At 36.9% G+C, this 257,279-nt stretch overlaps 7 protein-coding genes and 2 long non-coding RNA genes across 11 annotated transcripts; 5 read left to right on the top strand and 4 right to left on the bottom strand.

Moving 5' to 3' along the window:
* The first annotated feature begins 15,768 nt into the window (after nt 1–15,768).
* LOC140166029 (zinc finger MYND domain-containing protein 19-like) lies at nt 15,769–24,963 on the top strand. The gene is made up of 6 exons (XM_072189402.1): nt 15,769–15,927; nt 18,908–18,967; nt 20,265–20,436; nt 21,189–21,325; nt 22,240–22,356; nt 22,981–24,963. The coding sequence occupies exons 1-6, from the start codon at nt 15,784–15,786 to the stop codon at nt 23,125–23,127; spliced, it is 777 nt and encodes a 258-aa protein (XP_072045503.1). The 5' UTR covers nt 15,769–15,783; the 3' UTR covers nt 23,128–24,963.
* A 7,489-nt stretch (nt 24,964–32,452) lies between these two features.
* Nucleotides 32,453–36,083, bottom strand: LOC140166028 (uncharacterized). Its single transcript, XM_072189401.1, has 3 exons — nt 35,870–36,083; nt 33,525–34,120; nt 32,453–32,877 (listed from the first exon to the last, which is right to left on the bottom strand). Exons 1-3 carry the CDS (start codon nt 35,999–36,001, stop codon nt 32,781–32,783), a joined length of 825 nt encoding a protein of 274 aa, XP_072045502.1. The 5' UTR covers nt 36,002–36,083; the 3' UTR covers nt 32,453–32,780.
* A 53-nt stretch (nt 36,084–36,136) lies between these two features.
* On the top strand, nt 36,137–52,002 carry LOC140166027 (ubiquinone biosynthesis protein COQ4 homolog, mitochondrial-like). The gene is made up of 7 exons (XM_072189400.1): nt 36,137–36,200; nt 42,590–42,764; nt 43,926–44,120; nt 45,421–45,517; nt 47,813–47,915; nt 49,170–49,396; nt 51,745–52,002. Exons 1-7 carry the CDS (start codon nt 36,192–36,194, stop codon nt 51,911–51,913), a joined length of 975 nt encoding a protein of 324 aa, XP_072045501.1. The 5' UTR covers nt 36,137–36,191; the 3' UTR covers nt 51,914–52,002.
* Nucleotides 52,003–68,457: 16,455 nt separating this feature from the next.
* Nucleotides 68,458–180,318, bottom strand: LOC140166026 (WD repeat-containing protein 31-like). 2 transcript variants are annotated; one of them, XM_072189398.1, is made up of 9 exons: nt 180,082–180,318; nt 156,829–156,961; nt 144,591–144,665; nt 102,239–102,392; nt 87,389–87,557; nt 86,080–86,221; nt 80,630–80,789; nt 71,354–71,423; nt 68,458–70,080 (listed from the first exon to the last, which is right to left on the bottom strand). In XM_072189398.1, exons 1-9 carry the CDS (start codon nt 180,138–180,140, stop codon nt 69,984–69,986), a joined length of 1,059 nt encoding a protein of 352 aa, XP_072045499.1. In that variant the 5' UTR covers nt 180,141–180,318; the 3' UTR covers nt 68,458–69,983. The 2 variants fall into 2 exon arrangements, with proteins under 2 accessions (XP_072045499.1, XP_072045498.1); XM_072189397.1 differs by lacking the exon at nt 180,082–180,318 and adding an exon at nt 160,323–160,978.
* Nucleotides 152,057–156,082, top strand: LOC140165351 (uncharacterized). Of its 2 annotated transcripts, XR_011860687.1 has the most exons (6): nt 152,057–152,522; nt 154,824–154,893; nt 155,021–155,094; nt 155,224–155,295; nt 155,423–155,496; nt 155,629–156,082. It is a non-coding gene; the product is annotated as an uncharacterized lncRNA (long non-coding RNA). The 2 variants fall into 2 exon arrangements; XR_011860688.1 differs by lacking the exon at nt 155,224–155,295.
* Nucleotides 180,319–181,579: 1,261 nt separating the features above from the next.
* LOC140166025 (MFS-type efflux pump MSMEG_3705-like) lies at nt 181,580–197,908 on the top strand. The gene is made up of 9 exons (XM_072189396.1): nt 181,580–181,672; nt 183,128–183,357; nt 191,072–191,341; nt 192,264–192,426; nt 192,998–193,220; nt 194,505–194,698; nt 195,658–195,742; nt 196,713–196,911; nt 197,652–197,908. Exons 1-9 carry the CDS (start codon nt 181,664–181,666, stop codon nt 197,821–197,823), a joined length of 1,545 nt encoding a protein of 514 aa, XP_072045497.1. The 5' UTR covers nt 181,580–181,663; the 3' UTR covers nt 197,824–197,908.
* Nucleotides 197,909–200,565: 2,657 nt separating this feature from the next.
* Nucleotides 200,566–201,873, top strand: LOC140166024 (uncharacterized). Its single transcript, XR_011860801.1, has 2 exons — nt 200,566–201,139; nt 201,467–201,873. It is a non-coding gene; the product is annotated as an uncharacterized lncRNA (long non-coding RNA).
* Nucleotides 201,874–203,796: 1,923 nt separating this feature from the next.
* On the bottom strand, nt 203,797–255,168 carry LOC140166022 (deoxyhypusine synthase-like). The gene is made up of 9 exons (XM_072189395.1): nt 255,023–255,168; nt 238,101–238,350; nt 235,870–236,037; nt 233,967–234,185; nt 214,165–214,251; nt 213,218–213,323; nt 211,849–211,958; nt 206,682–206,807; nt 203,797–205,212 (listed from the first exon to the last, which is right to left on the bottom strand). Exons 2-9 carry the CDS (start codon nt 238,347–238,349, stop codon nt 205,081–205,083), a joined length of 1,197 nt encoding a protein of 398 aa, XP_072045496.1. The 5' UTR covers nt 238,350; nt 255,023–255,168; the 3' UTR covers nt 203,797–205,080.
* LOC140165350 (uncharacterized) lies at nt 248,753–251,468 on the bottom strand. Its single transcript, XM_072188676.1, has 2 exons — nt 250,262–251,468; nt 248,753–249,316 (listed from the first exon to the last, which is right to left on the bottom strand). The coding sequence occupies exons 1-2, from the start codon at nt 251,186–251,188 to the stop codon at nt 249,149–249,151; spliced, it is 1,095 nt and encodes a 364-aa protein (XP_072044777.1). The 5' UTR covers nt 251,189–251,468; the 3' UTR covers nt 248,753–249,148.
* Nucleotides 255,169–257,279: the final 2,111 nt, after the last annotated feature.

The raw sequence follows: 257,279 nt of genomic DNA, 5'->3' as shown, positions 1-257,279 counted from the left end.
GGGGGCATAACATTTGATTTTCTCATCAAAATGACAAGAAACTCATCAAGAAAATCAAACTGACTGGGGTTTTATAGGATTGGGGAGAACCGCCTTGTTTAATTATGATTTGGTAATGGGTAGGGTGGGTACACTCTAAAAATTAACTCCTCACAAATGAATAGAGTATTTTCAAAGTGACAAGTAGGCCTAAACAACCGCCTATGACTATTCGGGGTGGGGCATAGCAGATTTCTCTTCAAACAGATTTCTCTTCAAAATGGGGAATCAGATTTTCTCATCAAAATGACAAGAAACTCAATTAACTCCTCAAAGGTGAATAGAAAGTCAAACTATTCAAATTTTACAAATATGTTTATTCAGAGGGGGCATAACAGATTTCTCCTCAAAATTAACATCTGATTTTCTCATCAAAATGACAAGAAACTCACCAAGAAAATCAAACCGACTGGAGTTTTATTAGGATTGGGGAGAACCGCCTTGTTTAATTACAGGGTGAGTCAAAAAAAGTGCAATAGAGAAAATAATCCATTTTTATTTAAGAACCGATTTGAACCCTACAGGTTTAAAACATTTTATGAATGATATATCCATTAGTGACATTGTGTGAAAAAACAAAGGAATTAGCATTTACCGTTTTGTTTTTATGACACATTTTATAGCGATACCCAATTTTAATGTTTGTCCAAGAAACATCTAAAATTTGAAAGTCAGCCCACTCTGTGTATTGGTAGATTTGGAACAACTGCTATTTTCTTAACCTCATTGGCATTGAAATAAAATGGAGCACCCAAATTGTTATTGTCCTTGGTCTTGTTTAAGGAAAAGAAACATTATTTGTTGTTATTTTCATTTTACCTTTACTTTAAAGATGTTTATTCTCTATCAAAAACATACAAATTTGCAGGCGGATTTTTTCAAATGTCGAAATGAAATGCGCGTAAATTGAAGTGGAGCGAATTATAAAATATCCAGTATAAAGTTGGACATACTGGGATGAAAAAAACTGGAGCTGTTGGAGTCGAGTGAGGTATGAAGGACTTAAAGTAATGTTAAAAAGTTTGTTTGAACAGAAAAAAAGAAATGAAAATAACGCAAAAATCAACCTTATTTAAGTTAAAGTCAGTTTCAGAGCTGGTGCCTTTATCGTGCATTGTGTGCTCTCATTCAAAATACATATACATGGTACCTCGTGGATAAATAATGAAATTGGGTATCGTAGCAAAAGGACTCATAAAAATTAAACGGTAGATGCGATTGACTTCAGTTTTTCACAGAAGGTGCCTATTGAGTGTGGCATTTATAGTCCAGTCAATCTGAACAAATTAGTGGTGTCACCTATCACTAATTGCAACAGAATTTTTTTCACTTTTATACATTTTAGTGATGTCCCCTGAAAATCATACCAAAAATATACTTGTTGGAAAGGTAGTTTTTGGCGGGAAAAGGTCATACAGGGGTCAAATTTCAAAATTGCTTTAATCTTTTTAAAAACTATACCAAAGCATTCCTCTAGTCTTATGGATTCAGAAAAAGTATAGTTTGCCATATCTGTGATGTACCATTCTAAAGTTATAAGCAAAAAGGTCAAAGGTAAATTGTTGGGCTCCACGTGGGTCAACTTCGAAAAAATGCTCCGATCTCCTTGAAAATGGTCTCAATGTGTTCGTCCTTTAAAAACACTCCAAAATAAGAATAGTTTGCCATATCTTGGATGTTTCGTTACCTAGGTAGCAGGGTAAAAGAGGTCATTGACCATTGAACTCTATTGACCCCGACCTAGTTTTCGATGTTACGCATGTAATTAAACAACCTAAACAGTGCAAATATTCTTTAAATGCATTATGTTTGCAAGCCGAACAATTTGAGACCATTTTGGTTAAAATCAGACAGTTTTTAGTTTTTTGACCTCTGTTGAACCCAACATTTGACCTTTGACCTTTTCGGTTATAACTCAAGAACCGTACATCACAGATATGGCAAACTATATTCTGAATCCTTAAGACTAGAGGAATAATTTGGTATAGTTTTTAAAATGATTGGAGCGATTTTGAAATTTGACCCCTGTATGACCTTTTCCCGCCAAAAACTACCTTTCCACCAAGTATATTTTAGTATACTTTTTGTATGCTGTTCAGGGGACATCTCTGACATTCATAGGAGTGAATTCTGTTGCAATTAGTGGTGAGTCAAAACCCACTTTGACTGGACTATTATAGAAACTTTCAATAATTGGAAAGTTCAAAGTAATTCTTACGTAATTATCGATTCTTTGCTCTATTGCACTTTTTTGACTCACCCTGTATGATTTGGTAATGGGTAGGGTGGGTATACTCTAAAAATTAACTCCTCGCAAATGAATAACAACCGCCTATGACTATTCGGGGTGGGGCATAGCAGATTGGTCTAGGGCGGACATTTTAAAAATGAATTTAGAAGAGCAGCAACGACATCACTTGCATTACATTCCAGATGTTAAATCTACATATGCAAAATTTGAGGAAATTCGCACGAGTCCGTTTTATTTTAGGGCCATTTGTCTATAACTGGTCTCGGGGGAGGCACTCCCTATCTAAAATGGCAGGGATGTGCCTCGGCCATGTTAAAAGTAGCGGGCATTCAGGTCAAATGTACAATTACAAAAATATGGGGTCATTCAGTACACAACCTGAATAAAAATGGGGTCATTCGGTATGAAACTTTGAAAAAAGGATGGTCATTGGGGTAACAAAAAGTCGGGTATCTACCCGGTTTTAATGTGCCGTCCCCCCAGAACTCTACCAAACCAACTTTTTTAGCTTCCTTTTATGGTCCTATAACACATTCAAGATGTTAACAAAAAATATTTCCCGGCACTCCGGCCATATTCAAGGTTAAAGGTCAACACAGGGGTCAAATTTCAAAGTTGTTCAAATCTGGTTCACAAGCACACTAAATTATTCCTCTCATTGCAAGGATTCAGAAAAAGTATAGTGTGACCTACCTGCGACATACCGTTCTTGAGTTATAAGCAAAAAGGTCAAATTTTGGGCGGTGGTACCTTGAATATGGCCGGAGTGCCGGGAAATATTTTTTGTTAACATCTTGAATGTGTTATAGGACCATAAAAGGAAGCTAAAAAAGTTGGTTTGGTAGAGTCCTGGGGGGATGCACATTAACATAAATAAGTGCCAAACTGTAAAACAACTTGGCCACCTTGGAAATGTGAAAAATCTCATTATTTCTGGAGGAGAACACAAATACCACCTAAATTTGGGAATTAAAAGGGGGTCATTGGGTATAGCAGGAAATAGAAAAAGGGGGTCATTGAGTAGGGCCTACATGAATTTTTTTAAAGGGGGTCATTGGGTAATACTAATAGGACCATAACACACAAAAGGGGGGTCATTGACATTGGGTACAAACTGGTTTGAAAAAGTGGGTCTATACCGAGGCACATGATGCATATCTGTCATGGAAATGCCCCCCCAGGTCTTTACATGTAGCCCTATGGAGAGAGTGCCCGTTGAGGGCGCAATAACCCCCTGTTTAGGAACAAAAATGTGATTAAAAAAACCGGACTTTTTCTAAAAAGTATAGTTGCCCTACCTGCTCTTCTCTGAAAAAATAAAAAGTCCTATACCTCAATGATAATGAAACCTAGGTGTTCTCTAGATCTTCAAAATTAACAGATTTCTCTTCAAAATGGGGAATCAGTGCACATCAAAATGACAAGAAACTCATCAAGAAAATCATACCGCCTTGATTAATTAGGATTGGGCAGTCCCGTAATCAGTGGGCGGATGGATGCCCCCCCCCAGTGTTCGAAATATGCCGCAAAAAGTTACAGGCCAGCCGGGCTTGACCTTAAAAAGTTACCGGCCAGCCGGGTCGGCAACTAGATGCCAGTCAGAAAAGTTACCGGCCAGGCCAAAAAGTTACAGGCCAATGGCCGGCTGACCGGCCCTATTTCGAACGCTGCCCCCCCAAAAGTCCCATTTGCGAGCATATTGAGTGAAAAATGCTGTTTTTACTCCGTTTTAGTCAAAAAAGGTATATTTTTTCCAAATCTACCCCCAAGTCCCGCTTTTTCAATATTGGCCTCCCCCGGCCCCCCCCCCCTAAATCCTGGTTTATACGGACCTGGGATTGGGTTGGTGGAGAACCGCTTTATTTAAAGGGTGGATACACTCTGAAACTTAATTCCTCACAAATGAATAGAATCTATAACAGATTTCTTCAAATTAACAGATTTCTCTTTAAAATGATTCAGATTTTTTCATTAAAATGACAAAAAACTTATCAAGAAAATCAAACCGTCGGTATTGGGGATAACCGCCTTGTTTAATTAGGATTGGGTAGGCCTAATGGGTAGGGACCGTAGGGTGGGTAAGTAGTAAATAGGCCTTTAGGGACGTTCGCTTCCGGGTCACGAGGTCAAAGGTCAACGGGTGTCAAAGGTCAACCGGAAATACCGCCATTTTGAAAATTTTAAAAATAATAAATTTCAAAAAAAATCAAAATAAAAATTTTGAAAAAAACATTTTGAAAAAACAAATAAAATTTTGAAAAAAATTTTGAAAAAAATTCAAAAAAAAAAATTTCAAAAAAATTTTCAAAAAAAAATTTCAAAAAATTTCAAAAAAAAAAATTCAAAACAATTTTGAAAAAAAATCACGAGGACGCGGCTAATTGACACAGATGAATGAGCGAATGTAAATAAAATACCGCCATTTTGAATCGAGAAGTTGATTTTTTACCAGCGTTCATATTTAGGGACGTTAATATTTAGGGACGGTGAAATGAGTGAATGAGCAGTGAAATGAGTAAATGAGCAGTGAAATGAGCGAATGAGTAGTGAAATAAGCGAATGAGCAGTGAAATGAGCGAATGAGCAGTGAAATGAGCGAATGAGCAGTGAAATGAGCAAATGAGCAGCGAAATGAGCAAATGAGTAAGGAAATGAGCAAATGAGCAAGGAAATGAGCAAATGAGCAGGGAAATGAGCATGGAAATGAGTCAATGAGCATGTAAAATGAAATAAACAAACGTAAGATTCTATCTTCTTTTTAAACTTTTATTAGCAACTTCCAGAAAAGTGTGGTCGATTAACGCGCTTTAGTCATCGCTTTCCATCTCGACATCCTCTTCGTCCTGTTGGAAAAGCCCGACGAATTGAGATCGATGTTTAGCCAGCGTTATTTTACTGCTTTGCCCACGTCCATGCCTTTATCCGTCTTCTCTTCGAGGTCGATCACGATATCCTGATGAGTTTCGTCATATTTCAAATGGACGTTATGTGCCAAAAATGTCCCGTAGCTGTCAAAAAAAATCGCGTTTGCTCATTTCCTTGCTCATTTGCTCATTTCCTTACTCATTTGCTCATTTCGCTGCTCATTTGCTCATTTCACTGCTCATTCGCTCATTTCACTGCTCATTCGCTCATTTCACTACTCATTCGCTCATTTCACTGCTCATTTACTCATTTCACTGCTCATTCACTCATTTCACCGTCCCTAAATATTAACGTCCCTAAATATGAACGCTGGTAAGAAATCAACTTCTCGATTTAAAATGGCGGTATTTTATTTACATTCGCTCATTCATCTGTGTCAATTAGCCGGCGTCCTCGTGATTTTTTTTTTCAAAATTGTTTTGAATTTTTTTTTGAACCTTTTTTGAATTTTTTTTGAAAATTTTTTTGAATTTTTTTTTTTGAAATTTTTTGAAATTTTTTTTTGAAAATTTGTTCTTGAAATTTTTTTTGGGGAATTTCTTTTTTTTTTGAAATTTTTTTTTGAAATTTTTTTCAAAATTTTTATTTTGAATTTTTTGAAATTTATTATTTTGAAAATTTTCAAAATGGCGGTATTTCAGTTGACCTTTGATCACTTCGGTTGATCTTTGACCACTTCGGTTGACCTCATGACCCATGACCCGGAAGTGACTCGTGAACTTTGACCTGAGGTGACCTTTGACCTCGTGACCTCATGAATATTAAGTAGGCCAGGAATGCATACTTACTACTTGGGTACACTCTAAAAATTAACTCCTCACAAATTAAGGGGGATATAACATATTTCTCTTCTAAAATTAACAGATTTCTCTTCAAAATGACAAGAAACTCATCAAATTTGATAAGATTGCCTTGTCATTTAAAAAAAAATGAATAGGTTCTTGTCAAAAATGAATTCGATAGGTTTTTTAAATAAAAAAATGACCAAAAAATTAAATTTGAATAGTTCATCTCCGCGGATCCGAGGTGGATATAACAGGACCTTTTGCAATTGAAATGGATAGTCTTGTCAAAAATAATTTGATTAAATAGTAGGGCCTTGTTAAAATAAACCTTTTACCGTAGACCCTCCCTCGGGTCCATGGAGAACGACTGGTAATGTAGATTACATAGCATTAAAAATCAACCCAATACATGAGCGGTCACTGAATTTTAGCGTTCAATATAGGAAGGAGGTGTGATCAGTGTAAGGCCCCATGACGCATGGGGGAAAATGGGAGATCACACAAAAACAGCCAGATTTTCTAAAATAACGACAAAATCTGTTAAAACAGGCTGCTGAATTCTGCAAAATTGTGAAAATGCTGCTAAATATGTGTGATTTACCATTTTCCCCCATGTGACATAGGGCCTAAATATTGAAATCCTTCAAATCCTACAAAAGAAGAAATGTTGGGCTATTCCATTTGAATTCCATACTCCCCACCCGGCAAGACATCTTCCACACAGGGAGTGTGAATATCAAATGGAGTTGCCTGAATGGGTGACCACATTTGATATCTACACTCCTGTGTGCAAGATTGACGTCATGACCTCCATCTAGAGGGTGTAAGGATTTTAACTGGAACAGCCCATTGGCTGCATTTCACACATAGGACATACAAGGTATGCTGGTAAATCACAGTGTCAGCACATTGTGTACTTTGGAGCTGTGGAGCAAATTTGATTTAAATTTCCGCTTTTTTTACACTCCTCTGTGCAAGATTGACGTCATGACCTCCATCTAGAGGGTGTAAGGATTTTAACTGGAACAGCCCATTAAGCATTGGCTGCATTTCACATATCGGACATACAAGGTAGGCTGGTAAATCACTGAGTGTAAGCACATTGTGTACTTTGGAACCTGTGGAGCAAATTTGATTTAAATTTCCGCTTCTTTCGAAAGCCCTAAGTGATATGCTGCGTTCTCGTTCTTAAACTTTGATCCGGAATCAATTCTAATTTTTGACATACTTGCAGATGATTTTACATGCAGAACTCAAACAGGTGATTAAACCATTGGGCTATTCCAGTTGAATTCCATACACCCCCTATGGAAGACATGCCCTTAATCTTCCACACAGGGAGTGTGAATTTCAAATGAAGTTACCTGAATTGGTGATTCCATTTGATATCTACACCCCTGTGTGCACGATTGAGGTCATGACCTCCATCTAGGGGGTGTATGCATGTCAAATGGAATAGCCCATTGGCTGCAAGAGTGTGGCAGTCAAATTTCACTGTATCAGCTACACATTGAGTATGTACAGTACACAGCCTGTGGAGCAAAATATCGATTTCAATTTTTTGCAGCTTTTTTTTTTTTTTTATCTCGAAAGCCCTAAGTAATATGCGCGTTCTCGTTGCGAAACTTTGATCCGGAATCAATTCTAATTTTTTGACGCCAGAGAAAAAAGCACTTGGAATTCAGAAAATGCATTTGAAGTTTTAATTTTACATGGAACCCTATGCAAAATATACAAGTTGGAGTCCAAATTGAGCTATATGCTACACATTGGCTGCCTTGAGATTCCAGTGGTTAAAAATATGAGTGATTTTGAACGTTTGCGAGTGATTTCAAATGTAAAATCATGATCTGGAACAGAGGCCCCATGACGCATGGGGGAAAATGGGAGATCACACAAAAACAGCCAGATTTTCTAAAATAACGACAAAATCTGTTAAAACAGGCTGCTGAATTCTGCAAAATTGTGAAAAATGAGGAGAAATGCTGCTAAATATGTGTGATTTACCATTTTCCCCCATGTGACATAGGGCCTAGTGTAGTGGCATCAATTTGAGCTAATTTGTGTAGAGAGAGGAATTGGTTTTGGGCTGTGTATTTAGAATCGGGGGGGGGTGAAGGACTATGGCATATTTTGGTAGGCTATTATGTAATTATGTATCGTTCCATTATCCAGGCCGGACCGAACTGAGACTGTGGGACTACTTTTACCGATGCCCCTTCTATACGCTGCATGGTAGGCACATTCCCCGGGCCGGGGCACATTCTCGTCCTTAACTTGCCCGCTCGTCCAGAGGATTTTCATGAATTAATGAAGGAGAAGGTTTTTTGATCCAAAATAATAATATCACTAGCGTGTCCAGGGGGGGAGCTTTGGGGGCTTCAGCCCCCCGCACGCACGGACCCCGAAAAAAAAGAAGAGGAGAAAGAAAGGAAGAAAGAAAAGAAAAGAAAGAAAGGAAGAAAGAAAAGGAAAGAAAGGAAGAAGTAAAGGAAAAGGAAACAAAGAAAGCCAATGATAGCCAACGATATTTGAGCCCCCCCTTCCCCGCTTAATGGATTTAGAGTACCTGGTATGCCGCCATATTTACAGGCCTATGATACGTCAGAATAGACGTAGGTAATCCAGGGGAATGGAGGAGATATGCCCCAACATTTTAAGTGGGGCTGGCGGGGGGGGGGGGGGGGGGGGTGGAGTATCCTTTTGCCCTGAAAACCCCCCCAAAAAATCACATATACCCTTTTTTTCTTGATAATTTGGTGATCGTGAATTTAGACTAAAAGAGGGCCTGAAATTATGCATTTTTAGTTCACCAAATACAAAATTTTCTTACGTAAGGGGGCCCCACCAGGGGGCCAGCCCCGTGGACCGCCGCAAACGCTTGGCCTGCCAGTGTTGACAAGCTTCCTAAACCCACGATCCAAAAATTGTGCATATGTATATGATCGATGTGATTTATTATAGAGTAGACACTTTCTAATTTTTCTGCGGACTTTTGGAAACTTATATTGAATGTATTTTGATCTTTTTTTATCTGGTGTCTGCCCCCCCCCCCCCTTTATCCCATAATGTGATGTGTGTAACATGTCTGGGTGAACATAAATAATCAAATCTCTATTCTAGACCCTGCTTAAAGAAAGTGTAAAAATGATGCACCAAATGGCTTCAATTGGAGCTTCATTTTGCAAATTTTTCCAACTCCCCTGTGTTAATACACAGTGTGTATGGATAAACAAATTCCCCTTTTCGCTTCACCCAACACTAAAAGCAATAATTTATACAATAATAGTGAAATTTTGTCCACGAATGGCTTCAATTTGGGCTAAAATTGTACACAATAATAGTGCCAGAATGGTCCACCAAATGGCTTCAATTGGGCCTTCAGTTTGCAAAAGTTTCTCACTTCTGATGGGGGCAAAGCCCCCTCAGACACCCCCCTGCATTCGCCTTTTTGGTTTCTGCTTTGGACACCCGACACTTAATGTTTATAGTAATATTTTATACGGTTAATAATAGTGAGAACTTGTCCACGAAGGCTTCTTTTCACCAATTTTCGGCTTTTTCAAACTCAAATTGTGCACAATAATAATAGCAAAATAGTCCACCAAATGGTTTCAATTGGTTCTTGATTTTGCAAAAATTTCTCACTTCTCAGGGGGGCACATCCCCCCTCAGACACCCCCCTACGTCGCGCAAGCGCGACGCAATATACTTAGTGGCGCAAACAATTTAGATTCAGCCCCCCGCAGTAACAAATCCTGCACACGCCCATGAATATATCACCAAAACTCATTTTCCAACCTCTCAGGGGGGAACAACCCACCCCAGACACCCCCTGCGTATATACATATAAAAGAAGTTGCCCTTCATTACTCGTTGATGGTCGATAAACGTCCCAATAAATCGGACTTAGTCACCGGTCAGTTCTACAGCATAGATATCCATGGCTAACGATGGTTAACTGTGGAAACATGTTAAAGGACATCAAGAAAATTTTCTAAGTTATTTATTTTGAGCTCTTTCGAGACGAGTAATGGATATATTCTGTAGATTTAGGTTTTGTCTGTGACTGCTAATGTGAGGCCGTCGTAGGTCGTACGGGGCTCAAACTCGGTGGGTGGGTGTAGTTCTGTCCTGGCAAGAAGAAGTTTATGTTCGTTATTAAAGTCATCCGACCCCGGGGCCCCCTCCAAGGGGTCATTTGAGGTCAAATGACTAAAAACTGCCATATGGGCATGAAACTAGGTCCTACGGGACTCAAACTCGGTGGGTGGGTGTAGTTCTGTCCTGGCAAGAAGATGTTCATGTTCGTTAAGTCATCCGACCCCGAGGCCCCCTCCCAGGGGTCATTTGAGGTAAAATGACTACTGTCATATGGGCATGAAACTAGGTCGTACGGGGCTCAAACTCGGTGGGTGGGTGTAGTTCTGTCCTGTCAAGAAGATATTTATGTTCGTTTTAAAGTCATCTGACACCGGGGTCCGCTCCCAGGGGTCATCTGAGGTCAAATTACTAAAAAGTGTCGTATGGGCATGAAACTTGGTAGGTACAGTCAACATTTAAAACAACATTTTTGAAGGTCATTTTGGGGTCATCCAAGGTCACCACAGGTCATCTGAGGTCAAATTAGTAAAAACTCATATATGGGCATGAAACTTGGTGGGTACAGTCAACATTTAGAGCCACATTTTTGGAAGGTCATTTTGGGGTCGCCAGGGGTCATCTGAGGTCAAATTAGTAAAAACTGTCATATGGACATGTCACCATCAGCCTGGTAATCGCGCCCAGCCGAGAACCGCCAAATATGGTAACCGCCTAGTCTATTTTAAAACTGATGCATCAATGACTATGTTCATCATGTCATTATTGTATCATTCTCACATACATTAGGAAATGAATTTGGAGAATAGAGGCCTTGCATGTGACATATCATCCCGTAAATATGGCGGACTACTCAAATGCATTCAACAAAAGCATGATTGCAATCAAATAGGTTGATGACAACATTTGATTGAATGGACTGCACTCCGCCATAACTACGGTGAAGGACACCGGCTCAAATCCTTTGTTTGGAGCCAATCGATAATTTCATGCAGGGCCTCTATACCAAGGGCGGATCCAGGACTGCTTCCCCCCGGGGTGCTCTAAAAAATCTGAAATGTAAAAAATGTGCGCGAAGCGGGCATCGCGCCGCGCTTGCGCGACGCAGGGGGGTGTCTGAGGGGGGATGTGCCCCCCTCAGAAGTAAGAAACTTTTGCAAAATGAAGACCTACTTGAAGCGATTTGGTGGACCATTTTGTTACTATTAGTGTGTAAAATTTTAGTTTGAAAAAGCCGAAATTTGTGAAATGACGGGGCATGAAGCCTTTTCGTGGACAAGTTTTCCCTGTAATTGTTGTAGGCCTGAAAATTTTAAACATAAATTGGCAAATGTTGAAAGCAGAAGCTATTAGGCCTATGGCTACTTTGTTTATGCACTACGCAGAGGGAGGGGGTGTCTGAGAAGTAAGAAACTTATGCAAAATGAAGACCTAATTGAAGCGATTTGGTGGACCATTTTGTCACTATTAGTGTGTAAAATTTTAGTTTGAAAAAGCCGACAATTTATGAAATGACGGGGCATGAAGCCTTTTCGTGGACAAGTTTCCCTGTAGTTGTTGTAGATAAATTGTTTTAATCATAAATGGGCAAATGTTGAAAGCAGAAGCTATTATGGCTACTTTGTTTATGCACTACGCAGGGGTGTCTGAGGGGGATGTGCCCCCCTGAGAAGTAAGAAACTTTTACAAAATTAAACCTAATTGAAGCGATTTGGTGGACAATTTTGTCACTATTAGTGTGTAAAATTTTAGTTTGAAAAGAACAAAAATTTGTGAAATGACGACCCGTCCATGAAGCCTTTCATGAAGCCTTGGACAAGTTTTCCCTATTATTGTCGTCTAGTGACTTTGGTGACAAAATGTAGGCCTAATAGCCCCGGAATATCGGCGGGCCCGCAGTAATTTTCACAAGCTTTTGGTACGAGGATCCGCCTTCAATCAAGCAATGCCTAAAATAATTGCAGGCCTATATTATAGGACCTATCCGATCGACCCGACTGTGCGGTCTTTAGGCATGGACCTATACTCATACGTGCAATTACTTTTAACTTTTTCTCTCCTCCTTTTCGCCCTTTTCTCTTCTCTTTTTCTCCTTTTTTTTGTACCTCTTTTCCCCTTTCTCTTTTCTTCTCTCATTTCCTCTTTTTGTGGGAGAAGGGCCCGCTCCCCCTAAACCGCGCCTGCTGTAAAGTTAGGGGTCTAGGGTGTTGGAAGGGCAGCGTCCCCTTGCCTAGGGAAATTTGGCATTTCTGAACTCAATTCGCGCGATTTGGTGCATACTTTTTCCTTCCTTTCTTTCTTTCTTTCTTTCTTTCTCTCTTTCTTTCTTTCTTCCTTTTTTCTTTTTTTTTTTGCGATTCATACCCCGGGGTGCTGCAGCCACCAAAGCACCCCCCCCCCTGGATCCGCGCTTGCTCTATACTTTCTGTTAATAAAATACTATGCTGACCTCACACTCCAGTAATTTCAGATCATTGAGCTCAGTAATACATCAAAGAATGTCTTCCAATTCATGAAAACAAATAGATAATCTGCATATCGGATTAAAAGCTTGAGGCATTTCAATTGCAAGGCCCATTACTTATACACCAACAACAACATAGGCCTACAAGTGTATATAATATAGCATGTGCACACATTATCATGTTGTGGATGGTGAATCAAGCTGCAGTGCCTACCCATTCCCAAATAAATGCAGTGACCAACCGGTGTTCACTCATGATTGACGTACTGATCATTATGTATGATTTAAACTCATAGGTTTTGGCAATTTGGGAGGGGGTGGGTTCAAAATGACCCCATAAGATTATACGGGGGTAAAAATTTCAAATTGCTCAAATACCCCTTTCAAATATATCAAATTATTCAAATAAATGAATGAATGAATGAATGAATGAATGAATGAATAAATAAATAAATAAATGAAAAAAAATTGAACAAATTGTAGCGTAGCATTAAAATCATAATAACCATTGCTGGCAGGCGGATTCGAACCAACGATATTGACATTACAAGTCTGATGCTCTAACACTGAGCTATGCCATCATCTAGTAATGAGGGTCAAGTTTTTAGCGTATACAGTGTTTGTCTGTGAAAATGCCGCCTTGTGAAATAAATAAATATAAAGTCTCAATTTTTAATTTAAATTTATTTGATAATTTTCTAACCTATATTTTCTTTAGAGCAGGGACAAATATTTCCCCTTTTATCCAATTTGGCCGCTAAATAAGAATCTACTTCTTTTATTACTGATTTAATTCCGCGATTTGTTCCATTCAGCAATATCAAAGATTAATGTCAAGCATCTCACGACAGATATTTAGTTGGCTTAGTGGTTTTGCACAGTGCTTTTTAACCGGGAGGTACCGAGATCGATTCCCACCTCTGCCTGCAATTTTTTTTCAAGACTGGGAAATAATAACCTGACATTCGCCGCTGACATTCGTACTGCAGAAGCGGAGTTGTAACTTGTTAAACTTTGCTCCTTCCGTAAAATGGTAAATAATTTTGGCACTAAATTATTTCTTTTTTTCCACATTGCTGGTAGGCCCCTATTAAATATCAAATGGTCATAATTGGCGGTCACTTCAAATCATCGCCAACTGAACGATGTTCAGGAATGTACTCTCATTGTTAATTGTTTGTTAATCCACCACTTGAACAGGACTTAACCAAAGCAAACAAAGAAAAGCTTTTTTACGAATGCTATACATAAGTATAAGCTTATTATCCTCTTCAACAATAGGATTAAAGATTGGTGCTTGACTGGAATTACGTGCTAGTGTCATTGGTTATTGTTAAAAGGCAATAAGGTGTGTAATTGCAATATTTCCTCTGAATAGGAAAGACTCTCTACATCGAACCATGGATGCTGGTGGTTCGAATTAAGCCCGATCCTGACTCCACTTCGCAGCGGTATGCGATGCTGCGATGCTTTTCAAACATCTCAGCATCCCGCGATGAAATTAAAATGTACAGGTGGAGTCAGTATCGGGCTTTAGGAATAAAAACTCAATTCGAAATGATGCGCTTGAGAATTCACCAATATAAATAATGGTAGCTCTATTATAATACACATTAATGATAAAATTCCAAAATATAATACGTTTTCTGTCTTTGCTTGTCACGTGGTAGCGATTATATTTTTAAATAAGTTTCAAATTAAATAACAACAAGACAAGTGGTCGAGTGGTCTAAGGCGCTAGGCTCATAGAGTACTAAGCGTTGCGCCGTGAGTTCGAACCCCGCCTCTGCCAAACTTTAAAAGAAGTAAATTAAAATTTGACTTTTTTTAATTTCATATTTGGGAAATGTGACTGGGAGAATTTATGTATGGTGTGGAGTGGTGTGATAGGGCATGTACTTTAACTGGCCGGCGCGGTCCGGTGACTAAGTCTTTATTGGGCGTTTTATCGGCAGTCAACGAGTAATGTTTGATTCTGCTTGGTCTCCCGGCACTTTGTTTTTAAAAGCAATAATTTATACAAAAATATATAATTAATAGCTGAGACGAATATATCATTAGTGAAGACTTGTCCACAACTGGCTTCAATTAGGCCGTCATTTCACAAATTTTCGGCTTTTTCAAACTAAAATGGTACACAATAAACCATGTAGTGCCAAAATGGTCCACGGCAACTTAGGTCTTCATTTGCAAAAGTTTCTCACTTCTGGGGGGCACATCCCCCTCATACTGTCAGACACCCCGTACGCCCCTGCAGCGCGACGTGCGTTGCTGTCGCGCCGAAGTATCGATGACTAATAAATTCAGTGTCATTGTGTTCCCCCTGCAGCCCAACTTTCAAAAACGGATTTACGCCCCTGGTCAGTAGTTTTCGGTCTGAGTTTCCAACAGTGCTCGAGGACGAGATCGAGACACCCCTTTTGCCAAAAAAAAAAAAAAGACAAAATCCCAGAATTGAGGAGGGCCAGGGACGAGAATTTTATTAATGTTCGGTAAGTGGCCTGCCATTCATCAGAAGGGTCCGAATAATATATATAAGTCAGTGCCCGGGAGTCAGTGACCAAAGTCAATGACTAAGCCTGCCCCCCCCCCCCTTGTGATCTTTTTTTTAATATTCTAGTCTATAAATTGTTTTTTCTTTTTCATCGTTAATATATCTTCCGTTAAACATGTACATGTATTTATCAATCATCCTGTTTTATGGAAAGATGAAAACCGACGTGGCATCTTTGGGTGTGTGTGTCCAGCGACGCGACAGTGTTTTCGTTTCTCCATGACAGGTTTGTTTACATTTTAAACTTTCGCGGATTTTTTGTTTTTAAAACAGCCCCAGCACGCGACGAGTAGCATCCAATTTCCTTATTTGGGAAAAAGTGTGGGTCAGAGTTTAGAAAACTGACTTTTGATTGGTTGATAAATATGGGCCGCGGATATGCCCACGTGCTCCCTGTCGGTGCGAGTGTTTCTTTTAATTAAATTAAGGTAATCATAGTTAAAGTTTTTTTCACAATTTTAATACTTTGGGACGAAAATAGTAGCACAAGATAAACAAATGAATTAAAAACAAGTTTTCACATTAATTTGACCCGACAAAAAGATATTTTTTGTGTTCTACATTTTTTTGAAAATATTTCAGAGAAATCAATTAAAGCAGGGAGGCATTCGTTTTAGGAACACCGATTCGCATAATGTTGTGAATTATGTTCCGATAAACACGGATGGTGTGGTGTCAAACACGGCAGGAAACTGTCTTTTTTCTCAAATATTTGGGTAAAATCCATAACAACGAAATTGATATTCAAGAAACACAAATGTCAGCATTCAAGCTAGGGATCGTGCGGCTCGGCAGAGCTGCAGGGAAGGTAGGTTTCGTTATTTTCAACATTAAAATATAATGAACAATAAAGTGATCATGCCACGATGCATGATTCACCATGTCTGACTGACCGGGCAGTGACAAAGACGAAGCGAGGGCGTCGAGTTTAGAATCGCGTTTAAAACTCGATTATTTCTCCATAATTTTGCGTTTGATAGATATTGTTAGTGAGAGATTTGATCTAGCAAAGAATGGATATCATTGGTTTCCTTGAAATATTGTCAGTTTTTAAGTCATTTATCAAAGTTCGTCGTGCATGTACGTACATGAATGCAGAGCTGCATTCATTTTCACTGACAGTGACATTCAGTTTACACTACAGTCTCAATCATGTGTGGGCCTGGCCTCTGGCCTCAGTCAGCTTGCTATCTTAGCATTTCTTTAGTTGAATGTAACTCGAAAACCAGCATTTTACACATTCCATTCCCTATTTTTAAGTCTTTTAATATGTTTTATGAGATGAGTGTTTATTTTCATTTCATGTTTTTGTGTAAATTAAATTCTTGATTGATTCATTGTGCACAGCTCAGATTCTCCAGCCTTGAGGCTTGGCTTGCACAAAATTACACTAAAATGGTGTTCCACTGACAGTTTTCTGAAGTATCCGGGAGGGCGGGAGCAATATTTTTGTCATTGTTTTGTCACTGTATGTGACATTTTTAACTTATTAATCTTCATCATGTCACATGACTTTTTAAAAAATTTGTCCATATCTTCAAGTTCGACTTAGCTTAAGGGGGTACTACACCCCTGCCAAATTTTGTGTCTATTTTTGCATTTTCTTAAAAATTATAGCGCATTGAGGACAAGTAAGATATGTATATTATAGGGGCAAGGACTACAACTACTGTACTGGAAATTTTATTTCAGCACAGACAATAGTTGTGGAGTTACAGTCAAAAATGAGGGAAAACCAATATTTGATCAATAAATCAATAACTACTTGCTTTGAGTTGCTGAATTTTCAGTACAGTAGTTGTAGTCCTTGCCCCTATAATATACATATCTTACTTGTCACCAATGTGCTATAATTTTGAGAAAATGCAAAAATAGGCACAAATTGGCCAGGGTGTAGTACCCCTTAAGTAGTGTTCTACCTTACTTCACTTTACTTAGTCACATCCACTCTAGTCTAGCTCATGAGCTCCACATATATACGGATATGCCTGCTCGCCTTCTCTCCCACAATTCGCCTAGCATTCCCACAATCCCTCTACTTCCCCCTCACGGTCTCCCCATCCAATGCATCTCAAACCACGTCACTCCTCAAGATCATGTATCACCAGTGCGAAAGTCCCCAATGCCAATGGTAACAACATGCAAGCTGCCCCTGATAGTACCCATCATTGAGGTTCCCTCCCCCCACAGCACCCAACAACATCTGCCCTCCTCTCATCCCAACTCACTTCCTGTATCCCCTTAACCCCCCCCCTCGACCCAGGGTAGGCAAGCAGAACTTTCCTTGAGTAAAATTCCCATCCCTTCCCCCATCACCGCAAGCAGACCACTCACAGTACATTTGTACCTGACCTCGACCTGATCCATCCATTCATATGGTGATGCCCTAAGGGGCTGTGCAATAATTATTTGTACCCCCAGGTGGTGAATTCTCAAAATGGTCTGCCAAAAATCGCTTGCTTCCCCTTTGGCCGTGCCAAAAATCTTTGCCCCCCTTTTGATGTGCCAAAAACCTTTGCCCCCCTTTGACGTGCCAAAAATCTTTGCCCCCCCTTTGTTGGTGCCAAAAAACCTTTGCCCCCCCCCTTTGGCGTGCCAAAAAATCTTTGCCCCCCCTTACACATGCAAGATTTTGGTGAACCCGAAATTTAAAACCTTGAATTGTCTTATAATGTAATGCGAGCGCAGCGAGCAGGAAATTTTGCTTACATATTTAAATGTGTTCGTAACGTTTGACTACACCTTTCTATTACCTAATAATATAAAAACAGTGCCCAAAATATCTGTGTCAAAATTGCTTGCCCCCCCTCCTTTCGACCTGCCAAAATTGATTGACCCCCCTTTCGACCATGGCCCCTCGACTTGGTATTATCATCTTTCATGGTGTTTTTCTTCTCTTTATTTGCGTTTTGACTCTGTCAATAGTCCATGGCGGGTATCCACAAGTGTGAAGCGCTTTTTTGATATTTTCTTCTTCTTGCTTGTCTTTGTCTTCTGTGATGATCTTGTCTTTTCTGTTCATAAGAGTTCTTTATTTGGACTAGAAATAAGAAAATTCTACTATTATGTTCCATAACAGTCCTGATGAACATGTTCAATAAAGTTGCAAATCTATTTTGATGTGAAAAATGGTGCTCCCAATAGTGTCCGAAACATTGCTTGACCAAGCTCTTGGTCAGAGCTCTTGCTGTGTCCGAGGTGAGGTCACAGTGAGTGACCTAAAGTAGCCCCAAGTGAAAAACTGTGATGGCATTGCCCTCAACATTTCATTTGATACAATACAAAAGGTTGTGTTTAGTAATTTCATCAATAAGGAGGACCCTTAAGGTGCTACTACATGTACACTCCCTATTTTGTGACTAATTTTGCATTTTTCTCAAAAAATAACCACACACTGGCCAGTAACAAAAGTTATGTATGGGCAAGGAATCCAATTACTCTGAAATTTCAGTGATTCAAGACAAGTGGTTCATATGTTAGGAAATGAGATTTCTTATCATAAATAATGTACCACTTGTCTTGAGTCACTGAAATTCCAGTGTAGTAACTGGATTCCTTGCCCCTGTAAAACATAACTTTTGTTACCAGTGTGTTATTATTTTTTGAGAAAAATGCAAAAATTGTCACAAATTTATTAAGGGGTGTAGTACCACCTTAAAGGAGAATATACAATGGGTGCGGTTGGCTTTTCAGATTCTTTTTACTTCAAATCAGATGCAAGTTTAATCATTGCCTACATGTATGATAATTTTTATGCATACTCATCTTATCTTTTTTTTTTTTTTCAGATGAAATATTCATTATTAGATGAACAAGATATTTCACTAGTAGAAAGATATGCCTTTGAGGTAAGTTTTGATATTTTGTGTTGTTTTCAACATTTGTCTTTTCATTGTTTTATCACTGCGGGCTGTTGCAATTTGCAGGCTGCAGGGCTAGTATAAAAAGGGTACAGGCAGTGGCTTATCAGGCAAAGTTGCCCTGCTGACCCTCAACCAATATAACTTTATGGGGACAAATCACAGAATTAGAGAAGGAGAACTGGGACTCGACCGCCATCTTGATACAGGCATGGATCAAAAATTGGGTGTATTTGGTTTCCCTCGGAATGCGCTCGAGGCATTCATTATGATGCAAACGCGACATTTGATGATGGGCGCATTTGATAGACACACTTGATGCGACCTGCACGCGAGTACCCCTAGACGCTTCAGATGAGATGCAGAATTGTTTTCCTTCATCTCTGTGCACCGTCGGCAAGGACCCGTATACCCCCCAATTTTCTCCCCATAGCTGATGGCGCGATTGTACATGGTGGTATGGGACAAATGCACCTGTCCTGGTGTGTGAGAAAATGAATGGGCTCAATTGAGAATAATTGTGGTGGTCAATTTTGACCTGGTATTTCAAGATGGGGGCATCTTGTCATACCCCTGGCTGCAGGATACAAACTTGATTGACAATGATAAATTACACAAATACTGTACATGTAAGCCACAATATTTTCATGGAATGAAGCGTAAATTGCAATTGCATGAAGGAGCAGCATTTTTTTTATTGAAATTTTTCCATTGTCTGTTTTGCGTATTGATTCAAACGCACACAAACAAGTTTGGTTTGGTCTACATTTGTACCATTCAGTCTTAAAGTTTCAAAATGCTTCATTCAAAAGAGAGGGAGAGCGTGGCCTATAATGGTTAGGGTACTCGCCTTTAGTGCAAGAGGTCCCAGGTTCAATTCCCGGCGGTGGAGATTTGCTGGGATATTGACTTCTGAAAAAAAAATGTCTGAAATTAATTGGCAACCTCTTTAGATTAAATTCAGACTTCTGTTCGCCCCATGGTGGTTCATTTAGAATTGTGTAAATGAATCATGAAAGTACTCCATCCTTCGGAGGGGATGTTAAGCTGTTGGCCCTGTGTACAGAGAGCCATACCCTGTACATGTATCTCCCAGCCAGTTTCGTAAAGAGTAGGATGTTAACCCCTGACTGTTCCCAATCCGTACTGGTGCTCATATGGACTCCAATGGAATAAGCTTCAATAGAGACTTTCTAAAGGGTTATCCAGGGTTGTCAAAACATATCAAATAAAAAAAGATATTGAAGCTTTCATCAAGATTAATTATTTCCATTCAATTTTGCAGGCACGGGTTGATGTAGACAAGGATGGAAATGGTGCCAACGTATTTGCCTATACATTTGACATGAGTAGGGGGAGAAGTTCAGGATGTTACCTTCAAGATTTAATATGGGAGAGACATCACGGCACAATACCTAACGGACTTAGAGTAGCACATAAGAACAATGTATCTGTAGGTGAGTAAACTGGATAGCTGCCTCTGGAGTTTTCTGTGCAGGGCTATACTTAACCCCCTGAGTACTACCTGCTGATCTAACATTACCTCTGATTGGTCAATTACATGATATCTTAATTTTAATCACCAATCCGAATGGAGCAAATAATTAACCCCATTTTTTTGTGTGGTGAAATTATTCAAACAATGTTGCTGATTGGTCCAATTGATAATGAAAATTCCTTTTGACCAATAGGCAGGTAGTTCTCATGGGGTTAATATTGCACAGGGATTTTATATCAGTCTCAGATTCTTTGATGTTTGCAGGTATCACTTGATTTTACACATATATATATTTTTTTTTTTTTTTTTTTTTTAAGTGGAGAATCAACTTTGATTCATGTAATTTAATGTTTTCACAAGATTAATTGAAAAAAATAAGTACAATGGAAGTTGAAGAATGTTTTCGTCATAGCTTCACTTCATCACCAGCAAAACATTCAAATTCAAATGATATTATTTTGCCAAATTTCCTATATTAATTTTATAAACAACTTTCTTTTTAATAATTAGACATATTTTATATTCCGAGGTACCAGTTTGTTTTGGTGGAGCGTTTCTAGAAGTTGACAAAATTCCCAAGAATTTGAGGGATTTTTTAGAAAATGGGGAAGAAAATGGAATTCAAGCTTTTAGAAAACAGAAAATTAGCCACTCTAATGTATGTATTCATTTAGTAAATATCTCTTTCTATTTTCCTTTTTTTCAATACAGATAATAGATTAGAAAATTTACAATTAGTACCATGTGAAAAAAACAGCGACCGTGCAAAGAGGAAAGGAGGTGACCAAAGAGAGCATAGTTTATATTGGATAGCAATTCAACAACTCCCAGATGATTCTTTCGATGAGGTGAGCCAACAGTTTTTAGCCCTAATCATATTTCAAATTTATCAAGAAGTTGCCCAATTTTTCTCTTACTGGTATAAGCAGTTGGTGTCTGTGGTACAGGAAACTAGCGGAAGTTGCGGGAGCCAATGCTGAAAAGTCGCCCAATTGTTTTCTTTTACCATTGGTGCCTATGGAACAGTAAATCTCCGAAATTCACCCAATTGGGCTACCAAATCGTGTGTTTGGCAACCCTGGTGAGAACTTGTTTGTTAAACTTTATAGTTGGCATTTTTGCATTTGATGCTTCCATGTACCATCATCTTGGGCTATTCCAGTTGAAACCCATACACCCCCTATGGAAGACATGACCTTAATCTCCCACACATGAAGTGTGAATTTCAAATGTGGTTACATGAATGGGTGACTCCATTTAAAATCTACCTTGTCTACACCTCCCTGTGTGGGAGATTATGGTCATGTCTTCCATAGGGGGTGTATGGATTTCAACTGGAATTGCCGATTTTGATGTAAAGGATTGAAGAAAGTGTCATGTCTTGGGCAGGAAGTTGCTCTTGAAAGTTTGTTTACTTGAGGAAGTACTGCATAATATGTTATCCAAAATACATTTTGTTAGCCTTAGCTGGGTGGCTTCACACCCATGCACACTGCCGTCTGTTGTACATGTAACTGAAGCAGATTTGATGTAATGGTAAAGTAGATTTTTGGATGACGGAGCCAATGAAAGCCAAAGTTTTCAAGACCTCCAATTCTGTTTCGATCACAACAACTGTCTCAGTTCATTGATTTTCCCAGGATTTTATAGCATTTGTTCCTGGCAGCAAAATTCTTGCATTGGACATTAGATGACTAGTGGCTTTAAAATGACCGATAACACCCGTTTTTAAAAAAGTATTTTTTGATTTTGTCCACCACAGGGTCCATCTTCAATTCACCATTATTATGATGCCAACGGTGAGCTGTTAGAAGGAGAAGATGATAGTAACACATATTATGAATGCCATTACCCACCATGCACAAGAATAGAAGCAGAGGTAAGCATTCAGAGCGATTACCGATTAATAGGGTGCAACTCTGCTAGTCTTATTACTGCCCTACTCCAACCCCTAACCCTAAACTCCGTAAATGAGGACTGGACTCAAGACTAGCAAGTTGCACCCTATTCAGTAATTTTTTTCACTTAAGCATGTTCTAAATAGGGAGCATGGTGGTTGAGCGGAATGGGCTCTGATTCGTAATCGGAAGGTTGCGGGATCGAACCCCGGCAATGCCATCGTGTAGTGCCCTTGAGTAAAGGCACTTTATCTTGATTACTCCACACCACCCAGTATAAATGGCATTCTTAGACTCGCAATAGAGGAGGTATGGTGATGCCCCACAGAAACATTTAATAGTGGCGTCTGGCCTAATCACTAACGAAAGAGAGATGGGCACCTCGTCCTGTAAAAAAATGCAGGTTTGACTCCTTTACTTTTACTTGGGGAACATATCAAAAGTTCAGTGACGTCCTATAAGCAAAAGTTGATGAGTTATATCAGCTAAAACAACCAGGCCTCTTGTGGTATAGTTTGGAAATTTAGCATTTATGCATACAGATATAGAATAGCCCATGTTTTGACTAATTTTTTCTTCAACAATTTCCTCCATCTTCTATACAGCTACGAGAATTCAGTATTTGCGGTCGTTGTCAAGAAGTGCGTTATTGCGGCACAGCCTGTCAGCAAAGAGATTGGCCCGTTCACAAGAAACACTGCCGAGAAAGAAGAAAATCACCACAGCCATACGAACGCCCTCCAGAACGATAATATTGCGAGACTTTTTTCGTGTGTATACATTTCATATATATGTTTATGTTTTGAAGAAAAACGATGAAAAGCAACTTTGAAAAAAAAAAATGTCAGCACAGGGTTTCTTGCAGTAATCCGGAGGAGATGGTCGCTGATGGATGGAACTTGCCACAATGTTGCACATTGTTTCTGTGCTGTGCAAAGTTTGAAAAAATAGAGATGTTATATGTGAGATTTGTGTCAGATCGCTAACAGGCGTATTGGGCTGTTCCAATTAAAATCCATACACCCCCTATGGAAGACATGACCTTAGTCTTCCCGACAGGGAGTGTGAATTTCAAATGGGGTTACCTGAATGGGTGACTCTATTTGAAATCTAATCTACAAGCCCTGTGTGGGAGGTTAAGGTCATGTCTTCCAAACGAGGGCGGATGAATTTCAACTGGAATAGCCCATTATTATTATACAGCATGGTCAAGGGCATTATGAGGATCTGAGTAAAATCACAAGTAGGTTTCAAACTACTTGAAATTGGTGCCACAAAACGCAACTACTTTCCTGAAATCTATGGAAATGAATGAAACGCATTTCTTGAAGTACGCAGTTGAAGCCGGAGCACATATGACAAAGGTGTGTATGCATTATTTCCAAGTTGGTAATATGAATTATGGTTGCACAAGCCTGTGTGTAATGCTTAGTAACTCATCGCAAGTATACTTTTGCAAAGTGTCCTTGTCGGTTGATCTTAGTTTGTGAAGCCCGACTTTGGATTGTCAGGTTTTTATAACATCTTTGTATAAGCGCTCATGAAAAGGCAGGTAGATATCTAACCTTGTGGATCAGTACACAGATGTAGCTATGGGTATTCATGACAGGCTGAGATAGAATCGGAGAGGAAATTGGTTTGCAGTATGTTTATTTTGCTCATTTTCCACAGCATGCTTATAACAATTTGCTACAGGGATGTTAGTTTTGCAATTTATGAACTCCTTGCAAATATTGGATCAGTATGTAGTTGTGATGTTTTTTAATGCATTTTACCGTTACTATGAACACTGCCATTTCCAATCTTGACTGATTTTTGGTTCTCCTTACCTTGTAGCTTTATTTGTCTTCTTGGCATTTTGTCACTGCAGCACATTTTTGCCACAGACGAAATATGCTGTGAACATCCCCCAACAACAACAGGCACTCAAATCATATAAAACTACATTCTGGCCCTTTCATTCATGCTGTGGAAACTGAGTAAACAAATAAAATTGTTACATTCCAGGAAAGAGATTGAAGATTCCGGAAGCATTTCTTTCTTCCAGATTTTGTTTTGGTTAGTAACATCGCTAGGAAGAAATCGGTACTACCTTCATGAAAGCGTACCTCAGAGTTAGCCTAGTATCAAGACTGGGATTATACAGCTTACAGAATTGAGCTGCCTAATCCCTCAATGAAGTCTTGACAATAGGCTAATTTTGTGTACGTTCACATGAAGGATAGACAGAGAAATCTAAAGCAATTCATATCTGAGGAAGAAGTAATGTTAAAGATCAGTATAGCTTGTTGCACAGCACAGTTTTTGTGAACATGTCAAAAATTGGCAATGCATTTCCAGTTCGCTGTATAACACTTAAGATGTGAATTGCTTGTTCAAAATGGTTCTTATATATATCATGGGTTATAGATGGCTTCAAAACCGAACTGCAATTTGACCCCCGGCAGGGCCGGCACCCAATGAAGATATCTTACCATCCCAGAATCCTTTGCAACATGATGTACCTCATTTCATCAAATGACAATCATATTACTTTGTGCAAGTTTCCTTTGTTTTCATTTTGAAAATCGACTGGCTAAACACGGGTTGATACTGATAGTCAAGAAAGACATATTTTGTAAGATCTAGATGTACTCTGGAAAGGTAATTTATGTCACTCTCGAGTCTCGACCCATGTTACACTAGATAGCAAATCAGTACAGAAAATTGAAATGAAAGAAATGCATTGTGGGAAGTCTAAGATGATTTGGTTTCTATTGTTCAATGTTCAGAACACTATTAAACCACAAGTTGGAAGTTATACCAGAGACCTGGCAGTCAGCTGGCAGTTGGGTTTTGAAGCCATTCCTCATGTAATGAGGTATTCAGTTTTAGTCATGATATTCTGGAGTTGCCTTCCAGTGGGAAAGGTATTATGCCTAATTGTTGGACAAAATTGTTGTAAACTTCATGTTATATAAATCATATGTTACCTGTATGGTTTGTCCAAATCATTAATACCATATCTGTCATGTCGGTAATATTGAATTACTTGTAACGTGATGGTATCATTGGCATGATGGAGCAATGGGCTATTCCATTTATTATCCACCCACACTACCCCTGTGGAAGATTTTGGAAATATCTTTCACAGGGGAAAATGAATTTCAGATGGAATGAATACATTAGGCTGCTCCATTTGAAACTCATCCTCCCTCTGTTTAAGATTCAGGTTTAATCTTTCTCAGAGGGTGTCTGAAATTGAAATGGAGTTGCCTAATGGGCTCATTCCATTTAAAATTCATACTCCCGTGGAAGAAATTTCCAAAATCTTCCACAGGGGGAGAGTGTGGATTTTAAATGGAATGGGAATCTGGGCGTGGTGTACGGGAAGCCGGATGTTTGGGCGAATATTGTCGCTAATTATGCACTTCTGTGTAAATTTCACATTGTGTTGCACAGGAAGTACCATACTTGAACGAAATCGCAATGTTTTGTTGTTGCTACTAAAAATAAGGTGACTAAGGTCATTTGTTGACACAGGCCTGTCCGAGATTTTAATAGTAAAAAAGTGTTTATATACCGTAACCAAAAAGTGCTACTTTGTACCATGGTGGGGAAAAGTTTCAGTGAAAATCTGATCACAGTTATTGTTTACAGTCATAAATTATTATACATGCAAGAATCACCAGTATTAATGGCACTGATTTTTTCATACAACTACCAGGCACTGATCATGTTGTGAGAGCATTGGGCTATTCCAGTTAAAATCCATACACCCCCTATGGAAGACATGACCTTAATTGCCACACAGGGTGTGAATTTAAAATGGGATTACCTGAATGGGTGACTCCCATCTGAAATCTACACCCCCTCTGTGGTGGGAGGTTAGTCATGTCTTCCATTAAAGGGGTGTATCAAAACCGGAAGTTGGTTGGTTCAAGGCAACACATTTTTTAGGGAAGCATAATTATCCCCTACCTCTAACAGTAAAAAACATTGATGCTGCGACCTTGGACATGTCAGTGGGCAAAGTTGGAGGGATAAAAAAACCCCAAGAACTGCCAATGTTGATAATGATGCATAATTCCATAGTTCATTCACATGGCTGTCAATGGAGATAAGATTGTTTATTTCTCGTCTATGTCAACGTTCTGACGAAATTGAGAAAAGGCTTATTGAAGTATAAACTTGGCTGTCATGGAGACCTTCAGTTCTGTAAAAGACAATGTATTTTTGGCTTCCTTGGTGCAGTGACCGAAGACTAATATTACCCAGTAGCCACGGCATTTGATTATAAAAACACAGTGACTTGATTTGAAATGTGTGCACAAAGCTACTACAAGTTGGTATGTGTGTGAAGTGATATTGCTTTTATGTAAGCATTCTCAATTCACACAGTATCAGGTGATGTACACCTTGACAATACCATATCATCATCAGTCTGCTGCGGAGCAAGCGACTACAAGCTTTCTCCAACTATTCCGATCTTGGGCAAGCGAAACAATTTTGTTTGGCTGTAGCATCCCTTCAGTATCTCCCAGGAGGTGCTAGACATACTGTAAGTACAGTGTGTGCGTGGCCTCTTCCCATGTGGTGGAATATAAAGGGCATATTCTTTCACAGGCTCGTCGCTTTCAAGACGCAGTATATGGCCAAGAAATACCATGTATGCTTACCCATGAAGTTTATGTCACTGGCCCAAGGAAGCCAAAAGCACAGAATTGTCTCCATGGGCATCCAGTATTTTTTACTTTGTGTGTGTGCCCTTGGGATTGATTTCACTTATTATACTACTACACAAATGTATTTTGTAATGAATGGTGCAAAACGAACGTAATTTGTTAAGTTATATACCATTTTAATATGTTTCAAATGTGCATTTATGTGACAACTGAAATGAAAGTTGCGTAAATAATTGTGACTTTCCAACCTGAAATTGAATTGGACATGCATCAACGGCTAACATCAATTGTATACCTTGTGAACTGTGCAGAATGTTGGGTTTTGGTGTATTTGCAAGCCTTGCCTGCACGTATTGGGCTGTCCCGGTTGAAATCCATACACTCCCGGAAGATGTGACCTTAATCTCTCACACAGGGGTGTGGGTTCCAAAATGGAGTCGCCCATTCAGGTAGACTCCATTTGAAATTTACATTCCCGGTGTGGAAGATTGAGGTCATGTCTTCCATATAATTTGGTTCACCTCAAGTTTGGTAGTGACGTATGTGTGTATTTTGCTTGCCACAGTATCGAATCGCGCGCGGAAAGTTAAATGCGCAGAGTGAACACACACGCGTACAGAGGCGGTTTGTTGTTACGCTTCACGGCGCAACCGCGAAAAAGCATTGACGTCACTACCAAACTTGAGGTGAACCAAATTATAGAGGGTGTATGGATTTCAACTGGAATACACCAATGCCGGTGAAATGAAATGACTTTCAGTAGAAGATGAAATCCATACACCCGGATGAAATCCATACACCCCCGATGGAAGACATGACCTTTATCTCCTCCGAGGCTCCTAAACAAGGGGGTGTAGATTTCAAATCAAGTCGCTCGTTCAGGTAACCCCATTTGAAATTCACACTGCCTCTGTGAAAGATTGAAAGGTCATGACTTCAGTGGGTGTATGGGTTTCAATTGGAATAACCATTGGGGGATATTGGGCTATTCCATTTAAAATCCACGGTACCCCTGTGGAAGATTTTGGAAATATCTCTCACAGAGGGAGTATGAATTTAAAATGGAATGAACACATTAGGCAGCTCCGTCTGAATTTCATACACCCTCTAAGAAAGATGCAACCTGAATTTTCCACAGAGGGAGGGCGAGTTTCAAATGGAACTGCCTAATGTGTTCATTCCATATGAAATTCTACTCCCCCTGTGGAAGATATTTCCAAAATCTTCCACAGGGGTAATGTGGATTTTAAATGGAATAGCCCATTTGAAGAAAGGGAGATTATGGTTCTACTGAGACCAAACAATGTTATGTGATGAACAATTTTTTCTCATTGATTTTATTATCTGTTTTCTAATGAAATTGAAAATCTTTATACAATGTTAGTGTATGCCAAATCACAATGTGTCTCCACAGGAGAAATTCTCAAAAATAATTATTGAAAAGAGTAATATAATTATTATGAATTTGTAATTTTGTGTAAATAACAGGACTCATCATAGGAATTATGTAGAGATATTTAACCTAGTAATTTATCAGTAGTTTGCCTGATAATGTAGCATATTTTTTCACAAGCCACAAGTGAAGCTCCCGTGATAAATTGCCTCGTTGTTTTCTTTTTTCCTCAAGTCAAGTTTTGTTAGCGTGCAAATCAGCCAACATGTTTCAGATGATGAAACAAAATGGTCTGTTATTAATTGTTTTGTAAGAGGTAATGAAGGAGGAGTCCTAAGTCACTCAGGATGATTGAATTGAAACAAGTCAAATTTACACCAGTGAGGAGTGCATTGGAAAATGATTTCCAGTGGACATGACACTAGGATCCACAGTATGCTCATCTTTACAGGGCAGTTATTTAACCTCAATACATTGTACATTTATTTAATGACCTTTGACAATTTGGTAAAACTCATATTCTCATTGAGGTCAAACTTTGCACTATGATTGTTTATTTGAGGTTATTGAACTATGCCATTGGGATGAGGCCATTGTGGTCCATAGTGTTAAGTGTGCTGCCTGCTTGATGTTGCAACAAAGTCATGCTCTTTTCCACATTGAACAGTATTGTCCAATGAATACACATTACACACCCCCCGGGGTTTCCTAGGAGGCACCCTTCTGCACACTTGCTGCAGTCTGTCATGTGCTGGTTGAGGCGAGGCTATCGTTGTATCAGACGGGTATCAGAATAATTGATACCCATCCATGTTTGTGTTTTTTTATAAAGCCTGCATCTTGGATCCACTTGAAATTACCAGACTTCATACTTGGTGTTTAAAAGTCTGGTTATTTCAAGTGGATCCAAGTAGTTTGGGACTGGTATTACATTCATGGAAGCCTACTAGAGTTAGCCTAGTATCAAGACAGGGATTGTATAGCTTATGGAATAAAGCTGCATAATCCCTCAATGTCTTGACAATAGAGTGTATGCAATAAACCAACCGGAATGCTATAACAATTGAAATAGCAGCCATGTTGGAGGACAGTTCTAAGATAGTTTAAGATGACAAGGGGGACAGGTGTCTAGATCGATTCCACAACCATTCATACCTATCACCTCTTTAATTGTATTATCGTGCAAATTGCCCTGTGCTACCTTATGGAGGACAGAAATGAGGATGTCTCTATCTTGAGTGACGTCGAATTGAATACCCTCTATAGGCTAATTTGATGTAAGCTTACATGAAGGACAGGCCATATGGAAGCAGACTTTTGGAAAATGGGATGGGTACCAATCATTTAATAGTACAGTTACTATAGTTTGGTTCACCTCGAGTTAGGTAGTGACATACATGCGTATTTTACTCAGGATATAATTGTGTGTGTAAAGATAGTCGCATAGAGAATGCATGCACACGTTCAAGTGCAGCTTGTTGGCATGGTTGTAGCACAAGCGCAAAAAAGCACTGACATCACTGCCAAACTTAAAGTGAACCAATGTATATTGACTCTGATTGTTGGTTATGTTTTGGTCATTGCATCATTGTAGCAGTTTAATTCAAGTCACCCTGAAGTGATCTTGTTACCAGTATTTGATCTGTTGTCAATGCATGATAGCATTTGTACAATCACTATCAGCATTTGATAAGCCAGTATTACAGCTTGAATGCCTGCAATGTTGCGTTATAACCATTAACAAATTGCCTCAAGATGTAAAGTCTAATGTCCATTGTACCTCAATATGCAATTATGAATTTGTTTCCAGAATACTTTTTTTCTGTTGTGGCATTAGCATAACATACAACTCGCCAATTCCAAAAGCACAAAATCATTTTTTTTGTTACAACATTGTTTTCTGAAACTGAAAGTTGATGAAAATATGGTCCAATATGAAATATTGTCCAATTTGAAAAAACAATTACAAATTATATTTACTTGCAGAGCAACAAAGCATTTATGCCTTAGAGAATCGAAATGTTATGAGAGACATTTATCAATTTTGGGAATGAGTATTTTATTTCATTGCAGAATACAGAGTTATTGCTTCTGGTTATGTACAAAATAAAACTACTTGAAAATAAATACTTGTGTTGACTGTTTTCTTGGTGTGAAAAGCATGTGGTACAGTTTGTAAATTTGTAAAAAGATAAGGTCTAAGCATGGAGGTTGGGATGAGGAGTCCCAGGGAGGGCATTTAATATCTAGGATCTCATCATAATATGCTGGCGAAGTGATGTAATAATCGGATAACTACCATAGCAATTAGGTGAAAACAATTTTTAAATATACCACGCTGCACTGGTACGTTCACGCAGTACCTCTGCATTGAACCATATCCATTGAACTGATCACTCGCACCTGTATTGTCTGTGATTGCAGACATACAGGTGATGAGTGCAACCTGCTTGTAGTGCAGCACGATGAATTCAAAAATTGTTTTCACCTATTGCTATGGTAGACGTAGTTAATCCAATTATTACACTTCGCCAGCGTATGGATTAGACTTCTCCGTAGTCCACTTGCCAACTGTGCACACTCTAAATAAAGACGAATTTCATAGTTCTAGTCCAATAAAACAGCATTTACTGTGGACGTTTCGAAATCTGTCAGATTTCTTTATCAACACTGATGTTGCTGTGACGACCTGTGTACAACTCGTTGTTGCTTAGTTGCCAGTTGGTTTCTTCAGAAGATCGTCAAACACGTGAGTTAGGTTGTATTGCCCCTCGCCTCTGTTCATGGTGGTGCCCTGTTGTCTGATTTTCACTGCCTCTTTGATCCATCGTTTGTATGTCTGCCTCTTTTCCTAAAATCTTAGCCTCCTCCCAGTCAATGATGTGGTCTTTCTCGAGAACATGATCTGTGATGGCCGATTTATTGGTAGCTGATTGAGATGCTTTTCTGTTTGCTCGTGCGAACATTAACACACGCCTTATCTGCCTCTGCCCTATGTTCTTCAAGTCGCTTACCGAATTTCCTCCCTGTCTCACCGACATAAGTTTCATTACAATTCTTGCAAGGGATGGAATAAAACAACCTGTGGTGTTGAGCGGGTCCCACTTATCTTTAGGGTGCACAAGCATGTTTCTTTGGGTGCAATGAGGCTTCATAGCAGCAGAGATATTGTAACTCTTTAACCAAGTTGCTAAGCAACAACGAGTTGTACACAGAAGGTCGTCACAACAACATCAGTGTTGATAAAAAAATCTGACAGATTTCGAAACGTCAACACAGTAAGTGCTGTTTTATTGGACTAGAACTATGAAATTCGTCTTTATTTTCAATAACAGTCCCGAAGAACATGTTCAGTAATGTGCATACTCTGGCTATTGCATTTAAGCTTAGAACTCTGATTCAATTAATTTGTGCACAATTGATAGATTTTCACATCTGATCTTTTCAGTCACCGTACTCCCTCTGTTTGTTAGCTTCCCAAGTGGACTACTGACTTTGGATTGCGGTTTACATGCTTAACACGGCTGTCTATGGATGAGATTGTCGGATTTCTGGCCTACTAAAATTGGCCATGATGTAATGCATCTTTAAATGGATCTGGCTTGTGATTGGTCGCCCAGATCTCGTTATGGTTTAAATCCTCGGGCACCGCCAACACATGAGTATTAGTTGTGTACCATGTAGTTATTAAATTAACTACATGGTACACAACTATACCGCCTTTGTGTTGGCGGAACATTAAACTCTCAGTAGGTTGCATGAGCGCGTCTTGTACTTGCTTTGCGGTTTAAGGGACTTTGCCCTATCAAAGTCCTGTTTAAAATTCAAAGTCCAATTAGTCCATAGTCGATTTTTAACTCGGGCTTTGCGATTAATAAACTGGCAGATTCAAAATTAGAATTGTTCAGTATTGAAGTACCATATACCGGTAGTTATGCCATTATGATAAGCCTACGTATACTTTACTTTTATTGTCACAAATATAATTATATGAACTTTTTCATAACCATTTTATACTAGTATTTTGATGTAATAAATATCAGTATAATTTCGAGTTCAACTGAATGCGTTCATCATGAATAATAACATATTTTTATTTATCAAATATCGACTATGGCATAGTCTAGCGTATGGATAGGCACTTGTCCGAGTCATTGTGTTTGGAATATCACATAAAATTCCAACCTGCATCTAGTGGGTCTTGACTTAAGTTTTAATATTAGAATGAATGACATCACAGAGTTGTGTCACAGTTTGAGACAATGACTGATTACTATATGCCAAAAGTTTGTACAGGTAAATTTTATTTGGATAAATAAATGATGCGATGTCTTCCTCTATGACTGCATCAATTGGTGTCTTTTTCCATGATTTCAAGAGTGTCATCATCACTCAAACTTCTGGTTACTTTTTCTCCTTTTGCTGCCAAGATCTCCTCTATGTTTCTGTAAGGGAGAAAATAGAATATAAATAGAATATAAATATAAATATTTGATTTTGGAATTTCAGCACAATGCAACTAAAATTGGTAAGAACATGACAAGCTATATTATTGATAGAAAAGCACAGGGTGCAAGATCTGCCCCTCACCGATTGCCCAAGATGGAAAAAAAGGATGGCTCCGATGCTGGGAGCACGTTCTGGGGTGCAGGGATTAGCAGTTAGCACCTCCATTCTTGTTCTCCTGGCGATATTACAGTGGACTCTACAGTGGACTCAAGGGGCACACGAACATGTATGCAAGCTATATGGATTTGGGTCAATCTGGTAGTGGTGGTAGCTTGCTGGGCGTATGGTTCGATAAAACATGAACACAGCCAGGGTGGTTTGAGTGAGGGCCATATGTATTACCCACCCCTGCCTCATTTCAGAGGAGGCACCCATATATGGTGTAGGTTTTGCAGGAGAAAGTGGTGAATGTTTTATGGGGATGGGGCAAGTCCATGGGGAAAGGGAGTAATCTGGAAATTCGCTTAAAATTGGTCCCAAAAGTGGACGTTTCCCCCATTTCTTATTTTGTTTGGAGGAAATTCTTATTTTAAGTCAATGATTCTACTTTTTTCTTCTTCTAGTAATAGAATTGAGGACTTACTTTCCACTTTCTTGAAACCAGCCCAGATTATCAGCAATGAGATGGTTGTTGTTACATCCCTGACATTTCACAATCACGACACCTTTCTCATAGGAATGGCGAGATATTGTCTTCTTCACTCGCTCTCCGCACACCTTGCACGTGAAAGCTAGGTAGAACTTTGGTTTATCCATTTGACCCAAAGTGTCCGGTTTACTCTCTTCTGCTTCCCCTCCATCTTTTGATGAGCATAATCTATTCTTTGTATGAACATTTCTGATGGAATTCACCCATGGATTTTGAAGCTGTCCAAATGTTTTATACTTCATAGTAGGAAATAAGATTCGAGATAGTGAGAATGATGAGAGGGTTTCTTGAAAACCGGAAAGTAAATTTGTTGCTATGGCGGTATTTCTACTAGTCCTAATCAGCAAATCTTGTTGTTCATTGCCACATCTGGTTGAGGTTTTACTTCCATGAAACCAATGTTGACTAGTAGTAAAATGTCTTTCATACTGAGCAGTAGCTCTGCGGCATTTTTGTGATAATAATACAAGTTGTCTCCAATGGCTAGTAGAGTACATCTGTATAAGATTCTTGATTACCATGGTGATTTCCTGCAATGATAAAGGAATAAAGTTCTGTGTTTATAGTCTGCACAAGCGTACCGTACATACCATTAACAATTACGAGAGCATGTGTGTACCCACGCATGTATGCACGCACTTGCATTCCCATAAAACACTTGAGTATGTGTACGTACCAATAAACACTTACGCGCAGGGGTAGCGCTAAATGCAAAAAAGAAACTTTTTATACAAATCCAGGGGTGTCCATCATGGCCCATGCGTGCAACAAAAACGACTGTAATAAATTAGTACAATTTCCATGTTTTTGACTGGGCACAAAACAAATTACGCAGACAAAATGTCAAAAATAAATACTCCCAAGAAATTTCTGTATCACATCATTCACTCTGAATACCGATCTGTTGAAACAGTGTGCAAATAAAGGCTCTGCTAACAAAATAGCGCAACAATCGATTCCACTCTCTGCCTTTTATACACATGTGTAGAACAGCTCACTGGGGGATTTTCCCATATATAGGCCTTCACATTTTTACTGCTTGCTCGGTATCCATAAACACTAGTGCCCATATACATGTAGGCCTACACTTGCGCATGCCCACATACACTTGCGTGCATGACTGCATGAGTACCTATATAAACACTTGCACACGCACCCCAATATACACTTGGGTGTGCATACTAATAAACACTTGCGCATGTGCGTACCCATAAACAGTTAACTGCATGCATGCATGCACGCGTAACCATATACATTTGCGTACACATGATACACACGGGGTGTGTGTGTACACTTGCACACACATACTCATAAACACTTGCGCGAGAGCATACCCATAAACAGTATTAAACACTTACTTACACGCTTCTCTGGAAGCCATCTGTATTATCTATTGTAAGCTTCCTACAAGGTTCCATTTATGCGTTAGCCATCGCGTCGCGTATACATGCGCGAGGGGTTAAGCATGTGCATAGGACCTTGTGGAAAATAATACGCGCTGGACGGCTAGCAGTGCAAAAAATAATAGACTAACTGCAAAAAATAATAGACTATATACCATCCAGCAAATTATTTCAGTGGTGTTTGTCTGCTCTGTCTGATTATTGCGTCAAAAGGACTAGGTCACATGTTGCTACACACAGCTTGACCAGCGAATGAGGTGCTGATGATGATGCATGGATGTGATGATGACGTGATTCAATTAGCCAATCGGAACCACACTTCCGTATACGCCATAAACTGTGCCAAATTGACAGACCTTTGAAGTTTTCTGCTGAAAACTATAGTATAAGGCCAAGTAAATAAAAAAACATGTTTCTCGTCCCCTCCCGCTTCCTTTTTTGAAGATTTTGCATTTTTCTTTTTATTTTGCAATCTTTCTGTCATAACTTTTTGCAGTTAGACTTAGAGAAGTTAATTTGCAACTTCTTTTTATAAGTCTTTACAATAGTATTAGAAGCATTTGTGAAGTGTTTGAAAGGTTTTGTGATGACCAGAGGGGTTGACATCTCAAAACAACAATGTTTTTCAGCTTTTAAATTAATCTTTACGCTTATAAAAAGGATAAAAAGCGCCTAAATAGGGCAATTTAGGGCATTTTTCAATAAAAATAAAAAGCTCCTCTTCCTCCTATTTTTCCAAAACCTGGACGAGAAACATGCTTTATTTTTTACTTTGCCTAAAGGCTTATGTTAAGCTTACCAACCATGCTTGCACAAACCACAATTAACAAATGACAAAAGGTTTAAAAAATAACTCGGTTTAATACATACACTTACAGAATCATATGCTAGTTGGAGTAATGTGTAGAAATCAAAACTGTAGACAGACAACAAATTAAAGGGCAAGAAAATCACAAAGGCCACAGAAAACAAGATGTAAACAAGTAAATAATAATTCTCATGTCTCATTCATGGGCGCAGACATATTGGATTTGCCAAGCGTTATGATTGGTTAATTTGTGTCATATGTGTAATTTCAAGCTGTTTGATTGGTCAGAACCGCAAGCACACAGGCTGTATAAGTAATTTTTTCCTACGAGCTTACCTTACTGGGTAAAAAAAAGAAACAAAATCAGTAGGTCTCGCGGAAATAGTTCTCATGTTCTTGGTAAGTATACACGGTCAGAAATAGAAAGTTGTTCATTTGTGTGTGTTATTGTTAAGCTTTATGAGGTTGTGACATTAAGTTTAACTTTAGTTTTTAATAAGTAAGCTTAACAATTTAACAATTTATACATCATTACATGCATATAAATTATAGGCATGTTCATAAAATTTTGAAATTTAATAAATTCATCAAAAAATAAAATTGTTTTCATTAAAAAGAGAATCATTTAACTTAAAAAATGAGGGGTCAATCGTGTATGTAGGCCTACAATTGGCAATGTTATGAGGAAAAGTGTGCTTGCCTGAATGTCCCAAATTTGGTGCCCCAGCATTATCAATGGCTTCCTATAGCCCTAGAACTCTGGCCATAGTATCCGTTTTTACTTCCACTAGGGCCAGCTCAGAGGCACTTACATTGAAAAAATTGTTGGAGATGCTTGAACGATCCAGTACAAAAAATCAATGCTTGATCGAACCAATACAAATGTGTGTCAGGTCACTAATTAATTAACATGATAAAACCCACTTGAGAACACACAATCGCCAGTCATTTGTAAAGATGCATTTATACTCAATCGCTTTTGCAGAAATCTGAATCGCACGCATGATCAGTGTACTAAATCGCCGTCGTATTTGCCTGCTGAGCATGCGCATGAATCGCTGTTTTTCAAAAGCGACACGTAGGCCTATATTGACACCCTCTGTCGGTCAATGTTCTCTAGAATTGCACACAAAACTTGTGCAGTTAACGACAAGGATTCAGTCTGATGATGAGCAACCCATAGGTATAAACACAGCTTTACACAATGACTAATTTACATAGGCACAAAAGACCGTGTTCATGTACCGTTACTCAGCCAAACATGGCAGAGTAGGTCCCGGATGACGGTACATGTTCCCATCTCCACAACGTTATACCTTTCCAACAAGGAAAGAGATACGAAAAGCGAACGTCTAGCTTCCTATGTCTATGTCTTAACATGATGTGTGTATGTATTTTATGGCTAAATTTTTGAGCACGAAGGGCCATTTTACAAAAATGCGCTAACGTTTCATGAAATGTGGCTTTCACTACGGTACTTGATAGTAAATAGTATTCCACAAATGCATTTTTACTAAAATTAATGCAGGTTGGAGTTTTGAGGGTCAAAATCCAAATTTTCTTCATTTTCCTATTGGATTACACAGTTAAGACAGGATCTTGGATCACAAGAAGCTTAATGAAGCCCGCCCTCACATGTTAGAATGTGATCATGCCTAGCATATATAAATCATGATACATTGTGATATTAACAGTAATAACTATTTCCTTATCATGGTTTATACAATGTATGTAAATAAATAAATGGTTATGAAAATTCTTTTCCCTCCCAAAAAGTTCCTATATGGTTGGGAATCCTTCAATTAAGTCCAGTTTCATCACAGCACAGAATTGATTTAATTGTAGAATTTCTTCTCGCCTCCATACACTGCTTAGTATGTGCAGATATAGGTAGTGTATGTGCGACGTCCTTTATTCGGAAGTCACGTATAAAAAGCCATTGGTTCTGTGTTCAGAAGGATTCATCCCTGTGCACGTTAAAGTGTCGGAGCTAATTTGAAAAGAGAAGGGGGACCATCCCCAGTTCTGATAGTGATATCTGCACTCAACCCTCACCCCTCTACATGTGTAGGTTCAAGAGGACAAGATTTATTTATTTTTATTTATTTATAACATTTGGCACAAGGCCAGGCAGATCCAATATTGATTACACAATAAATTGAAGGATTGCCCTTACATTAAGGGGGTACTACACACATTGATTTTTTTTTGCATTTTTTTGCATTTTGTGAAGAAATTACAAAACAAAATTGGACAAAGTGGTATGCAAAATGAAGGGCAAATCTTCTCGTTTTATTGGTGGCATCGGTATCAACGTAGCTTACATGCTTTTAAAAGTAGAAGCCAAAAGGTGGTACATCACTGATGATTTAAATTCACTTCATTTTGGAAAGCTTACTATCAACGGATTTTCGTTAAAATTTTGGATATGTGATGCTAACACATTAGGGAAATAAAGTTGATATGTAAAATGGGAATAAGTGGTTCCTGATTTCTTTTATGACTTCATGAACTTGGTGCTCCACAACTATCAAAAAAGGAACTGGTTAAAATGCTTCTATTTTCAATGTTGAGCTATATTTTGTATTTTTAACTTGCGACATTATTTCACTGAAACTTAATTAAGCCACAGGTAACAGGTTACCACAACCATACTACAGCAATGTTGAAAAAATTGTATTTCTTGTCACCTATACCACCATATTGGGTAGTTTTCCGTAAGCTTAACGCGTTTGTGATTTTGGTAACTATTTTATATTTATTTGTGAAATCCGTCTCAACTAGGCATTCTAAATTGTACTCACCATTTACATCCCAAGGTATATTAGTAGATCCACCTTGCACTTCTCGATATATATCCAGTTAAAGACAGAATATCAAAATTATTCCTCATTATGATATCACAAACTCTCACATGTGTATTCAAAATTGATGCTTAAATTTGACCTGAACCAATTGACCTATAACCTGACATACGGTGACCTAATAGCCTTTTCTTCTCCTAACAACACATTATAATATTATTGACTAATGACTATACATCCATTGTGTTAGTGTTTATATATTTTGCATGCACCACTAGATTTTCTATAGAGAGTATAACAAAGGATTTAATGTATTCTATTCATGTACCCTACTTGAACATGCTGAATAGAATAAATCATGGTTTGTTATGAAACACGCATCTGAGTAACTAGGATACAGTAAACAAAATATATATAGGGCTAAAATGACTTACTACAATTGTTTAAAAGCACTTTTTTTCTTCTTTTTTTTCATATTTTTTTTTATTTCACATGATCCGTGCATATATCGCCTAGCTATAAATGAAAAAATATTTATTTAGACCAATCAAACCAGTATATGGGTGTAGTACGCCTATTTCGAGATACTCTAGCTAAAATACAGGTTTACATTTACTATCTTACATTATCTTGCTGTATTTCAGCTAGAGCTCCAAACGACAAGCTTCCGGTTTTTTTGGAGAACAATACTGTTACGTAAGATGAAGAAGAAACCCGCCTCGGAGCCCGCCCTACTCATTATTTCATTGTACTTATTGCAATTTGCCTCCACACATTACGTAATCAACACAAAGCTTTTGTGAGGATTAGTGAGTGGATAAGAAATTGACAGTGGTGGATACTGAAGGACACGCCGATTGTTAGTTGTCAATCATGAATTGCCATAACGTATTAATATTTTACTGCATGGCATTCCGCAAACACCAAGACAAATTATGCCGTATTTTTCCAAAGATCATCTCATATGAAGTAAGCTGAATACGATCTGTACTTTTGTAACATTCCGATCGCTTTTGATCACCTATTATCGGCGAATTTGCTTGAAAACACGTGAGTTCATGTTGTGTAAACATAATTAGCATAGACACAAATGAAATTACGATGCAATACAATGATGCGCAGTAGATCTATAGAAATAACTTTGCCCGGTTTTATGCAGAATTAGACCCTGTCTGAGTACGCCCTTAAAATCAGAACATTACAAGAAAATACATATAATCAATACAGAATAAAATAAAACAAAAAATAAATTAAGTGAACTGGTTAGAGGAGGTGGGACTGGATGGCCAATTTGAAGGCCTGGAGGGAAGAAGCATTGACAATAGCTTCAGGGAGATAATTCCAGATGGAGGAGGCAAACGGTCTGATGGGTGCGATACAACGTAAGTTGTCTACCCATAAATCCAGTAGAACCAGCCCTCGAATTAACCCACGGCACCGACGGCATATTGCCGTGGGTGCCCAACCCCACTGCCGCAATGCCCTCAAAATATGTCTTTTACCGACGGCAGTCACTTGCCGTGCCCTCTAAAGAAGTTGCCGTCGGTGCCCTGCACCTCAAAGGACTTTGCCGACCACTCCATTGTGAACTCCTTTGTGATGAGTTCTAAGGTCCTTGCCGACTTTTATTTACATTGATTTCCCCTTCTATGACCTTTTGAAGGGACACCTATGCGAAACTCAAAGCTGACCTCAGAAGACAGTTTTGCCGACAACCCCTTTGTGCACTCCTTTGTGATGAGTCTTGCCGACTTGTATTTACATTTATTTCCCCTTCTATGTGACCTTTTGAAGGGACACCTATGCTAAACTCAAAGCTGACCTCAGAAGACAGTTTTGCCGACAACCCCTTTGTGCACTCCTTTGTGATGAGTCTTGCCGACTTCTATTTACATTTATTATTTTCCCTTCCATGACCTTTTTGAAAGGACACTATGCCTAATTAAGATAATTTATTATTTGATTTCTGGACATTTTCGAATTAATTCTTATATCTGTTGGATTCATATATATACCCTCACTTAGACTTGATTATAAATTCCATGGTGTTAAATTGGTTTTTTTTGCCCAAAATCATCGTCTGATGGAGTAAAACAACTTCAAATCTATTGTGTTATATCATTGCATTAAAAACATATTTTTAGTGCATTCAGTCATAGTCACTAAATATTTTGTAGTATAGGCCTACGTTCATATCAAAATATTTGCGAACATGATTAAGCTCATCAGTAGAGTAGACTATAATGACTTTATGCTTAATGCTTGTGGTGATAGCTGATGATGTCCAGGGGATGCTGATGTAGCATTTACATATATTATAATGAGCTAATTTGCATATTTATATTTTGCAATATTTTAAGGAAAATACCTTAACCTTTGGTGTTAGAAAGGACAGAATAATTCTGGTATACCCTGCACACAAATCCAAATCGATATAGCTACAGACTGAAATAAAAGGGAATTCCCCAATTCTTTCCGCATTGTATACTTGCGAACTTCAATATTTGAAGACCAATGTTCGATAAGCACTAAAATCATCTATCATGATTGCTAACGTGCGTTTTCTTTACTTTTGAGAAATTGCCTTGGTGCCCTTCTCAAATTTTAAACAGTTGCCGTGATGCCCTTTTGAAATATTACAAATTGCCGGTTGCCTCGCTTTTCAATGGAAATCCAAGGCAATTGTCAACTTGCCCTAAAAAAGTTGCCGTGCCCCTTCAGATCCTTAATTCGAGGGCTGAGTAGAACTAGAACTGTGTGTTAAAACTTCCTTTGGTAAGCTTCAATTAATAAATCTGTATAGTCTCTGCCGGCAAAAAATATCTTGATTTATAATATGCATTGCAACAACACATGTATACGATCAGTTGTAGTAACTACAAATTTGGAACGTTTGACGAGGACTTGTTATCAAGTTGTAGCAGGTGCCATAGGGTGTCTTCAGTGTTAAATGTTTTCATTATAAATGTTGCAAAATATTAATTGACAATAATTAACAACCTGTTTGACCTCTCCATATATTTATACATTGCTCACCTCTCACCTGTGTTTTCATATCATATTTTGTGGTGAAAAATTATTACAAATGTGTAATTTGCAATCATTTTTGGAGCAACGATTTCTTCGTACCGACGGCTAATTGCACATTAAACACATACAAACACACCCCTACACAGCACCTGTTGGAACTCCCGGTCAGAGCCAGGAGTTTCAATTATTGGAACTGGTATACGATACTATATCCATAGGTAGGTGAACATTCCTTACCGGAGGCAGCGTAATCGTCAGCATTTGAGAAATTCATTACCCGTAGTAAATTGTTGTTGCAATGCATATTAAAAATTATCACTATCATATAGGCCTAAATTAAATACCATGCTAACTATTGCCAACTTGGTAACAAAACTCGTAGCCCAATCTCATGCAGATTAATGTCAGCAAGTAAATTTTGTATTGGGACTGATTATTCGGTTTACATAGCACCCAGTCAGTTTTGGTTTGTAGTTTCGAAATATTGCAATTAAACATTAACAGTTCTTTCAAATATGGAACGCTAAAACCCAAATCTTTTACAATCAATCATTGGGTGTATCAAAATGATTGGTACCCATCAATTAAGATGTTTATTGAAAAGCCTGCCTCTTCCAAATACAACAGTGGATAATCTTGAAATGTCCAGAATGTAAAGTTTATGACTTGTTTTACTATTAATCTACAAATTTTGACGTGTTTTGATGTATTTTGATGTGTCAAGCTCATCCGTTATCAATGAAAACTGATGGGTACCAATCATTTTGATACAGCTTGTATATTTACAAAGATATAGCAAACTTTCCATTGTAGAGATTGTACCCTAGATAAATTACACCTAAATTAAGTGTCAATTGGCTGGAAAAGATAAAATAAGCCCCCACTTTATATCTTTTTACCAGTAATGATATGTTAATTTCAACATATAAATTTTTCTCTAGTTTTATATTTCAGGCAACTATGTCGGGGTTTATTCTGAAGCCATCAACAATGAGGCAATTGTGCTTTCAATGCATTGCAGCCAGACATTGTATTGGTAATACAAGGTCTCCTGCTCAACAAAATGTCATTTCTCATCGGAGATTGTGCTCATCTACTAAATCAGATGCAGAAAATCAAACAAAACATGGTAAGTGTTATATGACTCACCTCCAAAAACAATTTTGCATGAGGATGTGCCATTCAGACTTTTCGATGATGACTTTCTCTATTTTGCTGTTTTGCTACCCATCAGTATACCAATTTTTTACAAAAAACACTCAAAAGCACCCAAATTTGCCCTAATTGTATGCTTTTAAGGACACTTTTGATCAAATGCAGATTGGTCTCAACTGAAAATCTACCTATGGAGACCCCCCCCCCTCCCAGTTTACTCTTATGGCTGATATATAGTTGACGCTCTTCACCCAGTCCACTCTACTAGTCTTAGAGAGAACACCCTACATTACAAGTGCCTTAACCTAGTCAATCCACAGATCCTTGGTCTTCCTTGCCTTCTCTTTATAACAACCAAATCTTGCATGATCACCTTTTCTAAATGTGACTGGACACTACGAACCAGCCGTAAAGTCGGCCCCTGGTCAATTTTGTTTTATTTCGTGTTTAGAAAATATATATCATAGGCTTTAAAATAGTATAGAAGCGGGGTTATAGTTTGTTGAACTCTGCTCCTTCAACAAAATTGTACCTTTTTTCAGTTCTACGTGTGTCTCTTTTTCCACATTGCTGGTAATAAAGTCATAATTGGCGGTCATTTCAAATCATCCCCAAGTCAACAAGGTTCAGGAATGTCCTCTCATTGTTATTGTTGGTTATACATATCTAGACAAAATACAATGCAATTGTAACCCACCACTTGAACAGGATTTAGCCAAAGCAAACAAAGACTAGAGCTATTTAATGATTTATACATGTAGAAGATTATTATCCTCTTCAGCAATAGGATTATTGATTGGTTTAAACGCTATCAAATGAGAAACATGTCGCGCCTAATTGAGACACCTATGAATACGACCTTCACACACATTTTGCACTTTATCTCAGAATACAATTTGCCGAGTTTACGGCTCATTCGTAGTGTCCACTCACAAATGATCATTCACCATTACCTCTTTTAAAAGGTATTATCCCTAAATTTGTTTGTATTTAATTTCCCCCATGGGTTATATAACTTCCTGATTTGACACTGATTTGAAAATTAAACTTTCACCTAAATTTACTAAATTTTTTACTACATTTTTGAGTACTTTACTTGTGTTAATGACAATTTTGTTGCTGTTGTTATTTACAGATACAGAAACTGCAGAAAGCCTTCTTTTCAATGCAAATGCATTTGACATTAAAGATCCACAGGAATTTACAGATTCTGAAGACTCTAGCGAGGAAGAGATTTTGTATAAAGATCACATTCCTACCACATTATTTCAGAAGAGTCTCTTAGCTGTTGGCTCGGCTTGTATGTCATTATATGATCCATATAGAGCAGGTAAGTTATTGTCCAAGGCAGGGGAGGGTCAGAGAAGATGTCTTACACTTCTCAGAATACCTTTGCAACATGATACATTACCTCGTTTCATCAAATGACTCCTCAACTTCTTTGTACATGTTCCTCTTGTTTTCATTTTGAGAATACACTGGCTAAACATGGGTCGATACTCGATAGTCATTAAATAAACACAGTTTGCAAGGTCTGGATGTGCTCTGTTCATTGAGGTACCTTTTGACTCTATCGACCCATGTTGCACTGGAGAGCAGATCAGTGCATATTCTTGAAATGGAAGAAATGCATTGTGGGAAGTGTAAGATATCTTCTCTGGGGGAGGGTAATGGTAAATCATACCAGCACCCGTTGCAATTCTCGCGTTTCACAATACGATGCGCCTCCAGCGGTCGCTGGTTCGAAGCCAAAATACGCAGTGCATCATGGGAAATGAGTCGACATCCAAAGCCCGTAATACGAATACAATACAGGAACATGCATCATTGTGGGTTTAAATGTCATTATAATGATGTTACGTGCGAATGCACACTAAAACAACAATTTACAACTATAGTAGATCCATTTTCTATCTATTGATCACAGGGAATCCTTCGTGGAGCTGTTTTCAACATATTTATTATTACACTCGCGTGAAAATTCAATAGCAGCTAGAACGGCGATGTCGACTCTGGAGTCAAAAATTTGACTACCAAAGCAACTTCTGGCGGCGCATCGTATTATGAAAAAAGAGAATTGAGAGAGACACAAAGGGGATACTGTCCAAATGAGTCGATATTGAAGTCCAAAATCAAACACAAACAGTCTAACATCTACATACAGTTCTCTTGGTATCATATTTCATTAACATTTCATATAGAACTTCAAAACATGATAAACATCAAATAATTATTACTTTTTGGTAGTCTCAGTCCAACATAGACTGGTCTTGAAATGAATTTTACAATTTGGGCATGCACTTCTTACAAATCGCTACACAAATCATAGAACTTGTAATTTACTAATCTTAAAATATGTGTAACCTCTAGGTGGAATATATAGAAAGCCAATTCCCGTGCATAACGTTTTAATTGGAGTATATTTATTGTTTTGTAACAAACTCTGTTGAAATCATTATTATTTAGTTTTAGTAGGACAGTCATTGTCATGTGCGCGCAGTTCAAAAGCTTTGGTAGATTGTCTATATAAGATGTATGCATATATAATTTTATAATTGCAATCTGAGTTGCACCAGTCACCTAAAGTTGATGATATGATTTTTTTCTTAAATTTTATTTTATATCTGTAGATATGATAGCAACATTAGGAGAGACTACCGGTCCTTTTGCATTGAGAAATATACAGCAAAAAATGTTAGCTGACCCTGAAGGAAGGCAAATTTTACAGTAAGTGAAAAGTTGTCTGCTCATTGCAAGAAGTGGGTAAGTGTAATAGCTGCCATTTATAACTGCCATATGTGTGTAAATTGCCAAATGTTCACAGGGCAGCTATTACACTTAACCCACTTTTGGGTACTGAGCAGTCAAAGTGTTGAGCAGAGTGTTTTTATGCAATCTGGGTGGGGTGTGTCCCTGGTGCAAAGCAAACTTGTTTAAGCGTTTACACTGGTTACAAATTAGAAAGCTGGTGTGCAATCACGAATAGTATACAAATATTGAATGTTTGTGCGTACAATGTAAAAGAATATTTTCATGAGGTGAAGTATCATGGACTCTTCATATTTCATTGAATTAAAATATTCTTTCCATTGTTCTTTCTATATTGTTTAAACCTTAAACATGGGTCCCAGTTTGAGAAAAATCGGTCAAAAACTGTCAAATCAGCCATATTTAGGTTAAAAAATCCCTAAGCAGGGTTTTCTTTAAGCATTTTGCTGAAGGGGTATTTTCACATTTTTTGACCCTTTCAATTGTGAATTTTCCTCTGAAGGAGTCAAAACATTGCCCAAGGGGTATTTTTATAATATTATTTTTGAAGACATTTTTAACAATATGTGTGCCAGGGGGATGGTCCATACAATAACCCCCCAATGTTAACGCCTGTATGTAGGTTTCTGACCAAATTAACCTCATATTTGGCCATTTTAGCCCCAAAAGTGCAAATTTGTGTGGGCTTCGCGCGAATTTATTCCACTTTTCCCCATATTTCAACAGTTTAGTTTCAAAATGGCAAATTCTTTTGTACCATAAACTTATTCTTTCTCGAAATGGTGCTGGATTCACTATACTTCAAGACATTTTTTCACTCCCCCCCCCCCCCGAGTCAGAAAGAATTCAGTGGCGGATCTAGAGCAGTCAGAAGGGGGTGGGGGCAATTTTAGAAGAAAATATTAATATTTAAAAATGCCCCCTGAGAAGTAAGAAACTTTTACAAAATGAAGACATAATTGAAGCAATTTGGTGGATCATTTTGGCACTATTACTGTGTAAAATTTTAGTTTAAAAAAGCCGAACATTTGTGAAATGAGCAGACCATGGAGTCTTTTATGAACGACAAGTTTTCCCTATTATGGTAGGCCTATAAATTGTGTTAAACATAAATTGGCAAATGTCGAAAGCAGAAGTGAAAGTGGCCATTTGTTTATCAACTACGCAGGGTGATCTTCCCCCCTTAGAACTTGGAAAATTTTGCAAAACGAAGACCTAATTGAAGCGATTTGGTGGACCATTTTGGCACTATTACTGTGTAAAATTTAAGTTTGAACAGTTGAAAAGCCGAAAATTGTGAAATGACGGTCCATAAAGCCTTTCGTTGTCACGTTTTCCCCATTAGACCTATAATTAAACATAGGGCCTAAATTGGCAAATGTCAAAAGCCTGAGAGGGAAAACCATCAGTTGCAAAATTAAAGACATATTTGGTGCATCATTTAAACAGAAAAAAGGACCCAAACCCAATTTGCAAGATTTCTAACTGACACTATACAATTTTAGAGACTCGCAATCACTAAAACATACATGGATCGATGCTGACAAAATTTGATGGGCCCTATATATCGGGGTATAGGTCCTAAATGCCAAGAGCCGAGAATAAATGCACAATATCGGGCGTTTCTCTATTCAAATCTTGCAATATCTGAACGCGTACGTTTTCAAGATTTTGTACGCATTGGACTTTGGGACTATGGATTTGAAGGAGTCAGAAAAGTACCTGAACGCGTGTTTTGTGCGTTAAAGTAAACCCTGTCCCTAAGCATGGGTCCTGATTTGAGAAAAATTTGTCAAAAACTGAAAAATCAGCCAGGTTTTTTTATGGTAAAAAAAATCCTTAAATATGGGTAAGGGTTTCAGAGTTCCAGCAGCACACCCCTATCAAAATGTAATTCGAATACCCATCCCCCGGGTCTTAGTAAGGATTCATCATCTTCATCAGGTAAGCTGTTCGTCTGTTAACATGGTGCCCTCAATAAATTTATTCCAGCTGGTGCGATTTGCAACCTTTTCTTCAGCTGACATTAAGAGTTTCATTTAGTTCTTTTAGGATCAAAGACATCCAAGTAGTTTTTGGCTTTCCTATAAGTATTTTTTATTTTGAAGCATATATTCTGTCATGCCTTTCTGGTAGGTATGTTTTCTGGCAGTCTACATAGATGTCCTAGCTGTGATAGCCATCATTTCTTTATTTTAGTAAGAGTTATATAATTAAAATTATTAATTTGATAACAATTTCCTTTCTTCAAAGAGAGCAGCCTCGAATCAACTCTTCCACTGTGGATATGAAGTACCTAGCAGAGCTTCCTAAAGGCACATTTGGCAGGGAGTATATAGACTTTATGACAAGAAATGTAAGTTTGGGATGATACCAAAATATTGGTATATTCTTCCTGAAAACAAGCAAGGTACCCTGGACCCAGAGAAGATTGGTACAAGTGAAACATCCGGGTACTTGCGAACCAGTCAGTATAATCACAGAGTTTCACAACATTCTTCACTGTTGATTCCCGTTCCAAAGTCACGATTTCAAACACCCAAAATATGTCCAAAACTTGGGTCGATAAGCGTTTTTAGATGATCCCTGAAAATTACATCAATACTCTGTTCAAATGAGCATTTTATTTTACTATCGACCCTTGTTTGAATGAGGAATAATAGCCTGAATGTACAAGAAATCGGTAAAAATTCCAAATGAATGAACACAGTTGCCAACAGCTGTATGCGATCCAACTGCGAGCGCATGTCGCGTATTACAAAGTACAACGCGAACGCACGACCATGGATACAATAATGAATATACTAACCAATCATGAGTGAGTTGGCATGGTTGGATTCACTTCCGCATTACGCACTTGCGGGCGTTCTTCACACAGTGTACACGGAGAATCATCATGCTGTTGACAGCTGTGTTCATTCAACTGAAATTTTTAGACTGGATATACCCGGATGTTTCACTACTATTATGGGAATGCCTGTAAATCTTCTCTGCCCTGGACCAAACTTTCTCCCCAGACCAGCACTGGGGCTATGATTCACTTCGGGGAGTTCAGTATAATGTAGGTGACAAGCCCCTCAAAATGTGTTATTTGCATAATCATACATCCTAAAGAAACTGTTAAGGTTTGAACTTGAATTAAAGTCTTGTAAGATTTTATGAATTTTGAGAGAAAGTACTATCAATCTGGTCTAGAAAGTATCTAGGACTCAGGGTCAAAAGTGGACAATTACCAGGTCAGTCAAATCTTACCAGGTTATTTTGTAATCAGTATGAAACAATAAAATGAAATTGGACCTGCATATCCTCTTGTGACACAATCCTATAGTTCATTCTTAGGTGTTGGACTTGCAGACAGTGCACAATCTGAGGTTACTGTTCCGAACATGGGCTACTTTTTGTACATTACAATGCATACAGCCTGTAGTAAGGCCCTGTATAACAATACATGTACTGTACGGAATAAAGTGTAGTATCAACACATCCATCAATAGCCTCAGATTGATGTGGACTTGAGAACAAACAGCATATCTTGGTGCTATGGACGCATTTCATTTTTCATATGAACTTTGACCCTAATTTTGTATTATTTTATCCCCACTTTATTCAGAATATCACAGCAGACTCAAGAACAAACGTTCAATTTGTAGACGACCCCAAGCTTGGCTATGTAATGCAGAGATACCGGGAAGTGCATGATTTACACCATACATTGCTTGGAATGCCTACTACAATGCTAGGAGAAATTGCAGTGAAATGGTTTGAAATGATACAGACTGGCTTACCTATGTGTGCTCTGGGAGCTGTGTTTGGTCCACTAAGGTTACGGTCGGCAAGGTATGTGTATTAAGAGCTTACAGTCACAGACAAGAACATTACAGACTATTCACCAACAGGCAAAGTCCCTGCACTTTGTATGCTGTTAATTATCGCATATTCACGAGGGTCGATAGTTCAAATGTGCATGTCTAATAAGTCACACATACACCATTTGAGGCTATCATGGAGCTGTATTATAGTTTATTATCAGCTTTGGTGCCTATGTACATTTACGGGAACAATGTCATGCCTGTGCTCTGAAAAAAGTGCTATGCAGTAATAGGTGCAGAATGGGAGTAGCGTTTTCATGTCAAGCATCATGTAAGGATTGGCCCTCATTCACAGATGATGCTGGACTTTGCCAGTTGGTGAATGGTCTGTATAGTTTCTCGTCTGTGTTATCAGTATTGTACAAGCCAATTTCAGTTTGATATCTTGTTGTGGCTTGTGCATAGATCCGAATAGCTATTTACTAAGCATGAGAAATAAGGCAGCCTTCAAGCCTAAAGCCTGTCAAAATCATGTAAGAATACGTAAGGAAGACGGACTAAATGCTGACTTCCCTGCTTCATGAATTTGGCTTAATACCTATTCTGCCCTCCCATGGCAAAAGGGCATAACTAACACTTTTGTCAAAATTGAATTGTGGGTCCAAGAACATGATATCTACATACAGACAGTCTCAAATTGGGTTGTACAAGTCTGTGGGAGCAATCAATTAGGGGTTCATTCATAGGATTGAGGGCATGATCGCTGTTTATGCCCGAGGCGTGAGCCGAGGGCATAAATCAACGATCATGCCCGAAATCCTATGAATGAACCCCGTCCATACATACCCAACATTCTGAACACTGTTAGCAATCCAAAACAAATGAAAATAATAAGTTTAAATAACATTTTCATACCGTTTTCCTTCAAAAATGGGAGAAAATGAGTAGGCCTACTTGTAGGAAGCAGCTCATGAGGTCAACGGCCGGGAGTCAACGTTCATCTCTTGCGCCCGCGTGTGATGGGCGCGGTGACATTCAGCGTGTACGCAACACTAGCAAATCGTGATTCGCGTTAATTGGGTTCCAACGCTGCGTGGCGCAGCTTGTTTTTATGCCCTCATGTACTGGTCATAAACGGTATTTATGACCAGCAAAAAAGGGCGCAAATCCAATCAGAAAAGTCGTTATATCGTGAGTATGTATGAACAGGTTTTTTTGTCCATTATCTTAAAATAGATCAATATGTAAGTTATGCGGCAGTATTGTTAATTTGCGAGTCTGATGACATAAAAAGTATCACAACATTTCGGACCAGTGTAGACCGACTAAATATTGACTTCAAAATCAAGACCTTCCCTGTTGGGGTAGCGCTAGGTTGCTTTTTGGGGTCCCGGACCCACCCAAATAGAGTTAGGACCCCTTGTTTTTAAATTTTCTGCAAGTTCAGGGGTCCCTGCAGACCCCCAGTTTTTTCAATCTAGCACTATTGCAGATATACTATTTATGCTGCATTTGTGCAACTCTGACTCACCAAACTGTACTCCGGACCCCTACTTTTTAATTTTCTGCAAGTTCGGGGGTCCTTGCGGACACTGGAGTGTTTAGTTCTAGCGCTACCCCTGCAAGTTGAAGTTCCCTGCTATGTGTATGTGGCATTATCTGTCGATTTGTTAGTCTGATTCTTAAAAAGTGTCACAAAAATTTGGACCAGTGTAACATTATACATTTTTAAACCAAAGTATTCTACCATAGCAATGTTAAAATTGATGAACAATGAACATATATTAGGTGTAAATTTAACAATTAAGTTTGGAACAGTAAAAATTAACATGGGCCTATAGATTTTCAGACCCCAAATGGCCCTTTACTCTTTTGTAACACTGCATGCATTCATTTATAAAACCATTATTACACAATAAATCTCCTACATTAAAGGAAAAGAATCGGGGCAGTGGACTGGTGAATGGATGAGTGAGTGACTGATTGACTGACAAACAAAGAGAGTGAGTTAGTGAGTGTGGGTCTGTCTATCAATTCCTTATCAAGTTGGTTTAACAAGCGAGCAAAAGAAAAATAGACAATATTACTTCATAATGATATTTTTTACAAGTAAAATATGTTTGTACATGTAGTCAACGGGGATCAAAGGAGTGATTTTTTGTGGGTGCTATTTCATCAATTTTCTGCAGAAAAATTGTTCCTGTCCATTGGGTGTTGCTTATTATAAAGGAGCTGTTTTAGAAAATACAGGGTTAAGTTGCCCCATTGCCCCATATTCATTAAGCCCTGATAGGCAACTTGCCCTGTATTACTGTATAACACTGAATGGCATGACTTAGTTGTTTAAATTAAATACTTCTTCTTTTCTTATTTCAGCAAATATGAGAAGCTTGTTCGCATGTACCTACCATGGGCTATCAGAAATGCAACATCTGCCAGATTTCTTCTTAATGTTTACTACGAAAAGAGGTGGGAACAATCATATGAAGAACTAAGGCAGGAACTTGGTTTGATAACATTTGATGAAAAGAAAACATATATATGAAAGATGAGATGAGAAACCAATATTTTAAGGGCTCCATCACCCACCTTTACACAGTATTTATTGTGAGCATATCAGACACACCAAATTACATGAAGTTTCCCAAAAGACCTATTAAAAATTTGATGGTCTTTTATGAAACTTCATGTGTATCTTCAATACAAAAGATCAAAATTTTCATATGAAGGTTGGCCCCCCCCCAGCTACATACACTTTAAGTTCATATCATTAGATTTATTAAGTTTACTTAGAGGACAGTTAAATGTCAAAAATGTCAATTTTTAAAAATTTGCCATAATTTTGTGTTACATATCTCAAATTTAAAAAAAAATCAAAATTATTTGATATCAGCAGAACATTCCTCATATTCAGAATGCAATTTGGTGTGTCTGATGTGCTCTCATGTCCCACAAAAATACTGTGTAAAGGTGGGTGACTGAGCCCTTTCATGTTGGTGAATTGGTGTGTCTCTACCTTGAGAATGTTTCTGTAGCTGAGAAACATCAGAAATATGTTGCTTCAACAGGCTGCACCACTATAGCCACTATAGCCCTACCATGAGAATGTGTCTGTAGCTGAGACGCATCAGAAACATGTTGCTTCGACAGGCTGCACCACTATGGCCATATACAGTTGAAAATATGCTAGAGCAATATAGCATATCTTGCTGGCATCCAGGTCATCAGTGGCTACCCCTGAGCTAATTATACATTTAAGGAAGCTGTTCAGGGTCACCTGCGAGACTGGCGAGGTGTATCTGGTATTCAGGGAAACTTACCAGAAAGCAGGTGAGACCCCCTCAACCCACTTAACCTGGCTGGTAGAGGCTTTGGACAGGGTCATTGCCTGTGGGGAAGTCAGTGACAGTAGAGCTGACTCCTGCTTGGTGGGTACCTTGCAGTGTCGCCAGAGGAAATGGAGTCCCGTTGCTTTGCTGCAGGAGATGCGCATAGAGGAAGCAGCAGGGTTGTCCAGGTTGGAGAAGCAACAACTTGATAAGCCTGCCAAGAAAGCAGATGTTAATCAGATGGCATGGCTAGACAGTTGAGTGAACTGGAGGCCCAAGTTGCTGCTCTTCAGGCCCCAGGACCTTCATCAGCCGCTAGCATTGAGCACTCTCCTGCATCCAAGCAAGGCGTTTTTTGCTTGCACAATCCAATTGGCCATGGAGACTGCAGCTACAAGCAAGGATCTATAATATTATATGAGCCAATCCATATCAACTCCAGGGATGTGCACCCCAGCACCTCTTTTTTCTGTGTGGTGGTAGATACTGATGAGAAAGTAAAATCCTGAAAATTGAAAATTTGAGCTTCATACTCCATTTCGTTTTCCCGTGGCGTCAATTTGAAATTTAGGGGGGTCAACGTAAAAAATGTGTCGCAACACGAAAGATGATGTATCAAATTGGAGCAAACAAGATTATGCACATGACCTTATTAATCAAATTGCCATAACAAGATCAGATTTTAGTGTAGGACGGGTTACATAACTGCAGACTTTTTTTATTTGAGGTGTTAGTACAAACAAGCCTATTGTCTGTCCAATTAACTTAGACACCCAGTTTTTGTTACTTATTTGAAAAAATATCCACTTTTAAAGAAAGTCATGAAAGAAAAGTGTTAACATTCACTGAGACCTAACGGGATTTTTGTGTTTCCAAAGCATTGAGTGAGAGTTTACCAGAAATTCTATTGAAATTGGAAGGTTTTTCTCAACACTTTAAAAATAATCTGGTAGAAGTTGGGTACCATTATTTTGGAAGGTCTCATTATACAGATTTGTAGGTATGGTGATTTTGGATAGTGAATGGGTGAATAGTCAATTATACTCCTCACCAAAAACATTTTATAAAAATGAAAAATATAATTCAGTTCATAAAATGCAGACAGTGTTTCTAATTGGCATATTTATTCTTAGTGTATTAACTATAAGTGATCCCAGCTGTCCCTTAACCAATTACAACAATTCGGCGCGGTATTTGAATCTTCTTCTGTGCATGCTATTGGCTTGGCCCAATTCTAAGAAAATACCAATTGTATGCACTATGTTCTGATGTTATTGGTGAGGAGTATAATTCACAATACACTCCAGCCGCATAGTAACTTGCTCTATCATTTGTTATAATGCACCAGGGATATGCACCAACTGTGACATCTTTTGAGTTATAGAGGTTGTGCATGGAATTATTGATTGGCTCCAAACAAAGGATTTGAACCGGTGTCCTTCACCGAAATCATGTCACAGTGCAGTCCATTCAATCAAATATTGTCATCAACCTATTTGATCGTAGTGTATTTGTTATGTGTGTGAGACGACCTCTCGCTGTAGATTGCAAACATGCTTTTGTTGAATGCATTTGAGTAGACCGCCATTATTGTGAATTAGTAAAAGAATCAAAGAAAAAAGGGTGGAATCACTGATCAATATGCATGATTACAATGTTCAAACACCCCTTACTGTAAATAGATTATCCCATCAAAAGTTTCAAGTCATTAGGAATATTCGGCTGGACCCAGATATCTTGCTGTAAATCAGTCAAAATTGAATAAAAGTAGACAAGGAAGAATATTTTTCATCGCTTTACTAATAATTTCTGTTAGGTCTGACCGTGTTTAGCAACTTTTCTTTCATGACTTTTTTCCAAAGTGAAAACTTTTCGAAATATATCCTAAAAACCGGGTGTCTAAGTTATTTGGACAGACAATAGTATTGGTTCAGTGGTTCTTAAGTTAGCCCTTGATAGTTTGAGAAAATATCTTAAACCTTCGAATTTTTATGTTGACGCCTATATATGGCCAGTACGAAAAGCATTCGTGAACAAGTTACTGGCAATAGACAGCTACCCTAGGGTGCAGCATGCATTTAAAAATTCCATCATACACTTCATCAATATAAATCAGCGAAGTGATAATGAATCATATTTTGGGTCATGGGTCGTGCAAATATAATTGATTCAAATATGTGAAGTGATCAAGCAAAATCAGTCAGAAGTCGGAATATTGATTTTGAGATGTAGCCAAACAAAGGAAGTACTGTAAAGATTCGCCTATTGGCACACTTGAGCTCCTTTGCCTTGTGATAAATTTCATGTGCAAATAAAGAGCTCCCTCCTCTGAAATTCCAACAAGAATTAAGGTTCCGTGCCCTTATTTGCTAGTGGGAATTTTACGGGAGGCCACTCTATAAAGTTGTGCCTAGAATTCCACTTATGTTAAGGGAGCCCATAGCACCATTAGGCAAACCTTTACGGTATTTCCTTTTGTTTCCTATTGTTTTAGAAACTCTTTAACTGCTCATGTCTTTTCAACTGGTTGTCCAAATTCAATGGGGTTTTCAGCAAAATGTAGCTTTGCAAATGTTGTTTACAATCCTATAAGTAACTGAAAATTGAATATGTCCGACTTCAGTCTTGCTTGATCACACCACATATATTTACCAGTTGCCAAAATGTATGACCCTACCTTATCATGAAATGTATTTTGTACTTAAATGTGTGCAATAGCAGAGTAATATGTAACACATAATAAAATAATGCAGGTTTTACTTGCATGAAATGTACAAATGTTGACAAAATAGTGGAGTAAATTTGTTCATGAAAGTGAATTCATATTCTGTCTTGGTTGGTGTATAAAATGATTCTATTTTATCACCTCACTGAAGATACTTGAGATTGGTAGTGATGTACGAGGGGGTATCCAAAAGTTTTTGACATCACCCAGAAGTGAAAGACCTATACCCATGAAATTTTGTCAGTGTAATCACTGGTCCTTATGTACATTATGGTCCAAAAATGGTCTCATAAGTATGTTTACTTTCTCCACAGGTGGCGGTAGATGGGAAGTAGGCACATAACCTTTTCATAATAAGATCCTCCACTTCCTTGAGTTTTTTTGCTGTTGCCGCATCATCCATTAAGTGATGGACGTCCACTTCTTGGCTCATCTGTGAGGGACATGTGGCCAGTTTGGAAATTCCTTTTTCAAAAAGCAATAGTGCCATATGATGGACAATCATCACCGTAGATTGCTTTCATTTCATCATAGATTTTCTGAGCATTGTAGGCCTAACCCTTCAAATGCAGGAAATTAATCATGCTGCGTGCCTCAATTTTCACCATCTTGCAGGTTATGTGCCTACTGTCCATCTAGCGCCACCTGTAAAGAAAGTAAACATACTTATGAGACCATTTTTGGACCATAATGTACATAAGGACCAGTGATTACACTGACAAAATTTCATCGGTATATAGCTCTTTCACTTCTGGGTGATGTCAAAAACTTTTGGATACCCCCTCGTATGTATTAGTCACACTATAAAATTGCACATGTAAACCTAATCCTGCAAGGCGTATCACATAAGGGCAATGTTCTCTGCTTGCTTGCTGCACAACCACATAAAACCACGACGTCACTAAGGTTAGACATATAGGGTTTGTTTTTCAGTCTTGCACACACAATTAAACACTAAACACAATATTTATGTGAAGTTTGTTCTTTATTCAGCATAAATGAATCTAGACATTTAAAGTGAATACAAGATACAAATATGCAAGCATACAGCGATTTGTTTTTTAAATAATAATTCGTTGTAATTGCATTTCTTGTAAATATATTTTACAGCAAGGTGCAAAAGTAAGGACAAATATTATATATTGTCACTTAAAACAATAAATATTACATTAATCACAAAAAGATATATTTTCACCATGCTGAAATGATATTCACCCGCATCTGGACCAAGGGTGAAATTAAGCGGGAGACTGGAGCCGTTTGGCCCCCAGAAACTCTGCAATGGCCCCTGGTTCCATCTCATTTGTAGTTGACCAGGGGACACTTTTCTCACAAAACTTGCCCCCTGGATAGTGAACTAAAAATATCAAATTTTAAAGCAAATAGTGCTTATTTAACCCATCCAGCATTATATCAGCATATCTTTATTTTTATTGGCCCCTTGATAATTGGAAGTGGCCCCTGGTTTCTTCAAATCTTGGTAAACCAGGGGCCACTTTTTTCTGCCGAAGTGGCCCCTGGTTCAAGCTCTCTTATTTTCACCCGCATCTGGACCTCATTTTTTATCATCCATACTTGGCAGTGGGGTTTGACCCCCACCCTTTTTATTTTACCCCCACCCTTTTTATTGAGGCACCCTTTATATTGATAGTTCCTGACCCCCATGCTTTTTACTGAGGCACCCTTTATACTGAAAATCCCTGACCCCCACCACTTTTTGCTTTTTCCCCTACACTGTATTTGTATACATTGATGAAGTCACAGGCAATTTGGTTTGAAGTAAATCAAGTACGCCGAATTCTGCACCTACATTGTATCATCACACGATAACCTAGTGGATGTAAACATGCATCAAATAGAATTTTATCTTGCGATATGTTTTGCTGGCAGTGGTTTGGCACTTATTTTTGTGGTTATTTTATCATTCAATAAATATATATTGCAAGCTGGCACTCCCACCCTTTTTATTTTACTCCCACCCTTTATATCAATCCACCCTTTTCACCAACAAAGTTTAAACCCCCACCCTTTTAAGGATTTTCCAAATTTCCAAGTGGCACCCTTTAAAGAGGGTGCCCTGCCAACAGTGCATCATAGGTTGTATATACCTTTTTCATTCTATCCCATCATGTACTTTTCCAGGGGATCTTGAATGCAGGTATGAGTATTTTTTCAAACCACTATAATTCTAACTTTGATCCTAATGTCCCATCATCTGATGTGATAATATCAATGATTGTACCATTGTGATTTTGCATGACAATTGACTAAAAAAAGGAGTGGTCCCTTTGTCTAAGAGGTACAAGTGCCAGAGGTAATTATTTAACAGTGAAATGCAATTATTCAGCATGGTAACTTAGTAATAAGCAACACATGGTAGCATACAATCAGTGCCATTTTGATCCCTGTTCAAGATCATTCATGTGTAGCATGATTTTAACAAATAGCTATTCATCACTATGCAAATATCAAGGCAATATGTGATGCCCAAAAGTGTCTCCTTTTGACATGACACATCACATATATCTGCTATATAAAAATTAAGTCACAAATATCCTTTATCTTTGGGTTAGAGTTGCCTGAAAAAAACAACTCAATTTGATGGAAAACAACAACATAATTACAAAAGTAAACTGAACTGAACTGAATTGAAGTGTAAATAAGCAAAGTGCAAAATTGCAAACTTCATGGCTTATGGCTGTAAGTTCATTGTTAGACTGGGATTGAATGTCAGTCCCCCTTTGCAAAAAGAGGCCATCGGCGTGACGTCATATGCCGCCATCTTGTGGGTACACGCTGCGATGGTCGTACGATCTCCATGCGCGAAGAGCAAAATCACCGCATCGACGCGTGATAACAGCTGCGTGGCAAGCTGCGCCCTGCGCGTAGTGTCCGATGCATGAACACGTACATCATTTGTACCCACAAGATGGCGAAAGGCTGACGGCCTCTATACCAGGGAGTCATGTCATGCAAAATGTATTCAATATAATTATAATCCAAAAGCAGTAATTAAGATTCAGTAAAGCTACATTATGTTGAATTGTATCTCTCTTTGGCCCAATTCTTTGGTCATGTTTGACTACATTACAGTGGCAAACAAAGTAATAATACAGTACAATTATAACAAAGTAAATATATATATTTTTAAAATTACAACATAGTGTTATCTTTTTTTATCATTATTATTAATTATCCTTATTGTTTGACAATATATCAATATAATATACATGGTAAACATTTTTACAATTATATGCAAGGTTTTCACAAATTTCACAACATGGACAAACAGAAATAGTTAAGCTTTATGCCTATAAGGGACTGTTCACAAACACTTGTTAGGGGGGATTGATGCAAAAAACTTTCATCGCGAAAATTTTTCGGGGCCCCTTTACAGACCTCAAAAATTTTCCCAGGAAAATATGTGGTCATTTTTTTCAGGGCCACCCCCTTAGGAGGGTCAAAAATGTTCAGGCTCCCCCCTTTTTTCATCAGGCCCCCTAACAAGTGTTTGTGAACGGTCCCTAAGACACTAATTTTGTAAATCAAGCAGACAACTTCAATATCTTGGTTTTTTGTTAAAGAAATGTGAGAGCAATGGGCTATTCCAGTTGATATCTACACACCCCATATGGAAGACACGACCTTAATCTTCCACACAGGGAGTATGAATTTCAAATGGGGTTACCTGAATGGGTGACTCCATTTGATATCTACAACCCCTGTGTGGGTTAAGTTCCTGTCTTCCATATGGGGTGTGTAGATTTCAATAGACCTTTTCATACTGAGTAATTCCGATAAAACCCGAAGCATAAAATAATTTCCCCAGTCGCGCGCCGGTCGCGCACGCATAAAAGTACCTCTTCAGCATCATGTACAGTGTGAAGTTCCAATGTGTAACAGGCATCATAACTACGATGAACTTTCGATTGTCAATTTAGGGACGAGAGAGGTACTTTTGCCAATGATACTCAACGTGCAATTAAGCGTGTGGTTGTAGCGTTGTGTAAGAGACTGACTATGGAAGAGGTGATGAACGTAAACAAACACGTTCTGGAAAAAAATTTAACTGACGAAAAATTACGGACATTATCCATTTCTTTCCATTAGTATCTTATTGTGAAAAACCAAGTAGCTGAGGTGTTAGCTCAATATGCTAGGAAAATATTTCTTGCGATGACCCCATGTTCAAATTGGCTTAATAAGCTATATTTTCGCGCAAAAGGGTGTCGTAATTCATGACATTTCTTGTCTGCCAGTTTGGGTACAATTTGACCCCCTAGCTTACTAAATAAATATCGCGGTTTTCCGAACTTTTCCGATCTTGATATGAAAAGGTCTATTGGAGAAGTGCAATTATTGTGACAGCTTCAAACCTTCTGGTAAGTCTTTTGTCACTAAAATTGTTTCAGATGCGATTGAAAAGAAGTGCTGAACTTGCAGTATTCTATTATTTGTAACTAGACGTGTAGCTACAGTGGGTAGTGGCAGCCACCACGAAACAGTAATTTAGTGTTGCCGCCCACCACTTAAATTCCTAAAACATCACTAAAGTATTAAAGCAAAATAGGGTTTTAGCAATAAATTATCAATCTTATGAAGTTCAATAGTTACGCCATTGGCTTGAATGGTCATTGTAGCACTGGTCATTGCTGCAGTGAGTGGTGCCATCCAGCACTTACTAATGCCCCGGGCTAATGCCACCACCACTTATCAACAAACCTACGGTAGAATCATATGAACAGTTCTAAATTCTCAAAGTTTAATAGTTACACCACTGACACTGAATGGTCATTGAATTACCTTTGGTTTTGGAAATACCACCCAACACTCACAACCTACTGGCTACAATCCTGTTTGCAACATGCAAAATATTTATCATGAACCATTAGGCCTATTTCAGCAAATTGTAGCCCAAATGGCAAGAATATTAAATGGAGAAAAATGGAAATCGCAATGAAATGACTCATTTAATTTGATGTGTTACAAGTTTTAGTTCCATGTAAAAGAAGCTGAAAATGGCCAGCAAAAGAGGGAAAAGCTCCTCGAGTAAATCCATGTTGGATGTTGCAGTAGGCCAATGCTCGAATTTCACGGCGGCCATCACGGCCATTGCACACATTAACCTAATCCTGCAGGGGCATATACGCATGCGTAGAAGTGTGCTGATGAATGCTTAAACGCACTGCCACTGCAACATCCAACATGGTGTTATTCTCAACTTTCTGTATAAAAAAGCTGCAAATCGAAAAGCTGAAATCAGAGCTGAAGTCTCACACCCCTGGTTCTTTGAGATGTCACAAACACTACTGACCTGCCAATATAATAGGACTATATTAAATTACAAAAATAAACATATTATTGACAAATCAACTCAGAGACAAAATAATACCAATCTGAATACAATTCTTAATAGCTTACAGTTTACAACATGGTTGATATAAGTTGGTGACATCCCAGAGAATGGGCCATTACCAGGATTATACAACATATATAAATACAACTTGTGGCAGTACAACATTAGACTTCACTATTATTCCAATTCATATGCTGAAAACTTCTTCTGGTGCTGATTAAGGTCAAATGAACCAGGACTGTTTAAAGGTCCATTCACACTTCCCTGCATCTGTGATGCATTGCCGATATATCAATCGTTTGCTGCCGCATCTCAACACAACACACTGCAAATCCTGTTAAAATGAATTTAACTTCACTGCCATACTACAATGCCGTATTTCGGGAAGAGATTGTAATTCAGTGTGCAGTTGCAGTGAAGTATGAACAAAACCTTTATGATAAGCGAGTCCTGTTTATAAAAAGATTACCATTAGTCATCACCATGGTGGCTGCTACATCCATCAAATGTGTATTACATTGCTTAATATAATGCATAGCCGAGACACAAATTCAATCCATGCACCTGTGGCTGCATGTCATAGTACAGTGACCATCCACCACAGGTGGGCTGTAATGTCAACATTTTACGCCAAAAAGTAGACCCATGTGAAGTGTGATGTAGTTGACATGTCTGGTCTATATTGTGTGTGCTAATAAAATAGACAAGGTATAGGACTTGAATATAAATAATTTGTGATATTTATGGCAAGATGTCACAAGACAATTCTGAAAATAAAATACATTACTATCAATCCGCAATGTTATAAGGCCTGCCTATTACGGGCTGATCAAACCATAGCTCTGCCGACATTACAGCCCAATCTTGTTGATGGTCACATATGCAACAGCACCTGAACCATCAGGATGATATGTCACAATGTTCATATCCATTGAAAAAATTTAACCAACACTCCCAAACCAGTGCCATTGCTAAATAAAATGATCTGAAATGATAAGTTGCCAGCAGTCACATCCCAATACCTAACATTTGGTCTTATTTGAAGAAATTATTTTGGCTAAGTTTATATTTCTGACAATAAACTCTACCTACATGCCACAAGGATCCAGCCCTGTAAACAATTAACTACTTCCTAATTATAGGTAGTACACATACACAATCTGCTTTCAAACACACACACCCCATACACACTGGTGCATATTACATACAATATATACAGGACTAAGCCAGTGCAGAGAGTGTGTATCCATAGTAAATCAACACCATGAATAATATTTTTACCTAAAATTGAAAAACAATAATATGTAACTGGGTCACTTGCACAAAGTGCATGTACGTGTGGTTTCCCCGTGTTGCAGGTGTGGGGGTGAACATGCACACGCCACACATACAAATTACTGTCTCTCACCTATCCCGGACTACTTTGTAAGTCTCATAGGTACTGCTTGTCTATATTAATATGCACATCATATGTGTCCTATGCATACCAGTAATATTTATAAATAAACTCTGAGGTCTTCAGTGGTAAGTATATGTCATTAGATGCCCATCTCGAATCAGCCTATATCATATTGAACCGGACAAATTTACATGTATAAACAACAAAGCATAAAAATAAAACTTTTACAAAACACTTTTAAGTACAATATACTACAAGAAAATAATAATACCATACTATTGTTATCATATTAAAGCCAGAATTTCTCTAACCATCCTCCCCAGTACAATATATACCAACTAGGGGTAGGGGCAGGGGAAAAGTTTTCTCCCGTAGCTCATGATACCAAAACTAAAATTTTCAGCCTCTTTTATTGGGGAGTTTATAACTAAAATTACCTAAATTATTTACCAAAATTTCAGAGAAAACAAGTTCCAACATAATTATATGCATGTATTTTTAACCCCTTTATTTTTGCATACATGTAAAATGTAGTATCAGTATAAAGTTGGGTCAGTAAATCCTGAACAATCCCTGCCCGACTTCAACTATTCCCAGACTGACACTACACAAACCTTGCACTGATCTGAATGTGTTACCCACCACGTGGCAGTTACTTCTGAAGTTTTATTGATAATACATTTTACAGGGAAATGTTTGCTGGCTAGCTCTTATTGTTATAACTTATGAGTTTGGCAAAATGTCGAATTACGATTTGTCTCTTTGTTAAATCCATAAGGCAGCATGAATCGATATTCGGCATTCTGTCAAACTCATAATGGTATGTTACCTAGTTCTAAATTTAGATAGTAAGAGAAGTCACAGGTTTAACATGAAAACAAAATTTACAAAAAGAAAAAGCATAGCGTCATTGGGCAGGAAAAACCTTGTACGTGTCATTGGCCCCTGAACATGTTTAAAGCAAAACTGCCTATGTAACCTGTTGGCAGTTTTGTTTTCAACATGTTCAGGGGCCAACAGCACACGGTATTCACTACTATCTAATATTACATAATATGAATACGCATCCAGCAAATGAACTAATAAACAAACAGATACTCACAACAAGAGGCAACTAAATATAATCTAATACTGTACGAATGAAAAAATACTATCTAATACTCTATGCATGAAAAACTGACAATAATAGACTATTCTTAAAGCCTTTCTTTTAATACAACATTTGACACAAAAATAAATATGTAACTAAATAAATAGATATAACTACAAATATATATTTATATAAACACATCCTACAAAAAGATAATGAAAGCACTTTGCACATCAAACTTTTTTTTTTCAAATACATGTATATAAAATGACAGATAATTCTTGCACACTTGAAACAAATTAACAGCATGAAAGCCCTCTCTGTACCAGTGGTGTAGCCAAGGGGGTGGGGGCAAAGGGGACAGCTGCCCTCTCTATGTGAGAAGTCTTGGCCCCCTGTGAGATGCTGGCTGCCCTGATATTAACATTTTTTTTTTTAGGCCTTTTTTGTATTTTTTTAAACCATTTTTGTCATAATTTGCCCCCCTTAAAAGTTGCCCACCCTTTGAAAAAGTGCATACTACACCACTGCACTGGATTCACTTGGATTTGATTCACTTTGCAATTTGATACGCTATGAAGTGAGCGTAAAGTCACAAGTTGGTAGTTTCGAGACCCCTGGCTGCTGAACTGATGTCTTTTATTTGACATGCACCTGTACATGCCATGAGTATCTTTGTGAATTGGGCATTCTGTCCTTTGTGAATGCGACACAACATGCACAATAGAGCATTCACAAAGGACATACCATGGAGGTATATAAATAAATGGAGAATGATCGCCAGAATTCTAATCTCTTAAGTGGAGATTATCCCGTTACCTCTATTCAAAGCTCTATTCAATGAGTCACCAAACTTGAATGACCAGCCACTTCAGCCAAGCTATTGATCTCCACGATGGTTATGAGACTCTACCATGGTTCATTGATCGTCACTCCCAAAATTTCCTAATAGGAATTGACCCTACATTGACCCGCACCGGAAGGCTTGTAAAAGAGACTGTATAATGACGTCAGCTAGTCAATCAGCTGTTCAAAGTCGCCAGTTTTGATAGCTTGCAGTTTCAATGTATGATCGTGCGAAAACCCGATGAAATTCGGATGTTTTGTTCTCAAGTTACAAAACTGTTTTCTACACTAGTTGTGCCGTAACTTGACAAATATACTTAGTTTTCATGTTCATATATTAAGCTTTAAAGGGGGTCTGAGGGAGTTCAAATATAGTGCAAATGAAAGCAAAACGTTTTTACCTTCCGATTGTGAAAAAATTATGTTGGGCCAATTTGGGCCATTTGAGTTACTGAAAGCGAGCAAAATTTACCGGAAGTACTTCGAATTCAAGCAAAAGTGACGATCAGAGAAATTGATATATACGAAATGTATAGGCCTTACATACTTTGTTTAAACAGTTTCTCATATTTTAGTGTATGATAACCGTGATTTTGGTTGAAGCTTCGAGTCAAATTGATTGAGTGCCATGACGGATATGTCATGTTATTGTTTTTAAACTTTTAATCCTGTATTGTCATGAAATCGTCAAATCATCATCATTAAACTTCTCATTTTATAATAAATAATTATCAGTATTTAGGCCTAAATGATTATTAATATTATTAGGGGGCTATCATTTTCTTTGGAGGGAGGCGATTTCTTTGCAATTTACATGTAAGCACTCAATTTTTTGGCGAAAATGAGATTTTAATATCAACATTTTCTGAAACATGAGCAGTGAGCACTTTCCAATAAGTAACTTCATTTTACCCCATTGAAATCAATGGCCAGTGAAACAGACTTAACAATGTGATCAGCTTAGCATAATCAATATAAACCTAAAATTGCCTATTCAACAATAATTGGTCATAACCAACGTAGTACAAAAGAGGCTTGGCTGGATCATTCTCCATTTATTTATATACCTCCATGGACATACTACTGGCTTGTACATGTGTGCATCAAACAAAGAACATCAACTCAGCAGCCAAACTACCAATTTTGTGACTTTACGGTCATTTTGTGGGAGCAGGTCACACTTGTTTCAAGGGCTAGGTAAGACCAACATCGTCGTCGTCGTGGTCCTATGGGTCATGACTGACCCTTTGTGACCCTGTTGATGATGGTATTCCAGCAGCTTCTGTCTTGAGCCAGACGGTGGGCTGCGACGAGAAAAAGGCCTGTTAATTGTTTAATTTATTTTATTATTATTAGACCAACAGGAGTGTTCAATTTCATTCGTATTTTTTTCTTCTTTTTTTTTTTTTTTTGCCCAACAAAAATATTTTCAGCCGCAACAAAAAGAGAAATTCGCCGCTAGCAGCACATGCTGATGGATGTGAAAAATCAGGTGGATCAGTATTGGGGTTTGATGAGATTTGCAATATATACTTTGGCAATCTATTCCACATCTGACAAGTATGATTTTACAATATTTGTATATTTTGAACACTAACTTTCAAATGCTTTTGTTTATAATTAATATGTTTAATACAATTCATGTACTCAATATTTTCTTGATGTTCATTATACTTGATCAATCGTGACTATGTTATACAACCAATATTCACATCCATCGCTAAGAGATACATGTGACAAAATCATCAGGAATGGGCTATTCCAGTTGAAATCCATACACCCACCTATGGAAGACATTACCTTAATCTCCTACATAGGGGGTGTAGATTTCAAATGGAGTCACAAACTCCATTTGAAATCTACACCCCTTGTGTGGAAGATTAAGGCCATGTCTTCCATAGGGGGTATATGGATTTCAACTGAAATAGTCTAATGATATGGAATGATAACAATGAAACTTCACCAACTTTTCTTTACAAATGACTCCATTTGCTTGATTGTCAAAGAAACTGACTCCATTTGCTTGATTGTACCACATACATGTAAACTGAGCTAAAAAAGAAACTTGTAATGTTTTACAACGCGTGAATCACAAGGTCATATCTTAAAATACTCTCAATCAAAATGAACCAAAATTACACACAGGATTACTTTAATACTCTACTCAAAACACATGTCAGTAACCAAGCAGTTGTCCAACTGACACAGCAGCAAAATGCACTGTCATGGGACAGCTTCCTGGACTTCCTCCACTTTCACAGCCCAACATTTGGCACCCAGCACAAAAAATATGTGAGAATGCACACAAGATCCTTGCACAGATGATAAAACGGTGCTGCTTTCTGCTTTTCATACACTCTTTTCATGAAACAGGGCTGGGCTGTGAATGTGTTCCAGGAAGCTGTTCCATGTCAGTGTATTTTGCTATTGTGTCAGTTGGATAACTGCTTGGTTACTGACATGTGTTAAGAGTAGAATATTGAAGTAAACCTGTGTGTAATTTTGGTAGAATTTGATACACAGGATTTCAAGATATGACCTTGTGAAAAGTTTCTTTTTGAGCTCAGTTTATATAACCATCCCATCCACCATATGGGGCCGTAATGTTAGCAGAATAAGATGGTCTATTGAACATCTTGAAAAAAAAGGTATAGGAAACAAAGAATTTCCCAACACATTTATTGTTTTTTACTCCCTTTCAATCAAGCAATATTAGGGACATGTAATATTATCATTGCAAAGCCTATTTTGACGAGAATTTACCTGCTCAATATCTCAAAATGTGAATATACCGACATTCAGTATTCAAAATAAGCCCTATCGCAGTGCAATTTGCACTCCAAAATTTGCCTGTTGCGATACAACTTTAAACCACATTGTGCTGACTTTATGTGTTGATTGTCCGAGACATGCACTTCAAAAAATTAATTCGAAGACTACCGATATTACAGCCCATTTGTGATGGGCGGTCACATATTATCGTACCATCCAATAAAAATTAATTAATCTAAATGTCATTTAAATGGGTTTAATAATAATTGAACCTGCATGTTAATAAAAATGCTCTGGGTGAAAGATGCACGAACATGTGGTTTGATCAAGCAAAATCAGTCTGAAGTCGGGCATATTAAGTTTTCAATTTTCTACATGATTTTATAAAGCATGTACAAAGCTACATTTTGTTTATTTCTAAAGATATGAACAGTTGTAGTGCTTCCAAAACAATAGGCAACAAAAGAAATTATTTCCTCTGTTGGGCTGTAAACTCAATATTCTGACTACCGACTGATTTTGCTTGATCACATCACATATAATTAGATTATAATTACAATGTCTTTTTACATTATATCACTCCTGATACAAAACAAAAGTATTTTAAAAACAAAACTATACATTGGCATCATATCTGAAAACAAAGAGGCTATTTCCATTGTACAAAATAATACACGTAATCAAAATTATCACCAACGTACATATCCATTTTAGCAATAACTGTTTTAGGAATCACAACATTGTCACAACTGAAAATCATTGTCAAATAAAATACAAAACAATCAATATATTATTTTTAGAGTAAACACAGACACCAGTTTAAATGTCAGAGCTGTACCTTTTCTTTGATTATTGTATTTACAAGCCATAACATTTTGCCACACTTTTAATTTGAATTTTTTACAATTCATTCTGTGATTATGGCTGAAACTTGGCTTTATTTACAACAACAAATTAAAACTACATTGTAACATTTGCTGAGGAGGATGCCCTCGATATTTTTCAAATTCTGTTTTTTTTACAATTTGAGTACAATTTGATCACAATTGATGGTTGGAAAAGACTTTTCAAAGAATTTCATTTCAAAACCAATTGCGACAGGAAATGAATGCATTTCATGGAAATAGATATGAACGGAAATCTACAAAATTGTTGAAGATTGGATTTTTTGGCAAGTCTCTGATCAGCAACACAAACAAATATTAATTCCTTCGGCTAATGTGGATTATATAGAACACTGAGATGAAACACATCGTTCACAAAATCACAATTTAGTTGCAAGCAGACATGTTGGAGAGAAGTAATTATACACGCATCAGCTGCAAAAACAATTTATCTTTATATGTGACATGATCAAGGGGAATGAGTCGGATGTCGCTAATATTTTTTTTGTTGAGATATTGGCAAAAACAGGGTTCAAATTCTTTTGTTTTATATTGTTCTCAGCCATTAATAAATTGCTCATAACTCGATAACCAGATGTCCGATTTTGATGGGGTTTGTATCAAAATGTAGCATTTAGAAACTGCCAGAAAAGATATGTAAAAAATTTCTAATTAAACATTATGACTCATTCCCCTTGATCATGTCACATATATCAACCAATGACAATGTTTTAATCAAGTTCAACTGTAGCTTATAGCTTAGATTTATAGTTAACTTCAAGGTTATGGTTAATTTTCAAAAGGTTAGGGCAAAGTGAACAAAATATGCATGTAATGAAGTACCATAGCTTACAGACTCCTCTTTGTTTTGTTTTTATATCTTTGTTTTACCATTGTTTAGTTTTCTTTTGTTTTGATTAACCCGGTCCTCAGAGAAGGTATCTTACCCTTCCCAGTATCCTTTGCAACATTTATCATTTCATTAAAATAACACTCCCATTACTTTGTATAGGCTCCATTTGTTTTCATTTGGCTAAACATGGGGTGATATTCAAGATATTTTGCAAGATCTGGATATGGTCTACTTCTTGAGGTACATTTCGTCACTATTGACTGATGTTGCACTATAGCAAATCAGTACAGAAAATTGAAATGGGAGAAATACATTATGGGAAGTGTAAGATACCTTCTCTCTGTCCGAGTCCAACTCAGAGAAACTCATCAATTACTTTACAAACACAGCATTTACCATGCTGAAAAGTTACATACATGATAAATAAACATGATACAAAAATAATCATACAGTATTCTTGAAACACACAAATTATATTCAAATAAAATCCACATGATAGATTTGAAATACACTTGGGTTGGAAAAAAAAGTCACATATTTTTAAAAATCTTTTTCATCTTTGTTTATTTTTATATATTTTTTTTCTTAACATGAGTGAGTCGACCATTCCCCAACGCTCGATCTTGATTGAGACTGGTGCAACAACAATTTGTTGGAACAGGTCAGAATCAGAATCCAAATCTTTGAACAAATTCATTTGGAATATTGGATTCAACTGTTAACATGATTCTTTTTGAACAATTCCAGTGAAAAATGATGTTGACTACTCACATTCACCACTACACTAGTAGTTTCATCAGACTGGCAACTCATCACATCTGACTGCTTCCTTTTATAGGCAACAGGAACCATTGAGGATGTGATGAGTTGGTAAAAGATGTTGTTGAGTCAATAGGCCCCCTCGTCCTTATTCAGAGTGTCTTCCTTTTCGGTATATCCAGATGGCTTCTTTTAGCTGTCTAGTGGTCTTATCAGCTTCTCTGTCGATAACTTTGGAGTCCTTCCAATTGATAGAATGGTCGGTGATAGCTGACTTGTGAATGTCTGTGATATATGATAGATGGGGCAGGATAAATGTGCTTCTTCTCCTTCATTACTTTTTTTCCTTTTCCTCGTTTTCTGGAAATTTCAGGGGTGTCATGCACAGCATCTCCTCCACGGCAGCTCCTCCCATGCTCTCTATGATTTGTGTTGTAATGTGCTTCTACTTTGTATTTGTAACAACAAGTTGTACAATACCTAAACCAACTTGAAAATTATATAAGTTGGCACAAATTAACTTCAGAACATCAGAACAAAACAAATACATACATATGGTATGACTTGATATACTATCATCAACTTAATAACAGATGATTTTACTAATATTGCACATTGTGTTGCATCTTACACTGTCCGTGGGAGTCTTCCAATACTGTTAATACAAACAACTTGCCGTTCAGACTGGTCACACACAGACTGAAAAATAGAAAAGATTTTAAAAAGAAACATATGAGTTTGATGAAGTTGTTTAAAATGTATGTATGAAAAATTTGTTGGCACACACAACTCTTTAAAGGAAGGTGACCTGATACATTTGGAAAATGAAATTCTTTAATTGATGTATAACATAAAAGCATTCATGCAAAAAGAACATGAAAATGTTTCTTGTAAATGGGACTAATTCCTTATGGAACTACTGACATTTATACATGACTTATATAGTCTACAGTGCTTTTATTATGATATTCATGTAATAAATTGATATCAAATGAGAGATCCTATTTTTCTCATTGACATATTGATATTGGGAGTTCCAAATCGGTGTAAACCAGAGATATCATCAAAAAACTGTTGAATTAGTCTCAAATGTGGTATACCACAGTTAGGACTAATTCAGTAGTTTTTTGATGATTTCTTCAGAAATATACAGATTTGGAACAAATAATATCAATATGTTAATGAGAAAAATATGAGGTTTCACCTGATACCAAAATCAGCATTTTGATGGGGTAAAGTGGGGGGATGAGGCTGTCAATCAGGTTACCCACCTTCAAGGCCCGTAACCATATCAACAGTCTCATCAGTAAAACCCAATTTTTCTCATTGTTGATGAGTTTTTGGTATCATATAATTGATCATAGTTTTCTCATTACCGTCCTGAAATTTGACACTCCAAATCGATGTTTTTCTCGAAAAAATTGTCAATTGTGGTGCGGACTCGGACCGAAAATTTTCTTCTTTTCCATTTTTTTCGCTAGTAAACACTATTTGTTACTACCAGATGAAAATATCGGGTTTTCCTGTATCAAATCATTCAATATATGAATGTATACATTTTTAAGATTTTGTACGTTTTGGACTTTGCACTTTGCGTTTGAAGGGGTACGGAAAGTGTGTGAATGTAAAAGTAAACCCTGATAGTGAATGAAGCTGGATGGATCATATGATAGGTGTGTTGTGGTCTGTACGCTGGCGACACGGCCAGGGCTGGAAAAAATTTAAATTTCCCTGCAAGATGATCAAAATTTCCCTTCAAAAAAAAAAAAAAAAAGATTCCTCCAATTGTTATGTATTTCTTTGTTTAAGGACCTTAATTTCCCTCAAAACTTCCAAATTTCCCAGGAAGGAGCTTCCCACTTTTTTCCAGGCCTGACAACAGCGTAAACACACTAATTCAAATCTGTCAATGAGAAATCCAACACGGTGTTACTCTCAACTTGAGACAAGACACACTGTAGTATGCACTTACCTCCCATCATTTCCTGCTGCTATAGATGTCAACTGTCCTGATCCTGGTATTGTCATCATGCTTACACAATCTGGGAAAAAAAGAAGAAAATAATCTAAGGACTTTTAAAGGTTAATATAATCAGTGGCGCCTTCTGGAGAGTCTTGATTACAAGTATGTATGGAATGGTAATTGGTACGGTGTTGGATAACATGAATGCTTAATTAACACATCATTAAATGATCCTCGAGGTATTGATGAATGCTTATTTCACAGATCTTGAATGATCCCAGTGTAATGATCATGTATGAACACTGTTTGGCCCCATTGGGCCATTCCAGTTGAAATCCACACTCCCCTGTGGAAGATTTTGGAAATACCGTCCACAGTGGGAGTAAGTTTTTCAAATATAATTGTTCAGAGTTAATTACTTTGAAACCCATACTCCCCCTGTATTATGGCTTTACCTATATCTTCCACAACTGGAGTGAGTATTTAAAATGGAAGTTACCCAATTGTTGATTCTATTCGAAACTTATACTCCCTCTGTGGCAGACTTTAGCTAAATCTTCCACAGGGGTAGTGTGGATATTAAATGGAATAGCCCATTTGATGAATTTTACTGCTGGCTTTCTTGTTAGGACAAGTTAGTAAAATCATCACTGTCTGCATGTCATCCAGGCGGAGAAAAGTGAAAAGTGTGCATATTGACTTTTTTACATGCTAATAACCCATGGGCACTACTGCCTTTCTTATCGTGCCCTTGATTGGTTAGTCACATGATATAATCATCTTGAGTAACCAATCAAAACAGATCTTTTTGAAATTGTAAGCTAAATCCTCTTCAGCCTTACTGATTATTCTAAGCATATCTCTGATTGGCTCAATACATGAAAAAGCCCTCTTTATAACCAATAAAAATAGTTCTTATAGGCTGACCGGTAGTACCTATTGAAGTTAATTGACTTAATTATAGCTCCTAGCCTATACATGACATGGTTAAGAATGGGATGAGGGTTATCATTATTTTGATGATGATATTAGTGTAATATTGTTTTTGAGATATTGGCAAAAACAGTGTTCAAATTCTTTTGTTTTATATTGTTTTCAGCCATTGATAAATTGCTCATAACTCGGTAACTAGATGACCGATTTGGATGGAGTTTGCATCAAAATATAGCATATTTTGTAAACTGCCACCACATATACAGCCTGTCTCAAAAAAAATTGTGCAAGTGAAAAGCGCCCTTTGTGACAATTAGAAAATACTGTTGTGACATAATGCTTACATCAACGTCAAGGGCATATACTTAGCTCTCAAATGCCGTTTAGTCTGTTCAATTTGCTTGTTTTAATCTTGAGATATGCTTACTTAACAACGAAAGGGCAAAATCACAATCGTGCTACTTTTACTAGGGAAGAGCGCTGTACATGTAAATCAATGATAGCATCAAGTTTATCAAAAGTTCCTTCGTGAAATCAAAAGAATGCATCAATTACACAACAATACATAATTGTTTTTAATGTTTTATCATGATAAAGGTATAATGGTTCTCTTTTTCCACTTATGACAAATTAAACGATAAATAAATATTTCACATTCTGCTGTAAAATTAAATACATCTGCATGTCAATGATTTTACCATGGTATACTGTTCTCATTTGTCATCCAAGACATGTTAAAAGACAAACAAATATTGCACACTTATAGGTTAATGAACTTTGACAAGTTCATGAAATTAGACAAATGAATGAAATTAGACAAAATAATGCACGCGCGCTGGTGTTCATGCGTCTAATGCGAAGGGGGAGTGCATTAGACGCATCAACATCAGCTATTATTGATTTACATGTACCAGCCCTATTCCCTAGTAAAAGTGGCACAATTGTGATTTTACCCTTTCGTTGTTAACTAAACATATCTCGAGATTAAAAAGAGCAAATTGAACAGAACAAACGGTATTTAAGAGCTAAGACTGTGCCCTTGACGTTGATGTATGCATTATGTCACAACGGTATTTTCTAATTGCCAAAGAGGGCGCTTTTCACTTGCACAATTTTTTTTGAGACAGGCTGTATGTGATGTGATCAAGCAAAATCAGTCGGAAGTCAGAAATAATGATTTTGAGATATAGCCAAACAAAGGAATATTTCCATTTGTTTCCTAATGTCTTGGAAATTCTTTAGCTGCGCTTATCTTTTGAACTGGTTGTCCAAATTCAATAGGGTTTTCTGCAAAATGTAGCTTTGGACATGCTGTTTACAATCCTATAAGAAACTTTGAATATGTCTGACTTCAGACTGATTTTGCTTGATCACACCATATATGGCCCCATTGTGGCCCTCAAACAAATAAAATTAAGAACCCCTACATTATGCACTTTGTATTCAGGTAATAATTTGTAAACAATTTTTATCAATCTCACCTAATAATAGACATACTTGTAAATATCAAGCACACCATAATTCCCTGATAGACACTTGTGTCCCATACATCTTTGTCATATTAATGTGTTATAATGTTTGTCACCGAGGAAGTAAAGTGTGTCAGACTTATTTGAAAATAATAGAAATGTCAAAAACTAGGTCACATCATCGGTGAGTTAAGACAACTCTTGACTGTCATTAAAAGTCAATAGCTCCTATTTCTGTACTTTTTGACAAGTCAGGTCTTCTGCAATAAAATCTTGATAGTCTGATTGGTTTTTTATGCTTGCTTGCTTGTTTCTTTGCTTGTTTCTTTGCTTGCTTGCTTGCTTGCTTGCTTGCTTGCTTGATTTATTAATTGCTTGTTTGTTTGTTAATGTATTTATTTTTTAATCTTAAAAGGGCCTTTTGTGATCCCCGGCATCATCCCCCCACTTTTTTTCAACAAAAAAATTGAGATTTTTATACCACTGGAAACCTCGGGTCTATACATACAATGCTTGTGTACAAAAAAATTCTTGCAGATTAATTCATTTTGCAAAAATATTGTGAAATTTGAATTACGTTCTGGTACACCAGATCGAAATTACAACACATTGTCTATGAAGTAGTGTAATGCACATAATCATGCATAACTCGCAACACAAAATTGAAATCAACTGAAATTTTGGGAATGAGCTTTTTTTGATATCAACTGAAAATGTCATAAAAAGAGGATGCCAGGATCACAAAATACTCCCTTAATTAATTTAAGTGTTTCCAAAATAAATGTTACAGAAACCTAATTTGATGTAATCATTATTTTTCAAATTAACTTTTTCTGACAATTCCATAAAGAAATGCAGCACCAGTATATGCCCCCTCCACTCCCCAGTATGACTGAAGTTGTCTTATATTTTGCCAAAAATGCATAACATTACTCAAAGTTGCAAAAACTTGCCCAAAGATTGAAAATTGCATAACATTCTGCAAGGTTGCGTCAGTTAGCATTAGATTGATTACTATGATGACAAAGTTGACTATTTTTGACAGAAATTGCTGTCCACTCTATGCAGCAAGCTGTAACTTTCAGCAACTTTGTACAATTTTAAGCAATTTTGCCATTTTTTTGTGGCAAACTTTGGGCATACTCCCTTGCAAAATTGGGCCTAGTATAACTAGTCAACCAATGTTTGCATTGTACAAAAGGTTACACTTTACCCATAAGGCCACAAAAGATGGGTGGATGGACTTTTTCAAGTGAGGTCGGTCGGTCAGGGCTTTGTGACCTAATGCAGCTATTGCAGAAAGAAAGTCAGAAATCACATTATTCTAGAAAACTGTAAATTCCAAGGATTGTATTGAGGTAAAGGACACCAATCAGATTAAATTTCCTCACAACAGGCTTAGGTTCTACATTGGAAGTGCCAGATCTACCTGTACTGTGCTTGCAGAACACATGAATACGAAAAAGGTTCAAAACTGAGTATCACTGTTCTGAAAGAAATTAGACAAAACAATGGGCAATTCCGGTTGAAATCCATTATACACCCCTATGGAAGACATGACTTTAATCTTCCACACAGGGTGTGTGAATTTAAAATGGGTTTCATATTTGAAGGTTTGGGTGTGTAAATTCAAAAAACTGGATGTGTAAATTTAAGATTTGTGTACAAAGTATAGGCCATGTGGGCAAAAACTGGGTGTGTATTTACAAATTTGGGTGTGTAAAACACTCCCTACATGGCTGGCTGCCTAATGCTGCACCGCTGGGAGTTGAATTCAAGTCAACTCGGAGCAGTGCCGCTCTGACGTATGACAACAAAATACGATTTTGGAGCGGTGCTGAGCGGCAAGAGTAGCTTTCAGAGTCATGCCGCTGCCGCTCAGCGGTGTGCCGCTCCGTTTGCAGAAAAGTTCAAGCGGCATGATGAAGCGTCATGCCGCTCAGCGGCAAGCGGCAGAAAGTATGAAACCAGCATAAGCCCTAAAGTCCACACTACTATTTTTTGTCATTGTGTCGTAAATTCCTGATGACACAAATATCATAAATGAACGATAAGGGCGTGGAAATGGTTAGCACCTTGTCAGAGTGTCATAGTCACTTCTGGTTATACACGCCATGGCAATTACAAAGTCCATTGAGCTCAACAAAATGTGTACTGGTAATTTTTATTGGCAATTACGACACAATCCTGCTACAAACCGGCCAAATGATGATAATGTTCATCATTAGCGAATAATAACACTAATGTAACACGCCGACGACATTGAGCGGACACACGATACTAATTTCGTAATACGATTATGACACTACTGTAATCAACTGGAAAAGCATGCTCATATGAACCCAGTCTAAAACACAAGCCACTAATGAGGCAAGAACATTGCCTAACAATTAATATGACACTACATTTATTTTACGATATTAGATAGGGCAGCTTTACAGTACAATATTGAGGTGTAATATTTGGACACTCGTGGGATTACACAGTTTAGAAGTAGGACAGAGTGATCTGAATTACTGAATGCATGTGCAGATGCAATGGGCTATTCCATTTAAAATCCATACTACCCCTGTGGAAGATTTAGCTAAAGTCTACCGCAGAGGGAGTGTAAGTTTTGAATAGAATAGACAATTGGGTAACATTTTTTGAAATACTCACTCTAGTTGTAGAAGATATAGGTAAAGCCATAATACAGGGGGAGTACGGGTTTCAAAATGATTAATCCTGACCAATTACATTTGAAGAACATACTCCCCCTGTGGAAGATATTTCCAAAATCTTCCACAGGGGTAGTGTGGATTTCAACTGGAATAGCCCAATTCAGCCAAATCAGTTTCTTTGTCTTAAAAATTGTGTTGAGTTCTGGTCAAATACTTTTTTTTTAAATTTCATTGCTTTCAGAAATCAAAATATAATTATATCTCAGGATTGGTGAGGCCCAAAAAAAGTATTCACTTGGTCGGACATCCAGGAACATTGTCCCCTTTGCACAAGCACACATAGCAACCAGCTCGAGGAAGGGGAACTACACATGCGCACACTGGTTTGACAAGGCCTTTTCCCCGTGTGACGTCAGCCCGACCAAGAGAATGTCTCAGAATTTGTAAAGATTTTTAAATCCAATGTGGAATGCACTGTTCTTTTCTGATTTCCCACGACTCAAACTCAGTCAAAATAAGCTTGAGAAACTTGAAACTTTCAAAACTTGAATAAATGCTTTTAAAACATGTTTTTACTGATATTGTTGTTAAAAAAAAATGGGGGGAATGTTGGCCAATTTCTTTGTGATAAATGCACACCGCAAAACAAACATGGCAGCTCTCAGGTACTATTTTGGGGAAGTGAAAAATAAAAGCTGATTTTCCTTGACAAACAAATTGTTTTTCTCAATTCCGCAAAAAAAACCCCCAGAAAACAAAATATTCCTTTGTTTATTATTTTGTTTCTTGTATTTCATCTGTAACCTGGGTAACTCATTCAGTGGATAAATACGAGGGGGTATCAAAAAGTTTTAGAAATCGCCCAGAAGTGAAAGAGCTATATCAATGAAATTTTGTCAGTGCAATCACTGGTCCTTATGTACACTATGATGCAAAAATGGTCTCATAAGAATGTTTACTTTTTTTACAGGTGCTAGATGTCAGTACCTGCCTATGTAACCGCATAACCAGCAAAATGGAGAAAATTGAGGCATGAAGCATGATTAAGTTCCATTTAAGGGTTACAGTCCCCAAAAAATCTGTGATGAAATAAAAATTCATTTTCCAAAAAGCAACAGTGACAATATCACAATCACCACCGAAGATAACTTTCATTTCATCATCGATTTTCTAGGCACTGCAACCCTTCAAATGCAGGATCTTAATAACGCTGCTTGCCTCAATTTTCTCAATCTTGCAGTTTATGCGCAGTAACTGGGGCAGCAGGTTATTAGCATCTAGCGTCGCCTGTAAAAAAGTAAACATACTTATGAGACCATTTTTGCACCATAGTGTACATAAGGACCAGTGATTGCACTGACAAAATTTCATTGATATAGCTCTTTCACTTCTGGGCATTTCTAAAACTTTTGATACCCCTCGCATAAGTATTTCTTTGTTCTTTCATGATATAAGGTAAACTAATTATTTTGATCATCTAGAATGCTATTTACTCAGAATGAGAATTAAATTTGGGGAAATTTGCAAACTATAATTAATATGTTCTAATGAGTTGTTCTATTCTATTGGGCAATTCCATATGATATCCATATACCACCTATGGATGACATAACCTTAATCTCCCACACAGGGGGGGGTGTAGGTTTCAAATGGAGTCACCCATTCAAGTAACCTCATTTGCAATCTACACTCCCTGTGTGAGAGATTAAAGTTATGTCTTTCACAGGGGGTGTAAGGATTTCATCTGGAATAGCCATTGACATAAAAATGTCATCCAGACAGAAATTATCAGTAAATTTGAAAACGTAAGCATGTTGCATGATAGAACATGACAGATGAATAATTAAATGTAATGTTACAGCAAATCTACTAACTACACATTGATAACACAGATAGCAAAGACAAATTTGATTTGAAAATTAAATGCAAATACGTCCAGCAAAAACAAAACTGATGGAAACTTCTATCATTGTCTAAATCCAGCAATGTATACTGCACCCAGAAAGTATCCGAACACTTGGAAAAATCATTATTTAAAAACTAAACCAGATTTAGGTGAAAATTTTAATAGATGCACAAAAAAATATCGACCTAAATATGGTTTAGTTTTAAAATTATGAATTTTGTTTGCAAGTGTTCAGATACTTCTGGGCACAGTGTATATTTTGCCAATGATAGGATTGATGTAATTTTAGCATAAAAGAATTATCTCAAGGGACCCAAAATAATATCATGAAAATATCCTACTTTAAAGATGACTGATTGCAAGAAATGTACATTGAAGGACCTTCTTCTTTGTGTTTAATTGGGTATTCTGTGCTGAAACACACTTTGGTCCCAGTGGCATAGTCAGGAATGGGACCTGTGAAGTCCCCCCACCTCTGCCCCCCCTGTGGGATGGTGGCTACCAGATATTTAAGATTGTCAGGCCTTTTTTGTACTTTTTTGCCCCTCCCCCCCTTTGCCCACCTTCTGAAAAAGCACTGTTTGGTCCCTGTGGAACCATGCTCATGCAAACTCAATCAAGCATTGTTGCGCATCAAAATTAAAACCTCTTCATATATTTTACCGCATAGAGGTGGCAAGGTGTTTATCCAAGAAGAATTCATCATTCATTAGAGACAATATGATAGGAGTACATGCTATCATGGTAGCAGTAATTAGGGCAAGTGGTAATAAATCATCATTATTGGATCTAATTTCCAGTGCCTGTTGTGCTATATGTAATGCATGTGTTGTATACTCTAGTACTCCTACATTAGCTTCCGGTTTCAGTAATGTTTATAATAGTGATCTGGTGGTTTGGATATCTGCCTAGAATGCAGTGCAGAATGTTGTTGGTTTGATTCCTGTTCAATGCATTCCATGATTTTTATCTAGAGTGTGCACAGACACTTGCTAATTTTAATTGCCTAAGTTTCAGTTGTAACATATTGGGTAGGTTAAACCGTCATTTCCCCTTGCTATGTTTATATTCAGTGTCCTCTTGTATCATCATTCCTGGTGTGTTAGTTTGTTCTGCTTCACCATACGTATCTCTAGCCATGTCCACACGAGAAGCAGAAACTCAAAGGTCCATATGCACAAATGAGTTTGACCTGGTCTAATTGAAATTTAGTACTGCCCAGGAGAATGGACATTTTCCTTTACATTTCCTTTACATTAATTTGTATTATTTTTGAACTTTGCATTTAAATCTTTACAATTTGCTATCTACTCTAGTAAGGAAATAAGAGTAAAGGAACATTCCTGATGGAACTAAATTCCACTTAATACACCAGGTCTAGCTTTAGACCCAGTCTAACTCTTTTGTGCATATGGACCAGAGGGTCTGAACCCTTGAAGGTTTAGTCAGGACTAACGCCTGTGCCGATGCATTTAGAGGTTTGACGCTCCGAGGGAAACTTCCGTTTGACCCATCTCAAGTAAAGGGTTTAGACAAGGAGTTCATATGTTCGTCTATTTTGAGTTCATTTGTCAAGACCAAATGAAAAACGTCTGTTTTTCTGCTGACAGTTTCGCCAGAAACCTGGCTTTCTCAAAGCATTGATGGTGTTATTGATCCATCTGCTTGAAGCGAGAACCTTGACCGGATGTTTTGATTTTCAGGGAAGTAGTATTCCTGTCCTCCAGCATCGATCTTGAGCAGAGGATCAAATATGCAACTTAGAGAGAATGTGCCTTCGTCTCTATTCATGGCGTTGTCGCCTCTCTTTTTAATCCATATCACTTCCTTTACCCATCTTGCTCTATGATTTTCTTCCCTGTCAATGATTGATGAATTGTCCCAGTCTATGATATGGTTTTCTCTTGACACATGATCAGAAATAATTGCAGATTTGTTTATTTCTGTAAGAGTTTCTGTTCTTTCGGAGCAGGTGTATTTATGCTGGCTAGCTTTCTCTGCTTCTCTTTAATGGATGGATCAATAACATCATGAACACTTTCAGAAAGCCAGAAGGTTTCTTGCAAAACTGTCAGCAGAAAACATAAGTTTTTCACTTGATTTTAACAAATAAACTCAAAATAGCTGATTAATTAACAGACCTGATGAACCTCTTCAATCACATATTCATTGGGTAAGAAAAACCTGAACATGCTTAAAGCAAAACCTCTGATGTAACTGGTTGGCAGTTTTATTTTAAACATGTTCAGGGGCCACAAACACATAGGAGGTTTTTCGTGCCCAATGACGATATATGTTCATGACTGGTCAGACTTACCCTGTGTATTTTTATTCCATATTCTAATAGTGGAATCATTGCCACATGTTGCTATGTATTCATTAGAGCTGGACACTCGGGGCAAGAAGGCACAACCTCCAACAGTCTGCTGATGACCTCTGTACTCGCACACAACTTTGGTGGATCGCAGATCCCATAACTGATGAAATCAAACAACAAATAACAAACACTTCTATTTAGATTTTTCTATAGCATTGCATATACACCATTTTTTGCAACTTCATAACTTTTTTAAGTACTGAGATCCTATATATTATTTGAGGATTAGTTTCTTAAAACTCCTTACTTGGAGTAAAATGTGAAGTTTCACCAAAAGATCCCACTTTGGCAAAAAAACGTTAACAACAGTTACTTAATTTTCACACAAAGACACAATTTTTGTTCTCAGCTTTAAACCACTGCAAAGTCCTAATAATAATTAATAGCCCTACATGTACTCTGCAGCTGTCAATCATCATGCACAAGGTTCGCTATTTTCTTTCCCATTAGTTACAAGAGTCTGCTGTCTCCGTACCATTCAAGTAACTTAGAATATCTTATACACCTTATGTAAAGTATTGTTTCTATTCAGTAATTCTGTATCATACAATGCAGTTGCAAGGTACGTAGTGTTTTTTCCATGGCATACAACACCACTGTTTCAGTATGACATGGACTTGTCCACTATTTTGCAAAAACCTATGGTGGCCGACCGATCACGTAATAAAGAACTTGGTCACGCCTGGGTCACCCGATGCTACGCAGATTGAACGGCGAATGAGGTGCTGATGTGATCATGGTGTGATTCAATTAGCCAATCAGAACCTGACTTCACATTTACTCCATAAACTGCGCCAAATCTGGCAGTCCGAAAGGTCTTTGCAAAATATAATAGCTACACCAGTACTTCACCCATCCTATAAGGTATATTGCTGATAGCGATCAATAGGCAAAAGTGATGTATGCTGGGAAGCAAAAGGGCTCAAATTCGTGATCTTGGTGACAAATTCTTTAGCTTTTGAACCCTTTTCATTCCCAGCATGCATCACATTTAAACATTGTTCTTGATCAGCAATATACCTATGCAACCCACTGCACTGTCCTATTACTTTAAAATATTGATCAAGCCCAATAAACGTAACTTGTTTCACTACAAACCTGACCACCCTTCCTCCCCCACCTGTATCAAAACTTGACTTGGATCTAAATTCATATCAATGTTTTTGAAGCTTATACCAGATACAATGACAATTTTTGCACCCCTCCCCCTATATTTCCCCCTCAATCTTTTTGTTTATTCCTATTAATACAGGGAGAAAAGGCTCAGAAGTCTGAAATCAATCGATAGTCTATAAAAACAATCCTCACCCCTGGGAATAATAAAATTCTACCATCAGGTTATTTTTAACAAAATAATCAATTTACATCAATTTCTGTCACTCGACTATGAAGTGCCCACATTTCCTGATATGTTTCCATTGTTGTGTACATCATCACTCTTCACAAATTGTAGCACTCACAGGTTAATTTCATTTGGTTCCATTTCCTATATAAGGGTTGCCATAGCGATATGATAGACTTGCATGAATAGTGTCTAAATATTACACACATCCACGGCTCAACATTAATGGAAAAGGCAATCAAAGGCACACTTGGAATCTATACCCACAAAGAGGATTGCAGAGTGCTGGTATTTGTTTGTTTGCTTCTTTGTTGCTTTGATGTTACATTTTCTTTTTAAAAAAACGGCTTTCACAGATCTAAGTCAGAGCTAATCCTGATAAAAGCATGACAGTACATGCTGTATCAAAATGGGTTTTTCTCCATTTTTTGTTTGAAATGCATCCCTCTAAGGCCTCAATTTTTTTAATTTTTTGGGAGCACCCATTTTCAAGGCCACTGGGCAAAGACAAAGGGCACCAAGGCGACAAGTGATGAAGAATGCCTTGAAAATGACAAAGATCTGGAGCACCAAGGCCAAAAATGGAAAGGGGCAGGCAATGGTCTTCCTGAAATTCGAGCCCTGGTCTCTCTGCCAATTACCATTGAATCTACTTGAAATGACTTTGTGTTATACTTTATATTACCTCCAACGTCCATATTTTCAAAATTGATCCAAACGCGTCAGATGAGCTTCCTATACTTGAAAAAAAATGGGCCCTGATTGCATCTGGAACACAGTGAAGCGTGCACATTGTACACAGAGCATTATGTGAGGTAACTCATACAGTTTTTCCGTGATACGAGCTGTCACTTGAGCTGTGGACAGGGCCTCAGCTAGAAATTGATGTTTGCCCGTCATTTGAATAAAAATGCCTGTTCTAATTTGACCTTTAAAACATTTACAAGACCTCTACAGCCCATTGGGTGTTCAAAGCGTTCTGAAAATGGCCTTGTTTTGCAAAGCTGGTCTACTAAAAAGGTCAACAGCCTTTGTTAATACATACAATTATAATGCAGCATCTGTCTAAGGCATTCATTTTGCCCGTCCCAGGAGCAAACTCCCCGTCTAAAATGACGGCCAGATGGGTGGCTAGCTAAGACACTGGCTGTGGATATGCATACTCAATTTACCTTGATATAAACAACTTAAAAATAATTGGGCAAAAAAGTGATATTTTTTCTTTAAATCGCACTATTATTGCGTTAACATTGTCCTTGGCAGTAAAAATGTTTCAATAATGGGTCCTGCTGCACCTAGCTCATTACCCCTTGACTGAGAAACTAAAAAGGACAAAAACACAAAAATTTTCGGATGTTGACTAGCTTGATTGACAATCAAAATTGAACACCACAAAACAAACTCTCCCTGTTGTCACAACAAACTGCCATGTGACGAACTCAAATGACCTGACCTGAACCCACACACGGAACAATGGCACCGTCCATTTCTCTGCAGGGGGTAAAGGAGTTTTAATTTCGCTGTGCTACAATAAAACTTTATTATTTGCATTTTTAATGCCTCAGACAACATTATTTGGGGGACATGCTGCAAGCATGGATAGCATTTTTGGCCTTTTGGTATATCAGTGACCTTTTTTAAAATCCAATTTTGGTATGTGGATAGGTCCTCTTTTCAAAATTTTCTCAATTTTTTCGGAAAATAGCCCAACTTTGCTTCAATCTAGCCAAAATTTTCAAAATTTCCCAAAAATTTCAAGGAATATTTGTAAAAACTAAGACAATTTGGGTTAAATTCTGCCGAAAATTTCGACTTTTGGCATATTATATCGATGGGTCCAAATTTCTTGAAAAATTGGTATATTGATGGGTCCACCATCAAATTTTCAGTGGCACATCCCTACCAAAACAACTTGAGTGCCCCCGGACTTGTCCTACGGCAAAATAATTGAAGACCTTATATCTTACTTTATTTTTGAATATAATATGCACTAATAAGCCTATACTATCCTATAATTAGACCAGAAAAGTCATCACACTACTTATTATCAAATGAACTGCAATTAATTCATCTGCCCATCAATATTTGTACATTTGTCAACAACAGGATATGGTTATAATGATCCATCTGGTCCGGTTTTAAAAATGACAACCATAATGAACCATCATGACTTAAACCTTAATGAATACACATAAGGTCAATTTTAATTGCCCAATCAGTGATTTGCTCATATGAAGGATCTTAAGAATCATCAAAATTCAGATTTTGGCACCTTTGTTATTATCATAGATGTGCTAACATATAGCCTGCTTGCGGTTAAGCCGAAAGCCGCAAATATAAAAAGACAAAAGGAGTCATTTTACATGAATCTGTATTTTCTATAAATGGGGCTTCAACTTTTTCAATCCTGCTATGCCGTTTCCCTTGATTTTTTGGCAACTTGTTCAAAGCAAACGTACCTAATGACAATTTTAATGACTTATCCTTCACTCTTAGGCAATTTATGAACAATATTTACAAATTCACTGGGATCACTGAATGGGCCTTTAATCCAGATTTTTCCACTCTTCCATCATTAGGCTGAAAAGGTGGCTGTTCAAGTTAAATACCTATTAAAAATGTGACATGATCTGATACACTCAGGCTAGAATCAGTATTGGGCTATTCCAGTTGAAAGCCATACACCCCCTATGGAAGACATGACCTTAATCTCCCACACAGGGGGTGTAAATTTCAAATCGGGTCACCCATTCAGGTAACCCGTTTGATAGTCACACTCCCTGTGTGGAAGATTAAGGTCATGTCTTCCATAGGGGGTGTATGGATTTCAACTGGAATAGCCCATTAGGCTGAGCAGGTGGTTATTCAAGTTAAATACTTCATTGAAGATGAGACATGATCCGATACACTCACGTCTAGATAATTACCATTGTTATTTTATTGCCCATAGTACAGCAGGCTTTGCAATACTGCCAACATCAAATCGGTTGCATATCTGGTTACACAGTTCATTAGCTGTTAATGACTGTGCATCAGTTGTTTTGAGGGTATTGTGAGCTCGGAATATCCTGTGGGGCACAGATGTTCCTCGTTTCCGGCAAAATGTTTCGATTTTTCACAACACCCGAAAAATAACTGTTACAAAGTCATTAACCTCATTCATAACTGTCACTTTTATTTTAGTTATTCATCAGTATCATTATTTTCTTCTTTTAAACTTGAAAACAATATCCAATTTTATTTTATTTTTCGGTTTCCCGGTAAAATAATCAATGGATATATCGCCAGCAGCAAATTACACCGGCGAGTAATCATGCTATGTCTAAATACGGTAGTCAGCACACACATATATTGTTCGAGCCCATAACACATCACATCGCGGTCATTATAAAGCGCATTAATGTACTTTGAAATGCCACCTTTCTTTGGTTTTCTTTTCTTTGCAGCTATTTTCAAATTTTCAAGTTTCCAATAACCATGAACCATGGCTTTCGGTGGGTTTGAAGCTGACCAAATATAAATTTTGAGCCAAGTTGCCAATATCCATCTAAGATGCAACATACCCTCAATTTAACTTTTAAGATGTGAAACATAATATTTGGCAAGATGCACAGGTTTTTAGTAAAGTGTAAGAAAAAAATCTGTGTCAGATTTCCTCCCACTTCCAAAAAAATACAGCAATATTGTTTGGGATCAAAAACAACATTACGTTTATGTCGTTTAGCCAAATGAAACAGCCTAATTCTAATCCCTTAGTTTGAACTAACTGACAAAAAAAGTTTGGGATCTTTTGTGAAAAAGAGGCAAAAACATGCAATTTTCCACATTTTCTTAAAATTGCATTCACCAAATTCTTCAGATTGTCACAGCATGCATACAAACACACCAAATGACAGTAAGTGCTAACTAAAAGATTGGAATTGAACTATATTTCATTTGGCAAAACAAGATGATATTTTTTTGAATCCCAAAACATTAGCACTGTAATGTACGTTCTAGAATTGGGAGTAGTCCTTGAACAGAGTAACCACGACTTCTAAGTACTTACTGTAGCTTCGCACCCCTGTCCTCCTACTCCATTACTTGATGTGAGTACATAATTGCCATCTTTACTGGTATCACAACTGGTCTGTATATACTGCTTCTTTGGAAACGTTGTTGCTTCTTGTAGTACTCTTGTATCCCATATTCTAGCAGAAAAAATTGTTGGGTAAAAATATCAGTGGTAAAAAGTTGTTGCCAGAGTCAAGATTCATCAACTCAAATTTCTATATACTGTGTCTTACAGACGATGAGCTTGTGAAAGAATATGCCCTTTATATTCCACCACATGCGCACACTGTATTTGCAGTATGTCCAGCATGCGATTATTTTTTTCGTACATCATATTTGTAACACATACGTGTGAAAAATATTATTTTTTCAGTGAGTTTTGCTTTATTCCATGTTTGATTATGAAAAACGGAAAAAAATAAAAATTTAAAAATATGATGTACAAAAAAAATAATCGCGTCCAGCACCACCTGGGAGATATTGAAGGGATGCTGCAACCAAACAAATCTGTTGCTAGCCCAAGATTGCAACAGTTGGAGAAAGCTTGCAGTCGCCTTCTAATAGCCAAACTACTGGAGTAATAAAACTCAAAATTTGGAACACATTGTTTTAATGGTAGGCCTCTACAGTCAGTCTGAAGTACTCTGAAGTACAAACATTGTGCCGACTTTGAAGGCATGCATACCTGCAGCAGAAACGCAGCAGAGACGTGCTGTATACGCGCGCGTTGTCACTTTGTACTTCAGAGTGGACAAACTGTATGTAAGATAGAAAACACAATTATGAAAAACTTGGGACCACCAACTTAGTGTTCCAACTGGGACCATTATAGCCATACATCAACTATACTGTGTCTAGTCTCAAGTTGAGAGTAACGCCATGTTGGATTTTATAGCAGATTCAAATTGCGTGCGCTAACCTAATCCTGCGGGGCATATACACACATGTAGAAGAGCCATTTGCAAGTACGCTGGCGATGCAACCGCGTAAACACACTGATTTGAGTCTGCCCCTACAAAACCCAACATGGCGTTACTCTCAACTTGAGAAAAGACACATTATACCAACCAGGCCTGATTGTGGTCCTAAAAAAAAAATCTGTTTTGGTTTAAGTTGGCGACCGTAGTATCGCCCCTCACAGCGGGGGGTCCAGAGGCCCGCTTAAGGGCCCCGGTGGGGTCCTGGGGCAACGGAGATTAAGGTCATGTCTTCCATAGGGGGTGTAAGGATTTCAACTGGAATAGCCTAATAGGGCTGGAATGCACTAAATGATCAATCCTGTCAAAATGCGAGTCAACACTTACCTCAGACATTTATCTTCACTAGTCTGTGCCACTGCAGTTTGTCCGGGTACCCACTTAATTTGAGTGACTAAATTACGTAATATGGCAACATTGGCAAGACAGTTGCCAGTCTCTATATCCCACAGTCTGACTGAATTATCCCTTGATCCCGAACAAACCTTATTATCACCTGTGAGAAAGTGGGGAAAAAACATTCTCATTATTGAATTTATTATAACAAAACATTGGCAAGTATAAAGTTTGTTATAAATACAAATGATGTACTCCCCATTCCAAAAAAATTCAGCACTAATTTTTATGAATTAAAAATTATTATCTTGTTTTGCCAAATGAAACACAGCTAAATCTAATCCTTTAGTTAGTCCTTGGCATAAAAGTCAAATTTTAAATATTTTTGCAATTTGAGGGAATATAGGCCAAAACATGCAATTTTGCATCTTTTCTTACAACTGTAGCCACAAACATCTAAGACTTGACACAATAAGGCATTCAAAATCTTGAGTATAGGCTAAGAGGTAGCTCATAATTTTAATATTTTGTGTTACTTTAGATAATTGGTTGTCATGAAAACCATGAAAAAGATTAGAAAATGTGTTTTCCACAAAAATTAAAACACATAACTTGAAATTAGTCTTTGTACAAGTCTGTGGGCTTGATTGTCACAGCATAGGAAAATGCCCTAAAATGCACATTTTAGCCCTTATTTCCTATTAAAAGGACCAAACATTAAAATTTGACTTTCATTGCCACTTAGAACTAACTAAAGGATTACCTACATTTCATTTGGCAAAACAGTATATTTTTGCTGAACCATGAAATGGTATCAGCCTATATTAGTGTATCTTACCACAGATATGGTAAAATGGAAGGGAAAGAAGTAAAGAATGTGTTAAGATTGTTTTCCCACAGGGGGTGACACTCCTTTTAAGACCCGGATCAATATTCCTATTTTGGGTCCTTTCATATCTCGAAATGCCAAGAAGGTATGACCCCCAAGTGGTGTCAAATGATAGACAAAAAATTAAAGAATATAATCAAAATAATTTCCTCATCGGGGGTGACACTTCTGAAAAGACATGGGTCAATGTTCATAATTGTGAGTCCTTTTCATATCTTGAAATGCCAAGAAGGTATGACCCCCACAATTGGTGTCAAATGAAAGAGAAAAAAGTAAAGAATAGTTTCCCCATTGGGGGTGACACTCCTAATAAGACTTGGGTCAAAATTCCTATTTTGGGACCTTTTCACATATCCCAAGAAGGTATGTACCCCTCGGGTGACAGTGGTATACAACAATATACTGCCAAAGCCCCATGGTTCAGCTATGGTGCAGTAACCGCTCTATTTTTTTATCCAAAGAAACATAAGTGCAGTATTTTTCTGGAATAGGGGTAGTTCTGTATTTATCTCGAGGTATTTATCTGACATCAGGAGCAGTACAAATTTATGCAAAAGTGACAGGTGATGATCCTGCATTAATTGCTTTTGAAATGCAATCACCCATCAAATACACCACATTGCTATCACAGCACAGTGATCTAGTCTAAATTCAGTTGTAGCAATTCAACATCTTAGATTTGCTTTCAAAGTAAACAAGCTGGAACAACCCTTCAGAACAAATCAAGGGGTTTAGCACAAGAAGGTCCTATCTGTAAATAGCTGCTATGTAGACATTTGACAATTTCTGCATCATAATACTAATCATGGCGTGTCCGTCCATCAGTCCCTCTGTCCGCGCTATTGCGTGCGCGTGGCTCGCTAACGCGTGCTCGCGGTGTGCTATCGCGTGTGCGCGGAGTACTGACGGGCACAGTGCGAGCATCGGAAAGCATTACAGTGTGGTTAATCGTGCAGGTGCATCTCATCGGATCAATAGGCCTATTTTCAACACATATTTCAAAACGGCACACGTGCAGAGGCCTATTATTAGCAATATTATTAAACCACCCAACCCGAGAACCGCGAAATCTAGTTCTATATATTGTACACATTGAAAAATATGATACCTGGCAGCTATTGCAGATTCCTGCCTTCTGGCACTAATTCCTCTCGAAATAGCTTTGGAATATTATACACTACTAGGCGGTTACCCATTTTTGGCGGTTCTCGGCTGGGCGCGATTACTTGGCTGATGGTGACTGTACCCACCAAGTTTCATGCCCATATGACAGTTTTTACTAATTTGACCTCAGATGACCCTGATGACCCCAAAATTACCTTCCAAAAATTTGGCTCTAAATGTTGACTGTACCCACCAAGTTTCATGCCCATACGACAGTTTTACTAATTTGACCCTCAGATGACCCGTGGATGACCTCGGATGACCCCAAAATGACCTTCCAAAAAATTGGCTCTCAATGTTGTCTGTACCCATCAAGTTTCATGCCCATACAACAGTTTTTACTAATTTGACCTCAAATGACCTGTGGGTGACCTTGGATGACCCCAAAATGACCTTTCAAAATTTTGGCTCTAAATGTTGTCTGTACCCACCAAGTTTCATGCCCGTATGACAGTTTTTAGTAATTTGACCTCAGATGACCCCTGGGTGTCCTTGGTGACCCCTAAACTTGGTGACCCCTAAATGACCTTCCAAAATTTTGGCTCTAACTGTTGACTGTACCTACCAAGTTTCATGCCCATACGACACTTTTTAGTAATTTGACCTCAGTTGACCCCTGGGAGGGGGCCCCGGGGTCAGATGACTTAACGATCCTAAACTTATTCTTGCCAGGACAGAACTACACCCACCCACCGAGTTTGGGCCCGTACGACCTACTACAGCCTCACACAACAGTTTTTAGTAATTTGACCTCAAATGACCCCTGGGAGGGGACCCCGGGTCAAATGACTTAACAAACATAAACTTCTTCTTGCCAGGACAGAACTACACCCACCCACCGAGTTTGGGCCCCGTACGACCTACGACGGCCTCACATTAGCAGTCACAGACAGACAGACAAACAGACAGAGAGACAGAGAGATAGAGAATAGCGTATTATTGTATAGATAGGCGGTTACCCATATTTGGCGGTTCTTGGCTGGGCACGATTACCTGGCTGATGGTGACTGTACCCACCAAGTTTGATGCCCATATGACAGTTTTACTAATTTGACCTCAGATGACCCCTGGTGACCCCAAAATGACCTTCCAAATGTTGACTGTACTCACCAAGTTTCATGCCCATACGACAGTTTTTACTAATTTGACCTCAGATGACCTGTGAGTGACCTCGGATGACCCCAAAATGACCTTCCAAAATTTTGGCTTTAAATGTTGTCTGTACATACCAAGTTGCATGCCCATATGACAGTTTTTACCAATTTGACCTCAGATGACCTGTGGGTGACCTCTGATGACCCCAAAATGACCTTCCAAAATTTTGGCTCTTAATGTTGTCTGTCACGATTACCTGGCTGATGGTGACTGTACCCACCAAGTTTGATGCCCATATGACAGTTTTACTAATTTGACCTCAGATGACCCCTGGTGACCCCAAAATGACCTTCCAAAAATTTGGCTCTAAATGTTGACTGTACTCACCAAGTTTCATGCCCATACGACAGTTTTTACTAATTTGACCTCAGATGACCCGTGAGTGACCTCGGATGACCCCAAAATGACCTTCCAAAATTTTGGCTTTAAATGTTGTCTGTACATACCAAGTTGCATGCCCATATGACAGTTTTTACCAATTTGACCTCAGATGACCTGTGGGTGACCTCTGATGACCCCAAAATGACCTTCCAAAATTTTGGCTCTTAATGTTGTCTGTACCTACCAAGTTTCATGCCCATACGACAGTTTTTAGTAATTTGACCTCAGATGACCCCTGGGAGGGGGCCCGGGGTCAGATGACTGAACGAACATAAACTTCTTCTTGCCAGGACAGAACTACACCCACCCACCGAGTTTGGGCCCTGTACGACCTACGACGGCCTCACACGACAGTTTTTAGTCATTTGACCTCAGATGACCCCTGGGAGGGGGCCCCAAGGTCGGATGACTTAACGAACATAAACTTCTTCTTGCCAGGACAGAACTACACCCACTCACCAAGTTTGAGCCCCGTACGACTTACGAAGGCCTCACATTAGCAGTCACAGACAGACAAACAGACAAATAGACAAACAGACAAACAGAGAATAGCGTATTATTATATAGATTATTGTTTGGAAAAATATATTGACCCCATCTCCTTGATGTTTTATCATATCACTAAAATCACAAGCGTAAAATGTCATAAGATGTGCTGCATGCTTGAAAAATGCTATATTATTTACATACACTAGGATCCACAACATGCTCATCTATCAAGCCACAGTTCATTAACCCCAATACATTTGCATTTTCATTGAATGACCTTTGAAAATTTGGGTACAAAAACTCATACTCTGCCACTTGAGGTCAAATTTTGCACTATGATTGCTTAATTGAGGTTATTGAACTATGCCATTGGGATGAGGCCATTGTGGTCCATAGTGATATGACTTGATCTGGTCCAATCAGACTAAAAGTCGGCAATAATGAAACTGAGATATGGGCAAAAAGTGAGGAGAAAAAAACCATAAGAAAATGGACATGTAAAATGTTCATAAGCTTGCAACCAAGTATTCAAGAGACCTGGGGCTTTAACATCAGTAATTGTAGGTACTGAGCAAGGTAGTAATGGTAGTAACTCAATTTTTAAAATTTCTGACTTTGGCCTGAGTGGATCAGATTGTATCACATATAGCACCAGTAACCAAAATTGATCAAATATTGCCATTAGTGTAGATTTGCCAGAATGAAATCAGGCCAAATATATGCATGACTGCATAGTTTTTAGCTTCAATAATAATATCATGCCATTGACCCACTACTAATGCAATCTATGATGTGACTACATACATATAGATGCCTATTTTTAGAAATACATCTTACATGTTGGGAAATCAGCTGAAATCAAAGAGAAATCTCAAATTATACAACCAGGATGAGGAATATAATTATCTACCAAAAACGTTGACAACGTAAAGAAATCAGCAAGTTTAAAAAACCCACCTCGGCTCACTTTTTTAAACTTGGTCCCATTTTAAACACCAACAGCAAATCAGTGTTTTTATTTTATTTCAACAGAACACAGCGTTTCCAACAAGATTACAAGCCTACGTGTTATTTGTTTAATTCAATCATTAATCATGATTATTATAAAACAAAACACAATAGGATATTGGCTTACCGTGCAAGAACAAGATAATAACCTTTCAGGTCGTTCCAGAAAGCTTACAAATTAATATCGCATCTGCACATTAAAGATACATAACACTTCTGGAAATGTTTTAAATTTATATAAATATGATAAAGTTTAAATCAGTACTTTTTACAAATGGGACCAAGTTTCAAAAAGTGAGCCGAGGTGTTTTTTTTTAAACTTGCTGATTTCTTTACGTTGTCAACGTTTTTTTGGTAGATTTCTTTTCTTTTTATGAATGTAACCAAGTAGCTCCAAGCTTGGAAAGTCATCAGGTTACAAAGTGCTCCATAAAACGAAAAATAGATGTTTGAAGTTGCTGTTCATGATTTATGACAATAAATAATTAAACAAAACTTCAGTCGTTTATTTTTAAAACTTGCTCGTCACGCGTGACTGAGGCGTACACAATGGCTTTTAATTAAGCGAAGTCGAATTAAAACTAAATTGTCAATGGGGAGAAATTTTTGGCCAGGTGTAAAGATGGGAGTTTTTTCCCCTTGTGTATAATATGGGTTAAGCCGTTGATCCACTTGGAGTTATGCACATCAGTGATTTCAGATATGCGTTCACCCATGTTAAAACAGGTGCATGGTTATAATGCAATCATAATGGTTTTGTTAAATGTTTTTGTTGTTGCTATGATGCAACCAATCACTGGGCATAATGTAGCTGGTCAAATGCAAATGGGTTTTTGACTCATATCATGTTTTATCATCGAGAGATCAACTTCTATTGAAAAATGGTTAAAGCATCTATGGTTAAATAGCTGCATGTCAATATAAAACAGTGGCATGTTTAATGCTTGCATTCGCTCTATGGCAATGTATATGAATCTCCCAACAGGATATTAACAAAATGGCAACAGTAAAACAATCAGCAGAGTGATCAGGGTATCGAGTGCAAGTAGAATGTTACATAGATTATGATTGTAAAGAAGGACGGGCGTCATCATGGTGGAATCTTTGTCTTTCGGCGGTATGGAAGAGACAGAGGACTTGAGTAGGCAAGTTATGATTAATCTGTTAATTATACTATGAAATAATAATGATATTAATAACAGGAATGGCAATAAGGAGGATCACCACGAAGGACAGCGATTAAGTTATACGGGTAACATACATGTAGCAAAAGATTAAGCAACTATTATACTTATCTCGTATCGTTTGAAAATTTTATTAAATGTAAGCCTACACGAATAACATCTATAAGCAGTGCCAAGAAATGAGCGCGTAAAGGCATAAGATAGGAGGCGAGTTAATTAAAACATTAAATAGTGCCAGCGTGGGCATTTCAGTTGATCGAATAATTATGAATAATGTGAATTAATATTATTATGTGGTTAAATAGATTAATTTCAAACATGCTCAAAATACACGCGAGCACATGGTATGTGTAAGACGGAGGGCAAGTAGTAGGACCTATGGTACCTTCTGTACTGGGGGATCAAATTCTATACAAATGCACGGTCAGATTCATCTTCGAGTTATTGCGAGTTGATAGAGTACGTAAAAAACCCGAAATAGTATCACACAAGTTGAATTAACGACGCTTCAGATTGACATGGTTTCGTCAAAAAATAATAGGCTAGGCCTAAACACGAATATTTCAGGATATAAAAGTTGTATTAATTATGGTAGGCAATAAGTACAAGGATAACTAGCGGGAACAAATTTAATTAAGCAACAAATGGTAGGGTCAAGGAGGTTATACTAAATTCATGTTTCTATTACTAATGCAAAACAGAATAACGAAAAAGGAAAACTATTGTTTATCAAGGGAGATAGACCAGCTCTATATAATGGCAGAGTCGAGATCTTATCAAGTAAATGAAAAAAAAAAAACTGACATCTGAATAATATAAGAAACTAGCCAGATTAACAATAGATGTGAACAATTGCTGTACAAACGGGAAGTAAAGAAGGCCAACAAGAAAAAATTTCTTATTTTTCTGGAGGTAAACAAATTGGGATGGTCACTTAGGAAATAAAGAATAGGCCTAACATAAATATAAAAATAATAAGCATACCAGATACAGTAATAATAGCATCTACGTGTATTTAGTGGATTGAAATAAAACACATTTGTATAGGTAATTATAGATATAATATAGATATGCAGTAAAATATATAAATAGTCCTTCAAATACATAGATTAGTAACAAGGTAGAAATGACCGATCAAAATTAGTGGATCTGCATTATACAATTTAATATAACAATATCAAATAATACATACAGGTAATATAATGGAAAAAAAAAAGTAATTAAATAAATGGAAGTGAGTATATTAGGTTTAGGCCTAATATCAAAAATTTATAGTTTACATGCGTTTCAAGAGATTCTTTTGGGTGGTTGTCAATTAATACCAGTTATATTGAGTTAGTGCATTCACACAACTCCATCGATGGTTTAGGACGTTTGGAGTGCAAGTATAAGGTAGCGAGAGGCCTAGTTAAAAAGAATGAACAAAAACTGTCTTGTACAATGCTAAAATATGAGAACCTTTAAGCTTATTACAGTGTTAGCAGATACCTTATGTACTGGCTAAAATATGGAACATATATAGGCAGATCACATGACCAGGTTAGCAATATTGGAATATATTCGTATCATAGGCAAGAAATATAATTTTGAGTATAGGCCTATACTAAAAATGTGAACTTATGTAGTTAGGCATTCATTTATAGGTGGTATTAGGCCTATAAAATGCTGACACATCAAATATGCAAAGGTATATAAATGTAGGCACGAGCAAGGAATACATGATTGTATAAAGTAGATGAGAAACAGCTTGATTTTAAAATAGAACAAAATAGGAGCAGTAGATGAGGAAGCCACAAATTGCATAGTGCGTTCTGATGTTGACCCCCCCCCCCTTTACATGATAGTTAAACAACTAATGCAGTAAGAGAACAAAATAAGTAGAAAGGGCGAAGGTTACGTTTGCGAGTTCATATATATGCATACAATGTTAAACAAATTGATAACAAATAGGCGTTTCAAAAATAAAAACAAAGGAGTACAATTATAGGTGCAGCTAGGCGTATATCAAAGAAACATGGCTGAACAGACACCAACAGACAAATCATATCTCCATAAATCATAAAACAGTAGTATAAGACATACAGTGTATAGCATCAGTCGTCTCTTGCTGTGTATTTTTGTTTCATTTCAGAAATTCATAGTGCTGAAGTTGTGGAATTAGCGCACTTGGTGGGATATGGCAAAATGTGTAGTGGACATCATGCATGGTATACAGTTCAGTCTATAACAAGCGACAATGGGCGGTACCTCACAAGGCAGAGCTCCTGAACTCAGGGAATTAAAACAATTTCACGCATAACGCATGAACGCTTGGATCAAACTGCGGAGGATATCAGCATTCAAGTCTAAGGCCTACAAGAAGTTTATAATACCGAAGTACTTGAATAACATACCACTGAAGATTATAATACGAACATGAATAATGATGAACAAGATATGGCAACTTGAAACGAAGCTCATCGAAATTAAAAACAATTTCATGCATGAACACTTGGATCAAACAGGCATTAAGGCCTACAATGTACAGCTCATACTACTACTACAATATGGGCTTAAGGACAGACGCGGTATTGGGGTCGAAGCAGCCAAAATATTGATTTCGTTATCTAAATCAATATATCATGGAAAAATAACACGTTGATGTTTTGCAAAAGTACAGTCTACAAATCATATACCGTGAAACCGTGCCGGATTACGGTATCGTTGTTAAGGAGTTGGGTACGTTTTACAAAAGTGTTGTTGTTTCAGCACTCTTTACAACAACTCAAGAAGTGCACATGACCTACTAAAGTAGGCCCTATATCTGTGATAATTAAATTCTTCTACACACTCGCTATGAAATGATGAATGCTATTTTTGCAAAAGCCCATCCACCAGTTGCAAGATGCTGTGAACTACCAAGTCGGAACGGCCGGAGGTGCGAATGTGTCTCAAATGTGCAGCAATTATACGTGCTTAGGTGATGTTGTAAACCGTTAAAATCGAAGCACAGTCGATAAATGTATAATATGAATAGGCGCATCAACGCCGCATCATCAACATAATTGTCAGGGGTGTGTCAGCATGGAATTGGCATTTGATGAAAGCTCGGATAACAAAACTTGAACCAATGCAAGTAGTTTGTAGTCACAAAACAAAATCAAGCAAACTTTATTCTGGAAATGGCATGATCATCACCAGAGTTAAACAATGTCCACAAAAGTACAATGAACTGCAAGTACACTACAGGGTTAAGCAGTCTTAAGATACATTTAATTGTTTTCCCTGGGGATACAAATTGAAACTTAATTTGTCAAATGCATAAAGCCAGTAGGCAATTAACATAACACTCTTACTATATGAACTTGACAGTTGGCAAAGGCGAAATGATAAACCAAGTTCGTATAAGAAAAATTGTATATAGATCCTGTATGGAAATCCTTGGTAAATATTGAAACGATACACGCTGCAATTGGAAGGTTTTCCTGCTTTTATCCCACGAAGGTTTTGATTAGGTTTTTCTACGTTCCAATTACATCTATTCGGTATCAGTGACAGTATTAAATCCAACGGATTGGTATGGTAATTTGTAATTGTATGAATTCAAAGTATGGGTTTAATTTAGTCAACAATTATTTGAAAAGCCGTTAAGAAAGATAAAATATACAGTAAAGCATTTAGCCGCTCCAATGCTCAAAATCAGTTCTCGAGGTGCTAACCGCTTAACCCACAAGTAATTTGGGTATTATGTTGGGGAAACTTGCGGCATTCTAAAGTCACAATCATCAACTTATGCTCCACAAGTTGAAGAAAAAAAAAAAAAAAGTATCATCCTATATTAAACTGGATAGTGCCAGCTAACTTCAGGCTGCATGTTTCACATGGCATCCTGGAATATTGAATCATTGAAATTGAAAAAAAAAGGGCGGGGTTAAGCAACTTCCTTCTGAAATGAAGGAACTTGTTTGGCAGTTATTTTTCGACTTTCAATGATATTATGCATTAATTATATGCATTTATGACAAATCATGGCAAATGACATGATCATTATTTGAAATCTCATGTAAAGTTGGAATTGGGTGTTATAAAATACACTTTGAGGCTTTGGTAACTTGTGCCCTTAATTAGTGCAAATTATGGTCATGTTTGGCTTTGGGGCATTTACCATAGGGAATAATATGTGCCCTGAAATGGCTGCGGATTATGGTCTTGTCCGGGTCAAGGGTCAAGGGTCACTTTCCCATGGAATCTAGAAGTGTGCCAATTGGCGAATATTTATGGTGAACAATGGTAACTTGTGCCCTTCATTAGTGCAAATTATGGTCATGTTTGGCTTTGGGGCATTTACCATAGGGAATAATATGTGCCCTGAAATGGCTGCGGATTATGGTCTTGTCCGGGTCAAGGGTCACTTTCCCATGGAATCTAGAAGTTGTTAAATTAATAACGTCATAAGAAATAATGTGCCTTCAAATACGCGCAGATTATGGTCATGTCTGGTGTCGAGGCATTTTTCTTTGGTATGAGATACTTAAGAAATCCCATAGAGGATATTCTTTATATATAAATAAACCAAATGATCTCTCGGTTGGTATAGAACATGACCACCACAAAATTGTGTTGTCTCCCATGCTTGTTTTTGAGTCCAATGACAATGATCAATATATATTTTAATATACTTGAATTATTCAAGGCAACGTAAATATGTACAGAAAATGTAAATATAAACAGCACACACCCAATGTTGACAATGTCAGAGAGATACGGAGAGTAAGTCCGATTTACTTCCAAGTTGGAACTGGTAAATGCGCATATATTTAAGCCTATATTACGGAAGCGTCTAAATGCCCCGACTAGGCAAGATAATCGTGTTTGAATGTTTGTGGTTCTTTATAGCCCTGCGGGCCAACCTAGTTGGATATGCCTATTAAGCGGCGGTTATCTGCGATCTTTCGTGGTTTGTGGTTTTAATTTCCCTTATCAAGCACTGGCCTCTATCGGGAGCTAATTTATAGTTTAAGCTTGTTGGATATCCATATTTCGTGGTTTGTGGTTCTTCGTAGCCCTGTGGGGCAATCTAGTTGCAAATACAAATTTCGCGTTTTGTGGCTCTTTATTTCGTTTCATTTCGTTTATCGCGGTTTGTGGTCTTAATTTATTGGATATCCATATTTCGCGGTTTGTGGTTCTTTATAATCTATAGGCCTGTGGGCAATCTAGTTGGATATCCAAATTTCGCGGTTTGTGGTTCTTTGTAGCCCTGCGGGCCAACCTAGTTGGATATGCCTAGTAAGCGGCGGTTATCTGCGATCTTTCGTGGTTTGTGGTTTTAATTTCCCTTATCAAGCCTGCCCTCTATCGGGAGCTAATTTATAGTTTAAGCTTGTTGGATATCCATATTTCGTGGTTTGTGGTTCTTTGTAGCCCTGTGGGCAATCTAGTTGCATATCCAAATTTCGCGGCGGTATTTGGGTCTTCATTTCATTTCATTTCATTTTATCGCGGTTTGTGGTCTTAATTTGTTGGATATCCACATTTCGCGGTTTTTGGTTCTTTGTGGATATCCCTATTAAGCGGAGGTTGTCGGCGATCTTTCGCGGTTTGTGATTTTAATTTCCCTTATCAAGCCTCTATCGGCAGTTAATTAGTTTAAGCTTGTTGGATATCCAAATTTCGCGGTTTGTGGTTCTTTATAGCCCTGCGAGGCAATCTAGTTGGATATCCAAATTTAACGGCAGTTGTTGGCGATCTTTCGCGGTTTGTGGTCTTAATTTGTTGGATATCCATATTTCACGGTTTGTGGTTCTTTATAATCGATAAGCCTGCGGGCAATCTTGTTGGATATGCAAATTTCGCGGTTTGTGGTTCTTTGTAGCCCTGCGGGGTAATCTAGTTGGATATCCCTATTAAGCGGCGGTTGTCAGCGATCTTTCGCGGTTTGTGATTTTAATTACCCTTATCAGGCCCTGCCCTCTATCGGGAGCTAATTTATAGTTTAAGCCTGTTGGATATCCATATTTCGTGGTGTGTGATTCTTTGTAGCCCTGCTGGGCTATCTAGTTGGATATCCAAAAGTCGCGGTTTGTGGTTCTTTATAGCCCTGCGGTGAAATCTAGTTTGATATCAATATTCAGCGGCAGTTGTTGGCGATCTTTCGCGGTTTGTGATTTTAATTTGTGACAATTTATAATATTTATTGCAAATATAATTTCAGATTGAACTGTGAACAGAGCCAATGATAAATGTGTTTTAAATAACTTGAAGATGTCATGATAGTCAGGCATGGTGAAAGCATCTGGATGGTGAAAGTAGGCCTAGGCCTAGGCCTAGATGAGAATAAAAAATCAGACATGTTTGTTTGATGAAAAAAAAAAAAAAAAAATCATAATAGCAATGGATGTTCGAGATGGTGTTATTCTTGATTTATGACAATACATTGGTTAATAAAACATTAAAAAAAAAAGTGGTGGGAAGTTTGAACCTGAGCAAAAATTCATAAATGGATTAGAAGTCCAGGACCTTAACCGCTTGACGCACGGGACGACCGTTATAACGACGTGTGAAAGTGGAGTATTTATTAATATGAATGTATGCTGTGGTCCGGAAAGAATAAAAGAATTGCGAAAAACTTGATTTTTTGGCGAATGGGATCCAGAATTTGTATGTAGGGTATCCAGGAATATACTAGGTATATTTGAAAGTGAATCTCAAAAGGTAGTGCGACAGTGACAGCCATGTATGGCTGTAGCAGTGACGAAAGATTGTGGATATCAGTATGATTAGCTATGATTTTCCACTAATTTTGGCTATGAAATACCGCGTGAAATAAAGCAAGAATGTTTATTTATTATCAAACAATCGGATTGACTGTATGATTGGTGTAACTTTTTGAATTAATGAGTTATTAAAATATTACACTTTGGATAGTAAATACTGATTTAGCATGGTTTTAGATATATTTTGTACCCAGCGAAAAATATCATAGAACAATAGCGTTTTGTTTCGTGTAAATATAGTCCCGCGGTGCATCTTCTTATTCTTCTTTATCAGTCGTTTTTTTTAAAAACTTGCTGGTCATGCTACCGCGTGACTCTAATACTGCTTTAATACTTAAAGCCATAATGTGTGATTTGCTTCACAACGACACCCTCAATTTTACTTGGATTTCTACTTTTTGCATAATTATAATGCCCAGTGGTGTACTAAAATAGCACGTAAAAGACTAAGCCTGAAGTGCTTTAATAACAGTAAAATTTAACTTTTTATATTAAAACCGGGTCGACCCGGTTTTATTCAGAGTTCGTCGATCGACTGCTTGCTAACATCTCCCGTGGATGTCAGCTAATGTGTACACACGTCGAACGTGATACTCCGTGCAGTATACATGTTACGATCGGCAAGTGTAGTACACGCATTGTAGGCGCTGAATGAAATCGCAATTTTCTTTGTTATACCTCATTTGTTTTAAATAGGAATCTATTCTTTATGCAAATCACATATTATTGCTTTAATGAAGAACAACTTGAGGCCAATTTGTGGCATGGTTCCCTAATTTTCCCTTACATGTTGCTGAACAATGGGCTATTCCCTCGGCTATTCCATCCAGTTGATATCCATACACCCCTATGGAAGACATAACCTCCCACACAGGGAGTATGTATTTCAAATTGAGTTACCTGAATAGGTGACTCCATATGAAGTCTACACCTCCTGTGTAGGAGATTAAGGCCATGTCTTCTATAGAGAGGGTGTGTGGGTTTCAACTGGAATTAGCCAAATGCCAATGATATACATTGTAGGCCTTGGCCTAGTGAAAACAAATATGATTACTTGCAATACGGTATCCATTGAATCACTATGGACCACAATGACCTCATGTCAAAGGCATAGTCCAATAACCTCAATTAAACAATCATAGTGCAACAATTGACCTCAAGTTGAAGAGTATGAGTTTTTGTACCCAAATTTTCAAAGGTCATTCAATGAATGTACAAATGTATTGGGGTTAAAGAACTGTGCACTAATAGATGAGAATGTTTTGGATATAGTGAATATGTTACCTGCTATGCAAGGGAGTCTCAATTTTGGATTGAGCAGGGATGTGCGGCTGAAACTCTGTAAACTTGCCCCCAAATTACACCAAATTTCAGATGAAAAAGAGACACTACTTTTCTGGACTTTGAAATCATTTCTCTTAAAGACAAAGGTAAAGTTGCTCAATTCTGGAAAATTTTCATAAATTTTGCTAAAAACAATGAAAAATTTGTATATTTTCCAGATTTTTGGAAACAATTTTGAAAAAGTACCCCTTTTCTAAACCAGTTTTATTTTTAAATTTACACCCTAAAATCCTGAAAATAAGCCCCCATGTGCCACTAAAACATCCCTGTAATATACCTTTCCACTAATAATACCACCCCTGGTTACCCTGGTTACAGATGAAAACAAACTATGTAGTGATCGTAAAGGTAAGAATGTGATTAATTTCAAAAACAAACAAAAAGCGGTTACAGTCAAAAAGAAGAGAGAATTCTTTTGTATTTTATTGTCACATCTCAAAACTATCAACTTTTATACTATTTGTATACTAACCAACTGCAAGCCCAGTGACCACTAACGTGTGACCGACAAAAGATGTTGCGACTTTCTCACAGATTCCTCCCGTTGTGGTTCCACGTTTCCACATGTTGACATGTTTATCCCTTGAACCACTGAAATAAGCTTCTAATTCGGGTGAGTAGGCAACCTGTAGATTATAAAGGTGAAAAAATAAAAAAGAATGTCCATATTCAGAGTAAAAAGTTTGTTTTGCAAGAGCACTTATGTTCAAGGTAACTTTGCTATAATTGAAGACCGATTAAAAAGACTAGTTTGCGTCTGACGTCAGGGCAAAGACACGATGTGATTGGTTGCTGACCTGCACAGTACAGCATTTTTGGTCTGGTTGACAGGACATCATACGCAAACTGGTCTTTTTAATTCGGTCTTCAATTATAAAGTATACATACATACATACATACAAAAGTACATTTAATATAGCGCTGTTACATCAAGATCAAAGCGCAGTATGAACCAGTGAAAAACGGCAATAAGAGAAAATGGCAAATATATATTATACAATACAAGCAAAAACATTATTCATCATTTGGATACAAGTGTGTTTTTAGACATTTTTTAAACTTGGCAAGTGTGTCACAGTTTCTGATTTCAGCTGGTAAGTTGTTCCAGATGTGCGGAGCGATATATGTGAAAGTCCGGTTATGAGCAGATATGAGTGTTTTAGTAGGAGTGCGCTAGGGCACTAATTATAATTTATACAAATTAGCTCATTACTTATGCAAAAATGCCAATTAGATGGGTGTGTAGACAATATAATATATTAGAACTTATTACAAACACTAATGACCAAGTTTCAAGATGAAAGTCAGCAAAAAAGTACCCTGAAGATTTATGCATTGATTTTTAGCAAAATATTGGAAAAAATTACACATTTGCACTTTTTAGCTCATAAAGTTAAAGTTAAATCCTTCCCAAGCCTTTCGGCCCATTGGGCAGCGCCTATCTCCATTTCATAACCCTAGGCCACATGTCTGCAAGCAGAAAAGCTACAGCAGGGGGTTAGTCCACTGGTAGCCATGTGTTTAACTTTCCCTACTCCATTCTTTCAATGCTGAACGCCTGGCAAGAAGGCAGTAGGTACCATTTTTAAAGCCTTTGGTATGGCCCGGCCGGGATTCGAACCCGCGACCTCCCGATCGTGAGGCGGACGCTCTAACCACTAGGCACAAACGCCATACACTACTGTAAATTGACTGTTACTAAAAATAACAAGCTATACATACATTGATGAATTATGAAACATGTATGTCAGATATGCTTTTAATAAATATTTTTATCATTGCAGTGAACTATTCCCTACTCTATTATAATCTATTAAGGTTATACTAAACTTTGTAATGATCGTTCCAGAATGAGATGTAGCCCCCTTTAAAATTATCTATTTCTGGAAATAAATATCGTAGAGAGAAAACGCAAACTACGTCTAAAAGCTGAAAGTGTAAGGGTTATTATTATGCTTGAATTTTCCACTTGGCTCAAAAAAGAAATGTACTTTTCAAACATTTCAATTTTTTTCAATATCCGGAGCATCAAGATTTTTTTGGGAACAAGGCCATAATTTCTCAGTGGAAGTGGCGATTTTGTTGGGAACTACGACGCACATTACAAACAAGTCAATAAAAGAATGTGCATATTCATTCTTGATATTGCTTGTCTCGATTTGTTTTAGTAAGCTTACACGTTGGCCGAATTTGAAGTAAAATGGCCTCCACTTGTATGTCGTTTTGTAACCAGTAATAATAATTCCGTGCACGATTTCATAGACAAAATTCTGACCTACATTATTTCTATAAACCCTCTTCTATATGCAGGTGCTATTTAAATTTTTATTTCGATAGCAGAAAATTGAGATATTTGCTATTTTTCCGACTCGCTGCTGTCAAATTGTCTAGTTTAGCGATAAAAGATACAGCGAAATCAATATTTTTTAGAACCATTTCACCTCGTTTTCGCTTGTGCTTTGAAGTACAAACTTCAAAATTGATATAGTGATTCTATATTTCAAGCTGCGTCATACTGTGTTTTTCTTACCTCTGATTGTCGCTGCTCAAGGCCAAAATTCGAAATTTTTTGGACAAAAGTGGCACTCTCATTTTTGCTGAACCATGAAATGGTATCAGCCTATATGAGTGAATGTTACTAGCTTACTTACTAGCTTACTTACTAGCTTACTAGCTTACTGACTAACCATTTGGTCTGAAATGGACATATCTCTAAATGCCACGACGAAGGTATGACCCCATGAGTGGTGTCATATGAAAGAGGAAAACATAAAGAATATAATAAAAACATTTCCAAACGTCAGAGGTCATCCTGGGGTCACAGGGGTCAAAAAAGGTCATTTTAACCGAAAATGCTCCGATTGAGCTGAAATTTAAATGCAATGATCCTTATGACATTGTAAACATTTAAAAATATTTTAAAATTCATTTAACATGATTAAGGGGTCACATAGGGGTCAAAGGTCAAGTTTTTCAAAATGCTCCAATTGAGCTGAAATTTATATGCAATGATCCTTATGACATTCGAAACATTTTAAGATTCATTTAAGGTCATTAAGGGGGTCATAAAGGGGTCAAAGGTCAAGTTTTCCAAAATGCTCCGATTGAACTGAAATTTAATTTTAAACGCAATGATCCTTATGACATTCTAAACATGTTTAAAATATTTTAAAATTCATTTTTAAGGTCATTAAGGGGCAATAAAGGGGTCAAATGTCAAGTTTTCAAAATGCTTCAATTGAGCTGAAATTTAAATGCAATGATGACAGTGGTATAGGCCTACCACAATGTTCAGCTATGGTGCGGTTATCGCTCTAGTTTTTTTTACACACGCTGTTTACGTCGACATGTACTGACGGGCTCTATTTGTGGTGTTGCGCTTGGTGTTGCGAGTTTGGATTTTAAAATATTTAGGTATTTTCTAGCTTAAAATCTAGCGCCAATGAACCTGGTGCATGGGAGGGAAAATGTGGGGGGTAGTTAGGGCGAAAAAAATGTGCACATTTTCATGCTTGCGGCGCTTGCAACAGGTAGATATTTAGAAATCCATTTAAGGTATGGGTATGGAAATTGGGGATCCCAAAAATTGGCATATAGGCCTAGGCATATGCAAAGGGGTGGGGGCATTTTGGCAGGCCAAGGGGAGGGGCCACAAAATTTGGCAGTCCAGGGGTGCGGACAAGCGATTTTTGGCTAGCCGAGACGGGAGGCAAGCGATTTTTAGCGAGTCGCTTGGAAATTTTGGCTTGTAGGCCTAATTAGTAGGCTAATACCGGTACTGATTGCACAGCCTTTCGAGAAAGCAATTTTTGGCAATCCGGGGCGGGGGGAGGGAATAAATTTTGGCAAGTCGAAAGGGAGGAAGAATGACTTTACCTAGCACACATTAAAGGGGCATTTCGTGATCCACAGCCTCATACAACCCCATAGGCCTACGTCCTTTCAGTTAAGATTTTTATACCACTCATCCCGCTCTGGCCACATGTTTAGGCATTTTCACGCAGATCAATTCGTTAAGCAATGGAAAATATTGCCAAATTTGAATTTCGTTTTAAAAGCCTACTCCCCATTAAAAAAAAAAAACACTAATTTGGGGATTAAAAAAAGTTCTGTAAAATGAAACAAAAGGCTGCCTCAATCCTAATTATTCATTTAATAGGCCAGGCCTTCATTTCTGAAAATAGCGGGAGCTCAGTTAGTCACTCTCCTATGTGTACTGAGGAGCTTGACAAGGAGCTCAATTGTATAATATCAATATTAAACCATATAATTTCCAAGAAGTGAGCAGCTCAATAAATGCCAGTGGTAAATTATTAGGCCTACGATATTTTATTTGACTGTGATCCGTTTTAATAGGCTATATACACTGTATATAGGCCTACCTTTAAAATTTCTAAAATTGGTGGAATTGAACAAGCTCTAAATTTCTCATACGTCCAGCATAACCAAGGGCAACTGGGGTGGGGTGGGAAAGCCCCTAGCTATGGCCATACCCGTAGTGGCGGAACCAGAATTTTTTTCAAGGGCATGGGGGAAGTGAATTTGAGCGGGGCACTTGGAAATCATTGCACTAAATTGCCGCATAAAAAGTGGAAAATTACATAATTGTGGGGATTTTGCCTAAAAACTGAGTGGGAAAGAAAAAATATTGGGAAATACTGCCCCCCCCTCTAGCGGGCGCCACTGCATATCCATCCATGATGCTAGAATGACGGAAGTTCTGGCGCTGAAATTCAATTTCAATATCACGAGTTTTTATCAGGGATTTTACCAAGGGAAGGCGATAGGTGTAGGATTTTGCTGATATATACTAGGCAACCCGAGAAAGGAACAGAGGTGTGGCTAAATAAGGGAGTGTTCATTATAAATATTTTCCATTTTCATACTTTCGGCGCCGAGAGCATAATTATTTGAAGCGTAGGCCTACAACGTGTCAGTCACATGGTCACATATTTTCTGTTGAAAGAGAAACGACATGTCTCTGATTAGCTCGGGGATTAGCTAACAGCTGGCTGCGTGCTGGCCTGTTGTTGTCGAGTGGAAATGGGAAATTTATGAATGAACTTCCGCAACTTTGCAACATCATCACGCATGGCGGCGTAGCTGGGATTTTTTCCAGGAGGGGCAAGACTGTAGGCCCTATGGGGCGGGGCCCAAATCCACCAAATTTTTCCCACTGGGGGCGGGGGCCCAAATAGACAATTTTTGCCAGGCTTATTGATAAATAATATATGGTAGGCCTATTGAGCTGTATTGCATATCGTTTGGATTCCCCATCTCTCTGCCCCTCCTCTCACCCTCTCTTTTTTTCCTCTTCCCCCCTCTTTCCCCCTTTTTTTTCCTTGCACCTGGGGGGGGGGGCCCCAATTGGCAATTTTTGCAATTCGCCCCCCCCCCCCCGGCAGCTACGCTACTGTCATCACGGTAGACATACGCGGTAGCCTACAACTACAAGAAAGGTTTACAGACAAATATAGGCCTAGTAGGCCTAAGCCTATCAAAATGTTATATTTTTATATTTTCTGGTGGGCTCGGGGAGAATATCATGTCATGGGGGTCCCGGCGCGGGGTTGGGGGGGGGGGGGGTCTCAAGGCATTTTGGTATGCCTACCCATGCTTGATTCGGGAGGTTTTTAGCAGGTCCCGACCATTTTTTTTTTATAAAAACACCTCAAGTGGTCTCTTCAAAACATTTGTACCATGAGGATCAAAGTCACCCACATTTGGCCTAATTTGACGCTTTTTAAGGGCACAAAAGTTTGCCAAAATGCGCCCAAAAGTTGGTCTTCGCTGTAAACCCACCCATCATAGTCGTTGAAAAGGTAGGCCTACCCCAAAACTGTGGCACATCCACGAACCCGAGGGAGAGACCTCCAAGGGTAAAAAACACACCTCTAGCGGGACCAGATTTATAATTTAAAATAGGCCTACATTTTGGAAGCCAGTCATCACGACAAAGCGGGCCATGGTAGTGTTAATGGTATTAACACTTTGATTTTAGGCTTACTAATGATGAGTGTAGGCCTATAAATTGCAAATTTGCACACACCCCGGGGAACCTTCTCAAGTTGGGTAAGGATGCGATTTTAAACCAAATTTGAATAAAACAGACCCAAAATTGTATCAACTTTTGGACTGAAAAAAGTTGCAAATTTGTACTTTTTCGAGAAAATTATTGAAAAATACCCTTCTTAAACCTAATTTTCATGACACTGAGGGTCAATAAAATCATGGCTAAAAATACAACAGAGTCTAAACTAAATGGCTGAAAATGCACCCCAAATCTGCCGCACATCCCACGACACATTTCACCTTATAGATTTTGAAAATTGTAGCAATAAAATAGGCCCGAACTTATCCCAAATTATCCGGCCCCAGAAAAAATATTTTTTTGCAGGTGAGGTTGGAGTCTTATTATTTTTATTCTCAGAGAGGATAGGGGTTGATATTTTTAGCAGGGTACAGTTTGTCTTGTTTTTGTTTTGTTTTTTGACGTTGAAGTTCCAGATTCTTTTTTTCATATATTATTATTCATTTATTATTTATACCCTGCACGTGGGGAAAAAGACACACGACAGCTACAGAGAAAAAAAAAAAAACTCCTGTGAAGTGCATGAAAATGCCCCGAAAATGTGCCAACCGAAACACCCGAACAGGAAGATAAAATTAAAAAAACAAAACCAAAAACCCAGGACATTTCCCGAAATAAGTTCCAAATTCTTTGTCCCCCACTAAAATATATTATGAACACTCCCTTATGAAGTCTGCCCTCTTCCGGCTATTCTGGTAGTAGGCGTTGACAATTACCTATATTTTTGAAGCATGTTTGAACCCGGTGGAGAACCCGATTTGTTCTCTATTCACATTTTTAACGTTGCAAGTAACATTTCAAGACCTCTATTTGTGACAGGTATTTAATTATCTTGCTAGAGATGTGCCTAAAGTTGAAATTCAATATTTCGGATCGCAAAGATCGAGAGATATAAAGTTGCTGAATATCAGTTTAACACCATGGATCATATGGGCGTCTTATATGAACGATTATGATAGCTAAGCAAAAATGGCTGGGATACAGGTTGTATAAATACTACATGAATATTCATGAACTATACAGATTCCATTCTTCTCTAATAATAAAGATGTCAATCACTCTCCTTGACGACAGTTGCTTGGCGCTTGTAAACAAATCGAATAATAGTGCTTGACAAGAGCTAAAAAAATAGGCTAAAAACACATTTTCACACATTTTTTTCCGGATTTTTTTATTTCACATGATAAGTAGACATATTTTCTTACGTATAAGGTAATAATATATTTTTTCTGGAGGTAAAGCCCTTCAACACTTTGTTTAACCTTAAAAACATGCTTACAACATTTATTTATTTCCTGAAAATGTATCATGATGCACCTTTAATGGGCTAGTTCATCCATACACCCCCTATATGGAAGACATGACCTTAATCTTCCACACAGGGAGTGTGAATTTCAAAAGGGAGTTACCTGAATGGGTGACTACATTTGAAATCTACACCCCCTGTGTGGGAGATTAAGGTCATGTCTTCCATAGGGGGAGTGTGGATTTCAAATTGAATAGCCCTATGTCCTATACCTTTAGTGGCCCACTCTAATCAACAATCATCATCCCACATAAGTGTATATTTTCCCCCTCTTTTCAACACTCAATATAAGGAGTAACTGAAAAAAAAAACCTTTAAATTAAGCCATATATTGGTCTTTAATTTAAAAGCCTTTGCTTTGAGTTTGATTCCAGGTTTATTTTATGATTTTTATCAGTATAGCTAAGACTAAATCCATTACCAATTAATGGCAAAATAAGTCAAATTTATTCATAAATGCAAATAAAAACTAACTGCTAATGGACCAATATCGTGATTGAGCATGACATTTAACCTAATTGCATTTTAGTAAGATGTTACGATGAATGCCATCATTATCTGTGGGTGTGTGACGGTAATATTAACAAGATGAACACAATACAATTGATTAGGCTTAAGGCCCTTTTACCACAAAGGGTTATTAAATATTAAGCCACAATTGCTTAATGATCCAAATGTTATGCTTAAACGTGCTCTTCATCATGTTAATAATTAATGTATCCCGTATCTAATGTCTTTCAACAAGGATGTGCCTGTGAATGTCATATTTCATTTCCAACTTAACCTGTGTGTCTCTTGGTATATCATGCTATCATAAATTTGACAATGTGTTGCCAAATTTAAGGCTTCAATTAAAAGATTTTTTTAAGCATAAAAAAACTATAAAACACAAAAGCAACAAACATTTTCAATAAAGTGGTACACCCTACAACATTAGTTTTGACATTTATCGTCCATTTACTAAGAAATCAGACAACTTTTTTAGTTCTGCTACAAAGATCAGAAAGAGAAAAGCCATACACCTCACTTAGACCAAATTTTGCATACACTGAAAACTGGATTCTTGTCAGTATGATCCTTCAGAAGTGGTGTAAAATTTGTGAGCAAACACCTACTGGAAAGTGGTTGAGGAGGGACCTCCATGACACCCAGTCCAGAGAGCCTCCGCTACTTTACAAAAAAATACAAACACTGTAAAACCACACAAGCAAATAAAACATTTTCCCATGGAATAATTTGAGTGTGTTTTTGCCAATTATCATTCATATATTTTAAAAGAAATGATAAAAAGCTTTAAAAGAAGAAAAAAAAACAGTTATACAAGAAAGGTCATATACATCCTACTCTGTGATGTCACTCTCAGCAAAGTATTTTGAAATCCATACACCCCCTATGGAAGACATCTTCCACACAGAGAGTGTGAATTTCAAATGGGGTTACTTGTGTGACTCCATTTGAAATCTACACCCCCTGTGTGGGAGATTTAGTCCATGTCTCCCTTAAGTCAGGGGGTGTATGAATCTCAATTGGAATAGCCCATTGCTTCCACTTTTAATGCAATTCCATGTTCATCTCAGTATAAATGCTAATAATAGCTATCTAAAACAAGTTTCTAATAATAGCTACAGAAGTGTTCGAGTCTCTATGGTACTACCTGACTAGTCTGACATAGTGTAATTGGATTTAACATCATGCATGAAGATGCTAACAAAATATATGTTTTCTATAAGTTTTTTACTTAATTATTTAAACCACCTGATGAGATACATGACGATCATCAGATGAATCATTTAGGGGCATGCAAAATATTTATCAATTTGAAATATGGGCAATTCAGTACAATTTTAAGTGTGGGCAATAATTCATTATTCAGTGCAAAATCTTCAGTAAATTCAAGTGTAATTAAATGTTTCTTCACATATATTTTGAATTACAAAAAACAACAACCAGGAAACATAAATTGAATGTTTTTATGTAGTAGGATAAACACCAATAGAACTAGTATCACAGATTTAAACTTATCTCTTATTGAAATAAAATACCATTTTGCAAAAGAATAGACTGGAATCGAACCTGGGGCCTCTATAATACAAAGTGAGTTTCATCACCACTTGTCATCAGTGAGTGATAAGACTGCAATTATAATCCTCATAATTCATATATCCCCTCGCTAGTTCTAAGTCTTTGCAATACTTTAGTCATATTCTATTTTTTTAATGCTACACACTTTTTAAAGACCTTTATTTTGTCTTAAATACACGGCTATCGGCTGAACCACTAGCAGGCTATGTTAGCACATCTATGACAATGACAAAGGTACCAAAATCTGAATTTTGATGATTTATACAATCGTCCGAATGAGCAAATCACTGAATGGGCCTTTGATACCCCAAAAGACTGTGCACATGCCTTTTAAAATTTAAATTTTAATGCTTTAGTGGGCCAAGATGCACACAAAAATAAATTATCCATTGCGAATTTACCACTTTGCTGTTTTTCCACCTTATATACAAACCCTTTTTCCCCCAAGCTGGCTTATTCCTCAAAAAAGATTATATTTGTACATTATCCAGGAATATATTGTAATTATCATTAAAAATATATCATGATCCATTGTGCATTTACCACTTTGCTGTTTTTCCCCCTTTAGATACAAACCTTTATTCTCCCAAGCTGGCTTATTCCCCAAAACAGATTATAATCATTATTATAAAAGAAATATTATATTAAGAAATACATCATGATACAATAGACAATGATCATAAAACTTAAACCCACAATGAATATAATGTCAGTGATATTACTGTCATGACGACAAATGTATAAATATTTGATATGCTTCATTTCGTACCAATATAGACAGGTTTACATCATAAATCCCGTCATATAGTCACGCAGGTGAATGTTACTCAAGTGCTTATTTCCGTGAGAGTAATTTGTTCGTACTTGAACAATTTCCAACATGTCTCTTGATTTTTGTTCATTTCATGTCAGATTTTACATCTATCCACTCGAAAAATGTTACTGTATTTTATTAAAAAATTATAATGAGCAAGTATAACATGTGTAAAAATTTATATACATGTTGTATACTAATACTCTGCGTGCTAGCCATAGCCTTCAACATAAAAAGTCCAAGTTTGAGATATTTTCTCAAAATATCAAGAGCTATCTAAAGAACCCCTGAACCAATACTAGGCTTGTTTGTACTCATTTTAATGCATTTTTCATGCTGATTCCAAATATGGTAATGAAAAATTACAATTCTGTAATTTTTTTATTTTTTTTTAAAATTTGTCGTCTGCAGTCGACACCCGCGTGGAGAGAGTTAAAATAACCACTTGCTCGGGTTAGCTCAATGAATATCAGGCATAATGATGCTTTCCAACATTTTATCTGTATGAAATAGAGCAAATTTTATTTGATACATTCTTTTCACAATGCCAAGATACGCGGTGAAGCTTGATAGGGGCTCTTAGTGGAAAGGTGGGGTGTGGGAATGTGCGGCAGATACAGGGTACATTTTAAGGGCTCGGATAGCAACATTTGCATAGTATTTTTTATGGGACATGAGAGCACATCAGACATATCAAATTGCATTCTGAATATGAGGGATGTCCTTCTGATATCAAATAATTTTTATTTTTTTGAAATAGGTGGTATAATACAAATTTTATGGCAAATTATTAAAAATTTATATTTTTGATTTTTAACTATAATGATATGTACTTAAAGTGTATGTGGCTGGGATGAAAAGCCAACGATCATTTAAAAATTTTGACCTTTCATATTGAAGGTACACATTTTTTTTCCCAAAAAGACCTATTTTGAGTCGGGGCAATCGGCCCGGGGGGGCCACTTGTATTTCAAGGTGGACACCATGCTCATGTATAAAAACAAGTAAAAGGGTTGTTTTTCAGCACTGGGCAAGTACAGCGTTGTACCTGTTTAGGGTGACAAAAACGCCAAAAATCAGGAAAAAGGGTATACTTTTCAAGCAAAATACTTGCTTAGGGTACCAAAGTTTAATGGCAAAATAAAAAAGGGTGAAATAGGCTATGTTTGGCTTCTATCAGAACATATCTTAGGGTAAAACATTAAGAAACATCAAACTACTAATATTTAACAAGAACCTGAACGTGAATTTTTACTTTCTTAGTGTTAAAACAATGGCAAAATACTTGTTTAGGGTATGTTTTACACGCGCTGAGTAATACTCGTTTAGGGTGCGTTTCAAGAGTCCATACATGAGCATGGTGTCCATCACGTAATGTAAGTGGCCCCCCGGGCAATCGGTTGGTCAAGCCTTTTTTTGGCAAATGACCTTAAAAATCACCAAAATCTGAAAATATTTGACAATATTTTGAAATACAAAAAAAATACCTTAATTTTTTTGAAATTTGGGTCGGCAAAATCTTTTCCCCAAAGTCTGGGTCAGTCGGTCAACCCGGGTCGGTCAACCCGGTTCTTTTTGGTTGCCTAAAATCACATGAAAAAAATATCTGATGAGAATTTCACAAATCCTATCTTAAGTTATTCTTTGAAATTATAAAAATGTATTTTTGTTAATGCTTTTTGCTGTTGGTACCTTTAAAGGAGTAAGCACCTTTTTAGTATAATTCAATCTTGTGGAACCAGGTAAAATTCTACATCACAGTTCTGCATTCTGCATTCTGGTATCTGCAGGTTTTTCTTCTGTCTGTGTCATGTTGAAAAGCATTATTTTCAAGTGCTGATTGAGACAAAGAGATTGTCATCTTATATTCCTCCTAAGACGTACATATATGTCAACATCAAATACATGTTATCCATTTAAAGGTGCAATCTGCATGTAAAATTTTAACTTCAGTCTTCTAATCAGTGCATATTTGAATTTTCATAGGTATGAAATTAGTAAAATATTTTGCCTGCTTGTAACTCTGATTAAATATTTAAAAAATAAGCCTGAAAAACCTTATAAATCATTGATTACCATCATACTTTGTGGTGAACATGCATTTTTTAAATATTGTATGTGACAGAAAATCAAAAAGAGAAAAAGTAAATTGACAGACCAACCCTGACTTTGGAACTTTTAACTTTAACACCCCCCCCCCCCACACACACACACACATCTACAAGTCTTTGCCAGCAAACAGGGACCCTGTACTGGACCAGCATACCAAGTCATGTTTTTTCTGACTTTTGGCACCTAACCGGGGACATTGACCCTGTTTTACACAAATTATATATATCTTTACGGATTTTAACCTACTATTAACCGGGGACTGATTTTTATATCAACAATAGCTGATGATCTCTCAAATGCATTTTTAGGCTGTTTGCAGTCAATTACACAGATAAACAGGGACAGTCCCCGGTTGCACTAACGTCCACAGTTGGGATATCAACTTTCATAAAAATAGCTATGCTTGATGGCAAAAACATACGCACACCCACACACAGAAAAACATGCAAATTGTCCGGAATCATTCCTTTAATTGCCTTCTGAAACAAATAACATCATTTTCATGCCTGTTGGTAAGAGAGTCGTGATTTATCTGCATCGACCCACCTTCTACATTAACTCAGAAAATCTCGTGCGTCTCACGATTTCCACCCCAGATGAATAAATGGACCTGTGTACAACAGATAGCTGCTATATATATATATATATATATATATATATAAACATTTCAAAAAGTAACTAACCCCTTAAATAATGGCCATTATTCAAAAAGGGCTATTGTATTACAAATCTGTAAAATGTGTTGGAAGCAGAATTTATTTCTGCGCATTTTGACACCTCATTTGATATGATAGCCCAGAAAACAATAAAACACCGGTCAACTTTTAAATGTAGTGAGGTCCAGATTTGAAAGTTGCACTTACATACAAATTTTTACAATACAAAAACACTCAGATATCATTACACAGATTTCCTTCCATTACACTGAATACAAAATCAATACAATTTACTGCAACTTTCAAATCTTGGGTTACATTGATTTAAATGTACGCCAGACGTCAATATTTAGTCAATTGCTGCAAATGAGGTGTCAAAATGTGCAGAAATAAATTCTGCTTCGAACGCATTTTACAGATCTGTAATACAATCACCCGTTTTTGAATAATGGTCATTATTTAAGGAGGGTTAGTTACTTTTTTTGAGATGTTTATTATGTTGCACAGATATGCTGGACAGATACTTCTTCTTCTGTTTGCATGATCTCCTCATGATCCAGGGCTAGCATTTGGCTATTCCAGTTGAAATCCTTACACCCCATGATGGAAGACATGATGTTAATCTCCCACAGTGTGTGAATTTTAAATTGAGTCACCCATTCTGGTAATCCCATTTGAAAGTCACACTCCCTGTGTAGCAGATTAAGGTTATGTATTCCTTAGGGGGTATATGGATTTCAACTGGAATAGCCCATTTCCACTTGCCTGTTGGTAATTGCCCCAGCGCACACGAGCATGGCACACAAGTGTTTACTTCTGTATGTAACACACTAGTGATTTTCTGCTATTGGCTATGCTAGAGCAGAGGTTGATTCAATGTAATCCCAGCATGCAGTATGTTATTATGTGCAATGTAATAAAGGAGCCATTTCAACACCATTTTACATTCAAATTTATGTACAAAATAAGAACCAGTAGTTTTGATGGAATATTCATCGCGACTTTTATGTTTTGAATTGATAATTGGGTACGGGTAATGTTTGTGGATATTGCTACCAAGAAAGTTAAAAAGTTGTGTGTTTTTGAAACAATTTTAGATATTTTAAATGCTTGGGAAAAGAAGGTGGAACCAGCAAAGTTTTCTTGCACATGCATGCATGCAGACGCATAGCTTATCTTGTTGTATAACAACCTTGACCATGCACAGCAGGAGCCCAGTGTGATACTTTCTGAAAATAACCATGTGTTTCTCAAACATGCTGTCAGTGGCTGCAATGTATTCTGGGCTTACATTTAAACAACTTCTGATGCTAGAGACTGTCTCAAAATAATTTAGTTAAAATCTGTATTTATTTTGCAATACATAAATAAAGTTGTGGTGCTGCACCTTATCCGACCGACCCGATGTTTGCAAAATCTTTGGTCCGCATTTGGTTAATATACATAGTTTATTTTGGGTACAAGAAGTTTGAAAATGTACTTGCGAAAAAAAATCAAGAAAAGTCTAAAATCAAGGGTGAAAAATTTTTCTGGCTGTTCTAGAAAAATGCTCACCCTTGGGTAGAAAATGCAGCACACGGCACACATTCATTTCCCAAGAATTTCAAAATCTTAATTTTCATGATTTTTCACTGAGGTGTTCTCAAAATAAATGACACTTGCACACCGATTATTCCTTTAATAGACATAAAAGGCAATTTCAAATCAAACAAAATTAACAGAAAAAAATATAAAGATAAATGCCATTTGATATATTCAAGAAAAGTAATACAAATTTAAGATGTTGCATCTAATAATTTAATCTATCCCGGAAATAGGTTTATCCTCTGTCATGATATCCACGATATGGGTTAATTCTTCCCTGAAGAATGATAAAATAACACTGCATGTACGAGGGGGTATCCAAAAGTTTTTGACATCACCCAGAAGTGAAGGAGCTACATCGATGAAATTTTGTAGGTGTAATCACTGGTCCTTATATGTAAATTATGGTCCAAAAATGGTCTCATAGGTATGTTTAATTTCTTTACAGGTGGCGCTAGATGGGCAGTAGGCGCATAACCTGCAAGATGGTGAAAATTGAGGCATGTAGCGTGATTAAGTTAGGTTAGGCCTATGCTCAGAAAATCTATGATGAAATGAAAGCTATCTACGGTGATGATTGCCCATCATATGGCACTGTTGCTTTTTGAAAAAGGAATTTCCAAACTGGCCACATGTCCCTCACAGATGAGCCAAGAAGTGGGACGCCCATCCCTTACGGATGATGCGCCACAGTGAAGAAACTCAAGAAAGTGGAGGATCTTATCATGAAAAGGTTATGCGCCTACTGCCCATCTAGCGCCACCTGTAAAGAAAGTAAACATACTTATGAGACCATTTTTGGACCATAATGTACATAAGGACCAGTGATTACACTGACAAAATTTCATCAATATAGCTCTTTCACTTCTGGGTGATGTCAAAAACTTTTGAATACCCCCTCCTATATTAGCACAACACTGTAATATAATCCAAACTATCTGTAGGAATAATGTCGGATCAGCATAAATTAATTAGAGTTCTGAGTTTTTGCTCAAGCAACACTATTCTGAATTTGCATTAAAAAGGATAATTAATTAATTCAAACATTTTGCTGGGCAAATCCAATGAAAAAATAACTCACTACTTTAGCTTTAACTCACTACTTTAACTCACTACTTTAACTTATTAAGGGGGTACTACACCCCTCGATAAATTTGTGTCTATTTTTGCATTTTTCTCAAAAACTAATAACACAGTAGTAACAAAAGATATATATTATAGGGGCAAGGAATCCAATTACTACACCTGAATTTCAGTGACCCAAGACAAGCGGTTTATTATTTATGATCAGAAATAAGGTACCGCTAGGATGTACCTCGTTTCCTATCATATATACTGAACCGCTTGTCTTGAGTCACTGAAATTTCAGTGTAGTAATTGGATTCCTTGCCCCAATAATATACATGACTTTTGTTACCAGTGTGTAATTATTTTTTGAGAAAAATGCAAAAATATTCACAAATTTACCACATGGGTGTAGTACCCCCTTAAAAAAGGATGTTTATAAATAGCTGCAACAGCTACCTAGTCATTAGGTTTGTCCGTAAAAAATATATTGAATAATGTGTTTGTTTTAATTAAAATTGGTTTTTTGAATTAATTCCAAATGAATTTAACTGAAGTAATATCTTTTACATATGACTTTTGAATTACAATTAATTGCAGCTGTACCTGTTAAGGTAGGTTGGAAAGAAGCATGGCCTAGCAGTATTTGCATTCAAATAATGAGAAAAATAAAGCTGACACACAAGGAATGGTATGGGTATTATGGCTTTACCTATATCATCCACAACTGGAGTGAGTATTTCAAATGGAAGTTACCTAATTGTCTATTCTATTTGAAACACATACTCCTTCTGTGGAAGATATTTCCAAAATCTTCCACAGGAGTAGTGTGGATTTTAAATGGAATAGCCCATTTGCCACTTATTTAATTAATTTGATCAAGATAAAATGAATTATTTGTGTGATATCAAATTCCATATTCCCATTTAAATATCCTTCCTCATTAAACAGACTCAAATGAATATATCGACATATTCTCAAAATTGGAATGCTCAAATTTTTTTCAACTGCAGACAACAATGATCGATGAGTTAAACACTTCTTTCAACTGTATCTCAAAATAACTTAATCTGAATTTATACTTCATTGCCTTTACAGAAAGCAAATCACACCTTTCTCTTTGTTTACTTCTGTTTTCAGAGCATCGAGTCGTCAATCGACCGATACCAGGGCTGTCAACTCTCACACCTTCAGTCACTTTCTCACGATCTCACGCCAACTTGGCAAGGTAGCATAATCTCATGCTAAGAGTTGCACAAAATTATTAAAATCTCACGCATTGTAAAAATAAATAGTCCCCCCCCAACTTTTTTGATTCTCGAGCGCCGTGGCTCAAATAATCATGGGTCAAAATGAACAATGTTGTCGGGGTAAACAACAATTCCTTCCCAGTACGCCACTGTTCAACAGTGTCTCACGCCATGCAATTCTAAAAAGTTGGCAACCCTGCCGATACCCGTCAATTTTTGCAACAACAACTTTTTGCGAGGTGAAGTATGTTTTAAACTCCTTTATGTCGCTATCGCTTACCACATGATCTGCACTGATCGATCATTGCCTACCAACAAATTTATTACTTACTTTTTACTTTTTACGATCATTAACTTTTGGAAGGGAAATAAATGAAATCAAATCACTTTTGATAATCAAAGATCAACAAAAATGAATGTCCCAAAAAGACACTTTCGTACTTTTATATATTTTTAGTATTTGTCATCTGCAATCACCCCTGATTAGTATTTAAATTCAAAAGCAACACATAACTTTTCATGAGCGATGCATTCCAAATCCAAAGTGTTTGAGTATAAATTCAGCTTTAAGTTAGCAACAAGCAACTCCCAATATATCTTGCCCAACTGTGATGTAGGCCAGTCCTGCTTAATCGGAGTACAGCATCCAGATCCAGATCCAACTGCATCACAAATTGTGTAGTTTAAACCACCAATAAAATTGGGCTATTTGAAACCGTACATCCCCCTATGAAAGATGTGACACAAGCACTGTGTGTGTCTTTTATAGGGGTGTATGAATTTCAACTGGAATAGCCCAATAGCATCACACATTGGGCTATTCCATTTAAAATCCACACTACCCCTGTGGAAGATTTTAGAAATATCTTCCACAGGGGGAGTATGAATTTCAGATGGAATGAACACTTTAGGCTGCTCCATTTGAAACTCATCCTCCCTCTGTTGAAGATTCAGGTTTAATCTTTCTTAGAGGGTGTATGAAATTGAAAGGGAACTGCCTAGTGCCTAATACTGCCTTCATACTCTCACAGAAATTTCCAAAAATCTTCCACAGGGGGATTGTTGATTTTAAATGGAATATCCCATGTAGTTTAAGCCTCCAATAAATAAAACAAAATCCCATGGTACTCTGTATCCGGCAGCCAAACATTGTACACAATTCTTGTTCCACCGAAGCCAACAATATTTTGATTATATTACGACATGGATAATAGCACACACGGATCTACTTCAATTACTAACCGCTGTCTTACTTTTCACTCACACCTGACCAAAACCCAGGATCTGTGCCAAAATGTAGCGATGTGAGAACAAATCAATTAGGTTAAAATATTGTGTGGCATCTCTATTTGGTAACAGCCATATTTGACATGGCTATTAGGTGGTGTTTTGTGTATGGTGGAAGTAATTTGCAATGTAATTTTAGATCTGGTGTTGTTACTGCATTTGTACTAAGTTGAAACCAAAGTGTTTCCAATTTTGTGTACACTAAACACATTCAAACTCTACAGTATGGTCCATAAAACAACCTGACCCAATTTAGAGACAGATTTCTCACATTTGAACAGTCTTGCTTCAAATTGTTGTAGCATATTCGGAAAGAACATCTTAACAGTTTAAAACATACTTATCAACTTTTGAGATATTAACCTTTGAAATTGGGTAAAGTTGTTATTGGACCACCCTGTATTTCCCTTCATGTATTAAACATATAAATGAAAACATGTATTAAACATAATAAATGAAAACATAACAGTACAGAAATTAAAGTTTGCCGGATGCATAGCGAAATTTTCCATTTCGTAAGTACACTATTTAGTATTTTCTCTCCGTTAGCGACACACAAACACGGCGGAGTCGCGAGTCGGTACTCTTTGGTTCTACCTCACTGCATGTATGTCTGTTGTTTTGTAAGTTAACCCACATGTATACAAAAGTTGAAATTGCAGTATCATATTCATGTCAATTATTGTTATGAATCATAACTACTGGTATGATAATGATTGAGTATCTTCATTTGAACAAGTGTATACATGCACAATTTCATCTATATACACAGCAATTTCTCTCACTATGGACCACAATGGTCTCACCCCAATGCCATAGTTCAATAACCTCAATTAAACAATCAGAGAGCAAAATTTGACCTCAAGTTGCAGAGTATGAGTTTTTGTACCCAAATTTTCAAAGGTCATTCAATGAATGTACAAATGTATCTGGGTTAAAGAACTGTGCACTAATAGATGAGAATGTTGTGGATCCTAGTGTCTTATCTATTCAGGTGTAAGTTTATGTGACTTGTGCCCTGATAATTGACACTGTAGGCAAATCACCTGTCCTGATATCCAAAGCAAATCCTCTTGTGGGTTGATGTGTTTGAGCAAAATTATACTTTCTTGGAAAATTGATGCTGACAGATGACTAAAATAAAAAGGATAAAATTATTTCCATAATTTTTATTGCTTCGGGCCTAGACATTAGGAAAACTGAAATATCTGATTAGTTTTGATTGAAGTTAGCCAAAATTGGGCTATTACAGTTGAAATCCATATACCTATGGAAGACATAACATTAATCTCTCACACAGGGTGTGTAGATTTCAAATGGAGTCATCCATTCAGATAACCCCCATTTGAGATTCACACTCCCTGTGTGGCTTTTAACTAGGATAGCCAAATTATGACAGAAAATGACAATGTCACTTGTTAAATGAACTTCCAGAGATATGTCGAAATCTGTAAAAAAATTCTGAAGTTGCTTAAAAATGGTGGATAAATCAGGACAACAATACCCTTAAACCATTTTTTGTTAGAAATATCGGCAAACTGAATACCACCTTTTTGAGATCACTTCCTTATTCGCATGTGCAGTATTCAATACAATAAAAAAAATAAAAATTGATCTAGCTTGACAAATGACCTACTTTACTTGTTCATATCTCACTGTTATCTTGTTAAAATGACCAATTTTTAGATTGATTACATGATACAAATGGGAGACAGAAATTATTTTATTTATATATTTGGTATGCGTGCAAATAATGCCGCATATATAAAGCAATGATTAATGGGAAAAAAGAAGCAAAATTGTGCACTTTATTTGCAGACAATTTGTCTAATCAGGCGCTGGATATGATTGATGCAATCGGCATCTGCTTTCATAGTTTGATTTAGTACTTGGATATACCATAGGTAGTATAGATGATGTACTCTGCAACTGCTACAATATGGTAGAACAAGAAATCATACACACAAATCTAAGTGATAAGGATTCACCAAATTTTCATTCTCTCAAATATTTATTTCTCTTACAAACATGATATAATCATATATGTTAGGGCAATGTGTCAATTTTGTAAAAATATCATGCAGTGTAAACTATGGCTCTTTTCTAAACACAACATTTTATTTTTTTACTTTAAATAACTGATGCAAGCTGACCGTGCTTGTAGAGACAGATTATAGTTTTAGTCAGCTATCTACTGTAGATAGCTGATTAAGCTGCTGTGCCTATTCCAAGTGTTAGATGATTTAGGCTGCTATCTACTGTAGATAGCTGATTAAGCTGATGTGCCTATTCCAAGAGTTAGATGATTTAGTCTGCTATCTACTGTAGAAAGCTGATGTAAGCTGCTGTCCCTATTTCAAGTGTTAGATGATTTAGGCTATCTACTGTAGATAGCTGATTAAGATGATGTCCCTATTTCCATTGTTAGATGGTTCGGCTTCTTTTTTCTGTCGATAGCTGATGTTCCTATTTTAAGTGATAAGATGATTTAGGCTGCTATCTACTGTAGATAGCTGCTGTCCCTATTTCAAGTGGTAGATGATTTAGGCTGCTATCTACTGTAGATAGCTGATTAAGCTGACTGTGCATATTTCAAGTGGTAGATTATTTAGGCTGCTATCTACTGTAGATAGCTGATTAAGCTGCTGTCCCTATTTCAAGTGTTAGATGATTTAGTCTGCTATCTACTGCAGATAGCTGATGTAAGCTGCTGTCCCTATTTCAAGTGTTAGATGGTTTAGGCTGCTATCTACTGCAGATAGCTGATGTAAGCTGCTGTCCCTATTCCAAGTGGTAGATACTTTAGCATGTTTAGGCTGCTATCTACTGTAGATAGCTGATTAAGCTACTGTCCCTATTTCAAGTGTTAGATGGTTTAGGCTGCTATCTACTGCAGATAGCTGATGTAAGCTGCTGTCCCTATTTCAAGTGGTAGATGATTTAGGCTGCTATCTACTGTAGATAGCTGATGTAAGCTGCTGTCCCTATTTCAAGTGGTAGATGATTTAGGCTGCTATCTACTGTAGATAGCTGATTAAGCTGCTGTCCCTATTTCAAGCGTTACATGATTTAGGCTGCTATCTACTGTAGATAGCTGATGTAAGCTGCTGTCCCTATTTCAAGTGGTAGATGATTTAGGCTGCTATCTACTGTAGATAGCTGATGTAAGCTGCTGTCCCTATTTCAAGTGTTAGATGATTTAGGCTGCTATCTACTGTAGATAGCTGATGTAAGCTGCTGTCCCTATTTCAAGTGGTAGATGATTTAGGCTGCTATCTACTGTAGATAGCTGATTAAGCTACTGTCCCTATTTCAAGTGGTAGATGATTTAGGCTGCTATCTACTGTAGATAGCTGCTGTCCCTATTTCAAGTGTTGGATGGTTTAGGCTGCTATCTACTGTAGATAGCTGATGTAAGCTGCTGTCCCTATTTCAAGTGGTAGATGATTTAGTCTGCTATCTACTGCAGATAGCTGATGTAAGCTGCTGTCCCTATTTCAAGTGTTAGATGGTTTAGGCTGCTATCTACTGCAGATAGCTGATGTAAGCTGCTGTCCCTATTTCAAGTGGTAGATACTTTAGCATGTTTAGGCTGCTATCTACTGTAGATACCTATTTCCATTGTTAGATGGTTCGGCTTCTATCTACTGTAGATAGCTGATGTTCCTATTTTAAGTGATAAGATGATTTAGGCTGCTATCTACTGTAGATAGCTGCTGTCCCTATTTCAAGTGGTAGATGATTTAGGCTGCTATCTACTGTAGATAGCTGATTAAGCTGCTGTGCATATTTCAAGTGGTAGATTATTTAGGCTGCTATCTACTGTAGATAGCTGATTAAGCTGCTGTCCCTATTTCAAGTGTTAGATGATTTAGTCTGCTATCTACTGCAGATAGCTGATGTAAGCTGCTGTCCCTATTTCAAGTGTTAGATGGTTTAGGCTGCTATCTACTGCAGATAGCTGATGTAAGCTGCTGTCCCTATTTCAAGTGGTAGATACTTTTTAGCATGTTTAGGCTGCTATCTACTGTAGATAGCTGATTAAGCTACTGTCCCTATTTCAAGTGTTAGATGGTTTAGGCTGCTATCTACTGCAGATAGCTGATGTAAGCTGCTGTCCCTATTTCAGGTGGTAGATGATTTAGGCTGCTATCTACTGTAGATAGCTGATGTAAGCTGCTGTCCCTATTTCAAGTGGTAGATGATTTAGGCTGCTATCTACTGTAGATAGCTGATTAAGCTGCTGTCCCTATTTCAAGCGTTACATGATTTAGGCTGCTATCTACTGTAGATAGCTGATGTAAGCTGCTGTCCCTATTTCAAGTGGTAGATGATTTAGGCTGCTATCTACTGTAGATAGCTGATGTAAGCTGCTGTCCCTATTTCAAGTGTTAGATGATTTAGGCTGATATCTACTGTAGATAGCTGATGTAAGCTGCTGTCCCTATTTCAAGTGGTAGATGATTTAGGCTGCTATCTACTGTAGATAGCTGATTAAGCTACTGTCCCTATTTCAAGTGGTAGATGATTTAGGCTGCTATCTACTGTAGATAGCTGCTGTCCCTATTTCAAGTGTTGGATGGTTTAGGCTGCTATCTACTGTAGATAGCTGATGTAAGCTGCTGTCCCTATTTCAAGTGGTAGATGATTTAGGCTGCTATCTACTGTAGATAGCTGATTAAGCTGCTGTCCCTATTTCAAGTGTTACATGATTTAGGCTGCTATCTACTGTAGATAGCTGATTAAGCTGCTGTCAAAATTTCAAGTGTTAGATGACTTAGGTTGCTATCTACTATAGCTGATGTAAGCTACTGTCCCTATTTCAAGTGTTACATGATTTAGGCTGCTATCTACTATAGATAGCTAATTAAGCTACTGTCCCTTTTTCAAGTGGTAGAAGATTTAGGCTGCTATCTACTGTAGATAGCTGATTAAGCTACTGTCCCTATTTCAAGTGTTAGATGATTTAGGCTGCTATTTACTGTAGATAGCTGATAATTCTAGTCAGCTATCTACTGTAGATAGCTGATTTAGCTGCTGTCCCTATATCAAGTGTTAGATGATTTAGGCTGCTATCTACTGTAGATAGCTGATTAAGCTGCTGTCCCTATTTGAAGCGTTACATGATTTAGGCTGCTATCTACTGTAGATAGCTGATTAAGCTACTGTCCCTATTTCAAGTGTTAGATGATTTAGGCTGCTATTTACTGTAGATAGCTGATAATTCTAGTCAGCTATCTACTGTAGATAGCTGATTTAGCTGCTGTCCCTATTTCAAGTGTTAGATGATTTAGGCTGCTATCTACTATAGATAACTGATAATTCTAGTCAGCTATCTACTATAGATAGCTGATTAAGCTGAGCTGTCTCCATTTTAAGTGTTAGATGATTTAGGCTGCTATCTACTGTAGATAGCTGATGTAAGCTGCTGTCCCTATTTCAAGTGGTAGATGATTTAGGCTGCTATCTACTGTAGATAGCTGATTAAGCTGCTGTCCCTATTTCAAGTGTTACATGATTTAGGCTGCTATCTACTGTAGATAGCTGATTACGCTGCTGTCCCTATTTCAAGTGTTAGATGATTTAGTCTGCTATCTACTGTAGATAGCTGATTAAGCTGCTGATGTCCCTATTTCAAGTGTTAGATGATTTAGGCTGCTATCTACTGTAGATAGCTGATGTAAGCTGCTGTCCCTATTTCAAGTGGTAGATGATTTAGGCTGCTATCTACTGTAGATAGCTGATTAAGCTGCTGTCCCTATTTCAAGTGTTACATGATTTAGGCTGCTATCTACTGTAGATAGCTGATTACGCTGCTGTCCCTATTTCAAGTGTTAGATGATTTAGTCTGCTATCTACTGTAGATAGCTGATTAAGCTGCTGATGTCCCTATTTCAAGTGTTAGATGATTTAGGCTGCTATCTACTGTAGATAGCTGATAATTCTAGTCAGCTATCTACTGTAGATAGCTGATTAAGCTGCTGTCCCTATTTCAAGTGTTAGATGATTTAGGCTGCTATCTACTGTAGATAGCTGATGTAAGCTACTGTCCCTATTTCAAGTGTTACATGATTTAGGCTGCTATCTACTGTAGATAGCTGATTACGCTGCTGTCCCTATTTCAAGTGTTAGATGATTTAGTCTGCTATCTACTGTAGATAGCTGATTAAGCTGCTGATGTCCCTATTTCAAGTGTTAGATGATTTAGGCTGCTATCTACTGTAGATAGCTGATAATTCTAGTCAGCTATCTACTGTAGATAGCTGATTAAGCTGCTGTCCCTATTTCAAGTGTTAGATGATTTAGGCTGCTATCTACTGTAGATAGCTGATGTAAGCTACTGTCCCTATTTCAAGTGTTACATGATTTAGGCTGCTATCTACTGTAGATAGCTGATTACGCTTGCTGTCCCTATTTCAAGTGTTAGATGATTTAGTCTGCTATCTACTGTAGATAGCTGATTAAGCTGCTGATGTCCCTATTTCAAGTGTTAGATGATTTAGGCTGCTATCTACTGTAGATAGCTGATAATTCTAGTCAGCTATCTACTGTAGATAGCTGATTAAGCTGCTGTCCCTATTTCAAGTGTTAGATGATTTAGGCTGCTATCTACTGTAGATAGCTGATGTGCTATCCATTGTAAGCTACTGTCCCTATTTCAAGTGTTACATGATTTAGGCTGCTATTTACTGTAGATAGCTGATTAAGCTGCTGTCCCTATTTCAAGTCTTAGATGATTTAGGCTGCTATCTACTGTAGATAGCTGATTAAGCTGCTGTCCCTATTTCAAGTCTTAGATGATTTAGGCTGCTATCTACTGTAGATAGCTGATTAAGCTGCTTTCCCTATTTCAAGTGGTAGATGATTTAGGCTGCTATCTACTGTAGATAGCTGATTAAGCTGCTGTCCATATTTCAAGTGGTAGATGATTTAGGCTGCTATCTACTGTAGATAGCTGATTAAGCTGCTGATGTCCCTATTTCAAGTGTTGGATGGTTTAGGCTGCTATCCACTGCACAGGGGCGGATTTAGGGGGCGGCCGGGGTGGGCCCCCTCTATTTTTTTCCTGCCAAAGGCGGCGGGTAACTTAAAAATACAAAAATTGTAAGAAATTAAAAAAAAGGAACAAATTCGGCCATGAACAGCAAACAATGGGCCAAAACCGTTGAGTTTTGGAGGGGGTAACCCCCTTTAACACATTTTTTTCGTCGTCGACCAAAAGGCGCCCCCTTTATCAAAAATTCCTGGATCCGACCCTGCTGCAGATAGCAAATGCAAGCTGCTGTGCCTATTCAAGTGTTAGATGATTTAGGCTGCTACCTACTTTAGATAGTTGATGTAAGTTGCTGTCCCTATTTCCAGTGTTAGATGATTTAGTCTGCTATCTACTGTAGATAGCTGAAATAAGCTGGCTCTGGTTCTAGAGGTAGTTAATAGTCTGCTCTCTACTTTAGACATCTGATTTAAAGCTAACCCTGCTACCATCAATAATTTAGTCCACTATCTACTGTAGGTAGCTGGTCTAATATGACCCTGTTTCCACATATACCCGATGTAGTGTGCTATCTACTGTAGATAGCTGATGTAAGCTGACCCTGCTTCAAGAGATTAAGGATGCTATCTACCAGTCAGAATTAATAGGTAAATTTTCACGGGAAACTTTTCTGGACACGTGACACCCATGGGCGCAGACATAATTAGCATTATGGAATGTGACCCCGAGCACAGCGGTTGGTCTACCAATGTATTTCAATAGGAAGAATTTCTCCTTTGCTTGTCGCAAGTTGATGATATTATGGTAAGAGTTTCCGTAGATAAATATTTTTTTCCGTAGGTAGATATTTTTGAAATTACGTTTTGATGATATTGTGAAGAAATTAAGATTGCATGATATTCAATCAATTACATATGACTTTTGAATTACAATTAATTGCAGCTGTACCTGTTAAGGTAGGTTGGAAAGAAGCATGGCCTAGCAGTATTTGCATTCAAATAATGAGAAAAATAAAGCTGACACACAAGGAATGGTATGGGTATTATGGCTTTACCTATATCATCCACAACTGGAGTGAGTATTTCAAATGGAAGTTACCTAATTGTCTATTCTATTTGAAACACATACTCCTTCTGTGGAAGATATTTCCAAAATCTTCCACAGGAGTAGTGTGGATTTTAAATGGAATAGCCCATTTGCCACTTATTTAATTAATTTGATCAAGATAAAATGAATTATTTGTGTGATATCAAATTCCATATTCCCATTTAAATATCCTTCCTCATTAAACAGACTCAAATGAATATATCGACATATTCTCAAAATTGGAATGCTCAAATTTTTTTCAACTGCAGACAACAATGATCGATGAGTTAAACACTTCTTTCAACTGTATCTCAAAATAACTTAATCTGAATTTATACTTCATTGCCTTTACAGAAAGCAAATCACACCTTTCTCTTTGTTTACTTCTGTTTTCAGAGCATCGAGTCGTCAATCGACCGATACCAGGGCTGTCAACTCTCACACCTTCAGTCACTTTCTCACGATCTCACGCCAACTTGGCAAGGTAGCATAATCTCATGCTAAGAGTTGCACAAAATTATTAAAATCTCACGCATTGTAAAAATAAATAGTCCCCCCAACTTTTTGATTCTCGGCGCCGTGGCTCAAATAATCATGGGTCAAAATGAACAATGTTGTCGGGGTAAACAACAATTCCTTCCCAGTACGCCACTGTTCAACAGTGTCTCACGCCATGCAATTCTAAAAAGTTGGCAACCCTGCCGATACCCGTCAATTTTTGCAAAAACAACTTTTTGCGAGGTGAAGTATGTTTTAAACTCCTTTATGTCGCTATCGCTTACCACATGATCTGCACTGATCGATCATTGCCTACCAACAAATTTATTACTTACTTTTTACTTTTTACGATCATTAACTTTTGGAAGGGAAATAAATGAAATCAAATCACTTTTGATAATCAAAGATCAACAAAAATGAATGTCCCAAAAAGACACTTTCGATTACTTTTATATATTTTTAGTATTTGTCATCTGCAATCACCCCTGATTAGTATTTAAATTCAAAAGCAACACATAACTTTTCATGAGCGATGCATTCCAAATCCAAAGTGTTTGAGTATAAATTCAGCTTTAAGTTAGCAACAAGCAACTCCCAATATATCTTGCCCAACTGTGATGTAGGCCAGTCCTGCTTAATCGGAGTACAGCATCCAGATCCAGATCCAACTGCATCACAAATTGTGTAGTTTAAACCACCAATAAAATTGGGCTATTTGAAATCCGTACATCCCCCTATGAAAGATGTGACACAAGCACTGTGTGTGTCTTTTATAGGGGTGTATGAATTTCAACTGGAATAGCCCAATAGCATCACACATTGGGCTATTCCATTTAAAATCCACACTACCCCTGTGGAAGATTTTAGAAATATCTTCCACAGGGGGAGTATGAATTTCAGATGGAATGAACACTTTAGGCTGCTCCATTTGAAACTCATCCTCCCTCTGTTGAAGATTCAGGTTTAATCTTTCTTAGAGGGTGTATGAAATTGAACGGGAACTGCCTAGTGCCTAATACTGCCTTCATACTCTCACAGAAATTTCCAAAAATCTTCCACAGGGGGATTGTTGATTTTAAATGGAATATCCCATGTAGTTTAAGCCTCCAATAAATAAAACAAAATCCCATGGTACTCTGTATCCGGCAGCCAAACATTGTACACAATTCTTGTTCCACCGAAGCCAACAATATTTTGATTATATTACGACATGGATAATAGCACACACGGATCTACTTCAATTACTAACCGCTGTCTTACTTTTCACTCACACCTGACCAAAACCCAGGATCTGTGCCAAAATGTAGCGATGTGAGAACAAATCAATTAGGTTAAAATATTGTGTGGCATCTCTATTTGGTAACAGCCATATTTGACATGGCTATTAGGTGGTGTTTTGTGTATGGTGGAAGTAATTTGCAATGTAATTTTAGATCTGGTGTTGTTACTACATTTGTACTAAGTTGAAACCAAAGTGTTTCCAATTTTGTGTACACTAAACACATTCAAACTCTACAGTATGGTCCATAAAACAACCTGACCCAATTTAGAGACAGATTTCTCACATTTGAACAGTCTTGCTTCAAATTGTTGTAGCATATTCGGAAAGAACATCTTAACAGTTTAAAACATACTTATCAACTTTTGAGATATTAACCTTTGAAATTGGGTAAAGTTGTTATTGGACCACCCTGTATTTCCCTTCATGTATTAAACATATAAATGAAAACATGTATTAAACATAATAAATGAAAACATAACAGTACAGAAATTAAAGTTTGCCGGATGCATAGCGAAATTTTCCATTTCGTAAGTACACTATTTAGTATTTTCTCTCCGTTAGCGACACACAAACACGGCGGAGTCGCGAGTCGGTACTCTTTGGTTCTACCTCACTGCATGTATGTCTGTTGTTTTGTAAGTTAACCCACATGTATACAAAAGTTGAAATTGCAGTATCATATTCATGTCAATTATTGTTATGAATCATAACTACTGGTATGATAATGATTGAGTATCTTCATTTGAACAAGTGTATACATGCACAATTTCATCTATATACACAGCAATTTCTCTCACTATGGACCACAATGGTCTCACCCCAATGCCATAGTTCAATAACCTCAATTAAACAATCAGAGAGCAAAATTTGACCTCAAGTTGCAGAGTATGAGTTTTTGTACCCAAATTTTCAAAGGTCATTCAATGAATGTACAAATGTATCTGGGTTAAAGAACTGTGCACTAATAGATGAGAATGTTGTGGATCCTAGTGTCTTATCTATTCAGGTGTAAGTTTATGTGACTTGTGCCTGATAATTGACACTGTAGGCAAATCACCTGTCCTGATATCCAAAGCAAATCCTCTTGTGGGTTGATGTGTTTGAGCAAAATTATACTTTCTTGGAAAATTGATGCTGACAGATGACTAAAATAAAAAGGATAAAATTATTTCCATAATTTTTATTGCTTCGGGCCTAGACATTAGGAAAACTGAAATATCTGATTAGTTTTGATTGAAGTTAGCCAAAATTGGGCTATTCCAGTTGAAATCCATATACCTATGGAAGACATAACATTAATCTCTCACACAGGGTGTGTAGATTTCAAATGGAGTCATCCATTCAGATAACCCCATTTGAGATTCACACTCCCTGTGTGGCTTTTAACTAGGATAGCCAAATTATGACAGAAAATGACAATGTCACTTGTTAAATGAACTTCCAGAGATATGTCGAAATCTGTAAAAAAATTCTGAAGTTGCTTAAAAATGGTGGATAAATCAGGACAACAATACCCTTAAACCATTTTTTGTTAGAAATATCGGCAAACTGAATACCACCTTTTTGAGATCACTTCCTTATTCGCATGTGCAGTATTCAATACAATAAAAAAAATAAAAATTGATCTAGCTTGACAAATGACCTACTTTACTTGTTCATATCTCACTGTTATCTTGTTAAAATGACCAATTTTTAGATTGATTACATGATACAAATGGGAGACAGAAATTATTTTATTTATATATTTGGTACGTGCAAATAATGCCGCATATATAAAGCAATGATTAATGGGAAAAAAGAAGCAAAATTGTGCACTTTATTTGCAGACAATTTGTCTAATCAGGCGCTGGATATGATTGATGCAATCGGCATCTGCTTTCATAGTTTGATTTAGTACTTGGATATACCATAGGTAGTATAGATGATGTACTCTGCAACTGCTACAATATGGTAGAACAAGAAATCATACACACAAATCTAAGTGATAAGGATTCACCAAATTTTCATTCTCTCAAATATTTATTTCTCTTACAAACATGATATAATCATATATGTTAGGGCAATGTGTCAATTTTGTAAAAATATCATGCAGTGTAAACTATGGCTCTTTTCTAAACACAACATTTTTATTTTTTTTACTTTAAATAACTGATGCAAGCTGACCGTGCTTGTAGAGACAGATTATAGTTTTAGTCAGCTATCTACTGTAGATAGCTGATTAAGCTGCTGTGCCTATTCCAAGTGTTAGATGATTTAGGCTGCTATCTACTGTAGATAGCTGATTAAGCTGATGTGCCTATTCCAAGAGTTAGATGATTTAGTCTGCTATCTACTGTAGAAAGCTGATGTAAGCTGCTGTCCCTATTTCAAGTGTTAGATGATTTAGGCTATCTACTGTAGATAGCTGATTAAGATGATGTCCCTATTTCCATTGTTAGATGGTTCGGCTTCTATCTACTGTAGATAGCTGATGTTCCTATTTTAAGTGATAAGATGATTTAGGCTGCTATCTACTGTAGATAGCTGCTGTCCCTATTTCAAGTGGTAGATGATTTAGGCTGCTATCTACTGTAGATAGCTGATTAAGCTGACTGTGCATATTTCAAGTGGTAGATTATTTAGGCTGCTATCTACTGTAGATAGCTGATTAAGCTGCTGTCCCTATTTCAAGTGTTAGATGATTTAGTCTGCTATCTACTGCAGATAGCTGATGTAAGCTGCTGTCCCTATTTCAAGTGTTAGATGGTTTAGGCTGCTATCTACTGCAGATAGCTGATGTAAGCTGCTGTCCCTATTCCAAGTGGTAGATACTTTAGCATGTTTAGGCTGCTATCTACTGTAGATAGCTGATTAAGCTACTGTCCCTATTTCAAGTGTTAGATGGTTTAGGCTGCTATCTACTGCAGATAGCTGATGTAAGCTGCTGTCCCTATTTCAAGTGGTAGATGATTTAGGCTGCTATCTACTGTAGATAGCTGATGTAAGCTGCTGTCCCTATTTCAAGTGGTAGATGATTTAGGCTGCTATCTACTGTAGATAGCTGATTAAGCTGCTGTCCCTATTTCAAGCGTTACATGATTTAGGCTGCTATCTACTGTAGATAGCTGATGTAAGCTGCTGTCCCTATTTCAAGTGGTAGATGATTTAGGCTGCTATCTACTGTAGATAGCTGATGTAAGCTGCTGTCCCTATTTCAAGTGTTAGATGATTTAGGCTGCTATCTACTGTAGATAGCTGATGTAAGCTGCTGTCCCTATTTCAAGTGGTAGATGATTTAGGCTGCTATCTACTGTAGATAGCTGATTAAGCTACTGTCCCTATTTCAAGTGGTAGATGATTTAGGCTGCTATCTACTGTAGATAGCTGCTGTCCCTATTTCAAGTGTTGGATGGTTTAGGCTGCTATCTACTGTAGATAGCTGATGTAAGCTGCTGTCCCTATTTCAAGTGGTAGATGATTTAGTCTGCTATCTACTGCAGATAGCTGATGTAAGCTGCTGTCCCTATTTCAAGTGTTAGATGGTTTAGGCTGCTATCTACTGCAGATAGCTGATGTAAGCTGCTGTCCCTATTTCAAGTGGTAGATACTTTAGCATGTTTAGGCTGCTATCTACTGTAGATACCTATTTCCATTGTTAGATGGTTCGGCTTCTATCTACTGTAGATAGCTGATGTTCCTATTTTAAGTGATAAGATGATTTAGGCTGCTATCTACTGTAGATAGCTGCTGTCCCTATTTCAAGTGGTAGATGATTTAGGCTGCTATCTACTGTAGATAGCTGATTAAGCTGCTGTGCATATTTCAAGTGGTAGATTATTTAGGCTGCTATCTACTGTAGATAGCTGATTAAGCTGCTGTCCCTATTTCAAGTGTTAGATGATTTAGTCTGCTATCTACTGCAGATAGCTGATGTAAGCTGCTGTCCCTATTTCAAGTGTTAGATGGTTTAGGCTGCTATCTACTGCAGATAGCTGATGTAAGCTGCTGTCCCTATTTCAAGTGGTAGATACTTTAGCATGTTTAGGCTGCTATCTACTGTAGATAGCTGATTAAGCTACTGTCCCTATTTCAAGTGTTAGATGGTTTAGGCTGCTATCTACTGCAGATAGCTGATGTAAGCTGCTGTCCCTATTTCAGGTGGTAGATGATTTAGGCTGCTATCTACTGTAGATAGCTGATGTAAGCTGCTGTCCCTATTTCAAGTGGTAGATGATTTAGGCTGCTATCTACTGTAGATAGCTGATTAAGCTGCTGTCCCTATTTCAAGCGTTACATGATTTAGGCTGCTATCTACTGTAGATAGCTGATGTAAGCTGCTGTCCCTATTTCAAGTGGTAGATGATTTAGGCTGCTATCTACTGTAGATAGCTGATGTAAGCTGCTGTCCCTATTTCAAGTGTTAGATGATTTAGGCTGATATCTACTGTAGATAGCTGATGTAAGCTGCTGTCCCTATTTCAAGTGGTAGATGATTTAGGCTGCTATCTACTGTAGATAGCTGATTAAGCTACTGTCCCTATTTCAAGTGGTAGATGATTTAGGCTGCTATCTACTGTAGATAGCTGCTGTCCCTATTTCAAGTGTTGGATGGTTTAGGCTGCTATCTACTGTAGATAGCTGATGTAAGCTGCTGTCCCTATTTCAAGTGGTAGATGATTTAGGCTGCTATCTACTGTAGATAGCTGATTAAGCTGCTGTCCCTATTTCAAGTGTTACATGATTTAGGCTGCTATCTACTGTAGATAGCTGATTAAGCTGCTGTCAAAATTTCAAGTGTTAGATGACTTAGGTTGCTATCTACTATAGCTGATGTAAGCTACTGTCCCTATTTCAAGTGTTACATGATTTAGGCTGCTATCTACTATAGATAGCTAATTAAGCTACTGTCCCTTTTTCAAGTGGTAGAAGATTTAGGCTGCTATCTACTGTAGATAGCTGATTAAGCTACTGTCCCTATTTCAAGTGTTAGATGATTTAGGCTGCTATTTACTGTAGATAGCTGATAATTCTAGTCAGCTATCTACTGTAGATAGCTGATTTAGCTGCTGTCCCTATATCAAGTGTTAGATGATTTAGGCTGCTATCTACTGTAGATAGCTGATTAAGCTGCTGTCCCTATTTGAAGCGTTACATGATTTAGGCTGCTATCTACTGTAGATAGCTGATTAAGCTACTGTCCCTATTTCAAGTGTTAGATGATTTAGGCTGCTATTTACTGTAGATAGCTGATAATTCTAGTCAGCTATCTACTGTAGATAGCTGATTTAGCTGCTGTCCCTATTTCAAGTGTTAGATGATTTAGGCTGCTATCTACTATAGATAACTGATAATTCTAGTCAGCTATCTACTATAGATAGCTGATTAAGCTGAGCTGTCTCCATTTTAAGTGTTAGATGATTTAGGCTGCTATCTACTGTAGATAGCTGATGTAAGCTGCTGTCCCTATTTCAAGTGGTAGATGATTTAGGCTGCTATCTACTGTAGATAGCTGATTAAGCTGCTGTCCCTATTTCAAGTGTTACATGATTTAGGCTGCTATCTACTGTAGATAGCTGATTACGCTGCTGTCCCTATTTCAAGTGTTAGATGATTTAGTCTGCTATCTACTGTAGATAGCTGATTAAGCTGCTGATGTCCCTATTTCAAGTGTTAGATGATTTAGGCTGCTATCTACTGTAGATAGCTGATGTAAGCTGCTGTCCCTATTTCAAGTGGTAGATGATTTAGGCTGCTATCTACTGTAGATAGCTGATTAAGCTGCTGTCCCTATTTCAAGTGTTACATGATTTAGGCTGCTATCTACTGTAGATAGCTGATTACGCTGCTGTCCCTATTTCAAGTGTTAGATGATTTAGTCTGCTATCTACTGTAGATAGCTGATTAAGCTGCTGATGTCCCTATTTCAAGTGTTAGATGATTTAGGCTGCTATCTACTGTAGATAGCTGATAATTCTAGTCAGCTATCTACTGTAGATAGCTGATTAAGCTGCTGTCCCTATTTCAAGTGTTAGATGATTTAGGCTGCTATCTACTGTAGATAGCTGATGTAAGCTACTGTCCCTATTTCAAGTGTTACATGATTTAGGCTGCTATCTACTGTAGATAGCTGATTACGCTGCTGTCCCTATTTCAAGTGTTAGATGATTTAGTCTGCTATCTACTGTAGATAGCTGATTAAGCTGCTGATGTCCCTATTTCAAGTGTTAGATGATTTAGGCTGCTATCTACTGTAGATAGCTGATAATTCTAGTCAGCTATCTACTGTAGATAGCTGATTAAGCTGCTGTCCCTATTTCAAGTGTTAGATGATTTAGGCTGCTATCTACTGTAGATAGCTGATGTAAGCTACTGTCCCTATTTCAAGTGTTACATGATTTAGGCTGCTATCTACTGTAGATAGCTGATTACGCTGCTGTCCCTATTTCAAGTGTTAGATGATTTAGTCTGCTATCTACTGTAGATAGCTGATTAAGCTGCTGATGTCCCTATTTCAAGTGTTAGATGATTTAGGCTGCTATCTACTGTAGATAGCTGATAATTCTAGTCAGCTATCTACTGTAGATAGCTGATTAAGCTGCTGTCCCTATTTCAAGTGTTAGATGATTTAGGCTGCTATCTACTGTAGATAGCTGATGTAAGCTACTGTCCCTATTTCAAGTGTTACATGATTTAGGCTGCTATTTACTGTAGATAGCTGATTAAGCTGCTGTCCCTATTTCAAGTCTTAGATGATTTAGGCTGCTATCTACTGTAGATAGCTGATTAAGCTGCTGTCCCTATTTCAAGTCTTAGATGATTTAGGCTGCTATCTACTGTAGATAGCTGATTAAGCTGCTTTCCCTATTTCAAGTGGTAGATGATTTAGGCTGCTATCTACTGTAGATAGCTGATTAAGCTGCTGTCCATATTTCAAGTGGTAGATGATTTAGGCTGCTATCTACTGTAGATAGCTGATTAAGCTGCTGATGTCCCTATTTCAAGTGTTGGATGGTTTAGGCTGCTATCCACTGCACAGGGGCGGATTTAGGGGGGGGGGCGCAGCCGGCGTGCGCCCCCTCTATTTTTTTACTAGCAAAGGGCGCCGGTAACTTAAAAATACAAAATTGTAAGAAATTAAAAAAAGGAACAAATTCGCCATGAACAGCAAACAATGGGCCAAAACCGTTGAGTTTTCGAGGGGGTAACCCCCTTTAACACATTTTTTTCGTCATCGACCAAAAGGCGCCCCCTTTATCAAAAATTCCTGGATCCGACCCTGCTGCAGATAGCAAATGCAAGCTGCTGTGCCTATTCAAGTGTTAGATGATTTAGGCTGCTACCTACTTTAGATAGTTGATGTAAGTTGCTGTCCCTATTTCCAGTGTTAGATGATTTAGTCTGCTATCTACTGTAGATAGCTGAAATAAGCTGGCTCTGGTTCTAGAGGTAGTTAATAGTCTGCTCTCTACTTTAGACATCTGATTTAAAGCTAACCCTGCTACCATCAATAATTTAGTCCACTATCTACTGTAGGTAGCTGGTCTAATATGACCCTGTTTCCACATATACCCGATGTAGTGTGCTATCTACTGTAGATAGCTGATGTAAGCTGACCCTGCTTCAAGAGATTAAGGATGCTATCTACCAGTCAGAATTAATAGGTAAATTTGCACGGGAAACTTTCTGGACACGTGACACCCAGGGGCGCAGACATAATTAGCATTATGGAATGTGACCCCGAGCACAGCGGTTGGTCTACCAATGTATTTCAATAGGAAGAATTTCTCCTTTGCTTGTCGCAAGTTGATGATATTATGGTAAGAGTTTCCGTAGATAAATATTTTTTTCCGTAGGTAGATATTTTTGAAATTACGTTTTGATGATATTGTGAAGAAATTAAGATTGCATGATATTCAATCAATTTTCAATACACGAGTTTCTATCGAAATTGCAGCCAAGAATACTATTCCAATTCAAAATTACTAAGACTTGAATAGCAAGGTCACCGCTGGGGGTCAGAGATCAGGCTCGAGGTCACACTCACATTGATACGCATTGGTCACATGTCCAGAAAATTTTCCCGTGAAAATATACCCATTAATGTTGACTGTCTACTAACAGATAGCTAGCTGGTGTAATATAAGCCAATCTCTGCTTTGCTGAAGTTCAATCAACCTTTTTTGAAACCAAATTAAACACATATCAGTTACCATAGCAACAAGCAAAATCACCAATATCCAATGAAATATCGCAAGGGCAGAAAATTGATCATTATTTTTAGATCTTTTTATTCACAATGACAAAAATAGATACGCGAACTCTTTCAGTATGTAAAGGTGAATACATAAGAGCCTGTTTCCGCTAGGAAATCCTGTTGAATATTATAGTGTATAAACAATCGGTTGAATTCATTTGTTTTCATGTGTCTGCTGACAAGCTGTTATCATATTTCCCTACAGACAATTTCAATTTGACCTTATTTTGACTCATTCGCTATCGATTTCAGTCAAATTCAGTAGGGGGGGTACTCAAGTTTGATTTTGGTAGGGATGTGCCGCTGAGATTTTGGAAGTAGACCCATAAATATACCAATTTTTCAAGAAATTTGGACCCATTGATATACCAAAAGTCAAAATTTTCGGCCGAATTTACCCCAAATTGTCTTAGTTTATACAAATTTTCCCAAAATGTTGGGACAATTTTGGCTAGATTAAGGAAAAATTGGGCTGTTTTCCGAAAAAATTCAGAAAATTTTGAAAAAGGACCCATTCATATACCAAAATAGGCTTTGAAAAAGGGGTCATTGATATACCAGAAGGCTGAAAATGCTACCCATGTTTTTGCGGCACATCCCCGTATGGTCATTTGTACTGAATTCCCCCCCCCCCCGGCCAAGTTTAGTATAAACAGGCACAGTTGGTATTTGATGATGAATTCCAAGGTTATTGTCAAATTTTGCATCATTTCGTCAAATTAGGAGCAGCATTTAGGAGCATGCATTTAGTTAAATTGTTCATTTTGACTTTAAATAGTTGATATCAAATTGCATATTTACTAGCAACATTTCTACTATAAACAGCTTAAAGACCCATTCAGAGATCCCAGCACAAGTGTAAAAAAATTAAAATAGTCTTAGTTTATAAATTGCTTACATTAACAATGGTTGGCTCCCGTACAAAGGTATAGGAAGAGTTGTTGAAAATGTAATTAACTATACCTACATTCAAACCAACATGCTCCAGGGATGTGTATTGTTAATGTTTTTCATTAGGACAATCTGTTAAGTAACAGACACAAGTACATGGATTAGAAATGTCAAGAACCATGTCTCAATGCAATAAATATTCTCATCTGTAAGGACAAATTTCTTTAACTCCAATATGATTCAACACTCCCAGAATTACCTTTGGATGTATTAGGTACACAAACTCATACTCTGCACCTTAAGGTCAAATTTGGCACTAGGATTGTTACATGAGTGTTATTGAACTCTGTCTTTGGATGTGAAAATGCTTTGACTCACAGTGATGGTCTCACAATGCCGCTATCACAACACAGCGATACAACTTACAAGGATAATATTTTGTCCTGTTAGATTGATCAGGACATGTTCTATTAAAGAGGTAAAGAATATGCTTACAGACGATGCTACTCTTTGAAATAAGGAGAAGGCCAATGGCAACATACAGATATATGACAACACAGTAAAACATTTAAAGCCATAATATATGCATTGTTATTTTGTTATTTTTTACCCAAAATGCTGAAAATAATATTAGTAATGACTATCAGAGAAAGGGTTTCTGTCCATTCTAATCCGAGATAATGAGGTGAAGTGAAAGAAACCCCACTGGCTATACATTGTAGACTGGCTATTTTGGCCATTAGGTCAAGTTCTGTAGGGGACTTAATGACTTAATTTCAAAATTGCTCTGTTGACATACAAACACAACCAATTTGGCTGAGTCCATATAATTGTAAGTTGGAACAAGCACAATATATAACAAAAAACAGATTTGAAAATAAGTAACCAATTTCATGTTATAGGATCATCCAATGTGGTTTTAAACACAATAGTTGAAGATGTTTACATAACTATATGATAATGACTCCATATCAAATACAAATTGGCAACATTCATGGATTAGGCATTTGGGAAAAATTATTACTTGAAATTTACTGTTTCAATCTGTTTCATATATCAATTTTACTGACTGTCATTGAGAACAAACTCAGGCAGATAATGGGATACGTATTAGGAAATGTATGGTACTACCGTGCTTACGAGAGTATAGTCCCACCCCGCTTTTGGGTGAACATTTTTCAAAATTGGGGGTGGGACTATACTCAATTTAAAAAAAAAAAGTTTTTATTTTTTCGGTTTTGTAGTGTCCCTGGACCTAGACCTAAATTAATGATTTCAAAATGCATTGAATTTGAATGCATTTTGAAATCATTAATAGAGTATGACATGAATACAAATTATCAATTTTCATATTAAAAATACAAAACATCTTGAATTTTTTTTTTTTTTTTTTAGGTCAACCATGAATGATCCTAGCATTAGGTCTAGGTCCTGGGACACTCCAAAGCCGAAAAAAATAAATGACTTTACTCGAAGGTGGGACTATACTCGTGTCAGTACGGTAATAGCAGAAGTAGTAGTAGTACTTGGAAGTCAAGTAAACACATATCCAAAACTATCGTCCATTTCCTGTAGCAATAATGCTTAACGGTTAATAAATAATAAAATTGTTTGACATGAAGTTAAACATTGCGCTACCTTCGTTGAACTTTTCCCAGAGTCTTTATGCACAAAGTAAATAAACTTTCACAGGTCATTTAATTACAGCAATGTTTGAATGAAATGAATTCTGAACTAACAATAATTATGTTTACAGTAAAAGTATAGGGCTCATCGGATGCAATCTTGGGTGAACATTTTTTCTGTTAATGTGTTTGATTGTTTGGTTTTTTGTTTGTGTAGTTGATGATAGTGTTTTTAAAGTAACAATGAGACCTTAGTTACAGTAGATAGGAAGTTAAATGTAGAAATGCAACATGTATCAAAACATGAAGTTCTAAAGAAAACTAGAATTACGCGGTTTGTAATTAAGGTGGCCCCCACAAAACTATACACCACATGAGGCCACCATATTCTATCACAATACCAAGTTTGAAGTTGATCGGTGATTGCGTTTAAGCTGGAGAGCGGATTAATGGAAATGAAGGCAAAATGTGCAAATGAGCTCATTAATATTCATAAATATGCAAATAAAATGACACAAATCTATTCAGCACATCAGACCACCATATCCTATCACCGTACCAAGTTTGATATAATATTGGATGGCTGAGCATGATACCATAACATATCGGATGAGTCATAAAAATATCGGACGAGCCAACGGCGAGTTCGATATTTGTATGACAATTCCGATATGTTATGGTATCATACGAAATAAGCCATCCAATATTATCATTATTAGGTTTTCTTAACTCCTAATAACCCTGAAAACATAATAATAAAGTTGATCGGTGATTGCATTAAAGCTGCAGAGTGGATTAGTGACAATGTAGGTCAAATATGCAAATGAGCTCATTAATATTCATAAATATGCAAATAACATGACACAAAAGTATACAGCACATGAGGCCACCATAGACTATCACCGTAGCAAGTTTGAAGTTAATCAGTGGTTGCATTTAAGCTGCAAAGTGGATTAACGACAATGTAGGCAAAATATGCTAATGAGCTCATTAATATTCATAAATATGCAAATAATGCGACACAAAAGTATACAGCACATGAGGCAACCATATACTATCACTGTACCAAGTTTGAAATTGATCGGTGATTGCGTTTGTGCTGCAGAGTGGATTAATGACAATGTAGGCAAAATATGCTAATGAGCTCATTAATATTCATAAATATGCAAATAATGTAACACAAAACTATACAGCACATGAGGCCACCATACCCTATCTCCGTACCAAGTTTGATATAATATTGGATGGCTGAGCATGATACCATAACATATTGGATGAGTCATAAATATATCGGACGAGCCAACGGCGAGTTCGATATTTGTATGACGAATCCGATATGTTATGGTATCATGCTAAATAAGCCATCAATATTATCATTATTAGGTTTTCTTAACTCCTAATAACCCTGAAAACATAATAATGAAGTTGATTGGTGATAGCGTTTAAGCTGGAGAGTGGATTAATGAATTTGCTACCGCCCGGACAAACAAACAAAGATACAAAGAAAGAAACAAACAGGCAAGGGAACAAACAACCATCTGGATGATAACATAAGCCCCACATATATGTGGGGGCCAAAAAACACAAGGCCTATGGAACCATGAGAATAATATGTGTATACATTGAAAAATTCCTATTATTAGTATTACTAGTATGTTTTGTAACTGTTTCAGCAGAAGTTTCAAGAAGCAGTTGCTATATGGATATCCCTGTTATCTAACTGCGTAATATTCATTAAAAGAAAATCACATTTTAAATTCTTTGACACTTTAATTTCATGCTCTGAAACATTTAGAAGGTATATGTTGCAATGTATAGAATACCATCTTTCACATAATTTCGCATTCAGTTGTCACAAATACAACACAGGAACATACGCCATTGTCGGTTTAAAATGTTATTATGATGTTACATGCGAATGCACACTAAAACAGCAATTTTACAATTATAGTAGATCCATTTACTATCTACTGATGACACGGCATCCTTCGTGGAGCTGTTTTCAACATCTTTATTATCACACATCCAATGGCAGCTAGAACGACAATGTCGATTCTGGAGGTCAAAAATTGGACTGCCAAGAGCAACCACTGGTGGCGCATCGTATTGTGAAACGCAAGAATTAATTCACTCGTATCCGGATTTCATACTTAGCCAACCAATGCTTATTCCATATTCCAGAAAAATACAGCACTCTTTTTTGGGATTCAAAAAATATTATCATGTTTTGCCACATGAAACATAGCTAAATCCTAATCATTTCGTTAGTTCTAATATTAATTTTTGGCCAACTTTTGGAAATAAGGACCAAAACATGTATTTTTAGGGTGTTTTTCATAATGTTGTGACAATCAAGCCCAAAGACAAGTACAAAGACTAATTTCAGTTTATGCATTCTAATTTGTGGAAAAGACATGTTACACAAAAAAGTAAAAAGTAAAGCAAATCTTCGCCATACACTCAAGATTTTGACTGTTAAGACTTGTTCCAAGTCTTCAATTTTTGTGACTCGAATGTCATAAAAAGTCTCGAAAAAGCATGTTTTTGGCTCTTTTTTCAAGAAATTAGTAAAATAGTACCGGTAACATTTTTTAATCTCCAGTTAGTACTAAATTAGCTATGTTTCATGTGGCAGAACTTGATAATATTTTTTAATCCCAACAAATTAGTGCTGTATTTTTCGGGAATAGGGAGTAGGTCCTATTATGGCTAGATATACATGTAAGAGGTGTGCCAATAAAGTATCCTTACACTTGGAAAAATAATCACAGTTTCCAAACTGAACAATATTGGGGTAAATTTGTTTTTTTAATAGATGCACTATCTAATTCTGCACATTATGACACCACATTGAATCCAATGTGACCTCTAGAAGTAAAGTTACAAGCATTTGATTAGACGAAGGTCCAGTTTTAAAAGTGACAAACTGGCCTATTCAAAACTGCACAGACTAGACATCTGGTTTGAGAGTGGTGAATGGCTAATTGATGCGTTTGGCTTTAATTTTAAACAAAAGGAACAAAAGAAAACTGAAACAAAAGAACTGACAAATAAAATGAAAGTTATGAAAAATATAGAGTCTAAGTAAAAACTGAAATAAAAACTGCTTAATAACGCTTCATTAAAGAAACTGTGTTGTCACTTTGTTTCGCTTGTTGGAATCTTTTTGCGCCTTGTATAGGCCAGTTTCTCACTTTTAAAACTGGACCCTTGTCTATTCAATTGCTTGTAAATTTACTTCTAGAGGTCACATTGGATTCAATGTGGTGTCATAATGTGCATGATTAGATAGTGCATCTATTAAAAAAACAAATTTACCCCAATATTGTTCAGTTTTGAAATTGTGATTATTTTTCCAAGTGTAAGGATACTTTATTGGCGCAGTATTATACATGTAGTACTATAATTAGCATCTGCTAAACACATTATTTTTAGCAATTCCATATTAACCCTAACGCTCCTGAATACTACAAAATACTACTTGATATATGCGCTGTTAGGTGCATGCATCCCACGTGGTGTGATGACGCAATCGCCCTAAGTGATATATAGGCACGGTTTCAGCTGGCCAGCGAAGCCCAAGACCCATGGCAAAGTGTCGCCGACCGAGTGCTTAGCATGCGAGGGGTCTCGGGTTCGAATCCCACCCAGAGCAAACAACTTCTTTCCTTCTTTTCTCTCTTTATTCTTTCCTTCTTTCATTCCTGTCAAAAAGCCCCTAGGCGGTTAGGGTTAGGTTACCACTATCGAAACTCAGTATAGGCTTCCTTAACCCTAACTCAGTATAGGCTTCCTTAACCCTTAACCGACCGAGTGCTTGGCATGCGAGGGGTCTCGGGTTCGAATCCCACCCAGAGCAAACAACTTCTTTCCTTCTTTTCTCTCTTTATACTTTCCTTCTTTCATTCCCGTCGCCAAAAAGCCCCTAGGCGGTTAGGGTTAAGACACTGATATCAATACACACTTACCCTAGTCACAGATTTATGATGTCCTGTCCATCTCTGCATCATACGCCCTTCCTGCCATTTGTACAAAACTAAACTCTGCAAGCAAAAATAAATATATAAATCTGATTGTTTATTTAGGTTTAGGTTTGTTTGATTGTTTGTTTGTTTGTTTGTTTGTTTGATTGATTGTTTGTTCTTTACATTGGATTCATATTCAAAGGTAATTAAGTAATAAGTATTCTATAGCCAGAAACAAGATTATTATTTGTCTGTTTTGGGATTTTTTTTAAAATATTCTTACTTATTCTTTATTTATCAACTCTGTCAGATCACGACAACTACGATTCCTGGGACATATCCTGAGGATGCAGGAAGATGAACCATGCAGAAGATATGCTCTCTACACCCCCATTACATGGTAAAAGAAGACCTGGAAGGCAAAGAACATCCTACTTGTCTTATGTGCAAAAACTGTTGGGGGATTTCGACAACTTTCTACTGCCAGATGCCATTGCCACTTTGGCTTCAGATCGTAGTACATGGAGAAACTTTGTAGTCGCCTGCTTTGCAGCCGAATGAAATGAAATGAATGAATTCTTTACCATAAGTTTTAATAGCTGACATTTGAAAATGCTAATACAAGAATTTCAGAAACTGTATTTCTTGTATTAGCATTTTCAAAGCAGACATTTTAAGCAAAAAAGTATGAGCACTAGCAGGTTGTTTTGCTGGGGTGGGTTTTTTTTTTGGGTAGGGGTTATGTTTCTGTTTATTTGTTTATTTTAATTTTTTTCACACTGCTAATACTGATAGGAGAAACTATTTGTCATCATATTTGCATTAATTTATCATTTTCCCAGTCAATAACAAATTGGCCGTTCATTAGGATTGCTATAATAAATAATTGGAATCCTCTGAAGGCTATACAAATCTTGAACTCATTTTCCTTTCTTTGCACTCCAATTTACATACACAACAAACAAATTACACACACCTACGTAGCATGTTACAAAATAATTAGGTTTTAATTTGCATATTTAATCTGCTTACATTAAGCCAGAAAGTCCTTCAAAGAAGACTAATTGGAGCTAATTGGGGTTTTTACATATCATTTCCATATCAAATAAGGCCAAAAAAATGGTTGTAAAATGTATGCAAGGGATCTACTCTTACTGTACTGAGACAACTGAAGGCCCAAGGAGAGATGCTTTAAAGAGACACTATGGACCACAATGGCTTCATCCCAATGACATAGTTCAATAACCCCAATTAAACAATCATAATGCAAAATTTGACCTCAAGTTACAGAGTATGAGTTTTGTACCCAAATTTTCAGATGTCATTCAATGAATGTGTAAATATATTTGGGTTAAAGAACTTTACCCTGAAAGATGAGCATGTTGTGGATCCTAGAAAATACAAACCTGTCTTGCCTGTTTGTGGCCAATGTTTGAAAAAGGGAAAGATATCCCAAAATGCAGTCCTTTCAAGAAATAAATTCTGTCAGACACTGCCAGATCATGTGGCTTATATTGGAGATAAAGCTATGGTTTATAATATGCAATGTTCCAGTACTACTATCTGTATACACAGCTGCCATGGAAATAATGTTGTTTTGTTACTTGACTGCGAGATCAAATATAGTTCAGTACGTACATGAAGTGGAAAAGGAAAAAGAAATTGCCTGCCCTACCCTATTTTCCATTGGCCTGTTATGCAAATTTATACAAAAAAAGCCTAAGCTAAGATTTATACCTGACATTGAGACTGAATGCAATATAGGAAGCTGTGAAGGGATATTATAGTTGTATAGAAAACAACTCAACTACAAGCAAGCAGCATGCACATCAGTTTTAACAATTAATTCCAATAAGTTCCTGAATTCAAGTATGCAATCAGTAGTATGGAAATTATGAAATATTGTTCTCTATCATTTGCCGGGGGTGTACTTAAGTTTGGTGTGGATAAGGTGTGCCGCTGAGAAGTTGAAAGTGGACCCATCAATATACCAATTTTTCAAGAAATTTTAGCAATATACTAAACATCAACATTTTTGGCCAAATTTAACAACTTTTCCCCAAAAGTTTGGATATTTTTTTAAACATTTTGGCTACAACGAGGCAAAATTTATTGGCAAAAATCGATACCGAAATTGGCCTGGTAAAAGGAGTCATTGATATACCTCTCTCTCTCTCTCTGTGTCAGGTGGCGTAGTGTAGCGCTGCTGTGGTCTTCACAAGAGTACGCCATCTCACTCGATCTGATGCCAAGTGCGTTGCACCTTGCATTCCCTGGTTAGAAACCAGCTTCACGTCATTAGTCCAAGATGTTGGTGGACGTCCTCTTCCTCGTTTGCCTTCCATAGCCCCTTGCAAAATCTGTTTTTCTACACCTCCATGTTTCCTGACAATATGGCCAAAGTACTTCAGCTTTCTCTCCATTATGCCGCTTCTGATGGTTAGACTTGTACCAATCTTGTCGAGGATCCAGGAATTTGTTCTCCTGTCTTTCCATGTCACTCGTAGAAGCCTCCTGTAACACCACATCTCAAAAGCATCTACTCTTTTCCTATCATTCTTGGTCATAGCCCAAGACTCGCATCCATAAGTGGCAATGGAAAACACAGTTGCACTAAGTAGGCGTACCTTGAGGTCAATGGATAGGCCTCTGCTTTTCCATATGCTTGACATGCCCTGCACAGTTGTCCTTGCAATAGCCAGTCTTCTCTTAATTTCAGTTGTGCTGTCACCACTGTTGTTAATCATTGAACCCAGATATTCAAATTGCTTCACCTCCTCAATCTGCTGTCCATCTATCACAAACTCATCACTTTTCCGCTCTCTGTCTACAACCATTATTTTTGTCTTCTTTGTGTTCAGGAGAAGGTGTTTTTCTTCGCTGGCCTCTTTGATGCGCTTCAAAAGATCAATCAGCTCTACTCTGCTGCTACAAATAAGAGTGGTATCATCGGCGTGCACCTCAGGTTAGTAATTCTTGTACCGCCAAACTTCACTCCACCTTCAAACCCCTCCAAAGCTGTTCTCATTATGTCTTCAGAGTAGATGTTAAATAGGTTTGGTGATATCACACACCCTGTCGTAAGCCTCTTCCAATCTTGAACCAATCTGTGTCTCCACTACTTGTTCTGACTGCCGATTCTTGGTCTTCATATAAGCAGCTGATCAGATCCACAAGATGACTTGGGAAACCCATCTTTTCATAGTTTCCCACATCTGAGGGTGGCTAACACAGTCAAAAGCTTTACTGTAATCTATGAAGCACATGTAAAGAGGAAGTCTATGCTCTCTGCATTTCTCAATCACATTCCTGATATTGACAATTTGGTCCCTAGTACCCCTTCCTTCACGAAAACCTGCCTGCTCATCAGCTATTTCTTGCTCCATTTTGTTCTTCATTCTCTTGATGATGATCTTCAGAAGCACTTTACTTGCATGACAAATCAGGCTGATGGTCCGGTGATTGGCACACTCTTTCAAATTTCCCGTCTTTGGCAGTAGAATAAATACTGCCCTGCACCAGTCTCTCGGTCATTTCTTCTTTTTCCAGATGATACCACATAGACGCCACATATTGATATACCAACAGGTCAAAAATGTGATCCATGTTTTTTTTTTTTATATGTTTCTGTGTTTTTTATAAAATGTGATCCATGTTTGCAGCACATCCCCAATATGGTCATTTGTACAAATTGAAAATAATTTATGTAAAAAAAGATATAATTAGATTACGGTACCAGAATCTGAAGAAAATTCACAATGTTTCTTAGAAATTACAGTTATCTAATTCAAGGTCAGAGATAACATCTTATCCTTCCCAGAAATCTTTGCAACATGATGTATCACCTCATTTCATCAAATGACACTATAGTTATACATGTTTCATTTGTTTTCAACTTGAGAATAGACTGGCTAAAGTAGTCAAGATATAAACAAGATCTGTTGACTGTGGTACCCTTTGTCACTATCGACCCATGTTGAACTGGATTGCAAATCAGTACAGAATATTGAAATGGAAGAAATGCATTGTGGGAATCATTCGATATCTTCTCTGACTCATGCACACAACTGAATGGTTACCATGGCAACAACCTGTGAAATAAAGACTAGGACTGTCAGTAACTTGATTGTTCCCAATAACACCAGGAGAGTGACCAATTATTGACAATGCTCAGCATGGCTGATTTGATTGGAACTGACTGACCAATACAGGCAAGATTTTAATTTAAAACCTTCAAAACAGTAACAACAAATTCCACTGTATGTTGTTTTTCAATTTGTAATTGCTAACAGTATATTTTAACTGTCTGAGTAGCTGTCAGTGGCACAGGGGCCACATGCCCCAATCAATTTGAAAATTTAGAAATCACATAGGAAAATTGCCAAAAAATGCCCCATCATGGTCAGTGCCCCCAATAGGATGAATCACGCTACACCACTAGTAGCAGCTACTGAAAAAAAAATGAAAAAGTGCGAGCGAAGACATGATTTTAAAAAACTGCAAAAAATTTGAGAGCTTTGCCTGCAGAAACTATGTCCAAAATGGCATACAACATATTCCCTGTTGCTTTGTGTTTCAAAAAACACAACAGAATGTACTGTATGACCTTGGGATTGATGAAGTAGCTATTTACTAATAGTATTGGTATTGATGAAGTACCTGTCTACTGCTGATACTGGGATTAATGACGGTAGTAGCTATTTACTGCTGGTATTGACATTGATGACGTAGCTATCTACTGCTGATATTGGAATTGATGAAGTACCTACCAGTACCACTGATATAGAAATCTACTGCTGATACTGGTATCAATTAGTAGCTATCTACTGTTGGTATTGACATTGATGACATAGCTATCTACTGCTGATACTGGGATTGATGAAGGTAGTAGCTATCTACTTTTGGTATTGGCTTGATGATGTAGCTGCCCCGGATGATCTACTACTGATATTGGAATTGATGAAGTACCTACCGGTACCACTGATATAGAGGCCTCAGCAATGATCCATTAATAAATGCATCTATCTACTGCTGATATTGGGATTGATGAAGTAGATATTTACTAATAGTATTGGTATTGATGAAGTACCTGTCTACTGCCGATACTGGGATTAAGGGTTTACCGTCGTAACTAAACCATTCGATCAAATTTTTTTAAATTGACATATTTTGTACATTAATATGTGTAGATAATAAATCAGTAAAAAAAACTGGGGGTGCCGGACCTCACTTTTGAGCTACAGCCGTTTTAAAAGAGGTGTACATTTCCAAAAATCTTTGTACACTTCAATGGCAAAATCAGCAATTTTCTCAAAATAGACAACCTTTTGCGTTGTAGAAAAAAATTGTATCGATCAAATTTTTTTAATTTTATATATGTTATGAAAATAAAAAGCTCTGTTAATCGCAAAAAAAAAATTGGGGGTACCGGACCTGGTTTTCGCGTAAATTGACCAAAATAGGGCAAAAATGCATTTTTTCTGTGACACCATGCGTAGTTAATTGCGTACATGGATATTTTGGTGCCTACTAACGCGCTGGTATACACGCGCGATCTGATGCCGGATAAGCGTTAGTTTACGCATATGGCCACAAAAAAGGAATTGTCTGTTTACGCAGGAAAGTTTTCACTGTAAAAAAAGTTACCTAAGAAGTTACCATCTAATGATGTCGATTATTTTGACTTCATGCCTTAATATTCTTACTAATTTGGTGTATTTTGGTCATAAACGGGTGTAAGAAAGACTCCCATTCTGCAATCTGCAAAGATATTGGACCAAAGAGTTATCAAGTTAGTAAGTTACACAAAGTGAGGAATTTTCACCATGTTCACCTGACTCGATCGACCAAAAAGAGGATTTATTAAACATGTTAAAGCGAAGTGCTTGACTATAATAGGCCTACAATTATTATAGGCATAGGCCTACTTAGCATGCTTAGTGCCGTTTACCGAGAGGAAAACTTTTTTGGTCACAAAAACTATATAATACGGAATTATCTCGAGGTGGATTCATATCACAAAGCAGTTCAATTAAAGCAAAGTTAAACACTGGGTTGCCTATAGCTGTAGAAAAACGTTTGGCCTATTAGGCTATGATATTATTTTTGTAAATGTATGACACATTTTTTTGAAATTGAATAGTTTTGATGGTGTTGTCTATATCGCATGCATTATGAATTCAGTGCACGTAGTAGGCCTAGGTCTTTACCCAATAACACAAAATGCTTTAAAGATTTAAATGTTGGATTATAAACTTGCCGTGTGGTGCGTTTCATTATGAAACGTTCTACAAACGTATAACCTTTAATAATAAGCCTATAATATACCGGTAGTGGTTACCCAACATTTAGGCCAAAATATTATTAAAACGAATTAACCAATTTATCCAACACTCGTTTAGGCCTAATGTTTAAAAAAAAACTTGATTCTGTGTTTGTTGGGTAGGCCTATAACTTCATACCATTGAACCCTACTGTCGTAAGCCTACTTTAGGGGAGGGGTCCAGGCCGGGGTCCAGGTCCTTTATCAGTGGAAGCACGCTGGCAAAATTTGGTTTGTAGGCCTACATGTTATATTTAAGCGGCCACTTTTCTTGCGCTCAGGCTCAGCAAACATTGTTTTCTTTATTTTGTGGCCCTGGTTATCGCCAGGTGCGCACAAATAGCATTGACACGCACAACACGCATCGTTCTTCTGCGATGTCTGCAACGCATAACGCCGAAAGCACGACGCTGAGTACGCACGCAGCGTTGAAAAGAGGCGCAATAGTCGAGTCGAATCGGGTGACGACGGAAAACCCTTAATGAAGGTAGTAGCTATCTGCGGGTATTGGCATTGATGACATAGCTATCTACTGCTGATATTGGAATTGATGAAGTACCTACTAGGTACCACTGCTGTCGAGATCTCAGCAATGACACATTTGAATTTGGGACTAAAAAAATCAGAAATCCAACTTAAATTGGGGAGGGGATACCATGCCTGTATGCCTGTTACATACTGCATTTACATAGCTATTACAAACTTTTGTAAATTTGTCAAAAATGCAACATCCTACCATATCTTATTACTATTCAAACTTTAAAAAATACATTTTCTTTCTTACAAGATATATCTCACATTCAAACAGGTACATTGGGCTATTCCAGTTGACATCCACACTACCCCTGTGGACGATTTTGGAAATATCTTCCACAGGGGGAGTATGAATTTCAAAAGTAATTGGTCAGGATTAATCATTTTGAAACCCATACTCCCTCTGTATTATGGCTTTACCTATATCTTCCACAACTGGAGTGAGTATTTCAAATCGAAGTTACCCAATTGTCTATTCTACTTGAAACTTATACTCCCTCTGTGGAAGACTTTAGCTAAATCTTCCACAGAGGTAGTGTGGAATTTAAATGGAATAGCCCATTGCTTACATACATTTTCAATTTTGCTACAAGCTACAATGGCTACATAGGGATTTCCCAACCCGATCACGTGACCGTTGGTCGACAGCATCATCACCCGTGTTGATCACACACACAGCAAAAATGGTCAAGGACTTTTCAATACTCGTTTTTCCAAACTCGAGCATAATTTTTATTAATGAACAAAATAATTCAATCGTTCTACATTTCAAACAAGTACATATTAAGTGTTATTTATGTGAAGTTAGAATATTATTTTGATGTATATTAAGAGAGAAATCGCGAATTGAATGCCGCCGGGTGAGATCGAATTTCGCGTAAAATTGTGTATACAAAGAAACGGCACCGGATTATGAATCTTCGCATAGCGGTTGCTTATGACAAGGTCACGGTCGAGGTCAAATCGCCTCTCGCCTATTGGTGCAGGGGTATAACGGAACTAGCCAATCGCTAGCTGACATTTCCAGCTATCCTACAAATTTTCCCGGGACCGATTTGACCAACTACAAGCCGATCTAGGTAAGTTTGGAATCTTTCTATTTTAATTTGAACGATAAAATATTTTTCAATTTGTCTCGGATAATTTATGCAAGTAGTTAGGTCTAATATGCATATCCATGCAAGGTTTCATGTCATGTAGGCCTCAAATAATGTATTGCTCGAGAAACGCTAGCTACGAATTTGCTCACGGATGCCCTCGCATTCGTAGCTAGCGTCCTCGAGTATCTGAATGCAGTGCGGGAATAAACATGTAAATAACACCGTATACTTAATACAATAGGCCACTTACTGCTTCAATAAGCATACCCTCAAATACCACTTTCCACATAACATGACCTACCAATTTGTTACTATACACGTTCCCAACATAATTCTCAGTAATACTTCGCATTTCAAGTGCAATTGCGTGGATATTTCATCACTAAAATTGCTCCCATTTTTCCATTGATCGGCGATGATTCAACTGTCAGTTCACGAAATAAAATTTACTGTTGTTTCTAGTTTGTAATTTCAATTTCCCTAGACATGTGTATTAATAAACAAAACTCTTAAAAATAATAAATTTTTCTAATTGCTACTGACAGTATATCGGAAATTACTTCTTCATTAACTGCTGATTTGTTTTTGGACTATTTTATAAGACTATATCAATATTTTGTATTGTTAAATTAGGTTTGTAGTAAAAATACTAAAAACTAATTGCTTATCACGTGAGCCTGTTACGTCGATAATATTCTCAACCCCACAAAACGTTATTCAGTCATTAATAAGCACAATTTACGTGTGTGAAATGCCCTCGTAGGTTGAGACTGTTTCACCATCAGCACGGCGCAAACGGCTACAATAATAATAGCATGTGCAGGCCGGATCCAGCTCTGAAAAACTTGCCGAATATTTAGCTGATATTTCCTTTATAATGTTAGGATCGTATGCATCGAAAGTGCTAACAGGCAGGTAATAGTACAATAAAACTTATATAATGACACGCTTATTAATATGTGCTGGTGAAGTAAGCCAATACATAGCATTTTTATCAGTCATGTCACTTTGTTTATATCCCGATGCATTTTTATACATCGGGTTCCGACCGATATTCAGTAGGAACGGATTCTAACGGTCAAAGCAAGCAAGCTTTGACCGTTAGTAAATATTTCGAACAAATAATGTAGCGAAATAGATTTTTCTACCCCTACCCAATACCGCATTAGCACGCAGAAATACTAGCACGCAGAAATCTACTGCTACCCTACACACTGCATGAGCGCTGGCCGTAGCTTGCTGTGCACTACGTTCACGGCATAATAGGGTTCCGCACAGCGCATAAACCGGCCTCACATAGCTGCGTTCAGAACAAAGTTTGCCATACTTTACGTGTATATTTAGCCTTACCAGTCAATTTGATAAATGTCCGAACATGTAACGACATAATGATGTAGTGATTTTGTAAAACTACCCCATATTTCTGTGATTTTAATGGTCTGAAAGTGATCGATGTTTCAATGGGTTGTGTTTGTTTCGCTCACTGTGCATGAAGCGAAAGCGCGCTGTACAGCTGTTGTTTTTGAAGCTGCGCGGTGTTGCCAGATTGCGCACCCAATTTCCGTTGTGACGTGTTTCTTCCGTTAAGTTGCTGTATAATATCACGCCCAAAATCAGGTGACGCACCCATTTGGGCGTAATATCAGGGATAATGTTAGTGTAATATTCCCAGGCCAGCGTGGACGGCGATTTAAATTAATGTCATAATGAACAAAATAATCTTTTCCTGTAAATTCTATTTCAAAACTTATTTTATCAATACTTATTTCAAATAAATGAAGAATGTTTTAAAAATCTTCTCTCTTTTTTTTAATCATTGTTATTAAATATTATTTACTTATTATTATTATAATATAATTTTTTTTTGGGGGGGGGGGTACCTGAACTTTTTTGGATGGGATCTTGATCGGCGTAACGATCTACTTTAAAAAAATTAGGTCCGCCACTGAATTAAGAAACAAAAAAATAGATAAACAAATAAATGAATTAACTTGGATGGGATCTTGATCTATTTATAGGCAAAAACAAATGTTTGATTGGCATGATTGGTGTAACCCGACCTACCCTAAAATTAGGCCCGACTCTAACTTTTTTTTTTTTGAAAAGAAAAATAAATAAATAAATAAATATTATTTTGGGGATGGGCTGCAAATTTTGGGGTGAGGGCCTGACATTTTTGGGCAAGATTTTGTTTCGTTTATGGGTGGATGGGGTATGGAAAAAAACATAGAAAACTTCTTTAATTTTTTTTTTACATTTTAATTTTTTGACATTCTCTAGGACCAACAACTTGTATGTGCCACAGTACATCCCTTCCCTAGTGCAGTTTCCAGCAGCCTCTCCATAACAGGTAAATATTTTACAAATTCTCTGTTTTCACATTTTATTTTAATTTTTAGACAAACATGGTTTCAGTAATTCAGGTAATAATAATTTTTTTTTAAAACATAACATTGTATTTATTTTACATTCTACAGGGTCAACAACTTGTATGTGTCACAGTACATCAGTCCCTTCCCTAGTGCAGTTTCCAGCAGCCTCTCCATAACAGGTAAATATTTTACAAATTCTCTGTTTTAACATTTTATTTTAATTTTTAGACAAAAATTGTTTCAGTAATTCAGGTAATGATAATTAAAAAAAAAAACACATAACATTGTATTTATTTTACATTCTACAGGGCCAACAACTTGTATGTGTCAGTACATCAGTCCCTTCCTTAGTGCAGTTTCCAGCAGCCTCTCCAAAACAGGTAAATATTTTACAAATTCTCTGTTTTAACATTTTATTTTAATTTTTAGACAAAAATTGTTTCAGTAATTCAGGTAATAATAATTAAAAACAACAACATAACATTGCATTTATTTTACATTCTACAGGACCAACAACTTGTATGTGTCACAGTACATCAGTCCCTTCCCTAGTGCAGTTTCCAGCAGCCTCTCCATAACAGGTAAATATTTTACAAATTCTCTGTTTTAACATTTTATTTTAATTTTTAGACAAAAATTGTTTCAGTAATTCAGGTAATGATAATTAAAAAAAAACCAAACACATAACATTGTATTTATTTTACATTCTACAGGGCCAACAACTTGTATGTGTCACAGTACATCAGTCCCTTCCTTAGTGCAGTTTCCAGCAGCCTCTCCAAAACAGTCTAAAGTTGATTGTCTAACTTGATGATGCAAGGGTGCCGAATTCGGAAGCCATGATGAAAAGAATTCATACTTTGACCAAATATATGCAAATTAGTAGTTAATTATGCAAACTTTAAAGTGTAATATGTAACACTGGTCCTTATGAATTGAATAAATACTGTCAACACAAATCATTACAGTGCACAAGAAGTCAATCATTACTGATTCATAATCAAAATCTAACTAAACGGAGGCTAAAATGACTCGTTAATTGGAATAAATGGCTTGAATATGCAAATTAGAAGCAATTCGGCCCCAATGCAAATTTGTTTTTGATATTTCAGACCTATACTTTTAACTCCCATGCTTAAAGTAATCTCCCACATGCAAAAGCTACATTTGCACATCAAATTATACAATATAATTGACGAAATGTGGCTTTTAAGCCTCGAATACATCAAAAATGACCAAAATTGGCCAAAAATATGCAAATTAGCGGTAAATTATGCAAATTAAGATATGTGCACAACAGGCTTTGGCATTTGGGAAACAACTGAAGCTTACATTTGGGTATTAATTCCTTTTATAGCTTTTTTCTCCTTCAAATTATACAATATAATTGTCGAAATGTTGCTTTATAAGCACCGGAATACATCAAAAATTGACCAAAATTGGCCAAAAATATGCAAATTAGCGGTAAATTATGCAAATTAAGATATGTGCACAACAGGCTTTGGCATTTGGGAAACAACTGAAGCTTACACTTGGGTATTAATTGCCTTTTATAGCTTTTTCTCCTTCAAAATTGATTAAACATACACTTTTTCCCATCATTTACAGTGTTTTTATATGATTTAAATGGTGCCATTGCTTAAGTACATAGCCTATGGGAATGACCTTTGACCTCTGGTCTAATTAAGGCCAAAATATGAAAACTTTAACGAGCCGTAACTTTTGATCCCATGGGTCAATTTAAAAAAATAAAGTATCTTTGTAATCAGGAAGCCAGGCTGCATAATCTGAGCTGTGTTTCAACTCTTATTTCAGTGTTTTTAAAATTGACTAGTACATGTTTCAAGTTGCGTAAAATAAAAATAGGTTTTGTTATGATTTACGATTCAAGAGGAAGAAAACTGTACTGTTACCTTATCTGCGCTTCCACTAAGAAAGCAATCGTCTCCCACTGTAACAACGCTATTGACAGCATCTTGGTGCACCGTAGTGTACCTCTTCACATCCAAATCGGTCTTGTCTGAGATTGCCGAGTTAGGAACGCTACTACATGAGTCAATGAGAAACAAACAAAAAACAATTAGCATTTATTCTGTGTCCTTCTGTACCTCCCCCTAAAACAGGTTAGCTCCAATCCTGCTGTGAGGGCCATAGACTGCAGCTCCCTGGAGGGGGGGGGTGGTTCTTGATTTTGGATGGATAGAGATGTGCGGTTGGAATTCCAAAAACATACCCCACAAATATATACTAAATTTGAGAGAAAAATGTACTATTTTTTTCATTATTTGCAAATTTTGCTAAAGAATTACACTTTTTCCAGATTTTTGGAGAAAATTTAGAAAATATACCACATCTCTAAACCATATTTTTTACCTGAAAATTGCAACCAAAAGTTATGCCAATAAGCCTGAAAATGCTCCTCAAATCTGCTGCTTATCCCCGGCCCATACCCATCTTTTCACTCATGTCACTACACCCCCTCCCCGGCTGCAGCTACATTGCGAAGGATGCACCCACAGTCCCACACACATGTAAACATTGGTGGAGTGAAATTCTAAACAGATTTTGTTCCACATGTGCTTCTTTCTGATGACTTTTTCTTTACATATTTTTGCTTTTTTTTTCAATCTTCCTTTACTTAATTTCTTTCTCTTCTTTAGTTCTTCCATTTAAATCCACATCCCTTGCAGAAGATGATATTGGTATCGCATTGGACTATTCCAGTTGAAATCCATACACCCCCTATGGAATACATGATCTTAATCTTCCATGCACACAGGGAGTTTGATTTTCAAATGGGGTTACCTGCATGGGGGGGCTCCATTTAAAATCTACACCCCTGTGCGGGCCATGTGCAGGCAAATTAATGTCATGTCTTCTATAAGGCCAAAAAAAAAAAAGGTTCGTCTCAAAGCTGACGCGCGCGTTTGTAAAATCCCACGATTTGACAAAAAACAAATGCGGAAATTTTTTTTATTTAAAAAAAAAATTTTTTTATAGTTTTTTCCAGAAAAAATCGGCGAAAATCAGACTTTTTTCTCAAAATTTTCTCGCCGTGATTCTAAACCAACTATCTCGCTTTTTTAAGAAAGTTTCCAAGCAGTGCACTTACTATAAAAATGTTGCTTTATGCCATAAAAGTTCGCCGAATTCAATAAAATGCAGTTCCAACATCGCCAAAGTGCAGAATTCAACAGCATTGCAAGCACATGGATGAGTGTAAAAACTCAATAAAACTGACATTTCATTTCAAATGAGTTCAAGTTTAGGCCAAATATCATTATATTAATCGAATTAGTGGAATATTTTGACTATAAAACATAATTCATGGTCAAATTTTTGTCACTTTTTTCTTCGACTCACGCGAGTCACGCCGGGCTGGCAGTTCAGTGAGTTGTTCACAAATTACATGACAATCTAAACTGACCTAATCTGATCAACAGAGGGCCAGGTAGGCAATATATTTTTATTTTTTTAATTTATTTTTATTATTTTCGTATTTTCGGGGGGCGGGGCCTACAAAATACCATGAAAAAAAGTCGGGAATAAAAAAAAAAAAAAAAAAAAAAAAAAAATCGCATTTCGCATTTTTTTTTTAATTTCTCGTCAGCTTTGAGACAAACCTTTTTTTTTTTTTTTTGGCCTAAGGGATGTATGGATTTCTGATGGAATAGTCCATTTTCAGTCTCAATCAATGTGGACATTTTGTTGTTAAAAATCCAGCTGAAAACAGTGAAAAATTACGGAATTCAGTTGGAAATGATACAACTGGGGAATTGTTTTTGGAATTCCAAAATCTTCCACTCCTTTTTGTCTGTTTTTGGGTCTGGAATGGCTATAATACCATACTGACGCGAGTATAGCCCCACCCCGTTTTTTTTTTAAAATCATTAATATAGTGTATGACATGAGTACAAATTTATTCAAAACACATAGGCCTACAATATTTTTTTTTTTTTAATCAACCATGAATGATCCTAGCATTTAGGTCTAGGTCCATGGACACTCCAAAGCCGAAAAAAAAAAAAACTTTAAAAAAAAAAAAAAAATTAATTTCTGAAATTTTTCAAAAATTTGGGGGTGGGACTTTACTCGAAGATGGGGCTATACTCGCGTCAGTACGATATTCCTGTTGAATTTGATTGGAATTCCAAAATCTTCCATAGTGGGAGTGTGGATTTCAAATGAAATGACATTATTCATTCAAAGGTGTGCATTTTCAAACAGGTTCTATCACATTTGTGACACTTCACTAAAATCTGGAAATAATTAAAAAAATAGTGTCCTTTCACATGCAAAATAAAAATATTTAGTGTTTCTTAGTATTAATGCTCAAATTAAAGTACAATGTGCAGTGTTTTGGAACAGAGCAGAGTAATGTATCTGACTAGAAGTATTTCATTGAAAATGTATTATAATGTCATTTTGAATTGTCATAAAATAGTCTCCTCTCTCCTCCTCTCCTCTTCTCTTCATTCCACTCTGCTCCTCTTCACTTTTCTTTCTTCCTCTTTCATTCAGTGGTCATTGGGTGACATGCTGCTGATCTATATGTGTTGAACTGTAAGTTCAGGTGCACAATTATTATTTGGGGCAGGTACAAATCAAGACTAATTAAGGTTGGTCTTAACCCTGGAATTATGGAAACTTTTAGGTGTCATAACTGCCCACTGGGACTACATCATGATTGTGTGCATAAGCTTTCTTGCAGATTTGGTTGTTTGACAAAGATGTCGTTCATGTATTTTGTATTTTCATTTTTGGAAATACACTTTTTTGTGGATATCTATTGAATTATACCTAGAAAGAGATGACTAAAATCATGATACCATTAAAAAGCAATCTGTCACCACTACATTGATAATATAATCAAAATATATCATCACAATGACTATATGTACTGGCAGTGCATGCAGTGGTGATGCTTAGAATTTGGGTCAGTTTTGAATACGCATTTAATTATCTTGATTTTGATTTTGACCTGTCAAGAAAGCTTTTAAAAATTACCCTAGAAAATCAATATGACTCTCAAAATTTCAAACATTTTTTTTCTGAAATAGAAAACATATTAAACTGATCTGCAAGAGCTAATTTCTCATTAAAAAACATGCAAATTGGCTAAATTTTAAGTGTCTATAACAATGTGTGTGGGGGAGGGGGTGTGTACGTGTGTGCATAATGTAATAAAAATGATGCTCCACTATTAGAGCATTAGGGGAATACAATTAACAACACTGCATCCTATGAGTCTACACATTTGATAACATATTGAACTGAAAATAAATTAAGCAACACTCAATATTAAATCAAGATTCTTTGTGACGACGGAGCTGGGGATAACTGCTACGTGCTGTGATGGTGATAATACTAGTGAAAAAGTGTCTGTATATTTTTCATCACCGCCTACTTTACAAGGTTCCCTGGTATAGTCGTATAGCGTCGATTCGTAAAGGCTGTAACTGCCGTCACAGCTTTCCTCACAGATGATACTCCCAGATTTTTCGCCATGTTGTTTTTCTCCGTTAAATGTTGATACAATTCTCCTTATCTGTAGTCGTATACTAGAAAAGCTTTACACAGTCGACGTGTAACCTTGATGATAACCCGAGCAGTAAATGATGATCGAGAGACTACGCTCTGCTGTCAATCCCTGAACAGATTTCTTGCTACTTTTCCAACGATGTCGATGTACAACATCAACAATTGATTTGCATCGATGTTTTACCACTATACTTGATAAAAATAGACATGCTTTTAAGAGGCGGTGGAGAAATATTATTAGTCTGAGTATTTTTGCTTCTTTCTGCTCTTCAGTACAGGAAAAACAAGCAAATTCAATCAGAAAATGCAAATAAGTCTGTCATGCTCTTGCGTGCTTGTGGGTGACTTATTGTCGTTATTAACAATCCAATTTCCCTAGAGTGGAGACGGTAATGATGATATGCAAAAGGCCTTTACTAAATCATCACGCATTAAGATCGCTGGTTTTCTCCAATTAACTTGTACCGTAGGGTAATTGAGGTGACATCATTATCATATTAACGGATCAAATTGCATCACCTAATGAATACTTCACACTAGAGAGAAAGGAAAATAACAAATTAAGAAGACTCGTTAACACATATATTTAAATATTTATGCTAATTGTACCGTATTCAGTATTCACAGTCACACCCAAAACAAGGTGTAAGCTCTCATAATATGCACACAAAATTTTGGTTATGGGCAATGAAATATATTTTAAGATATTTTAAATAACATGCACAATTTCATCTGTATCTGCTCATTCTTCCTAAATGAATTACTGGGTTTGACCCGGTGTTTGATATTCAAAGAACCAAAATCGGCATTAATCAATCAATCAATCAATCAATCAAACAATTACTCAATTAATCAATCAAATATAAAATTCGAACTGTTGTTGAAATGGAAAAAAAATCATGTAAAAATAGCTTTTTCTTTATAACATTTTCAAATTTGATAAAATCAAACAAATTTACACAAATTTGATCCAGAGTTTCTACTTTTTTTGCTGAACCATGAAATAGTATCAGCCTATAATTAAGTGTATCTTACCTACTTCCTTACAGACTGACTAACCTTTTGGTCTAAAATAGCCATATCTCAAAATGCCACTAAGGTATGACCCCCAAGTGGTGTCAAATGAAAGAGAAAAAATAAAAAATAAAATAAAAATATTCCCCCCCCCCAGGGGTGGCACTCATAATAAGCCCTTGGTCAATATTCGTATGGGTCCTTTTTATATTTCAAAATGACAAGAAGGTATGTACCCCCGAGTGGTGTCAAATGAAGTAAAGAATAAAATAAAAATAATATCCTCACCGGGGGTCATACTCCTCATACGACCCGGGTCAATATTCCTATTTTGGGTCCTTTTCATATCTCGAAATGCCAAGAAGGTATGACCCCCTGAGTGGTCTCTCTGCTTCCCATGTCACCCAGAAACAAATTGATTACCTTAATGTGCCCATCCTGGTGGTGCTCACGGGATCTCCTCTCACAAACTGCACATCATATTATCAACTGCTCAGTGCCAGAAAAGTGGGTAAGTGCAATAGCTGCCCTGTGAACATTTGGCAATTTTACACACAGTATATTGTACTCATTTACACATGGTAGCTATTGCACTTATCCACTACTAGCACTGAGCAGTCGATATATAATACATTAGCATGATTAGAGTGAATCCACAGACCCATTTAAATTTTAAAGCAATATAGAGTGCAATCTACAAATAAAGTAGCCACGTTGGGGGGGCGTTGGTATCTTTTGAATAAAAACAGAGAGAACACATTTTTGCATTAAATTGCAAGATAGCTAAAAAAATAGCTAATCTTATAAATTTGTCCATGTTTGGTCTTGGTCTCTATCTCTAGTGAGTGTCTTATTCTAGTCTTAGAAATTCAATAGTGTTTGTCTCAGAGGTGTAGGTCTTGGTCTCAGAAGTCAACGTCTTGGTATCTGTCACATTGGCTTAGGAAGATTATCAACATGAGGGGCTGAAAATTGGAAAAAAAATTGGTAGGCGACCCTGGGGTGCTCGAGGGGGAGTGACCCCCCTCGGAGTCAGAAAATTGTGCAAAATATAGGTCACAAACACCCATTTTCCCTCTATTTTATCACAATTTTTTAACTTTGGATTATTGGGGGGGGGGGCTGAAAGGTATTCCAGCCCCCATACTCAAATTATTGAGGGAGTTGACCCCCCCCCCAGCCCCCTAAGCCTATGTGTCATGGTTTTGGATGTCTCATATATTAATAATTAATGGCTTCAGCAGACAAAAACTTTCTTCTGCTCATTGCTCCACTACCGATTATAGGCTCCACTATTCAGTGTCCACTAATACAATTTATACCAAAATATGGTTCCATCTGAAAGATCCTGCTGTGTTTGATCCACTTACTGTAGACCTATTCTATAGGGAATCGGTAGTAATTATCTTTTCCAACTTTAATGACAGCTCTGTCACCTTCAAAGAGGTAGAGGGAATCTGTTAAATTCTAAGCAAATTAATGCTTTATAAATTTATTTGCTCCATTGCATTCACACAGTCTACAAAACTTCTCTCACACCTGTAAAGTGTGCTGAGGCTTGTGGATCAACGTCTACAATCTTAGAAATATTTGTTCGAACACTTTTAAGGCCATATTGGAAATGGTCCCCCTTCTACCCCAGTACAATGTTGGCATGCCCAATATGCTCATCTTCACCATATCTTCTCCCAACATTGTTTGGTGGGGAAAGGGGCGGGGAATGCTTAAGATGAACGTTGAGACAACACTATTATAATTCTTATTTTCCAGTGACTCATATAGCGTGTGCACTATGCTAAGAAGAACATGGGAATTACAGTGGGTGTTCGAACACATTTTTTCCGGGATGGTAGGCGTTGTACCTGTGTGTAGGGCACTATAAATCACTGCGCTTTTTTATTTGTCCAGCGTGAAGTCACATGTGTCACTGTAGCTGGAACATATTTATAATAATTAGCATTAATTAGCTAATGAAGACCAATAATTATACAGAAATGCCAGCTTTAGGTTTGATCTTGACATCATATGTGGCCTGAATCATCTGTGCAGATCCATGATGAATGCCGTCCACATGCATCAACTTCTCGTTTCCAGTTGCTTGTGTAAAGGTATGTACATCATACAGTGAGGAGTCTTTTGAAAGTTTAAATTTATAACGTCACCTTTTTGGAGAGAAGAAACATTTTACAAAGCATGCCCCACTAGAAGAAATGTAAGGAAACTTCTTGCTAATTGTGCTAACCAGTCTATCATGCAGGAATCAATCTCGATGTCACACTGTAAAAAATGAAGACTAAAATTTGGTTCACCTCAAGTTTGGTAGTGACGTCAATGCTACTTCGCGATTGCACTGCAAGCTTGCCATCAAACCACCAATGTACGCGTGAGTGTACACTTGGGGCATTTAGCTTTACACACACGATTTGATTTTGCGACAAGCGAAATACGCACATGGTCATTTTCACGGTAAAGGGTGTAACTTTGGATTTTTAACATTTTGATCCGTAGTTTTCTAATAAAGCCACAGAATTCCATGATTTTTGGCCACATAAGTCATCTAGTTAGCAGCTACCTTGGGTAGCATAATCATCTTCGGGAGTTACTGCGTTCAGTTTTAGCAGGCTTAAATGTACCTAATATTGCCATTTTGAAAAACTGTAAAAAACAGTAACATTTTTGTAAAACCCTGTGTTTTCTTCAGTTAGTTCATGGATAATTTTTCTTATCCTGAAAGTACGGTCATATGTTCAGTAACACTGCCACATTAGATTTAATTGTGAACAGCCCTGTATTTTTGAGAACCGGACTTCGATATTTGTCGTTTGGAGGCTTCATTTTCCGTTAACAATTGTTAACAAACTTTGTGGGTATAGCTTTGGTTCATAATTCTTGGTTATTTCTTCACTTCTTCTTGATTCATAACAGTTGATATCTTAACTTGAAATGGGTAACAAAAATTAGTTGATTTGCAAGCTTTTAAAATTTTTATAAAATCTTGACTTCAAAGAGCCGATTTTCCGTTAACTTTTTGAAGCCTCCGAAACAAACTGTTCAGCAAGCTTGGGCAAATATAAATAAAAGAGCTCATCCAATCTATTTATCAAAATGTAGCAAAGTAGATCCTCAAGTCACTTGTTTTTAAATCATGGAGATATATATCACCGTTTGAAAATGGGACCCAATACAAACTTTCCGTTAACAATTGAAGCCTCCGAAACAAATGAAGCCTCCGAAACAACAGTAAACTTAATTATCATCTATGCATATCTAAATTGGTATGTTCCATATTGATATCTGCATTGTAATTGTTGCATGATATGTGCAGAATGTCATAAATTAAAAAAAAAATTGATAATATGGTTAATGCTTGAAAAATATACTGATATCCAAGAAAGCCCGTTTCGGAGGCTTCACATGCAAATAACACCATACTTAACAAATGGGTGAAAAAATTATCATGTTATAAATCTGCAATATCTGCCGCATAGAATCATTGATTCAATACACACAAGAAAATAACAGCTTAGATGATCCCAACAGTGTTGTTTTCAAAAAAACTACTTCTGCCATGTTTAACCATTGTAAACATGAAGCCTCCAAACAAAAAAATGACTTGCTGTGATAATTTAATTTTTGTCACAACTGAAATTCAATACTTAGAAGCAAAGCATGAAAATTGGTAATTGTGATATTTTTTACCTATTTTTTCATGTCAACTTGTAGTAGTTAGCCAAATATTTTACTTTTATGATCACCTGTGTTGTTAACTGAAGCCTCCGAAACACAAATCGCTTGAATTGCCAATTCTAAAAAATAACTCCAATTTCTGTGAAACTTGGCTGGGAGGTTCCTTTCATGTAGTATTTGTACATGAAGTTAGACATTTAAATTATTTTAGGAACCCAATTAAAACTTAAAAAATATGTTTAAGGTTGGGAAATTTCCATTGCAAATGACCCTTGATGTTAAAAATTTTCAAAATTGCAATTACAAACATAGCAAAACATGGTATAAAATTTAACTTATATCTGTTGACTTACTTTGGAATGGGATTTCACATGTATTCCAGCTTTCATGTCATAATTTTCTGAGCTTATGTAAAATACATTTTTCTTAGATTTTAACCAAAATGTTATGGAAATGTCAAATTTTTTATCAGAAATCAAAAGGTTTAAGCCTTGAAACACTATTTTACTGGAATTTAAGTTGCTTCTATGCATGATTACAGTAAACAGAAACATATTTAAGCGGTTTGAAATTTTGACCCTAAAAATCAAAAGTTACACCCTTTACCGTGAAAATGACCACATACGTCACTACCAAACTTGAGATGAACCAAATTATAGACAATGATAATGACCATGAAGATGAAGATGATGATGATGATGATGATGATGATGATGATTGTAGTAATGGCACAATAAGAAAAATAGGATGACAAGTAGTATGATTCAGGAATACACAGGAGCATTCAGCATTTGCAATGATGTGCTATAGGAAAACAAATCAGGGGCCACTTTCGAAAAAGTTAGAGGTGTACAATGCACAAATATTAACATTGACAACCCTCTTTTGAAGCAAGTGAAAACATCCTACTGCTGCCCCCAATCACCTAAAGATCCATGAGAGAGTGCATGATTTGCACACAATGAGGCCAGCAGCCTATCACTTACTCATCGGAAACACGATAAGCAGTCACATCATACTTCTTAAAGTTAAAGACATTGAACAATGCACAGTTGCACACATTGACAACCCTCTTCTGAGACAAGTGAATACATCCTACTGCTGCTCCCAATCACCTAAAGATATCCATGAGAGGGTGATTTACACACAATGAAGCCATCAGCCTATCACTTACCCATCGGAAACATGATAAGCAGCCACATCATACTTCCTAAAGTTAAAGACATTGAACAATGCACAGTTGCACACATGGACAACCCTCTTCTGAGACAAGTGAATACATCCAACTGCTGCTCGCAATTACCTAAAGATCCATGAGAGGGTGATTTACACACAATGAAGCCATCAGCCTATCACTTACCCATCGGAAACATGATAAGCAGCCACATCATACTTCCTAAAGTTAAAGACATTGAACAATGCACTTGCACACATGGACAACCCTCTTCTGAGACAAGTGAAAACATCCTACTACTGCTCCCAATTACCTAAAGATCCATGAGAGGGTGATTTACACACAATGAAGCCAGCAGCCTATCACTTACCCATCGGAAACATGATAAGCAGCCACATCGTACTTCCTCTGATGTCCATACTTATGTACTTTCTTCATTGCGCTACCCAAAGAGAGTTAATTCCACAGATTCACACAATAAACAACTTAATTGAAGATTGTCCTTTTGAGAAGAAGTTGCACTTTCAAGTTGGTGAAACACTGGCTAAATGTATATCAGCTATTTTTGAGTTTTCCAATCAGATATTATTTGTTGGCAGTTATTGCGGCAGTTTAGGAGTGGGTGTGCGTAGTCATTCAAACATGATGACAAAAGTGACTTGTAAGTTAGATTGGCCAGTGATTTTCAGCACGTAGGCCAGACAAAAATAATATCACGTTTCATACTGAAAAATATTTTTAAAACACCATGAGATCCATGAGAGGGTGATTTACACACAATGAAGCCATCAGCCTATCACTTACCCATCGGAAACATGATAAGCAGCCACATCATACTTCCTAAAGTTAAAGACATTGAACAATGCACTTGCACACATGGACAACCCTCTTCTGAGACAAGTGAAAACATCCTACTACTGCTCCCAATTACCTAAAGATCCATGAGAGGGTGATTTACACACAATGAAGCCAGCAGCCTATCACTTACCCATCGGAAACATGATAAGCAGCCACATCGTACTTCCTCTGATGTCCATACTTATGTACTTTCTTCATTGCGCTACCCAAAGAGAGTTAATTCCACAGATTCACACAATAAACAACTTAATTGAAGATTGTCCTTTTGAGAAGAAGTAAATGTGCACTTTCAAGTTGGTGAAACACTGGCTAAATGGATATCAGCTATTTTGAGTTTTCCAATCAGATATTATTTGTTGGCAGTTATTGCGGCAGTTTAGGAGTGGGTGTGCGTAGTCATTCAAACATGATGACAAAAGTGACTTGTAAGTTAGATTGGCCAGTGATTTTCAGCACGTAGGCCAGACAAAAATAATATCACGTTTCATACTGAAAAATATTTTTAAAACACCTTTAAAAATGTGTTTGTTGGCATTTACTAAAAATGTTTGTGTAGAAAAATCCAAATCATCAAGCGAAAATGGGTGGGATGTCAGAATAGCCAATACATGTAATAGTATTCAACTAAAATCAACTTCCTTTGTATTTTATTGTTCTGAGCAAATACTAAAATGGCCATATCTCTGGAAACGTAAGTCTAATTATGATAGCGTTTTCAGCAAAATAAAGCTCTGAGGATGGCTCTGTAATCATAGTAATGAAATTGAAACCTGAATTTTGATTTTGATTGACATGAAGACTCATTTAGCTCGATCCCACCTCACTTATGACAACGATATGCCAAGATCGGATACTCTTTGTTGGACTACATACAGTGTTATTATTAACTTTTGCTTTTGTAGGCCTTTTCAGACATTGTTATAGCCCTCATGTGACCTGTGGGCCACAGGATGGCTACCAGCGTTGGCTTCTTGACATTTTAAACCCACATTGAAGAGCCTAAAACATTTGAATAATAAAAAAAGATAATAATAACATCAAGACCATCAGTAGAGTTTACCACAAAACAGAACATAGAACGTACCGAAATTCTAATATGTCCAGTTTTACTGATTTTACAGATGACACAACATGATAAAATTAGCTCTCTGAATAATAACAATATAGAAACACAACTAAAATTAAGATGCATGTATTCTTATCTACCTATCCATCTTCCTTAGTTTATGGCACAGACCTTACAGGCAAATTGAAAGACGTTCATCAGTTATTGTAAACACAATTTTGGAAGCTAAAATAATGCACTACGATTTTCCCACATGATTTCCTGAAAAAATGCAACAAAAAAAAAGAAGAAAAAAGAACCTCAGAATTTTTAACTTTTTTGAATGCATTTTCTCTGGTTCCAAGTCAACCTTGAATAACAAGTAATTTAGGGTTGATAACTTCTTTTTTTCTTAAATTTTTGTAAAAGAAATGTGCAAAAAAAATTGCACCCAAAAAACGAATTACGGCTGCGAATACCGCAGTCGCGTTTTCTCCGGTGCTTAAGTTATTGGGAATACTTTATTGGGGTTGAGTTTTTTTTTCAATTATCCATTCTTAAACCTCTGGATACTTCAGCTAATTTTGCCCTGGCAGGCCAGAGAACATTTAATTGATAACAAGAAATGTCTTTAAAAAGACAACACCATGGATGAAATTCATGTTTCATAATTTTACATTGACAAGTACTTGGAATGCTATTAATTTTTTGTGTGTAGCACATGCACAACTAACCGGGTTGGAAATGTTGTTCTTCAAAGGTTAATTACATTCTTTACATCATAAACAAATATTGGTATTTTTTTAATCTTTTACTCATCACAATATTTTGTCCTTCACATCAGAGGACTTCATTAGGATGACTGATATTGTCATCTGATCTGCTTTATCATGATCGAACAAGTTGGATGAGTGGGCTTGGAGACCAGCACCACCCCTGGCCTATTGCCTATTGGCACAAACAGATTTGCAAGGAAATTAAGTACTTTTGTTTTGTTCCTTTGTTTGTTTGTCTGTTTGTTTGTCATGCTTTAATGACAGTAAACAACTTCCTGAATGGGAATCAGTAAATTATGGCATAAATTAAGATATTTATTGCTCCCCAGAACACAAATATTATTGATTTTTGTGTCCCCTTTTGTGTCACGCCCAGTGCATTCACCCCCACCCCCCCTCCAAAACAATCCCACTGACATTCACTAAGTAAAGTCTTTAGCAAAGACTAGTCATCATATATCCTGAATTTTCTTGCCCTACTGATCGGATCACATGGACATATGTTTTCCAGGTTTTCAGCCTTATCACATTGACCATATCTTCCATCTTGTATTATAATAAATTTCACACATATTTAGGGCTTTTTCCTTTTATAAATTAACCTTTTTGCAGCACTTTTGTTCTGACATTCATCATGATTATATTCAAATTATTTCTTTGATCTCATTTAACCTTTTCCATCATACTTGTTTGTAACTCTCTTCTTGTATTTTTCTTTACACTATTTTAGCTTTACCGATTACTGGGTAAGTTACAGACTACAAAACGCAATACCATCATGTCTGGCTGTCAAGTATCAACATGTATCAAGCATGTAATTTTATGTATCTGTAAGCCTTTAAGTAGTATGTCAAAACCACTTTTTGAGCATGAAACCATTTTACACATAGTATTAAAAGTTGGCGCAGCAAATATGCCAGTCCGAGGGAGAAGGGGTTCTTAGGCCTAACACAAAAATAATGTTGTTTCCTATTACATGCTGGGAAAATAAAAGAGTCGGTAAATAGATTAGGTAGAAAAAAACCATTTATTTTGTGGAAAAATTTTGTATCCATTCTAAAACAAAATCATAGGTCACAGCTAAAAAATATTTTTCTTGTATTATTTTTACACATATGGAAATTATCACAAATGGAAATAAGTTGTATGGTACTGTACTTTGTAAATGGTTTATTACACTCAAGAAAGCAACAGGGACATGCTGACTGCACAAATTTTATCAACATTTTGAAAACAAATTGTTAAAAGTTAAAGAAGAAACAAAAAAGGAGAGAAGATGAACAAAGAAGTCACTTGGCACCCTCAGGATTCGAACCCTAGACCCCTCGCAGGCCAAGCACACGATTACCCACAGTCAATCGGGTTACAGGAAACACAACATTATATTTGTTAGGCCTTAGTAGGAAGAAGAGTAAGGGATGTGAACAGATTCGAGATGCTTTTCCAGGCTCTTATTCATTAGGTGTAGATTTGAGGTGTAAATTGGTTTAGAGAACTAAGCCTGGGAATTCTTTCAAATTTCCTCAAAAAAATGCTAATCTTTTTATTGTTTTTTAGCCAAATTTGCATTAAATTCAGTTTATTTTTTGGATGAGTTTTCAGAGTCTCAGCCACACATCCCCACCCAATGCCCCAATCTAACATTGAGAACCCTCCCCCGCATGTCAATTCATCTTCATATCATTATACTGTCTGAATGTCATAACTAATTTTAATTTAAAGCACAGACTCAAGAAAAAAGCATCTAATGATGACATTACACAGGCTATATCCAATAAGAATTGTATGGTTTTTATTGAGATTTTTTTCCTACATGTATACCACCTGCCCTTTTTGCTTTATTGTAAAGTAATATTGGCAATAATGTCCATAAGGGGGCTGGCATTTTCTTCGGAAGAGGGGGGTCCCAAATATGTCGGTGACCGGAGTCAATTTTTTTATGACCCCCCTATCGCGGGCAAAATTTTTTTACGACCCCCCCTATCGCGGGTCAAAAAATTTTATGACCCCCCCCCCCCCCCTTCCAACTACACAGACTCAAGAAAAATTATTCATTGCCGGAACTAAGGCACAGAGTGCGCCAACACTTAAAAGTGAAGAAAGTGTACAGAGCCGGCGCGTTAAAATTTTTATCGTAAGTGTAAAGAAGGAGCGCCTACAAATTGTGCATGGATTGTATGCACATTTCGATAGCAAAGTTATATAATGCGAAAATTTTGAGTCACCAGCCCTTGATAATTCTATAACCCCCCTATTTTGGGTGTTTAAAAATTATAACCCCCTATTTTTGGTCTGAAAATTCTATGACCCGCCTGTATTTTTGGGACCCCCCTTCCGAAGAAAATGCCAGCCCCCTAATTATTAGCAGAAGGGTTCACACACTTGTAAGTAGATGGCCATTGACGTATAAAAAGCCAACTTTTCAAAAACACAATTTCCTAGATTGCAAGTTTTTTAGTTGTTCAGTTTCAGCATTTTTTGATGTTCATTATCTTGCTATCTACTGCTGATAGCACTAACCCACATACAATATGTACATCTACAATTGTTAATAATGGCTTTTACTTAGTACTATTATTATAAATACACAGTATTATCTTGCTATCTACTGCTGATAGCATTGATCCAATGTACATCTACAGTTATACCTGTTTGATGGCAAATTACAGTTACAATAATGACCATAAGCTAGAGTTAATATTGGCTTTACTTGGTACTATTGGCTTGCACAGAGCATTATCTGTCTGCTGCTGATAGCACTGATCCTATGTACATGATCATATTGCATTTTTTCGATTGCAATGAGCACTAGCTTAAAGACTACATTTAACGGGTTTTGGCTTCTGAGGTGGAACTATATTGTATTATTATAATACACAGTATTATTTTACTCTCTACTGCTGATAGCACTGATCAAAATCAAATGTACATGACCATATTGCATTTTTCTGATGGCAATGCTAGCTAAAAGACCAATGCTAACGATTTATGGCTTTTGAGTTGGTACTACTACTATAACCTATAATGTATTAAATAATACAGAGTATTATTTTACTCTCTACTACTGATAGCATTGATCAAAATCAAATGTTCATGATGATATTGCATTTGTCTGATATGATTTTGATTAGTGCTATCACTCAGTAGTAGAGAGCAAAATAAATACTCTGCATTAAATACTGTGGCAATAATCCTGTAGCAATAATTGCTAATGGTTAAATATTGGCTTTTGAGTTGGTACTATTAAAATATTTTTATAATACACAGTATTATTTTGCTACTTCTGACTCCCTGGTCCAATACTCCATCTACAATATACTTGTTCAATGGCTTTGTTTGGTTTTAAGTGACCATGGGCCAGGATTTATATTGACTAGGGCACCAGACATTTAGGGCCGCTACAGACTCCAAGTATTCAACGTTTAATATTTGATAACGTAGATATGTTACATCAAATATTATACGTCAAATAAAAAGTCTGTAGGGTACCTACGGATGAATCCAATCCAGGGTTGGGTAAATAGGGTAATTTCCTTACTGTTTTTAAAATAACCATATGTGTTTTTACATAGTTGCCCAAAGACCCCATTCATTTTCATCATGATGAAACTGTCATTCAAATCCCATGTCATAACTCAGATCTACATGTATCATGGTCATCTGTTCTTAAAAATAAATTCATCAGGTCTGTAGATTATCCATAACATATTAAACATAAAGATTATCCATTATCCATGGATAATCTGTAGTTTCGTGTACAGCCAGATGATTTTGCTCATCTTGTATTAAAAATTTTGAACATGTAAGCCTGATCATGCTGAGCCTGATACAATGTATGCAATTTATTTCCAATAGGGAACTGTACTGTGTACATTGTACATGCATATAATTTGGTTGCCAAGTAGTTTCTCAATATAGCATTTGCAGTAATTACTCTTGGTATCTGCCATGTGAGCAAAAAAATACATAAATATTATGAATAATTAATTGTAAAAAGGCACACTGAACTCTATTTTCAGTGACTTGAATTTTGAGCTTTTGTTTTTAAAAATATATGCAAATTAGTATTCCTGCATGTGTGGTCTTTTTTTTAAAAACAAATTACAATGTGGAACCAAACTTTGTGTTTGAAATTAATTTGAAATATTTGCATCTCAGTTGGCTTGGAAAAACCCCAGCCAAAGTTGAGGGGAGTACTTTTTGGCAGGTCGAAAAGAAGGGTTGGCACACATTTGAATAAAATGCTCTAAAACGGAGACCCTACAGTACAGAAATAGGAAATGCTCAAATGTGCCAAATTTACTTGCTATGGGAGCATGCTATAATATACTGCGCCAATAAAGTATCCTTACACTTGGAAAAATAATCACAATTTCCAAACTGAACAATATTGGGGTAAATTTGTTTTTTAATAGATGCACTATCAAATCCTGCACATTATGACACCACATTGAATCCAATGTGACTTCAAGAAGCAAAGTTACAAGCATTTGATTAGACGAAGGTCCAGTTTTAAAAGTGACAAACTGGCCTATTCAAAACTCCACAGAATAGACCTCTGGTTTGAGAGTGGTTAATGGCTAATTTATGCGTTTGGCTTTAATTTAAAACAAAAGGAACAAAAGAAAACTGAAACAAAAGAACTGACAAATAAAATGAAAGTTATGTAAAAATAGAGAAGTAAAAACTGAAATAAAAACTGCTCACGCTTCATTGAAGAAACTGTGTTGTCTCTTTTTTTCGCTTGTTGGAATCTTTTTTGCCCCTTGTATACATGTAGCCCAGTTTGTCACTTTTAAAACTGGACCCTCGTCTATTAGTTTAGTTTATTCTTTCTTTATTGAGGGTAACAACTTCAGTGACCAGCACTGCTTTCCAAGCAGGCCCTCAGTCAATACAAAACATAATATAATAATAGTACACGAAAGTGATACAATATAAGTATACAAAAAATGCAATCACAATTATGAATTCATAGACTATGCACATTTTAACATGAAATGAGAACATTTGTTTTGAATTGTCTCAAAGACATATTTTCCATATCAGTTCGAATCATTGGTGATAAACTGTTCCAAATATGAGCAGCTCTGACGTGAAATGTACGTAATCCAGAATTAGTGTTGTATTTTGGAACAATCAATGTATTAGACGAATGATTTCTGGTTACATGAGAATGAGTATTATGAACAAATTCAAACTGAGATGATAAATATGAAGGACTAAGATTTCTTAAACATTTAAATGTAAGAATAAGCATATGATTTTTCCATCTGTCACTTAGTTTGATCCACCTAGTGAGTTTAACATGTCTATTACTGGCGTCCTAATATCAGCAAATAGAATCGTTCTAGCTAAACTATTTTGTAAAACCTGAAGCCTTCTTTGATATTCAAGAGAAAAGTTACACCACACTGAACTAGCATAATCAAAATTAGGGGTTACGAGAGCATTTGATAACATAACAAGAGTGTGATGAGGAAGAAAATGTCTACAGCGCCTAATAATACCAATTCTTTTTGAAACATTTCTAGATAAATAATCAATGTGAGAGGACCATGACATATTATAATCAAACTTAACACCTAGATATTTGAAATCATCAACCTTTTCAATAATACAATTGTTGTATATAAGATTTACATTACTAAATTTATCTATGATATGATTGTTACCAAGGATCATTAATTTAGTTTTATCTACATTTAAAATGAGTTTGTTAGCTGTTAACCACTTTGCTCGTTACACATGTTTGATTGCAAATGTGCTTGAAGATCTACCTCATTCTTAGCTCTACAAATCAAGGTTGTGTCATCAGCGTACATGACTATTTTGCAATCCACAGTAGATGCTAAGCAATTTACAAATATTATAAAGAGCAATGGCCCTAAAATTGATCCCTCATGGAATACCTATATTGATATCTTCAAATTTTGAAAGAGTAGCATTTACATTAACAGCCTGAGATCTGTTGCTTAAGTAAGATTTAAACCAAAATAGTTCATTACCATTTATGCCATATCTGCTCAGTTTATCAATAAGTATATCATGGTTTACCACATCAAACGCTTTTTTTATTCAATTGCTTATAACTTTACTTCTAAAATCTAGAGGTCACATTGGATTCAATGTGATGTCATAATGTGCAGTATTAGATAGTGCGCCTATTGAAAAAACAAATTTACTCCAATATTGTTCAGTTTGGAAATTGTGATTATTTTTCCAAGTGTAAGGATACTTTATTGGCGCAGTATATAATGCTTGCATTATATTCATTGTAAATCTAGAATGTTTTAAGGTTTCACAAATTACGTTCCCAAAATTTGGCATATGTGTAAGGTCAGGTGGGACAAGGATATTTTGGCAGGTTGAGAAGTGGCAAGCAATTTTTGGCGCGCTGTGGGGGAAATTTCTGACATCCCCCCCGACTCATAATTATTGCACAGCCCCTGATGCCATGGAAATATATTTGTTTGGTTAGCGTTCCCACCAATTGGAAAGTACAGTCGCAAAAAATATTTAATTCTTATTTATACTTCACCTGTCCATCACTGTCTGGCATACTGTTTCTACATAATATTCAAATGTGTATTTTTACAAAAGGGCTTTATTTTTTTCATAACTTTATTTTCAACAGATGTTTATATTTCCATAATTTGAAATGTTTTTCAATGGGTAAAAAAGACTTTTTTCCTTCATTTTTTCCATACATGTTTCGTGAGGTTTCTGTAGTAGCATGTCTCATTGACTTTTTTTCAGTGTTTACTTTCACATGGCAGTAAATAGTACCTACGATTCTAAAAACCAGCAACCAATATTACCAAATTAGTCAATAGATCTACTCTTTTGTGTATAGAATTTTACTATTGACAAAGTTGAACAAATCATGCATTAAAACGCATTAAATTTCCCAGTGTGAATCCTCATTTTATGAAAATTAAAGGAATGCAAGCCATTGGAATTAAGCATTTTTTATGCATATAGCAAAATTTGCTTTCATTACTTTTCTCTTGGTACGGTACATTCACATACTTCAGTGTGTAAGTCTATGGCATAAAAATGCTACTCAACTCAAAAATTGTGTAGCAAATTGATAAATTTATGTAGCATTTTGCTACGCAACACCAGCTATTTCCAATGCTGATGCAAGCACATCCTCTGAATCTAAGTACAATGTAGGTTTCGTATGACATCCATGGGAATTTTCTGTAAATGGTGAAGTGTCCTTGATATTTAATAGGAACGAAATGTTCCTTAGAGTTCAAGGATGGAATGAGCATCCTTGAAGATCATCCAAGGTCCAAATGACTTGCTGACTTGCTGGCTGATGTCACCACTAATGATATATGTGCCAGTACAGTATCATTGAGTTTGACAATGAATATTAAAGAACCAACAATGTATGACAACTCTGATGAAACTGCTTTCAACATAAATTGTGACCATCCACCACGAAGTGGTAGTAAAGTCGGCTCTAGATCATTTTCTGTTTATTGCAGATTTTGAAAGAATTCACTTTCAGCTTTAAAATGACACCTCAACCAGCTTCATCTGACATCTGGAAGTGAAGTTATGGTTCATCAAAGGTCAAATTCTAAGACTTACTATATTTTACATAGAAATCCATATACTGTTTTTGATTGTATCTCAAAATGGAAAATGCCGACTTTACAACCAGTTTGTGGTGGATGGGCACAATTTGGGTAGTCCAGTGTGTCTTTAAGATGGGAGTCTAAGCATCTTTATGCACAAAATTGATACCAGTTGACATAATCAGGTCCACACCTTCTATACACTTAGAATGAGGACCGAAACAAGTTTCATTTATATTTGGCTAAAGGTGATAAGACATACATTAATTACTGGAATTATTAATCCATTCAGTGGAAGCACATGGATCCCCCATCACTCAGTCAGCGTAGTGGAAGGTTTTCGTCATTGTTTTATGAGATTCAGAGAAAGTCTTGATGAAAGATCATTTACCAAATGAAAGTACAATCATGGACATAGGCATTTATCATACAATTTTGATAGCAAAATTGAGACAAGCCATCAAATAAAGAAGGTTGGTGGTAGAAATGGAACAGAACTGATTGTGTCCTGTACCCTGTTCTCGGTTTGTCAAGCTGTCATTCATGACATTGGAGTCAGTTAAGGGGGTACTACACCCCTGGCCAATTGTGTGCCTATTTTTGCATTTTTCTCAAAAATTATAGCGCATTGGTGACAAGTAAGATATGTATATTATAGGGGCAAGGACTACAACTGCTGCACTAAACATTCAGTAACTCAAGACAAGTAGTTATTGATTCATTGATCAAATATTCGTTTTCCCTCATTTTTGACTGTAACTCCACAACTCAGTGTTGTCTGTTTTGAAATAAAATTTCCAGTGCAGTAGTTGTAGTCCTTGCCCCTATAATATACATATATATCTTACTTGTCACTAATGCGCTATAATTTTTGATAAAAATGCAAAAATAGGCACAAAATTGGCCAGGGGTGTAGTACCCCCTTAACTAAAGAAACCATATTTTGGTCCAGGCATGGCCTCCAGTTAGTGAAACTTTAATATTTTAGAATTTTTACTACCTTCATAATATCAGGTTTGAGATCAAAGCCGGTGAGCCAACTTCACTGAGCAATCAGATTTCTATTTTGTTGACAGGCTTCAATAAAAAAATTTGTGCATAAAAAGGTGTATGCAGTGACCATGTTCAAGAGTGAGATGGAAAGAATTTGGCTACTCCCTTGTTCTACGAACTTATTGACTGCCCCTCGTAGCTTTAGTAATAGTAGCGCTGGTATCGTTTTCATAGTCCCTGCAGCGTGTTGACTGTAAATCATTTACTAAATGTGCACTCTGTAGGTTGCCGAATTTTGAACCTTGATCGTCGCAATTTGCCATGGGGCGATTTTTTGGGACATTAATTAGGCCTGATTGTCGACGTCGGCTTTTAATTTTTGTCGATTGTCGACAATGAAAATGCTTGCCGATACCAGCACTAAGTATGCTCAAATGTATGGAGATTCTTCAAAACTGACGACATTGGTTGGTCGATGTTTTTCACTTTCCCAAATGCCTTATGGTATGCTTTATGTAAGGTACGGTACCATAATTATCCTTGCTATAGGGTTTCATTACTGTACATTGCTCAATTTCATTTGAGTCTACACATTATTTTGACAAAGACATATTAAGACCAAGCAGTAGAGTAGGTACAATTACAAAAAAAATCAGTTGACATTATAAGGGGCATTTAATGCACTCTACTCCCTATTCAGAAAAATACAGCACTAATTTTGAGGGATTAAAAAAAATTATCCTGTTTTGTCAAATAAGACATCATAGGTAATTTATTGAGCAGCATTCTCCTTGTGATGTTTTTACACTGTGTAGAGAGGGTCTACAACATCTCTATAGGTAAAACGTGACAAATACTAGGCATATTTCTTGATGCTTGAACTTTGGATTTCTTAAGGGATCTAAAATGAGCGTTTATTGCGTTTCGACAGTATTTTTTATGGGACATGAGAGCACCTCAGACCTATCGAATTGCATTCTGAATACGAAGCATGTCTTTCTGATATCAAATAATTTTGATTTTTTGAAAATCACAATATAATACAAATTTTATGACAAATTATAAAAATTTGATATTTGATGTATGTAGCAGGGAGGAAAAGCCGACGGTCAATTGAAAATTTTGACCTTTCATATTGAAGATATGGATTTTTTTCCCCCAAAAGACCTATTTTTTTTGGTGTTTTTGGAAAAAAAATCCATATCTTCAATACTAAAGGTCAAAATTTTCAATTGATCGTCGGCTTTTTCATCCCACCTACATACACTTTAAGTATAAATCATCAGATTTATAAAGTATACTTCGAGTACTGTTAAATATCAAAAATATCAATTTTTAATGATTTGCCATAAAATGTGTATTAAATTGCGAATTTCAAAAATTCAAAATTATTTGATATCAGAATGACATTCTTCGTATTCAGAATGCGATTCGATATGTCTGATGTGCTCTAATGTCCCAAAATAAATACTGTCCAAACGTTCATACCCCAGCCCTTAAACGTGCAGTGCATCCCAATGTACATGTACCACTGCAAGACTTCAGTCAGGTCCGTAGATGTCATCTTGTTTTTGATGAAATGAAACTGGACTGAATATGCTAATTTCTTGCTTGCACTTTTTTTTTTGCAGGACTAGAACATGAGAACTGCCACCGGCTACATCGATTTCTACTACACATGTAGTCTGAATAATCAGTCCCAGAACAAATTATTAATTTCTGACATGATCGTGTTCTGGGTCTGAACTGTTTCCATATGAAATCTTGATGACAAATTGGACAAAGGAAGCACATATGGTTCTACTTGACAGCTTTTTAATCCCTATTCATCATGATGTTACGTGAATCACACTATTGTGGACCATCCTTCTGATACTTGAGTGTTTGGACAAGCGGAACGGTCTTTTGTCTACCTCTCTGTTTGTAAACAGACAAGTAGGTCGAAATTGTCATCCTCACCGAATAGCAAAGTCAGCGTTTAAATAGTACGGCACTACTACACATGTAGATTTCGCAGCTTTCGGACTATTCTATTGTCATGATTGTATTGCATCAAATCCGTGAGAATGAAATGACAAACAAGCTTCATCAATCAAAATTTACTATAGAAAAAATATTAAATTTGTGTACATCGTGGAACCGCCTGGTTACGATTGTAGCGTTAAGGAGTAATTAAGCAGAAGCAACATTCAACTACGCTTGTTACTCCGCGAGTGACTAATCATGCTAACTACACGCGCGTACAAACGCTACTCTACGCGTCCATATTATCGAGGCTATCTGCGTACAACTGCTTACTACGCACAGCCACGCTACACCCATCGAATGTGTGTCATCAGCCCTCAGATCGGCCCTCAGGAACCCATGGATTCGATCCATGTACAGCCACGCAAAGAGTATGTTCCACGATGTACACAAATTTGATAATTTTTCTATACTCCTATAGTAATACTGTAAGGAAGAAAAATTTAAAATTTTAAGCTTACCTGTACATCACATTATTCTTGTGTTTGCTTTGCTTTTTCCCCATGATTGATGAAAACATTTATGTTGAAACATTGACCAGACTGTCCTAGAAGTTCTTCTCCTTGTTATTTATAAACAACGATCATCTAACGAGTCACTGGGTCTTCTACAAGAACATTTTTTCTGTGCAACAGCTTGCTGACAGTCCACAGAAATACACCGCTAGCGTCTCTCGATACCAAAACTGGGTACTTTTCGGCACCACGTAGAGCAGTTTATTAATATTAATGAAGTGACGTCATGTATCGCATTTGGCCCCACGCGGCGCGGCACTGCACTGAAAAAACCACGGGAAACCCCAAACAGCAATAAAACAAACAAACAAGCAAACAAAAGTTTTAAATTATTTGTATTTGTTTCATTATATGTCTACCTGATTGGTTTGTTTTTTCTGTAGACCCTGCTATTTTGCAATTAATAGAGAGCTCAGATCTGAGCAAGGAGCCCAACTTGAGCGAAATGAGTGGTGAGCTGGCAACACTTCCACTTGATTGATTGCATAAATATAGTCACATGATAAAAACACATGATCACTCATTCAGTACCGGAGTTACGTAAGAAGTATTCAGTGCACTGTTGTCGTGTATCTAATCTCTTTTGTCTTTTTGGCAGGGTACAGTCGAGGGACAGCGTAAAGTCTGATCTGTACTGTCGATGCCCTACTACCACGTTTTAGTTCTTTAGACAGGCTGTTGAATTGAAGTTGAACGAAGGTAAGCTTAACCTTAAAAAGCAGTTGATGAAAAATTGATGAAGTTGATCTTTAAGTTTGTGCCTTTGATGACAATTTTATTGCATGCTTGATTATCATGTTTATATTTGGGACCAGGGTTTGGGATCAGTTTAGGACCAGTTCCAATAATTGAAACTCCCAGCTCCGACTCTGAAGTGAAATAACAATAGTTATATGCATTCAATTCACTCGGTCGGACATCCGGGAACATTGTCCCCTTCGGCTTCGTCCCCTCGCGCATAGCAACCAGCTCGAGAAAGGGGAACTGCACATGCGCACACTGGTTTTATAAGGCTATTTCCCCATTGTGAAGTCAGTCCGACCTTGCTCGAGAAACACTAGCCACAAATTTGCTCACGGATTTACGTGTTAGAGAATATGCTCGAACAAGTCCGACCAAGAGAATGCTAGAGTCCATTGCTATCATTTTTTGGTCGATCAGCATTGACATTATTTAGTGAATTAGGTGAGAGCTATTAGGTATGGCATATACATGTAGGACTGACAGCGAGTCTGTAATATGGTAGAATTTCACTAATTTCGTCACATTCTTGTTTGATGTCATTGTCTCCATGTTATTTTATTGTATATACTGCAATAATATCAAGTTCCACACTATTCCATGGGCGATAAGTTATAACATGAATTGCAAAGTTCTTTATTGTTTACTCTGTTTACATTTGTAGGGTAATGGGTTTGCTTGACTTAAAGTTCTTGTCTATCTTTCAGGAAGTCTACACGTATACATCGAACACAGCACAGGGAATATTCAAATTTGGAGATTTATATAGAGTTCCAAAATTGCCACAATGCCGCAGGTAAGACCTCAAGAATGGAAAGCAGGCTTTGCCGTTTGAGGAGAGCTAGAGGAGCGATTGCTCCCCATCACTCCCCTAAAATAAAGCTGAGGAGACCTTTTTATTGCTCACCTACCTTTGGTGTAACAATAATAACCACATAATATACAGTACAGTAAAAATGCTCTCCTAGTGCTCTCCTGTAGCACTTAAGGAGAGTGATTAAAAGCTCCCCTGCAAATTTCAAACGGCAAAGCCTGGGAAAGTAACCATTTTGGACACCGTATGTACATCCAGTTGAAGTGTTAATTACCTGAGGGGGGCACTAAATACAAATCACCATGTATATGGGTATGTTCCCCTGAAAAGACCCCCATTTATGGATTTAGGAAACACCCTCTAAATTTGACCAAAATAAGCTCCGAACAACCCTTGATTTTGATAATTCAGCTCTAAAAGACACATGAATTGTTCATTCCTCATACATTGTATTTCTGGGGTTTTTTTCAGGCAATTTTCAACCAAAAACCCAAAAGAAAGATCCTTAATTTTGATTGTTCACAGCTCCAAAAGACTCCCCCCCCCTTCCTTTTTACTTGTTCACAAAAAAAATGCTTTTACCAGTAAGCTGTCAGCTCCCAAAGACAGATCACCTCAAAAGTCTGGGGGAACATATACAAACCAAAAATTTATGATGTGCCCCCCCCCCCCTATGTTAATCACTTTCAGATGTATTTTGCTTTAAAAAAAAAAAAAAAAAAAGTATAAGGCGAAGAAAAAAAAAATCCTGTTCTAGGGCCCGACCGAAACATATTTTCTGTTTTTTGAGATTTTTTTTCCCATATAAAATAAGCCGTGTTTTGGACAAAAGTGGAATGAGTTTTTGGAAATTGTTTTATGCATCATGTAAAATCAGCTAATTTGGGCAAAAAGTTTTTATTTTGATTGAAAAAACAATGCGCAAAATGAGCGACAAAATTGCAAAAAAATAGTAATTCATTTACAGATTTTGGGTGATTTTTAGAGTCATTTGCTGATATAAAAAAATACACCTGACTGACCGACCCTACTTGAAAGGTCCGCCCACTCATAGAATAGGGTCATTATTTTTTGTCGCCAAAAGCTTAAACATGATCAATTTATTTTACTTCCGAATGCCCAGAAATTGATTATAATTCAATTATTTAAGTGGCTCAGAGGAGATCATGACCTAGCAGTGTTTGCACTCAAATTTTGAGAAAAAATAATAAGCTGATGTATATAAGGGGAATGGCAGGGGTTCAATAAAAGAGATCCCAAGTTTTGATAAGGGGTATAATTTTCTGCCTGGAGGGAGAAATGCCCCAAAATCAACATTTTTTATTAATATTATAAGTTTGTGGGTATCCGAGGATCTGTATCTGTATTGAAATAAACATTAACAAACTAGTGATTTCAACGAAGATTATCATTTTGTCCCAACTTGTTTCTTCTCAGGTGCGACTGTTTAGTATTCACAAAGCTGGGATATACGCCCTCTATGTCCTGTTTCTGCTTCTCCTCGCCTATCTTCTGAATCAACTGGATAGATATTGTCTGGCGATCTGCACACAGCCTATGGCCCAAGAGATTGAGTATGGAGACCAAAGCTGTTTGGCCTTGAAGAATGTTAGCAAAGATATAAGGGGTGATGTCGATTGTCCAAAAATTAAAAATGATCCTGACAGGTGAGTCAGTATATAAGACATTTGACTATGTTGGGAGAGGTTGCAAGCGGTGGTTAGTACGCTCTCGTTAAAAAAAAATTGAGTTAGCTTGAAATTCCCCTGGACAATGAACATACTGCTATTGTCTATTAGCAATGCTGTAGGCCTATTACAATAAGTCAATTTGAGGAATTACCGAGTCAAAATTTATCCAATTTTTTTTTTTTTTTTTTTGAGGGGGGGAAATGCTTCATTTAGCGCACCCAAATTCCAGAGAGAGTTAACACTGTGGTATTTGTGTACACTTGTGTTGAATTTGTCGTCTGCATCGTATCTCGAAAGGCTGCCTTGTGTGATTTTTTTTATTATTGTCACCTATTTGTGATGAGGTACACTGTAAAATTAATTTTATATTTTAATTTTGTGGTATTATAACAGTATAGGCGGTTACCCGTATTTTGCGGTTCTCGGCTGTCATAGTTATTGGCTTTTGCAGATCTCAAACCTGGGCTTCCTTGGCCAAAGTTACACCCACCGACCAAGTTTGAGCTCTAATGAAATCTTTGTTTTTTGACCTATGACCTCACAACCGTAGGTCTGACAAAAAGGTCACAATGGAACTTTTGTTTGTTAGTCCAATTTCCACATACCCACCAAGTTCGAGGGGCAATTTGACATTTTGACCTTTCTTGACCTATGACCTCTTAACCGTAGGTCTGACGAAAAGGTCACCGTGGAAACTTTTGTTTGTTAGTCCAAGGTCCACCCACCTACTAAGTTTGAGATCCATAGGGACAATTGAAAATTTTGACATTTCTTGACCTATGACCTCTTAACGGTAGGTCTGCTGAAAAGATCACCGTGGAAACTTTTGTTTGTTAGTCCAAGGTCCACCCACCCACCAAGTTTGAGCTCAATGGGAGCAATTTGAAATTGTTACCTTTCTTGACCTATGACCTCTTAACCGTGGGTATGACTGAAAAGGTCACCGTGGAAACTTTGCTTGTTAGTCCAAGGTCCACCCACCCACCAAGTTTGAGCTCCATAGGAGCAATTTGAAATTGTTACCTTTCTTGACCTATGACCTCTTAACCATAGGTATGATGAAAAGGTCACCGTGGAAACTTTTGTTTCTTAGTCCAAGGTCCACCCTCCCACGATGTTTGAGCTCCATAGGGGCAATTTAAAATTTTTACCTTTCTTGACCTATGACCTCTTAACCGTAGGTATGATGAAAAGGTCACCGTGGAAACTTTTGTTTGTTAGTTAAAGGTCCACCCACCCACCAAGTTTGAGCTCCATAGGGGCAATTTGAATTTGTTACCTTTCTTGACCTATGACCTCTTAACCATAGGTCTGACAAAAAGGTCACCGTGGAAACTTTTGTTTGTTAGTCCAAGGTCCACCCACCCACCAAGTTTGAGCTCCATAGGGGCAATTTGAAATTAGACTTCAATTGACCTTGACCCCGTCCTTGACCTTTGACCTTAAAAAATATAAACTTGTTCTTCCTCATACCAAGCTGCACCCACCCACCAAGTTTGAGCCCCGCATGACCTACGGTGGCCTCACATTAGCAGTCACAGACAGACAGACAGAGAGACAGAGAATAGCGGATTATTATATAGACTAGGCGGTTACCCATATTTGGCGGTTCTCGGCTGGGCACGATTACCTGGCTGATGGTGACTGTACCCACCAAGTTTGATGCCCATATGACAGTTTTTACTAATTTGACCTCAGATGACCCCTGGTGACCCCAAAATGACCTTACAGAAATTTGGCTCTAAATGTTGACTGTACTCACCAAGTTTCATGCCCATACGACAGTTTTTACTAATTTGACCTCAGATGACCCGTGAGTGACCTCGGATGACCCCGAATGACCTTCCAAAATTTTGGCTTTAAATGTTGTCTTGTACCTACCAAGTTGCATGCCCATACGACAGTTTTTACCAATTTGACCTCAGATGACCTGGGGTGACCTCTGATGACCCGAAAATGACCTTCCAAAATTTTGGCTCTTTATGTTGTCTGTACCTACCAAGTTTCATGCCCATACGACAGTTTTTAGTAATTTGACCTCAGATGACCCCTGGGAGGGACCCGGGGTCAGATGACTTAACTAACATAAACTTCTTCTTGCCAGGACAGAACTACACCCACCCACCGAAGTTTGGGCCCTCACGACCTATGACGGCCTCACACGACAGTTTTTAGTCATTTGACCTCAGATGACCCCTGGGAGGGACCCCGGGGTCAGATGACTTAACTAACATAAACTTCTTCTTGCCAGGACAGAACTACACCCACTCACCAAGTTTGAGCCCCGTACGACTTACGACGGCCTCACATTAGCAGTCACAGACAGACAAACAGACAGACAAATAGACAAACAGACAAACAGAGAATAGCAGTATTATCTATATAATAATACGCTATTCTCTGTCTGTTTGTCTGTCTGTCTGCTGTGACTGCTAATGTGAGGTGAGGCCGTCGAGGTCGACGGGCTCAAACTCGTGGGTGGGTGCAGCTTGGTATGAGGAAGAACGAGTTTATATTTTTAAGGTCAAAGGTCAAGGACGGGTCAAGTTCAATTGAAGTCTAATTTCAAATTGCCCCTATGGAGCTCAAACTTGGTGGGTGGGTGGACCTTGGACTAACAAACAAAAGTTTCCATGGTAACCTTTTTGTCAGACCTACGGTTAAGAGGTCATAGGTCAAGAAAGGTAACAAATTCGAATTGCCCCTATGGAGCTCAAACTTGGTGGGTGGGTGGACCTTTGACTAACAAACAAAAGTTTCCACGGTGACCTTTTCATCATACCTACGGTTAAGAGGTCATAGGTCAAGAAAGGTACAAATTTCAAATTGCCCCTATGGAGCTCAAACATCGTGGGTGGGTGGACCTTGGACTAACAAACAAAAGTTTCCACAGTGACCTTTTCATCATACCTATGGTTAAGAGGTCATAGGTCAAGAAAGGTAACAATTTCAAATTGCTCCTATGGAGCTCAAACTTGGTGGGTGGGTGGACCTGGGACTAACAAGCAAAAGTTTCCACGGTGACCTTTTCGTCAGACCTACGGTTAAGAGGTCATAGGTCAAGAAAGGTAACAATTTCAAAGTGCTCCCATGGAGCTCAAACTTGGTGGGTGGGTGGACCTTGGACTAACAAACAAAAGTTTCCACAGTGATTTTTTCGTCAGACCTACGGTTAAGAGGTCATAGGTCAAGAAATGTCAAAATTTTCAATTGCCCCTATGGATCTCAAACTTGGTAGGTGGGTGGACCTTGGACTAACAAACAAAAGTTTCCACGGTGACCTTTTCGTCAGACCTACGGTTAAGAGGTCATAGGTCAAGAAAGGTCAACATTTCAAATTGCCCTCTGGAACTCAAACTTGGTGGGTGGGTGGACCTTGGACTAACAAACAAAAGTTTCCACGGTGATCTTTTCTTCAGACCCACGGTTAAGAGGTCAAAGGTCAAAAAGGTAAAAATTTCAAATTGCCTATGGAGCTCATACTTGGTGGGTAGGTGGAAATTGGACTAACAAAAAAAAGTTCCATTGTGACCTTTTTTGTCACCTACGGTGGAGAGGTCATAGGTCAAAACACAAAGATTTCAAATTGCTTATGGAGCTCAAACTTGGTCGGTGGGGGTAACTTTGGCCAAGGAAGCCCAGGTTTGAGATCTGCAAAAGCCAATAACTATGACAGCCGAGAACCGCGAAATACGGGTAACCGCCTAGTCTATATTATAATACGCTATTCTCTGTAGATCTGTCTGTCTGTCTGTCTGTCTGTCTGTGACTGCTAATGTGAGGCCACCGTAGGTCATACGGGGCTCAAACTTGGTGGGTGGGTGCAGCTTGGTGTGAGGAAGAACGAGTTTATATTTTTTAAGGTCAAAGGTCAAGGACGGGGTCAAGTTCAATTGAAGTCTAATTTCAAATACTTTAAATGGCAAATCTAGCCATGCCATTGTGTTGACCTTGGACTATCAAACAAAAGTTTCCACGGTGACCTATGTGTCAGACCAACGGTTAAGAGGTCAAAGGTCAAGAAAGGTAAAAATTTCAAACTGCCCCTATGAAGCTCAAACTTGGTGCTAGCCATGCCATTGTGTTGACCTTGGACTATCAAACAAAAGTTTCCACGGTGACCTTTTTGTCAGACCAACGGTTAAGAGGTCAAAGGTCAAGAAAGGTAAAAATTTCAAACTGCCCCTATGAAGCTCAAACTTGGTGGGTGGATGGAACTTGGAATAACAAATAAAAGTTTCCACGATGACCTTTTTGTCAGACCTACGGTTAAGAGGTCATAGGTCAAGAAAGGTAACAATTTCAAATTGCCCCTATGGAGCTCAAACTTGGTGGGTGGGTGGACCTTGGACTAACAAACAAAAGTTTCCACGGTGACCTTTTCATCATACCTACGGTTAAGAGGTCATAGGTCAAGAAAGGTAACAAATTCAAATTGCTCCTATGGAGCTCAAACTTGGTGGGTGGGTGGACCTTGGACTAACAAACAAAAGTTTCAACGGTGATCTTTTCGTCAGACCTACGGTTAAGAGGTCATAGGTCAAGAAATGTCAAAATTTTCAATTGTCCCTATGGAGCTCAAACTTGGTGGGTGGGTGGACCTTGGACTAACAAACAAAAGTTTCAACGGTGATCTTTTCGTCAGACCTACGGTTAAGAGGTCATAGGTCAAGAAATGTCACAATTTTCAATTGTCCCTATGGATCTCAAACTTGGTAGGTGGGTGGACCTTGGACTAACAAACAAAAGTTTCCACGGTGACCTTTTCGTCAGACCTACGGTTAAGAGGTCATAGGTCAAAAACAAAGATTTCAAATTGCTTATGGAGCTCATAACTTGGTCGGTGGGTGTAACTTTGGCCAAGGAAGCCCAGGTTTGAGATCTGCAAAAGCCAGTAACTATGACAGCCGAGAACCGCGAAATACGGGTAACCGCCTAGTTATCTATACTATTAAAGAGGAACTTGCCGATAATCGATACTTTGAAGAGGAACTGATCGATTCATCGGTATCATCTCGGAGATTATAGATAAATTATAAATTAATAAATAGATACATAAATAAGTTCTAGCATTTCCAGATGAATGGTAAATGCATAGATAGATAGATAAATTAATAAATACAAATAATTATTTGGATTTATTCGGTAGATCAACCAATGGTGGCCCGCTTATTTACGGTCCGTTGCTGCGTTGCTATACGCGGATTACGCACAGGTCGTGGCAACTTCCCGACGCGCTAATGATAACAAAACTTCCAGTTTCATCTATAAAGACGGAAAATATCACATCTCTTAGACGGAACTAACAAATTAATGGCTGAGACAAAGGTGGTTTTAAGTTACGTATTTTGAAAATAAATGGTCCAAGTGATCTAATAATTTTGAAAGTGATATTAGTTTATCCGTTCGTGGTGACTTTCGACGGAGAGTGGGCATTATGCGGCATGGTAACCGCAACGGCTATAATAATAAATCAACTGCATTCGTTTATGCAAATTTCGGAAACTTCTTTTGTGATGACTTTCCGAAGATTTTAAATTCAAGGTAGGCCTAGGCATATATACGGTATTGGAAAGTAATTTGAGTTTATTCGTTTGTCATGTTGTGATGAATTTCGATGGGGAGTGTGGGACATTATTAGCAGATTATAGCATGGTATAAAACCGCAACCGCTAAATATCCGTGGCGTAGATTTCTTTTTGACATTAGGGAGGGATGAAAACATTTCTTGAAGTAGGCATATTAATAGTGAATCCGCATCTTTTGGCAACATTAACAATGGCGTAGATTTCTCTTGACATGGCATGAGGGATGGGTCCGTTTAAATCAATTTCTTGCAATAGGCCTACAGTGAAGCCAGCATCTTGGCGACAGAATAATTTATGGCAAGCTAATTAGGCCTACTGGTGAATTATATTGTGCAAAAGTGGAACAAATTCGCACGAAGGCATAAAAATTGGCACTTTTTAGTTTGGCCAAAAATGAGGTTAATTTTGTCAGAAACCCACATCTATTATACATGTGTGAACTTGGGGTGACTATACGGACCATTGACCTTATCAAAACATTGGGGGGTTATACCCACCCCAACACCGGAATTTACGCTATGTAACTCAACCTTCTTGAAACCCAATGTTGCTATAGGCCTACTTGATGAAACAGAAACACATATAAAAAAGAACGAACGAAAGAAATAATGGAACCCACATACATACGTCAACATGGAGGTGATTCAGTAGATCATGCCCCTTATCGAAATATTGAGGAATTTATTACTCATCCCGGGATTTATGCCTATGTAAAGAAAGAAGAAGGAAGGAAGGAAAAAGGAAGGAAAGAGGGAAGGAAAGAGGGAAAGAAAGAGGGAAAGAACGAAAAGAAAGAAAGAAAGAAAGAAAGAAAGAAAGAAAGAAAGAAAGAAAGAAAGAAAGAAAGAAAGAAAGAAAGAAAGAAAGAAAAGAAAAAGAAACAACGGGAAAGCAAGAAAAGAAAGAAGAGAGAAAGAAAACAAAGAAGAAATAGACAGACAGAAAGAAAGAAAGAAAGAAAGAAAGAAAGAGAGAGAGAGAGAAAGAAAGTGAACAAGCAAGAAATAGAAAGAGAAATGGAGAAAAAAAAAAAAAAAAGGGGAAAGAGAAAGAAAAAATAAGTAAAAAGGGGAAGGAAAGAGGGAAAGAAAGAAAGAAAGAAAGAAAGAAAGAAAGAAAGAAAGAAAGAAAGAAAGAAAGAAAGAAAGAAAGAGGGAAAGAAAGAAAGAAAGATAGAAAGAAAGGGAAAGAAAGAAAGAAAGAAAAAGAAAGAAAGAAAGAAAGAAAGAAAGAAAGAAAGAAAGAAAGAAAGAAAGAAAGAAAGAAAGAAAGAAAGAAAGAAAGAAAGAAAGAAAGAAAGAAAGAAAGGAAAGCAAGAAAGAAGTGAGGGAAAGCAAGAAAGAAAGGGAGGGAAAGCAAGAGAGAAAGGGAGGGCAAGAGAGAAAGGGAGGGAAAGCAAGAAAGAAAGGGAGGGAAAGCAAGAAAGAAAGGGAGGGAAGCAAGAAAGAAAGGGAGGGAAAGCAAGAGAGAAAGGGAGGGAAAGCAAGAGAGAAAGGGAGGGAAAGCAAGAAAGAAAGAGGGAAAGCAAGAAAGAAAGGAAGGGAAAGCAAGAGAGAAAGAAAGCAAGAAAGAAAGGGGAAAGCAAGAGAGAAAGAACGGGAAAGCAAGAAAGAAAGAACGGGAAAGCAAGAAAGAAAGAACGGGAAAGCAAGAAAGAAAGAACGGGAAAGTAAGAAAGAAAGAACGACGTTTGCAAAGTATAGAGGCAACAAATGGTAGGCCTACCACATCACTAACAGCGTAATAATTGAGCTGTTAAAAGCGATACCAATTGAACTGATTACCATTTCCATCGTTTATACTAACCGATCCCGTTTACTAACCGCTCCCATTTACTCATCTAGCGGGGGCCCGCGCGAAGCGCGGGTACCCGCTAGTATAGATTATACAACCTCGTGAACATTCAAGAAAGAAAGAAGCATGCTGAAATCTAAAATATCAATATAAAATACAACAATCATGATAAAAATCACAAAAGGCAGCCTTTTGAAATAGATCAGTATGCAGACAACAAATTATGTCCCCATTCACAAAGGACATTCCAGTGCCAAAAATATTTTTTGTAACTTACTAATAATGCTTAACCTTACCTTGTACTGCAGCTGTGATGAGCAAACAGGAACAGACAACAAAACCATCGTTTGCGATTACAACTACAACGGCAATGGGTTTCAGTACCAGCTTCTTGTGGGACCCATCTTCATTGTCATCTACACGTTTTCTGGTATCCCACTCGGCTATGCGGCTGATCTCACCAATCGTAAGAACCTCTTGGCCTTCTGTTTAATCATGTGGAGTGCGATGACACTACTGACAGGATTTGCAACTGAATACTGGCATCTGGCTGTACTCAGATTTGGACTGGGGATCTTGTAAGTGTAGTCTTTTCAGAAGGATTGGGTGGAGGCACTCACATCTGCATGGTGTATGTGCCTGTTTGATTTGGGTTAAATTTCAGCTTCAGAAAAGAAAAGCAAGCTCAATTTACAGGGTGTCACAGAATACTTAGGACCCAGATATGTGACAATTTTCATGATATTTTCAAGTTTTACCTGACCATCACACAATATACAACACAAGACTAATTTTTGTTGTTGTTTTAAATGTAATAATTTCAAAAATTAGACTTTATATTGATACTGGAAAGTCTTTCATCCATAATATCATTGCTGTTCTATCAAAACTCCCAACTTTTTTGGAAAATGATTTTTTGGATTCATTTTGTTGTTGCAGTCATTATGCAAATTGTATTAATGTTTTATTTGGATCAGCCAATCAGCAAGCAGGAAAAGTTTGCTATTTTTTTTAAAAACCTACATACAAGGTTTTGTGTGCATCGCAATTTCATGTGAAATGAGTGAAATTCCATAACCGTAGAGTGGCTGCTTCCTGGCTTGATCTGCAATCAATGTTTTTTAAGGACGTGTACAGATGAAACAAGTTGTTGTTTGCTGTATCAAGCCAATCCTGTTCCATCAATCTAACATTCTGCTGCACTGTTAGAGGTACAGTTATAGGTATTAAAATCTAGGGTATTATCAATTTCTTTAATATCAATGTAACTTTACTATCAATTCATAGCTTTCTATCAAAACCTTGTAACTCCAACTTTGTATTCAATTAGTTTTTTTTCCTCCTGCAAAATTTTGCTTTTTGGAGTTATGAGGTTTTGACAGAACAGTGTAAAGGCTATTATGTAATTTTCCCTTATCTTGCCAACTTTGATCTGTTTTAATACTCTCACCTAATTTGAACTCTCGTTAACTTGTTGCATTGTCTATTCATTTGTTTTAGTGAGGCTGGCTGCACACCATTTGCTTCTAGCATAATAGCAGACTACTTTTCTGAGGATATCAGGGGTTCAGCATTGGGTGTATACAACATGGGTATCTACATAGGATATAGTCTCTCTTATGCATTTGGAAATTTCATCACAGATGCTAATATCAATGGACAGGTGGGTGATCAATGATAGTAGTGTGGCTAGTGAGAAATCATTTCTTTTTAAAAATAATGTAGAAATATTTTTAAAAGTCATTTAAATTATTATTAGAAATCATTCTCAGTTGTACAAATATTTAATAAAGATTGTTTAATTAAACTTATGAACAAAAGAACAGAAATGGTTTACATGAAAATAAAAAATTTGCTGTTTTATATATTAGAAATAAGAAATCATTTAAGCATTAAAGAATATTCATAAGGCAACAAAAGAAACGAACCCTTCAACAAGCCTGACCGACCCCCTTTTCGTGTTGTTGCTGTATGTACATAAAATAAGCATTTCTTTTGGCAAATTTTTACCATTAAAATTTTTAGGGCCATTTGAGACATAAGAAGAAGAAAAACACCCGTCCAATTGACCCAACCGACTCCCCATAGAACAGTGTTTTTTTGTCGCCTAAAGGGTGTACGTCATGATAATAACAAATTCCCATAATTCTAAACAATTAACGTAATGAATAAAGCAATCAAGTGATAATTCAGAAAAGAAATAGATGATTTTCTTGATTATCTTGTTTCCTCAGGGATGGAGATGGACATTCTTCATATCAGGCATTCCAGGCTTTGCATTAGGAGCATTGATATTGTTCACAATGCGAGAACCAGAAAGAACATTAAATCGAGGAGAGCAAGCGCAGAAATCTAAATATGAAGCCACAGCCCTGCAGCGGCTAACACTTGCTGCAAAGCAGTTCTTAAGCCCTTCTTTACTTCTTATTTGTATTGCTGGGTCCATCAGAAATGGAGGTATGTACGGGATTTAATTTTATTCTGTAAAGCAGTTGTCAAAATTGATCAAGATCACCTCCCCCCCCCAAAAAAAAAGCTTTGTACCAGCCCCATTACAAATAGCAAGTTGTATGACATGTACATGTGTAACAGGTTATTCCAGTTGAAATATTTACACCCCCTATGAAAGATTTGACTTTAATCTCCCACACAAGGAGTGTGAATTTCAAATGGAGCCATTCAGTCAACCTCATTTGAAATTCACACTCCCTGTGTGGAAGATTACAATCATGTCTTCCATAGGGGGTGTATAGATTTCAACTGTTTAGCCCAATTTTGTTCACTCCATTGATTAGAGGTTAATAACCTCAATTGTTTGGAGTTATTGTGAAAAATCTAAACATCTTGCCTTGAAACCAAGGAATATCCATCCCAAGGGGCTGCAAAAGATATTTTTAGAGGTCCATAGCACAGTTTCAGATTTTCACAATGCCTGGCATAACTGATGCATAGCTAATCAAATTCATAGCCATCTACTTTGAGCTCCTAATTTATAAAATAACAAGATTTAATTTTCTTAATCGTGTAAAAATAAAAATCTTTAATCAAAACATTCATTTGCGACATTTATTCTTGTGCCACCTAGTCCTTCGCTATGTCACAGGCAGAGGTCTTTGATGGATTTACAAGTGCTTTTATCACCTATTCAACAGTGCGTAATGACCCCCAATGAAGTGAAAAGGCAGGAAATTTGCATAATTTATGTCCTATTTGTTTCTCACTTTAAGGCCCAGAAAAAAGTTGTTTGCTTGTCTTCGTCCAACCAACCGTCTCTGCAGTCCCAAAAAAGTCATGAACTTTTCATATGATAAACTGAGGATATAAAAGAAATGTTGTAAAATATCATTTTATGCATGTTTTCCCTATCCAGTTGGCCTGGCTAAGTGTTCCGATATTTCATATTATCATCCTCAGCGTCTACACAAGTAAAACATTGCAGTAGTTTAATTTTGCCAGACATGTACGCGCAAATAAAGTAGGTTTACCTCGAATTTGTCTTTGGTGGAAATTCTGTGGTTAGTGAGTGTTTTACATACAAACAAGTACTTCACATTATACTTTTGGTACTTGAGAAAAAAAGAAGAAAAAAAGATTCTGACTGACCGACCAAACTTCTGAAAGTAATCTATGGACAAGCAAACAATTTATTTTTTTGGGCCTAAGTATACATGGAGCTTATGAATCCGGTTTAATTCATTCAAACCACACCATCAAAGATTTTTCTTGATTGTTCATTTTCAGCTGGCTATGTATGGGGCTTTAACACACAGAATTATTTCAACCTGTACTATCCTAATGAGAACACCGGTCTGTGGTTTTCCTGGATTCCCTTAGTAGGAGGCAGCATTGGGGTTGTATTTGGTGGCGTCATATCTGATAATGTAGTCAGAACCAGAGGACCGGTGGCCAGAATATGGGTTCTCATATTCAGTTTGGTAAGATTGTAATTTATTCTTATTTTCATGCCAAATAATTTTTGATTTTTCATGATTGTAGCATCCTCTTTTGTGGCATGTTTCAGTAGATATCCACATAAAAGTTCATTTTACAAAATTTCAGTTGATTGCGATTTTGGGTTTCAGAGTTATGCATGATTATGTGTATACATAGGCTCGATATGCATCTGTGTTGTAATTTTGTTATGTCAACAGAACATAAATACAAATTTAACGATATTTTTGCCAAGTGGATGATTCTTTAGGAAATATTTTGCACATATAAACTAGGCATGTTCACGATAATGTTTTTATCGTGTATCGCGATCAATTTTCATCATCGTGATTGCGATAATAGTTTGACAGGCCACGATATTTTGATGGTAAATAGTGTTTTCAATTTAAAACCAAAAAGCAGGCAGATGAAACAGAATATACCGAGAGTGACCAACCCGACAATGGCGCCAATGACAATACCACTAGCAATAGCACCACCCAACAATGGTGCTAATGACAATACCACTAACAATAGCGCCACCAGATACAGACTAACAATATTTTCATGTTTTTTCGAAACAGAAACTTTAAGCTTCTCTTATTATTGCCATTATCGATTATCGTGATATATTTTGCTTGCGATATACGATATTGAAAAAGTGGCAATATAAACGTTATGTACCTAGAGGTTTCTGATAGTATAAAAATCTCATTTTGTGGGGAAATCAGGCTTTGATTCATGAAATGCCCTTTTAAAATATTGTTTAATGCTTAGAAAAACAAGTTCAAAATATTTTGCTAAATATTGTTTTTAAAAAGTACTTTTTGCTATAAAATATAAATTTGACAAGCTGGTAAAAGAATAAAAGATGATATTTTTAAGTTGTGTATAACTATAATTTTGACGATCATGTAGTAAATAGGTTCTAAATATTGTCATGGTTTACTTAATTACTCTGCAGTTGTTAGCTGCTCCGTTTGCTGCTGGTACTCTTTTCTTACCACCACCATGGGCATTTGTCAGTCAGATACCATGTTATCTATTTGGTAAGTTATTGTGATTGTTTATAAATGATTCAAAAATAATAACTCCTCCCCCAAAAAAAATATTACAAACCATTTCTTCGCATAACTTCACATATATTTTGTTGATTTGAAAAATATAAAAACATGTGAATAGAGGTATCATTTTGCTATCCTCCCAAAGTTCTACTTTTTTGAAATCATTTTACTTTGGTCCAAAATAATCTCTATTTTCCAAAAATGCTGCTCTCAGAAAAAGTTGCACTTTTCAAAATCTATACATAAAATGTATTTAGCCATTAGCGTTCTTAATATCAACAAAATGTGTATTACATTGCGAATTTTTTTTTTTTTTTTTTTTTTTTAAATCAAAATTATTTGATATCAGAAGGACATTCTTCGTATTCAGAATGCAATTCGGTATGTCTGATGTGCTCTAATGTCCCACAATAAATACTGTCCAAACATTCATACCCCATCCCTTAATAGAAATTGTTAGTTTTTGGTTTCTAAATTAAAAAATTTGTCCAAGGGAGGACTGTCCCTCCCACCTGGTTATAACATTGGTCACCTCATGTATACCCAAACTTTGCAAATGTACCCAATAATTGAACTTATTTAAACCTGTTTAAAAACATTGTAGTCATCCACATGCACAAAACTAGCCTTGACATTCAGGGGGGAAGCAGATGACATTCTGCCTAGAATATAAAGGCCCTGCATGCTTTTATCGATTGGCTCCAAACAAAGGATTTGAACCGGTGTCCTTCATCATAATCATGGCGCAATGCACTCTATTCAATCAAATGTTGTCATCAACCTATTTGATCGTAGTGCATTTGTTATGTGTGTGAGACGAACTGTTGCGGTAAATTGCAATCATGCTTTTGTTGAATGCATTTGAGAAGTCCGCCATATTTACAGTATGATACATCATATGCACAAACTCTATATAAGATCTAATCAATTTGTTCTTGTACATTGTTAATTCTAGGAGAGATGTGGGTAGGCGTCACCCTTGCCGTTGTCGTTGAGCTAGTGCCGTCAGCGGTCCGTGCCACAGCAGTAGCATTCTATCTGTTCATAATCACCAACATTGGAGGCAATATGAACCTACTTGTTTCACCAATAGAAAAGGCATCTAGTCTGAAAACAGCTCTATATCTATTGTATCCTGGATGCTATGTTTTAGGGTAAGTGATCCTGTGGTTGGAAAGTATGGATACATAGGGCACGGTGGCGCAGCGGTTCGGGCTCTGCCTTGTAATCGGTGGATTGTGAGTTTGAGTCGTAATTCTATCAAATATTCATATCATGTTGATCACTCACACCTGTAGGATTAGTATCTTTGACAAGATCGGTATTGTATTCAATCTATGATTGCAGACATACACAGGTGATGAGTGCAACCTGATTGTAGCGTAGGGTGATTCAAAAATTGTTTTAACCTATTGCTATGGTAGTTAATCATGTTACATTATCACTTCTACGGCAAATAAGTTCTGCAAGGATTTCAATTTGAAGCAGTTTTTCGAAAACCTATACCTGCTACCTGAGGATGTTAGTTATCCTTTTTGAGTTCTAAAAATGTAAGTGAACAAAGAGCATGCATTTCTGCAAAAGCAGTGGTAATTGTCTGTTTCTTCCTGTTGTTGGCAATGTCCATATGGCACTTGGAATGGTGTTTCATGGAAACCGTCCATCTTTAGGGTGAGATAGTCTCTTTTTATGTATAATTGTCAATATCCGGAAGAAGTAGATGTGCATCAGTCAGTCAACCTACAGCATTACACCACTGATGATAGAGAATGGTTTCTCTAAACTTATACAGATTAAAAATATGAGTGTTATTGACTAATTTTAAATATTTACTTCATGTCTCCTAGTATGAATCGCATTTAGTAATATTGATAAAATGCTTTCTTTCTTGCAGGGCTGCCGTATTCTTGTTATCACTGTTTGTAATAAAACGTGATATCAAGAAGGTGAAGAACAGAGAATTAACAGATGAATCAAGGCAGGGTTTACTGGCGTCGGATAACCAAGAAGGAGAAGAAGATGCCATTAATTATGGGTCTACTAAAAGAGAGGGAGAAATTTCATAGGTTGAGAGGTGTATCTCATGCCACTTACAGGCAGTGGCGGCACCAGGAATTTGTTTCTGGGGGGCATTGAGGGGGGCAAAGTGAATTTCAGGGGGGGGGGGGTAAAATAAACAAATTTTGCGCAAAATTACAGCAAAAAGGTGAAATTTTCGTAATTTGGGGTTTTTACTGGGAGCAACAGGGGGGCAAGAGTTCTGACTGGGGGCATTTGCCTCCTCATCCCCCGTGGTGCTGCCACTGCTTACAGGTCTTTCATCTAATTTGTGTCCATCATGGAACACTTGGTACATGTGCAGCTTCATGAGCAGCAATGCACATGCGTACGGCGCAGCTGGAACCTTTGCAAAACTGACCAATCACGCTCCTGGATATTACATATCGAGTAGATAGCGTCTTATGCTGTGTACGCTACATGTACATGATGGGTATGTTCCATAATGGCCAGGAATTATTTTGAAAGACCTGTACCTACAGTATTTGTTTCATTGTAGCTGATACACAGGCTGAGAATGAAAGCAATATGATATTAAGAGAATAAAGGGCAGGGGAAAAGATTGTTTTACCTTGCGAGAATTCATTTGGAATCTGGCAACGAGAATTTGTTTGGCAAGAATGATTCTCCCCATGTATGGTCTATATGGTCTAATTATGGTCTATTAACAGAGAGGGAGACATTTTTATAAGTTGAGAGGCATGTTTCATGCCCGGGGAAGGGGGGGGGGGGTATTTAGTACATATGTGACATGGTATATCAAAAGGAGACACTTTTGGGCAGGATCGTAAATGGAGAAATAGCAAAAAATCTGCCCGGGTGATTTTTTCACAATTTGGGTTTGTTGGAAATTTGTGATGTTGATAATGTTTAAAATAATTGGCATCTTGTATTTTTTCAGACATTTTTCAATGTACATATGTATGTACAAAATTGTCAGTAATATTTTTAAAGGCCGATATCTCAATTTCCAATTTTATAATACCATAACTTACAAACTCAATATCTTTGTTTAGGAATGTCCGATTTCATTGGGAAAAACAGCGTTGTGGAGCAAAATATCTCTATATTTAAGATATGTAAAACACTCAACATTGATAACCTGCCCAAAAGTGTCTCTTCTTGATATACCACGTTACCACAAACATGGGTAGCATTTTCGGAATTTTGGTATATCGATGACACATTTTTCTAGGCCAATTTTGGTATATGGAATGGATGGGTCCTTTTTTCAAAATTTGGGGGAAAATTTGTAAAAATTAAGACAGTTTGAGTTAAATTTGGCCAAAAATGTGGAATTTTGGTATATCGATGGGTCCAAATTTCTTGAAAATTTAGTGTATTGATGAGTCCCCTGGGGTCTCATGTAAATTACCTTGAATATTTGTTTCATTATAGCTGATAACAAACAGCCTGGACATGATACCATTATTTTCTCGAGAACAAGTCTTAAGATCAAGTGAAGTTGTTCTGTGCCCATGATAATGCTATGACATCGTTATGAATTCGGCAGACGGCCGAATCCGGATTCGGCTTTTGGTAAATTCATTTTAGGCATGCATTACTTTTGAATTAGAGAACAAGGGATCAATGCTTAACCTATAGAGGGCAGCAAATCAATTTTTTTAACGGTTATTGTCTTTGACCGCACTGCGAGTCACCGTTGTCTAACCCTGTATGCCGCCCTCTTTTGAATACTTACTATGCTGTTATCATCTGATCTCCGTTAAAAATTATGTACAGCATTGATCCCTTATTCTCAAATTCAAAAGTAATGCATGCGTAAAATGAATTTACCAAAAGCCGAATACGGATTCGGCCGTCTGCCGAATTCATAACGACATGATAAACAGGTTGTATCAAAATGATCTCGGTTTTGGCATTTTTTTTTGGGGGGGCGGGTATTTTTGAAAGAGTGTCTCTTCCAAACACAACATTAGATCCGGTTGAAATAACAAGACTTTATAATTTTATATCTAAATGTATACTCCTATCAAGTGGATCCAGTGGTGCATTTGGAAGGGGAAGGCATTTCAAAAACACCAAAAAACATATGGAGAACAATCATTTTGATATAGCCTGCATGACAGAGGCTAGAAATAATACCTTTATGAACTTATATGTATATAAGATAAGATGTTAATATTACTAAAAAAATTTGATGAAGTAAAATCCTTGATTTTGCCAAAAGGATTATCCGAACTATATCCTGTATCTATCAGTCTGGTTCCAATGTTATTGCTTATACCATTGCATTATAACCCTAACACTGCCAACAACAGAATCCAACATGAAAAACTGTGCACATGCAGGCATATCGCGTGATGACATGACAGAATCACTCCTTATGTGCATGGTGTCGCTGGACGGGCCAGCTAAACCTCTGTGGTTACTGGTCTGTGTTTATCTGCTTGGCACGCAAGGGGTTTACGGGTCGAATCCTGGGGGTACCAAGTGATTTTTTGTTCATCTTCTCTCCTTTCATTTATTCTCTCCCTCTCAATAGCAAAAAAAATCCTCTGGGTGTTAGGGTTAACTAACATCATATAGACGTGCACCTTAAGAAACCAATGAAATTAAACATTTTATAAGTGCTCAAGGATATCGCATGATGCCTTCTTGACTGAAGCTGAAAATATACTTGATCACTTTTTAAAAGCAATTGGCAAAGAGCAATTGGGTGTCAACATAAATAAGTCACCTGCTCAGTTCAACTAAGCTATCAACAAAATCATGTGTGGTGGGATAGAAAGCTTATTTGGGCTGGCATCAATGTACAACCCTTGTCAGAGGTGTGCTATGGGGTAGCGTAAAAGGCCAAAAGTGGTAAAAAGTAGGATTGAATCAGACTAGGGTAAGTGTTATGAATTTGTATGATAAGTAACATAAAACCTACATCTCAAGATTATTGAGATTATCAACATGTACATACTACACTACTTTGGTGGTAACCAAAGTGTTTTTTTAGTGTTGTGGTACTTCAGTACTTGGTAATGCAAGTGCTCTGTTGCCCGATTCTAAATCAAATGAATCATTCAATTTGTGATAAATGCTGTTTGTGGACAAGATGTTAATAAGTATTAAAAAGTCTGATCTTTTAATGATCTCATTTAATGCATTTGTAATTTATTTTATACAGAAATTACTAAAAATAACCTTAATTGCTGATAATATTACTGCAAAGCTATTTAATTTTGCTAGTAATTAACTTCGCTAATTCCCATTGACCACCATTTTCATGAGAATTTAATTTTGCTAATCCAGGAATTTGTGTTTACAATTCAATGTAAATCTGCCAAATTCATGGGTATTTAGCGAATTAAGGTAATACACTATTTTAAAGTGTTGCGATTTGGTAGTTCACAACATCTTGCGAATGGTAATGAGCTTTGGCAAAAATTGCATTGCTCATTTCCTTGCGAGCGTGTAGAAGAATTCAAATATCACAGAAATAATTTTGTAGGTCCTTGAGTTATGTTGTAAAAGTTGTAAAATGTACATAACTCATTAACAACAATAAATTAAGCAAGTTTTCAAATTATATAATTTGTAGAATGAACCTTTGTGTTATTTGTCAATAATTTATTGATCTAGAGAATGAAAATCGATTTTTTGGTTGCTTCGACCAACAACTCCTCGTCTACCCTTAAGGCCTCTAGCGAAATTAGCAAAATTAAATCTCTAGTGAAATTAAGTGGTTTTACAGTGTTTGGCTATTGCAGTCGAAATCCACACACCCCCTATCTAAGACAAGATCTTAATCTCCCACACAGGGAGTGTGATTTTCAAATGGGGTTACCTGAATGGGTCACTCCATTTGAGATCTAACCTCCTTGTGTGGGAGATTAAGGTCATGTCTTGCTTAGGGGATGTATGGATTTTAACTGGAATAACTGTTGTAGTTAGATACTTAAATGTGAACCAAAGAAGTATTTTGTATACTTAACTGTCATTGGCAATGCCTAAATAATGTTACAATTATTTTGTATGAATGTTTTATAGTTTCTTACGGTCATCTTGAAATATGAAAATAAATAATATAACGCACAAATGATTAACCTTTCTGCACATGGTTTTATTTTCTTATCAGTTTTCTAATCATTGATTTTGACATAATTTTATATATTGGTCTATTCCATTTGAACCACCCTCCCCCCTTAAGGAAGATTTTGGACATTCATCTGAAGATTCGGTCATTTCATATCCAATAATGTTCATTCAGAAATAGTAGAAAAGTTATGGATGATTTTGGAATTCTCAAATTTTTCAAATTGGGGCCAAAAAATCCATCTATATTTCGGCATTGTTAACATGCTTCAGCTGGAGTCTTAACATAAAATGTGCACAACTTGCCACCTGGATTTACCATATAGTCTGAGAGTACTAAATTAAGAGAGGCGCTACTTCAATCGCTAAAGTGAGGACAGCGTGAGCTCGGTACCTGCGTAAGAGTCTGTTCGACAAAGGTGATTGTGAATATGTAATGATATGAATGAGCTATAATGTGACGTAGCTACGAAAAGGATGATTGACAGCGCCGTATATGGTTCATTGGGCGGAGCCATTATGCCCATATTAGGCTGTTGTGCAGACATCACACTTTGCGAACGGTACAAAAAGGTGACTGATAGATCTATTACGGTTTGGCAGCAGACAGATTGCGCTGTCCTCTGACCCTGACTGTTTGTCACGTAGACAGACCGTGACCTGGGTAAACACGCATACAAAGCAGGGGATGTGACTGTGCCACAGGTCTTGTCTTCGGAATCGGTATAGGCAATTTGTACAGAGTGCCGCTAGCCTGATATAGTTCAACTGGAATTATAATATCTATATGTCTTCTTCCAGAGGGGGTGTGGATTTTAAATGGAATAGTCCAATTGATCATAAGTAACCAGCTGCATTGTTATATATATTATCTAACCTTCATAAAAGAAACCCTCGTCAAAGCAATCGCTGCTAATCATACTATTTTGTACAATTAACAGGGGTGTGGGAGGACACAGACCAAAAATCAGGTTAAAAATGCCAAATATGGACTGAAAATAAAAAAGAAATCCACTTAAAAAAAGAGGAAATGAGCTGAAAAGAAGATTGAGAGAAAATCTCCCTCCCTATTTTCCAATTGCTCCTTGAAAAATGTCAGGATATTATTTCATATATTATTTTATATATTTCCTGCAACATCAACTTAAGTACAGTGTATTTTAATAATAGTTGTCCTTGTGTGCAAGAAACTAGCTTAAACTTGTCTTGAGGTAAAACATTAATGCAATACAGTTTATACTTTTTTTATACACCTACTAGTTTTATGCTGCGAATGTATATTGTTTAACCATTATGGGTGATCCATACTAGAAAACCATATTTCAACTTGCTTTTCCCAACTAATTATTACTTGATATCGATATGAGTTTGACAGAGTGCGAATATCAATTTGTGTCTGTTAAAATCATACTACGCATGAATTGACTTGACATGAGATCAGACGGTGCGATACTGCACTATTAACCAAACCTGGTTGCTGCCCTCTTTCGCTTACCTATCATGCTGAATCACCACTAAATAGTTTATATGCTACCCTCTGGCTGCCTATATCTGATCCCCTGTTCGCCAAATTCATGTGTAACATGAATTTAACCCCATAAGAACTACCTGCTGATTGGCTAAAAAGTTTTCATTATCATCAATTGGACCAATCAATTTTTATGACCATATTTGGAAGAAGCATGAAAAATGCTTTAAAATGGGTGCAAACAAGCCTATAGTATTGGTTCAGTGATTCTTGAGATAACTCTTGATATTTTGAGAAAATATCTCAAAACTTGACACTCTTTATGTTGAAGCCTATGGCTAGCATGCAGAGCATTAAAGCTAAAAAAATAGGTTTGTCTCTTGTCACCCGTGTGCATTCATAAAATCATGCTGAAAAAAAACACAAATTTCCACCTTTTTTTTCCTCTCTTTTTCGCCTTTTTTTTTTAACGGAATTATCCAGATAAATCATCAACAAGTCTAAAAATAATTAAAATATCATTGCATTGCATACCACACTACATGTTCATCATGTTCTCCTTTGTTGTCATATTCCTGTTGTTGTGCAGGGAGCAGCTGAAAAGGTCTATATTCAAAACAAGTCGCACTGACATATACTTGCATGTTATAAGTTTCCATATTATTATGTCCAACCTCCCGTTACTGAGACCATATACAAACCTTCTTTTTTTTGCCTTAGTTTAAATGTTGTCTGCGATTTTCAAAGCGAGAGCGATAAATAGTATATAGAGTATGTGGGATTAGCTGTATCATGTCTTTATGAATTCGGCAGAGTGACGAATCGAGAATTATGAGCAAATTGAGTTTTTGTATGCTTATGATTATGTTTCAGGTTATCTTTTATTTCCACCAAAAATTAATGGTAAATCTTACTCACCAACGTAGTTATTGACATCTTGATTTGGACGAATCACTCCTAAGTGCAATAAATGAATTCGGCAGAGAGACGAATCCCCGGATGATTCGTATACAAATCATGTTGATCTATAGTATTGTATAGCGGGAAACCCCGAATTTTCTATATTACATGTCATATACTAACATATTTGATACCAACGTATAGCTGTAGGTATCTTCTATCCAGTGATACCAAAATAAGTACAAACATTCCCCACATGATATTGCTGTGGTTTAATAATGTGAGTGTCTTGGCGCCCGTGAAATTGGAAAATCCCGAAATCATACATAAAATATAGGCCAATATTGATATTTTTGCTTTAAAATCCTTGAGTTTTTGCTAAATATTACAGGGCTGACTATTTATAACTTATATAGCAAGTTAAGTCTACATAGCCTTAGGACAAACAGTAATTTCTACACAAAAGCCCAAAATCAAGAATGCGTGCTATAGTTTACACGTAGTTGAATGCGTATTCGACCTCTCTCTGCACAGTGGTAGAGACATTTTGGATACAGCATAAAGCCAAATAGCTGTTAAAACACGTTTTGAGGGATATATCAATTATTTCAGAACATGCAAGTATTGCCAATAATTCGTCTACATTCACTTCTATAACATACATTTCAAATGAGTGCTCACGAATGTTCTAAATTTTTAGAAGGACCAATGGAATGGTACCAAGATTTTCAAACGCCGTTTACTCAGAACAGCAATTTAGTGTATTCGGCACTCTGCCGTGTTCATAACGATGTATAGATAGACAGTAAGGGAACTTCACTTTATGAGTTCAGTCTTCATCTAACACAGATCACTTAATGATCTCTTGATGTTGTTTATCAGGACTGTCTTCTTTGGACTTGACTATGTGTGGTAGAGATACTCTCTGTGCAAATGTTTCAGCAACTATTAATGGAAACACCAGGGTAGCTTCACAATACAACTGCAAAATGAATAAGAAATAAATGACACCATTAATACTAGGTAGGACAATTTAAGCAAATTTTAAAAAAAGTCACAGGCCATAGTACCCATGTCTATTCCAAATCGATTGCACCAGACTCCATCATATAATGATACTGTTACAGTCTGTTACCTTCCAGCATTGAATATAGCTGGTACCCATTTGAACAACTAGCCTTGCGTGTGAATTAGGTATGTGAGTGTGTGTGTGAGTATATATTGTGCAGGTGTGAGTGGCTGTTTTCTGTGGTGGTTGGGTGTTGTATGGGTTCAGAGATGAAGGGACCATGTGTGCTGGCATGCCGTTGTGTGTGCATTGGGTACCGGGTGCGTGCGCTCATGCACCCTTCACCTGTGTACCCCTTTTCCACCCACACCGACTCCCGGAGCCGACTCACACCTGCATGCTGATGTTTTAATATGTGGCAATATCCATTTTTGCTTTATATGTGCAATATTTTTTCATCTTTTATCTTGCATTATTTGAATTTAAATTTGTTGTTTATATATTTTGTATTTGTAATTTAGTAATATTTTGATGTCTTTGAATTTTGTAAAAATTGCTCAATTTGGCCTTAGGGCCACGATGCTTTTTCTAATAAAATGAAATGAAATGAAATGAATTAAGTGCATAACATGTTGATGCTGCATGGACTCAAACCCATGACCTCAAGGTAGCTCGCAATGATGAGTCAAACTCTTACACTGCTGCGCCACTGTGCCCACCCTAAATTATTCAGGCTCTAAATTCATCTGCATGGCCAAAATTGAGATCCATGCAGCAACATGAAGTGTCCTGCTGTGAGTTCCAAATCTGCTGTCTTTTTAATACATTACAATGTTCACATTCACACATGTATGCATATGCATCTAACTGAAGACCTACAGTAATTGGGCTATTCCATTTAAAATCCACACTCCCCCTGTACAGGGGGAGTATGAATTTCAAATAGAATGAACACAATAGTCAGTTCCATTCGAAACTCCCCCTCCCCCTGGAAGATTCAGGTTTAATCTTTCTCAGAGGGAGTATAAATTTTAAATAGAACTGCCTAAATGCTCATTCTATTTGAAATGCATACTCCCTGTAGAAGATACTTGCAAAATCTTCTGCAAATTTTGAAGTCTTAGGTGTCTCAAAGTGTCCAGTGAATAAGCCATAAGCCAGGTATATGCATCAGATTATCAATTAACAATGGCTGTACACCTATTATCATTTATAGTTATTAATTGAATAAGAATGAGAACAAACGGTATGAATTTTGGTTTTGACTATCCTCTACCATAACCGTGTGATAAGACTAGAGGCAGGTCCAATATTTGGTCATAGTTGTGCCCTGGCATCCACTACTGAAAATATCGCATCTGCCTGTAGTCTATCACATTGTAGAGGATAGTAAAAACAAAAATTCCTATCGTTTATTCTCTAAATTTATAAGTTGATCTTACCTTAACTGGTCTTGCAGAACATTTGATTTTGCCCCATGATATTGCTTCATCAGGCCTGGCACCTGAGTCTGACCCATCAAACTCTTGTGATGTGTTGATGAAGACACTATAATCCGCACCATTTCTCTGTCAAAAAAAAGTGGATGCAAAATAAAAAGTAATAAATTTACATTTTCAAACACAGACAAGATCAATGCCAATATTATACTAGCAGACCTTTGCCGCTGCATGTCAGCCTGCCAGCGCAGAAGAATCTGCTCCTGAATTTCAGCATGCAGCAACGAGAAAATAAAGTAAATCTGTGTCATAAGAACAAAACATACTGATGTTCTTAAAAGGACAAAAGCATGGTTTTAATTGGCATCTTTTTGTATCAAAAAATCAAAAATGTATACTTCTAAACTGCAAAAGAATTTGAACATTTGAGTGACATTTTGACTATTTACATCCCATTTGCAAGTGTTATATATGACATAGAAAATGGGACTCGAATGTACATTAAATTAGCCCCTAATATTTGTGCTGAGAAAGAAAGAAAGAAAGAAAAAAATCGCTTGTACAATATTATTTTGCTTTCACATATTTTCCCAACTTAACACTTTGCTTTTGCTGTCTTGGGGTTGAGTCATGTGACTTTTTCCCCCATCAGACCAAGAAACAAGTGTATACATATTTAGGTACTATAATTACTCTAAAAATCTTAACTTCTCCTGATATAAAAGTCTCTGGGTTCAGTCAAACCATCCTTAAAATGGGTTAGCAGACTGACAATACATCACAACTATTAATGAAATCTAATCTCTTTGAGAAGTGAAAACTACTCCTGGTTGTGCATGTTTGCATAGCAGTAACACCCTATAAGAATCTGGAATAAAGTGTTGCTGCTCTATTATAGTCCATGAAGAAATGAAATACTGATAAAATCAATCAAAACTATACAGCCCTTGACAGAAAAATTATGCTTATTGTTATAAAGACTTATGATACTATTGCTAATGAAATCTGATCTTCTTCCATTGACTTCCAAGGTAAAATCGACCCTGGTTGTACAATGTAACACTATCCATTAAAGTGTTACTACATGAAGTGGAATAACCAGTAAAATCAATGAAAACTACAGACCTCGACAGAGAGTAACAACTAGCAACATTGTCTCATGACAGAAAGTAAATGCTATCTGTGTTTGCTCATGTGTCGATACTAAAACTTGGCGGTGCAAACTTAGTTTCATGGGAATGTTTGATACTTCCATATAAAGTGAAACATTTTTTTATAAATTTTAGTTCTCTCCACATTTGCCCATCAGTTTAACAGTTTCAACATGGCTGTGATTATACTACTGTTCATCAGCATACTCTTATCGTGTCACAGACTGGTACTGACTTCAGCAGCCACTCACCAGTCACCATGTTACCCTTCAGGAAGTATTGCTTGTAAAATCTACAACCATACAAGGCTGGATTGTGCCTCCAGAAACCTAGTGTGCATACCACTATTACCAAATAATGCTTCTTTGCAGGCGATTTCACTGTACTCCAACCAGCTTAATGTTATTCCTGCTGATGCATTCAAAGGGCTCAACAACTTGCTTGATCTGGACTTATCTATAAACAATATCTCTTACATCTACAACAATAGCTTCAAAGGGCTACATCAACTGTTATTGCTCGACTTGTCACAAAATAAGTTGAAAAACTTGACCGGTACTCCATTTAGAGATCTTATTTCATTACAGACACTTGTTCTCGAATACAATCTAATCACCAGTTTTACTTCTTGGACACTTGCAGGACTGCCAAACTTGGAAGAACTCAGCATTAATTTTGGAAGCTTCAACTATGTGACACACGCTCCTTTCATTAACCTCCCGTCTCTGCAGAGTCTGACTTTGGTATTAACTGATTGTAGTAACATCAGAGAGCTCTTCACTGGACTTAGTAAATTAGGAGACTTAAACTTGGTCTGTGGGAGCTGTGACAATTTTGATTTCTGCCCACTCATCTCATTGCATAAATTAATTGTTACAGGTGGTCCTGTTCTAAACATAACTAATGAATGTTTTACAGACATTCCTTTGAAACATGTTGAAGCTTACTTTGTTGAACTGTCCTCTCTATATGCGTACCTCCATTACCTCACAAGTCTTTCTATTGGTACATACACAAATATCAATGAAATCATCACAGATTTAAACTCACTGAATTCACCACTTTGTAGCTTAACTCTATACCCACTTGATACTGTCAGCCTACGTAATTCCACCTTTGAAGGTTTAGCAAAATGGAATGCTACTTTGAATGCACTGACAATTTTAGCTCGTGAATTGTGGATTGAAGGTTCTCCTTTCAGGTGGTTTCCTAATCTGCATGTGCTACGAATAATTGGGAACAGTGGCGACCTGCAACCTGTTAAAATGTTCTCTGCAAATGCCTTTGATGGCTTAGAAACCTTAAGTGAATTACAATTAACTCATTTACATTTCAATGTATTTACATCAGGTGCATTAAACATATTTGGCACATACAATTCTCTCAAGGTTCTGAATCTGGCTGGCAATGATATAAAAGGTGATATCACATATGATCAGCTTTGTGTGATCACATCACTTGAGGTGTTAGATCTATCAAATAATAACATTCATTCTTTGCCACCTAGCTTTCCATGTAACCCATTTTTGAAAACATTACTGGTTAATGTGGCACCAAGATGGCCCAAATCAAACATAAATTTAGTTAAGATTTGTCATAATGCACATAATCTGAACATTTTGAATGCTTCTTCTTGGATCATTGATCTTGGTAAATGTACATGTCCAAAACTTATGACGCTTTATCTCAATGACATTTTGACTGGTAGTGTTGCAGATGTTGAGGTTATTGTACCTAATTTACAAACACTTCATATGGCCAACATTCAAATAGGCTCACAGGATACTCCACACATGATAAAGGCAGTCCTGAATACATTTAAATCACAAAATCTCCAATTTCTTGACTTGCATTCAAATTCAATATCTACTATTGACAAAGAAGAAGCTATGTTATTGGGCAACTTGACATGGCTGGATTTAAGTAACAATCAACTTGTATCACTTAGTAATCTACAAAATCTTCATCATATGCACACATTACTTTTGAGTGGGAACAAAATTGCAGTTGTATCAGAGTCATTTCTTTCTCAATCAAACCACCGAGAACTTCAAATATTAGAGCTTCAAAATAATCCACTATTATGTGATTGCAGTGTTATGGCCATGAGGAAGTGGTTACTAACTGATCAAGTTGTTAGTCTTTATAATGACGGTCCTATTGATAATCTTCCTACTGATGTCTATAACTATATTTGTTATTTGCCAGACTCAAAGAACGGATTGAGTGTAACGGAGATCAACTTGATGGACTGCAAACCAAAATTGTGGATGTACATTTCTATAGGCATAGCATGTTTAGTTGTTGTAATCATTACAACTATAATAGTGGTACGGTATCGATGGCATATTCACTACATACGCTTCCTTCTGTTCAACAGAAGACCATATCAAAACTACCTTATCAATAATAATGATGATGATGTTCTTGGTGATGATGAAGATGAGGATGGTGTACCTCGATATGATGCCTATGTGATATACCATGGACAAGACGAAGACTGGGTAGATGGTGAACTTCTAGCCAACATTGAGGAAGGTGAAGAACCATTCAGGCTTTGTCTTAAGACCAGAGACATACGTGCAGGCAGACTCATCTTCAATGAATTGTCACTTCACATACAAAGAAGTCGCAAAGTTATTGCAATACTCTCACCTCATTTTGTTGACGACAACTGGTGTCACTTTGAGCTTAATATGGCACATCGCAGGGTTCTAGAAGAGAATCCCAATGTCCTGATCTTTGTACTCCTGGAAGACCTTCCTCAAAGGAGATTCACTCTGCTGCTAAGACAATTGTTTTGCAGAGTTCAGTGCTTTAGATGGCCTGCAGATGGACATGGACAATACCTATTCTGGCGGCGTCTTAAAGCAGAACTCAAAAGGCCTGTGCCATTAGATCGACGCTTTCAAGCTTAACACAGGCATTACATTTTGACATACCAAACTGGAGATTCATGAATTCATGAAATTACGGTGTGTGCCAACTAACTAATAGTATGATATAATGCAAAACGGATAAGATCAGACTATTTTTTTTCTGGCCTAGTCTGATCTGAGTGTGACATCACATCTTATTATTACATGCAATATTTATAAAGACATGTTGTGCATCATGATTTGATAGCTAAATGTATAGAAGTATCATTATTTCTTATCTGTTATACATGGTTCACATTTTTCTAATGTTTGCTCGGATTGGTTCTCGGTATCTAAGAGTGCATAAACAGCTTTTAAATTACCAATATTCTGATGTGTACTTCCTCGTTGAAGCCATAATGTGTGATTTGCTCCACAGAGACGCCCTCACAGCGACACCCTCAATTTTAGTTGAATTCCTAGTTTTTGCACAATTGTAATGCTAAATGGTGTACTAAAATACCATGTGAAAGAATAAGTCTGAAGTGCTGTAATTACAGAAAAATTTAAGTTTTTATATTAAATCTGTAGATCTTCAGTTTTATTCCTAGTTCACCGATCGAGTGGTTGTTAAACACATTGGGTGCGTGTGTATTATTGGATCATTGAATCAGTGACATATATACTGTGTGAATATCGCTATTAGTCTTATGATTCTCTGGTTGCTTGGTTCTTGTGATCATTATATTCATAGAATAAAGGTGGGCAGCTTGTTCGAATAATTGTCAAATATGACCTTTGACCTGGAATGATATCTGTTTGATTTTTAATATGTTCTTGTCATCAGGTTTATTTTCACCAACTTTTAAGCCCAATCAGAGCAATTGTAAAATTTGACCTCAGATGACCTTTGACTTTAATGACCTCTGCTTAATTTTTAACATGTTCCCCCTCATCCTCAGATGCCCACCAACTTTGAGTCCAATCGGAACAATTTTAAAATTTGATCCGTAGATCATCTCAAATGACCTCATGGAAGACAGGACCTTCTCCCACACAATGGGTGACTCCATTTGAAATTCACATTCCCCGTGTGGCAAATTAAGGTCATGTCTCCCATAGGGGTTTATGAATTTCAAAGAATTTCTTTCATGTACATACCATAAGGTTAGCATTGCATATGTGATGTTTGACGAGTCCCCCTCCTACTATTATCATTATCATCCCAGTGTGAGCCGCACGTACAGCAAGACTATTGATGAGGCGAATATCTGTGAAGAGAAAAAGAACAGATTATACAGATTTAAATCTACACCAATGACATACATGTAAGCACTGAGAGGAGGCTCCTTCCTATCTCCTGTAAGTGTTAATGTCTATTGTCAGCATCAATTGCTCATGTTTGTATGTGAGCCCTTGTTTCCAAATTTGTGTGAGGATTCTACCTTTCTGTTAAGGGTACTACACCTGCCCAATTTTGTGCCTATTTTTGCATTTTTCTCAAAAATTATAGCACATTGGTGACAAGTAAGATATGTATATTATAGGGCAAGGACTACAACTACTGTACTGAAAATTCAGCAACTCAAATTTTAAGTAGTGTTGAAGTCAAAAAATTCTTCTAATTTAAATTATACCACTACGTATGAATTTACAATTTTATATCAAAGCAAGTAGTTATTGATTTGTTGATCAAATATTGGTTTTCCCTCATTTTTGACTGTAACTCTGCAACTGTTGTCTGTGCTGAAACAAAATTTCCAGTGTAGTAGTTGTAGTCCTTGCCCCTATAATATACATATCTTACTTGTCCCCAATGCGCTATATTTTTTGAGAAAAATGCAAAAATGGGCACAAAATTGGGCAGGGGTGTAGTACCCCCTTAAGTGCAAGAATTAGGTTTTATTACACAGAACCAGTGCAGTGTGTCTTATATAATTCAGCTGTTGAAAGTCACACTGAAGCTGTGTCCTTAATATCAAAACTATATGTTGCTGCTTATCCACTTAGGTATTCAAATGACGCCTCATGCCTTGCAATTCACAAATTCAATGTTTATGAGAATGCATGTTTCCTGTTTCTGCTGCCAACCATGGAATGATCTACCACAACACATAAGGGTGCCTCAACTACTAACATTTTCAAGCGCTTAAAAACCCACTTGTTTTGAATTATTGTTGTAAATGCAATATATAATGCTTTGGTGATTTCTGTAGATAACCTCTGTATGCGTGACATTTTCCAAGTTAGCACATTAATGTTTGTTCCATAAAATCATATCTGAATTTTAATGAAATAAACTGCTCATAAAAAGTATTGTTACACTTGAAAAAGTCGCTGTGATTTAAAAACATTTTAATTACATTTAGTCAATATATTGCCCCTGGATATTGACTTGCTTTATAGCCTTTTGGTTTTTAAATCATAATGACTTTTTCCAAGTGAAACGATACTTTTTTTGAACAGTTTATATCATGTCACCTATACAACCATCTGTTGAACCAAGGCTGAATACAATAAAGTAACTAACCTTCAGCTATGTCTAGCTTGAGTCCTGGATTCTTGTAGGAATGGAAATAAATCATATCCCCTATGGAGCCATCTGTCAAACCAGGGCTGAATACAGGAATGTTATTCTGCAAAGACAAACACCAAGGTAATCAATAATTGAACAAAGTAGTGAATATTCTCAGTCATCCAGTCGTTAAAATCACAAAATTTTAGTAAAAGATTTAATTCACGGATCTGCCATCTTGCTACTAAAACGAGGTTCTCCCTGCAAACGCATGCGCAAAAAGTGCATTTTAGTTTCTCACGCTTTTCTAGCACTGCAACAGAAGGTTTTTGCAAAGCGTACAAGGCAATTAAGGCATGCATTTGACATACTTACACACGCAACATGCACTTTGCGGGTAGAATATCAATTTAATGTTTGATCGGTGAATAGAGCCAAGAAACCTTGCAAACTGTCTGCACAAATGTTACACAATCTGATCCACTCAGGCCAAAGTCGGAAATTTTGAAAATTGAGTTACTACCATTACTAACTTGCTCTGTACCTCTGTACTCTTGATGTTGAAATTCCTTTAGAAGTCCCTGGCATACTAGGTTGCAAAGTTATGACATGACATTTATATAATATCAATTTCTTATGTCTTTTTAATAGTTTTTGCTCCTTTATGTTTGCCCATATCTCAATCATGCATATCTATTGCAAGTTAAGTATGAGGATACTGTAAAACAACTTAAATTTCGCTAGCAATTTAATTTCGCTAATTTCACTAGCGCCTTCAATCAGTAAATTAAATTGCCGCTAAATAGTTCATTTATAATGGTTTTACATAGCAAGAGGAGGCAAATTCATGAAATTAAATTGCCACAAAAAGATGACTTCTTGCCAATTTGCCAAATTAAAGTGTTTTACAGTAAGCCAATCAGTTTGCCAAGATTATTATAGCGTATAAGAATGTTGCTTACCTTATATGCCCAGTAGTAAACAGAGTCCGGGTTTCCAATTTCTTTGCCTAGTCTGGCTATCATTTTGGAAGGTGTCCAGTTCACACCCTGTAAATTAAAGTTATCATGGCATTAGCATTATTTCAAGTTCTGTCACTTCATCAGGATTTCACAAAGAAATAATTGCTAGCTATATACCAGCTACGATCCACACATTTTGTCCTGAACCATAGCCTGTCGCCATCCTGGGGGGTACTTGGATTCTGGCCGGGTACCCATGCTCGATCTGAAAAAAGAGAGATTATCGCTGGTATCAAGACTCCCCCCTGGCTGAAATTTGATATACTTTTGATACACCACTTTTGATACATATGAAAAATGTATGAAATAAAAAGTATTTGAATTGGAACCCTCATTTCATATACTTTTAAGTATCAAAACTGTATCAAATTAACATTGCATACACATTTTATACATATCAAAAGTGTATCAAATGCCCAAGATAATGTATCAAAAAAGTATCAAATGAAATGTATCATTTCATTTCATACATATTTGACACATAATTATATCAAAAGTGTATCAAATATGTAAGTTTGTAACTGTATCAAATCAGGGTTCCAATTTAAACTGTATAAAATTAGCATTGAAATTTTTATCCTTTCATTTCATACACATTTCATACATAATTTATATCAAAAGTGTATCGAATATGTTACTGTATCAAATCAGCGCTCCAATTTAAACTATCAAATTAGCATTGACATTTTTATCCTTTCATTTCATACATATTTCATACATAATTATATCAAAAGTGTATGAAATATGTAACTGTATCAAATCAGGGTTCCAATTTAAACTGTATCAAATTAGATTTGAAATTTTATCCTTTCATTTCATACACATTTCATACATAATTTATATCAAAAGTGTATGAAATATGTAACTGTATCAAATCAGGGTTCCAATTTAAACTGTATCAAATTAGCGTTGAAATTTTTATCCTTTCATTTTATACACATTTCATACATAATTTATATCAAAAGTGTATGAAATATGTAACTGTATCAAATCAGGGTTCCAATTTAAACTGTATCAAATTAGATTTGAAATTTTTATCCTTTCATTTCATACACATTTCATACATTATATCAAAAGTGTATGAAATATGTAACTGTATCAAATCAGGGTTCCAATTTAAACTGTATCAAATTAGCATTGAAATTTTTATCCTTTCATTTCATACATAATTATATCAAAAGTGTATGGAATATGTAACTGTATCAAATCGGCGTTCCAATTTAAACGGTATCAAATTAGCGTTCAAATTTTTATCCTTTCATTTCATACACATTTCATACATAATTATATCAAAAGTTGTATGAAATATGTAACTATCAAATCAGGGTTCCAATTTAAATTGTATCAAATTAGCATTCAAATTGTTATCCTTTCATTTTATACACATTTCATACATAATTTATATCAAAAGTGTATCAAATATGCCACTGTATCAAATCAGCGTTCCAATTTAAACTGTATCAAATTAGCGTTGAAATTCTTATCCTTTCATTTCATACACATTTTATACATAATTATATCAAAAGTGTATCAAATATGTCACTGTATCAAATCAGCGTTCCAATTCTAATGCTGGCCAGCGGGACCACCCTATTTTTGATACATGCCGTTTGATACACTTTTGATATAGTTTTCTGATACACTTTTGATACAGTTTTTTGATACACTTTTGATAGTTTTTTTATTCACTTTTGATACAGTTTTTTTATACACTTTTGATAGTTTTTTATACACTTTTGATACAGTTTTTTATACACTTTTGATACAGTTTTTCAAATTTCAAAATTGGTCCAATCAAGCTCAAATTCAACAAGAATTATCCTTACATGATCTAAACAAAGTTGATCTAAACATATTTGCAAACATTAATGACCCCAAAGCTTAAAGTGAAGGGGTCAAAGGTCAAATTTTGAAATTAGTCTAATCAAGCTCAAATTCAACACTGCCCTCTACTGCCAATGCTGACCTCTAGCACTTTCCCCCATCACGGAGCAGCTCAATGCACTTTCCCCTATCAACGTTCAAAATTACAGCGCAATAGGACCTGAAATGTGTGAGAAAGTATTGCAAAAAAGAAGCAAAACCCAACCAAAATGGAACATACATACACCAGGCACAAAAAGAACTGCGTCAGTTATATTCATCCTTGCTGTTCAATAACTTGATAATTTTGGATTATTCTGAAATATACATTTTGTTAATTAGACTTTACTTTCTCATTTGACACCCTGTTCGTGAAAAACGAACAAGAATTGACCAAGATATGAGCCTCCAAAGCCTCAAACCCCAAAATCAAAAGTTGCATTTTCATGGATTTTCAATGGGAACGCATCGTTGTATTGCACACAAGCAACACAGGCCAATCAATAAAGCACAGTGTAACAGGCACAATTGAATCGTTAATACTGCAACTTTTCATTTTGGGGTTTGAGAGTTTGGAAGCGCATATCTTGGTCAATTCTTGCTCAATGTTCACGAACAGGGTGTCAAATGAGAAACAAAAGTCCAATTAACAAAATGTATATGTCAGAATAATCCAAAATTGTCAAGTTATTGAACAGCAAGGATGAATATAACTGACGAGTTTCTTTTTGTGCCTGGTGTACATCAGAGGGCCTGCTTGGAAAGCAGTGCTTGTCACTGAAGTTGTTACCCTCAATAAAGAGACAAAAAGGCTACAACAAAAAGATTCAGCAGGGTTTTTTACTATACAGGCATGTGCTATATTCATGCATAATAATATATACATAGAGGCCCTATATATAATATATAGTAAGCTTACCTTATCAGAACAAAGTCAATAAAATATCCTCTTTAATCACAGTCCCTGATTACAACTACATTGTAACCTAATGTGCAGTCTACAAGCATGTTTGTATCTTCATCATGATAAATAAAACACCATAATTTGCTCTAAAATACAGTACATTTCCAAATGCAAATCTTGGTGTTAACTGCATGCATGCCACATGGGCAAATTTGAAAATGATGAGTCATTATCTAGACATGTGATCAGTTATTGATACAGTTTTGATACACTACAAAAGGTCAGTTTATGAAAGCCCAATTTGATACACTTTTGATATACCTCTAGCCACCCAAAATAAACTAAGTCCAATTTAATACGCTTTTGGTACACTGTAGGCAGCCAGAATTTGACTAAGTCCAATTTGATACACTTTTGATATACCTCTAGCCACCAAAAATTAACTAAGTTCAATTTGATACACTTTACATACACTAAAAAACAGGCAAAGTCCAATTTAATACACTTTTGATACACTGTATGCAGCCAGAATTTGTCTAAGTCCAATTTGATACACTTTTGATATACATCTAGCACCAAAAATGAACCAAGTTCATTTTGATACACTTTACATACACTAAAAAACTGCAAAGTCCAATTTGATACACTTTTGATACACCACAAGCATGGCCAAAATTAACTAAGTTCAAATTCAATACACTTTTGATACATTTTTGATACAGTTAGGTGGTATTTGATACAGTTTTGATACCCTATATTTTCAGTTGATACATTTTCAACACACCCTTTAGATATCAAAACTGTATCAAATTGCCGCTTGATACAGTTTTAATACACTTTGATACACTTTTGATACACTTCTTGCTGTATAGAATTTCTGCTAGGGCCACTAGGGGTCCACCTCTGGATTTCTTAAGTGGGCTATCTGAAATCAAAGGTTTTCACAAGTCCTCCTGCAAACCTTGATGAACTCCAGAGACACATAATTGCACAAGTTGACATCCCCAGGCAGGACAGACCTCTCATAAAATATGGTGTGATAGCCAATTTGAGGAGAGCTGATATCTGCATACAGATGCATGGTGACCACATCCTGGTACCCATGTGGAAGACAAAGACTGTCGATTACTATAAGAAAGTGGTCAAATATTTATTTCATGTTGGTTTGATTTTAATTGACTTTGCGCAAATGGAGTACTCTGTATTTTGAGGTCAGAATTTGAACTATTACTGTTGAATGCATGCTATTGAACTCTGGGCGCCATTGGATATTAGACCATTACTGACTGTTACTAACAAAAAGTGAGTCCTGTTACTAAAGTGAGTCTTGGTCCTGACTAAATTAAGGTTAACCATTTTTCCCAAGCTTGATCCTGGAAGAAAAACCTCTTATATTTGGTTATTTGGGCCATAAAACATAGAGTTCTAAGGGGAACTTTTAAACGTCTAAAATACAACATTATGTCAAATTTGCTCTGTTGACCTAACACAACAAATTTGGCTTGACTCCATTTAGGTGTTAGTTGGGACATAATGTTTGAAAACAAAAAATATGCCAAACAATCAGGTTTGAAAATAATTAACCACTTTCATATTTATAAGACCATACAGTATAGTTTTAAATCATAGCTACACATCAGACATAAAAGGAATCATACATCCACAATTTTGTTCATATTAAATTTATTGCATTTATTTACTTGGGTTAACAATATCAGGAACTCAAATAAATTTATTGCTTTTATTTACTTGGGTTAACAATATTATGAACTCAAAAAAGTAAAGACTTTATTATGTGAGGCAATTACCTGGGGTCTTGATGAAAAGGGGTACAGTGATGTATGGCAGCTTTTGGGTGCATTTTAAAGGGGGTAACCCTATTGGTTTTGGATATGGATTGTCTTTAAAATTACATAATAATATCAAATATCTCCCCTTTATGCTGCTTTGTGAAAAAACGAGAGCATTTTCAGCGTAAATGTGAATAAATAGCCAAATTTGCAATCCAATACCTTGTATACGTGAATTGCATTCTGGGTAGGCATGCAACAACAACAATTCCGTTCAGATGACTAATGCTGACATGCTGCAATGTTCGGCCCGTATTGAACGGAAAATATTTGTTTGTTTTTTTTTTTTGTTTTTTCGCACCGTTTCAGAAAAAAAAAGGAAACAAAATATATTTTTCTTTGCAATATGTACATTTCAAATGAATATAAAAAAGTTTGGGTTAAAATGGAGAGGAAAAAAACCTTCCGATACCGGGTTTTGAACCGGTACCTCTCGGGTAAAAGAACGGCGCTAGCCAATTGAGCTATTTCACCAACTGATATAATCAAGGAATTGTTTTAATTATATACGGCGGACCGTCTCCTCAACACTTAGCGTAGTCTCCTACACAGCCAGTTTGCGTCGGTCTGACACTCGCCGATCCTCGTGATAGCCACATACAGTCTGGCCGCGAGACTACACTTAGCGTAGTTCGCTTTTTTCTCTTCCCATGATCCAAGAAATTTTATTGTTTACAAACTGGTAACCTGTAAAACCGCTGTGATTCATGATTTCTCCGAAATACATCGACTTGGAGCGCCAAATTTCAGGATAGTAATGAGAAAATAGTATATATTATGTGATACCAAAACCTCATCAACAATGAAAAAAATCGGGGGGATGATGCTGTCGATCGGGTTACGGACCTTTAAAGCTTTTTTTTCATATAACTTTGGGTTGAAATTGTACAAAAAACTGGTTTGGAGATTGAGTGTGTTTTTTTTTTCAAAATTGTCTCAAAAAATTGGGAAAAGGTGCAATTTCTTCATTGTCTTTTAGCAAAATTTTCAGCACATTTTCCAGAATTGGGCAAATTTACCATAATTTTAACAGAAATAATCTATAGTTAGTATATTTTTGGATCTTTTTTCGTCAAATTTGGTATATTTTTAGGTATGTCTTTGGAATACCAGCCGCACATCTCTGCCCAATCCAAAATCAGGGTTGTTTATTTCTGTACACATATTAAATAAATCATAATTAGTCATTGTTCAAGTTGATCAACCAATGATATGAAACTCAAGATAGTTTTATTCCCTGTTTTATTCCCACACCTTGCTATCAACTCAAGATAACTTTATATCTACACCTTGCTATAATTTGGTTCATCCCAAGTTCGGTAGTGACGGCTGTGCGTTTAACGCTCGCCTCAGTATCAAATCGCGTGTGTTAAGTTAAACGCCCTGAGTGTACACATGCATACACTGGTGGTCTGTCGGCATGCTTGCGGCGCAAGAGCATTAATGTCACTACCGAACTTGAGGTGAACCAAATTATATCAACTGAAGATAGTTTTACCCCACACCTTGCTATAATTCTACATCTATACCTTGCTATTAACTGAATATAGTTTTATCCCATATCTTGCTATCTACTGAAGACTTTTTATATCCAAGCAGCTCTAAACCTTGGTATCTACTGAAGATAGAGCTGTATTTCCATACCTTGCTATCTAATAAAGATAATCTTATATGAATACACTTTGCTATCTACTGAAGATAGTTTTATACTCATGTCTTGCTATCTACTAAAGATAGTTTTATAACTACATGTACATTATGTAAACCTTGCTATCTATTCAAAATAGTTTTATAGCTACATGTACATTATGTATACCTTGCTATCTTCTGAAGATAGCATTGTACCCCCACCTTGCTATTTAAGGTAAGTTTATATACAATAAATATACAAGGTTCTTAAATTTTTAGGAACCTTGTTGAGGGTTCAAGTGTGAGGGGTTTCCCAAGAGGACACTTTTTCTAAGACTGTAAACTACATCATTGTCTCCATTTCATTGTAAGAACTTGGAGCTTGCAACCGGTCAACAACGTAATTAGATACACGATCAACAGTAGCATATAAAAATGGATTGAGTACAGAATTGATTGGTAAAGCAAAAGCTGTAATCCATGGAAACCATTCAGGGGAGTTCTTTTACCCCGGTCTGTGATAGAATACCTAATACAACGATGGGAAGCCAGCACATGAGGTCAGTCAAAGCAATAGCACCCATTTTAATGGCCATTTTAAAATCCGTTTTGAGCAAGGAAAATCCCGATTTACAAATATTTATGAATAACAGTATGTAACATGTTGCAACTATCAAACATAGCAGGGAGTTGAGCCCAAGAAAAAGTCCAATTGAGAAGAAGTTTGATAGTTTTGAGCCAGTTTCTGTAAATGTTTGTATCAAAACATTATCTTCATTCCTGTCAAAGGTGTATGATATTGTAACGGTTTCGTTGGTTTCCTCATATATTTTACGTCTAGTTAATGGTAACCCTATACATACATCAGAAAATTGATACAATTTGTCATCATTAAAGGAAACATTTACAGTGCTTAATGCAATGGCAATAATCCATGCAAAAAATGTCATCAATATTTGCGTCCTGTTGCCGAACAACTTACGTGTTATAAATATCTTTCGAAAAGCCCAAAGTCTATCTACAGCTATGAGGGTCAGTAAAAGGAGCGATGCTTCACTGGATAAGACTGATAGAAATCCTGCAAATTTACAAAACTTACTACTTCTCCATTGTTTAGCATATGAAGGAAAATACTCATTATAGTATTGATCAGCAGATGCAATAACTAACAAATACAGACCCATAAATAAATCTGCTACAGCTAAATTGGTGATGAAAACAATTTGCTTAACCTCTTTTTCTTTTGCTGGTTTGGATTTGATAGTTTCACATCCCCAAACAAAAACTATGATGTTTGCAAACAAAGCACTAAAGCCGAAAATCCATGTACAGAATTTAACCAAAGTTGTAAGGAAGCAGCTGCTTGCATGTTAAGTATGGTGATTTCTCATGTGTTGGAACACACTGAGTCTGATTTGGTAGTTGCAAAAAACAGCATGTGGCTGGATTGTCTATTTGGACGTAACTATTGTTTTGCAGAATCAAACCTGTGAACGAGTTATTAGTTACTTTACTTAGATCATTTCCTATAAGGCCTATATATTTCAGTTTAGTGAAATTACCAGAAAGTGACTTGCTGTCGATTTGCTTCAATTCATTATAATCAAGGACCAGAACTACCAAGTTTGTTACGTTTGAAAACTGATACGGATGAAGTGTGCTCATTTTGTTTTGTTCAATATTTATAAACTGTAATGGCATTCCATTAAATTGGTAGAAAATATCGTCTGGTATTTCAGTCAAGCTATTGCTAGAGAGATCAATCTCTTTCAAGTTTGGGAGGTCTGTGAATACAGTAGAGTCTAGTGCTTCAATATTATTGTCATCCACATCTAGTATCTCTAACTTTGTCAACCCATTAAAAAGGTCCGCTGGAATCAGTTTTAATTTGTTGCCAGACAACAGAAGAACTCGTAATTGACGAAGATCTCTGAATACACCAGACTGTAATGATTCAATCATATTATCCCTCAGCCTTAATTCTTCTAACGTTGTCAACCCATTAAAAAGATCAGTTTCAATAACCACCATTTTGTTTACAGGCAGCCAAAGATATTGCAATTGATGAAGATCTTTAAATATATCAGATGGTAATGATCCAATATTATTGTTTTGCATACCTAATTGCTTTAACTTAGTCAATTGGAGACTTTTAAATTCACCCGATTGTAATGATTCAATGTTATTGTGTCCCAGAGTTAAGTCCTCTAACTTGGTCAACCCATTGAAAAGGTCAATTTGAATTATCTCAATGCTGTTGCCATACAGGTCAAGTGTTTGCATTAGGTGGAGGTCTCTGAATACACCTGTTGGTAATGACACAATACCATTGCTCTCAAGACTTAATACTTCTAACTTAGTCAACCCATTGAAAATGTCAATTTGAATAACCATTAGCTTGTTGTCATTAAGCATAAGTTTTTGTATTACATAGAGGTCTCTGAATACACCTGATGGGAGTGACTTTATGGTATTACTACCCAAATATAATTTCTTTAACTTGGACAACCCATTGAAAAGGTTAGTTTGTATTGCCTTAAGCATGTTGTTAGACAATGAAAGTTCTTGCAACTGATGAAGGTCTCTGAATACACCTGATTGTAATGACTCAATGTCATTGCTCTCAAGAAGTAATATTTCTAACTTCATCAATCCATTGAAAAGCTCCACCGGAATTCCCTTCAGTTTGTTTTCAAACAGCCGAAGCTGCTGCAATTGTTGGAGATCTTTAAATACACCAGCTTGTACTGTTTCAATGTGATTGGTACTCAGATCTAATTGCTCTAAATTTGTTAACCCATTAAAAAGGTCCTCTTGAATCACTTTTAGTTTGTTGTTATTAAGAGAAAGTTCTTGTAATTGATGAAGATCTCTAAATACACCTGATGGTAATGATTCAATACTATTATTACTCAGATTTAAAACCTCAACCTTTGTTGTTTTATTAAAAACATCAATTTGGATCAGTTCGAGGTCATTTCCATTCAGCCAAAGCTCTTGCAAGTTAAGAAGATCTCTGAATACACTGCCTTGTAATGATTCAATGCTATTGTTACTGAGATTTAAAGTCATAATGTACGATCTTTTTTCAGAATTTACCTTTATTTTTTCAAAACCGATTTTTGGCATATTTGTAATACTTACACATGTTATAACTTAAATCTATGAGCAAACTGTCAAATTCGTCCCTATTTGTAGTAAAACGGGACGATTCTGTTGGTCCGACATAAAGTCATAATTTTTTAGATTATGACTTTATGTCGGCAACGATCGCAAACCGTAGTCGCGTACAAATCTAGCTTGCTTACGCTCCCTCCACATGTGGAGGGAGCGTAACAAAACTGGCCGTGAGGAGACTAACTCTGAGGCCGCTTTTCGCTGTCCTGATCCAAATAGTGCGATATGTTTCGAGTGATAGAGGTGAAGTTTATGATGTTGTTTCTTTGCAAATTCCCAATGTTTTTCGCGTCCAAATGTATTGGAAACTTTCATAATGATTGCATATTATCATTTTAGAAGAAAAAAGAAAAATCTAAAAATTTAAAAAGATCGTACATTAAGGCTTTAATATCTGTAACTTTGTCATTCCACTGAAAAGGTCACTTTGTATTTGATTCAATGTATTAGAGTCCAAGTATAAGCGTTTTAAACTATGAAAGTCACTGAACAAGTCTTTTGGTATAAAAGAGATATTATTTCGTGATAGGACTAGTGATATCAATGTGGACTGGTCATCAAACATTGATTGATTTAGAAATGACAGCTCATTGTTATCAAACGATAAATGGGTTATATTCTGTGGCACGTCCTTGGGAAAATATGGGTAAATATTGGATGAAAGATCCAACAAAAGCAGATTATTATTAAGGTTGTTCATTTGGGATAGATAACAATAAGATAAAGACAAGACTTTTAGGCTTCGCATGTCTGAAAATATATCTGGTTCTACCTCCCCAATAGTATTTCCGCCTAAATACAGTACTTGTACACTCACAAAACTGTTAAACCAACTATGTGAAACATAAGTTAACTTATTTACATTTAACAATAACTGCTGTAATTCATAGAAATGTGAGAATGAGTCGGCTTCTATACTCGAGATAAGGTTAAATGACAAGTCCAAAGTATGAACATTTTTTAAACCTTTGAAAATACTTGGTCCAATAGTACTTAACTTGTTTTGGCTAAGCAATAACATGATGAACTCTGAATTGGAAAGATTGAAGAAACTCTTGGGTTCTATGTGAGTTAGTTGCTTGTCGGAGAGATCTATTGCAGTTGAGTTTGCGAGAATTAAATCTGGAGCTGCCTACCGTACACCGGGACAGTCAATAAGAAACAACTGGAAGCGTAGGGTACAGAAGCAGCCAACCGGACAATTTGGGAATTTAGCAACAACGATATCATCTGGAAGACCAAGATCAAATCCAGGAAGTTCATTTACCTTAATACACACCTATGACGTGCGCTTATTGTTTTATCGCTCCATTATTTTCCACTAATGGAGCGATGATCACTAATAACACGCCATTCAGTAAATGCCTTTCTCTTTTCTCTGAAAAGCAAATACTTTTCAGGGAAAAAGTACTGGCATTTACGAATGTAGTGTTAATATCAATTGCACTTTTGAAAAGCAAGTATTTGCGAAAAGTGCGGTATTGTTATCATCACTTCATTCATGCAAAACAATGATACGAAAAACAAGAAGAAAATGATTTTCATTAAAGGAAGTGTCCGGCAATCACAACATTAGGTCTTATATGTTAGAAAAATAATTATCAAGCACGAATCACATGGTTTTATTTCAATCAAACTCATATTAACCATAAAACTAATAAAACAGCCGTCTCTCAACGCGATATTCAAAATTCCGGCGAAATGTTCTAGACAGTGACGTCATGGTTAGTTGTGCTCATTTGTCGACAGGCTTCATTGAACTATGTGGACGCTACTGCTCTAGACAATTTCGGGCGCTGGAATTTTGAATATCGCGTGTTGAGAGATAGCTGTTTTATTCGCTTTTATGATTAATATGAGTTTGTTTGAAATAAAACCATGTGATTCGTGCTTGATAATTATTTTTTTAACATATAAGGCTTAATGTTGTGATTACCGGACACTTCCTTTAATACAATAAATTGAGGAAGCGGATAGCAACATTTGCACAGTATTGTCATGGGACCTGAGAGCACATCAGACATATCGAATTGCATGCTGAATACGAGGATTGTCCCTATATCTAATAATAATAATAATTTTGATTTTGTGAAATTAGCGATATAATACAAATTATTAAAATTTCATATTTTTATATTTTTCCAAATGTAACAGTCCTCGAGTAAACTTTATAAATCTAATGATATGTAATTAAACTATAGGCCTATGTAGCTGGGATGAAAAGCCGACTCAATTGAAAATTTGACCTTTCATATAGAACTTAAACATTTGTTTCCAAAAAGACCTACATTTTTAGTGTTTTGAGGAAAAAATCTATATCTTTAATAATGAAGGTCACAATTTTCATATGATTGACGGCTGTTCAACCCAACTTCCTACTATTTACTGCATATCGTTAGATTTATACAATTTACTTTGAGGACTGTTAAATTTCAAAAATATCAATTTTTAATAATTTGCCTTAAAATGTGTATTGTATCGCTAATTTAATAAAAATCTAAATTATTTGATATCAGAAGGATGTGTCTGATTTGCTCTTAGGTGCCACAAACAAAATACGTAAAAAGCGCCGCTATCCGAGCCCTTACAATGCAATCTGTGAAAAGCAAGTCAAGATCAAACGGGCAGGTTAAATTGTTGGCTAAGCACGTTGTACTTATTATGCAAGATGTGTTTTACCCTCACTTAGGCTTTACTTCGTGAGGCCTTTACTTTTATTTATTTGGACCTTTCTTTCTACGCTTACTGTTTTTATAACATTTTTTCCTTCTTTATATTTTTATCGTTTTCAGTGGCTTAGGCCCTACATATAATTTGTCATATTTTGGGCAACATTGCTACATATACATAATACACATTCTGTATCAATGTATTTAGGCCTATGAATCTGTTTATTTTCAAATCGTTCTCTTGGGCATGTTTAATAATGATAAAAGCCACAGTAGGTCTATTTTCATTGTCATTAGTATATCTGATGTTTCATCTGATGGTATTTTGGCATGCTTGAATATTTACTTACATCGATCAGTAGGCCTATCCGATACCGTAAAACGGGTAACTTTGGGCACTTTTCAGAGTTTTTAAACCACTGCTTCCAAACAAAACCAAATATATTTCTAATTATCTCTTTTTATGACGTTAGGGTTCCCTTCTACACCTTGAAGTTGAAAAAGATTTTTGAATAATTTTGAAAGGGTGCCCTAGGGGTTGAAAATAGCCTGACCAAAGTTACCCCGCATTTGGGGCAACTTTGGTCAGAGTATTACATTCCATGAAGAAAAGAAAATGAAAAAAAATTGATCTTCGCTGTATATGGGCAAGGTTTTGTTTTTTGTGACATTTATCCCCATGCAAAATTAAGCAAGCACGCATCCTTGCTCACAAATATCGATTTTTATTTTGTCTGAAAAAATGTAAAAAATGCTCATTTTGGTCAAAAATGCCAATATTTTCGTAACTTTCAAATAAATTGGACATGAGCGACTTCTTCCAAATATATTTCTTAACAAATTGAGACCAAATATGACTAAAAACAATATTGCTGTACGGAAATATGACGATTTAAAAAATATATTTGAACGACCAAAGTTACCCCGCTTAAACAGAAGTTACCCCCATATTACGGTAATTAAATATTACAATGTTAGGGACGCTCCATTTGATTTCGGAAGGGGACTGGAAGTTGAGGTGGCTTTTATTTCGGCGTCAAGAGAAAGGCGCGAAGTTTGTTTTGTTTTTTGCTGACAAAGTTCAAGGACAATAATAGGCCTAGGTAAAATGTGTTGTAGTACATTTAAAATTTTCGTACCTTTTCGTACCTGATTTTGGTCCTTCTGCTGCGAATCAACGATATATATCCTCGGAATGATTCCATCACAAAATTATCCAAGATAAACAATAGTGTCCATAATTGCATGGTTGTTCCAAAATCGTAAACTCGATTCACAGAGAAGAGTATCATTGCTCAGGTATAGCGATAGGTGTAGTTTTCTTGAGGTTGACAACTGTAATGACCATTTCATATGAGCCTATACATGCTATATAACCTTTTTGCCAATTTTCCTTATTATGCAAAATAGAGACCTAAACGCAACATGACGCAACTACTTCAACAGTTAATACATTAGAAGTGGGCATAAAGAACTATTGATGGTCTAATCACTTTAATGATTTTACGAATCTACGTTTATTCAATTTGTGTAACAAACATTTTAAATCTTTATAATTCAAGAAGGTGGTTACGGATGATTTGAACTAAACACCTGGATCGTGATATGATGGGTATTTCTATAGAAATTTTACATAAAGCTGAGTCGGACTATTTTTGCACTCGCACCTAAAATTTAGTACGATCATTATATTGTGTATTGTCCGGCATCAATGAGTAATTGATCAATTTGTAAAGAGCAACCTATTTCAATAACACTCCATTCGTGAAAAATAATGGAGCGGTAAAACAATAGCGACGTCATAGGTGTGTATTAAAGTCGGTTAATGGCAGCGGATTAGAGCGTGAGTGGTAAGAATGGCCGCGCTCCGCTGCTCAGCCATTCTTACCCACTCACGCTCTAATCCTTGGCCATTATCCTATACGTAAAGTATGGATCACCTTTTAATGTTATCTTGAGAGATGGGTTGAACTCTTGTAGCGCCACGTAGGAACTGTTGTAATACTGAATGTGGTATATCTCATCAACGATGCACACATTTTCACACCGGTGGAACCTGAAGTTCTCCGCAGCATGTATATAAGCGGGATCGAACCGTTCAACATCACTTGAGGATGAAATCATGCTCCCTTCCCAGATTTCCAACATAGATGCTGCTGTTATGTTGATACAAATAGTACTACAGTTAATAACTATCGCGCACGGCTGGGTCGCCATAGATCCAATCCAGCCAGCAGATCGATTGAAGCATTCTTCTCCAGATTCTTGCAGGACAAAGTAATCGAAAAAAGACCAGGATGACAACGAAAGAACAATCACAGTAATTTCTTGGTAGGTGGGTGAGGACACCACAAAGTTACAGGTCTCATTCTCATAAGTCTGTATTGAAAGCGAACCATTCATTGGGAGAATGAAGTGTCCACTTTGTTGGCACCTTATAGTATTATTGCTTTCATTGGCTGATGCTGGCAAATCTATGCAGAGCATCACAAACGCAGACAAAAAAAGATGAGTATACAATTGCAGCAGCATTGTGAAAAAAGGCTGAAATACAAACTTGCAAAAGAAAACAGAACTTTTTCGATCTGAACTCGTTAATATAAATCTTCAGTGCTTTTTTTTGTTGGTTGGTTTTTATGTGGTGTACCAAATTTGTTGCTTGAAGAAACACCTGCTGGATTTTGAATATAGTTGTACTTTTAAACGGTTCACTGGCTCATGAATTCAGCTTTTCTCATCATTTTGTAATTTTCTTTTTTCCACCAGCTCACTGTTATATGATTCAGATTTAACAGCAATGCTGATGTTGCGATTCAAGCATGTTTTTTTTTAAAGCAATGTTATGGTTTGTGACATGCTCTATTTAATATTAGAGTTGTGACACGTGGGCATGATCAGGAGAGTCCCAGTTTGGACTTATCTGACTCACAGTGATTTGGCTACACCGCTTTTCAAAATCCACAATTCTGAGATTAATCTAATTTCTGCTCCAGATTCCTTTGCATTTAGGTAAGTGGCTGTATGTTAGAGACAAATTTGTGTGATTTTACACATGGAAACTCCTGTTTGTGGTGCACTGGAAGGTGATTTTCCAACGAAGAAAGTCTACTATTCCATACACTTAGTAAAGTAAGTAGTTACAACACTGTTTATGTAGAGCTTGTAGACTAATTGCTGGTGAGTAGAATATACTTGTGTTCAAGTTCATTAGTAGAATTAGATACAGCACTAGTTATTCAATATACATCTTCATAGCTTCAACATACATGTAACACCAGAGGGTCTACTGCAGATAACTCCCAAATCTGTTTCTCTATATCCAACTAGATTCCACAATAGCAGTTCCACCATGTAACACAACTTCTACCTCGGTTGTCTTATGTACTAGCGCATCAAACTTTCCTATAATCTTCTTGGTAATTAGTGAGTACAATTTATGTATAATGTATAATTTCAAAGTATAACTCCAAGTCTGTTCTCAATATCCAACAAGCAGATTGCACATTGGCAGTACCATGCACCCTGTAACACAACTTCCACCTAGTGTAGCAGTGCATCAAACTTTCTCGTTATCTTCTTGGTCCTTGCCAGTCGTCTCTGCTTCTTAACTTCAATTTATGCGACTAAGTGACGACTGCACAGAAAGAATTATTATCAAGCAGACATGTATTTAGTTTCTTCCCAATTGTCCAATGTGCTTCCATGTCACCACAAAGTAAAATGTACACTTGGTAATGCTATCACATGCAGTTTGTTGTTCAACTTTGATACCTTGGCACCGTACATATTCAGGTAAAGTAAGAAAACCTACATTTCTTTAATACTTTCACTTCAATTCAATACATTTGATTTAACAAAAGGTAAGCATGTGTATCTATTCTACTATTATCTAAACAATCCACAAAGTCTTTTGAATCTGGATTGATTTAGACCAATCTTGCATATCAATTATGTACTGTAATAGCAAATTCCATCCTCATTGCAGACAAGTTGTGATTGAACAGTCTGCAGGTTACTACAAGCCTAATCCAATTAGATCCAATTAGGTACCGTACTGACGCGAGTATAGTCCCACCTTCGAGTAAAGTCCCACCCCCAAATTTTCGAAAACTATCAGTAATTAATTTTTAAGTTATTTATTTTTTCAGCTTTGGAGTGTCCCTGGACCTAGACCTAAATGCTAGGATCATTCATGGTTGATTAAAAAAAAAATTGTAGGCCTATGTGTTTTGAAGAAATTTGTACTCATGTCATACTCTATTAATGATTTCAAAATGCATTGAATTTGTATGCATTTTTTTGAAATTCGAGTATAGTCCCAATAGAGATGTATGTGCATGACTATACTTTGATCAGCTCGTTATCGGCGGGCCTTATAACATCGCGGATTAATATCAATATATTTTATTTTGAGAATTGTCTTGTGACATCTCGACAGAAGTATCACAAACTTTTAATTCAAGCCCTATACTTTGTGTACTCTATTTAACATGCACAATATAGACCAGCCAGGTCAACTATACCACTCTAAACGTGGGTCTAATTTTCGGCGTAGTGGTAAAAGCCTAACAATTCCCGCTGATTATGAGCTGATCAAAGCATACATATGTGCATGTTTATGCATACCAGATTCAGATCTTTGCAAACTGGATGAAACTGGATCCATAAATATGGTATGAATGGTGGGTGGGTATTCACAAAAGAGTGTGAATGAACTTATTGTAGTCCTGGACTATAAACTTGGGAAGTTTAGTCTAACTTTGATGGATCTTTTTTTTTCACCCTTATAACTTTATGAGCTCAATATTCAGATGCCTGTGATCAGAGTGTGTCATATTGGGCTATTCCATTTAAAATCCACACTACCCTGGAGAAGATTTTGGAAATATATTCCACAGGGGGGGTATGAATTCAGATGGAATGAACACTTTAGGCTGCTCCATTTGAAACTCACCCTCCCTATGTTGAATATTCAGGTTGAATCTTTCTCAGAGGGTGTATGAAATTGAAATGGAGCTGCCAAATGGGCTCATTCCATTTAAAATTCATACCCCTCCTAGTCCTATGGCAGAAATTTCCAAATCTTCGACAGGGAGAGTGTGGATTTTATATGGAATAACCCACTCCCATTGTCTGTACACAAAAGACCTAGGAAACAGCCAAAGGCAGGCAACGCTTGGCATGCTTCACCACACACATACAATTTTGAATGGCTAATAATGCCAATGAAAAGAAGCCATCAAGAGAAAAAGTAGAACATTTTAAATTACAATGGCCTATATTTTCAGCTTTTCAGAACTTACTTTTTGTGTAAACTTAAAACTTTAAAAAAAATGTATTGAATAAAAAGTTTGAATGTGAAAAATTAATCCTGTGAAATATACCACTCACAATTCATTCATTAAAGGTACACCCATGAATTTATTCAATTAGAACACCAAGAAATTAATTAAGAGTTCACATTGTAGCATATACAGGTATGTCAAAAACCTGGAACACTTACAAATTTTACTTTTTGATATTTTGAAATATAGCTCTAAATTTTAGAAAATAAGTTTTGAATGGGTTAATATTCCTCTTGTGAAATATTCTCATACAACCTAACATGTCAAATTGTATACGTTTGTGAAGATTATCATTCATCCAGGTAGTAAACAATATTAATATTGAACTATAATCTAGTCAACTGGACTTACTGTTTTTGAGTGGGAAATTTTCACGTCCAATCCTGAACGCATCATCAGCCCTACTGATCATCTGGCGGCAAAAGTTCATTGACCTGTGAAACGGATGTTGTAGTATCACAGGTCACCACCTTTGAGTTCAACCTGAGAGGTATCTTCCTGATCGCTGAACTGTAGGCCCCGCCAAGTTGTGGCGTAAGCCGCCTCCCCTGTTAAGTGAAGGCTCCTCCCGTTTCACGTAAATTGCTTCTTTGACCCCTCTCTCAAACCATCTGCTTTCTCTGTCCAAGATTTTAACGTCCTTGTTGTCAAAGGAATGTTTTGTAATGTTCAAATGCGTGTCTGTTGTTTGAATCACACCACCCATTGGTTCACAAACTGGGCGTACACGCACTTTATTTCATAGAGCTAACACCATTCCCTCTAGTGAGGACGCCGAAGGAACAGGAACAGGAGGGAACATCTACAAAAAGCCCTGAACCTTTGTGGTTATCGTAATTGGACCTTTCACAAAGCACTCGCTCAGACCAAATTTACCGACAAAGGTGCCGCTGCTCCCGCACATAAGACTCAAGATGACGGTGAGGTAACTCATGGTAGGAACATCACTATCCCCTACAGCTCCGGACTTTCAGAGAAACTCCGTCGGTTTTTACGTGACAAAGGGGTACCGGTATCTTTCAAACCCAAGAATACTTTACGCCAAGCGCTAGTCCACCCCAAAGATAAACAACTTAAAGACAAGCAAAGCAACATCGTCTACGCGATTCAGTGTCAAGACAGTGGATGCGAGGAGCTTTATATTGGGGAGACTAAACAAACACTTGCTAAGCGCATGTACCAGCATAGACGAGCCAGCACTGGTTGCGGTGACTCTGCCGTCTACACGCATTTGAACATTACAAAACATTCCTTTGACAACAAGGACGTTAAAATCTTGGACAGAGAAAGCAGATGGTTTGAGAGAGGGGTCAAAGAAGCAATTTACGTGAAACGGGAGGAGCCTTCACTTAACAGGGGAGGCGGCTTACGCCACAACTTGGCCGGGGCCTACAGTTCAGCGATCAGGAAGATACCTCTCAGGTTGAACTCAAAGGTGGTGACCTGTGATACTACAACATCCATTTCACAGGTCAATGAACTTTTGCCGCCAGATGATCAGTAGGGCTGATGATGCGTTCAGGATTGGACGTGAAAATTTCCCACTCAAAAACAGTAAGTCCAGTTGACTAGATTATAGTTCAATATTAATAATGTCAAATTGTATTTTTGCCATTTTGATTTACAGCTGTAAAGATTAGAAAATAAGCCTTTAAATTTACTGATGTATACTTTTTGAAAATACATGTACGGTAAAATTCGTCAAATATTAGGTGTTGGGTTATTCCAGTTGAAATCCATACACCCCCTGTGGAAGACATGACCTTAATCTTCCACACAGGAGTGTGAATTTCAAATAGGGTTACTTGAATGGGTGACTCCATTTGAAGTCTACACCCCTGTGTGGGTGATTAAAGTCATGTCTTCCATAGGGGGTGTATGGATTTCAACTAGAAGAGCTCAAATAGTGTCAATGTATTAATTCTGAGAAATACAGCAAAGTAAATGTTAGAGTGGGGCAAATATCTGAACATTTGTCTAAAATTTGCAAATGAATTGACCCAAATAGTGACATCTTAGATGATTTTTTGTTTTGACTGGTGGGGGCAAACTGGTTGATAAATCACAAAGTTGTTTTTTTTTGGGGGGGGGGTGGTGGGGGTTGTGTTCTTTTCCTTCCTTTCTTTTTTTTGGGGGGTCATCTCTACTACTAACTATGACATGTAGATGTGTATGCCACTTCTGCAATACTACTATAAATTTTGAGATTAAAACATGCTACATGTACAGGTAATAGCACACTGATGACCTGATAACATGTCTGAAAAAGTGTTGTACAAAGAGGTATTAAAGCATAGTAACTGACCTGCGTATTTTGTTCATCCAACATCTGATCAAGTATGGGGTTGATCCAGTCTTCAAACTTGCAGTAGTTATCATTAGGCACTAACAGATTCCCTATCCTATTGATGCCCTTTGACCTCAGGTCACGACCTGACAGGTGAAAGTCTCCTAGGTATGTGTTAGCTAAACACTTGATGAAGTCTTCTTCTATACCACCTGCTGTAGAGACTAGGCAGTCAACCTGAAATATTTCAATAACAGTAAAAACATAAAACAGGTCAAATAAAGTGGGCAACCGATGGCCACCACATTCAGTGCATCCTAAATGTGCCCAATGGTGACTTTGCAATAAGGGCAGACTCCTGTATGATATTGTAGGTCACTTCTCCTCCCCACAACCAGTTCAGTACCATCCTAGCATAAAGTGGTACCCATTCTAGGGAGCACACCACTAAATAACTGAAATATTTGTAAACATACCAGTTTTCTTTGCTCATTTTGAGACCTTTTGGGCGCTTTTTGAGATATTTTATGATAACCAGTCGATTGCAAATCGATAAAAGTTTGTTTCAATGTATGGGTAGTCTTCCACCTTGTTTTCCCGATACAAGGCCGTAAATAGTGCTCTCACTGTTTTTGATATGCTCTCAAGACTGCAAACCTATTTCTGCCCACTTTTTATTTTGTGGACCTATTTTCTCGATAACTATAAAAATGCGACTTTTTTGGTGTCTCAAATTCATGCATAGGCTTTACACTTTTATTGAAGCTATAATTCGCTACTCTCTCTGATTATTAGTCTAAAGGACAGCCCAAAGTACCTCAAAAAGTTGTTGTATTTTACCAGAACTCATATGGTGCATTGACTTAGTGGTGCTCCCTTCAACACCTAGGAGAAGGGGAGCAAATCATGGCTAAGTGCCTAGTTCAATGACACAACATGCACAGGCACACTGGAACTTACATCTGTGATATTATGGTCCCAGGAAAAACAAAACATTTTACAGAAAATGTTTAAATGTCAGGGTATATAACAGGTATAAAATATTTTAATAATAACAGTCAAAACATGTTTAAAAACTTGTTCCAAAACATTTTAACATAAAATGCTGACAAAATATTTTGCAAAAATGTTTGGCAAAAAATGTTTTACAATCACATTTTGACAATGCTGTTGTATTGTTTTTTCATAACCTGTTCTAAAAATGTTTTGACCCAAACCGAAACATGTTTATCACATTTATAACAGTTTAAAATACTTTTCTGTGTTTGTTGGGATTGCGACTCCTATAAAAATTTACTACTAGACCACACACCCTTAGTATCAAACAGGGCTGGTCTAAAAACACATATTCACCATCAAAATAATGGCAAAGGTATAATAACACAATCACTCCCAATAAACAGTCCTGTATTCACTATTTATAAATAGCTATTTATATATCACCATGAGGTACATGGGCACAGCCATTACACAACCTCGTATCACCAAAGAGTATCTAGATAAGCATTCACTCCATACAAATGAATAGGAAAACAAGATGTCGGTATACATGAATTTTCACAAAAATGATATGTGCCAAAAATCTGAAGATTGGGGGTCCTGTAACTTAACATATGTTATGAGAAACTGATTTTAGAGAAAAGTTACCGAAAGCATTTTAAAATTTACCGAGCGCCATTCATTTTATAATGGTTTTTATTCGGTAAAACACACCAAATTTTGGGAGACTAGTTCATGAGTTGCTGAAGTCAACTGCCTTACCATTGAAAAGTACAGGAAGACCACCCAGTGCTAGAGGTCAACTCTCCAGACATACTGGCACCCAGCCATAATGGCAACCTCCATTTCTCTCTATCAAGAATTTATTGCTATTTATAAATAGTAAATACAGGACTGATAAATATTAATCAAGAAATATTACCAGATTATGTTGTGCAAGAAACCTCAATGTTCCTCTTAATCCACTAGATATCAAATTGGAGGTATAACCCAGGAATATAGTACAGTTGGTGTCCCTCCTTTCTCTTGGATCGTGTTTTTCTGTAGATTCATCTTCATCTCCTTTCCTAGGTTCTGCTTTCTTGTCCAACTGAGTAAAAATTAATGAAAACAGATATTTTTCGATATGCCATTTTTAATGAAATAAAGTTATTTACACTGTGTAATTCAACAGTATACGGTATACAAAAAGCACGTTCATTGAACAAGGTCATATCAAACTCATATCGCATACGTAATGTGATGAGATCAAGCAAAATCAGTCGGAACTCGGAAATATTGATTTTAAGATATAGCCAACAAAGGAAATATTTACTTTTGTTTCCTTTGTTTTGGAAACTCTTTAATTGCTCATATCTTTGGAATTGGTTGCTCAATTTCAATGGGGTTTTCTACAAAATCCAGCTCTGTAAATTCTTTTTACTATCCTATAAGAAACTGCAAATTTAATATTTCCGAGTCCCAACTGATTTTGCTTGATCGCAGCACATATGATCAAATAAAACATGTATCATATGATTGGTACCTGCCTGTTTTCAGTAGGATTACAAACAGAAGTGTCACATCGAAATGGGCTATTCCAGTTGAAATCCAAACACCCCCTATGAAAGACATAACATTAATCTCCCACACAGGGGAACCCAATTTTGAAAATTCATTTGAGGGCAAGCAAACAATTTTTTTTATTGGCCTAAGATCAAACGAGGCAGTGACTATACAATGTAAACATAAGCAAGGCCATGTTTTTAAGTAGTACTGATAATGATAATTGTACGCTAATTAAATCTGAATATACAATTAAAAAACCGCTTATTTTGTAAACAGATAATACTCTGTGATTATTTATGGAAGAAAGGTAATGGAACTGCTCTCATTGAAATAATTGATATATTAAACATACATTTTGTTTTGTCCACGATGAAAATCCATTCACAAATAAAGTTTTTACGACATTATTTGACAATTCAATTCATTCAGAAAATGCAAGATTGGATCATGGAGGTAGTACTAGCTACTACCTCCATGATTGGATTAAGTAATGCAGTCTTTTTGATTTAATGTGCTTGTAACTAAATCCTGTTATCTACCCAGCAATGTTTGCTTATATCTTAATTGTAAAAAACTGTAGTGTACTAAATGGTACAAGACAGAAAAGGCAAACAGACAGAAATTTAGAGTTTTAAATTAGAGAGTTGACAGGAAGTTGTAAGAGTTAAATTGTTATGGACATGATTGGTGTAAGCATGAAAATGTTGAATGTCAGATCAAAGTCATCCGAGGTGAATTAAGTAATGTCGATCACAATTCTGCGCCAAAATTGTTACAGGTCATCTGAGGTGGACTAAGTATATATTTGGATTGTCAGAACACCTTCCCCAATCAAACACATTTCTCTTGCATTTGATCATCTTCTACTCTTCCCTAGAAAAATCATTATAATACCAAATCTACACACCATGGAATTCACCATATCACGTCCAAGCTCACATTAGGCGCTCCATTCCTTTTTAAAGGAATTTTTATTTAGGTTATGTTTAATAAATCTGGGAAATATCCTTAACCATTTTCTTTTCAAAAAATTTTACAAAATATGAAGAAAACTGAAAGGTTATGTCCGTCTCCGAGTCGCATCTGAAATATGCAGTGTCTAACTTATTAATTGTAGGGGTTAGTTATAATTGAAGACTGAAGTTTGCGTCTGACGTTAGGGCAAAGACGCAACGTTATTGGTTGCTGATCTGAGCAAAACAACATTTTTGGTCGGTTGACAGGATGTCATACACAAATTAGTCTTTTTAATTCGGTCTTCAATTTTACTACATTATTAGATATTATAAAAGTACATAAACAAAAGATGTGTAGCTTAGGATTGATGGATCTTTAAGTGATGCGATCAAGCAAAATCAGTCGGAACTGAGCTGTAGCCAAACAATGGAAATATTTCCCTTTTGTTTCCTGTTGTTTTGCTCATATCTTTGGAACTGGTTGTTCAATTTCAATGGGGTTTTCTGCAAAATGCAGCTTTGTAAATATTTTCACTATCCTATAAGAAACTGAAAATTGAATATGTCCGAGTTCTGACTGATTTTGTTTGATCCCATCATGTTTTGTAAAACCAACCACTTTCACCAGAATCAATTGCTATTTACTTACCATTTTGTTGATTTCATCTATTGCTAAACCAAAGTTAGTTGCTTGAAATCCAGATGTTAAATAGGACTGTAGTATCTTCCTGTAATCCACACCTTGATTGAAATCATATCCTTGGACCTTGACAGAGTCTGCTGGCATCTCAACGCTCTGCACTAATACTGCATCGGCTGCCACACTAGGGATGGGCTCACTGGCCATGTTGCTATGGGTTACGGTGTTGTCCTCTTCACACTTCTGTTTCTTTGACATTCTGACAATTAATATTGAGATTTAGTGGCATTGCTGTTGGTATGATTTTCAAGTATTTATCAATATGTTTTAAAAACGTTTTATGATCTTTATATGACGCAACATTTAAATATAATGAAAAAGTTTGCACGTAATTTTTTTTTTAAAGTTCCGAAAACATTATGTTTGCTGGGATCTTGCAATACAATGTGTGTCACACTTAATTTGATTTGTTTGGGTTTGCCAACCCTGGATAAATCAAAAAAGCCTCTGAAGCTATTTCCGTTGGGGTCCATTTTGGACATAGGGGAAGTTTGGAACAATATGGGAAAAACAACCTACTCTTTTCGAAATTGATTGCAAGCTACTTGTACATGTATGGCCCTCCTGCATACGGGACTGATACCTTAACGTCACATCCGAAGGACAGAATTCTCTCTTGGTTCATATACCTAACTCTAAATGCAGCATGGGCTGAGTGGAAGTCTGAATTTAAGCTACAAATGTTGCCAATTAAATTCAGACATTTTTCCATGTCAATATCTCAACAAGTTTTTCACTGCCGAGAATCGAACCCAGGACCTCATGCACCAGAAGCAAGAATTCTAACCACCGAGCCACGCTCTTTAATTTTTGGCTTGATTTTCCTTTTGTTATTCATTCATGAACAGGAGCTAAGACAGTCTACTGTTGCTGCAACAATTGATAACTCACATCCAATATGCTAAACCTGAGCCAAAATCTAGTCCTTTGTCGAATCAGCTCTCTGATGACCTGCATGCACTAATATTGACCTGTCACCTGGCTTAATGCCTACTTTGTTTACAATATACAGTGTGCAAAAGAATAAAGGTACCAGTTATGTTCACCTCTGTATCTCCGAAACAGATATATGTCATAATTGGAACCAGCACCCAATAGCTGTATCTTTTAGCTCAGATTTAAGACTTCATTTGTTGAAATCGATCAAGAAATAAAGACACGGTGATGAAAAATCCAAGATGCAATTCATAAGTTGCAGTTTGCTCCATTGCATGCCCTATTGATTTTGTAGACAAAGCGTTCTCAAACAAGAGAACTGGTGCCATGCTTTTCATTGATTAGCACATTAAAACTAGCATCGTGCTTTCACTGATTAGAACATAAAAGTGCAACTTTTGATTTTGTTCATTCATTAGGTTTAAGATCACCTTTTCTTTAATTCTCAACCAATTTCAACAAATGAAGTCTTAAATCTGAGCTAAACCTTGTCTGGGGATGGGTCTGTTGTTGTTGTTTTTTGTTAAAAAAACCCTGGGTTTGTAGATTTGATCGAGTGTTTGTTCAACCATATGATTATGATGCCTTGAATTTGATTCTCTCTTGAATGTGATGTCTCATTTATATTTCAATTGACACTCACCGCTTATGACAGTGCTGGGATGGTCTTCGTTTTGTGCTTTTGTCAGGCCTGATTCAGCTTCTGCTTTTTTACCATTCTTTTTCTTATGTCCTGGCTTCAGCTTGTGTGGTGTATACACCACAGCACTTGTGAGTGGTGGGTGTCAATAATTACAAGTGTAGCTGCATATATCAAACTTTAATTTGGGCTTAAAGGAATAATTGCATATTTGTTTATAATATTGTATGGCTGACATGAAGAAGGGGGCTGGTGGTTTTCTGTAACTTTTCTCCACCCACCAGTCCCAAGTACAGGCAATAAAATGGAAAAAAAAAAAAAATCTGAGCTAAATGGTGGCTGCTTGTTTTAAGTTAGTCATATTTATCTTTGTTTAGGATATACAGGGGTCAACATAACTGTTACCTTAATTCTTTTGCACACTGTAGTATCTGAAAGGTGCATAAATTAGCTTTATACTATTCATGCATGTTACAAATTTGATAAAAACACCACATTTTGCTTGCAAATAATATATCTATTTATTTGAAATATATATGAACACAAAAACAATTTTACTAATAACACTGAACAAAACTATTATTCTATTAATGCTCCAGTGACATATCATTAATTTCCCTGGACCTTTAGATACATTGTAATAGGTATTAGTATTTTACTTTGAAAAATCACTATAACAGGGCAGTATTGCCCGTTTTCAAGCCCCTCCAATGAGCATCTAGCCCAATCATACCCAGGAAAATATGCACAATGTGTCACTGGATTTGGAACAGATAATAGTAATTTTACTAACTTTATGATAAACTAGAGTACTTTTGGCATAATGCAGTCAGTGACATTAAAATGTTGAGGCAGCTGCTCCCGATTTCAAGCTATACCCACTGACATTTATAGCATTGATTGCACTTGCCCCATAACACTTAGGGGTAAAATCAAAACTCGACCGGCGGTCGAATGGCGACTCCGCCAGGTTCTGTCCGGTTGCTATTGTTTAGAAAAATAACATCCAGACGGAACCGCCGGTTGAGTTTTGATTTTATCCCTTACACAGCTGCTTTTATAAAGACCTAGCAGATGTGCTTCCAAAACACACACTTGAGTTACCAGCTGAATATCTTGCTCTTATATAAAGATTTTAAATAAACGATACACTGTACCAAAATCAAATTGTTTTCCTTGTTTGAAGGACATACCTACTGTAGTAATGAGTTGGTTTATCTACACATCAAGCCATTATTAACATTAGTCCGACACTGCTGCTGGTTTGATTCTGCTAACTCCACACAAACCATCAGCCAATAATAATCACAGGGTCAGAATTTCGGTGAGAATCCGAGAATCGATTCTCCCAAAGATTCTCGTAAACAGATTTGTGTGATTCCTAGTTGATTCTTGCCAACTTTAGTAGTTTACACAGAAATTGATTTGCAAGATTCCTGCAAATTTATTTTGCAAGAATCAAGATTGATTCTTGCACTACAAAACAAAATTCTGACCCTGCATCACAAGCCCGATTTGATTGGCTAAAATCGTTCCCATACATCATCAAACATGACTTTTAACAAGGCTGCCAATAAGCTAATGACCGTTAGTTGGTTATAAAATATTCATGAGTCATGATCATAGTCAAGTAGACTAGAGTCAACCTCCATCGAACTTGCACGTATGTGAGAAGTGTTCCTGGATTGAACTGTTTCAGTAAGATGCTGCTCATGGCCATTCAGAAATGGCTATGAGCAGCCATTTAGAAATGGCATTGGGCTATTACAGTTGAAATTCATACACCCCTTATGAAAGACATGACCTTAATCTTCCACACAGGGAGTGTGAATTTCAATTGGAGTAATCCATTCAGGTAACCCCATTTGCAATTCACACACCCTGTGTGAGAGATTAAGGCCATGTCTTCCATAGGGGGTGTATAAATTTCAACTGGAATAGCGCATTATATGTTACAATTGGCAGACAATTTGTGTTGAGAGCGAGCAGAATCTAACTGGCTGCTGAGACTATTGATATCATCATAATCCTGTATAAACTAATAAAAAAGTATCATTTTTGATTTCTTAAACAAGTACATCGCATATGTCTGATGCGACAAGTATTTTACAGATACTGCTGTCATGATCATGACCTTGAATACAACAGCCATCATAAACCTACGTAAATAGTTTCAACATGATAACATTGGTAAAATTTTGTGAAATAAGTAACAGCTATATCCTACAAACAACAACATCATACAAACTATAATGAAAGAATACAGATGGATAATGTTTGTGATAACCCCTTTACACAAGTGTCCCATCACAGTGTCATCCTTAGAGGTTAATGACTGCGCATCAGTTGTTTTGAGGGTATTGTGAAATATCTAAACATTGTACTTTGGAACCGAGGAAAATTCCGAGGTCCAAAGCACAATGTTTAGATATTTCACAATACCCGAAAAATAACTGATGCAAAGTCATTAACCTCATTCATAACCGTCGCTTTTCACCTTTTTTTAATTCAATTTACGTCACATTTTCTTCTTTTTATTCGAAAACAGAACACAATTTTAACTTTATCTGTTGTTTTCCCTGTAAAAAATCGAATAGCCCATTAAGGAAATACTGCTAGCGACCAATCACACTATCACGCAATCATGTGATGTCCAAATACGGCAGCCAGCATCCGCGTAAATTGTTCAAACGCATAACACGTCCGTAACGCAGTTATTGTAGAGCGTACTTTTAGCTACGTCACGAGACGCGGTCATTATACTTTTTCAATGACCTGCATTTGCGTCCGCGTATTTAAAAGTTATTATCTGTGATTGGATCGCACTTGCTGCGTATATTAATGAGGTTATGAATATGTCTTAGTAACAGTAGTAACTTTGCTTCTTTTGAGAATGGTGCAACAACAGGCCTAGAAATAAGGCGAGCATTATATTGGCCCTGGCTGGTTCATGCATGGCAATTTTGTTTTAGCAAATTTACTTCAGCTTTCCAGTCAGGCCCTGCAAAATTAGTTCAGGGGCTCCAAAATTTGAACCCAAGGCCCAAAATAGCTCCCAAAAATGTAGGCTTATTTCGAGGCCTGTGCTTCATACAGAGAATAAATCCCAGTTTGTGGTGGCTAACCTCAGTGTACAACCTATATTAGTATCCATCACAATTATCATTTCAACAAGCAGTGTCAGATCTTGGTTTATCCATTACACATAAGAAAAATTGGATATAATTACAAAGATTACAAACTGAGTTCTAAAATTGGCTAACAATACAGGCAAAACAGTAAAATATGCTAACAATACAGGTAAAACACTAGACCTACATGTATTGTACAAACTATTCCTAAACTATCATTGCACCATTAGTAAGCGAGTTAACCGCAGTATTTTGCAAAGACGCTTCGCACTGCCCGATTTGGCGCTGTTTACAGTGGAAACAGAAAGTGAGGTTCTAATTGGCTAATTGAATTGCGTCATCATCACATGGGTACCTAATTTGCCGAACAGGTTGTGTAGCATCATGTGATGCATGTGTGACCTAGTTCATTTTACGTTATGTGATCGCCCAGTGTGATAGGTCTTTGCAAAATACTGTAATCAAACATTTGAACAAGAAGATAATACTGATATTTAAGGTTTAACATTACACTAACAAATGTTAAATGGAAGCTGCAGCACACATTTTGCTTAAATTGTAAAGCAATATATTCAATTAGTTACATGCTAATCCAAACTTGTGTATACCAATCTACAAAGTTTCATTAGTTTTTATAAAATGTGTACAACCATATCAAAACGATGCACTTGTGGGCTGCTACATGTGTCTCTTTTACATAATAGCTAGGATTAAATACCAGACTCATCTCAAGTGAAGACTGAAGATCACTTCAAATCATTCCCAAGTGGCATGTTTTAGGAAAACAGAGGACACCCCTTGACCATGTGACTTCAGGGATGATTTGAAGTGACTTCCACTTGAGATGAGTCTGATATTTTTTCCTAGCTAATTATGTGAAATGAGACACATGTAGCACCCGACAAGTTCATCGTTTTGATATGGATGTACACAAATAAATCACATTTTGGGAACAAGCTCAAATACTGATGACACCCTACTGGTTTTCATTTGGAGCAGAGGAGGTTAAGTTAGTAAAACAACATCAGTCTGACTCTGAAGAAGGTAATTTTCAATATTATGGATGCCAAATATTTTTGGCTTGTTCCCTAAAACACTTATCAATCAAGCAGCTGAAAATAAATAGCACTAACATTAGCTGATATCTCTTTATATAAACAGATTCCAGTTGAAAAATACACCCCCTATGGGAGACATGACTTTATACAGAGAGTGCGAGTTTCAATTGAAGGGGTTACCTAAATGGGTGACTCCATTTGAAAATTTAGACCCCCTGTGTGGGAGATTAAGGCCATGTCTTACACTCGAGGGTGTTTGGTTTTCAACTAGAATAGCCTTATTAACACTGAATTATAAGGCTCAACCGAAATGACTTTTGTCCACCTATCCAATATATTGACTTTATAATATCGGCCGCTATGCGATCCAATCAGATATTTTATTGCATCTGTATTGCAGTGATATTTCAGTGGTTTTCCTTCAGCTAATGATGAATGTCTAATAAAACACTGTCGAAACGTCGCAACCTGCGAGGATAAAGTAGACTATTGCATGTAAAGAGGCTAATGTTACATTAAAAAAGGTAAAACCCTCACTGTTGTTGCTGCTTTTTTTTCAACATGATTTGGTAGTGTAAGCCATTAATTAATTTCTGCCCAATCCCGATATTTTACCAATGGCACATATTTGACCATCCACCACGAAGTGGTAGTAAAGTCGGCTCTAGATCATCTTTGGTTTATTGCAGAATTTAAAAGAATGCACTTTCAGCTTTACAATGACACCTCAACCAGCTTTATCGGACATCTGGAAGTGAAGTTATGGTTCATCAAAGGTCAAATTCCTAATATATTTTACATAGAAATCCAAAACTGTTTTTGATTGTATCTCAAAATGGAAAATGCCGACTTTACGACCAGTTTGTGGTGGATGGGCACATATATCGTGCTGATCCAAAAAAAGAATTAGACTAAAAGCATTGCATATCTGCACTTGTGAACCTAGAATCAAAAATCTATGGCAGCATTTTACACACAAAACATATATATAAATGAAAAATAAATAATTTTTAAGTTCAGCCTCTATAATATGTTACATGTACATAAATAATTATGATCTTTAGGTGAAATGTGTGTACATGTGCATTTGCAGCGTACATTTTTCCGGAATGAATAGATTTTAGAGTTGTAAGCTCAAACAGATGAACAATTAAGGTGTGTAGCCAGGGGTGCAATCTTGTGGGACATCTTGATCAACAGATTTTCAGCCTGTTTTGTACTTTCTTCCCCACATTTGCCAAATATTGCCCCTTGAAAGTTGCTCCCCCTCCCTACACTAGAAAAATCCTGGCTATACCACTCCTGAACAAGTCAACCACATCGGTATTCACCATCTAAAGCAAGGGCCTAATGGATTCTATGCAGTACTACATGTAGGGGTGTAAAAAAACAATTCAGTAATACTAGCAATGTCATTTAAATATGATTGATAGGCATAGGAACACTTTAAAAAAGGAAGTCCAAAATATAATTGGTTTGATTAAAACATGGTTAGACTTTTATATAATCAAAACAATACATAAATACATGCTGTAGCCTGGTGACATGATTGATCAAATAATTTGAAAATTATCTTGACTTTACCGTCATCTTGATGAAATGTTTGCCTCCTTTTGTGGGTTTGTGGCTCTTGTGTATCTTTTATACAAAAATTATCCTTATCATACCACTATAACTATGATACGTGACACCTCCTGATGTCCATTCACTGTCAGAGGATACAAATATTACATTTTATAAATCAAAATTTATTTTGCTTGACATGATGATATGTGACTCGACAGTACGAATGAGCCGTAAACTCTGCAAATTGTATTCTGAGTTACAGTGTAAAATGTGTGTGAAGGTCGTATTCACAGGTATCTCAATTCGTTGCGACAAGTATCTCATTAATCAGTGTTTAAACAAATCAATTATCCTATTGCTGAAGAGGATAATAAGCTTCTACATGTACTTATTTCTATAGAATCTTTAAATAGTTCTTGTCTTTGTTTGCTTTGGCTAAATCCTGTTCAAGTGGTGGATAACAAAGCATTGCATTTTGTCTATTAATAATGAGAGGACATTCCTGAACCTCGTTGACTTGGCGATGATTTGAAATGACTGCCAATTATGACTGTTTGATATTTATTACCAGAAATGTGGTAAAAGAGACACATGTAGAACCGAAAAAAGGTACAACTTTGATGAAGGAACAGAGTTCAACAAACCATAACCCCGCTTTGATATCGTTTGAAGTCAAATGATATACCATTTTAAAGCTTATGATATATATTTTCTAAACACGAAATAAAACAAAATTGACTGGCCGACTTTACAGCAGATTCGTGGTGTCCACTCACATATACTATTATGAATTCATGCAATTTTCTGCTGTCTGGCTGTTGATACTTCACTTGTAAACACAGAATACAAAATGTTCAAAATACACATTAAGCAATTCAAAACCTATGAATTTAACAGAATGGTCCCATACTGTGTAGTGATTTAATATTTCCCCATTCTATTATCAGCTCGTAATAGGCGAGAATCATTTGTTTTTGTTTTTGAAGGAGTCAATAAAGTCCCAACTTACGCTCGTGTGTAAATTCACAAAAGTGCGTGTCAGATAGTCATGCAATATGCAAGCGCAGTTCGCGTAGGTGCTACGCCCAGCTGTGTGTACACCAATCATATCAATCCACGATGTTATGAGTCCCACCTATTATGAGCTGATCAGAGTATAAAGAGGTCCTTCTCAGAAGACTGAGCTTTTGTAGCTACCAAGTGTCATCTTCATAGCGCCTGCCATATTTTGGCCCTAAAGATGGCACTGGCTAGTATCACAAACTCAACCCACTATACTTTGGTTCACCTCCAGTTTCGGTAGTGACGATGGTGCATATTTTGCTGGTCGCAGTATTGAGCGTGCTGTACAAGCACTCGTAAAAGGGTGATTTGTTGCCTCGAAAAAGCATTGATGTCACAACCGAACTTGAGTTGAACCAAAGTTTAATAAGGACTTCTCTAGGGAAAGATTACTTTATTCTACAATGTTTACCAAGTAATTTAAAATTGTATTAATATTATGCCAGTTCCATCATCCCATGAGAAAATTAAATTCCCTGTCCAAAATAACAGGTAAAGTGGTATATTCATGTAGTTATAAGGATGCTGCTAACAAGTTCATATTTGGTCGCATGTCATAAGTTGGGTACAATTTTCATTACATGGTCAAAAATGACAAAAAATGTGTTTTTGGATATGTTGTATATATTGACAATCTCTAATAATTAACACCATTTTTAACCTTAACACATGCTTAATTTTTGAGATAATGCTTAATTAGTAATTAATTAATACACAGGTGTCTATGTAAATCTCAATTTTCAAATGCGTTTTTCTCAAATCGGACCTCAATTACAAAAATGACTGTAAATTTTTTATTTTATGCAAGAATGTCATCAGATTTGGAGGATATGTTCTGAATACATTAATGCTTCAAATGAACTTTTTAAAATAATTGAACGTAAGTTAATTACATTGTGAAGGTCAATGACCTTTTACGAGTAATTAGCAAAGATGGTTATTCTATTATTGAGGAAATGAATATCAAGAAGAGAAATGTACATTAGCATATTGCTAAAATTACTGAAATTCAACTAGGATTTCATTAAAATGAAAAAAAATGGAATATATAACCCTTAAGGTGGTACTACACACCTTAATAAATTTGTGACTATTTTTGCATTTTTCTCAAAAAATAATATCACACTGGTAACAAAAGTCATGTATATTAGAGGGGTAAAGAATCCAGTTACTACACTGGAATTTCAGTGACTCAAGACAAGCCGTACATTATTTATGATAAGAAAAGAGGTACCGCTAGAACATACCTCATTTCTTAACATATATAATGACCCCTTGTCTTGAATCACTGAAATTTCAGTTAAGTAATTGGATTCCTTGCCCCTATAATATACATATATAACTTTTGTTACCAGTGTGTAGTTACTTTTTGAGAAAAATGCAAAATTAGTCACAACATTTATCAGGGGGTGTAGTACCACCTTAAGTAGTCAGTAATTGTTTTAATTGTACAAATTCAACATTCAAAGCTGTCAATACATCATACCCTCCCTATATTTGACAAAAGTAACCAGTAGTTTTGACATGCTGACATGTGAATTTTCACATAGGCCCTATTGTACACTCCCGCATCCGCCTGCTCCACATCCGCCTGCTCCTCCACCCCTGGCATTTTTCATTTCAACTGATGTGATTTTTTTACTGAATAATGTATAATTATATGCTTCAGTAGACTGAAAGAGTATAATATTAGGCTTAAAATGAGGTATCAACCTCTGCTGTAGGATATGGGGTTACGGAAAGCCAGTCAAATTTGTATCGCAATTTTCAGAAAAGTGTAATCCCTCCACCCTTTTAGCATACCCAACTTATGACATGCGACCATTTATGACCTGCTACCACGAAATGGCCGTAAAGTCGCAACTTGGAACAATGTAGTTTTAAGACATCTTGGCTGCTGAGTTTATGTTCTTTGATTGCTGCACATATATGTATAACACCTTTGTTTTTTAATGGACATTTTATTGTGAAATGTCATTGTACAAATTCCACATAGCCCCCGAATGAAAAGTATTTAATTATCTTTGTAATCACTCAAAAAGCATTTTGTGTGAATTTTACATCCGAACTAGGTGCTATTAAATTTTTATATGTCTATGGGGGTGACGATTAGAAATGGACGGCAATATTGAAAAACCCTCATTTTGGGCCATTTTAGACACTAAAATGCCCATAAAAATAGCACTTAGTTCGGATGTAAAATTCACACACAATGCTACCTGAGTAAGTACAAACATAATTAAATACATTTCATTCGGGGGCTATAGCAAAAACAAAATTTGTCCTACAATGTATACCTTAATGGTTATGGAACGAAGGTGATAAGCCAGTAGTACATGTATGTCCTTTCTGAATGGCCCATTGTGCCCCCATTCACAAAGGACATACATACATACTATTGGCTTGAACAGGTGAAACAAAGAACACAAAAGCAGCAGCCAGGATGTCTCGAAACTACCTACTTGCGACTTTACGCTCATTATTTCATGATGACAGCAGGTTACATTTATACCCTGTACTAAATTATCATGTACTGTCAATACCATAGCCATGTTGATGCCTGATAAAATATTGGACACTCCAGTAGTTAAAAAGACTCTTGATTTAGTTGACATTACTTGGGAATCCGTGTGACTTGTAGGAATGTGGCTGGGCTCTGAGTCCACTTGGAATGATCTGTAGTGACACCTTACAACCTGTTGCCTTCTCGATTTTTTTGCACTGTGTGAGGAGCTTCTTGGATCGAGTTTCATACTCCTTCTGCTTCTGATCCTGTATGGAAAGTGTAGTGAACAAAACAAGTAGAGTAGTAAATTAAGTTGTGCATAAAATGTGTTCTCAAACCACAATGCTGATTCCAGGGGCTTGAACCAGCTCTTTTGTGACTTGGGGAAAAAAGGGAAAATAGAGGGTATGCAATACAACATCATTCATGACAAAGTCATTTTTATTTAAATAAAATTCTGTCCTCCATAAGGTACCATGGGGCAATTAGTATAATAATACAATAATACAGGTGATATGCATGAATGGTTGTGGAATCAATCTAGAGACCTGTCCCTCTGTCATCCTAATCTATCTTAAAACTGTCCCCCAACATGGCTACCATTCTGGTTGGTTTATTGCATATGCTCAATAAGTACGTAAATAAATATGGGGGAAACAAAACCCTGAATACCCCTTTAAGAGGCTTTGTGGATAGAACAAAATGTCAATGTACCCAAGTCATTGTGTCCACACAAGTTCATTTGAAACATATATATATATCAAAGCATGTGGGAGAAATCAACAAGAATTAACATTTTTTTGCCAGTTGTTAACATATTTTGCACAAACACACATACATCAAAGCCCATGTCATAGTCCCCTTTTGTTTGACAGAGAGAACAAGGAACCAGCACTGTAAAACTTTGTTTGATTTTGGCATAGAGATAAAGGGTGGCATCAGTCTTTTCAGGCACTTCCTTTGCAAAACCTGACCCTGTGGTCATCACAATCAAAATCTCTTTTATAAAAAGAAAAACAAAATAAAGCAAGTTTGATTGGTCTGAAGTGTATTTTTGAATTGTCAAGAAAAAAATCAATGCAAGAAATGTTCTGTACAGAGTAAACATGCTTTTCTGTAGCAAAAAAAACCCCAAAATTGCCTTTATAGATGCTATAAATCAAAATTCTGGTGGGTTACCAGAGCCTTATATTTCCTAAAACAAAACTTACCATCAAAAAATCTCTGATGATAGCATGTCCTTCCATCAGTGCTGGAGATGGCAGCTGACCTCCCGGCATACCAACGGGTGCTGGCAACCCCGGCAACAACGATGTCGTCCCACCGCCGTGAGGCAATGTCATGCTCGGTAATGTCATACTTGGCAATGTCACTGTGGTTGGATGAGTTGTTGTCGGTACACCGCACAGTTGTTGCTGAGCTACTTGAATGAGGGCATTCCCTTGTAATGAGGCATGTGCCTGATCCTGTTGCTGCTGCTGTTGCTGAATATGGCTAGCTAGATTCAGCAGTGGCTGCAACTGATTTTGAATACAAAATTGTGGCTGCTGGTTCTCTCCATCAATCTTATCCTCTGCGTGCTGAGCTGCTGAAGTACCTGGCTCTTCTCCTGACTGTTCATCTTGCTCTTTTGTCTCTTTCGAACCAACACCCCCATTTTTCTTTTCCTCTTTCACAAACACTTTCCAACCACGCACCTTTTTGATCCGGTTACACTTGATGGCCCACCGTACTTCACGGAAGGACGGCAATCTAGTCTCGTCCCCGAGGCCGTCTTTCTTGAATTTTGTAACGCCTTTTGAGTAGACATCTTTGGATGTCAAGCACATATTGCTAGGGTCCATCGCCATTTGCACCAACGAGCTTCTGAAAATCATCCCAAGAACGTCCGGTGGGATATGATTGTGTCGTAAATCGTTACAATCTTGGGCATTTGCCCCTACTATGACCCCTCTTGCAGGACATGTCTTGTACTTCTGACAACGTAGAAAGAGATTGCCCCCTTCCAATCGGTCCTTGATATACACATAATTGCCGATGAGATAACCGGTGCCATTTCTTTTCAATGGAATGGTTCTGAACTCATGACGTACCATGATGTGAGTTAGACGACCACATCGACCATCGGCATCAATCATATATGCACTGTACAAAGTAAAAAAGGGTAGACCACTTCGTCAAAGTTTGATTGTAACTTGCCATTTACACCATTTTATGAAGGTCAAAATACAGTGGGCCATCAAGTACTTGGATCAAGGCTATGCTGTCAAATAAATTCTCTGCTCTGTATATGTACCTGCAACTTAAATTTGTAGCCTTGACTCAAATCTGTATGAGATTTTGACTGGTGATGAACTTTCTTCAACCATTTGAAAGACATGTTATCCAAATGTTAGTAGTACTGGTAACTTGAATGAGAGCACCAACAATGCTGTGGCTCACCAGTCACCAGCAATATAAAATATGAAATGTTGTAAGTGAAAATGAAATGATCTCTTATCCCGTTTTCTGTGTACATACCGTATACAGGTCCTAGGTTTTCACCATGAATTTCCATGGTTAGATACTTAGATTCGATTCACTGAAGAAAACCCCCTACTAAAGATATGACCTTAATCTTCCACACAGAGATGTAGACTTCAAATGGTGTCACCCATTCAGGTAAACTCATTTGAAATTCACACTCCCAGTGTGGAAGATTCAAGTCATGTCTTCCATAGGGGGTATATGGATTTCACTGGATTAGCCCATTGCTACACTCATGATCACTTTTTTGTTCTCTTATTTGGGATCTTCTTAACTGTATCCTGTACCTTCATAAAATGGGTAATTTTCAACCAACATTCACATGTTCAAAGATCACACACACCATAAGACAACATAAGAAATGAATTTAGAATTGGCCCCATCATTTCACAATTTCTTTTTAAGAGCCATTCCATGTCAACTCCAGGGATCTGCATTCCATTCTCAACCCTAGAACCTCTTCAATTTTGTTCTATTGTGATAGTAGATTTCATGAGATAGGAAAAGCCTGAAATAAATACCCCCCCCCCCCCTTATTTCCAAATTGGTGAAGGTTTATAATCATTTGACATCTACCCATAATGTACATTGTACTCTCAAAATACTCAACCAGAGTGATTGGGGTACACAATGTAAATGGGGTTCAACTTATTATCTCATGGGCCCCAAAACATTGCGATTCATTTTGTAGCAACATTTTCTGATGATTTTTCTATCTTAGGCCAAAAAAAAAATTGTTTGTTTGTCCACGTCCGACCGACCGTGTACCTTTTTTTTTTGATTTTTTTTGATTTTGATTTATTTTTTTATTTTTTGGCATCGATGGGACAACCGTATAAAACAGTGGTTAGTATAAATTTTAAGAAAGAAAATGTAAAGAAAATGAACAGTATAACATGCAGAACCATCTCAAGAGTTAAACCAGTGAAGTGCTGTGTGTTTTGACTTATTTACCAGTCTTCAAATTGTCAGTTTCAAGTGCAATATCTGTAAAAAAAAAATAAAAAAATCCGACCTACCGTCACCGACCCAACTGTTTCATAAGCCTCTATGGACAAACAAACAATTTTTTTTTTTTTTGCCATATCTAGGGCTGCTAAGAATACGCAACTGCATTATTTGCGGCGCAATTTGCGTATTTTGGATCCAAATGTGTTTATTTGACATTTTTGAACAAATCTATAAAAATAATTCTGGTCCTGCCACACACTGAATTGATGATTAAATATTATGGCCAAGTAAAATGAAATTAAGGAGGTACTACACCCCTGCCTAATTGTGTGAAATTTTATTGAAGCACAGACAACAGTTGTGGAGTTACAGTCAAAAATGAGGGAAAACCAATATTTGATCAATAAATCAATAACTGCTTGCCTTGAGTTGCTGAATTTTCAGTGCAGTAGTTGTAGTCCTTGCCCAGAAATAGCACAAAAATCAAATTTTTACCACTTTTAAAATTTGAATTTTTACACACAATTTCACAAATGTGTTGAAAATGATAATATACACAATATTCAACAAAAGGTTAAATTACAATGAAAACAAAAAATTGACAGGGGGCACAAAAATTATCAAGTCCCCCCATGCACTCCTATGGTAAGTCGTATCAGAAAATATGGCCTAATGTTCCGACAGTCATGACGGTAATTTCATCATAACTTCACTTAGCAATAAAGTAGAAGATTGGTTTTGGTGTCAAATTGTTTCTGAGTACTTCTCTCTTCCAATAAACAACAATTCAGGTTAATAGAATCAATTTCAGTACATTCAGTTGCGTATTGCCCTGGTACAGTGCACGTTGTGGCTTATAGACCTTTTTCTGATGACGTCACCCAGTGCTCGATTTACCACATGCACACATTTTTTCTCTGTGCATGTAAAATTTTGTAAGTACATGCACCCGTGCATGTATAAAATATGTAGCCAGTAAGCTTACAGTTCAAGATATGAAGGCAGTGATTTGTAAAACATTGAAGACATCATTGCGTATAAATTTCATGCAGATTTTCATCTCGAAATCCTTGTTTTCGCAAGTTTTTTTCTCTGCACTTTATCGTAATGACGATGTATGTACATGTACAGTCTCCGCATAAAATTAGGGGAATCCCAGAGCATACACATCCTATATATAATCGTTTTCTGATTGGTTGATGTCACAAAGTTTCCTCGTTACATCATCGGGAAATCCCGAATTTGTTTACTTCTTTAGTCTTGTGCGCCTGCGCCGTATGATCGTATCTCAAGCAATGATGTCATTAAAAAAAAGTGAATTAATGTTCGTGATGGCTCATTGATTGGCTCCGGCGCCACATGGCATATGCTAAAAATATGAAATGGGTCCAGCAAAATCCCGCACCCCGAGCACATGGGCGAGCTTTGCCCGGGGTTATTTTCATTGCGTGAAAGTTGAGGTTTATTTAAATAACAAAAGCAGCGGGTAAGTGATTTTTTCCTTGATTCTTTGTACATTTCATTTAGTTCACATGCACCAAACAATTTACATGCACAGTGGGAAAATATTACATGCACAATGTGCATGTGAATTATCTGTTGTGCATGTAAATTTTTTGGTTTACATGCACCAGTGCATGTGGTTTTTTTATACTAAATCGAGCACTGACGTCACCTAATCGATATTGGGGTCTCAGATGTAAACACTGGTTACCTTTGTTTCAGCTGGTTTTGATACTACAAAATACAAAAGATACGGAAAAACCGCGATGCTATTTGAAAATCAATCTTTGTATTGTTTCACATTTTTGTTTACTTTTTACACCGTGAAGAAGGCAATCCCGCTCAGGACGCCTAGCGTGTCGCAAAGTTGATCGTGCGCGCCTGCGCGCTATGTGCGTTTGGATGCTGATGACTCGAATGCTGGACCCCAATATCGATTGATTGGTGACGTCTGAGTAAAAGGTCTAGACTATCTAGGCTTATGTACATTTGGCGCCTTAAGTTAATAGGAGCAGTGCAGTGCTGAGCCTGAGCCTGAGATTTCATTTGTTTCATTTCTTCTCTCTATTCTTATTTTTATTTCATTTTTTTCTTCTTTTCTTTTTCTTTTTCATTTAAGACTAATGTTTTTTACCCATTACTCAAAAAATTTCAAAAGTATTGATCATTATATCACTATAATCAGGTCCAAAACCAGTTCAAAAATTATCAGCAGAAATGCTAAAAAAGTTTCACCCTTTACAAAGCGATATCTGCTAAATGGAAGCAGCTATGTTCATGGGGTTTTCACCATTGTTCTAATCTTTTCATAAGCTTTAATTTGATATATAATACGATACATTTCTGATTAAAAAAACAAATTGGGTGTTATCCCTAGCAATAGCCTTCCAGTTCCCTGGCCAAGCTTCCGAATTCGGCTCTAAGCTTACACAGCCTGGTAAAATAAAAATTACACAATTTCCCTGCATGCAAAAACGAGGCATTGAACTTACGATGATTTATACAGCTCACACCCTTCACTCTCTGTTACTGGTTGATTTAGCTCGATCTACTAATCAAAAGAATCGTAGAAAAGATCTTGATCGAGGAATCAATTTCACCATTTCGTGAAATGAGGAGAATTAACATATCAGTCTCATTCCAGCAAACAGCTGAGAGTTCCTAAGCTCGCTAAATAGTCAATAGATGAACTTAGACGTATAGACGAGGTTATTAGTGTTGCCGTCTAAATAGGTTCTACTGAATTTAGATATTTTCAATTTTCCATCCCGCTGATTGTTCGAGCGCCCTCGTGGATCCACCATGAAGCTGTGCAATGATTACACCGTATGAGCCCTGCCCTGGGGGAGGGTAAAATTGGGGAGGGCAAGAAAAGTGGGGGAGGCCACAGTGACGGAAGTTGGGGACCGTTCACAAACACTTGTTATGGGGGCCTGATGCAAAACAAAGGGGGCCTGAAAATTTTTGACCCTCCTAAGGGGGGCCTTAAAAAATGACCACAAATTATCCTGGGAAAATTGAGTTTATATGCTTTTCTATGGGGTTGACCCATAATTTTCATGACAAAAAGGGGGGGGCCTGAATTCTTTTTAGGTCTGTAAAGGGGGCAGGGCCCCGAAAATTTTTCGCTACCGTGGTCCCATGGATAGCTGCTATCTTGAGAATTCTGATGAGCATGTTAATTGAATTAACATTAATAATCAGAAAAGTTGAGGCTCACCTCAAAAAAGTAGGCCTAAGAGTTATAATCCTGAATTAGAAAACCACAATGCGCAATCTTTGAAATAAAGTCAGTTTGGTAATTTTTAAACTTGATTTTTTTTCACATTTGTAATGTTTAGGCCTACACTGTTCAACAGGCTGGGAGGAAACAAGTAGCTGTAGGCCCCTATAGCAAAATATCTCTGGTCAAGTTCTCAAGTAAATGTGACTTGACTTGATGTGTGAAGTGGTAGGGTGTCCGCCGCTGAGAATTTGAAAGTGGACCCATAAATATACCAAATTTTCAAGAAATTTATCAATTAGAATTGTGCATTTTGTTCATAGAATTTAGGTTATATATAGGGCCTATCCCTAATGATAATCGTGCATCGGGCGCGGGCGCTTTTCATGATGCAGTCATGTCTACAGTAGAATTCACCTCGACCTTTGCAAGACTTAAACCCCATTAAAAGCTATTAAACCAAGATAACACTCATTGAAACAGCTCAACTGATTAAATCGGATCTTCTCTGGCTGTGCACATGTGTCTGTTTTATATGTGCGATATAGCAATGAGCTGCTATAATACAGCTTCAGTTGGGCAACCGATTATAAAGGAAACGCAAGGAAACAATGGTAGTGGACCTTTGTTCACGAAATGAGACAATGGCCTGCTTTTTGTTAACCAGCATTCTTGAAAATGAGCAACATAATGATTGTTGACTTAACACGGTTTGGAAATAATTTCTTCATATTTTTGGTGTTATCTGTCGTTTACATATCCTTCCTAAAACACAAAAGTGCGACCCTTTGTCAATCACCTACAGTACCCAATTTCGGCATACTATATAAGAAACTCATCATGATGATTGCCAGAGAATAATTTAAATGTAGCTTGTACCGTTTTTTTGTGGCATCCTTCACAAGTGAGCGGTCCGATACCAATATTTTCGGTCAAATTTCCATTCAATTAACACGGGGAGTTGGCTAGCTATGCCTTGCCCTCACTCATATTTTACAAAAGTGCGACTATTTCTGAACATCTAGCTATACCTAGCTGTAATTTTAGGTCATGTTAGAGAAATATATTTGCTAGAAGTTTGGAGAATAAGTTTAATATTGGCTGGTTATTTTTCACACAGTGATGTTAACTAGGCAAGTGCCCATTCTTCCAACATTTATATACATCATTTGTAGAGGTCACGCGTCAATGGTGAGAGCACTGTGTATTGTGTATAGGAAAACGGACAGTAACTGCAGTATGTGGCGCTTGAGTCTTTTTTACATTCCCTTCTTCTTTTCTTTTCCTTTTATCTGTCAAGCTTCATGGGGAGAGAGTTGTGACAACATAATAATTACACCCCTTTGACCATTGCTCCAGAGATTGCTCTTCCCCCGGCCCCCCCCCCCCCCTCACCGTGATGAGCTGTGATGCTCTCATGCCTCATTCACCCTATGTATCGAAAGCCATTATGGTCATAACTATATATATGTTATGACCACTCGTGGTTAACCGACGGTGAAGAAACTCGCAACATGTTGAACAAC

This window comes from Amphiura filiformis, chromosome 12 (genome assembly GCF_039555335.1).
Source record: "Amphiura filiformis chromosome 12, Afil_fr2py, whole genome shotgun sequence".
Classification (NCBI taxonomy): Eukaryota; Metazoa; Echinodermata; class Ophiuroidea; order Amphilepidida; family Amphiuridae; genus Amphiura; species Amphiura filiformis.
Note: the sequence above shows the minus strand (reverse complement) of the source record. Positions and strands in the feature narration are given on the sequence as shown.

What these genes read in the sequence shown, in the direction of transcription:
- LOC140166029 (XM_072189402.1), top strand. Translation starts at nt 15,784, where the DNA reads ATGGTGTGGTGTCAAACACGGCAGGAAACTGTCTTTTTTCTCAAATAT. An exon ending in TAAGAACAATGTATCTGTAG is followed by an intron (nt 20,437 to 21,188) that starts GTGAGTAAACTG and finishes TTTTCAATACAG; the next exon opens with ATAATAGATTAGAAAATTTA. An exon ending in CAGATGATTCTTTCGATGAG is followed by an intron (nt 21,326 to 22,239) that starts GTGAGCCAACAG and finishes TGTCCACCACAG; the next exon opens with GGTCCATCTTCAATTCACCA.
- LOC140166028 (XM_072189401.1), bottom strand. Translation starts at nt 36,001, where the DNA reads ATGAGACATGAGAATTATTATTTACTTGTTTACATCTTGTTTTCTGTG. An exon ending in TCCAACTAGCATATGATTCT is followed by an intron (nt 34,121 to 35,869) that starts GTAAGTGTATGT and finishes TTATCATTGCAG; the next exon opens with GAAATCACCATGGTAATCAA. An exon ending in TGGTTTCAAGAAAGTGGAAA is followed by an intron (nt 32,878 to 33,524) that starts GTAAGTCCTCAA and finishes TCTCCCTTACAG; the next exon opens with AAACATAGAGGAGATCTTGG.
- LOC140166027 (XM_072189400.1), top strand. An exon ending in AGAAAATCAAACAAAACATG is followed by an intron (nt 42,765 to 43,925) that starts GTAAGTGTTATA and finishes TGTTATTTACAG; the next exon opens with ATACAGAAACTGCAGAAAGC. An exon ending in TAGACTTTATGACAAGAAAT is followed by an intron (nt 47,916 to 49,169) that starts GTAAGTTTGGGA and finishes CACTTTATTCAG; the next exon opens with AATATCACAGCAGACTCAAG.
- LOC140166026 (XM_072189397.1), bottom strand. Translation starts at nt 160,423, where the DNA reads ATGGCGAAAAATCTGGGAGTATCATCTGTGAGGAAAGCTGTGACGGCA. An exon ending in ATACCAGGGAACCTTGTAAA is followed by an intron (nt 156,962 to 160,322) that starts GTAGGCGGTGAT and finishes TGACTCATGTAG; the next exon opens with TAGCGTTCCTAACTCGGCAA. An exon ending in GCAGCAGGAAATGATGGGAG is followed by an intron (nt 70,081 to 71,353) that starts GTAAGTGCATAC and finishes TCTATTTTTCAG; the next exon opens with TCTGTGTGTGACCAGTCTGA.
- LOC140166025 (XM_072189396.1), top strand. An exon ending in TGGGTCCATCAGAAATGGAG is followed by an intron (nt 193,221 to 194,504) that starts GTATGTACGGGA and finishes GTTCATTTTCAG; the next exon opens with CTGGCTATGTATGGGGCTTT. An exon ending in CCTGGATGCTATGTTTTAGG is followed by an intron (nt 196,912 to 197,651) that starts GTAAGTGATCCT and finishes TCTTTCTTGCAG; the next exon opens with GGCTGCCGTATTCTTGTTAT.
- LOC140166022 (XM_072189395.1), bottom strand. Translation starts at nt 238,349, where the DNA reads ATGTCAAAGAAACAGAAGTGTGAAGAGGACAACACCGTAACCCATAGC. An exon ending in TAGATGAAATCAACAAAATG is followed by an intron (nt 236,038 to 238,100) that starts GTAAGTAAATAG and finishes ATTTTTACTCAG; the next exon opens with TTGGACAAGAAAGCAGAACC. An exon ending in TTTACTACTGGGCATATAAG is followed by an intron (nt 213,324 to 214,164) that starts GTAAGCAACATT and finishes TTGTCTTTGCAG; the next exon opens with AATAACATTCCTGTATTCAG.
- LOC140165350 (XM_072188676.1), bottom strand. Translation starts at nt 251,188, where the DNA reads ATGATTGATGCCGATGGTCGATGTGGTCGTCTAACTCACATCATGGTA. An exon ending in TCATCAGAGATTTTTTGATG is followed by an intron (nt 249,317 to 250,261) that starts GTAAGTTTTGTT and finishes CTTTCCATACAG; the next exon opens with GATCAGAAGCAGAAGGAGTA.